Below are 233,437 nucleotides of genomic sequence, written 5' to 3'. Positions count from 1 at the left end.
TAATGGTTGCGTCACGTATTTTTAGTAACTTAACTGAGTTAGAGTGTTAGGGCTAATAAACTTGTACCTTTCTTGCTTAAACCAAAGGAAACCTGTCTGATTGGTTTATTTACAATTATAATTAGAGAGCAGTGTGAAAGGATTCACTGAGGTGAGGTTAAAAACACTGTTTTAAAAGTCAAACCCTGTTATGGCCAAACCAGGAAAGGGGCCAGAGGGGAACCTGAGACCCCTTCCTCACCCGGTCGTAACAGTATGTGAAAAACGAAAGATTAGCAAAGACAAATGTGGGCCCACTACAGGCAGAGACAGGAGAATTTATAATGGGGAATAAGGAAATGGCAGATAAACAAAACAAATACTTTAGGCTGAATTTTACTGATTCCCCGATGCCGGGGTTATGTCAGGGGGCCCGGAAAATACTTCCGGGAGAGGCTCACCACGTTTCCCAATGCCGGGAAGGCCCTGCCCCAATTTATTGGCGGTGGCAGGACCTAGGAGCGACTGCCCCACCACCCCCCGCTGCTTGGTAGTGGCACCCCAATTTAAATATGCAAAGCATTGCTTACCTTGCCTTATTATGCATCCCATTGCCTATCATTCCGCAGTTCTGCATTTTTCTGTGAACGGGCATCTCACATGCCATTCAGGTCATGAATAAGAAAAGCAGCAGACAGCAGAAGTAGGAGTTACCGGAGACCGTGCAGGTAAGTCCTGCTCGGTGGGTCCCAACTTTTGCATGCATGTGTACGGAGGTGGGAAGGGGAATGGCATTATTGGGGACACAACTCTGCAGGCATGAAGGGAGGTACTGCGTACCCTCCCTCCATAAAGGGTGGCCGCTCTGTGCCATTGTTTGTTTGTGTGAGTGAAGGAGCAATGGCACTCCAGTTACCCTGTCAATGGGGAGGGTGCCAGAAATGGTAGGCATGTAAAGTTTATCTGGCTGGCGGGCAGCTGTTACAATCTGCATGTGGTCATGCTGTGCCACCCGTAGTGGGAGCTAAGATGGGCAATGCCAGGCCATGCCACATAGTTGGTGCATGAAAGCACCTGATGTACCAGTCAACATCAATGCCTGTCCTGTTAGGAACCTTCAAAGAAGTGAAGGAACTGAGTTGAATTGCAACCTGGAGATGGGGATGGTTCACCCTATATTCATTGATCCGCTTGTTGTGAGGATCTATCTGCGTCGCAGCAAAACTAGCAGGCAAGTGCAGCCCACATAGAGGCCCCTGGTCGTGAGCAGCAGCAGCCCCAAGGCAAACCCACCACTATAGAATGCCGCACATCTGCAGGTCCCGTATGACATAGCTGTAGATGTCTGAGCGCCAGTGACATAGGATGTCAAGAGAGGCAACGACACATCTCTATGCCCTGCTCAATGATGACCTGCAGCCCATGGGCTTTGGTGAACATCCTATGCCTGTGGCCCTCGCAGTGACAGCGGCTCTTAACTTTTATGCCTCTGCATCATTTCAGAGGTCCACAGGAGACCTTCATGGGGTCACACAGTCAGCGGTGCACTGCTGCATCAGGGAGGTCACCGATGCCATGTACCGGAGGGCCGATGACTATGTCCACTTCACGACGGACCCTGGGAGCCAGGCCCAGAGGGCCATTGGTTTCGGTTCCATTGCGGGATTCCCATTAATGCAAGGGGTCATAGACTGCACCCATGTGGCCATCAATGCTCCCGCCGGGCATCCAGCTGCATATGTAAACCGTAAGGGCTTCCACTCGCGTAACTAACAGCTAGTATGTGATCACCATAAATGCTTTATGCAAATCTGTGTCTGCTTTCCAGACATCTGCCTTGATGCCTTCATCCTGCACCAGTCTCAGCTGGCGCTGCTGTACACTGAACTACCTCAGATAGAGGGGTGGCTTCTTGGAGACGAGGGCTACCCCTTGTAGACATGGCTCCTGACACCAGTGAGACAGCCCAGCACTGCTGCAGAAGAGAGATACAACGCCAGTCATGGAGCAACAAGTGCCACCACTGAGCAGGCGATCAGCATGCTGAAAATGCGCTTCCACTGCTTGCATAGATTGGGTGGTGCCCTGCAGTACCTGTCGGAAAGGGTAACTCATATCATTGCTGTGCTCTGCACAACTACGCAATCAATAGGGGGGAGGCCTGGCAGGATGAGGACAGACGTGAGCACGACTCCTCCTCAGATAATGAGGACACTGAGGACTTACAGCAGGGAAGGTGCATGGGAGGACAGAGAGCATCCAGGCGCCACATGCAGGGCAAGCAGCGAGCAAGAGGTGCACGGCAATGCCTTATTGATCAAAGATTCTCCACGCCATAGGAACCACCATGGGCTCTGCAAGCCACACAGCATCCACATTCACCTGTTGTGCAGCAGTCCGCATCTGTAACATCTTTGTGGCCACCGTTATTGACAGCAGCAGACTGAGCCATTGTCCCAGTTACTGCATCTGTGGAGACACACATGAGTAATACTGGCATGGCAATGATGTTATTCACTACATTGGCAGTTCTGAAAGGCCAATGATGTAATTGGAGGAGACACAATCGGAGGAGGCACAAACATGCTGGCACACTTCATTCACACAGTAAAAGCAACACAGGTGTTAGTGAAGATTTTGATTTCAACCTTTTTACACTGTTGTGTCACCCGTGCAGACCCATTTGTGACATGGTGTTTTTTGGAAATACTTGTGGATGCTCCTTTGCAGTGCCACTTCTGCACTAGCAGCCTGATTGGAGCGAGGCTGCTGATCTGATTACCCTTTGGCTGTGGATGTCTTTGGCAGTTGTACTCTGTGCATACGAGGCCTGGAGGGCCCCGGCTGGCTGGGGGAGTCCTGTGTTAGCGCAGAACTCTCCTCAGATGTCGTGACCGGTGGCCACATTGGAATCACCAGGCGGGGGGACCCCAGCTTTGGCCTGCAGGCCCACCTCCTCCAGCTCAAGGCTCGTTTGAACCTCTCTGCTCTCCTGGGAAGGACCGGGGTAAGGGACAATCTCCATGCCCCTGGTCCCTCTCTCGCCTTGCTACTGATTTGCGGATCTGATGCCCTTGGCGAGGGATTGCAGGTCAGCGCATATTAATGGAGTGTGGCTCACCAGGAGGACTACAGCTATCTCCATGTATGACGCCATGTGCTCAAATGCCTGGCACATGGCACCTGTCATGGCCTGGATGGACTCCCCCATCATCCGCTCAAGGCTGCGCTTGGCCTGTGGCATCCCCACCAGATGTTGCCATTACTGCTGCTACAGCTCCAGCATGCCCTGTGCTGTCAACAACAGAGGGTCATCAGCAGCCTGGGGCTCAGCAGGGGCCTGGCCACCCGCAGCCCTCTGACTGTCAGGGGCCTTGGCTTTCTCAGCCTCAGTCAGCCAGCCAGGCATGTGTGCCCTCATCAGCTTGTGAACTTAACTCAAATTATACAAGAAATGCTGGAAATACTCAGCAGGTCTGACAGCAACTGTGGAGAGAGAAGCAGAGTTAATGTTTCACGTCAGAACTGGCAAAGGTTAGAAATGTAATAGGTTTCAAGCAAATAAAGCAGAGGTGGGGCAAGAAATAATAAAAGACAAGGTGTTGATAGGACAGGGTCACAGAGAATAACTGACCAGAAGGTCATGGAGCAAAGGCAAACAGTTAATAGTGTGTTGAAAGGCAAAGCGTTAGTGCAGAGAGAGTGTTAATGGACAGAAAAATGAACAGCCCTGGCCCAAAGTACAAACATAAATAAAACAGCAGGCAGGCACATGGTAAGAAAAATGAATGATGAAACAAACTGAAATAAAATAAAATTAAAAAAGAAAACAGAAAAAAAAAACTGAAAATAAAATGGGGGGCCCGTCATGCTCTAAAATTATTGAATTCAATGTTCAGTCCGGCAGGCTGTAGTGTGCCTAATCGATAAATGAGATGCTGTTCCTCGAACGTGTGTTGATGTTCACTGGAACACTGCAGCAAGCCCAGGACAGATATGTGGGCATGAGAGCAGGGGTGTGTGTTGAAATGGCAAGCAACCGGAAGCTCGGGGTCATGCTTTTGGACTGAGCGGAGGTGTTCCGCAAAGTGATCACCCAATCTGAGTTTGGTCTCCCCAATGTAGAAGAGACCGCATTGTGAGCAGCGAATACAATATACTAAATTGAAAGAAGTACAAGTAAATCGCTGCTTCACCTGAAAGGAGTGTTTGGGGCCTGGGATAGTGAGGAGAGAGGAAGTAAAAGCGCAAGTATTACACCTTCTGTGATTGCAGGGGAAGGTGTCGTGGGAAGGGGATGAGGTGTTAGGGGAATGAGGGGTGGACCAGGATGTCGCAGAGGGATACTAGACTCTATGGCCGATCGGATTCCCACCAAGGTGACTGCATCTGCACTGATGGAAGGTGTGGGAGTGTCATGAGAAGCTGCTTCCTTGGAGAATGTCTCTTCCTCTGAGGTGCAGGAGGTGTCATGGGCTGCCATTGCTGACTCAGAGTGCTGACCTGCAAAATACAAAGAGAAGAGCACACTCTCAGTCTCTATGGTGAGCATGTAATGATTCTGACAGCATTGTGTCAAACACCACGATTTTCATGCTGATCACCATGTAAATCAAATAGATGCATATTCACCCAGGACCCCGAGCTCAACATTACCGAATGCACGATTCACATATGTCTCAGCCAGTTCAAGGGCCTCCTCCTCAGCCTGTGTCAGCATCTGCATTCCTCCACCAGTCTGACTCGCCTCACGAGCATTGTGAGCCCTCTTTGCCTGGAGGAGCAAGGAAGCAGAGATTAAGGATGGCAAGGCAACAACCGACACATGTCACAAGAGGGGTGCCGGCCCCAAAGGTGGGGAAGGCTCGGTCTGTACTACTGAGTGAGCCACTCATGTAGGTGCCATGCTCTGAGCAGCAAACAAGGGTGCATTCTTTCATACTTTCATCCATTCATGTCATGTCATTCATCCCTGTCCAACCTCACTGTCTTTAGCAAGACAGTGGCACACATGTGCCACTCTGTGTGGGGACACCCATATTCAGTGGGGCCATGGTACAAAGTGCCACTTACTTTTGCGGTGTGAAGCAGATCGTTCATCCTCTTCTGGCATTGGAACAATCACGCCGGATGGCCCCATGGATACCTACCTCCTCTGCCACCTCCAGCCAGGCTGCCTTGGCCAGGCAGGAGGGCCTCTTCTTACCATTGCTGGGGTAAAGGACCCCACAGTCTGGAGGAGAGTGAGCAGGGAGGCATCGCTGAACCATGGGGCCACCCTGGAGTGCCCCTCTGCCATCTTTGGTTTTTTGTCTGGTCCTTTAAATGCAAAGGTTATTCCACAGTGTAACTGCTCTAACTTCTGGCTGCAAGGTTTTTTTTTTCTCGTGTTAAAATTAATGCAGGACAAGTGAGAATATCTGTGATGTTACACCGGTTTTATTATCTATGGCAGATAGACCCAGATATCGATGTTCACGTACACTTTGCTTCTGCACCAGTTGATCATAATTATTGATGTAATATTTAAGGTTTGCAAATGCAGCTGCAAGAGAAACATATTTACCTGGTTCTTTGAGAAATACTTTTAATTCCAGTTACATGTCTTTTCAACAGATAAACAATGAATACAGATCCTAAATGCATATTGGTCTGCAGCTTTTCACGTTCAGTAAATTAAAAGCCCATAGTATGTAGATATTATTAAATGATTTTATTTCTGAGAGAGTATTTCCCTTTTATGATACAACTAAATTTCACTTTCATGCACGTGAAAAATTAAGATTATTCACCCAGGTGCAGCAAGCCTACAACAACAAATGTTATACTTGAGCCGAAGAAGATGATCGCAACTGCACAGGACATTGGGACAAAGCACACTAAGTATTTGGCAGAAAAACAGAAAAAGTGCCGGAAATACTCAGCAGTTCTGGCAGCATCTGTGGACAGGGAAGCAGTGTTAATGTTTCAGATCTGTGACCGCAGACCTGAAAGTTAACTCTGCATCTCTGTCCACAGATGCTGCCAGAACTGCTGAGTATTTCCAGCACTTTTTCTATTTTTCTGCCAGCGCCCCACCATCCACTGTATTCTGTTTTTAGGTGAGTATTTGGCAGCTGTCAGGAAGCTGGGGTTGGGGCACTATAAATAGGGCCCCAGCACCTGCTCCGCAGCTGACACGATGCAGATCATGGCACGCCATTTGGTGGGGGCGGCATGTTGCTTCAATGTTAATGAGCCGCCGCGCTAAATATCGCAGCGGCTCCGCGATGGGCAGTCCGCCTGTGCGGGCTGCCATCTTTGAAGCGCGCCGCCGAGATCGGTGGTGCGCTAATAAAATTCAGCCCATTGTGTCTGTCTTCATGGAGGAAGATACCAGAAATACTAGAGAACCAAGGGACTAGTGAGAATGAGGAACTGAAAGAAATTAGTATGAGTAAAAAAGTAGTACAGGAGAAATTAATGGGACTGAAAGTTGATAAATTCCCTGGACCTGATGATCTACATCCCAGAGTGTTGAAAGAGATGGTTGTAGAGAGGATGGATGCGTTGATGATCATCTTCCAAAATTCTATAGATTCTGGAATTGTTCCTGCAAAGTAGAAGGTAGCAAATGTCACCCCACTATTTAAGAATGGAGGGAGAGAGAAAACAGAAACTGCAGACCTGTTAGCCTTACATCAGTAGCAGGAAAAATATTAGAATCTATTATAAAGGTTGTGATAACTGGACACTTAGAAAATAATGGTAGGATTGGGCAGAGTCAACATGGATTTATGAAAGGGAAAACATGTTTGACAAACCTGTGGAGTTTTTTGAGGATGAAACTAGCAGACTAGATAAGGGGGAACCAGTAGATGTGGTATATGTGGATTTTCAGAAGGCTTTCGATAAGGTGCCACACGGGAGATTAGTGAGCAAAATTAGAGCACATAGGATTGGGGGTAACATACTGGTATGGATTCAGAATTGGTTAACAGACAGAAAACAGAGAGTAGGAATAAACGGGTCATTCACAGAATGGCAGGCTGTTATTAGTGGGGTACTGCAAGGATCAGTGCTTGGGTCCCAGCTATTCACAATCAATATCAATGATTTGGATGTGGGGACCAAATGTAATATTTCCAAGTTTGCTGATGACACAAAACTAGGTGGGAATGTGAGTTGTAAGGAGGATGCAAAGAGGCTTCAAGGGGATTTAGACAGGCTAAATGAGCGGGCAAGAATGGCAGATGGAATATAATGTGGAAAAATGTGCAGTTATCCACTTTGGTAGGGAAAACAGAAATGCAGAGTATTTCTTAAATGATGAGAGATTGGGAAGTGTTGATGTCCAAAGGGACCTGGATGTTCTTGTTCATAAGTCACTGAAAGCTAACATGCAGGTCCAGCAAGCAATTAGGAAGGCCCCATGGTATGTTGGCCTTTAATGCAAGAGAGTTTGAGTACAGGAGTAAAGAAGTCTTGCTGCAATTGTGTAGAACCTTGGTGAGACTGCACCTGGAGTATTTTGTACAATTTTGGTCTCCTTACTTAAGGAAGGATATACTAGCTATAGAGGGAGTGCGACAAAGGTTCACCAGACTGACACTGACACTTCCCTTCCTTGACTTCTCTATCTCCATCTCTGGGGATAGGTTGTCTACTAATATCCATTATAAGCCCACCGACTCCCACAGCTACCTCGACTACACTTCTTCACACCCTACCTCCTGTAAGGATTCCATTCCATTCTCCCAGTTTCTCTGTCTCCGACGCATCTGCTCTGATGATGCCACCTTCCATGACGGTGCTTCTGATATGACCTCCTTTTTCCTCAACCGAGGATTCCCCCCCACTGTTGCTGATAGGGCCCTCAACCGTGTCCGGCCCATTTCCCGCACCTCTACCCTCACCCCTTCCCCTCCCTCCCAGAACCGTGACAGGGTTCCCCTTGTCCTTACTTTCCACCCCATCAGCCTCCATAGCCAAAGGATCATCCTCCGCCATTTCCGCCACCTCCAGTGTGATGCCATTACCAAATGCATCTCCCCCTCCCTTCGCCTGTCAGCATTCCGAAGGGATCGTTCCCTCCGCGACACCCTGGTCCACTCCTCCATTACCCCCACCACCTCATCCTCGTCCCATGACACCTTCCCCTGCAATTGCAGGAGAGGTAATACCTGCCCATTTACCTCCTCTCTCCTCACTATCCCAGGCCCCAAACGCTCCTTTCAGGTGAAGCAGCGATTTACTTGTACCTCTTTCAATGTAGTATACTGTATTCGCTGCTCACAATGTGGTCTCCTCTACATTGGGGAGACCAAACGCAGACTGGGTGACCGCTTTGCGGATCACCTCCGCTCAGTCCGCAAGCAGGACCCTGAGCTTCCGGTTGCTTGCCATTTCAACACTTCCCCCCTGCTCTCATGCTTACATCTCTGTCCTGGGCTTGCTGCAGTGTTCCAGTGAACATCAACACACGTTCGAGGAACAGCATCTCATTTTCCGATTAGGCACACTACAGCCTGCCGGACTGAACATTGAATTCAATAATTTCAGAGCATGACGGGCCCCCCGTTTTACTTTCATTTAGTTATTTTTTCTTTTTTTACATTTTTTACACTTTTTTTTCTTTTGTTAATTTCATTTCATTGTAGGTTGTTCATTTTGCTTACCCACTGTTTTTTTCATGTTTGTACTTGCTGCTATTCAATCCTCAGTTCGTTAACACTCTATCTGTACTAATGCTTTGACTTTCAACACACCATTAACATATTGTTTGCCTTTGCTCCATGACCTCTTGGTCAGCTATGTGGCCTTGTCCAATCTACACCTTCTCCTTTGTTATCTCTTGCCCCACCCCCGGCTCACTTACTTATAACCTCTAACATTTCTGATATTTGCTAGTCCCGAAGAAGGGTCACTGACCCGAAACGTTAACTCTATTTCTCTTTCCACAGATGCTGCCAGACCTGCTGACTGGTTCCAGCATTTCTTGTTTTTATTTCACCAGACTGATCCCTGGGATGGCGGATTATCCCATGAGGAGAGATTGAGGAGACTGGGCCTATATTTTCTAGAATTTAGAAGAATGAGAGGTGATCTCATTGAAGCATACAAAATTCTTACAGGACTTGACAGGGTAGATGCAGGAAGAATGTTTCCCCTGGCTGGGAGATCTAGAACCAAGGGAAACAGTCTCAGAATAAGAGGTGGACCATTTAGGACTGAGATGAGGAGGAATTTCTTCACTAACAGGGTGGTGAATTTTTAGAATTCTCTACCCCAGAGGGCTGTGGAAGCTCAGTCATTGAGTATGTTCAGGACAGAGATCAATAGATTTCTAGATATTAAAGATATCAAGGGATATGGGGATAGTGCAGGAAAATGGCATTGAGGTTGAAGATCAGCTATGATCTAGTTGAATGGCGGAGCAGGCTTGAGGGTCCGAATGTCCTACTCCTGCTCCTATTTCCTATGTTCCTCTGTTTCATTCCATACCATCGAACACTGGCACAATGCAAGTTGCCCTGTGTAGGTCCTTCTACCATGATAAAGGCTGATGCCAGTCATATGAGAAACTCTGAAACTTGGGACAAAATCTGCTAAAAGGTATTACCTGGTGGGCAAGTAAAACAACATATGTTCATATGTTTTGAGTTTAATACCTTCTGAGCAGAACCCCAACCCATGGGATATGTTGTGTGCCTATACTACGGTCAAGTGGATGTTGGCAATGCAGTCACACATTTTATAGTGAGGTATGCTTCTCACCATGACAGCTCCTAGTGTCTGCTAACCACAAAGCAAAAAATCAAATTCACAACTATCAGTTTTATCATGATCAATTCGCAATTGTCCTTCTTGAGCAGGGGGTCTTTGTGGTTGAGATAGCTCCAAGATGACAACCTTGATAATGGAAGTTTGAAACCAAGTCAACTCTCTGTTGTCGACTCAGTAATCCAATACCAGAGCCAGACAGGCTTACAGTACTCCAGAGCACTGTTGACATTTGACCAGCCAGCCTGGCTCACTAATGGAACCTTGAAGGGTAAGTTCTGTCACTAGTGGCTATGATTCTTCCCACTCCACTTCAGTTAACCCTGCAGGCTAATGTTCTAATGTCATTGCTGATTCATAGACATACCAGTATTAACTGGTGGACTCATAATCGAATTGAAACAATGTACATTTATATATGCCCTTCATAACCAGCTGAACCAAATTGGCACTTTTTAACAGGTATTACATTTTACACATGCGGCATACCATCTTTCCCCACTCCTTGAATTATGTCAAACTCCTTTCTTTGCCCAAAGACTATTTTATGCACATAGTTACCACAGCATTTGATGCATCCGCATATACAATATTTGTTTAAAAAAACACACAGATAAAAAGATGCAATTATAAAAATAAGCTGCAAATTCTGCATGGCTAAACATGGAACATAACCCTATTTAATCCACCCACTCAGGCCAGACTATGCCTCAGCACAAATAGGAACAAGCAACAGTTCAGACAATTACATTCAAAGCCAGATCTGAATCAACAAAAAAGTGCTGAGTCAAAGCTAAAATGGCAGTACAAATGTGGCTGTGATTCAAAATGCAATTTGGATTTGCTTGGGATAAGATATTAGTTCAATTTTAATGGCAACCCAAATACACCTCAATCAGCTTTTAAAACAAGAATGGAAAATGCCACCCTAACAATTGCCAAGCATTGTCTCACTAAATTGAATCAAATCAGATAAAAATTGGAGTCAGAAAACAAAATATTGCAGATACTGGCAAGCTGATATAAAAACAGAAAATGCTGAAAACACTCAGAAGGTCAAGCAGTATTTGTGGAGAGACAAACGTAGGGTTAACATTTCAGGTCAATGACCTTTCATCAGAATTGGCAGATGTTCCAGAATAAGAGGTAGGACTGAGATGAGGAGGAATTTCTTCACTCAGAGGGTGGTGAGTTTTTGGAATTCTCTACTCCAGAGGGCTGTGGAGGCTCAGTTAGTGACTATGTTCAAGACAGAGATCAATAGATTTCTAGACATTAAAAATATCAAGGGATATAGCGTTGGTGCAGGAAAATGGGGTTGAGGTTGAAGATCAGCCATGATCTAGTTGAATGGCAGAGCAGGCTCAAGGGGCCAAATGGCCTACTCCTGCTCTTATTTTCCTATGTTCCTATGAACAACACCAACAACTTGTATTTATATAGCACCTTTAATGTAACACAATGTGCCAAAGTGCTTCGCAGGAGCATTATAAAACAAAATGTGACACTGAGCCACATAAGGAGATATTAGGGCAGTGGAGGTAGGTTTAAAGGACTGTCTTGAAGGAGGAAAGCGAAGAGAGGCGGAAAAGTTTAGGGAGGGAATTCCAGACCTTAAGGCCAAGGCACAGCCACCAATGGTGGAACAATAAAAATTGGTGAAGGTCAAGAGGCCAGAATTATTGGAGGGCAGATATCTCGGAGGGTTGGACTCAGAAGAGATTAGAGATAAGGAGGAGTGAGACCGTCGAGGGATTTGAAAACAACAATGAGAATTTTAAAATCAAGGCATTGTTTAACTGGGACAGAGGGTAGAATGTGGGAGGGCTTATAAGGTCGAACAGAGCCAAGGGAAAAGGAGAGATTTTTTTTTATTCATTCATGGGATGTGGGTGTCACTGGACAGGCCAGCATTTATTGCCCATCCTTAATTGCCCTTGAGAAGGTGGTGGTGAGACGCCTTTTAGATTTTTTTTTTAGATTTAGAGATACAGCACTGAAACAGGCCCTTCAGCCCACCGAGTCTGTGCCGACCATTAACCACCCATTTATACTAATCCTACATTCCTACCACATCCTCACCTGTCCCTATATTCCCCTACCACCTACCTACACTAGGGGCAATTTATAATGGCCAATTTACCTATCAACCTGCAAGTCTTTTGGCTGTGGGAGGAAACCGGAGCACCCGGAGGAAACCCACACAGACACAGGGAGAACTTGCAAACTCCACACAGGCAGTACCCAGAATTGAACCCGGGTCGCTGGAGCTGTGAGGCTGCGGTGCTAACCACTGTGCCGCCTTCTTGAACTGCTGCAGTCCATTTGGGGTAGGTATACCCACAGTGCTGTTAGGATGGGAGTTCCAGGATTTTGATCCAACGACAGTGAAGGAACAACGATACAGTTCCAGGTCAGGATGGTGTGTGACTTGGAGGGGAACTTGCAGGTGGTGGTGTTCCCATGTATTTGCTGCCCTTGTCCTTCTAGTTGGTAGAGGTCGCGGGTTTGGAAGGTGCTGTCTAAGGAGCCTTGGTGCATTGCTGCAGTGCATCTTGTAGATGGTACACACTGCTGCCACTGTGCGTCGGTGGTGGAGGGAGTGAATGTTTGTAGATGGGGTGCCAATCAAGCGGGTCGCTTTGTCCTGGATGGTGTCGAGCATCTTGATTGTTGAGATATGTGATAGGTGAAAGATTGGAGATGATTAAATGACAAAGGTGGTGATGGTGTAAGGCAAAAATGAGAGAAATTAGGGAAACAAAAGATATGTCCAGAAGATGTTATTAGTTACAGAAGAATAACAGGGGAAGTGAAGCTTGGAAAATCTGGCAAAGACGCGAACGCATGTAACTGGAAAAAAAAGTAGGTACACCCAAAAAGTGCAGACCATGTAGAGACCTGATAGAAAAAAATTGTTAAAAGCCTAAGTTTTCTGAATACCGACTGGCAGTGTGGAAGCTTGCCTGCTATCAACAACAACAATTCTATTTATATAACACCTTTAGTTTAATAAAACAACCCAGGAGCGTAATAAAGCAAAATTTGACATGGAGCCGCTTAAGGCGATAATAAGGCAAGTGGCCAAAAGTTTGTTAAAAGAGGTAGGTTTTAAGGGGCATCTTATGAGAAGTTGAGAGGCAGAGAGATTTAGGGAGGCAATTCCACAGTTTAGGGTCTTGGCAGCTGAAGGCATGACCGCCAAAGGTGAATATTGTAAAATTGTCAACAGCGACCAACAATGTTTCAACACACATTGGTGATGGACGAGCTTCTTCGCTGCCAACTTGTGGTCAGGAAAGTGGCGTCAATATTTCACATGTGATCCTTCATCAGAAGACATCTCAGACACCAGCTTGCATCCATCTTGTTTTTGCAGGTGAACAGCATGGAAACTGAGACAGCACATTCAAGTGACAGTGCTTTTCCACTGACTCTTCAGTGAAGAACATTTATGTGGTCTACAAGGAAAGAAAAATGTTCATTATTACAGGAGGGAACTGGTGCTAGTTCAGTCTGTGTAACATAACGGGTGATGTGAATATATTTAATTTAAAAGCTATAAAGAATCTATAGTTTTCTACAAAGATAGGAAACTTCCAGTAGGCTTATAAAGAAGAAATGGCTAAGAATAAATAAGTGGATAAAAGGTTTCAAGAAGAAATTAATTCCCACTGTCAATACTTTTGATTCTGATGGAGAAATATATTTGCAAACAGAGGTCCTCAGTTTATGGTAAGTGGGTGTTTTTTTTCTTTGTTTAGAACAGTGCGGTGTACTCTGATAGGTTTACTGCCTGGAACAAAGTAGTCTTCCTCTAAGGGTACATGGCTTATTGAAGTGTAACCTGGTGTATTTTTGCCATGAATTATTCTCATTGACAGATGATTTTCTTGTGTGACCCTGTGAGGATGATGCCTTTTCAGAAAAATCTGAGCTGCAAAAGTAACTCATGAAGTAAATGTTATGCTTCCTTCATCGTTAAACAGTGCTGTGTGTTTTGTTCAATATGACATTCTTTATATGACAAGTGTGTGCCGAGAATTGATAAACAGTTCACATAGCCTTTGTTATTCACAGACCAGAAAACCCCCTGCAGCATGTAGCAATAACGCACCATACATATCTTTCTAACAATGATGTGATTTGAAGAGAATTCTCTTTATACTAATAATGCCAAATTATTTATCTACTTCCTAACTTTGTATTTCTATTTACCAAAAAAATTGAAAAATGTACAATCAAATGTTTCATGTAGCTAGTTAAGGAGGGAATGTATTCTTTTAAATATTAATAATTTTGCCATACAGGCAGTTATTTGCAGAATACATAATTAAAAGGACAAATAAGTTCGTTTCTTCCAAGAATGCCATAGGTGGAATACTTAATAAGTTATTAGCAGCATCATATGCTTCAACATATAAACATACAGTAAAGATCAATACCTTTATATTTATTAGAAACACTTAATGTTATCCAAAAAAATTCACATCTGTACATACTATATTTTGGGAATTTTCTTAACACAATTCAACTAAGGTTGCTTATCTTCCTGCTATCCCCATTTACATGGATGTTTAGGAATGTTTGATTGTCCATGATCCATGTATTGGCTTAGGTAGCCAGGAAGGTGAATGCCATTTTAATCTTAGTGCAGATATCCTGTGTGCTAAATGTATGACGTGTATCTACGGTATTCTCATTATACTACAAACTAAAGTATTTCTGTAACTGTGTCCATCTGTTACTATTCTATGTCCAGAGATGTCAGCTTATTATTTTCCTGTTCTCCCTATTCGTTTATCTCTGATGCTCCCACCCTGCTCACTCAATATCTGCTCAGGTTCTGCTTCCTGTCCAATGTGGCTCAAAGGCCCCCACCCCCACCTCTTGCATTGGCTAAAATAATGCCTCTTGATCTTGGATTTTCTGCAGCACAAGCCATCTCTAGGGATCAATGATGCTGCTGTTCTATAAATGTTAGATTTGGTTTTTGCTTTTTATTGAGCGCTTAATTATCTTGATATTATAGGACGTTAGTTAAATGGTATGGTGATGATTGGAATTATGTTCCATCCAATTGATATCTAATCATTACTGGAAATTTGACATGCCATTTTGACCCCATAAAATAACATTTTGTAGCTGGATATATCAGATCATGAGTTGATCATGAAAAGTTTTCTTAGTATAAAAATTATATTTCATAACTGCTGATCTATTCCATGAGTTAAATGTTTCATTTAAAAAAGCTTTTAATTTAAACATAATGGTCATTATTATAAAAATGGAAAGAACTTTAATACTCCTAATTTGGTAGCTTTTTTGAGGTAAAACAATTATTGATCACCGAGTTAATGGAAACATATAACTCTGTTACTGAAAAGCCCTCGCAAGAAATTTGCTAGTCGGTATTAATTGCAAGCCCTGCAATTTGCTACAAAATATAGCAACCCTGTTCTCAATACCAAAATTTACAACAAGTGTATTCCATAACCAAATATGAGCTAACTGAGTTAAAATATGGCTATTAATTAAAAATATGTTTCAAGTACTCTTTGATTACAGAACAAAATAATTTCACCAACCAATAAGAACATATGAACATACGAATTAGGAGCAGGAGTAGGCCACTCAACCCCTCGAGCCTGCTCCGCCATTCAATAAGTTCATGTCTGAACTGATTACTCCACATTTCCACCTACCCCCAATAACCTTTCACCCCCTTGGGATGATATGAGGGGTAAGATTTAAGTCATTCAAAACCTACCCATTTGCACAGAGTTAAAATTGGGCCCAAGATATTTTTATCTCAATTCCTGCTTGGAGGATTTTCAACATGGTGGCCAAATAGCTATCACAGATAGTTAGGCATGGGGAATCAAGATTTGAATACATATCTAGTGTTGTTCCATACATTGCTAGAAAATTACAAAAAATTTTACAGAAATAAAAAGGAATATTATACGTCGAAGGGTATTTAATTCTCTATTTCTATGAAGCAGCTTTCACATCCATGGCCTTTAGTTATGAACATATTCCTAATGCTATTTTATAACATTGTCCTTAGAAAATTTATCAGTTACTAGTGGGAAGTCCTGCATAAAAGGAAAACAGAATGTATCTTGAGACCCTGAAAGGTCTGCCTTCAGTATTTATGGAGTTGAAACAAAAATATCATTGGAGAAATGCATGCCAGCTCTTTTGTTTGTGATGAATCAAAATCTCGAGGATCTGAGTTTCCCTACCTGAATTAAACATTTGGATGGACAGAGATGTTCCTGTCACGTGAAAAAAAATCTCATGAGACATTCTCTGGTGTAAATACATTTCACAGAATGTTGTGTGGAGATAAGTAATTACCCCAAATGGACAGCTAAATGACGGCAAGCAGCAAAAGCTCATGGTAGCTATAGCAACAAATCATCTGCATTGTAACTGGACCTCCTGTCTGGCAACGTCATAACTGTGTGGTCAGCAAGGGGAATAAAATCTATACCTTCTAAAAGCAATAGAATGGGATCTGTTGGCTATAGCGTAGCAGCACAAAGGTTGTGTGTTGGCATAGGAGACAGTGAATTAAAATGTAGGATTATAGGGGTTTGCTATAATTAAATCCAGGTAATCTAATCCAGAATGGAACCTCCAGTTCCTACACTGTGGTCATTTAAGGGATTTATTAGTGCACGGTCGTTTTGACATTGCATCCGGTATTGCTTTTGAAATATTAATTTAAGCTGTGAGTGCAGGGCTGCAATTGGGGATTAATGACTGCCCAGCAGCTGATATGCATCATCGCAATAAACTATCTAATTAGTTATAAGTACATTGCCAATGTTCTTTAGCAGCACATTTATACAAACTGCAATCAGTAATTGTGGCGAAAAATATTTATATATTCTGAATGGAGCGCTATTTAATTTCAGTGCCACAATGAGTAGTGTTAATATTGTTTAGCATTGCACAAAGAGCTTAATTCCTTTGTTAGTAGTGGTATAGGATGAGTCATGACAGTGTGGAAGGAATGAGGCAGACATATTTTCTCTAATGTAATATGACTAATGATTCCATTATGGCCTGTTCAGTGTCCATAAATTATAAAATGAGAGTATGATTCTTGCACTGATACTGGCATTTTGAAGGCAGTGAATTGGAGGCATTACACTCACATACTATTTCACTCCTTCAATTTCCACATAAAAATTAGTAGTTGGGGGATTGTTTGATGCAGTGGGTTAGCCACTGGCTTTTCACCTCTGGTTCGCAGATGACACGAAAATTGGTGGTGTCGTAAATAGTGAGGAGGATAACCTTAGACTACAGGACAATATAGATGGGCGGACCAGTGACAAATGGAGTTTAATCCTGAGAAGTGTGAGGTGATGCACTTTGGGAGGTCTAACAAAGCAATGGATTATACAATGGATGGTAGGACCCTAGGGAGTACAGAGGGTCAGAGGGACCTTGGGGTCCTTGTCCATAGATCACTGAAGGCAGCAGCACAAGTAGATAAGGTGGTTAGGAAGGCTTATGGGATACTTGCCTTTATTAGCTGAGGCATAGAATATAAGAGTAGAGGGGTTATAATGGAGCTGTATAAAATGCTGGTTAGGCCACAGTTGGAATACTGTGTACAGTTCTGGTCGCCGCAATATAGGAAGGATGTGATTGCAATGGAGAGGATGCAGAGGAGATTCACCAGGATGTTGCCTGGGCTGGAGCATTTCAGCTATGAAGACCGACTAGATAGACTGGGGTTGTTTTCCTTGGAGCGGAGAAGGCTGAGGGGGGACCTGATTGAGGTGTACAAACGTATGAGGGGCATTGATAGGATAGATAGGAAGAAACTTTTTCCCTTAGCGGAGAGGTCAATAACTAGGGGGCATAGATTTAAGGTCAGGGGCAGGAGGTTTAGAGGGGAATTGAGGAGGAATTTTTTCACCCAGAGGGTGGTTGGAATCTGGAACACACTTCTTGAATAAGTGGTAGAGGCAGGAACACTTACGACATTTGATAGGTAAATTGGCCATTGTAAATTGCCCCTAGTGTAGGTAGATGGTAGGCGAATTGAGGGAAGGTGGGATGTGGTAGGGAATATGGGATTAATGTAGGATTTGTATAAATGGGTGGTTGATGGTCAGCACAGACTCGGTGGGGCGAAGGGCCTGTTTCAGTGCTGTTTCTCTCTATGACTCTATGACATTCAAGAAATATTTAGATGAGCACTTGAAATGCCATAACATACAAGGCTACGGGCCAAGTGCGGGGAAATGGGATTAGTTAGGACAGGTGCTTGATGGTCGGCATAGGCACATTGGGCTGAAGGGCCTGTTTCTGTGCTGTAAAACTCTATGACTCTATATAGGTTCAAATCCAGTCAAGACTGATGCCACGGATGTTGCAACTGTCTGTGGGAATCCTTCTTCCTTCTTTGGCCTCCTTATCTCGAGAGACAATGGGTAAGCACCTGGAGGTGGTCAGTGGTGTGTGGAGCAGTGCCTGCAGTGGCTCTAAAGGCCTTTGGGAATAAGGGTCCTATAAGAAGTCATTTTAGACAATGTCCATCAAATTCTTAAAGGACACGGGCCAACAGCACAAGACACCTCAGTTCAGCATTATTTCACATTCTCAATCAGAGAGGCTGGTGTGGGAAATGAAAAAAATATACATTGGGTGCTTTTCTGGGATTAGGACTGAAGCATAATGTTGGATGAGAAGATGAAATTTTACTCTGCATCTAACCATGCTATACCTAACCTTGGAGTCCTTGGTGCTGACAGCAGATACCTGAAATGGAAAGTGTTCTGTTCTGTAGAACTAACATATGGCTCCTGACGAGCGCAAAATCTACAAAAATAATGTAAGAATAAACATCATGAGCCAAACAAAAGAAATTATCCCTTTTGAAGGTTTGATACTATATTGATCTGGTAATGTGCTGCTATGTTGATCATATGTTCTTTCACCACCCAAACTGCATTTAGAACCAGAGTATGGAAGGATCCTTTCAGCTGTTTTATCTCTTGCATTTTTGGTAGTGCTCTTTTCTCTGCACATTAAGGGCTGAACTTTATGGGCCCCTGGGAGACAGGATGGGCAGCGTGGGGGGAACATAACGTAGCGATGGAAGGCGGTGGGATGAGTGCCCATCACCTTCTTGATGCCCTGCGATCAAGTTGGGGGTGGGAAAGGCTGAAGGTGACCTTCCTACCCAGAGGCCAATTAAGGCCCTTAAGTGGCCTCTTCCTACCGCCGCTGGAATTACGCCAGCGATGGGGGCAGGGACCGCTGCAATGTGGAGAGGTTGCCCAGTAAAACAAAGTGGCCTCCCTGCAGGCTTGGGGGGCGGTGGTGGGTGGCCGTCCTTCGTGGGCAATCTCTTGCACACAGAGGGCCCCAGCGGCAAAGGCTGAACCTGCGATCAGACCACGCTTCCCTCAAAGACCACCGTCCCAACCGCCCCCCCCACCCCCGCCTTCGTCGGGGCCTATCGGACTGTAAGGTGAAACCATCACATTTACCTAGGGTCCAGGGCTGCAGTGATGGGCCTGGTCCTGGGCCTCTTATAGTACCGGCAGTGGCTATCATAGATTTTGTTGTGTTACCTTAAGCAACACAATGAAGTGCGTGAATTCCAGTTCATTGCAGATCTTTAAAAGGTTTATTAACAACTAAATTAGTATATACAATACAGAGCAAACTATTTACAGAACCTTTGTCTAGGGTTTTACAATTGCGGAGTGACTATGGCTTCTAGCCACATGATTATGTCCTGGTACTGAGCTCGTTAGCATATTGAGTTCTTAAAGGGACATCACTCTTAAGGTGATCATACAACATCCCCTTTCTTTCCCAAGATAAGTCTCGAATGCTACAATTGAAAACACATAATGTTGGATAATATCAAAATTAGTTATACAGGATAGAGATTATAAAATTTGCAAGTATAAGGATAGGGATTGTGACATTTATGAGTGCAGAAGCTTAAGAGTCCATATATCATTTCGATGGTTTGACAACTCTTCCAGATCTTGTTATGGTGTAATCTTCTGGGAATATGGATTTCACCCTTGGCTGTTTTTGGTTCGGAGACATGTTGTCAATGTGTTGGTTGTTGTCCTATTGTTCCATCACACTCTTATCGTTGGATTGTTTTCTTTCGAGTCCACTGTGCGCAATTGGAGTATTGCATACTTCTCTTAATTGGCTTTGCTTTCTCCTCAACACTGCTCCGCTAGTTATTGTAATCTCATAAGACCTGGGCTCACTGCATACTTCGGCTACCACTGCGGGTAACCATGTTCCCATTGTGGGGTGTATGACCCTGACCTTTAGTCCTACGTGTAGCTGAGGTAGTTCCGCCCCTGCATGTTGGTCATGCACCGTCTTCATCCTCCCTTGTTTTTCGAGCAGTGTCTCCTGCATCTCGGAGAATTTGGACAGATGATAGCTTGGCAGAATCATGTGCACTTGTCTGCTGGTGACGGTAAGCCCATATCCATATGTGTAGCTCTGAGTTGTAGCATGGAAACACAAAAATATTGTTTTCTTGTCCTACACTTCAGGATAAGTGATTTAACTGCAGACCATTAGATCTAGGATTATGTGGTGAAGATGTCACATGGTTAACGCCCCATTTGGCAGACATATCCCTGAAAGGTCTGCCCATATACTGTGGCCAATTGTCAGAAATAATTTCTTCAGGTGCACCAAATAGACTGAATATGGCTCGCAATGTGTCTGCGATGACTGCGCTTGAAGTGTCTTTTATCTGTCTGATAATTGGAAATTTGAAGAAATAATCGGTGAATAAGATAAAACCATTTCCATTCTGAGCCTTGTCTCGGGTCTATTTCGCTGTGGACTTTGTGTATCAGCTTGCATTTACAGAGGTCTCTGGCCCACTCTTCCCTTCTGTTGCCCTATTGCTGTGCCTGTCTTCTGTTTGTTTGTATCCATTGTGACTTCTGGCTCCGTCTTTGGAGCCAGATTTCGTGCATAGGCGGGCCCTGTGTCCTTTTGCACTGCACGCCTTGCACAGGTCTTGAAATGCAGGACAACTTCATGGTAAGTGAGACAAACCACACTTACCACACAGCTTGCTTGCTTTTTGCGATCTGGTTATCATGCCAATACTGTTGGCTGCACCTAGTGCTTGCAGATGCTGTTGTCCAGCTACAGTGGCTTCGTATTTCTTGCCATCTTGTAACGGCGCATCAATACTGTGCCCTTTCTTTTTTCCCCCAAGAGGTCTTTTGAAATGCTTCAATAAGTGTTGAGACAATCACCAGCTCCATTAGTCACTCTGACAGCAAAGTTTCTGAAAAACTGCATTCATTGCCCTTACTACAGCATCTACTGATGAACTGATCCATCGATTCCTTTGACTGTTGCCTGCAGGACATCAATTCCAGGTGGTGAATTCTAAAATTCACTCTTACTCAGAGGTGATCTTCTAGCACTTTCCACATCTTTGCGGGATCTTTCATAGAAACATAGAAAATAGGAGCAGGAGTAGGCCATTCGGCCCTTCGAGCCTGCTCCCCCACTCATTATGATCATGGCTGATCATCCAAACTCAGTAACCTGTTCCCGCTTTCCCCCCATATCCTTTGAACCCTTTCGCCCCAAGAGCTATATCTGTAACTATCTATAACTTTCTTGTCCTCCAGATAAGCCAGAGGTATTGATTCTGTGTAACCCCTCATTTCCAACTGCTATCAGTATTTTCACAGCCTGCTTCCCTGGTTCTATAACCACTTGGTCTGTGATACATAACTGTTTTAAAAAAAATTGAACTCAGGTAGGATATCAATCTTTCTGCTGTTCTTTTGCTTTCTGCTCTATATTTAACTTTGTTCAGCTCTGTGTGTGCCTTCAGCACTGTACTTATTATAACTTTTCTATTTGTGGTTTGAAACTGGTTTTAAAACTTGTTCTATTAACTCTGTGCTGTTCCCCCTTTAAGAAATTCTCTTTTATTTGGACTAGCTGCTTTGATGGAGAGTAACAGGTGCGTGGCGGTGGTCTCTGTTTATTTTGCTTTCAGCACTTCAGCTTGTATGTTTACACAGCTGTTCAATAGGCAGTTCAATGGTTTTCCCCTTTGCTTTTATTTTGCTAGAGTTTATTTATTTTCTTCATGCTTGCGTGGTTTAATGATTATTTTTAGGTTTGTCTACATGAATGGAAACTTTGTTAATTTTGGGGGTTCCTGTGCTTTTTTCAGATGCCTCCTGTAATGGCACTGACCTCGATCAGCCTGAGAGAAGTCTTGGGTTTTCCTCATTTTTTTTTTTTCTCTCTCATGGAGCCTTTTAAAAAAAAAAATCAATTTTTTAAGACTTCAAAGCTTTTTTTTAAACAGGGGTTCATCAACCATCGGCACAATGACTCACCCGATCACAGGAATTGGTTTGCAGCCTGTCGTTCAGTGCTCTGTCTCCCACAGCTGGAGGTAAGTTTTTTTTTTTCTTCTTTCCACTGTTTGGGCCAGTATTTCTTTTGAACTTTCTCTCTTTTGGCTGTAAGAAGGGTCATTTTCACAACTGTTTTACCTGTCGTCTTCAAGCTTAGATCTTGTTTTTTCATCACTGCTGCCACCATGTCATGGGTTTCAATGTGTTACCTTAAGCAACACAGTGAGGTGCATGGATTCCAGTTTGTTGAAGATTTCTAGAAGGTTTATTAACAGCTAAACTAGTACATACAATCAAGCAAACTATTTACAGAACCTTTGTCGAAGGTGTTACAGTTGCAGAGTGACTATGGCTTCCAGTCACATGACTACATCCTGGTACTTGGCTCATTAGTATACTGATTTCTGAAAGGGACATCACTCTTAAGGTGACCATAGAACAGTGGCCACCACTCCTGATGACACTGCCAGCCCTCTGATTGGCCGGCAGCTCTTGGAGGTAGTATCCCCTTCCTTAAAGGGATGGGGACCATGGCGCCGGGCAGTTAATTGCCTGAGTGCTGTTAAATTGAGCCGGTGAGGGGGTCTTCAATGGGCTGAGGTGGGGTTCTCCTTTCCTTTTCGCCCGGCATCGGGACCCTTGCTGAATCCAGAAGTATTACGGCGGTCATATAGGCCTTCAGCTGCAACTTCACCTCCTCATTGCTCAGAATAGCCGATGAGCTGGAACATAAGGCAAGTGATGGGTATTAGTTTCTGTACTGCCGTTGCTGTGATGGGGTGTGCTCTATTTTTGTATTTGTTTTTGGGATGAGGGCAAGACTCGTAAGGCAGTATTTATTGTCCATCCCTAGTTACCCTGAGGGTATTAAGAGTCAACCACATAATGTGGGTCTGGAGTCATGTGTAGGGCAGAGTGGGGGGGAAAGGGAGGCTCCCTTCCTTCTAAGAAATTAGTGAAATGGTTACGACAATCCTTCATGTTCAATTTTCAGGTGCTATCCCACATATTACCAGATTTATTGAATTCCATTTCACAATTTAACATAGTGGGATTTGAACTTTGACCTCTGGATTGTTAGTTTACTACCTTAATCAATGGGCTTCTCTCCCTCAATCATTGATTATTGCCCCCACTGTTGTGGAGGCTGGGAACAAAGGCAGATTGGAGGTAGCAATGAGTGAAGGTGTCTGTCTTAAATGGCAACACATTTACACTAGTATAATCCTCTTCCCCAGTAACATCACAGGAGCTGGAAAGTAGACATGACTGGTCATGCACAAGTATAAACCTCAAGCAGGACCATTTGGGGGTTATACTGACCAACGCCAAGAACTACATCAATCTTAGGAGCTTCTCAATGGCATTCAGTTGACAGCTGTCTCACTGGCTCCTGCCAGGGGGAGAGCAGAGAAGATAAGAACCAGGTTAGTTAAGAAAGCACGACACAGGCCCACTAATAGCAAAGGACAGATCAACCTATGTGACCATCAAACATTCCCTGATCTTTGGTGCACCCAGCCACGTGGAAAACACCGTACTTGATCATACTGATCCCTGAGTTCCATGGAAAAGGTAGTGTATTGGCTAGCTCAGGTGAACAATACATTTGTCACTTGGTGAATGTACTGATACACTGCTGCCTGTGGCCCCCTGGAATGCCCCATGGCAAAAAAAAATTCAAAGCTGTGGCTACCTTCACTGGCTTTAAGCAGACTACACAACTCCTGTATTACCTCCCTGTTGAATGCCAATCTCCAGAAACACTGCTCCTCAGTAAGTTTGTATCTGTGTATATGTTCTGTGGGTGAATCTGGATGACCAGTTAATGGTAAATGGATGCTCTCTCCCTCCTATGAAGTTTCATCCCATCAAGAAAAGTTTCCTGCACATCTCTCAGATACCAAAGATAATGCAATATCCAATGGGTCCCCCATTTTACAATCAGGGAGAGAAAGCAAAATGCCCAAAAAGTTGTTTCCCGTTTTGATGATTGTAAAGGCAATGATACTGGACCCAGAAAGCTCAGAAAAGAACCATACAGATTGCTGCACTTGCTGCCTGCATTCCCTCTCCTCAGTGCCCACTTTCATGCAGACAGATACACCTGACCTACAATGAGTGGAAATTTAGGGAAATTAGTCACAGTAGTGAATTTGTTAACTACCTCAGTAACTTTTTTTTCTACAACATGCACCAGCTTTTATGAAAGGTTGCATCCAAAAAGATAACCTCTCTTTTTTTTAGATACGGAGCCAGAAGTGCATCCCCAGCATTAGATACTGATTGAGAGATGCATTTCCATCATCAGATATTGATCGAAAGTTGCATTGAGAGATACATCTCCAACATCAGATATTCATCAAGAGATGCATTTCCAGCATTAGATACTGATTGAGGGATGCATTTCCAGTATTAGATGCAGATCAAGAGATGCATTTCCAGCATTAGACACTGATCGAGAGTTGCATTGAGAGATGCATCTCCAACATCAGATACTCATCAAGAGATGCATCTCCAGTATTAGATACTAATCGAGAGATGCATTTCCAGTATTAGATACTGATTGAGAGATGCATTTCCAGTATTAGAAACAAAAATCCATCTGATGCATTTTTGATTTTAATTTTTCATCTTATTGTTGATTTTTGACTCAATATTTTGTTTTTATATTTTTACCTATTTTCTACCTCAAAGCATTTCAAAGTGGGAGGTAGCATCAAAGCAGCCCATATACCCTTCACTTCTAGATATGCAGCTCTATGCTTGGCTATTTAAAAGCATTCAACGCAGAATGAACCCCAACCCATTGCAAATCAATGCAAGAGCTGCATCTGAGGCAGCTAAAGTAAAAAATAGTCTCATTAAAAAATCACTGCTCATTATAAATGTTTCTGCTTAATTCAGAACCAGCTTCCCTCTGGCTGTTCTTAATGCTTGCTAGTGTCTGCTGGGAGATGTGCTGCTTGCTGTAAATGGGAAGATTGATTGAAGAAGTTAAAGCATTTTAGATCAACTTTGATATTAACCGTATAAAATCATTTAAAGTCATTAAGATAGTGAAAAATTAGCTTGAAGCTAGATCTTTGTATTTCTTTGTGTTTTATTTCAAAAGTTCCTCGTCCACTTACTGCTTGAAATGCGATGTAAAACATGTCTATCATTCATGATTACACAAATCTCCCGATTTAACCCATCAGTACATATGCTAAAATACTAACAGATCTGCCAATTTTCTACAAAAGACTTTTTTTTAACAAAAACTTTGCAAATGGCCAGTTGAAATGTACAAGTCACAGAGAAGTTTCAGAGTTAGATTAGCAAGTGGTTTGTGATGCAGCTGAGAAATATGGTGATTGTACCCGAGGCACAAACTGAACATTAATCTTGTCCTTCTCTGCCAGACTGAAGCACGAGTTGGAAAGCCTATAACTAAAGTAGACCTGCAGTATGTCATTGCTTCTGTTCACATATCTATTTATCATTTAATAAATGTACTTATCAGCTTATAGCCTAAACCGCAGTCTAGTGGAATGTTTACTCTACCACCTTTCAGATTCAAGGGAGATCACTTGAGGGCACAATATAACCAGTAGCATTAATGAGGGTTTCTATTCAATCTTTTGAGATTCTCTATAAATTCCCATCTGAAACACCTTTTCACATTGAAAAGATCCACCCGTAGCCAGAGGTTTGAGCAGCAGGGACCCAGAACAATGGCTTGCTCTAAGTGATTGAATTACCTAAAATTGCTTCATTAGTACGACAGTCAGGGCAATCCTAACACTTTGACTTTGAAAGAGCAAACCCTCTCCAAGTGTAAATTGGCATCCTGGGGCCTTGGAGCCAATTCCTAACCTTGAATTTCATTAGAAGGTTCCAGAAAGCCTGAATCAGCCATGTGACCGACTGTCCATCTCGGGGAAAGCTGTTTTTTTTTTCCTTTGGACAAAGAGACAAGCGGTAGCACAGCCTGTGCAGCAGGAAAAAGCTGTGTGCCTCTCTTTCTCTTTCTCTCCCCAGATAACACAATTTTGAAAACCGTTGCGACTGTGATTCCCTCCAAGCCAACAGATTGCTACTGACAGAGACTAGGGAAAGAGAACCAACTGCAAGTCTGCCTGCAAGAAAGCCTTGAGCCAAGCAGGTCAACCACAAAGTGCACTTTGAACAGCCAAGGACTTGAAGAATACGGCTTCAGCCAGAAGACCACTGAATCATCCACTCCACAGACTGTGTATTTAAGTTCCATTTATTCTGGACTCGAATCCAAACACCAAATCTATTTTTCCCTCTGTAATCTGGAAGGTATTACCAATTGGAAGAAACAAATGGGTGACATAATCAATGAATTGTATCAAACTAACACAGATAGAAGGAGTTTGTGTGATTCTCATGTGAATGTATGCGTGAATATGTAGCATAATTTTTATTATTTTTGGATCGGTTTTAGATTAAGTATAATAAACTCACCTCTTTCTTGTTTAACCTCTAGAAAACCTGGCAATTGGTTCTTTCATGATCAAATTAAAGGTAAAAGGTAAAACAATCACTGAGGTGATAAGCACAACCACGATTTTAAAAAGGGAATAAACTTTGTTGCGGTCAAAAGAGGAAGGACAAGAGGGGAGCCTAAGACCCCCTCCTCACCTGGCTGTAACACAATGGATATCCTAGGAAAAAGATGAAGCTGGATAGTGAATTATCTGAAAGAGGGAAAGAAAGGGATATTAGTTACGGGACTTAATGTTGGGGTAGAGTGGCTCCATGGATTGGTGCTATTTTTTCTGATCAAAATAACCTGGATTCAGAAACACAATGCAGGTTGTTAACTTGTCAGATGGTACTAAACTGGGTAAAGAAGTTAAAGCTGATGAAACAGCTATGGTATTATAGAAGGACCTAGACAACATTTGTGGTAAATGGAAGGTATTACTGATTGGAAGAAACAAATGGGTCACATAATCAATGAATTGTGTCAAACTAACACAGATAGAAAGAGGTCTGTGAGTGACAGTGGAGTCAATACTTACTATGTCCAGCCATTGCAGAGCTGCAATCAACAAAGCAAAGAGCTATCTTCCCAAATCCATTTGCTGATCTAATGCTGAAACTATATAATGTTTTAGTCAGGCTGCACCTTGAGTACTATGTTGAGTTCTGCTTACTGAGGGATCAGCAAAACATGTAAGCCCATGAAGTGGTGCAGAGAAGGGACAAAAAGCAGATCCTTAATGCCAGAGGACTGAGTTGTGAGGAAAGGTTAAAAAAAATGCATAGTCTTTACCTTTGAAAAGTAGTGACTGACAGGAAATTTAATGGAAGGATATGATACTACCATCTGAACAGCAAAGTTCAATTTGGAATAGTAATTCCTGTTATCATTATTTTTTTATGATTATTAAATTTTCATTTATATAGCACCTCTCATGACCTCAGGATGTCCCAAAGTGCTTTATAGTCAATGAAGTACCTTTGAATTGTAGTCACTGTTGTAATGTGGGAAATGCAGCAGGCAATGTGCACACAGTAAGGTTTCACAAACAGCAATATGATACTGACCAGATAATTTTTTTTAGTGATGTAGGTTGAGGGATAAATGTTAGCCGTTGTGAGAATAGTGCTGTGGGATCTTTTACATCCACTTGAGAGGACTGATGGGGCCTTGGTTTAACATCTCATCTGAAAGACAGTTAAACTCTGGCTGCGGGACAAGGAGGCATAGAAGCAAACATGTAAAAGTCAAGTACAGGCCTAAAGGCAAGAGACACTTGTTCACGTTCTAACGCCAATGTGCTTTGTTGAATGATAATTTTCTTTAATGCTCTGACTGGAGATCTGAATTTGTATTTTTTTTCAAAAGACATTTAAAAGAAGATGACTTTGCTAACAGTTTAAGTTGGCTACCTAAATGCAACACTGTATCCTACATTGCAATGCTTGTGAGGAGGGAGACTAAATGTTTGCTAATTCTCCAGCAAGAACCAAGACCCAGGAAGGTTAAAGGAAATGCTTGCTCTTTTTGCAAGAGAGAAATACTGCTAACTGCTATGTTTTGAATCACTGAGTGACAGTCATGTGTCAAGCCTCTCCCCATCTGTGGTCTTAAGCTGGTGTTTTCTCTGCAGCCATTGAGCTGAGGGCACACACAGACACTTGGCGACACGATATCATTGCTATAATGGAAACTTGACTTGAAGAGGGGCAAAAATGGCAGCAACAAATCCCTGGATATAGAGTTTTCAGTCAGGATGTAGTACTACCCATATCAACTGGGATACAAACAGTGGGTGTGAAGGGCACAGAGGGCACAAAATTCTTGAACTGCATTCGAGAACTTTTTTAGCCAGCACATCACAAGCCCAACGAGAAGGGGTACAATTCTAGATTTAATCTTAGGAAATGAAGCTGGGCAAGTGGATGAAGTAGCAGTGGGTGACCATTTTGGACATAGTGACCATATGTTGGCACCGCAGCCTCACAGCTCCAGTGACCCGGGTTCAGTTCTGGGTACTGCCTGTGCGGAGTTTGCAAGTTCTCCCTGTGATCGTGTGGGTTTCCATCAGGTGCTCCGGTTTCCTCCCACAGCCAAAGACTTGCAGGTTGATAGGTAAATTGGCCATTGTAAATTGCCCCTAGTGTAGGTAGGTGGTAGGAGAATTGAGGGAAGGTGGGGATGTGGTAGGAAGTATGGGATTAATGTAGGATTAGTATAAATGGGTGGTTGATGGTCGGCACAGACTGAGCCGAAGGGCCGGTTTCAGTGCTGTACTCTCTGTTACGATCAGGTGAGAAGGGGGCTAGGGGTTCCCTCTCAGTCTTTGCCTGGTTTAACCATAACAGGGTTTAATTTTAGAAACACTGTTTTTAGCTCCCTCTCAGTGAATCCTAGTTCACTGCTCCAATTGTAAGGCAAAGAAATCAGACAGGTTTCCTTAGATTTAAACAAGAAAGGTGGAAGTTTATTAATCTTAAACTCTAATCCAGTTAACGACTACAAATATGCGACGTGACCATGCTAGCCTGCATACATGATAAACACACACACAGATAGAGACACAAAAAGTAGAAAGAATAAAGGGGAAAAGTTTGAGGCAATCTCAGGATTATAATTACAGTCCTTTAAGTTCAATGTGGAGTCTTTGGTTGCCGGTAAGTCCTGCTGTTCGCTGGGGCCCAGTTCATGCTTCAACTTGTTTCGATGTAGGAGTCTTTTCTCTCCTGAGGTTTACATGTCTTTCATGGGTCTGGTGGCTTGGGAGAAAGTGAGAGTGACACAGCCAGGATAGGGGCTTCCTTGTTCCAGCTTCAGTTGCAAACTCCCTTCTGTTCCTTTCTGTCTGGCACAATTTTAAAAAAACATCCAGGTTGCCCAGCAGGTTAGTCATATGACTAGCTCCTTAATTGGAACAGTCTCTCCTGCGAGGTTTGTGGAATCTATTATCTTAGCAGTCCCTGGAAAGCGCTTCTTTACACCTTCAATGTCTGGTGATCAAAATCCATTTGGGTTAATTTGAGCAGAGAATAGTTATTTGTTTCCACAAGCAGCATCTCTTAGTACGCAAATGTCCTTCCAGCCCAAATGTCTGGTGATCTCTTTAACAAGTTATTTCTTCACTCCAGCAACAGTTTAAAATTAATGTTCATATGACAAAATTAATATGCCTCATTCTTGCCAAGTGGGGGTATGCATAGCACCATAATACAGTTAGATTTAACATTATTATAGAAAAGGTGAAGGATAGAATAGGAATAAATGTTTTAAATTGGGGGAAAGCAAATTTTACGAAGCTAAGAGGTGATCTGATGAAAGTGGACTGGATACAGCTACTTGAAGGAAAATCAGTGACAAACCAATGGGAGGCATTCAAAAGCGAGATTCTATGGGCACAGTATAGACATGTCCCCACAAAGAAAAAGGGTGGTTCTGCCTAATCTAGAGCCCCCTGGTTATCTAGAAGCATACAGGATAAGATAAAGTAGAAAAAAAATCTTAAGACTGTCACAAAAAACTTAATACTTTAGAAAGCCTAGAGGAGTACAGAAACTGCAGGGGTGAAGTAAAAAAAGAAATTAGGAAAGCAAAGAGAGGACATGAAAAAATATTGGCAGGTAAAATCAAGGAAAAACCAAAGATGTTCTATCAGTACATTAAGAACAAGAGGATAACTAAGAAAAGGGTAGGGCCTACCAGAGATGTACAAGGTAACTTATGCATGGATGCAGAAGATGTGGGCAGGGTTCTTAATGAGTATTTTGGCTCTGTCTTCACAAAGGAGTTGGTGATGCCAACATTGTAGTTAAAGAGAAGTGTGAAATATTGGATACTATAATCATAATGAGTGAAGAAGTACTCGAGGGTCCGACATCCTTGAAAGTAGGTAAATCACCAGGGCCGGATGGTTTGTATCCCAGGCTGTTAAAGGAAGCCAGGGAGGAAATAGCGGATGCTCTGAGGATCATCTTCAAATCGTCACTAGATACAGGCGAGGTACCAGAGGATTGGAGGTCTGTAAATGTTGTACCATTGTTTAAAAAGGGTGCAAGGGAAAGACCAAATAATTATAGGTCAGTCAGTCTGACCTCGGTGGTGGTCAAACTATTAGAATCAATTGGATAAACTGTCACTTAGAAAGGCATGGATTAATCGGGGATAGTCAGCATGGATTTGTTAAGGGAAGGTCGTGCCTTACTAACTTAATTGAATTTGTTGTGAAAGTAACAAGGAGGATTGATGAGGGTAGTGCAGTGGATGTTATGTACATGGATTTTAGTAAGGCATTTGATAAGGTCCCTCATAGCCGACTGGTCAGAGACGTAAAAGCCCATGGGATGCAGGGGAATGTGGCGAGTTGGATCCAGAATTGGCTCAGTGAAAGAAACAAAGGGTAATGGTTGATGGATGTTTTTACGATTGGAAGGCACTTTCCAGTGGTGTTCCACAGGGCTCAGTGTTGGGTCCCTTGCTGTTTGCGGTATATACTAATGATTTGGACTTAAATGTGGGAAGCATGATTGGGAAATTTGCAGATAACACAAAAATTGGCCGTGTAGTTGATAGTGAAGAGGATAGATGTAGACTTCAGAATGATATCAATGGTTTGGTTGAGTGGGCGGAAAAGTGACAAATGGAATTCAATCAGGAGAAGTGTGAGGTAATACATTTGGGAAGTGCAAACAAAGCGAGGGAATACACAATATACGGGAGGATATTGTGAGGAGCAGAGGAGGTGAGAGACCTTGGAGTGCATGTCCACAGGTCCTTGAAGGTGGCAGGACAGGTAGATAAAGTGGTGAAGAAGGCGCATGGAACGCTTTCCTTTATTGGCCGAGGTATAGAATACAAAAGCAGGGATGTAATGCTGGAACTATATAAAATGTTGGTTAGGCCACAGCTGGAGTTTTCTGGCCAGTTCTGGTTTCCACATTACAGGAAAGACATAATTGCTCTGGAGAGAATAGAGAGGAGTTTTACAAGAATGTTGCCAGGGTTTGAAAATTGCAACTATAGGAAAGATTGGATAGGCTAGGGTTGTTTTCCTTAGAACAGAGGAGGCTGAAGGGTGACTTAATTGAGGTGTACAAAATTATGAGGGGTTTAGATAGAGTAGTCAGGAAGGACCTGTTTCCCCTAGTGGTGAGGTCAATTACCAGGGGACACAGATATAAGGGGATTAGTAGAAGGATTAGAGGGGATGAGGAGAAATCTTTTCACCTACAGGGTGGTGGGTGTCTGGAATTCACTGCCAGGAATGGTGGTGGAGGCAGAAACCTCAACTCATCTAAAAGGTACCTGGACCTGCACCTGAAGTGCTGTAACCTGCAAGGCTACAGTCCAGGTGCTGGAAGGTGAGATTAGATTGGGCATATAGTATTTTCACCCAGCGCAGACAGGAAGGGCTGAATGGCCTCATTCTGTGCCGTACCTTTTCTATGGTTCTATGGTTGTATGAAAAGCAACTGGACTCTGACATGAGCAGACCCTAAGTCGGGTGCTCTGTCTCACTCTCTCTCCATTCCAGCCTGAAAGATTTCAAATCCTGTCAAAATTCCATTAACAAAATAAAGAATAGGGAATTCAATGTGCTCTGAAAAATGTTGTTGTTCTGGTTAATGGAAAAAGAAAAGTTTCAGATGTCAACACCTAGATATACAATAAGATATTCATGCTTGCCAATAAACTGTCACATTTACCGAAAGAAATACCTTCAGATTTTTATTAAATTGGGTAGCTATTTGACATTTGCAAACTCAATGTAACTCACTCTGGCACATCATTTCAATTTCAGTATACTGGATGTCACTGGCCACCACCAATCTTTCAAGGGCAGCTTTTTTAAAAATTCATGTATGGGATCTGGGTGGCACTGGCAAGGCCAGCATTTGTTGCCCAACTCTAATTGTCTTTGAGAAGGTGGGGGCGAGCTACATTCTTGAACAGCTGCAATCCATGTGGTGTAGGTACACCCACAGTGCTGTTAGGTCAGGAGTTCCAGGATTTAGACCCAGCGATGATAAAGGAACAGTGATATGTTTCCTAGCCAGGATGGTGCATGACTTGGAGGGAAACTTGTTGGTGGGTTCCCATGCGCCTGCTGCCCTTGTCCTTCTATGTGGTAAAGGTCGCGGAATTGGGAGGTGCTGTCAACGAAGCATTGTATCTTGTAGTTGGTAAACACTGCAGCCATTATGAGCTGGTGGTGGAGGCAGTGAATGCTTGAGGTGGCGGATGGCCAATCAAACAATTGCTTTGTCTTGGATGGTGTCGAGCTACTTGAGTGTTGTTGGAGTTACACTCACCCAGTCAAGTAGAGAGTATTCCATCACATTCCTGATGTGTGCCTTGTATTACGTCAATGTGTTTTGTTGAATGATAATTTTCTTTGGTCCACTGACTGGAGATCTGAATTTATATCTTTTTAAAAAGACAAGCTGCCAGCAAAGTCATCCTTTTAGCTTGAGATGATCACTTAATTTGCAACACTGTATCCTACACTGCAATGCTTGTAAGGACAGAGACAAAATGTCTGCTCAGTCCCCAGCAAGAACCAGGACCGAGGAAGTTTAAAGGAACCACCTGTTCTCTCAGCAAGCAGAGAAATACTGCTAACTGTTATGTTTGAATCACTGAGTGACAGTCATGTGATGAGCTGCTCCATCTGTGGTTTTAACTGGACTCTGACATGAGCAGACCCTAATTGGGGCCCCCCCTCTCTCTCTCTCCATTCCAACTTGAAAGCTTTCAAATCCTGCTTGTTGACTGACCACCTTTGCATACTCCAGCTACAATCCGAAACCCCATTGGAGGAAATCATCCGCATCACTACCTCCAAGAGAGTCACCGAACCAGTCATCTATCTCTTCAAAATAAATGCCTCAGGAGCCTTGAATTCAGCTAGAAGCCAGCCGAATCACCAAACCCCACAGACTGTATACATTTTTTTTAATGGACTCTAATTCAACCAATCGACCTTTCCCCATTCTGTAACTTATTTGTGTGTGTCTAAACCTTTAGTGTGTGTGTGAGAGTGAAAGTTGGCTTGTTGTTTATTATTTTATTAGTTTGGTTTAGGTACAATAAAGTTAACCTCTTTCTTTGTTAACTCAAGAAAACCTGTCCGATTGGTTCCTGTTATGTATGTAAGTAAGTAAATAATCAAACACCTACTGAATTGGCCAGTACAACCACTTTAAGAAAGAATTAAACCTGTTGTTGTCTAACAAGGAGAGGGAAAAGAGGGAAGCCCTTCAAGCCCTCCTCACTTGACAGCAACAACGTAAAGATTAATTAAAACCTGGACTGGTCTTCTAGGTTGGATAATGGAAGCAAAAATCGGAAATTACACAAGGGGCAGTTGGATGCTGGATAGGGTGATCACAGATTTCTAAGGAGAAAGAGAAAATGGGCTAAGTAGCCTCCATATATATGACTCAATTTATAAAGCCAAGGATCCCATATCCCTTTTTACCAGCTTTCTTCCCATGTCCTTCAAAGATTTGTGTATATTCACTTCCACGTCTCTCTGTTCCTGCACACCCTTTAAATAGTATATATTGTCCCTCCTCATTTTTCCTACCAAAATGGATCTCCTCACTAGCAAAATAACCCCTGATGGTTGAGTAGTAATCATTACTTTCCAAGGATCTTTTTATCAGTGCTATTCCTGCTAATAATAGTTTTTGGACCAGATGCACATGCTGAACGTTGGTTAATGGCCAATGGTCACACTCCAAATATGTGACCAGGGCACCTGACTAATAACGTTTTACTTTCTGTCTAAACCAAGGAAATAAGCTACAAAATTTGGTTCTGTAGCGCCCACATTTTTGCTGCGACAGGTGCCATGTTTATTCTAAAATGGTGTCTGCACGTGCACACTTTGCACAGACAGCATTTTGGTGACAGCATGAGCTGCAAGTATGCAAAGTAGGCAGATTGTGATGTCAGTCAGTATGTAATGCTGATTTGATGCCAGCGCTGCCATCTTTGATCTTACCACTCCTGCTAATGCTGTCTCATAACCTCACACAGCTGAGTTAGTGTTCAACAGCAGGATGGACCCTCACCAGTGCTATTTAAAGGGATCATCAACTACATGCAGGTTAGTTGTTGATTGATTTCTACTGGTTCTGTCTGAGTTTGTTGAAGTGCTGTGAGTTTTCTACTGCTGTTTAATGTTGATGAAGTCAACAGGGAGTGGTGTTGCATATGCTGAAGGCCTTGGTCTGACTTCAAGAGTTCTGATCAGACCATTTACTCCAGTCATGGGTGCTGCAGTTACCATCCCCCTTGGCCCCATGCTCATGGTGGGAGGAGGGGCAGAAGGGGTCTCAGCAGGAGGCTTTATCCACCCAAGGACTTCTAGGGGCATTTCTCTTACCTCAACCGAAGCCAGGAACAGTGTGTGCAACAACTCTGTTTTGCGAAGGAAGTGCTCATTGAAATCTGCCACTGCAAGGTGAGGACGGCGCTGCCATGGTGACCATGGCCATGAACCTCTTTGCATTGGGATCCTGTCAGGTTGGAGTAGGCAACATTTCTAACATCTCCTCTCCCAGTTTGCCATCCACTGCTGTATAAGGAAGGTCACCAACATTCTATATATCAGGAGAGGGGTGTACATAGCATTCTCTCTGGCTCCTTGATAGTGACAGCAGGGTTCCTGGCAGGTCTGCCAAAACACCAAGCATTTCAGTCCACATGCCCATCAGCACTTCTCTGTATGTTGCCCTATCGAAGTTCTCATCTCAGTCATCTGCAGCAGAACTCATGTCTGACCTCGCCCTCCAGACTGCTGGCAGCTGTGCTACCCTTTCTCTCTACTCTGGTTGCAGACTACTCCTGCCCAGTGATTACCCATGTGCAGATCCGCCTCTATGCTTCCCTCTAACGTACACGCTGTGCCAGTATCTGAGCTGGTGGTGTTTCATCATCAACAGTCTCTTGTTTCTATTGCATTTCATGCTCCTGTACCACCTGGCTAGGCGATAATTCTAAGGTATCTGAAAGAAGAAAGACACAAGGGTAGGGGTGAAGAGAATGGGGGAAAGCAAGGGCTGTATGTTTACACCATCTGCAGCTTGTAAGTAAGAAGAGATTTTTGGACGACAGGGAAGTGAGGTGTGAGAAGAAGGATTAGGTAGGAACCTAGGATCATCTTCAATGGTCTCAGCCCCAGTGGTCATAGCTGACTACAACCTCAGTCATGGCCACTCTAAAGACGGCGACCATCAGGATAAGGATATGCAGCCATGCCTGCAACCCCCCACTCCCCCCGCCCCTGCCAGTTCGATGCTGCTGCCTCTGGTTATGCTCCACCTTGTTTGGCAAGAGGGAGGGAAGTATGACATTGAATGTAGTGCAATGTGTTTGGGAGATGTGCTGTCATAGTTAAATAGCTGCCAATGATGTCGAGGCTGTGAAATATGGGTTCGAGGCTTGCAACAGGACTAAGTGTGTAAGAGTGAGGTGAAGCTGTAAATTTGAAGTATGAGTTGTGGTTGATGGGAATTGTTGCTAGGTGAGTGAAGGGATTGTGGTGAATTGAGCAGTGGTTCAGTTGGTGGGATATGGCATTTGAAGATACACTTACTGACCTTGACTGCTTGTATGAGGTCATTGAATTTTTTGCAGCTTTGCATCCAGGAGGCTAGATTGCTCGTATTGATTGTGATGACTATCTCTCCTACTGGCTCTGGAGGTGCTCCTGGTGCCCTGTGAATAGAGGACATCTTTCCTCCTGTCCATGTCCTGTACCAAGGCTTCCAGTGCTGCGTCTGAGAACCTCAGTGCACGCTCTCTGCCCTGTTGCCCTATTAGTCAGTGTTCTTCATGCTCAGAATGTTTTTTCCAGCATCTGCCGCAGCCAGAATGCACCTCCCCTTTAAGTAGTGCAGGCAAGCTTCCTATGGTGCTAGCCTTGCATGAACTTGGGATCCCTGTTGAGGCATGCAGCAATTCACCAGCATGATTAGCACTGGGCTGCACACGACTATCATTTAAATTAGCAGGCAGCATTAAATTTGTGTGCTGCCTGCATTGGAAGAAGTGGGCATGGGTTAATCGTGTTTATACAAGAGTTCTTTAGAATTGGGACCTGGTCCTTCTTTTCTAAACTTTGAAGCAAATCCCACAGCATTGCAATATTTGCTGATATGTTGCAAATTCATTACAGTTAACAAAAGGTCCCTGTATGAATGGATAAAGAAGTGGGCTAGACTTCACTTTGATAGTGTTGTTGCCAAATAGAACTCATACTGTGAGTGTGATAGAACATCATTTGCTAAAATAGTTCTGTATTTTATTTCCCCCATTCCTGATAGAATCATAGAAAGGTTACAACACAGAAGGAGGCCATTTGGCCCATCTTATCTGTGCCAGCTCTCTGCAAGAGCAACTTACCCTAGTCACACTCCCCCACCTTTTCTCTGTAGCCCTGCAACATTTTTCTCTTCAGATAATTCTCCAATTTTCTTTTGAAGGACTCGATTGATCTGCCTCCACCACACTCACAGGCAATGCATTCCAGATCCTAACCACTCACTGCGTAAAAAAGTTTTTCCTCATGTCGCCATTGCTTCTTTTGCCAATCACCTTAAATCGATGCCCTCTGGTTCCGGATCCTTCAGCCAATGGGAACAGTTTCTCCCTATCCACTCTGTCCAGACCCCTCATGATTTTGAACACCTCTATCAAATCTCCTCTTAATTTTCTCTTCTCCAAGGAGAACAGACCCACCTTCTCCAAACTATCCATGTAACTGATGTTCCTCATCCCTGGAACCATTCACATGAATCTTTTCTGCATGCTGTCTAATGCCTTCACATCCTTCCTAAGCTGTGGTGCCCAAAACTGGACAGAATATTCCAATTGAGGCTGAACCAGTGTTTCATACAGGTCTATCATAACTTCCTTGTTTTTGCACTCTACACCCCTATTTATAAAGCCCAAAATCCCATATGCTCTACTAACTGTTATCTCAACCTGCCCTGCCACCTTCAATGATTTGTGCACATATACCCCCAGGATCCTCTGCTCCTGCACCACCTTTAGAATTGTGCCCTTTAATTTATATTGCCTCTCTTTGTTCTTCCTACCAAAATAAATCACTTCACACTTTTCTGCATTAAATTTCACCTGCCACTTGCCCGCCCATTCCACCTTCTTGAAGTTTATCACTATCCTCCTCACAGTTCACAATACTTCCAAGTTTTGTATCATTCACAAATTTTGAAATTGTGCCCTGTACAACCAAGCCTAGGTCATTAATATGTATCAAGAAAAGCAGGGGTCCTAACACTGACCCCTGGGCAACCCCACTATATACCTTCCTCCAGACCGAAAAACAACCGTTCACAACTACTCTCTGTTTCCTGTCACTCAGCCAATTTCGTATCCATGCTGTTACTGTCCCTTTTATTCCATGGACTCTAACTTTGCTCACAAGCCTATTATGTGGCACTTCGTCAAATACCTTTTGGAAATCCATGTACACCACATCAACTGCATTAAAATCATCAATCCTCTCTGTTACCTCTTCAAAAATCCAAGCAAGTTAGTTAAACATGATTTTCCCTTAACAAATCTGTGCTGGCTTTTCTTAATTAATTCACATTTGTTCAAGTGACTGTTAATGTTGTCCCGAATTATTATTTCTAGAAGCTTCCCCACCACTGAGATTAAACTGATTGGCTTGTAGTTGCTGGGCTTACCCTTTTCTGAAGAAGGGCGTAACATTTGCAATTCTCCAGTCCTCTGGCATCACCCCTGTATCTAAGGAGGATTGGAAGATTATGACCCAGTGCCTCCACAATTTCCTCCTTTACTTCCCTCAGTATCCTTGGATGCATCTGATCCAATCCTGGTAACTAATCAACTTTAAATACAGCCAGCCTATCTAATACCTCCGCTTTATCAATTTTTAGCCCATCCAGTGTCTCAAGCACCGCCACTTTCACTATGACTTTGGCAGCAACTTCTTTCTTGGTAAAGACCCATGCAAAATACTCAGTTAGTACCTCAGCCAATCCCCCTGCCTCCCTGCATAAATCCCCATTTAGGTTCATTATTGGTCCCACTCCTCCTTTTGCTACTCTTTTACTATTTATATGCCTATAGAAGGCTTTTGGATTCCCTTTTATGTTAGCTGCCAGTCTCTTCTCATACTCTCTCTTTGCTTCTCATTTTTTTTGTTTACTTTCCCTTTGAACCTTCTATATTCAGCCTGGCTCTCAATTGTATTATCCACCTGATATCTGCCATATGCACCCCTTTTCTGCTTCATCTTACTCTCTATCTCTTACATCATCCAGAGAACTCTGGATTTGTTTGCCCTACCTTTCCCCCTCATGGGATTGTATCTTGGCTGTACCCGAATTATCTCCTCTGTAAAGGCAGTCCATTGTTCAGTTACAGTTTTGCCTGCCAATCTTTGATTTCAATTTACCTGTGACAGATCCATTCTCACCCCATTGAAGTTGGCCATCCCCCAATTAATTATTTTTACCTGAATTGCTCCTTGTCCTTTTCCATAACTAACCTAAACCTTATATGCTATGGTCACTGTCCCCTAAATGTTCCCCCATTGACATTTGATTCACTTCATTCCCCAGAACCAGATCCAGCAATGCCTCCCTCCTCATTGGACTGGATTGGTGGCCGTGCCTTCAGCTGTCTAGGCCTAAAGCACTGGAATTCCCTCCATCAACCTCTTCACCTCTCTACTCTGCCTCCTTCTTCAAGGCATTCCTTAAAATGTAACCTTTTGACCAAGCTTTTAGTTATCCATCCTAATTTCTCCTTTCTCTTAGTGTCAACTCTTGTCTGATTAATTAATTTAATTAAATTAAAACAAGGAAGAAGGAAAGAGCTTTCTATGTTCCACATAATTTGGAAAGGGAGATGACTGAAATATTTGTCCTGATTTTAACCTGGGTGGGTGGGAAACTCAAGCACTCTCTGCCCATTCTCATTCATCCTTCCAACGCCATAGCGCCCAAGGCAGGAGGGCCATGAGTCATGGTCGGCCCCAACCCTGGCATTAAAGTCCCCCAACAGGAACAGGTGTTCGGTGTTGGGGATGCTGCTAATGATGTTATGGAGTTCCTCGTAGAACTGATCTTTAGCTTCAGGTGGGGAGCAGAGTGTTGGAGCATAGATGCTGAGTAGGTGTACTGGACCAGAGGTGGTGAGCAGTCGGATGGACAGTATGCGTTCCGAGCCATTTGAGGGAGGCTCTATCATGCTGAGCAAGGAGTTTCTGATGGCGAAGCCCACTCCATGCTGTCTTGGTTCTTCAGGATCCCTGCCCTGCCAGAAGAAGGTGTAGTCTTGCTCTGCTAGAGATCCACTCGTGGGGAGGTGTGGCTCCTGAAGTGCTACAATGTCTACAAGAGAGTGTGGGAAAATGGCGCGCTCACACGGAACACAAAAGTCCCAGTGTATCAAGCCTGTGTCCTCAGTACCTTGCTCTATGGCAGCGAGGCCTGGACAACGTATGTCAGCCAAGAGCGACGTCTCAATTCATTCCATCTTCGCTGCCTCCGGAGAATACTTGGCATCAGGTGGCAGGACCGTATCTCCAACACAGAATTCCTCGAGGCGGCCACCATCCCCAGCTTATACACACTACTGAGTCAACGGCACTTGAGATGGCTTGGCCATGTGAGCCGCATGGAAGATGGCAGGATTCCCAAAGATACATTATACAGCGAGCTCGCCATTGGTATCAGAACCACCAGCCGTCCATGTCTCCGCTTTAAAGACGTCTGCAAACGCGACACGAAGTCCTGTGACATTGATCACAAGTCATGGGAGTCAGTTGCCAGCGTTCGCCAGAGCTGGCGGGCAGCCATAAAGGCGGGGCTAAAGTGTGGCGAGTCGAAGAGACTTAGCAGTTGGCAGGAAAAAAGACAGAGGCGCAAGGGGAGAGCCAACTGTGTAACAGCCCCAACAATCAAATTTTTCTGCAGCACCTGTGGAAGAGTCTGTCACTCTAGAATTGGCCTTTATAGCCACTCCAGGCGCTGCTCCACACACCACTGACCACCTCCAGGCGCTTACCCATTGTCTCTCGAGATAAGGAGGCCAAAGAGAAAAAAAAGAAAAAAGGGTGGGAAAGTGCGGGGGAGCGCGGTAACACATGAGGAACCCATTAACAGGTGAGGAGACCAGCAAGGTGCTTTCACCATTGAATTCAATCTATGCAGAGTTCTACCTGGCAACTGACCAGCCTGACTACCTGACCAGTGGGCAGGAGTGTGCATCTGACAGTAGGAGGTAGCAGCTGGGCACTGCTGTGAAAGGATTCCGGCAGTCAGTGGTTGGGGAGCAGGTAGGGGTGGGGGAGAGGAAGGCTGTCGGGAGGGAACAGGAGAAGGCAAGACTGTCTGTAGGGATTGGGAAGGAGGAAAGCAGGCATGGGGGTGGGAGAGAAGGCTCTGACCAAAATTGGACGATGAGGGGTGGTGGGGAGTGTGCTGTGGGGTAATGGATCTGTCAATGTTCAGCTAATGGAAAGGGAGATGTAGCATAGCCCAGGAATAAAGTTTTAAATAGCATAAGCCAGATTTAAAACATTTGGCCATCAAGTTCGACCAAGCTTAAATTATGCATATGTTGAGAGCATTGGTGAGAAAAGTACATTCTCATTGCTGGTCCCATGTTACAGATTATCCTTTGTGCCATTAATGGAAAATGGAAAAATTAAATTTAGCCCAGTGTATGTATGTGCAGGCAGGTAATTGTGAGCTGCTTTGTATGTGTAAGTGAGTAAGTGAAGTGAATCCATGTTTAAAGTGGTGACTAAACCACATGGGTAAGCGCACAAAGAAAAATATTGCATATATAGGGTATCTGAAATAAAAACAGAAAAATTCAAAATGCTCAACAGGCCAGGAAGCATCTTTGGAGAAAGGAGGGTAGAGTTAATGTTTCATATTATATAATCATTGCCCTAAGCTCTGGAATTCCCTCCCTAAACCTCTCTGACTCTCTACTTCTCTTTCTTCCTTTGAGATGCGCCTTAAAACCTACTTCTTTGACCAAGCTTTTGGCCACCTGCACTAATATAGCATTATGTGACTCAGTGTCAAATTTTGCTTTATAACCCTCCTGTGAAGCGCCTTGACACATTTTATTATGTTAAAGGTGCTATATAAATTAAAGATGTTATTGTTTATCAGAACATTAACCCTACCTTTCCTTCCCCACAGATGCTGCCTTATTAGGGTAAGTTCCATTATTTGTCCACTAATTATACTCAGACATTTTGAATTAAATGTGGAAATAGGGATAGTTGCATATGAGCTTTTTTAATATATGGCACTAAGATATAACAGTTTTTACTTAGTCGTCTTCAATCAAGTATTTAAAATAATACACTAGAATATATTTTATAAACTGTAAATGTGGCCCAAAATCCGGATGGAGGGCAACAGGTGAGTCTTGTATCCACCCCAAATGGGTCTCATGCCAGCCGAGAGGTGACTTATGTTGCATACTGGCCCCAAAAAGGTTTGCCAGCAAAGGCAATTGATCCCAGGGGGAATTGATTTCCTTAAAATCAATGGCCACGTTTCCCTGTGAGAAAATGAAGAGAAGATTTTGAGGGGGTTATTTTGGTGGAAGGGTGAAAACAGGCACTAAATGGGCGCTGTGTTACTAAGACATGTCTATTTGAAAGTCTGGTTTTGGAATGTAATTTTGGTCCTAATTGCTGATTACCATAATTTGAATTTGCCTGGAGGTGCTAAAACAGACACCTACAGGTTTAGCACTCAAGCACTGATTAGACACAATTTTCATTGAACAGTATATGTGGGCTCCACGCACCCACTTCGACTGAAGGTATGGAGTGTGCTGGCTGGGACAAAGCGGCAGGTTTAAGGATGACTGAAGGACTGAGTAAGAGGGCACAGAGTTCCTCAGACATAGTACAGGAGGTCTAGAGGAGGAGGGGTGTCCTGTAAGGGTGAAGGAATCCACCTCACCTTCCTATCCCTCCTGTTCCTTCAGCAGCTAGTGCTGCTGTGCCATGCCTCATGTTCCCCTCCCATTCCTGCTGCTGACCAAGGGGGACCCCGAGCAAGATGCCCATGACCAAGCACTTCCTTTCTCTTGGAGAATCCTATATAAGGTGTCCAATAAGGTAGAGTAGCGCACAGCACTTGCTCTTTTTAAGTGAAGTCCTCAGAAAATTTCCAGAATAAATGTTGATAGAGTATTGGTGAAGTCTTAATGAAGTGTCACAGAAAGTCTCCTGATGTGTTTCAAGACTCCCCTTCAAAGCTGCAGCAGCAATGAACAGTAAAAGGTGAGTGTGTCTTTACGTGGCACTTGAAATTCCCAGCAACAACTTATTTACTTAGCTTGTTGCTTTTAGGAGAGGGTATTGAGTGAAGCACTGTCCAATAAAATGCTGTGCAGCCTCCTTACGAGGGCTATCAGGCAATTTAAGTGGCAATCAGCCCCTTAGTGATCCTCCGGTCGACCGTCCCTAGCACAAGTTGACCATTGTCATGCAGGCCCCTACCTGCCACGCATGAGGTATATTAGCTTCGCTATATGGACATTAAATTTCAAACTGTTGTTGAAGTGAAGAAAGGACTTGCTTTAAAAAGTTGCCAGATCTTAGCTGGAAAGACATTTGCATATTAACAGACAGTGTTTAGAACGACAAAGCAGCCATTCCCTGACACATTCAACCCACAGTGGACTTTTGATCACCAGACATTGAAGGTGGGGGCACTCGCATTCCAGGTTGATTGCTAAGATGGCCAAATACACCAACGGACATGGTCAAAGCAGATAGTCACATGACTAACCTGCTGGGCAACCCGAGTTTTTTGAATTTGCACAAACAGTTTGGGGAGAAGGTCTGTTTGCTCCTGGACTGAGAAAATCTCTCCTGTCTGCCTGCTCCCATCTCTTTCTCACAAGCCTCTAAATCCATGGAAGATACATGAACCCCAAGAGAGAAGTCTCCTACAACGAACAAGATTTAAGAAGAATACTGGCCCCCAACGAAAAGCAAGATCTACCTACAATCAAGGACTCTACAGTGAGCTCGAAGAACCGTAACAAAACCTCTTCAGATATTGCCTCAAACCTTTCCACTTTATTTTTCTTCTGCTCTTTTCTGTCTCTATTTGCATGTATCGTGCATGCATGTTAGCATGGGTGCATCATGTATCTGTAGGCATTAACCAAATTAGAGTTTAAGTTTAATAAATTTCAACTTTCATAGAGTCGTACAGCATAGAAACAGGCCCTTCAGCTCACCGTGTCCATGCCGACCATAATGCCTATCGTTCCTTCTTTAAACCTAAGAAAACCTGTTTGTGCTGGTTTCTTTGCCTTATAATTGGAAAGTGGTGAACAAGGATTCACCAAGGGGGAGCTAAAAACACAGTGTGTTTAAAATTAAAACCCTGTTACAGTAAGGTGAAGGTTGAGAGGGACCCCTAGACACCTTTCTCACCTGGTCATAACAGAAATTTGGGTGCTAGCATCTGGAATTGACCCACATATGAGAGAAATTGGAAGTGGGAAGCCAAATTGTTCCCAATCAACAAAGAGCAAGATTTCAATACAGGTTTGCTTGTGGTTGTGTGTGATTGAATACAAACATGTCTGCAACTGAAGCTAATAGCTCTCCAAGCCAGAATGAAGTAAGTTAGGATAAGTTAAAAATACTGTCTATGGAGGAGTTGAGGAAAATGGCTAAGCAGTGTGGGATCACTGTATGTGGCAAGGCTAGGAAGTCTGAACTCCGAAGGCTAGTGGCCAACCATTTTCCCCTTGTATCTGAAGAAGCAGAAACAGGGTTAGAAGCAGACTCCGACAGGGTATAGTTAACAAAGATACAGTTGGAACAGAGGAAACTTGAAATTGAGGAAAGAAAGAGGGAGAAAGAAAGCCTTCCAGAAGAAACGTGTAGAAAATGAAAGACAGGAGAAGGAATGAGAGAGAGGAGAGAGAGAGAAAGAGTGAGAGAAAGAATATTCCAGAAAGTATGCGAAGAAAGAGAGCTGAAGCGGCTTGAGTTAACTAAGGGGCAACAGAGTAACCCCAGTGAAAGCATGGCCAATATGGAGGAGCATAGTTCAGGGCTGGGTACAGAATTGTTAAAACTAGCTCGACTAATTCCAAGATTCAATGAGCAGGATATAGAAGGATTTTTTGTGTCCTTTGGGAAATTGGCAAGGCAGCTAAAATAGCCAGCTGAAACCTGGTCTCTCTTACTACAAAGCAAGCTAACTGGAAAAACCCATGAGATTTATTCCCTGTTGCCAGATGAGAGTTCATCAAATTATGAACTGACAAAAAGTGCTATCCTTGGGGCATATGAGTTAGTACCCGAAGCCTACCACAAAGTTTAGAACCCTCAAGAAGCAAGCTAATCAAATTTATCTGGAGTTTGAAAGAAGTTTGCAGCTTGCTTTTGAGCAGTGGCTGAGGGCTCTTAAAGTACAGTTCAGCTATGAGAATCTCAGAGAAGAAATTCTGTTAGAGGAATTTATACACTCTCTCCCATTCTCAATAAAGACCCCATGTAGAGGAGCAGCGGGTCCAGCGAACCCGGCAAGCGGCTGTTCTGGCGGATGAATTTGCTTTAATTTATAAGTTGGTTTCCCAGGAGAGAACCTTTCCTAATCACCCCCACAAATCCGAAAAGGACAAAGGGTGGGAAGGTGATACAAGCCCAAGCAGTCTGGGAGAGAAAGGAAAGCAGGAGACATAGGGGGCCCTCCTCTAGCCAAAAAGGAAGGTGCTGTGAGCAGAAGTGAGACCTGGAGACCTGTGTGCTTCCATTCTAATAAAGCAGGGCATTTAAAAGCTGACTGCTGGAAACTGAAGGGGAAACTGGTAGGGTTAATCAGGGCACACCCTCTCAGTGAAGACGGGAACCTGATGGAAAGCACAGCAGAACAAGCTGTGGCTTTAACTGCAGTAAGAGTGAGACCCAGGAAGCTTACGGCTGCAAGTGCAGGAAAATTTAATAGGATTCCTGAAGGCTATCAGGGTTTTGCATCCGAAGGGAAAGTAACCCCATACCCCTCGAGTGGGGCCAGCAAGCCCATAGTAATTCTCAGGGACACAGAGGCCTCTAGATCCCTTTTACTGGGAAAAGGCCTGACCTTTCCCCCAGAGAGTGCAGTAAACACCAGAATGGTGGTGAATGGTATTGGAGGGCAGTGTATGCCTGTACCTTTACACCGGGTGCACCTGGAGTGCGGCCTAATTTCTGTATTGGTGACCGTAGGGATTGTCCCCAGTTTGCTTGTGGACGGCATTGACCTGCTCCTAGGTATGATCTGGCAGAGATGAAGGTGGTAGCCCCCCCAGTAGTGAAAGAAAGACCGCAGGAGGTCAGACAGACAGGGCTGTGGCGGGAGACGGAACCCTGCAGTTACCCTGAATGTGTAGTCGATCAGACCATGATCAAACCAGCTCCCTCAGAGGAGACTGAATTAGCACTGCAGGCAGATGACCATGAGGTCTGCCTGTCCGAGTCTGTCTTTGGAAAATTAGGAGACCCAGGGAATGAATTGAATGGATTTTCCCTAGCTGAGGCTCAGCAAGCCGACCCAGTATTGCAAGAGTTAGCACAGGCTGCCCAGTCTGAAAGTAAAGCAGAAGGAGTCCCTGATTGCTACAATTTAAACAATGAGGTACTGATGAGGAAATGAAGTTCTCCTTATTGACCTGAGAGCAAGGAGTGGACAGTAGTTCACCAGTTAGTGGTGCCACAGAGATACCGGACAGAAATATTAAGAAGGACCCCCGAGACGACAATGGCTGTACATACTGGTAGAAGAAAGACCAAAGCCCGCATAAGACAACAGTTTGACTGGCCAAAACTCCACAAAGATGTGGTGGAGTACTGCAGGAGTTGTCACATGTGCCAGGTTGAGGGGAAACCCCAACCTACAGTGAAACCTGCACCCCTAAGTCCTGTTAGGAGGTCCCTCCAGCAGAGGGCTGGTGACCTGTAAGGAAACCCTGCTGAGAACAAAAGGGGACAGGTAGGCACAGGGAAGGGGAAAAGTGACCAAGAGGGCAGGTTAAAGGAAGTCTGGGATAACTCCGGATGAAAACCCCTACTGTCCGGTCAGCTAACCCCGAAAAATGTGAAAAGTTAGACTCCACATCCTCCTATGTAAATGCAAACACTCGAAGCACCCCACTAGAGTTGCTAACAGCATTTACAGGAACGTGCAGAGACAAAGAAAGACCTCTAGGGGGCAGAGAAACCAGGAGGGTGATGTCTCACCTCGTCAAAGTGCCACAGGGGAGTGCGGTAGTGTCTGCACAAATACCTGCAGGCAGGAGTGTCCTCTGGGACAAAGGGGAGATTAGCAAAGAATCCTCCTCCACAGTGAGAACCAAAGAGAAACCACCCATCTCCCTTTTCAGACCTCAACTGGAACAAAGACCCTAGGCAGCCAAGGAATTGGGCAAATGGATGGGAAACCTCCCCATAAAAAAACACGTTTATTGGGATGCCAAAAAGGGGGCAATTAAAGCAGCACTGGCACCAAGAGAAGACAGGCTGTAATAAGTTTTTGGATTTATGAATGAATGGGAACAAATGAGAGAAATGCATGTTTTTTCTGTATCTTACATTTCTCTCTCGACCCTTTTAATGAAATGCAATTTTCTTAAATTGTATTTAATTCCGCTGGGTGTGGAGGTGTCTTGTAGGCCCCCACCTGCCAAGCATGAGGCATATTAATTTCGCCATATGGACATTAAATTTCAAACTGTTGTTGAAGTGAAGAAAGGACTTGCTTTAAAAGGCTGACAGATCTTGGCTGGAAAGACATTTGCATATTAACAGACAGTGTTTAGAAGGACAAAGCAGCCATTCCTTGACACATTCAACCCACAGTGGACTTTTGATCACCAGACGTTGAAGGTGGGGGCGCTTGCATTTCAGGTTGACTGCTAAGATGGCCAAATACACCAACGGACATGATCAGACCAGCTAGTCACTTGACTAACCTGCTGGGCAACCTGAGTTTTTTGAATTTGGGGAGGTGGTCTTTAATTCTATATTTCTATTTTTGGGTCTAAAGGGATCAAAGGGTATGGGGCGACAGTGGGAACAGGCTACTGAGTTGGATGATCAGCCATGATCATAATGAATGGCGGAGCAGTCTCGAAGAGCCGAATGGCCGACTCCTGCTCCTATTTTCTATGTTTCTATGTCTGTTTGCTCCTGGACTGAGAAGATCTCTCCTGTCTGCCTGCTCCCATCTCTTTCTCACAAGCCTCTAAATCCATGGAAGACACATGAACCCCAAGAGAGAAGTCTCCCACAACGAACAAGATTTAAGAAGAATACTGGCCCCCAACGAAAAGCAAGATCTACCTACAATCAAGGACTCTACAATGAGCTCAAAGAACCGTAACAAAAACTCCTCAGATATTGCCTCAAACCTTTCTACTTTATTTTTCTTCTGCCTTTTTCTGTCTCTATTTGCATGTGTGTACTGTGTATGCATGCTAGCGTGGGCGTGTCGTGTATCTGTAGGTGTTAACCAAATTAGAGATTAAGTTAAATAAATTTCAACTTTTCTTCTTTAAACATAGGAAAGCCTGTTTGCGCTGGTTTCTTTGCCTTATAATTGGAAAGCGGTGAACAAGGATTCACCAAGGGGAGCTAAAAACAGTGTGTTTAAAATTAAACCCTGCTATGGTAAGACCAGGTGAAGGCTGAGAGGGACCCCTAGATGCTTTTCTCACCTGATCGTAACACCATCCCTAGAACAAATCAAAATCCATCCCTAGGACAAATCCAAATCCATCCCTCGGAAAAATCCAATCGTGACAATTATCATCCCATCAGTGTACTCACAATCATCAGCAAAATTATGGAATATCGTGTTGACAGTGCTATTAAGTGGCCTCTACTCATCAATAACCTACTCACTGATGCCCAGGTTGGGTTCCGACAGGATTCATTATAGCCTTGGTCCAAACATGGGCAAAATAACTGAATTCCAGAGGTGAGGTGAGATCATTAACACCCTATCTGTACTAATGCTTTGTCTTTCAGTACACCATTAACATATTGTTTGCCTTTGCTCCATGACCTTCTGGTCAGTTATTCTCTGTGGCCTTGTCCTATCAACACCTTCTCTTTTGCTATCTCTTGCCCCACCCCCGCTTTACTTGCTTAAAATCTTTTACATTTCTTATATCTGCCAGTTCCGAAGAAGGGTCACTGACCTGAAATGTTAACTCTGCTTCTCTCTCCATAGATGCTGCCAGACCTGCTGAGTATTACCAGCGTTTCTTATTTTTATTTCAGATTTCCAGCATCTGCAGTATTTTGCTTTTATTGAGGTGAGAGTCACTGCCCTCAACATCAAGACAGCATTTGACCAAGTGTGGCATCAAGGAGCCTTAACAAAATTGAAGTCAATGAGAATAAGGGGGAAAACTCTACGCTGGATGGAGTCATACCTATCAAAAAGGAAGATGGTCTGGTTGTTGGAGGCCAATAATCTTAGCCTCAGGACATTGCTGCTGGAAGTCGGCAGGGCAGTGTCCTAGTCTCAACCATCTTCAACTGCTGCATCAATGACCTTCCATCCATCCTAAGGTCAGAAGTGGAGATGCTAGCTGATGATTGCACAGTGTTCAGTTCCATTTGCAACTCCTCAGCTAATGAAGCAGCAAGACCTGGACAATATTCAGGCTTGGGCTGATAAGTGGCAAGTAGCATTCATGCCAAACAATTGCCACAATGACCAACTGAGAGACAGTATAACCACCTCCCCTTGACTTTCAATGGGATTACCATCATTGAATCCCCCATCATCTACATCCTGGAGGCCACCATTGACAGAAACTTAACTGGATGAACCACATATTTACTATGGTTACGAGAGCAGGTCAGAGGCTGGGAATCTGCAGCAAGTAACTCACTTCCTGACTACCCAAAGCCTTTCCACCACTGACAAGTGTTACGGTCAAGTGAGAAGGGGTTGAAGGGCTTCCCTCTTTTCCCTCTCCTTGTTTGACTACAACAGGTTTAATTATTTCTTAAAGTGGATGTACTGGCCAATTCAGTAGGTGTTTGATTACTTACTTGTTATGATCATAACGAGAACCAATTGGACAGGCTTTCTTGAGTTAACAAAGAAAGAGGTTAACTTTATTGTACCTAAACTGAACTAATAAAATAATAAACAATGCACCAATTTTTACACTCACACACACACACAAGAGGTTTACACACACACAAATAGGTTACAGGGTGGGAAAATGTAGATTAGTCGAGTTACAGTCCATAACAAAAAGGTATACAGTCTGTGGAGATTCGGCTGACTTCTAGCTGAATTCAGTAGTACTGATGCTTTTATTTTGAAGAGGTAGGTGACTGGTTTGGTGAGTGTCTTGGAGATAGCGATGCAGATTATTTCCTCCAATGGGGTTTTGGATTATAGCTGGAGTATGCAAAGGTGGTCAGTCAACAAGCAGGATTTGAAAACTTTCAAGCTGGAATGGAGAGAGAGAGAGAGAGAGAGTTTCTGTCAATGGTGGCCTCCAGGATGTAGATGATGGGGGATTCAATGATGGTAATCCCATTGAAAGTCAAGGGGAGGTGGTTATACTGTCTCTCAGTTGGTCATTGTTGCAATTGTTTGGCATGAATGCTACTTGCCACTTATCAGCCCAAGCCTGAATATTGTCCAGGTCTTGCTGCTTCATTAGCTGAGGAGTTGCAAATGGAACTGAACACTCTGACCTTAGGATGGATGGAAGGTCATTGATGCAGCATGTCAGAGTCCAGTTGAGATAAGTTGATTGAGTTGGCAAAAATCTGGCAAATGGAGTATAATGTGGGAAAATATGAAGTTGTTCACTTTGGCAGGAAGAATAAAAAAGCAGAGTATTACTTAAACGGAGAACGACTGTAGAATTCCAAAGTGCAGAGGGATCTTGGTGCTCTTGTGTATGAGTCACAAAAAGTTAGTATGCAGGTACAGCAAGTCATAAAGAAGGCTAATGGAATGCAATCCTTTATTATGAGAGGAATTAAAAATAAAAGTAAAGATGTTATGCTTCAGTTATACAGGGCATTGGTGAGACCACACCTCAAATACTGTGTTCAATTTTGGTCTCCTTATTTAAGGAAGAATGTAAATATGGTGGAGGTGGTTCAGAGGAGGTTTACAAGATTGATACCTAGAATGAGCGGGTTGTCTTATGAGGAAAGGTTGGACAGACTGGGCTTATTTTCACTGGAGTTTTGAAGAGTGAGGGGAGACTTGATTGAAGTATATAAGATCCTGAACGGTCTTGACAAGGTGGATGTGGAAAGGATGTTTCCTCTTGTGGGTGAGTCCAGAACTAGGGGGCACTGTTTTAAATATTGGGGTTACCCTTTTAGAACAGTAATGAGGAGAATTTTTTTCTCTGAGGGTTGTGCGACTTTGGCGCTCTCTGCCTCAGAAGGTGGTGGAGGCGTGGTCATTGAATATTTTTAAGGCAGAGGTTGATAGATTCTTGTTAGGCAATGGAATCAAACATTATCGGGGGTAGTTGGGAGTGTGGAATTCAAGACACAAACAGATCAGCCATGATCTTATTGAATGGCAGAGCAGGCCTTTTTCTGCTCCTAATTCATATGTTCATATGTCAGTAGTTGCTTCTCCTCTGCTGCAGAAAAAAACACCAGCTTAAAACCACAGATGGGGAGGGGCTCGTCACAGGACAGTCACTCAGTCATTCAAACATAGCAGTTAGCAGTATTTCTCTGCTTGCTGAGAGAACAGGTCGTTCCTTTAAACTTCCTGGGTCTTGGTTCTTGCTGGGGACTGAGCAGACATTTTGTCTCTGTCCTCACAAGCATTGCAGTGTAGGATACAGTGTTGCAAATTAGTTGATCATCGCAAGCTAAAAGGATGACTTTGCTGGCAGCTTGTCTTTTTAAAAATGTCTTAAAAAGTTATCATTCAACAAAACATATTGACATAATACAAATACTCTCCACTTGACTGGATGAGTGTAACTCCAACAATACTTAAGTAGATCGACACCATCCAGGACAAAGCAGATGTTTGATTGGCCAGCCGCCACCTCAAGCATTCACTGCCTCCACCACCAACTCATCATTGCTACAGTGTGTACCATTTACAAGATACCATGCTTCTTTGACCGCACCTCCCAATTCCGCGACTTTTACCATGTAGAAGGACAATAGCAGCAGGTGCATGGGAACCCACCACCTCCAAGTTCCCCTCTAAGTCATGCACCATCCTGACTTGGAAGTATATTGCTGATCCTTTATTGTCGCTGAGTCTAAATCCTGGAACTCCCTACCGAACAGCACTGCGGGTGTACCTACACCATATGGACTGCGGCGGTTCAAGAAGGTAGCTCGCCACTTCCTTCTCAAGGGCAATTAGAGATGGGCAACAAATGCTGGCCTTGCCAGTGCCACCCAGATCCCATGTAATAATTTTTTTTTAAAAAGCTGCCCTTGTGAGGTTGGTGGTGGCCAGTGACATCCAGTATATTGAAATTGAAATGATGTGCCAGAGTGAGTTACATTGAGTTTGCAAATGTCACATAGCTACCTAATTAAAGAAGAAATCTGAAGGTATTTCCTTCAGTAAATGTGACAGTTTATTTGCAAGCATGAATATCTTATTGTACATCTAGGTGTTGTCATCTGACATTTCTTTTTCCATTAACCAGAACAACATTTTTGAGAGCACATTGAATTCCCTATTCTTTATTTTGTTGATGGAATTTTTTTGACTGATATTGCATTAAAATGTCTGAAGTGACATTGGCAACTCCAGAGTAGAAACCATTACCTCTGAATGCCAAAATATTTCACATAAAATTAGCTCATCTCCTTGGTAAGCCCTTTTATCCATCCATCTATTTTGGGGAGATGCACCCGATGCATTATTTAAAGTTTCATGAGAATTACAGTGGGGGAGGACTGGAAACTAAAGGATTACCATGATGCTGCATATTCAACGAAAACACAAACTCCTCACTTACCAAGTGAAATATGCAGTACTTTGCCATTACAACGAAACAGATTGAAACAATAAAGCCTAAATATAATGTTGTATGACTGAAGCAAACAGTTTGGATTAAAAAAACCTTAAATTAACAAGATTCACATAAAATTTCACAAATCATCATCAAATCTCAGTTTTGGTGCTAGTTTTCTTTATAGCCATTAAGGAACATTGGATCATTCGAACATGAGTAGGCCATTCAGCCTCTTAATCACAGAACCATAGAATGATACAGCATAGGAGAACGCCATTCGGCCCTTCATGTCTGCTCTGTGAAAGAGCTATCCAATTAATCACATGACCCTGTTCTCTCCACATAACCTTGTAATATTTTCCTCTTCAAATATGTATCTAATTCCTTTTTGGAAGTTTCTATTGAATCTACTTCCATTACCCTCCAGGCAGTGCAATCCAGATCATAACAACTTGCCATGTAATGTTTTTCCCTTCCTTCGCCTGTTTATTTTTGTCAATTGACTTAAATCTATGTCCACTGGTTACCCACTCTTCTGTCACTGGTAACAGTTTCTCCTCATTACCTTTGCTTCCTGACATCACCCCTACTCCAATTTTAATGTTATGTCCTCTTGTTTTGGATTCCCTACCAGATGAAATAGTTTCTCTCTATCTACCTTAGCAAAGCCTGTAATAATTCCAAACACCTCAGTTAGATCAGCCCTTAATCTTCAATACTCAAGGAAATACAAACCTAGCTTATACAACCTGACCTTCATTCAGTTGTGGCTCAATTGGTTGTATTCTCACCTGAGTCAGAAGATTCTGGGTTCAAGCCAGGATTTGAGTACAATAATCAAGGCTAACACTCCAGTGCAGTACTGCAGGATTAGTGCAATGCCTGCAGGTGTGCCTTTCAGATAAGATGTTAAACAGGCCCTGACTGCTCTCATTGGTGTGCATAAAAGATCCCGTGTGCTATTTTGAAGATGAGCAGAGGAGTTATCCATGGCAACCTGGCCAATATTTATCTCTCAATCAACATCACAAAAACAGATTATTTGGTAATTATTGCACTGCTGTTTGTGGGAGCTAATTGGCTGTTGTGTTTCCTAAATTACAACAGTGACTATACTTCAAAAGTACTTCATTGGCTGTAAAGCACTTTGAGATGTTTTGTGCATCCTGATTTTAATTGCTGCACCATTGATGGCTGCACTTCAGTTGTCTAGGCCCCAAACTCTGGGATACCCTCCCTACACCTCTCCGCCTCACCACTTCACTTTCCTCCTTGAAGAAACACCTTAAAACCTACCTCTTTGACCAAGCGTTTGGTCATCTGACCAAATATCTCCTTTTGTGACTCAGTGTCATACTTTGTTAAATAATGCTCCTGTAAAGTGCCTTGGGATGTTTTATTATGTTAAAGGTGCTACATAAATATAAGTTGTTGTTATGGTTGTGAAAGGTGCTACATAAATGGAAATCTTTCTTTTCTTTTCATAGTTAATATGCTTATAAGTACATTGATGCCTGACCAATAGATAAAGAGATACAGATATAACTTGTAAATGAGAAAAATTGTGAGATAAAACAGAAAATTCAGCAGCTGAATGAAAATAACTTACAGGTGCATGTTTCTAAGACCCTGCATCAGAACTGAGAAGCAACATGAGTCCCTTTATAGGACTGACCAAAACAACGATGTAAGGGAATATCAGATGATGATCAAATGTTCTAAAAACTGCAACTTATAGTTATCAATACATAAAATAAAAGAAAGGACATGCATTTATACAGTGTCTTTCATGACCTCAGCATGCCCCAAACTACATCACAGCCACTGAAGTTCTCTTGAAGTGTAGTCGTTGTTGTAACATAGGGAAACACAGTAGACAAACTGCACACAGCAAGGTTCCACAAACAGCAATGGGATGAATTACCAGATAATCTGTTTTAGTGATGTTGGGTGAGAGATCAATATTGGTTATGACACTGGAGGAACTCTCCTGCTTTTCTTCAAATTGTGCCATGGGATCTTTTATATCCAACTGACAGGACAAATGTCTCATCTGACAAGGTGTGTTTTACCTTGAAGAGGAAAACTGATGGAGAGAAGATAAAGGAGATCGAAAAGAAAGGTTGTAGAGAAATGGAGTCTTAAGGACATTTGTGAAAGCAGGGAGACAGATGACAAGGCAGCAGGATCTATTGAGATGAGGCAGTGGAATGGAATAACCGTTCAAAGAGCAGTGTTCATAATAGTGCAGCAGAGCGAATAGTGAACAATGAGTAACCCAGTGTTAGTGCAGCAGAGGGTGCATGTGGGGATGTAGGTCTGCAGAAATTGCTAAGGTCATGTAGGGTGAGACTGTGGAGGAGTTTGGAAGTAGAACACGTATCTTAAACTTGATTTGTTGGGTGGGGACAGGAACCAATGAAGTTTGGAAACCACCAAGGTGATGGGAGTGCAGGACCAGTAGAAAGAGGAGCTGTGAATGGGTTTGATAACCTTGAAAAGGATTTTTTAAAATTGGAATGAACTGAAAAGTAGTCAACAATACACAAATGTCATCTCATTCAAGCTGTGAAAAGGTTTATAAATGACTGAAACAGTTCCAAATGGAAGGAATAAAAGTGGGATATTTGGGGCAAAACTAGTTGGAAGAGAGCTACCGTCTGAAGCTTCTAGTGTCATTGTTCAGAACAAAAGCATGTGGATCAACATGTGCAGGTGTTGACAAACTTGCTTTGTATTTCCAACATTTCCTCTTTTAAAACAAGTGCCTTGTGATTTCCTCACAGCAATCACATGAGATCAGCTTGTATCTTTCCCTCACTGATGCCAAAACAAAAAGACATGGAGTACTTAACATGAGTGCCCAAAGCAATAGGAATTAATGTTGAACAACTGAATTGTTTCTGAGGTTGAAGTCTGCTTCGTCTTCATTGACTACATTATATTTGGTGTTACTGTGGCACTCCCTATGATATAGTTCAGTTAGCCTTTTAGAAAGCTTTTTGGCAAGGTTCCACATGAAAGATTTCTGATTAAACTAAAAGTCAGGAATCGGGAATAGTGTACGGCACTAAGGAAGAACCTGAAGAAAAAATGGGAAGCATTTCCTCCCAATGACTCAGTGAATTGATCGACTGAGCAATCAGCCATGAAGTCTGGGAAGGTCCCAGATTTGATCCCTTATTTCTGCTGAGTCAGAGAATTGGTAAAGGGAATGTCTCTCAGTTCCGAAGGAGAAAGTTGATCAGCTGACCCAGTTCTGTTTTCTCCAGAGCAACACCAACTGGAATTGCATATATGTGGACATTAGGTAAGGGCAGGATTATGCTGTCCACTGTGCTTCAATAGTCTGCCAACAACGGCAAGGCTCACACATGAAATGCAGTGGAGGGCAAATATACTAATAACACAAAAATAGGGAGTTCGGCAGTTGAGGCCCCAAAAGCAACTTGCTGATTGCTGGGGAGGGTAGCAAGATTGACCAGCCAGGATGCCAACCAAGGCCATAAGGTAAGACTGGAGGTTGGGGGGAGGGGGGGTAGGGTTTCCAGGGGGTGTTGGGGGAGAGGAATTGTGGAAGGTGGGGCAATTGTGAGGGAAACCTACAGCTTTAATGTGGAGCCAGGAGAAGCACCCATAAAGTCAGAGAGTTATACAGCACAGAAACAGGCCCACTGTGTCTGTGCCGGCCATCAAGCCTATCTACTCTAATCCCATTTTCCAGCACTTCGCCCAAAGTCTTGTATGCTATGGCGTTTCAAGTGCTCATCTAAATACTTCTTAAATGTTGTGAGGGTTCCTGCCTCTACCACCCCTTCAGGCAGTGTCTTTCAGATTCCAACCATCCTCTGGGTGAAAAAAAGTTTCCTCAAATCCCCTCTAAACCTCCTGTCCCATACCTTAAATCTATGCCCCCTGGTTATTGACACCTCCGCTAAGGGAAAAAGATTTTTCCTACCTACCCTATCTATGCTCCTCATAATTTTGTATACCTCATTCAGGTCCCACCTCAGCCTTCTCTGCTCCAAGAAAAATACCCTAGCCTACCCAGTCTCTCTTCACAGCTGAAATGCTCCAACCCAGGCAACATCCTAGTGAATCTCCTCTGCACCCTCTCCAGTGCAATCACATCTTTCATATAGTGTGGTGACCAGAACTGTACACAGTACTCCAGCTGTGGCCTAACTAGCATTTTACACAGCTCCATCATAACCTCCCTGCTCTTATATTCTACGTCTTCGCTAATAGGGGTGGCACAGTGGTGCAGTGGTTAGCACCGCAGCCTCACAGCTCCAAGGACCCCGGGTTCAATTCCGGGTACTGCCTGTGCGGAGTTTGCAAGTTCTCCCTGTGACCGCGTGGGTTTTCCGCTGGGTGCTCCAGTTTCCACCCACCGCCAAAGACTTGCAGGTGATAGGTAAATTGTCCATTGTAAATTGCCCCTAGTGTAGGTAGGTGGTAGGGAATATGGGATTACTGTAGGGTTAGTATAAAATGGATGGTTCTTGGTCGGCACAGACTTGGTGGGCCGAAGGGCCTGTTTCAGTGCTGTATCTCTAAATAAATAAAATAAATAATAAAGGCAAGTATCCCATATGCCTTCCTAACCACCTTATCTACCTGTGCTGCTGCCTTCAATAGTCTATGGACAAGTACACCAAGGTCCCTCTGTCCCTCTGTACTTCCTATACTCCTACCATCCATTGTATGTTCCCTTGACTTGTTAGTCCTCCCGAAATGCATCACCAAACGCTTCTCAGGATTAAATTCCATTTGCCACTGCTCTGCCTATCTTACCAGCCCATCTATATCGTCCTGTAATCTAAGGCTTTCCTCCTCACTATTTATAACACCACCAATTTTCGTGTCATCTGCGAACTTACTGATCATACCTCCTATCTTCTCGTCTAAATCACTAATGTACACTACAAACAGCAAGGGTCCCAGCACCGATCCCTGTGGTACACCACTAGTCAGAGGCTTCCAATTGCAAAGATAACCCTCGACCATCACCTTCTGCCTCCTGCTACGAAGCCAATTTTGGATCCAATTTGCCAAATTGCTGTGGATCCCATGGGCTCGACCTTCTTGACCAATCTCCCAAGCGGGACCTTATCAAAAGCTTTACTGAAGTCCATGTAGACTACATCAACTGCTTTACCCTCATCCACACACCTAGTCACTTCCTCGAAAAATTCAATCAAATTGATTAGACATGATCTCCCCCGACAAAGCCATGCTGACTATCCTTGATTAATCCCTGCCTAAGTGGAGATTAATCTTGGTTCTCATAATTTTTTCCAATAGTTTTCCTACCACTGATGTTAGACTGTAATTACCTGGTTTATCTCTACTATGCTTCTTGAATAATGGTACCACATTCGATGTCCTCCAGTCCTCTGGCACTTCTCCTGTGGCCAGAAAGGATTTGAAAATTTGTGCCAGAGCTCCTGCAATTTCCTCCCTTGCCTCACATAACAGCCTGGGATACATCCCATCTGGGCCTGGGAATTTATCCACTTTTATGCCCTCTAAAACTGCTAATACCTCCTCCCTTTCAATGCTAATTTGTTCAAGTATATCACAATCCCCCTCCCTGATCTCTACACCTACATCGTCCTTCTCCATAGTAAACACAGATGAAAAGTAATCATTTAAAACCTCACTTATGCCCTCCGGCTCTACACACAGATTGCCACTTTGGTCCTTATTGGGCCCTACTCTTTCCCTGGTTATCCTCTTGCCCTTAATATACTTATAAAACGCCTTAGGATTTTCCTTTATCTTGCCCGCCAGTGTTTCTCCATGCCCCCTCTTCGCTCTCCTAATTACTTTTTTAAGTACCCCTCTACACATTTTATACTCCTCTATGGCTTCCGTTGTTTTCAGCACTCTGAATCTGCCATAAGCCTCCTTTTTTTTCCTTAACCAATCCTCCATATCTTTTGACATCCAGGGTTCCCTGGACTTATCGGTCCTACCCGTCACCTTTACGGGAACATGTTGGCCCTGAACTCTCACGATTTCCTTTTTGAATGAATCCCACTGGTCTGATGTAGACTTTCCTACAAGTAGCTGCTCCCAGTCCATTTTGGCCAGATCTTGTTTTATCATATTGAAATCGGCCTTCCCCCATTTCAGTACTTTTATTTCCGATCCATCTTTGTCCTTTTCCATAACTACCTTAAATCTTACAGAGTTATGGTCACTATCCCGAAATGCTCCCCCACTGACACTTCCACCACTTGTCCGGCTTCATTCCCTAAAATGAGGTCCAGTACCGCCCCTTCTCTTGTAGAACTTTCTGCATGCTGGCTCAAACAGATCTCCCTTTAAGCCTGTTGCACTAAGACTATCCCAGTTAACATTGGGGCAGTTGAAATCCCCTATTATTATTACCCTATTATTTTTACACCTCTCTGAGATTTGCCTACATATCTGCTCCTCTATCTCCCCCTGACTGTTTGGAGGCCTGTAGTACACCCCCAGCAAAGTGATTGCCCCCTTTTTGTTTTTAAGTTCTACCCATATGGCCTCATTTGAGGAACCTTCCTGCTCCTCCTGGCTCCACACTCAGCTAAGAATGTGTTTAAAAATTAGCTTTTTAGTGGCGCATTAAGATCAGTGGTTAGGCCACAAGTAGACCTGCTAATCCTGAATGCAGCAGGGCCGATGCTTGTCACATTCAGATTCAAGAAATTTCAGGGTTGAGTCCTAAATTTTTCTTTTATTTATTCATGGGATGTGGGCATCGTTGGTACAGCCAGCATTTATTGCCTATCCCTAATCACCCTTGAGAAGGTGAGCCGCCTGCCTATTTCAATCAAACTGAGTAGCTTGCTAGGCCATTTCAGAGGGCAATTAAGAGCTATTTGCATATTGCTGTGAGTCCAGTGTCACATATATGCCAGTCTGAGTGAGGATGGCAGATTTCCTTCCCTAAAGGTACATTAGTGAACCAAATAGTTTTTATGAAAATCCAGTAGTTTCATGGTCACTATTACTAACTTTTTAAATTCCAGGTTTATTTAATTAATTAAATTTAAATGCACCAGCTGCTGTGGTGGAATTTGAACCCCAGTCTTTGGAGTACTAGTCTACTAGCAGTACCACTATGCTACGGTACCCCTTAGTAGCATGGCTAGTGGGCCTAACACCTGTTTTAGGTGGCTGCCTCCACAATGTCTGAACTAATATCACATCAGATGTATTTCTTAAGCTATTCAGTCGTAGGAGGTTGGCCCCCTAAATTGGAATTCTTTGCACTCGTTTTCTTGCCATAAAACGGGGTCCTACTTCACCCTCAAAGAATTTAAGTTGAATTCTATGAGAGGAAATAGTTTCAGACTACAAATGCGAGAAAAAGGAATGCTTCTCTCAATTAGCAGAATCAGAATTTGAATAATTCTTAATGACAACACAATCCTTGTCAGTTTTGATGAGACAAAGTTAACTGGAGCCTAACTACTAATTCTAAAGGGATACCTAGTAAACAGAAGTAAAGAGTTCTCCTCTACTTAGGCTTGAAAGGATATTGATGAAATGCAGAAATTCTCAGGGCTTTGAGAATATCCTAAAATAACAAGCATAAATGTAAGTGTAATTCAAAAGCTCATGCTAAGAGGCTTCAAGAACATTATAGTCTCTGTTGCTTCAAATATATGTGTGTTGGTGCAGCTCAATTAAAATGCTGAACCTGGTGGAGAGTTTTACGGAGTGTTTAAGATGGTTAAAATGTTATTCATTTTGTTTCAGCTTCTAAGTGGAATTCAATCTTTGACATGGTCTTTCTGCCTATTCTCTAACATTCTGAGTCCTTAGGATCATCTAAGTGTTTGGAATGAATTTTGCATAGCTAAAATTCACTAGGATATCTGGGTTTTAACTGGAAAAGAATAGATTTGTTCGGTTAGATTTGCCTTGAAAAGATATAAACATAGGTAGACTGTTTCAGATCTGTGTGGCATCACTTGGAAAAGAAGTGATGTCTGTCACAGAGAAAGAAAGCAATGGGTGCAAGAACAAACAGATTAGTGAAAGAAGTTAGAGCGCATTTCAGAAGTAAACAGAAAGGCAAATGTAGAAGTGCAAATATAGAAAGCCTTTAGGAGAGAGTCAAAAGAACTTAGTTTTATGAACGTATGAAATTGATAGGCAGGATCAGATCAACTGGTACATCAGGTCTACCCACATGTTGATGACTGGAGCATCATGACAAACCCCACCTCGACTCCACCAGCAGTCTTGTAACCTTGGCAAGGTAAAAAAAAAGGTGCACTAAGGAAAGAAAAACTGTGAAAAATTCCTGTCCAAACCCCTCAGACTATCGCCAGCAGTCCAGGAGATCACATGGATCAAGTATTATCTATAAGGACACTTACCTTCTATATGATGCGATGTCTGGTTCAGTCAAGAACTGGTCCAACCTCCTCCTGAAGAGATGCAGAGAGTACACAGGGGCAAAGAGAACAGCGGCATAGTGGTTATGTTACTTTATTAGTAATCCTGAAGCCTGGACTAATAATGTGGAGACTTGAGTTCAAATGCCAACATTATATTTAGGGATTTTAACTTCAATTAAATAAGTAAATATGGAATACAAAGCATCTCCTAGTCTGTGCTGACCCTGGCTAGTTTCTAGTATATGGGCTGCTACAGACCTTATCAAATCAAACCCAATCATACTAAAGGTGACAATATAACTGCTGGATTGCTGTAAAAACCCATCTAGTTCACTCATGCCCTTTAGGGAAGGAAATCTACCATCCTTACCCAGTCTGACCTATATGTGACTCCACAGCAATGCTGTTGAATCTTAACTACCCTCTGAAATGGCCGAGCAAGAAACTCAGTTCAAGGCAATTATAGGGATAGGCAATAAATGTTGGCCTTGCCAGTGATGCCCACATTCTGTGAACGAATAAAAATAAGTCAGCATATTCCAGAAGCAAACAAAAAAGTCAAATAGTGATTCTGATGGGCTACTCAGCAGCACAAACTCTGGAACCAAAAGAAACGTAGTTGGCACAGTTTCCTCAGGCTGTCTCCCACTCTGCCACCTTCACTTTGGCAGGAGTTCAACGGGAACCCTGTTATGTGTGTTAATGCCTGCTGAAGTTATGGCATCGGAGTGGGAAAATCCCTGAGGAAATTTCCGGCGAATGTAACAGTTCAGTACTGGCAACATGAAAGGCATAAGAAGGGAAAAGAATAGGTTTCTGATAAACTAGAAAGAGGAAGGTTGCAAATGACTCGCTGATGGCATAATTTAGATGCCCAATAATGCAGGATGCAAGCACCTCTCTCCGCAAAGAGATGGGAGCTTCTGGCAGACTGAGGAGGTAATGTGACTTTATCCCTTAAATCAATCTTACACACAGGAAGTGCTTGAAAGCTATCTGCTGTGCTTCTGATCAAGCGACTGCACATAATCCTTGAAACTAAACTGAGTTGTTAGATGAACCCATCTAATGCTGTGAAACTATAGAGCGGAAATAGAATTATGCTGCATTAAGTTGAACTCAAGTTATGCTGTGGTGCTGTAAACTCCATTGGAACAGGCTGTTTAGCCCAATCAGTGTTGGTGTTTCTCCTCCATGTGACCAGTGGTCCTAACCCAATGTGCCCGCATTGTTCCCCTATTTCTTTATTCACCATTCCTTTAACCACCCTATCTAAAATATTCTTAAATGTTATTACGGGGATGGATTTTAGTTTTGGATGATTTTGGTAGTCGGGCCTAATTAGCACCTTAATGGGTGGGTGACGGGCAGCCCACTCAAATGAGGAGTGGGATTTCTGAGTGGACTCACATCCATTTAAAGGGCAAATGCACTCCTACAGCAAGGGCCGGGGGTGGGGGGGAGTTGGTGGTGGTGGAAGGAAAGCGGAGAGAAAAAGGTGTCGTGGTAATGTCACTGAGCTACTAGACCCACAGCAATGTGGTTGACTCGTAACTGCCCTCTGATATTGCCTAGCAAGCAACTCAGTTATCAAGGGCAATTAGGGAGGGGCAACAAATGCTGGCCTTGCCAGTGATGTCCATATTCAAATGAAAGAATTTTTAAAAAAGTGTCATTTCAACCACTGTGAATTGTAGTTGCTGCGGAGACTTAAGCAGTATGTTGCGGGCTAGAATCTATTGTTTCAATGATACATAGAAATGTAGAAAATAGGAGCAGGAGTAGGCCTTTCGGCCCTTCGAGCCTGCACCGCCATTCAATACGATCATGGCTGCTCGTCTAAACTCAGTACCCTGTTCCTGCTCTCTCCCCGTATCCCTTGGTTCCTTTAGCCCTAAGATCTATATCTAACTCTTTCTTGAATATATTTAATGATTTGGCCTCAACTACTTTCTGTGGTAGAGAATTCCACAGGTTCACCACTCTCTGGGTGAAGAAATCTCTCCTCATCTCAGTCCTAAATGGCTTACCCCTTATCCTTAGATTGTGACCACTCGTCCTGGACTCCCCTGCCATCGGAAACATCCTTCCTGCATCTAGTCTGCCCAGTCCTGTTAGAATTTTGTAGGCTTCTATGAGGTCCCCTCTCATTCTTCTAAACTCTAGCGAATACAAGCCTAATCGACCCAATCTCTCTTCATACGTCAGTCCTGCCATCCCAGGAATCAGTCTGGTGAACCTTCGCTGCACTCCCTCCATAGCAAGAACATCCTTCCTCAGATAAGGAGACCATAACTGCACACAATACTCCAGATGTGGTCTCACTAAGGCCTTGTATAATTGCAGCAAGACATCCTTGCTCCTGTACTTGAATCCTCTTGCTATGAAGGCCAACATACCATTTGCCTTCTTAACAGCCTGCTGCATCTGCATGCCTACTTTCAGCGACTGGTGCACAAGGACACCCAGGTCTCGCTGCACCACCCCCTTTCCCAATCTATCGCCGTTCAGATAATAATCTGCCTTTCTGTTTTTGTCACCAAAGTGGATAACCTCACATTTATCCACATTGTACTGCATCTGCCATGTATTTGCCCACTCACTCAACCTGTCCAAATCACACTGGAGCTTCTCTGCATCCTCCTCACAGCTCACACTCCCACCCAGCTTTGTGTCATCTGCAAACTTGGATATATTACATTTAATTCCCTCATCTATATCATTAATATATATTGTGAATAGCTGGGGTCCTAGCACTGATCCCCGCGGTACCCCACTAGTGACTGCCTGCCACTAGGAAAAAGACCCATTTATTCCTACTCTTTGTTTCCTGTCTGCCAACCAGTTCTCTATCCATGTCAGTACCTTACCCCCAATAACATATGCTTTAATTTTGCATGCTCTCATGTGGGACCTTATTGAAAGCCTTTTGAAAGTCCAAAGACAGTGGTGGAGGGCCTTGTGGAGCAATTAAGAGAAAACAAATAGGTCCTCTTCCACATTAATGGCATGAGGGTGGTTAACCAGCCTCTTCAGCAAATCTGGAGAGCAGTAGTTGCAATTCTCAACACCCAGAGTATCATCCATAGGACATGGGTTCACACGCTTGCCTGCTCCTGCTCACCTCAAAACAGGCATAAACCAAAGTCGGCATTCACCTGGTAACAACTTTCACTTTTTCTTCTAACTTGAGAAACCCTTCTTGCACATGGCCACCTCCTCAACTTGCTCCCAACTTGCTGCTGCTCCCTCTCAGCATGCACATTATATCAAGATGCCTCATACAGCTGAACAACCCATTACAAGAACCACACACTAACTCATTCTAATTCTTTCCACAGGCTAAGTTGTCACATTTGTGCTGCTAAATCTTTTCCTGCCATGCTGACTCTTGTTGTTTCTCTTGTTTCTTTCCATGACCTCGACCGTAATGCAGAAGATTTGAACTCTGCAGAAGAAGCACCATCACTCACTCCATATGTGCCAAGCACCAACATAGGAACTGGCACCCTGGTTGGGTTGATAGTGAGCTAAAGGAGGATGCATGACGTGAATCACAGAGTACAACTGATCAGGAGCAGGGGCTAATGGAGAGGATAATCCAGCTGATGACTGGTGCAGTTACTTTGATGAAGCTGTAAAATAAATCTACACTGTAAATTCTCCTTTGTAAAAGAAGGATTATGGAAAGGTGCATGAAAAGCTTTGATAGAATACAACTGAGGAAACTCCTGACAACCTCAATGGACAGAAAATATAGCCTCTGGCTTCTTGCTGTTTGGGCATTATCACAAGTTAATTTTTTTCGCCCAAATATGGCAGGTATACAAAGACAAAATACTGCAGATACTGGAAATCTGAAATATAAACAAAAAATGCTGGAAATACCTGCACTGGAGGGCATTGGAACTTTTTAAATTGCAATTATTTAAGTTCTTGCTGCTTTAGGTGAATACAGCTCTGATGAAAGGCCACCAAACAGAAATGTTCGGCTGAATCTTGTTCTCCTCCCGACAGCAGGTTTCGTGGCAGGGTGGGAGGGTGGGGTCGGGCCTGAAAATCGGAGCGACCGCCACGGAACCCGACGCTGGGATTGCCAGTTCTGATTCTCCCAGGGGCAGGATAGGCCTACGACGACCTTCCCACCCAGAGGCCAATTGATACTCTTAAGTGGCCTATTAACCGGCACTTAAGGGTCTCTTCCTGCTGCTGCTGTGATCTTACCGGCAGCAGTGGGGGCCTCCGCCGCGCGGGGATGAAGTCTTGGAAAATGAGGAGGCCTTCCTGTGGGCTTGGGGGGGTGGGGTGGCGTTTCCCTCCTTCGTGGGCAATTTGTGGCCCACTGAGGATCCCCCGGTAAACAAGTCACCCCTCTCCCCCTTACCAAATGCCCACCCACCTCCTCACCAGAGCATATTGTTTACTGCACTATGGAGAAAGAAAATTGTGGGGTTTTTTTTATAAAGACATTTGCTTGTTGGGATCGGTCTGCTTTTTTGAGGTAATAGAAGCTACTACAGAAATTAGTTTTTGGCCATACTTTGGTTCACTGAGCTGGAAAAGAAAGAAAAGACTTGCATTTATATAGCACCTTTCATGATCTCAGGACATCCCAAAGTGCTTTGCAGTCAATGAAGTACTTTTGAAATGTAGTCACTGTTGTAATGTAGGAAATATGACAGTCCATTTGCGCACAGCAAGCTCTCACAAACAGTAATGTGGTAATGACCAGATAATCTGGTTTTTTTGTGATGTTTGAGGGATAAATATTGGCCAGGACACCTTTTTTCTTTGAAATAGTGTCATGGGATCTTTTATATCCACCTGAGAGGCAGACGGGTCCTCAGTTTAACGTTTCATCTGAAAGGCATTACATTAAGTTTGAAAGGCTGACTCCATCAAGTTGAACTGCCCATTTTATGTTAATTTAAGGTATATATTAAAGGAAATTAGAAATAGAACTTTGTTATTTTGGGTTCAGAAAACAGTTTAAAATATTTATGCGAATTAAATACTGTTTCTATTTATCTGCTGATTTATTTTACATTTTATAAATTAATACCTCACAATAAATAATTCTTTGTAGTTTAACTCAAAATATATATCTGTCAGCATGCATTTTTCTAGCTATCAAACTTATCAGGAAGGTGTATTGGGCATCCCAGTGTGTAACTGGAGGAAAAATTAGTTGTTTTATTCGCATCTCTGAAGCAAGTCCATTCACTATTGTCCTTTCAGGCACAGAAGGAAGCCCATCCTGTCTGTGCTAATTCTTATGAGAGCAATCCAATACTAGTTCCCTGTGGATCTAACTGTGGCTCTACTATTGCCTGGTACAAAATGAATATGATTTCTTTGTCTTTGTATGACATGCCTCTGTTTATAAACTCTGAAGTGCTATTGGCCTTTTAGTGACATTATCACTCACTTTTTCAAGGAATTATGTATTTTTACCCCTAGGTTTGCCTCTTCCTCCACATCCATCAGTAACTTTCCTTTGAGTACACCCATTTGCTTATTTTTCCTTCCAAAATGCAATACCTCATACTCCCACATATTAAATATTTGGCTATCTGTCCACCCATTCACTAAGCTGTCCATGGCCACCTGAGGTTTTTGAAGTCCAGCTTGCTCTTTATCAACCCTTCTCTATTTTTGTGTCATCAGCAAATTTCAATATTGTGCTTCCTATGTCAAACCCCGAATCAACATAAATAAAATCAAGAAATGCTGGAAATACTCTGCAGGTCTGGCAGCATCTGTGGAGAGAAGCAGAGTTAACATTTCAGGTCAGTGACCCTTCATCCAAATCAACATAATGGACTGAAGGAAAGCCCAGGTATTCCATACCCAACCTTAATTTGGCCTCCAACCCTTGCAAATCGAAAGGCACCAGAATGAACACGTATCATCATAATTTTTCCTCATGAGGCTACCTTCATGCCACCCTCTGTCAACCTACGTGGATCTCTGAACAGCTGGTTCAGTAGCAGCTAGAAAAATAGAGATTGCAACATACAACTCAAGTTCTGACAGTTAGCAGGATTACCCCTGGACTTCCTAGTTTCATTGTTTTCGTCTACAAGACTGGTTTGTATTCATTTCCCTGTCAGTTTTGATTTCTGATCAGAGGGTTTTTCTGTTTTCAGTGATAATCTACAGCAAAGCTCACGATACTTGGTCTGCACACCTTATTTGTCTATACTAATTAAGTGCTAAGTGTCAGCTATGGCTCAGTTGGTGGCACTCTTTCCTCTGACTCACAAGGCTGTAGGGTCAAACCCCACTTCAGGCATTAAGGGCAAAAATCAAGGTGGATAGTTAATACTCTCTTTAATTTTTTTGTGTGTTGTGCACGGCCTGTTCATTTCAGTGTATAGGATCTTTAAATTTTTTTGTGCAGCTGCACATGCGTGGTGACTTAAAGGGGTCAACTTGTGCTTAGCCTTAGCGGGAAATTTCAGCTTCCTGCGAGGCCATGCAGCTTAGGGGGAACACTGCTGGCACTTCAGTGTGTACTGAGGGAGTGCTGAACTGTTGGAGGTGCATCTTTCAGATGAGATGTCAAGCTGAGGCCCCAACTACCCTCTCACGTGGACATAAAGGATTCCATTGCAACACTCTGAAGTAGAGCAGAGGAATTATCCCTGGTGTCCGAGCCAATATTTATCCCTCAATCAACATTTCAGAAAAAAAATTATCTGGTCATTATCACACTGCTGTTTGTGGGAGCTTGCTGTGCACAAATTGACTGCTGCATTTCCTACAACAGTGACTACACTTCAAAAACACTCTATTGGCTGTATAGCACCTTAGGATGTCCTGTGGTCATGAAAGGCACTATATAAATGCAAGTCTTTTTTTATTCATCTGACAAATCACAAAAAAAAGCTCCTACTCCAAATTCATGACTGTGACCTGAACAATTATGTCCCATATTTCCATCACAGCCTTTTAATTGTTTACTTGGACCATAAGAACTCAAGCTATAATTTACCTAAAATGTTCTGGAACAGCTTTCCTGTTACTGCAGTGAACAGTCATGCCATACATCAACCTGAAAAGTCCTTCACAGTACTGTCCAATTTCCACATAAACTTTAAAATTGGTCTTGGGAAATGTGAGAACAATGAACTGTGACGTATATTCAGTTCTTCTTTGTCTCAACCTTCGAATAGCCATCTCTAATTCCCTTTTTCATTGACACTAAATTATTCATCAGATCGATGCAAACCCCATTGTCTGATGTCAGCAGTCGAAACTACAGCCAGCATAGGAGGGGGGAAACAACTGGATTGCGCACTCAGCATTTTCAAAGGTTTCCCCTCCTCCCTCTAACCTATTCTGGCTCTACAAAGAGGTACAGGGAACACTTACAATGCAACCCACCTAATGCAATGAGGTGTCTCATTAGTGACACTGGGAACTGTGATTCTTTGCTGGCAAATCCATTTGCTGGGACTGCATTTCCCATGACCTTTAGTATCGCGAGAGAAGGTAGCTTTTGAAGCTCGTGGTGATGTAATGGTGCGATGTCAAAACGTTGGGGAGAGAAGAGTAGCTGGAGCGGAGGAGAGGTTGGCTGGTGCTGATGCGAGATGGCAGGGAGAAACCGAAGATGCTAAACCAACAAGGACCGTTGTCTGTACTGCAGGAGCACTGACTGATTGACCTTGAGAAGTTAATGCATGCACCGGAAAGTGCTGTTTTCATTATTTTTTTTTAAAAAAGCAAAATAATAATACGCTGATACCCGTTTATTTTCTTCTAAATGTTATATTTATAGCTTCTACATCTTGCAGCTCTAATGCAGAAATCATAGCATCATCAGTGACTGGTGAGGATTGTGGTGCATTCATTGCTACCATGTTCAGCTAGAGGGGCAGGGTTGTTCCTGCATTTCCTCCGTGGGATATATTCTTTATACCTCTTTGGAGGTTTGGCTGTGATCCTGTGTTACTGTTAAAAGGCGAGAGATGGCGGAGCCAGCTGAATGCAGCATTAAAGTAATGTGCCGATTCAGGCCACTGAGCCAAGCAGAAATCCTGAGAGGAGATCAGTTCATCCCGAAATTTAAAGGCGACGACACAGTCAGTCTTATAGGGGTAGGTTTTTTTTTATTGATCATTTGAAAAATAATATCCTGTGAAAGTTTTTATTAATTGAAATTAAAATTCTTTTGTAGTATTTAGTGGATTATATCGCTTTGTTAGCAGGGCAATCGCTTTGATTCAGTTCTTCATTTCTGCTGTCAGTGCACAATCGGTGTGTCTGGGGCATTATGAAATGCTCAGTGTGATTCTGCAGGGACTGAACAACGATTGTCTTATATTTTACATGAACCATTTTAAAACCTTCCAGCAAGATTTTTGTAATTTGATTCATAGATGATCCTAGTGCAAGTTCTGTTTAGCCGGATTACCTTTTGGAAAGATTTCGTTTCCATTTTCAATCCTAACTCCAGGCAACGCCGTAACTAAAAAAAAATCAATGTAGTGTTTTAAGCGGAAATTTCTGGTGTGAATTCAGGAGCTGCGTTATCCTCACTGGGAATCTAACCATCCAGAAAAGATGGGGAATGCAAGGAGAAGCGAGGAAGGTAATCCAAAGATACTTCAGTCAAATTGGTAGGAAACGCCACAATTTTATTGCCTCTTTTTTTAGTCTTCAAATGATATAATCAGGGAGGGTGGGAGAAACGAGGATGAACTACCACATCCCAAAGGAAAGATATTCAATTCGTGAATCGCTTTAGTTACCTGGGATTCATTGGTGATGTGATATCGTGATTAAATATTTAGTAACTTTTATCCCACTTTTATATTTCGCAAGGACAAAAGTACACTTAACCCAACCATTTCTTGCTCTGTAATTGTCTCATTCCAGCTCTGGTGCAGCCTGAAATTGATGAACATGATGTCATCCAAGCACAGTGAGCATGCGCAGTTCTGCCTGCTGTAGCATTCAGTTCTATGGGAAAGCCGCCCATTGGCAGCAGCTTAACTTGATCGGTGTTGAATTCGTTTTAATTTCCACCGAATTTTCTCTCTTCATTTCTCCATCTGCCTCTCCCGAAGGTGCTGATCCTTGTTGAGATGGTTCCACAGCTGCCCGTCCTCCTGCACCCATTGCCCAGTCGGCTGTCGATGGTGTTACAGCGGAGCCTATTCTAATCACGCATGACATATCCACTTTCCAGCCGGCAGCACTGCATAATGATTAGGGCTGGGGGTTGAGGCTGATTTCTTCCCATCCCCACCAAGGCTTACTTAGCTGCCTTGAGGCCAATTGTAGCATTGCAAACTGTTGTGCTACCTGAGACCAGACAACTTAGCACAGACTGATGATCAAACCAGTTAATTGCACCAATAAATGAATTTTATCATCCAATCTATCTCCTGGTGTTAATGTGCTGTGTAGATTACATCTACAGCACCGAAACAGGCCATTCAGCCCAATTGGTCGATGCTGGTGTTTGTGCTCCACATGAGCTTCCCCTGCCACCGTTCTTCATCTAATTCTATTAACATAACCTTCTATTCCTTTCTCCCTTATGTGCTCATCTAACTTCCCCTGAAATGCATCTATGCTGTTCCCCTCAACTACTCTGTATGGTAGCGAGTTCCAGATTTTTACCACTCTTTCACCTGAGTTCCCTATTAGATTTATTGGTGACTGTGTTATATTTATGGCCCTTAGATTTGATCTCCCACACAATTGGAAACATCCCTGTTTACCTCATCAAACCAGTTCATGATTTTAAAGACCTTCAACCTTGTCTTTTCTAGAGAAAAGAGCCCCAGCCTGTTCAACCTTTTCTGATAAGTATATCATCTCAGTTCTGGGATCATCCTTGTGAATCCTTTATTCTAGGACTAAGAGCTGAATGCCCAGGAAACACCAGTACAGTGGGCTAAATGATTTCCCATTTCTGAGTGGAGTGGCTTTTTTAAAATATTTATTAGAACCTGCAAGGAAACACACAAGGAGCAGTGATAAACACAATGCGTATAGGAGAAATAACCCCTCAGAGTGGAATTTAGTCTGACTTTGTAATGACACTTATTACATCCAAATAGGGGCTGATTCCAGTTTGTTTAACATCTGTCATAGGGAAAATGCTGGAATCTATTATTAAGTGGGGTACATAGAAAATCTCAATGTAAACAGACAGAGTCAACATGATTTTATGAAATGGAAATCATGTTTGACTAATTTATTGGAGTTCTTTGAGGAAGTAAAGTGGATAAAGGGGAACCTGTGGATGTGCTATACTTAGATTTCCAGAAGGCATTTGGCAAGGTGCCACATTCAAAGGTTACAAAGCAAGATAAGAGCTCATGTTGTTGGGGGGTAACATATTCGCATGGATAGAGGATTGGTTAGCTAACAAGAAACAGAATGGGAATAAAAGAGTCATTTTTGGGTTGGCAAGATGCGACCAGTGGAGTGCAACAGGCATCAGTGCTGGCACCTCAACTCAATTTATATCAATGACTTGGATGAAGGGGCCGACTCTATGGTTGCTAAATTTGCTGATGACAGAAAGGTAGGTAGGAAAGTAAGTTGTGAATAGGACATAGGAGTCTGCAAAGGGATATAGATAGGTTAAGTGAGTGGGCAAAAATTTGGCAAATGGAGTATAATGTGGGAAAATGTGAACTTATCCACCTTGGCAGGAAGAATGTTATTTAAATGGAGAGAGATTGCAGAACTCTGAGGTATAGAGGGATTTGGGTGTCTGGTACGTGAATCACAAAAGGTTAGTATGCAGATACAGTAAGTGAATAGGAAGGCAAATGAACAGTGGCGCAGTGGTTAGCACCGCAGCCTCACAGCTCCAGCGACCCGGGTTCAATTCTGGGTACTGCCTGTGTGGAATTTGCAAGTTCTCCCTGTGTCTGCGTGGGTTTCCTCCGGGTGCTCCGGTTTCCTCCCACATGCCAAATTGGCCATTAACAATTGGCCCTAGTATAGGTAGGTGGTAGGGAAATATAGGGACAGGTGGGGATGAGGTAGGAATATGGAATTAGTGTAAATGGGTGGTTTATGGTCGGCACAGACTCGGTGGGCCGAAGGGCCTGTTTCAGTGCTGTATCACTAAACTAAACGAAACTTATTGCAAGGGAAATGAGACTACATCTGGAGTACTGTGTACAGTTTTGGTTTCCATATTTGAGAAAAGATATAAATGTATTAGAGGCAGTTCAGAGAAGGTTCACTTGACTGTTACCTGGGATGGGGGCGGCGTTATCTTATGAAGAAAGGTTGGGTCTGTATCCATTGGAGTTTAGAAGAATGAGAACATATAAGATCCTGAGGAGACTTGACAGGGTGGATGCTGAAAGGATGTTCCCCCTTGTGGGAGAGACTCGAACTAGGAGACAGTTTAAAAATAAGGGGCCACCCATTTATGACAAAGATGAGGAGAAATTTTATCTCTGAGGTTTGTGAGTCTTTGGAACTCTGTTTCCCAGAGAGCAGTGGAGACAGGGTCATTGACTATTCTTAAGGCAGAGTAGATAAATACTTGACCAACAAGGGAGTCAAAGGGTATCGGGGGTAGGTGGGAAAGTGGAGTCGAGGCCACGATCAGATCAACCATGATCTTATTAAATGATGGAGCAGGCTTGAAGGGGCCAAATGGCCTACTCCTGCTCCTAATTCGTATGTTCATATGTACATTCATAGATCCATTGGAGGAGCCAAAGGCTGCAGAGTTGTTTGAATTGAAGCAAATTACTTAATATTTCTTGCAATTCCAACAGGCTAATTATGTTGCCATCCTGGTGCTAATGCAACATATATGTAAATACAATATAACTGTAGTTTAAGGTAACTGATTTAAACACAAGCTGACTTTTTGTCCATCCTGTGGAGATGGTTTCACACCTCTTCGGTTTACGCTTCCTGCTGTATTACTGCAATTAGTACAACACCATCTTTTTAAGCGTTAAAAGTTTAAGGAGATCCCAGGGAATTCATGGGAACAGGCATGGCATTTAGTTCTTAGCTAACATGACCAATTTCACACCATTTGGATGCTAACATATGGAGTTCTGAATGTACACTTTTTCCCACCTGAATTTGGTAGGTTTGAAGCTGGCAATGTTAATTTTTGGTGTTGACTTAACCACTTTCAGTGAATCATGCAGGTGAGAAATTACTGCTACCTAACTGACCTCCTGTTATATTTTTAACAATGAGTAACTCACAATGCAGACTTGCCAAGTTTTCAAAAATATTCGTATTCAGTGAAATTATTGAATCAACTGTTTCTCCTGGCATCTTTATTTTTGACATGTTGAGCTCTAAAATTCCTGTTTTACTGCTTTGGGGCCTGATTGTTGCAAAATTGGTGAATTTTGCACATTTCATTCTTTATATGATTTATGGAAAATAAAAGGTTGTAACCTAAATCTGTATAGCCAAGCATAAAATATACACATTACAAACAAGATATTGTGAGTGTCCCACAATGGTGTAAACTGTATGACTACTGGTAAAGGTGGAATTATTCCCTAAAGGAATAAAATAGAAAAGGGAGTTGAGCTTGGGGAAGCAAGAAGATATCGTAATGACAGGGGCATTTTAGAGATTTAGGGGAGGTAATTTGTATGGCAAACCAAATTGCAGCAAAGATGCACTAATAGGTTTTGCAAAATAATTGTGAAAAATACTTTGGGAATCGCTTTCTTTTCTCTCCTTTGGAGGACAAACTTATCGTCATGACTTTTTAAAAAAATGACAATTAAGTGCAAAATCCAGATGTGCTGTTACTGGCACCAGGCTGGTGTTTTTTCTTCTTCCAAGTTATCTGCACTCATTCCAGAAAATTCAGGAGATGAATTCTATTCTTTTCTGCTGTGCTTTCTTAATTGGGAAAGAATAGGCACATTGCAGCAAATCATCCATTAATTCTAGGGCCAGAAATCCATCGCACTATGCAAAAAAAGCATTTAACGTGAAATTGTGTTCACCTGCCTCTGCCACCCCACCACCACCCCCCCCCCCCCCCCCACACCTCCAGAATTCTGAAGTAATCATCTGTCTCAATAAATCTGAAAATGACTAATCAGTCTGAATAACAACGGTAAATATTGCAGCGTCTCTGGTCTGTGCCAAAAGGATTGCGTTTGTATGTAAAGGGTAATACTTCACAGTATGCCTTTCAGCAATATGGTGGTGTTGCTATGGAGACTGGAGATTGCATTGAATTGTGGAGTCACTGAAAGTGTATGGGGTTGCCTGGTTGCTGATTTAGCCCAGCCTTCAGTCTGAGGGAAAGAAGTATTTGTTTTTACTGCTTCTTTCAGAGCAGCATAGCAATATAATGGAGCTTTCCACTTCTGCTTCATACCAATTCTGTTGAAATGGCCATCTCATTCTAGAATGGAGTTTGGGGTGAAGTAAAGCATTTGTGTCTTGGAGAATTGTTTCTGAGACTACATTATTCTCAAGAAAAAATGGTTAACAAAGTTGTTCAAGTGGATTTATGTTTAAAAATGCTCTTTCAAATCAGATAAGCATCTGGCAACAAGACACAATCCTAATGTTAGGTAAATGTAGATTTAGATTAGCTAGTGAAGTATAAGAAAAAAGTTGTAGAATAATTAAAGTCATATTTTTGACATAAATTTGGAGAATTGCAATCTTGTTTTTAGTCAACACAGCCAGATGTATAGCTGATGTGAAAATATTTTGATGAATAGTGGAAGTGGTTGTTCTTCTGTGGGAAGAGTGAATTTATGTCGTTCAATCTTGGATCATGGAGAACAGGGTAATTAGACAAAATGCACTTTTTCTATTCTGCATTTTGTGTTCCAGTAAACATAGGTTCTACTCGAGGCCACTAAATCTGTGCTGCTCATCTAGAATTTGAATTTATTATTCTAAGACCTGACTTGACAGGGTGTGTGAAGTAAATATTGCTTAGTATTGCTGTGAGGATTTAATTGCAGGTCTTGTTGCCAATGTCTGGGCTCTTTATTTGAACATTATGCTATATTTAAATATTTTTACAGCCTGCTTATTTTGTTCTCCATAATCCACTCTCTATTTACATCTGGAAATTTTGAATTGTAAATAAAACAGTGGCTGGTGCTTACTGAATAAATTCAAAAATTCAGAATAGAAAGAATATAGTACCTTTCATAATCACCAAACATCCCAAAGTGCTTTGCAGAAAATAAAGTACTTTTGAAGTGTAGTCACTGTTGTAATGTAGGAAACATGGTGGCCAATTTCAACACAGCAAGATCCCACAAACAGCAATGTGATAATGACCAAATAATTTTTTTTTTAATGATGTTGATTGGGTGATAGATATTGGGCAGGACATTGGGGCTAACTCCCCTTTTTTAAATTCGTCATAGGATGTGGGCATCACTGGCTAGGCAGCATTTATTGTCCATCCCTAATTACCCTTGAGAAGGTGTGTTGAGTTGTCTTCTTGAACTGCTGCAGTCCGTGGGGTGTAGGTACACCCGCAGGGTTGTTGGGAAGGGAGTTCCAGGATTTTGATCCAACGACAGTGAAGGAACAGCGATATACTTCCAAGTCAGGATGATGTGTGACCTGGAGGGGAACTTGCAGATGATGATGTTTCCATGCATCTGCTGCCCTTGTCCTTCAATGTGGTAGAGGACGTGGGTTTGGAAGGTGCTGTGGAAGGAGTCTTGGTGAGTTGCTGCAGTGCATCTTGTAGATGGTACACACTGCTGCCACTGTGCGTCGGTGGTGACGGGAGTGAATGTTGAATGTGGTCAATGGGGTGCCAATCAAGCTGGCTGCTTTGTCCTGGGTGGTCGAACTTCTTGAGTGTTGCTGGAGCTGCACCCATCCAGGCAAATGGCGAGTATTCCATCAGACTCCTGACTTGTGCCTTGTAGATGGTGGACAGGCATTGGGGAGTCAGGAGGTGGGTTACTCACTGCAGAATTCCCAGAATCTGACCTGCTCTTGTAGCCATAGTACTTATATGGCTGGTCCAGTTCAGTTTCTCGTCAATGGTAACCCCCAGGATGTTGATAGTGAGGGATTCAGCAATGGTAATGCCATTCAACATCAAGGGGAGATGGTTAGATCCTCTCTTGTTTGAGATGGTCATTGTTTGGCACTTGTGTGGCACGAATGTTACTTGCCACTTATCAGCCCAAGCTTGGATGTTGTCCAGGTCTTGCTGCATCTGGACACTGGCTGCTTCATTATCTGAGGAGTCGTGAGTGGTGCTGAACATTATCCAATCATTAGCAACATCCCCACTTCTGACCTTATGATGGAGGGAAATTCATTGATGAAGAAGCTGAAGATGGTTGGGCCTAGGACAATACCCTGAGGAACTCCTGCAATGATGTCCTGGTACTGACATGATTGACCTCCAAAAGCCACAACCATCTTCCTTTGTGCTAGGTATGACTCCAACAAGCGGAGTGTTTTCCTTCTGATTCCCATTGACTCCAGTTTTGCTTGGGCGCCTTAATGCCATACTCGGTCAAATGCTGCCTTGATGTCAAGGGCAGTCACTTTCACCTTACTTCTGGAGTCCATGTTTGGACAAAGGCTGGAATGAGGTCAGAAGCTAAGCACCCCTGTTCTTCCTCAAAATCATGGGATCTTTTCCACCCACCAGAGAAGGCAAACACGGCCTCATGTCTCATCCAAAAGATGGCACCTCCAACAGTGCAGCACTCCCTCAGTACTTGATTTTTGTGCTCAAGCCCGGAGTAGGACTTGAACCCACAACTTGGTGGTGTAGAGGCAAGAGTACTAACAACCGAGCCATGACTAACACACAAAACTCAGAGGTGATTTAAAATAATTTTTTTCTCTCTTTGCACTATATCTCTTTCTCCTCTTGTTTTAATAATAACTCTAACTTAGCTGAGTGACAGATGAAATATGATGGTAAGGGTCTTGTCTACAACTCATTTGAATTGCGGTAAATGGGTCATACCGCAGAAAGGTAGGAATGTGTTGCCAAAAGCGAGCCACATTTAAATATTTGACGTGGGTGCAGTTAGAGATGTCCTGCTCCGTGTATATCTTTTTAACTTCACATGAAGCAAATTATTGGTTGGATTGCTAACACTGTGAATCTACTGCCAAAGCTCCAATTGAAGCATTCAGCTGTTTTAAATTTTTTTGGCATTGAGTGCAGAAGTACCACTAAGCATTTCAAAAAGATCTTAGAAACTTTGCACATACCATATATACTTGTGTAAAAGCCAAATTTTAGGAGACCAATTTTTGAGGTTTAAATTTGGGGGAGTCGACTTTTACGAGTCATATTTTCAAAATTTTATTAACAAAATTATAGCCACCATGGAGACAGACATAATTAGTGTATACTCATTTGTTTAAGCAAAAGTCATACACAATTTTATACAACTTTTATTACAGTAAATCGAGCAATTTAATAACAAAAACTAGTCAGAACTGAAAGTACATGAAAATCACTCTTGTCATCGTCTCCAGCTCCGAATAATTCTTCCCAATCATCTGCTTGAATGGCATCATCATATGGATGGATGCGTGGGAATCTATGTATACATTCTGGTGATGTTCACTGACCCATTCCACAATTTTACCATCTAATTGCAGCCACTTTCTAGGCTTTCCCCTGTTGGCACTCTTATTCTTTGGCATCTTCATGAGCTGTGTGGAAAGCTTTCTCCAATCTCTGACATTCTTCTCCGGTACTTTGAATTCTCTTACTGACACACAATTATTTGCCTTCTCTGCACATGCAACAACATTTAGTTTAAACTGCGCTGTGTACTTGTTGTTCTTCCTCGGGGCCATATTGAAAAAATGTGGGGGTCCTAGCTGAACGTTCAGGTATTTATACTAGTGTGTAATTTTCTGTCTGCAATCTGAAATTTAATGTTGACTTTTACACGAGATAGAGGAAAAATTTAAATTTTTTTGGCTTAAAGTAATGGGTCGACTTTTATGTGAGTATATACGGGTAAGCAGATAGGGTTCATTTGGACATCAATAATGAGCAGCATTTCCGGATCAATATTACTAAAGGGTATTGTGAAATCTTAAAAGATAACCTTCAATTTGCATAATTTACAATCAGAGATGCAGTCACCTTTAAGGAAAGGATGGATTAAATCTGCATGTGTACTAAAGTTAAACTGGACCTCACACATAGCAGTATGCAATTTTATAAGCCCAGTGACCTATTGCATTTCTTTACGGGTTTAAATTGCATCTGGTGTGTGCATTACATTATATTTGTCTATTCATCTATCCAATAGTATACTTGTACTGTGGGTGACATTGTTGCTGCTGAGAATGCACTCAGCTGTCTCAGACATTTTGTGCTTGCGCCAGTGTCTGGCATGACAATGCATGGGATTTAAAGCTCAGAATTGCAATGGACAACAAAGTGTCTCATTTATTGCGCTTTTCAAATACTTCTGTTTTTTCTCCTAGAAATAGTCTTGTGTTTGCAGTTCATGGTGCCTTCAATCTTGTGATGAGTTGATTCAATGTGTGAAATCGCCAACAAATAACATTCATCTTGTGTGCTATTTTTCTGTCTTGGACAGACTTCAAGAACAACAGTCTCTGACTTTTGCCATATTAATTGCTCACTTGCCACTTTGGATAAAATTTGTGCTGAAACAAATGTTTTGTGGTGTAAAATTGGTTGGAAGCATATCTGAATTAACTGTTTCATAATTCCCCTTGCAAACCTGGGAAATGGTGACAGTGCTGTTTTAGTCCGTTATATCCTATGCATCTTTACATGCAGAAAATGCCATGCTTTAGATGGTTAAAATTTTGGGATGGCCAGATCTTCGTCTGTTGGTGAAGTTATTACAGAAATTGTTACAGATTGAAAAGCTGAGCAACAGCTGCTCTTAGACTCATAGACCAATTGAAGGAGGGCATTCAGCCCATCATGCCTGTGCTAGTTCTTTGAAAGACCTATCTAATTAATCCCACTTCCCTGCTCTTTGTCCACATGAAATAATTTATGACTTTAACCCCTTATAGGGAGTAAACCAAATCAGGAGTACATCTCTATGAATCTCCTTTTAATCAAGTTCAAACCAGACAAATTCTCAGACACTTTTTTGGGTCCAAAGAATTGTACTAGCTTTCCCTCAAAGAAAGAAAACCAACAGAGAAAATTACCATCTTTTGGATAGCCTATTTTTAATATTATGGCTAAGTCATAAATATCCCAGATATTATAAGGGTCTGGGAAACTCTCTTCAATACATATCTCTCCACTTAACGCGACATAGAGAGAGGGTTCTTGTAGTTGTATACAGAATACTACATGAGATTTTTAGAGATACAGCACTGAAACAGGCCCTTCGGCCCACCGAGTCTGTGCCGACCATCAACCACCCATTTATACTAATCCTACACTAATCCCATATTCCTACCACATCCCCACCTATCCCTATATTTCCCTACCACCTACCTATACTAGGGGCAATTTATAATGGTCAATTTACCTATCAATCTGCAAGTCTTTGGCATGTGGGAGGTAACCGGAGCACCTGGAGGAAACCCACACAGACACAGGGAGAACTTGCAAACTCCACACAGGCAGTACCCAGAATTGAACCCGGGTCGCTGGAGCTGTGAGACTGCGGTGCTAACCACTGCGCCACTGTGCCGCGAGATGATTTATTAACTCATTTATTAAGGAATTTAACATGCAATAAACCTTTTAAGTGGATAAGTATATCATAATATCAAATATTACTGAGAGATATAGCACATATTCTTATTTCTAACATATAATCCAAAAGTTTAACCTTACTAATGTTACAGCAAAATTATCTTAGAATATCCATCGAAATTTAAAGTAAACTTTTACTTTAAATCCCCGAGTAAGGCATGGGATGAGAAGTGTTGTTTGAGGATTCAACACTTCTAATCTTTGCTTTCAAAAACTATTTCTAAGGTGTCATATGACCTCTTAGCATTATAGGTGCTACCTTTCTGTGTGGGTTTAAAATCCATATTTGATAATATCTTGAACTAAGTCTCTACTTAATGTTTTACTGGAAACCCTTTGCTGTTTTTTGAAGTTGTGAGCCTTTATCTGGTCAAAATGTTTATAATTATGTTTATTTGACCTCTTGTTCCTGTAAGTCCATTTTCATTTATTGTTTTATTATCTATAATTGTCTTTTTTATGGGGCCTTAAAGCAACCTCCGGAGCCAATTTTTTTGCATCAACAACCCCATAAACTAATTAAGTTTATTGTTACCTCTTACTGATGTCATACAGGATATTTCAATAGAACTTAAATTCTATTCTAACAGGGACTTTGAAAGATTTAAGTCTACCTTCTTAAAGGGGAATGTCAGTGAGTTCTGAAAACTGATCATTTATTCAATCTTTAATTATAAAAGGTATAATATATTAACTATATCTAAATGCTACCTAATTAAACCTATTATATCTATATGCCATCACACATGGTCCTGTAAAATTTTCCTTTTCAATTATTTATCTAATTCCCTTTTGAAAGTTACAATTGAATCTGCTTGCACTACCCTTTCAGGCAGTGCATTTCAAATCATAACAATTGGCTGCATAAAAAAAAATATTCTTATTTCCTATTTGATCCTGTTGGCAATTTATCTCCTGTTGAACTCAGAACCAATAATGGTATTTTTAAGACCTCCTCTGTTTCTGTCTTGCTATCAGATTATACAGCCAGAGGCTGTACAGTCCCGAGGGAGTATTGTTGAAGAAAGTTAATTAGATTTAACTGCATTCAGGTCTGAACAATGACCTGCCTGGGGACACTGGCTCCTAAAGTTTGAAGTGTTTAATTACAATACCAAAGCGCTGGATGTAAACCAGGCATGTGTTCTTTTGGAAGTGAGGGCTGATGCAGTGTGGATATGACTGGTTTCAAAAATTCTAGATCTTGATCTTCATCTGAAATGAAGGCAATTAAAGCAGAGAAGAAAAGTTGATCTAAAACCACCTACCCTCCCTGGTCCCCTCATTGGGAACTAATAGCTCCTAGTGGGTCTTGAGGCGATTGAAAGAGTGGAGGTGGGGAGGGTGAGAGGTCTTTTTCTCTGTCATCCAACACTTGGTTCTCTTAAACTTAATGGTGTTCTGTTCACAGTGGGTCAGGACTCTAATAATGGGGAGGGGTGGTGTGGGCTTATCTATCAATGGATGAAATTTTAACTTGCTGTTTAAAAGAGTGCAGTCTTGATTTTTTTTCCCCAGGAAATTTTCTTACTTCAGGAGAAATTTGTGTAATTTTTTTCACATCATGCCAGTGATGTTTTGATGCTATTTTTATGTATTCCTTGCTGTTTCTCAGTTTTTATACTTTGTGTATAGGCTGTATTTGCTTCCAAATCTAGTACCCAATCTTTTTCTTCCCCCCGCCTTTTCCCGTGTAAATTTCTTCACTTTCTCTTCTTCCCCCAAGGCAGTTCTTTATGAAGCTTATGGCCTGTTGTGTGTCGCTGTGCACACTTAGGAGAGGAGATTTCCTTGTGGTTATTTGGCCTTTGAATTTTTGAATGCATAACTTCTTGGTCCCTAAAGTCCAAGCTGATTTGCTCATCTTCAACCTTTCTAAAATTGCCATGACAACTGTAGCGTTGGCTGATTAAGCTGTGTTCGAGGAATGAGCAGACATTTAAATTGAACTCAAAAGCTGAAATAACATTTGCAGAACAAATGGAACCCGTTGCTGGAGGCAGTTGAAGGGAAGATCCAAACAGAAGGAAGAATTGTTTGCAGAAACCTGAATGGGTAGGCTCAAATTCTTAAATTTAATGGAATAAAAAGTAGGAGAAATGAGAAGTTCCTTTGAGAATAGTAACCGAGAGCGGATGCAAAATGCGGCGGACCTGAGGTAGTTTATGATTTGACGAAATGAGTGTTGTAATCTTGATGCAAATGCCCTTGTGCCTCTACCTGAAAATTGTTACATTTTAACACTAATGGACATCTAAGTGTTGCAGTGAATACGCACATTATGATTAGAATTAATTGCACAATCCTTTGCTTCTAGCAGGGAAGCTGTTCTCAAATTGCAGCCCCACAATCTCTACCCTGCATTCCCTGTGACTGTTCTTTCTTTTGGGCCTCCTTATCTCGAGAGACAATGGATACGCGCCTGGAGGTGGTCAGTGGTTTGTGAAGCAGCGCCTGGAGCGGCTATAAAGGCCAATTCTAGAGTGACAGGCTCTTCCACAGGTGCTGCAGAGAAATTTGTTTGTCGGGGCTGTTGCACAGTTGGCTCCCCTTGCGCCTCTCTTTTTTCCTGCCAACTACTAAGTCTCTTTGACTTGCCACATTTTAGCCCTGTCTTTATGGCTGCCCGCCATAAAGCATAATCTCTACCCTGCACTCCCTGTGACTGTAGAATTGCAGAATTAACCCTTTGATACAGCAGTTTTCACAGAGGATGTTGAAGCTCAGTTTCACTTCATATGTGAAATTAACAGGTGAGTTCAATTTAAATTCATGGTCAACACATTGGGACACTTACAGAGCACAAGGGAGTAGGAGGTGGGTATGGCTATCTCATACTACTGCACATTATCACTAGTTATGTTTCCCATGTATATGTAGGCCAAGTGGCCTCTTTCTGTGTTGTAAATTTTCTATGATAACTTTCATGTTACCATTAAAAATTGGAAACTTGGGTTCTGAAGTCAATGTTAAAGTTTCAAAACCTTTGTGTATAGTTCAAAATGATCATTCTTAACCATATATCTTAACATCAATAAAATAATAAAATACGCAAAAGCCGCGTCAGCTCTATTAAGAAACATGGGTATGGATTATAGTATAGCCATCAAATGGGTTATGACAATGAGACCACCCATTGTCCTATGTTTAGAATATTATGAACTAGGGAGCTAACACATGCCCACACTATTCCTTCCCTTCCCTTCCTCTTCTGCACTTTCAGTTAAATCTCTTATGGGACATGTACTTCAGTTGGTAAGGGCATGCAGTAGATTTCTGGGGTACTACTTTGTTGCTTTGGTTCCAGATATGGAAAGGGAAAGAATGATTGTAAAGCATAATAAGGTTCTATATAATTGCAACAAATGAATTACTTTTGAAGCGGAGCCACTGTTGCTATGTAGGCAAATGTGGCAGCCAATTTATGTGGAACAAAACTCTGCAAACCAGAAATAAAAGAAAATGACATCAGCTTGCTTTTTGGTGATGGTGGTTAGAATTATGGAATGTCATAGAGTCATGCAATCGTAAGGGCACAGAAAGAGGCCAATCAGCCCATCGATTCAATGTTGCTCTTAGCAATCCTGTCAGTCCCATTCCCCTGTTTTATCCCCGTAGCCCTGCAAGTTTATTTCCCTCAAGTCCTGTCCAATTTCCTTTTTAAAATCATTGATTATCTCCACTTTCACCACCCTCCTAAGCAGCGAGTTCTAAGTCATTACCACTCGCTGCATAGAAAAGTTCTTCCTCGCATCCCCCTGTATCTCTTACCCAAAACCTTAAATCTGTGTTCCCTTGTCCTTGTACCATTAGAAAATGGGAACAGCTTTTCTTTGTCTACCTTATCTGAACCTGCCATTATCTTGTATACCTATCATTTTCCCTCAACCTCCTTTTGCTCCAAGCAGAACAACCCAAGCTTCTCCAATCTAACCATGTAGCTAAATTCCATCATCCCTGGAAAAATACTGGTAAATTTCCTCTTCACCATAACTGGATGCAGTAGTCTAGCTGTGGCTGAACCAGAGCTTTATAAAGGTTCAGCATAATCTTCCTGCTTTTGTACTCAATACCTCTTTTTACAAGGCCCAAGATCCCATATGCTTTGCTAACTCGTCTACATACGAACATATGAATTAGGAGTAGGCCACTCGGCCCTTCGAGCCTGCTCCGCAATTCACTAAGTTCATGGCTGAACTGATTACTCCACATTTCCACCTACCCCCGATAACTTTCCACTCCCCCTCTCTCAATATATCCTGCCGCCTGCAAAGATCTATGCACATGAACCCCCGGGTCCCTCTGTCCCTGCACATGGTTTAGAACTGAGCCATTTAGTCTATATTGCCCTTCCATATCCCTTCTACAAAGTGCATCTGCTCATACTTCCCTGTATTAAATTCCATCTGCCATTTGTCTGCCCATTCTGCTATCGCTTCTACCGATATTTTGTCAGCATCCTCTTCCTTAGTAAACACAGATACAAAGTACTCATTAAGTATTCTAGACTTGCCCTGCACCTTAAAACATATATCAATCACCCTCTTTGTCCCTAATAGGCTCCACCCATCTCTTACTACCTGCTTATTATTTACACACTGATATAAGATTTTTGGGTTCCCTTTTATGATATTTGCAATTCTATTCTCATATTCACACTTTATCAGTTTTATTTTCCTGTTCACTTCCCGTCTCAACTTGTATTTGGCCTGATTCTTGCTTGTAAAATTTACCTGACATCCATCACACACTTTTTTTTTGTTTCATCATATTCTGTACCCCCTCATCATCTAGGGAGCCCTGGCTTGGCTCCCTGCTGTTCCCCTCTTGTTGGAATGTACCTAGCCTGTACCTGAAACATCTCATCCTTAAAGATCACCCGTTGTTCCTTTACAGTTTTTCCTGCCAGACTTTGGTTACATTTTATCCTGGCTAGATCCCCCTCATCCCATTGAAGTTAGCCCTCTTCCAATTTAGAAGTTCTACTTTAGTTTGTTCCTTGCTCTTCTCCATTTCTAATCAAAACCTTATGATACAATGATCACCCTTAGCCAAGGGTTCCCCACAGACACTTGGTCCACTTGTCCTATCTCATTCCCCAGCCATGGATCCAGTAATGTCTCTCTCTCTGTCTCTCTCTCTGTCTCTCTCTCTGTCTCTCTCTCTGTCTCTCTCTCTGTCTCTCTTTTTGTCTTTCTGTCTCTCTTTTTGTCTTTTTGTCTCTCTTTTTGTCTCTCTTTTTGTCTCTCTTTTTGTCTCTCTTTTTGTCTCTGTCTCTCTGTCTCTCTTTGTCTCTCTCTCTCTCTCTCTCTGTCTCTCTCGCTCTCTGTAGAATATCCCAGTAGCATGATCAAACCCTTTTTGCATCTCAACTCTAACCATATGGGTTCTGTCCTTGCCCCCTCAAGGACATCCTCTCTTTCCAACATTACAATGTCTTCCCTAATCAGTACTGTCACCCCACCTTCCTTTTTCCTTTCCTATCTTTTCTGAATATTTTGTATCCATCCCAGCACAAAATAAGCCATTTGGCTCATGAAGTTTGTGCTGATTTTTTTCTCTACAAATTACCCATTTAGTCTAATCCCATGTACTTACTTGCTCTCCATACTCTTTTCATATTCTTTTTCCCTCCTGCAAGTACTCTGTTCTCAAAGAATTTATGGACTCTGCTTTGACAGTGGTTTGTTGCAGAGAATTCCACATTCTAATCAACCTCCAGGTAAAGACATTTTGTAGCCTTCCATTTATTTTTAAAAAATCTTAATTTTGTGCCCTCTTGTTTCTGTCTTGCTCACCAATCTATCACTACTTACCTTCCCATACAACTTAATAATTTTGAACAGATCAAATCACTCTTGAAACTTTTGGCTGTAACTCCTAAAGTCACTCTTTGCCTCTATAACCCTTCATTGCTGGGAGCATTCAAGTGAATCTTCATTACACTTTTTTTTAATTTTGTTTTCCTTTCTGTAATGGGATTCCCAAAATGGTACACAATGCTCCAACTCAGGGGCTTAACTAAGATCTTGTAAGAGTTCAACATTACATCCTTGTTTTTGTACATTATCCCTCAGGAGAAAAATCAAGGACTTTGTTTGCAGTTTTTAGAGTGCAACCATGGAAGTGCTCCCATCCTAGGTATTCGGGAATTGACTCAACACTGAGGAAACAGTGATAGATGTCCAACACAAGATGGGGTGTAACTTGGAGGTGCATGAACTTGATGGGCCAAATGACCTCCTTCTGTGCTGTAATGACTCTATGATCTGAGTTTTTATAAGAAATGCTAATAGTTTACTAACAACTGAAGCAAAATAACTGGGCCTGTAATTTCCTGGTCTGTTTCTAATTAGTTTTTCAAAAAGTCACGTTACATTTATAACTTTCCAGTGTTCTACTTTTCTTTACACAGACTTTTGGAGAATTATGGTTTGATCCTGTGCTATTTCTCCCCTAGCTTCACTCAGGACGCACCAGTTTAAACTAAAGAGGTGCTTTGCCTATGGTAATGTGAGAGCTTTGAATAATGCTATAGGATATTTTAAAGTATATTTACTAAGAAAGTTGAAGATGTTTTCCTAGAAAATGGAAGGAAATGTTGATCAGATTAATGAAGTAGAAGTGTACATTGACTGTGTTCAGCTGTAGAGACTTGCTAATGGGGGCATTGAGAATAATTTATTTCTCTACAATAACTTTCCTTGTGCAATCTTTGCATGAGCTCAGTTTGATTTATTGTTCCACGTTTATCGAAAGCCGTCAACCTGTAAAGTGATCGGAAAATTTTGTGTGGTATTTCCCTTCATTTTTTTTTTCTTTGTGAAAGGATATTTACAACTTTTTCTGTGGGGTCTCTCTCAGGCTCAGAACAGAACCTCAGCAAGTCAACGTTCCCAGTGATTGATTATCCAGTGTTTGCAACAAATAGGAACATAGGAACAGGAGTAGACCATTTAGTCTTCTCCGCCATTTAATGAGATCACAGCTGATCTGTGACTTAACTCCATTTACTTGCCTTTGCCCCATATCCCTTAGCTTTTTGTTAACAAAAGGTATTGTCAGTCTCGATTATCTAGTATCAATTGCCATTTACGGAGGAGAGTTCCACACTTCCACCACCCTTTTGTACATAGAAGTGCTTCCTAATTTCACTCCTGAAAGGTCTGGCTCTAATTTTTTAGATTATGCCCCCCAGTCCTAGACATCCCAACCCCAGTGGAAATAGTTTCTCTCTCTATCTACCCTTTCTGTTCCGCTTAATGAACTACTGATTTGTGTTATAATGTAGAGAACAGCAAAAGGTCTAGTTACATTTTGCTGCAAGCCAAAGGATATTGACATCTATCCCATAAAATGCTATCTAGACAGTTCAAGTGCAGTTTAATATCTGCAGAGAGAGCCAGTAGGTTTGAAGTGAGCTGGATAATGAACAGCTGATGTAGATTAGCTGCAATTTATGCTCTTATCTAGCTGACAGGCCAAATGAGAAATTCTCATGGTAACAAGTTTAATTGAAGTGCAAGGATTCAATGTAAAATAATGTGGTGACTTTACTAAATTTTCTAAAATCAGCTGAATTTCACCTTTCTTTCTGGATACAGAAATTTGATTTGTTTCCCTCACTGAGTGGAGGTGGGGCAAATTAAACCTCAAGTATGATTTAAATACATTATTGAAACTTGCACGATATTGAGTTGTACTGCAATTAGCCTATAGTAAAATCCTGCCCAGATCTACTCAAGTATATTTTGAAGTTCTGTTAGGTTCCAACAACTTAGCTCGTTGGCTTCATCATTGCATTCTACCTATGCTGGGGCAAGCAAGTCTGGATAGATGGCTGGAAATATGAGTTGGATGGATATCTTCAAGAAAATTCAGTCCAACTTATTATTGGTGATGTCAGTGACTTACAAAGCTCTAAAGCTCCGCATAGATGTTAAAATGTAATCCATTTTGTCAAGGCTTGCAGAAAACTCACTGTTTGTGCCTGGACGTGTTGGTCAATACCAAAGTCCAACCTTTCCAATACTGAAAACTTGCAGGCAGACTGATGGTCCTGTTGAAGACTATGACTGGCAAAGTCGGTTGCTTGTGCTGAAGCCAAGCTTTATACGAACATGCAAATTAGGAGCAGGAGTAGGCCACTCAACCCCACGAGCCTGCTGCGCCATACACAGAATACCTGTTGGTGAATGAGAACTTTTGGTAGAGTAAATCGAGAGAAACTGTTTCAGCTGGCAGGAGGAGGGTTACAGATTTAAGATAATTGACAAAAGAACCAGAGGAGAGATGAGTTTTTTTTTACACGGCAAGTTATGATTTGGAATTCACTGCCTGAAATATTTGGGGGAGTAGACTCACGAGTAACTTACAAAAAGGAATTTGATGTAATTCTTGAAAAGGAAGAAAAATGTAGGACTATGGGGCAAGAGCAGGGGACTAACTGGAAAGCTCTTTCAAGGATCCAGCACTGGCCTGATGGGCCAAATGACTTCCTTCCACACTGTATGATTCTACAATTCTATGGTGAAGCTCCACATGCTACTACTTCAGCTGATGGGATATTCTCCCAGCCAGTTTTCTTACCTAGAATTATTTAGTGCAGTGTTCTGGGTGCATAGAAAGCAAACAGGGTTGCTACAATATGCTGCAGACAGTGGGAAATCTGTTGTATGTTCATACATCAGCATCATTTATCAAAGCCATTCCATCCCCCAGCAAACATAGGGGTCACATTCTTCAGTCATCTGTCTTTCTAACAGTTGTCTTCAGCTGCACTTCAGCTGATGTCTAATCTATAAAACTGCATTCGTAGAAACTATTGAATTACAAGTGGGAAAAAGTCCTGTCTTCATTAGTTTTAGCAAACCACTGGGACCAGGCTGTAATTGTACCCTGCAAGATGATGTATTCTACATTAACAATAGTAAGTGTTTTCTTTTGGGAATGCATTAATTTGTGTGATAAGATGGATACTTATAAAATTGTAGAAGTGATTACATTATTCTGGTGCATTTTCTCCAGGCTCATAAAGATTAAATGGTATTTATCTTTAAAATGAACACATTTGAATTTTATCAATGATATTTGAACATTTGGAAGTATCTTTATAAATTTGAGACTGTAATTATCAATGATTCATGTGATTCCTTACTATTTGCATGTTGCCATGCAGTTATGTATTTTACCTGGTGATGAATATTTAGCACATGATAGCCTAGAGGTTGAATTGCTGTATTGCACAAATAACATAATTTTTCCTGTTTCCTGCTATCCTAATGGAAGAACTTTTTTTAAAACTACTGACCGAAAAACAAAATGAGCAGTAGCCCCAAAAATGTCAGTGTTCCACTCAATACCATAGTTGAAGGGGGTCATTTAGCAGACTGAAGTGACTGTACTTAGCTACTTTCCCTGGAAATCCCCTGGATTTCAATGTCACATTTTTGAAATTGATAACAGGACTGCTTTAGAGGCTATAAATTCATAAGATTGGTTGTATTGTTTGACAAAACAATCTTAAACTTAATGCCCTTATTTTCTCTTGCCCAATGCTTAAAGCTACAGCTGTCAAATGTATCTAGCAATATATGCAAAATGAAAACACCCAGTAAGCTCTTTTACAGGGTCAGCTGACAGGTCATGGAGAAAATGCAGTCGCACCTGGACACTCTTGAGAATGAGTGTTTGACACCCACAATCGTATCATTGCTTTTCTTTCGAGCACCCATAAAATGGAAATTCTATTATTTCTAAGTAGCTCTGGCTAACCTGGATATCTATTTGTGATAACTCTTCAGTTTTATCTTTTGTAAATGCCCAAGTTTTTGTCCATCTCATGTGCAACAAACATTAAAAATTTGTGAATGATTCATAAGATTAGATAGCTTGCAGGTGAAATTGATTGAAGTTTGCTGAGTGATGGAGGGTTGATTTAATCCTTCTTAAAGTAAACTAGTGTTCTAATATAATTATTACAGAACATCTTTTTTAAAAAAGCAAAGGGAATTTTGATACTGTTTCCTGCTTCCTGTCCCTCTGCAATGCATCATTTTTCAACCTTTCAGAGCCAGGTGAGGGTCTGGCTGTATCCCTGATAGTATAAAACATTAGCATATAGCATGGGAAGAAAAAGGAGTTATTTAGGAATATACTGAATCAGACTCATGTGGTCCATCTGTCTGGTCTCAAAGTTTTTTTTTAGAAAAAACTACTCTATCATCCCTCAAATACTTTTCTGCCAAAATATCTGCCCAGTTAGCTCTTGCATTTGGTGACACCATTCAACTCTATTGGCTTCGCAGTCGGTCTGTTCTATATGTTCACCACAGTCTTTGTGAAGCACTTTTCAGTTGATTTGTGTGGTATAAAAACTAAACTTGGCTGGTGCTGCCTAATTTGCTTTCATTTTGTCTCATGGCCAGTTCATACTTTTCCATTTATGCATCCTTTCATAAAATTGCAGTATCTTGTATGTTGTGTCTGAATTTAAAAGCCACGTGGATGAGGTAGTTCTGTGCTGGGTGGGCCCTGTAAGTGCTAACCAGTGTGGAATCCTCTTATAAGTCTTAGAAAGAGTGACTGTAATGTTGATAAACTTGCACCTAAAGATCATTCTATTTAACATGCCTTGTTACAAGGAAGGTTAGGCACTTTGACTTTCTGTTATGAATCTGCCCAGTTCTTATGAACACATTTGCATTCTATTTTTACTAGCTCTGTGATTTTGCTGAGTGTCTCTCTCTTGCTTTGCACCTCATTCTCTACTTTTCCATGGCAGTCAATCGAATGTCATTGAAAACAGCTTTTACTCGCCACCAAAATGATTTTGTTGAGGTGGGTACATCACAACCATCACATAAACAAACTATTAGAAAATGGGCACTTTCTTAGCAAACCAAAAGTTAAGAATATTAAATAATTTGCCTTAATTCCTTTTATGGTTCCTGTGTGCTGAGAGGTACAAAATACAAAGTTCCGTATTAATTTTACACAAAATTAATACAAATTATTTTTCCATTTGGAGAGAGAAATGGAGCCAACTCTTGCCTTCCTTCATCAAATAGACAGACCCTTCAGACCAGAGGGTGTGTTTTTTATTATGAGAATTAAACATCTAAAACTAACGGAAATGTAAAAATAAAACTAACTTGCATCCTTCCTTCTTCACTAAGCATCTGCCAACAGTACTTAACTGCCAGGAAAAAGTTTTTGAATACGTTACGATATCAATATTCAGGACTTTTCATCCAGAAGTTTCCTCGATCCCTAATATAATAGTATCGTCTTTCTGGGGTTTCCCTTGTTAGGTTAACCCTTTCTCTGCTGTTCTTGTTTTTGTATTGATCTCAGATTCCAAGCCTGCCATTTGGAAATACTTTTTACAAAAATTAATGAGGGAAGCATTATTGCAAAGCCCTGTCACACCTACAAAATAGAAACATTACATTCTTTGGCCGGAGTAATGTAAGGTCATAATTTTTTGTTTTAACTATCTACAATCAAAAGTCCACATACTCATCCTGAATTCAAGCTATCGGAAGGACTCATTTGTGTCATTTCTAATCACCCATATTCAAACGAATGTGCCATCTCACTCAAACTACCTACATATATACATCCGAACATGTGAATTAGGAGCAGGAGTAGGCCACTCATCCTCTTGAGCCTGCACCGCCATTCAACAAGATCATGGCTGATGTGATTGTAACCTCAACACATTCCCGCCTATCCCAATAACCTTTCAAACCTTCCTTATCAAGAATTTATCTACCTGTGCTTTAAAAATATTCAAAGACTCTGTTTCCACCGCCTTTTGAGGAAGAGAGTTCCAAAGACTCACGACCCTCTGAGAGAAAAAAATTCTCCTTTTCTCTGTCTTAAATAGGCAACCTCTTATTTTTAGACAGTGAACCCTAGTTCTAGATTCTCCCACAAGAGGAAACATTCTTTCCACATCCACCCTGTCAAGACCCCTCAGAATCTTATATGTTTCAAACAAGTCGCCTCTTTGTCTTCTAAACTCCAGCGGATACAAGCCTAGCCTGTCCAACCTCCATTCTGTTTCTAATTTGCCTTGTTTTGCACACATTGTTCAAGCGCAAATCTTTTTAGAAGAGAATGTGCATTGAAAGTGGTGATACCAGGAGCAATTGGAAGGGATGTTATTGACTCCTTTTAGTTTTGATTTCAGATCCAATTTTGCTGACATGGAGTTGAGTCAGTCAAAATTGTCAACGTAATGGGTTCGTCATTGAACAGCTTGTACAGTGCCCTTGGGGTATTAATAATGGATTGTAAATTTGCCAAACATAGGATCAATCGGGTTTTTGCAATACTGCATCAATCCGCTCATCTGTTGCAGAGTAACTTCCTGCTCGAAACCCTTTAGATTTTCTCATGATTGGGATTGCAGTGTGAAGAAAGGCATGAGTGTTTGGTATGGGGTTGGGTGGCAAGATGGGCAGAGTAGGAGGAAAATGAATAGGTACTCAGAGCAGAGGGTAATCTGGTAATGAAATGGGCAACATCATCAGAGGCATCAAATTCTGTCTAGGATGGAGGCTAGGATTCATCAAGTTGGTTCTCTTGTGGGACATGCTTCATAAGAGATTCTGCTGGAAGCATTTTAGTAAACAACTCCATCTGTTTATAACTTGGCTTCATGTACAAGGATGTTGCCTGGTTTGGAGGGCTTGAGTTATAAAGAGAGATTGGATAGGCTGGGTCTGTTTTCCCTGGAGTGAAGGAGGCGGAGAGGGGGGACATGATAGAGGTATATAAAATTATGAGAGGCATAGATAGGGTCGATAGCCAGAGTCTGTTTCCCATGGTAGGGGTGACTAAAACTAGAGGGCATAGATTTAAGGTGAGAGGGAGGAGGTTTAAAGGGGATCAAAGGGGTAAATGTTTCACACAAAGAATAGTGGGTATCTGGAATGTGCTGCCTGAGGAGGTGGTGGAGGCAGGAACAGTAGCGACATTTAAGAGCCATCTGGACAGGTACTTGAATGAGCAAGGCATAGAGGGATATGGAATTAATGCAGGCAGGTGGGATTAGTATAGATAGGCGTTATGGTTGGCATGGATGCGGTGGGCCGAAGGGCCTGTTTCTATGCTGTACGACTCTATGACTCTACATTTTAGATTGTGGCTTTGGTCCATCCTGTGTTGAAGATGGACATTTGTGAAAACTTCCCAACTCCTTAAAGGTCCAATAGTGGAAGCTGGATCTTTGTTCCTCTCTCCTGACCTTTGCCTTTGCAGAAATGGGTATTCCTGGGGTTGGCGGGGTGGACAAAGGTCAGGATAATCTAACCTATCATTCTGCTTAAAACAAAAGATTAAGGAGCACATATGATTCTATTTAGATTTTTCTTTAAAGCTTGAAAAGGATGTTTAGGTTGAGCAGCATGCAGAAATCAAATTTGTATGTTTTTTCCCTAAACAGTAGACCAGACCTAGAAAATGTCCATTTTTAAAATACACAACCTTTTTAACATTCCCTAGCCAATTTTGATGGATGTGTTGTGGTGGTAAGAACATGGCAGTTCACCTTGTGAATTGTCACAAAAGATACTTTTAAGCCAAAGACTTGCAGGTTGATAGGTAAATTGGCCATTGTAAATTGCCCCTAGTGTAGGTAGGTGGTAGGAGAATTGAGGGAAGTTGGGGATGTGGTAGGAAATATGGGATTACTGTAGGATTAGTACAAATGGGTGGCTGATGGTCAGCACAGACTCAGTGGGCTGAAGGGCCTGTTTCAGTGCTCGATGACTCTATAATTGGGCACTATTTCTGTTTCTTACCAGCCAGCAGCATGGTATACTGTAATGCCTCAAGGCAATAGTACCTCACCATTATTAGAGATCCAAAGGACGAGGGAGAATGAGGAATTGAAGGATATTAGTATTAGTAAGATGGTTGTATTGGAGAAATTAATGGGGCTGAAGGTTGATAAATCCACAGGACCTGCTACTCTACATCCCAGAGGTAGCTATAGAGATAGTGGATGCATTGGTGGTCATCTTCCAAAATTCTATAGATTCTGGAACGGTTCCTGCAGGTTGGAAGGTACCAAATGTCATCCCACTATTTATTTAAGAAGGGAGGGAGAGAGAAAACAGGGAACTACAGATCTGTTAGCCTTACATCAATTGTAGGGAAAATGCTAGAATCTATTCTAAGGTAAGGGGACCAAAACCGCACACAGATATGAAAAATGGACACTTGGATAATAATCTGATTGGGCATAGTCAACATGGATTTATGAATGGGAAATCATGTTTGACAAACCTGTTGGTGTTTTTTTAGGATGTTACTAACAGAATTGATAAAGGGGAGTCGGTGGAGCTAGTATACTTGGATTTTCAGAAGGTTTTCGATTTCCCCCATAGGAGGTTGGTTAGCAAAATTAGAGCACATGGGATAGGAGGCAATTTACTGACATGGATTAAGGATTGATTAACAGGCAGAAAACAGAGAGTAGGAATAAATGGGTCATTCTCACATTGGCAGTCTGTGACTGGTGGGGTACTGCAAGGATCAGCACTTGGGCCCCAGCTGTTCACAATATATATCAATGATTTGGATGTGGGGACCAAATTTAATATATCCAAGTTTGCAGATGACACATAAACTAGGTGGGAATGTGAGTTGTAAGGAGGATGCAAAAAGGCTTCAAGGGGATTTAGACAGACTTAGTGAGTGGGCAAGAACGTGGCAGATGGAATACAATGTGGAAAAATGTGAGGTTATCCATTTTGGTAGGAGAATTAAAAGTGCAGAGTATTTCTTAAATGGTAAGAGATTAGAAAGTGTCGATGTACAAAGGGACTTGTCAATAAGTCACTGGAAGCTAACATGCAGGTGCAGCAAGCAATTAAGAAGGCTAATGGTATATTAGCCTTTATCACAAGAGGATTTGAGTACGGGAGTAGTGAAGTCTTGCTTCAATTGTATAGAACCTTGGTTAGACCGTACCAGGGGTACTGTGTGCAGATTTGGTCCCCTTACCTTAGGAAGGATATTATTGCCATAGAGGGAGTGCAATGAAGGTTCACCAGATTTGTCCCTGGGATGGCGGGACTGTTCTATGAAGAGAGATTGGGGAAACTGGGCATATATTCTTCAGAGTTTTGAAGAATGAGAGGTGAGCTAATTGAAACCTACAAAATACTTAAAGGGATAGATAGGGTAGATGCAGGTAAGATGTTTCCCCTGGTTGGGGAGTCTAGAACCAGGGGACACAATTTCAAAATAAGGGGAAAGCCAGTTAGGACAGAGATGAGGTGAAATTTCTTTACTCAGGGGGTTGTGAATCTTTGGAATTCTCTACCCCAGAGGGCTGTGGAAGCTCAGTCATTGAGTATGTTTAAAGCAGAGATTGACAGATTTCTAAATACAAATGACATAAAGGGATATGGGGATAGTGTGGGGCAAAAGGCATCGAAGTGGATGATCAGCCATCATCGTATTGAATGGTGGTGCAGGCTCGATGGGCTGAATGGCCTACTCCTGCTCCTATGTTCCTATTATTGCTGGAGGTCTACTAGCAATAGGCAAGAATGGTTGTTGGACATCCCTTGGAGTCTGTTGCCTATAGCCAGTCAATTTCAAAATGTAAAATGAAAAGCTCTGTACTTTTTCCACAGGGAACAAATAGCCATTGGACTTTTGCATTAATGTCACTGTAATCATTGATGGAATCAATGGAGCTTAATAAGACTTGAGATTGATTGGTAGGGTTTTCATCTGGCAATGCCATTGGCATTTTTAAATTTCTGTTGTCATCATTCATTTTCCAGCAGCATGTGCTTGTCTCAGCAGTATGAGCTAAAGGATGCAGTGCAAAAAAAAGCCCTTTTGTATTTAGTTGCAGCAGCTTTACAGAAGTATTGCAGATGCACAGAGGGGCATTTTAACCTGACTCGTGGGACAGGAAAGCCCTGAGATGGTGTGGAACGCTGGTTTTACACACCATCCAATATTACTCTCGGTTGGCTTCAACAGAGTGTAAAATCGAGTAGGGTAAAACCAACTTAATCTCATCAGTTTCACAAGGGACGGATTTGGTTAACATTGCTCCTGCAATCTCTGATTACTCTGAACAATGCAATGCTGTTATATCTGAATATTTCCCATCTAAACTGGTTGGAACTTTTTATTTGTGGTGAGGGAGGGGTAGGGAGCACTTTAGCTAACTGACTGTCTTTATGTCCATAGAACCTGCAATGAATTTCTTATAAGGGCCGTAGTCTTTCATTTTCTTTTCGACAGGAGAAGTATTATTGCGCTTCTAACAAGTATTCCACCAACTTAACAAGTAGAACACTGTAGTCTCCTGTTGCTTGACCAGAGCAGTCATTTTGAATGTGGGCAAGCTAAGTATAAATGGCAACAAATGGTCACCTCAAACCCCCTTTCATTTACCACATGCTTCACAGTAGACTGTTTGCCATTCCAGTTCATGGTTAAGATCGCCACCTGTCCAGGTTTAGACTGGAAAATGATTTTTGAGTGGTGTCTAGAAATGTAAACCAGGCGCTATTCTTTTTTTTTCCAGAAAGGAATGCCTTGTTTCACTTCTGTAACTTTTACCCATTTATTTCCTCTCCTTCTATTAAAAGGGATTGTTTTCTTGTGGTGTAGTGCCACAGGTGCCTGTTTCTCATACCATGCCCAAATGCTTATTATTCATAAGTTGGTCAATGTCATCTAGCTATTTGACTACAATGGGCATTACAGCAAAGACCAATCCTGTCCTTCCAAAATGGCCACACAAAAACACTTTGGTAAGGGTCACGCTGTAGTTATGAGGACTGGGAATCATGAATACTTTTCTCCACTATCACTGGGGTACTGAGGCTAATAACACTCCGACTGCCACCTTGGCTCAGGTCAGCTAACTCAGCATGGATTGGAGACTGAGCCTCTGATCTTTCTGGTCTATATGGTTTGTAAGGTTAATTTACTTCCTGGTTAAATGTGCCAACCCCTGAGGGAGCCTTTACTTCGCTATCTAATGATAAGACATTAGCTAGTAAGATTAATAAGGTTTCAGATACTTTTCTTGAGCATAAAAACATAAACTCCCTTTGCCCACACCCTCCTGGCTCCTGTCCTGCAAAAGTGATAGCCATAGACAGTTAGAGTGGGGGAAGAAACCAGTTAAAAGAAAGACTTGCATTTATATAGTGCCTTCTATGACCTTAGGGCATCCATAGTGCTTTGCAGTCAATGAAGTACTTTTGAAGCGTGGACACTGTTATAATGTAGGAAATGTTATGTTTACGCTGGGTTGCTGGATGTATTATGTATATCTGATTTATCTCACAGTAATGCAGCTATCACACTTGTATTAAATCACCAACTAGTTTATTTACAGAACTTTAAATATCCCAGCTCTACAAGATCTCAGTCTTCTTCAGAACAGTCTGTGTTCTTCTGTAGAACATTTCTAGTGTGTGTCTTTTAAGTTTCAGTTTCGATTCTTCAGCTCCACCCACAGGCTTATGCAATCAAACACAGTGAACACAGACAAGTGGACAGACTAATACAATCAAACCCAGATCAATCAAACACTACATTTTCCCCCTTTTAACTAAAGACATTATTTTTGAATCAAAGTATTCTAAACATCAAACATATGTACATCTAGTTATTTCTTAGTGTTCAACTTGTCTGTTTTCTCTAAGTACAGAAATAGCCTTTGAGATAGGAAGGTCTCTTAGGTCTGTGATTAGATTTAAGAATTTGAGATTGTGGATCTGTTTGACCAGCTTGATGAGCTGGATGATCAATATCATGCATAGGAAGAGGAAATGTATCCTCACAACCACTATCCTCAAAATATCCTGGTCTGTTCCCTATCAGATGTCTCGCATTCCACTTGGTGTTGTCATCCAACAGCTAAGCATTGGTACCCAGCAAATGTCTAATCTGCTTTGAACCTGATACTGATGAAGTAAGTTTGTGGTTGCGATTTGGTCGTTTGATCCAAATCCAATCTCCAACTTTAAATTGTGGTTCCCTTGCACCTGTACATTTGTCAAAGTATGCTTCTGTTTTACCTTGTCGCTTTGCGATTTCATCTGCTTTCGCTCTGCCATTCTCTTTAACTGGTAGTGATGGCTTAAGAATGGTCAAGGGCACGTGAAAATTATGACCTATCATAAGTTCAGCTGGTGTCTTTCTGGTCAGAGAGTGTGTAGGCTTTACTCCAGCTGCTGTTACTCTGTAACCCACAAAGTCAATATCGGGTGCTGCAAACGTGCGTTTGTCCTTGTTTAGCGTCAAATTGTGTTTTGCATGTCAAGTGAACACTGCTGATAATTGTTGATCATGTTCAGCTTTGTCCCTTGCGTGGACAACGACGTCATCAAGTAGGTTGAGCGCCCTTCAACATCTGACAAGACTGAAGAAACGATCTTCTAGAATGCGCTAGATGCTGAACTTAGTCCATGTGGCATTCTGCGGTACTGAAACACACCTTCATGGATAACAAAAGCTGTAAGATATCGGCTTTGTTCTGCTAGAAGTATCTGAAGATAACTCCATCACATATCGAGCTTTGTGAGGACTGTGGAGTCATGAAATGATGCTGAAAGTTCTTGAATTATACAAAGTGGATACTTGTCTGGTATGATAGCTTTGTTGACTGCCGTAAGATCAATGCATAGTCTAAGTTCGCCATTTTTTCATCATGCAATGACCAGATTTGATATCCATGGCGATCATTCGATCCGCTCAATCATACCATCTACTTCTAATTATTTCAGACACTGTGACACTGCAGCACGGATTGCAAACAGCAGCGTCTCAAATTTTGGGAAACTGGTCGAATTGACGTGTCAACACGAGGAGCATGGCAGTAGCCTTTGATCTCCCCAAATCCAGTAATTAAGGAAGGATACTGGCATGTATGATCAGCATTATCAGTCCCATTAATGTGTGCTCCGGTGGGGTCAGTGTGTTTGAATCCAAGCCTATCAAAAAGGTTTACCACTTTAAGGCTTTGGCCTTTAGCTACATAGAAAGTGACCCTGTTTAGGGTGACATTTTTTTAACATACTGGAACTGTAATCGTCCCCGAAACTGGAATGATAATGTCGTCATAAGCTTGAAGAGTGTCTGTTGCAGGAGTGAGAGAAAATTGCAAAAAAATACAGTTGGTAGAGTTTGTTACTCAAAATAGATACTTTCACGCCAACATCGATAAGAAGTGACACTGAGATGTCTGCAATCTCCACTGAGTACTCCTTAAAGTGACCTGGTGCTTTGCCTTTTGTGATGGTAAATACATGTTGTACCTCACTCTCAGGTAGAGACTCCCCCACATGTTGAACCGATGAAGTCTTTTTCTTCGACCGGCACATCTTTGCAAAATATTTCCACTTTAAACATGAGTTGCACTTTTTTCCTTGAGCTGGACATGGCATTGTGACTCAATGAGCATTTCCACAATTGGGCACAGTTTTTAATTTATCTGACCGTGAAGGGGCACATTTTGATGAGGTTGCTGAGGTTTTCTTGTCGTTAACCCTTGCACTGAAGCTGGTTGGGCAAGCTGTGTCTGCATCCCTGAGTCTAAGGGTGCATGTGGCTGTAACCTCTTTGAATCTAACATGGCAGATTTGATCTGGACTGCCAAGGTTATGGCTTTTCCCAAGATTAAATTATCATGCTCCATGAGGAGACGTTCCCTAATTCGTGGAATTGAAGTCTTTTCAATTAATTGGTCACAAATTAGTTTGTTGGTTAGTGCGCCAAATTTATATGTAGCCACCAATTGCTGCAATGATGTCACGTGGTGTTTAATGCTGACCATGTCCCTGGGATCTCTGGCGGAATGCGTATAATTCTATCATCGCACTCTTCTTTGGCCCAAAGTATTTTTCGAAAGCGCTTACTGCCATATCAAAAATACACACATCTTCAAAGAGCTGCTTGAATATCCGCTGGCCTTCTGCTCCTAGACAAAGTATGAGTATCGCTTTCTTACGGTTTGCTGCTATATCTGGGCTGTCCATCCCCAGTGCAAGCAAGTAGGTCTTGAACCCCGAAATCCATCGTTCCCAGGACAAGGGAGGATTTCTGGCCTTGAAAGAAATGGTTCTGGAGCTGCTAACATCAAATTTTGCTGAACCATCCTTGTAGCCACATTTTTGTTATGTTTATGCTGGGTTGCTGGATATGTTATGTATATCTGATTTATCTCAGAGCAATGCAGATATCACACTTGTATTGAATCACCAACTGGTTTATTTGCAACACTTTAAATATCCCAGCTGTACAAGATCTCTGTCTTCTTCAGAACAGTCTGTGTTCTTCTGTAGAACATTTCTAGTATGTGTCTTTTAAATTTCAGTTTCAACTCTTCAGCTCCACCCATAGGCTTAAGCAATCAAACATAGTGAACACAGATAAGTGGACAGACTAATACAATCAAATCCAGATCAATCAAACACTACAGGAAACATGGCGGCCAGTTTGCACACAGCAAGGTCCCACAAACAGCAATGTGACAAAGACCAGATAATCTGTTTTTTGCAATGATGTTGATTGAGGTATAAACATTGGCCAGGACACTGGGATAGCATCCTGCTCTTCTTTGAAATAGTGCTATGGGATCACCTAGGAGAGCAGACCTCTGTTTAATGTCTCATCTGAAAGATAGCACCTCTGACAGTGCAGCACTGCCTTGGCACTGCATGACAGTGTCGACCTAGATTTTTGTGCTTAACTCTTTGGTGTGGGACTTGCACCCACAACCTTCTGACTTCGAGGCAACAGTGCTACCTATTGAGCCATGGCTACAGAAAGTTAGAGGCAGGAAGAGGAAATGGAGAACTTGCCTTTAATGTAGCTTTTTAAAATTTTATTATATTAGTCATGACCTTTACCACCTAGAAGGACCAGGGCAACAGATACATGGGAACACCACCACCTGCAAGTTCCCCTCCAAGTCACACACCATCCTGACTTGGAACTATATCACCATTCCTTCACTTGCTGGATCAAAATCCTGGAACTCCCTTCCTAACAGTACTGTGGATGTACCCGTACCTGATAGACTGCAGCAGTTCAAGAAGGCGGCTCACCACCACCTTCTCTAGGGCAATTAGGGATGGGCAATAAATGCTGGCCTAGACAACGATGTCCACATCCCATGGAAGAATAAGAAAAAAAATGTCCCAAAACTCTTCACAACTAATGAATTACTTTTGAAGTGTAGTTACTATTGTTTTGTAGGTAAATGCAGCAGGCAAGGCTCACAGTAAATGAGATAAATGAGCAACTAATATGTTTGATGGTGTTGGTTGAGGAATGAATGTTGGCCAGTAGAGCCTCCCTGCTCTTAATTGAATAGTGCCCTGGAATTGTTTATGTCTACTTGAATGGGCAGACTAGGCCTTGATTTAACGTCTCATCTAAGACAGATAAGATGTTAAACCAGGGCCTGATTTGTTTCAAAATGTTTCTGGCTTTATTTTAATATTCACAACTTTATTCTTGCTCAGTCCACCAAACCTTTTTTGAATGATGTATAACCATTAATTATATATATAATTAAAGCCGTCTTTAGGAAGTGGTTTAAAAAATCAGAGAGAACATTGATGTTTGAAATGTGAGATCAGTGAACGTTTGTGTATCCTTGATTAGAACTGTTCCAAATTTAGAAGTTGATGGTGGATAGTTGGGGACAAGAAAAAAAACTAACTTTTTATAGTAGAGTTAATGGATGTGCGACAATGGCAAAGAATTGGAAAAGTATTTGAAAAAATCGAAGTTTCTTTTAACTATTACCAATTTAAGAGGAGCTGTTGATACAAAAAAATAGATTCTTGCAACAAACCATAAAATGCTAATTACAGATTGCAGATGAGAATTCTTTATATGAAAGAGTAAACTTTTCCATAAAATGAGGCAGGCCCTGCATTGTAACCAGAATCGAAAGGTAATATTGGGTTAGAATATGATAAATTATGAGCATGTGCATGGTCTGGAACTTGGTATCAGTGTTCTTCCAGTTCTATTTCTTCACCAAATTGAGCCGATAATGGCACACCTTTCCTTGAATATCTTTATTTGTCCTATGTTGGGAGTGTTTTTTGTCACTGGTTTAACGCACTGTAGTTGTATGTAAGACTCTATAGTTGCTCTAGGCTAAGATGAAACCGTGGACCTGTGGTTGTTTGTGGGTAGCTGGTTAAGCCAAGCCCAAGATTTCTCAGCTGTCAGAAATCTGTGGGGGTTTATGTTAGCAATCAGCCTTCATTTCTCACGCTCTTGTTCAAAACAAATTTCAAATAAATGTCAATTCCTGTAACCTACCTGCTACAATGTATAACCATTGGGAGAGCAGTGAACCGAGCAACAGCAGTCTGACCACATATTTGCCATCTTGTTGATGCTTTGTATCCAGAGGAGCAGACTAGTTGCAGCAAAACACGTCCTGATGGGCTACTATCTTATTTTTCATCTGGCTGACAGCAAAATAAAACTGGGCTCAAGACACGCATTGTGTTAAAATGGTAGCTGTGAGGAGAAGGAAGAAAATACACTAGGACAAAGGGGAGCTAGCAAATAATAGGAGTGAGGAGGAAGAGAATGGAGAGAAAATTAATGAAAATACTTCCAGCCATTTAAAGGATAAATACTTTCAATAAAAATGCATTGTCAAAGAAGAATTTAAATCAATGTTACCAAATGTGAAGATGAATTTTGAAATGCTTTCAGAACAAAAAACTTCCTACATAAAAGCCAATGAAATTTCTGTCAGCTTACTGTTCCTTTTGAAGATTTTACATGTATTGTACGTACCACAATTGACCTTAGTACCAAATGAGAGAGCAACAGAGGAAGAAAAAGGGTGAAGCAGAGAGGAGGTTGGATGAAAAGTGTAACCAAGACAAGTAAAACATTTTGTGATAGAGAGAGAGAGAGAGAGAGAGACATCTATTGATGGTATAAAATACAGAATTGAGGTAGCGTCCTGTTCATACAAGATTGATTTAATGAGGTCAGTGCGCCTTGTCGGAATATAATTGCGAATCTGCACAATAAAATCTTCCCCATTCAATGGTAGAATCCCTAACAGGCTGAGCCAAGAAATAATTATTTAATTACATTCCTCTTCATTACTTTCCTCCCTCTTACTGTCTGATTTCATAATATTAACCCACACTCCTTTGCTGCTTTGTTACTTGGCTTGCAAAACCCTCTTCAGGCCATTGTCCTGAAAGTCTACAATAAATAATAATTGGTAACTGTTTCCACTTAACGCCTTCTTGATAAGGTACATCTTTCCTTCAATTTTACCTCCTGTTAAATTAGTAGAATATTATATAACACCTAGAAACAGATTAACACATGGGCGTCAATGGCCTGTGCGCTGGAGCCCTAGTGAAATATGGGACACCCACCAGGGACTTTGTGCAAACATCGGCTTAGTATGTTGTGGTGATGATTTGCTTTATTATTACTACAGTGCGTAAACCTTCTACAGGCCTATTTTTCATGCATTTTACTACCCCCTTGTGGGGTGGGTGGGCATTGTGTGAGAGGGGTCCAGAGCACCCCTTAGATATTCATGGTCCCCAAGAGTTTTTAATTCAGCTCTGATAAGCCATTTTATGACTTAACTTATCTATATTTTACAATGCTTCAATTACATTTCTGGTCCACCATTATTGCTAAATCTTAATTCTGGGATCTCAACTAGATCAAACTTTGCACATTGCCGTTAATTTGTATTTACATGTGTTGTAATTCCAGTGAACCATTCCTCATTCTTTTAGCATTTGTGTAAAAAAAAAGAAGCTATTAGAGGCCTTCTTTGACATTTGCTTCATTCCATAAAACAATCTATATTTGTATTGTTGAACCAGTTGCAACCAGTTTAGATGTACTGTGAGACCTATCATGTGACTGTCAATCAATATGTTCCATTTTGTTCCTATTCGATTTGTAAGTATCATTTTCCAATTAGCTTTCCCTCTGAACATAGGAACAGGAGGTGGCCATTCAGCCCCTCAAGCCTGTTACACCGCAATCTTACAACTTGTACCACCACATCATTATTTTTGGCCTTTGCTTGAACAACAAAATCAAATTTAACAATACATTTATTGCTGGATCCAAAATGCTTACCAGCTTCTAAGTTGCTCTGAAAGACTAAAAACCACGAAATATGTCTTGTAGTCTGACACAAAAGAAATGGAATGTATTGAAGACTATATAGGATGAGGAAAGGAAGGACAGAAGTACTTCGTCCACAGCGGTTTAATAAGGAGGCTATAAGGACCTAAATATAATGAGCAAAAATATTTTTTAAAATGTAGAGCAAAGATTGGGGATTCGTACAACGGACAACTGAGGATGGCGTTTTTGTAAAAATGCATGAGAAATAGAGCATCAATTTCAGAGTGCAATGGAGGGATTCAAAGGGCTTACAATTATAGATTAATAGTAGAGCAAAGGTCAGACAACAGGAGATTGGCACATATATTGAACAGAACTTTCAAATCAGTCCATAATTAGATGAAGTGCTTCTAAATTGCTGTTTCACACAGGAGTTTCTGGGCAAAAGTCTGTGAGGAGGTGAATGTGCTGATGTTGAATTTCCTGCATCCCTCACAAGAAGATGTCGGGTTGTTGCAGAGGCAACAATCTCTCTGGGAAGTGGAAGCTGTGTTCAGGGGTGGGAATATATTGTAGCTCAAGGTGATCTGGCAAATAGAGTCAGCTGGTGAGAGGTGACGATCAGGGAGGTCTCTGTCACAGTTGGCAGAAGGGGGAGGGCATGAGAGCAGAAGCATGAGAACAAGGATGGACCCAGTCATGGGTCTTGCTGACCACTGTGAAGGGCAATTCTCAGCTGAGGAAAATTGAAGACATTTCAGGAACTCTGGTGTGGAAGGTAGTCAACAGAGCAGATGCTACAGAAATGGAGAAACTGTCATTACTGGAAGTGGGCTGGGAAGATGCAACCTTCCAGGTAGTTGTGGAAGATCGGAGATAAATACCAGTACCAGAGATAGACAGAGAGAGATCCAGGAATGGAAGTGTTGGACCATGTGAAAGTGATGAATGGGTGGAAATTGGGTGGAGATAGTTAATGAAATTTTCAAGATCAGAGCAAGAAGCGACAGCCAACAGGAAAAGAGATTTGGGAGGAAGTCTGAGTAGAGCTGGAAGGGTGAAATTTGAAATGGAATCCACATGGAATGAGCTGGAGCTAGAGACAGGCATTGATAAGAGATGTGGTTGGTTTTAATTTTATACCTGGCCCACAGGTTTCCCATCTCCTCAGATTTACCTCAGACATCTCTTCCTGTTCTATTCTGTGCATTATTTTACAGATGCTTCCTCTTGCTATGATTTTTTAAGATATAGTTCATCTTTTCTGAATATATTAATATGCTTGTCCTATTATTTTTCAGTTTTTAAGGGTACACTCCTGAAACAGTGGGAATTAGCTGCAGATGCTGATTGTACTTCTGTGTGTTTACAGCTTTTTCTGTTTTTCTAACAAATAGTCCATGATGGATTAAGAATTGGCTTAATGAAAGGCAGATACATAGATTGATAAGTGATAGATAAATGGGGAATGTTATGTCCAGGAGAAATGTAACCAGTGGTGTTCCATAGAGATTTGCACTGGTGAATGATTTGGAAACGGGGTTGCTGTTAAAGGCCTGCTCGGGTCTGCAAAAAAAAACTGGACCTGAGCCCGACAGAACCACATCCAACCCGAGCCCGACCCAGCCCGAGTCCTTCCATTTTTTTCCCGCACCCGACCCAACCCGACCCGACCATCAGTTAACTTACCTTCCGTTTTTCACTATTGCTGATCTGCACAAGCTTAAAATAACTGTAACAAAACCACCTTTCTAGTCCAAAAATTAAATTAACAGTGGAGCCACTTACCTGTGATGGAGCATGCCCAACCCGAGCCTGAATGCCGGACCCGGAAGTGCAACCCATCAGGTTCGGGTTGGGTAGCAGGCCTTTAGTTACTGTTACTGTTGTTGCAGTGGTTGGAGGAAGAGAATGAGAATTAGAATTAAATTTGCTTATGAGACAATAGAAATGATCATCTTCATGCAGACATGTGCCTATTATGAAGATGAACTGTAATTTTAATGCACAAAAGGTAATGCAGATAGAAACCATTAACAGTAACATGAGTGTAAGCTGAAATGGTATGCACTGACAGGGGCTAAAAAGAATTGAGGACTGATCATTGATTTTTTTTTTTGTTCCTGAGATGTGAGCGTCACTGACAAGGCCAGCATTTATTGCTCATCCCTAATTGCCCTTGAGAAGGTGGTGGTGAGCTACCTTCTTGAACCGTTGCAGTCCACGTGGTTATAGGTACACCAACAGTGTTGTTAGGGAGCGAGATCCAGGATTTTGACCCAGCGACAGTGAAGGAATGTGGATGTAATTCCAAGTCTGGATGCTGTGTGGTTTGGAGGGGAACTTGCAGGTGGTGGTGTTCTCATGCATCTGCTGCCCTTGGTCTTCTAGGTGGTAGAGGTCGCGGGTTTGAAAGGTGTTGTCGAAGGAGACTTGGCGAGTTGCTGCAGAGCATCTTGCAGATGGTACACAATGCTGCCACTGTGTGCCAGTGATGGAGGGAGTGCATGTTTATGGTGATGGATGGGGTGCTGATCAAGTGGACTGCTTTGTGCTGGATGGTGTTGAGCTTCTTGAGTGTTGTTGGAGCTGCACCCATCCAGCGAGTGGAGAGTATTCCATTACACTCCTGATTTGTGCCTTGTAGATCGTGGACAGGCTTTGGGGCATCAGGAAGTGAATTACTCGCTGCAGAATTCCCAACCTCTGACCTGCTCTTGTAGCTATAGTATTTTTATGGCTGGTCCAGTTAGGTTTCTGGTCAATGGTAACCCCTACGATGTTGATAGTGGGGGATTCAGCGATGGTAATGCTGTTAAACTTCAAGGGGAGATGGTTAGATTTTCTCTTGTTAGTTATGGTCATTGCCTGGCACTTGTATGGTATGAATATTACTTGCCACTTATCAGCCCAAGTCTGAATATTGTCCATGTCTTGCTGCATGTGAGCACGGACTGTTTCAATATCCGTGGAGTCACAAATGGTACTGAAAACTATGCAAACATTAGTCAACATCCCCACTTCTGACCCCATGTTGGACAAAAGGTCATTGATGAAGCAGCTGAAGATGGTTGGGCCTAGGACACTCCCCTGAGGAACTCCTGCAGCGATGTCCTAGGGCTGAGATGATTAACCTCCAACAACTACAACCATCTTCCTTTGTGCTAGGTATGACTCCAGCCAGTGGAGAGATTTCCCCCGATTCCCATTGATTTCAATTTTGCTCATCTCCTTGATGCCACACTCGGTCAAATGCTTTCTTGATTTCAAGGGCAGTCACTCTCAGCTCACCTCTCTTGAATTCAGTTCTTTTGACTATTTTTGGCTCTAATGAGGTCTGGAGCCAAGTGCTCCTAACGAAACCCAAAATGAGCATCAGTGAGCAGATTATTGCTGAGTAAGTGCTGATTGATAGCACTGTCAATGGCACCATCCATCACTTTGCTGTTGATTGAGAGAAGATTGACGGGGCCATAATTGGCAGGATTGGATTTGTCCTGCTTTTTGTGGATCGGACATACCTGGGCAGTTTCCACTTTGTCAGGTGGATGCCAGTGTTGTAGCTGTACTGAAACAGCTTGGCTAGGGGCACGACTAGTTCTGAAGCACAAGTCTTCAGTATCACAGCGGGGTTGTTGTCAGGGTCCATAGCCTTTGCCGTATCCAGTGCCTTCAGCTATTTCTCGATATCAGGTGGAGTGAATTGAATTGGCTGAAGACTGTCATCTGTGATGCTGGGGAGCTCAGGAAGGGGTCAAGATGAATCATTCACTTGCCACTTCTGGCTGAAGGTAGTTGCAAATGCTTTAGCGTTTTTTGCACAGGTGTGCTGTGTTCTCCCATCATTGAAGATGGGGATGTTTATGGAGCCTCCTCCTCCAGTTAGGTCTTTAATTGTCCACCATCATTCATGACTAAATGTGGCAGGACTGCAGAGCTTTGATCTGATCCATTGGCTGTGGGATGGATTGCTTTGCTCTGTCTATCGCTTGCTGCCTCCACTGTCTAGCATGCATGTAAGCCTGTATTGTAGCTTCACCAGTTTGGCATCTCATTTTTAGGTATACCTGGTGCTGCTCCTGCCATGCTCTCCTGCACTCCGCGTTGAACCAGGTTGATCACCTGACTTAATGGTAATGGTAGAGTGAGGAATATAGCGGGCCACAAGGTTACAGATTTCGGTTGAGTGCAGTATTGCTGATCGCTCATAGCGCCTCATGGATGTCCAGTTTTGAGCTGCTAGATCTGTTCTGAATCTATCCCATTTAGCGTGATGGTGGTGCCATGAATGGTATCCTCTGTGTGAAGACAGGACTTCATCTTCACAAGGACTGTGCAGTAGTTGCTCCTACAAATACTGTCATAGAAAGATACATCTGCAACAGGTAGATTTGTGAGTACAAGGTCAAATAGGTTATCCCCTCTTGTTGGTTCTCTCCGTACCTGCCGCAGACCCAGTCTGGCAGATCTGTCATAGAGTTTTACATCACAGAAACAGGCCCTTTGGCCCAACGTGCCTGCGCCGACCATCAAGCACCCGTCCAATTTAATCCCATTTTCCTGCACTAGGCCCATAGCCTTGTATGCTATGACGTTTCAAGTCCTAATCTAAATACCTCTTAAATGTTGTGAGGGTTCCTGCCTCTGCCATTCCTTCAGGCAGTGTGTTCCAGATTCCAACCACCCTCTGGGTGAAAAAATTTTTCCTCAACACCCCTCTAAACCTCCTGCCCCTTACCTTAAGCCTATGCCCCATGGTTATTGACCCCTCCGCTAAGGGAAAAAGATTCTTCCTATCTATCCTATCAATGCCCCTCATAATTTTGTATGCCTCAATCAGGTCCCCCCTCAGCCTTCTCCACTCCAAGGAAAACAACCCCAGTCTATCTAGTCTCTCTTTATAACTGAAATTCTCCAGCCCAGGCAACATCCTGGTGAATCTCCTGTGCACCCTCTCCAGTGCAATCACATCCTTCCTATAGTGTGATGTCCTTCAGGATTTGGCCAGCTCGGTCAGTAGTGGTGCTACTGAGCCACACTTGGTGACGGACATTGAAGTCCCCCACCCAGAGTACATTTAGTGCCCTCGTTACCTACAGTGCTTCTTCAAAGTGGTGTTCAACATGCAGGAGTACTGATTCATCAGCTGAGGGAGGGTAATATGTGGTAATTAGCAAGAGGTTTCCTTGCCCATGTTTGGGCTGCTGCCATGAGGTTTCATGGGGTCCACAGTCAATGTTGAGGACTCCCAGGGCAACCCCCTCCCGACTGTATACCACTGTGCTGCCACCTCTGGTGGATCTGTCCTGCTGGTGGGACAGGATATACCTAGGGATGGATGGTGATGGAGGAGTCTGGGACATTGTCTGTAAGGTTGTTGCTTGACTAGACTGTAGTACAGCTCTCCCAATAATGGCACAAGTGTCTAGATGTTAGTAAGGAAGACTTTGCAGGATCGACTGGGCAGGGTGTGCCTTTGTCAATACCAGGCGGTCCATCTGGTTTGATTCTTATTTGTCTTTTCGGTAGTGGTTTGATATAACTAAGTGGCTTGCTCAGCATGTCAGAGGGCAGTTAAGAGTCAACCATATTGATGGGGGTCTGGAGTCACAGGTAGGCCAGACTGAGTAAGGACAGCAGGTTTCCTTCGCTGAAGGGCGTTAGTGAACCAGATGGATTGTTACAACAATCCAATAGTTTCATGATCATCATTACTGAAACTAGCTTTTTAATTCCAGATTTATTAATTAATTGAATTTAAATTCCTCCAACTGCCATGGTGGGCTTTGAACTCATACCCCCGGAATATTAGTCTGGGCTTCTGGATTACTAATCTAGTAACATTACCACTGTGCTACCATTCCTGTTGAATTGGGAACGATTATATTTGAAAGCATGTGTTCAGAGTGATAACATTTTCAATAAGGCCAAATGGCTACTGAGATGCATCTGGTGAGCACTGCATTACAAATCAGTATATTGTACTAATGTCGTACAGATAAATGTACAGTGTAGTCACTACTTCTGAAAATGGACATGAATACAGCATTTCAGAATGACCAAGATAATTCCAGACCTTGGGGGTATTTATTTTAGCTTGAAGGGGCGTATTAAAATGTTGCAGGTAAAGAAACTGTTTAATGTGGATGCTGATTTACAGAACTAGAGGATGTAAGAGTTAAGTTCACAAAGCTTAGTGAAGTTAGATGGTGGGGAAAGCATTATACCTTGTACAGGATAGTGAGCAAATGGAACAGACAACCAGTGAAAGTAGAAAAACAAGAACAAACTTTTATGTCCTCAGAATGTTCACTTTCAGTGGTAATGAAGTACTTTTGAAGTGCAGTTACTGTTGTAATGTAGGAAGATGCAGCAGCCAATGTCCACATAGCAAGGTCCCACAAATAGGATAGTGGGGAAACTCCCCCTGCTCTGTGTCAAATAGTGCCAGGCAGATAAAGCCTCAGTTTAATGTCTCATCCTCGAACCTCATAACTCAATAGTGTACTAAAGTGTTAGCCTAGATTGACATCAAGTTTCTGGAAAAGAGCATGAATGAGTTGCAATTTGGGGTCATTCTGAAGGGGACTAGATCAAGATTTGCCTACATGCCAACATACAAAACACAGAAGAGCTGACCAACAGCTTCAAAAAAGATGACAACTCAACTCAAAAAAAAAAAACTCACAACTGAAAAGCAGCCCCGAATAAAGGCCTATCACTATTGTTATTGTTTTGAGAAGATCGAATAAACTAATTGTTAATACTGTGGATTTCTGGAGTTATATTCCTATTTGCTCTGGTAAGGGAGTCCAGAACAAGGGGCTGGAATTAGAGCTGGACTGTTCAGGGCTGATGTCAAGAGAAAGTATAGAAATCTGGAACTTTCTTCCCCTGAAATGTTGTTGAGGCTGAGGTGGGTGGAGCAGGTGGTGGTGAATGGAAAATTTAAAAGCTGAGATTAATTGATGGATTGTAATTAGACAAGAGTATTATGGGTTACAGATCCAAGGCAGGTAGATGGAGCTCAGATACATATCAGCCATGATATAATTGAATGGCGGCGGAACAGGCTTGAGGGGCTGAATGGCTTAATCCTGATCCCGCATTTTGATATCATCTTCTGCAATTCAATTTGATCAGACACATACTCAATTTATAACTTTATTATGCTGGGTTTCAGTGCGCAGATGTAAACACCTGAAGTCCTTAGAAATGGCAGTCTGTCACATACCAGTGCTCACTTGCATACTACAAAGCTGCATTCTTTGCTATTTTATGAAAATATTGCAATTTAAAAAAATTTTTTGAAGCAGTTTGCATTTAATGTCAATAAGAAACTCCAGTCACTTTTACTTGGGACCTGGAAGGAGTTACTTTGTGTTCTACCAGCCTGATAGTGAGATACATTATCTTCAAACTTTCACTTTTGCAGTTGAGCCTGTTCATTGTGAGAGAATTCTAGAAAGTGGCAGTACAGCTGAGAACTGTACGAGGTCCTGAGGCATGGGTTTGTGTTTGTAATTCTACCTGGCAGCGTAGGAACGATCAGATCATTACCAGTTGAGGATGCCAATTGTTGGGCAAATGCTTTCCAGAAACATAAACATGAGCAGGAGTAGGCCATTTGGCCCTTCAGGCCTGCTCCACCATTCAATACAATCATGGCTAATCTACCTCAACTCTACCTTCCCACACTATCCCTATATCCTTTAATTCCCTTAGTATCCAAAAATCTATCGATCCCAGCAACATACTGACCAACCATCGAGCTCTGCTTGTGCTATTTCCCTTGAGCTGGGAACAGTTGGTTGAACTCACCCCCCAAAGTATTGTCCGCCGTCTCCTCTGCATTCGCTGAAACATTGCATGTGTGCAGAAGAGGTGACTTCATTGTTTCATGGGATGATTTCATTTAGTGGAAATCAAGTCGATGTTTGACCCTGCAGTGTAAATTGAAGCCAAAAATGCTAGCCTTTCATGTCAAAAGCAAACTGCTGCCAACGTTGATGACCTTGACAAATTGAAATCGGAACAAAGCAAAATGATGGAGGTAACAGTGAAACTGATATGCGACAGCAAGAAATTTTTCAAATTGAAATCAGAGATGGAAGATAGAGTGTTTATTCTTCTCAATGAAAAAGATGAACAAAAATAATGAGGAAAACAAAACCGACACAGAGTATAGAGTCTACTAGCAATACAACAGAGTCCACTTCAGCAGTTCCTTTATATGATAGACTGGCTAAGATTAGGCCTGTTGTATGGGCTCTCTCAATTGTTAAGTTTTTCATGACATTCAATATGGAAGCAAAATCTACCATATGAGATTTGGAAAGGAAGTTCTTAACCAAAGAATAAGCAGAGGGAGATATGCTTAACATCCTTTCTGCTATTATGCCACTTTGTTTGGGTCTATCTGCTCTATAAATAGGAGTAAACATGATGGTGTGGCCACCCCTAAATCATCAGATTGAGGAAGTGTTAAGTCCCGTTGACTCTGAAAAGCCGTAGCTGAAGACAAGGCGCTCAGAAAACCATTTTGATTCAATTGAGTAGTGAAGCTTTAATGTAGAGCACAGTGACTGCATTACATTGCATCTGCTTATTCTGCCCACTTACATTTTGTCCAAGTTATTCTGTACTTTCTGATCTGTTCCAATTCCACCGACCCTCTCCTGGGGCAGTTGTTAATCTTCCATATAGCGACATTGATGTGTGTTCAAGAATTAGTACTAAAATGATGGTACATAGAAAATGATAGAAAATATGAATGAATTTTGTTTTAGCTAATGCATATAATATTGATATCCTGGAACCCTCTGAAATGTCATTATAATATAGATGCAAGACTTAAGGAACAATACTGTTCTACAGTGTTGGGGGAGGTATGTGTTTATGTCAACTTGTTTCCAGAACATTAGGAGAAAAAATTTCAGGGATATGGGAAAGCGCAGGGAACTGAGATTAATGGGATTGCTGTTTGAAAGAATCAGTGTACAGTCAATGGGTCAGATGGCCTCCTTCAGTCCTGTACTATTCTCTGAGAGTGTACTATTGTTGAACTGATCAGAAGTCTGAACAAAAAGGGAGAAACCGTTGAGCAGACAGCTTGGGACTCCTACAGAGGTTTCCAAGTGTACACAAGTAAAGTGTCCTTAAAAACATCCTTCACTCCAACTTCTAGATTGAATTTTGACCCGAAAAACCGAGATGTAAGGATATCCCTGGTACCTACAGGCCGGTCAGTTTAATGTCAGTGGTGGATAAGGTTTTAGAAACAATAATCAGAGAAAATATAAACAGGCAATTGGAGAGGTTTGAGTTAATTAAGGAGTGGCAGCAAAGATTGGTAAAAGACGGATCGAGCTCAACTAATCTAATTGAACTTTTTGATAAAGTAACAGAGAAGATGAAGGGAATGCAATGGATGTTTGTCTATATGGATTTTAAGAGAGTGTTTAACAAAACTGAGGCTCGTGGAATAGGAGGGTCAGTGTCCAATTTGATAAAAAATTGACTTGAGGACAGAAAACAGCAAGTCGTGGTAAATGTTTGTTTTTCAGACTGGAGAATGGTAGGCAGTGGTGTTCCGCAAGGTTCAGTGCTAGGACCACTGCTTTTTTTGATTTATATATAAATGACTTGGATATTAGAATACAGAGTAAAATTTCAATATTTGTTGATGATACCAAACTTGGAGGTATGGCAAACAGTGAGGATGATACCAATCGATGCAAACAGGACACAGATAGGCTAGCAGAATGGGCCAACAACTGGCAGTAAGAATTTAATAGAGAAGTGTGAGATGATGCATTTTGCCAGAAGCGAAAGGGGAGGCAATATATACTTATTAGCATAGCTCTAAAGAATTTGCAGGCACAGAGGGACCTGGGGTTCATGTGCATAGATCCTTGAAGCTGGCAGGACTACTGAGAGAGTAGTTAGCAAAGCATATGAGACCTTGGGCTTCATAAATAGAGGCATTGAGTACAAAATAGGGGAGATGGTGGTGTAGTGATAATGTCACTAGACTAATAATCCAGAGACCAGACTAATACTACAGGGACGTGTGTTCAAATCCCACCACGGCAGCTGGTGGAAATTAAATTCAATTAACTAATAAAAGTCTGGAATTGAAAGCTAGTAACAGTAATGGTGCCATGAAACTACCACCTGGTTCACTAATGTCCTTTAGGGTAGGAAATCTGCTGTCCTTACCTGGTCTGGCTTATGTGTGACTCCAGACCCACAGCAAGGTGGTTGACTCTTAACTGCCCACTGAAATGGCCTACCAAGCCATTCGGTTGTGCAAAACTGCTATACAAAAGCTGATGGGCTGCAGCAGTTCAAGAAGGCAGTGTCTCAAGCGCAATTAGGGATGGGCAACAAATGCTGATTTTGCCAGCGATGCCCACATCCCATGAAAGGAATGGGAAGCAAAACAAAAGGAGGCAAGTTTTGCTGAACCTTTTATAAAGCTCTGGTTAGACCACAACTAGAGTATTGCATCCAGTTGTGGTCACCACACTTTAGGAAGGATTTGAGGGTACTTGAAAAAATGCAGAGGAGATTTACCAGAATGGTTCCAGAGTAAGGGATTTTGGTTACAAGGTTAAGTTGAAAAGGCTGGGGTTGTTCTGCTTTGGAACAAAGGAGATTGAGGGGGCATTTGATTGAGGTGTTCAAGATGATGATGGGTTTGGATAAGGTAGACAAAGAAAAGCTGTTCCTATTCCTATCTGTTCCGAAGGAGAGTCACTGACCCGAAACGTTAACTCTCTCCACAGATGCAGCCAGACCTGCTGAGTACTTCCAGCATTTCTTGTTTTTAGTTCCTATTAGCTGCTTGTGCAAGGACTAGGGGAAACAGATTTAAGGGTTTGGACAAGAGATACAGGGGAGATGTGAAGAAGAATTTTTTTACGCAATGAATGGTAATGACCTGGGACTCGTTGACTACGAGATGGTGGAGGCAGAGACGATCAATAATTTCAAAAGGAAATTGGATGGGCACTTGAGAGAAATAAAGTTGCAGGGCAACAGGGATAGAGCAGGGAATGGGACTGACTGGATTGCTCTACAGAGAGCTGGCATGGACTCAATGGGCCAAATAGCCGCCTCCTGTGTCATTATGACACTGAAATATGAGGTCAGGTTGCATAGACTAGACTTGTATTCCCATAAGTATAGAAGATTAAAGAATGGTGTGATTGAGGTGTTTAAGATGATTAAAGGAATTGAGAGAGTTGACAGAGAGAAACTATTCCCTCTAATAGATGGGTCCAGAACAAGGGATATAACCTTAAAATTATAGCTAAGCCATACAGGGCTGATATCAGAAAGCACTTCTTCACACAAAGGGTAGTGGACATCTGGAACTCTGTCTCCCAAAAAGCTGCTGAGGCTAGGTCAATTGAAAAGTTCAAAATTGAGATGGATAGATTTTTGTGAGGCAAGGGTATTGTGGGCTCTGGAACCAAGGCAAATAAATGAAGTTAAAATACAAATGAGCCATGATTTAATGGAATGGCGGAATAAGCTTGAAGGGCTGAATGACCTACTCCTGTTCCTATGAGGTAAAACCGACGTGTTGAAAGCCTCTCTTTCCCTGTAGACTGAGATGTAATTTCAGGCTCTCTTCCTTCTCACTTCCTTCCATTTGTTGCTGCTTTTAAACAGGTGGATGTACAAGGATGAGTGGGTATGTAAAATAAAACCAAATGATTTTGACCTTGAAGATTATTCAGTTATTGCATTCAGAACTATTATGTATTGGTTTGTTGAAAGCATTATTCATTTATTATTTATTGATTTGTTTTCCCACGAATCAAATAAAATAATGAAAGATGGTTCCCATGCCAGAGTATACTTTTTATTTTATTTTTACAAAACACTTTTTTAAATTCTTTCCTGGTCAGCATTTGTTGCCTATCCCTAATTGCCCTTGTGAAGGTGGTGGTGAGCTGCCTTCTTGAACTGCTGCAGTACATCTGGTGCAGGTAGACCCAGAGTGCTGTTAGGAAGAGACTTCCAGGACTTTGATCCAGCGACAATGAAGGAACAGCGTTATAGTTCCAAGTCAGGATGGTATGTTACTTGGGGAGAGGAACTTGCAGGTGGTGCTGTTCACATGCATCTGCTGCCCTTGTCCTTCTAGGCGGTAGAGGACGCAGGTTTGGAAGGTGCTGATGAAGGAGGCTTGGCGAGTTGCTGCAGTACATCTTATAGATGGTACACACTGCGCGCCAGTGGTAGAGGGAGTGAATGCTTAAGGTGGTGGATGGGACGCCAATCAAGCAGGCTGCTTTGGCCTGGATGGTGTCAAACTTCTTGAGCTTTGTTGGAGCTGCACTCATCCAGGCAAGCGGAGAGTGTTCCATCACACTCCTGACTTGTGCCTTGTAGATGGTGGACAGGCTTTGGGGAGTCAGGATGTGAGTTCCTCATCACAGAATTCCCAGTCTCTGATCTGCACTTGTAGCCACAGTGTTTATATGGCTGGTCCAGTTCAGTTTCTAGTCCGCTAGGACGTTGATCGTGCGGAATTCAGCGATGGTAATGTGTTAACCATCAAGCGGAGTTGGTTAGATTCTTGTTGGTGATGGTCATTGCCTGGCACTTGTGTGGCACAAATGTTACTTGCTTCTTATCAGCCAAAGCCTGAATGTTGTCCATGTATTGTTGCGTATGGACATGGGCTGCTTCAGCATCTGAGGAGATGCAAATGATGCTGAACATTGGGCAATCATGAGTGAACATCCCCACTTCTGACCTTATGATGGAGGGAAGGTCATTGATGAAGCAGCTGAAGATGGTTGGGCCTAGGATACTGCCCTGAGGAACTCCTGCAGCAATGTTCTGGGACTGAGATTGACCTCTAACAACTACAGTCATCTTACTTTGTGCTTTCCCCCTGATTCCCATTGACTTCAATTTTGCTAGGGCTCCTAAATGCCACACCAGGTCAAATGCTGTATTTGAGTCAACCTAGGCTTCATCTCATCCGGATTAGGTGACATTTCTCCTTTGGAGACTTCCAACCTTTTAAATACGCCCTGTTTAACTATTTTTATTCTATCCAATGCCACTACGGCTCCTACTTCACTGCTACATTGGGAATCTCTTCTCTGGTGCAAAAAGAAACAAAGTACTCATTAAGTACCTCAAACATGCCCTCTGCCTCCATAAGATGATATTTTTGGATCCTAATCAGCTTCACCCTTCCTTTGACTACTCTTTTACTATTTATGTGCTTATAATCTTCCCCATGCTGTCCAGCTAAATCCAGCCAGCCGCTTACCTTCACCGATTCTGCTCCTCTCTCTTCCTTCCTGCAGGATCTAAGGAGCGAGCTAAATAATCAAACCTGATAGTCAAGGTTACAAGTGTTAGTTAAATGTTGTTAGCACGATACTTAGAAGCCATAGTGGCTTGCACAGCAGAAGATCTACAGATACAAATGGATAGAATGAATGAAGTGGTGAAAGCTTACGGAATGAAAATTAATGTAAAACAGATGAAAGTTATGAAGACTGAAAGAAATAATGGTGGAAAAGCAGAGGTCACGATAAATGGTCAACAGCTGGAACAGGCATCACAATTTAATTACCTGGGAAGCATCTTGTCAGAAGATGGTTACTGTCATAAAGAAATCAGAGCTAGAATAACAATGGCAGAGAATGTATTCTCCAAACATAAAGAATTGCTCAGTATAGGAATGAGTAGAGATCTTTAAGAAAAGAATTATTAACGCTGTGATTTGGAGTGTCTTATGGTATGGGGCTGAAATGTGGACCTTGAGAAAAACAGACATCCAAAGACTAGAAAGTTGTGAAATGTGGTTCTGGAGAAGGATAGAGTGGGTCACTTGGAGAGAACACAAGAGCAATGAAGGTGTCTCAGGATGGTGGAGGAGGATAGATCATTAGTGAATATCATCAAGAAAAGGCAACAAGGTTGGATTGGCCAGATTCTAAGACATGAGAACTGCTGAAGGAGGTGATTGAAGGAAGATTAGAGAGATGTAGACATTGGGGTGAAAGAATGATGATAGACAACTTGAAATTGACAAAGGTAGGCTCCTATAAGCAACTGAAGAGGAAAGCGCAAGACTGTGAGGCGTGGAGAAATGAACAGAGGACCTGCCCTTGGGCAGATCAGTGTATCAAAAATATATGCTGAGATCTGTGAGCTCCATGCCACAAAAACATTCAGAATATGCACTCGTAGGGCCATATATTGACCAAAACCTAAGGCCTGCAAGCACTCCGATCTATTCTCCCTGTCTAACCAAAGCCCGTGGAAAGATTTGACCTTGTACCTGAAGTAAGCAATGTCACTAAAGTGTACAGAACTTTGTAACCCTCTCATTATATAAAAGATTCCTTGGCACTATTTGAAAACAGCGGTTTCTCCTGGTATCCTGGTCAACAATCTATCATCAGGTAGCACCATCAACATAGGAAGAGTGACAACACCACAAAATGTATTTCACTAGATATGAAGCATTTTGGGATATCCTGAGGACGTGATAAGCTGCAACATCAATGTGAGTTATTTTGTTCTGTCTTAAAGTACACATAATTCACACACAACCTGAGAAAGGTTACAATATTTCCTTTCTCTCATGCTACGTCATATCAAAATGTGTTTCCCATATTAAAGGAAAGGACTTAAATTTAAGAATTCATTCCTTGCTTCATTTTTCTCTCGGTTTGAGCCTAGCTAAGGAATATCATAGGGGAAGCAATGTGATAAGGCACGTGTTTTTGTTGCACTGTTAGGGCTGAATTTAATGCACCCGTTTGGAGCAGGAATGGTGGCACGGGGGGACAAAAAATTGCATCACAAGCGTCTGCCTGGAAATCGCCTGCAACGTCGGTTCCGGATTTAGTCAGCAGCAGTAAAGGACCAAGACAGAATCACTGCCCCAACGTGATGGAAACGTATTTTAAATTGTTGAGCACTTTTTTTTAATACATTTGCATCTAATTAATCGTGACTCAATGGGAGCTTGGGATTAAGTGGATGGTGGGAGGCACTCACGTGCCTTTGAATTCCTGATCGTTAAAAGCTGGCAGCACTGAGGTGAGGCTTCAGTGCTGTGACGGGTAGGGCACCATGTCCAGCACTGCATAGGGGAAGAGTGGGGTGTGGAGGCCAATGCCAGTCTACAGTGCTGAGTGCTGTGCAAGGGGCGGTCAGGGTCTTGGGTTCTCTGCTGGGAGTGGGGTTGGGTTTGGGTGGCTGTATCAGTGACCATACTGTTGGGTGAGATGTTTGGTTGCCGATATTGCTGGATGAGAGGGTTGGCTATCAGTAACACTGGACACTGAAGGCCATCGGAGTCTGCCAGGAGAAGTGACAAAAACTCTCTTGCCAAGGCAGGGTTGTCTGTGTATCAATAGCGCTCTGTAGACCCATTGGTCACCTGGCATGGGTCTCATACACCCTGTCTTTTTGATCCCTCGTCGCGTGATGTGATGCCTCCGACAGAGGGAGGGCCAAAAGGCAGCTGCACCTGCCCATGAAGCTCCACAATGAGAACAGCAGCAGGCTGGCCGTGCCAAGAAGAGCCCACCTGTGCCAGAGAGTGTACTGGACTTGAATTAGCTTCCTCCAAATGTCCGAGCGGCATTGTCGGCGAAGACTATGTCTCTCCAGGCAGGTCATCACTGACTTATGTGCCCTGCTGCAGAATGAGTTGCGACCTATGGGATTTGGGGGTCACCCTACGCCAGTGGCCCTGCAGATCACAGTGGCACTAAACTTTTACATGTCTGGATCACTCCAAGGACCCACTGGGGAGAAATGTGGGATTTCCCAGACAGCAGCCCATCGATACATCAAGGAGGTGACCAATGCCCTGTTCCAGAGGGCTGGCGACCCTGTGCGCTACCAGACTGACCATGACAGTCAGGCCGAGAGGGCCTTTGGATTCGGGGCCATTGCTGGATTTCTCCGGCTGCAAGGTGTGTGAGATTGTACGCAGGTGGCCATCAAGGCTCCAACAGCCAGCTGCCTTAGTCAACAGGAAGGACTTCCATTCAATCAATGTCCAACTGGTCTGCAACCACTGGAAGCATTTCCTGCAGCTGTGTGCATACTTTCCAGGAAACAGACACGATGCCTACATACTGCGACAATTGCAGGTGCCACATCTTGTCAGACCACCTGCTCGCCTTCTCGGGCATTGAAGACCTGGCTACTGACGCCTGTGAGGAACCCTTGCAATGCAGCAGAGGAGAGGTACAACACTTGCCACTGCTCCACCCGAGCAACCGTTGAGCAGGCCATTGGGCTACTGAAGATGAGATTCTGCTGTCTAGATCGATCCATTGGAGCCCTGCATTATACCCCAGTAAGGATCTTGCGTATCATTGTAGTCTGCTGTGCTCTACACAATCTAGCACTGCAGAGGAGGGAGACCTTACCAGGTGATGACATGACTGAGCAACACTCCTCCACTGACGAGGAGGGAGATGAGCAACCAGCACCGGATGTTGAAGCTTTTGTACCAGAGGCCAGGCAGATTGAGTGATGGGCCAAGGAGGCAAGAGACAATCTCATCATTACCCACTTCCAGCCACCCTGATGGCCACTTGGAGAAAAACCAATAAAAACTCCCCTCCATGCATGCAATCTGTCGCCTCGTTTCTATTTGTGTTCCATGCCTAGCGCCCAGCTGAACCATGTGCTAGTGCCCATGGGAGATCATTATCAAATGAGGGCTGTGCTTACATTGGCATTCCACTAAGGGGAAAGGGTGAAATCAGGAGCTCACAATTAATGCATGATAGAATAATCACTTCCACACATTGAAGGTTAATTGCTGGAACAAAAGAACTTTATATGATGCAGCACATTTCAAATTTCAAACACCAGTGAACCCCCAAGTGTCTCCAGGTGGTCTTCTTTATACATTTGCGAGTGCTTCTACAAGGTGTGAACCTATCACTAGCAGCTGTGGTGAACTTTGACAACTGTCCTCTGGCTTCCTGAGGCCTGGAGGGACACGGCTTCTTTTTTTATTCTTTCATGGGATGTGAGTGTTGCTGACAAGGCCAGCATTTGTGCCCATCCCTAATTGCCCTTGACAACTGAATGGCTTGCTAGGCCATTTCAGAGGGCAGTTAAGAGTCAGCCACATTTATTGTGGGTCTGGAGACATATGTAGGCCAGACCAGGTAAGGACAGCAGATTTCCTTCCCTCAAGGACATTAGTGAACCAGATGGGTTTTTTACTACAATCGGTGATAGTTCCATTACTGAGACTAGCTTTCAATTCCATATTCCAGACTGGTGCAGGACTCTTCACAGGTGTCGTGGCTGCTGGAGCTGGGCTAACTGGCAGGATGAACGGCTGAGGAGCCAGTGTCAATACTAGGAGTGCCCTGAGGGGAACCCCAGCTGTAGCGGTCAGCCTCTCCTCCTCCCTTTCAAGGCTCACTTGAATCTCCCTGATCATTAGAGAAGGACAAGGAGCTGGAGAAGACTCCAGGCGCCTTGTCCTTCTCTCGCCTTGCCACTGCTGCGTTGAGCTCATGGCCAAGGCGATGGTGTAGGTCTGAGCTCATTTGTAGGATCTGGCTCTCCATAGGGCTGGCAACCTATCGATGGAGGAAGCCATGTGCTCACATGCCTGAGACATGGCAGCACTCATGGAATGGATGGACTCTTCCATCGTCTGCTCATGGCTTCGCATGGCCTCTGGCATCTCTGCCAGATGTTGCCTTATCTTTCTCTGCAACGCCAGCATGCTCTGTGTTGTTGACACAAGAGGCTTGTCATGAGCCTGAGGCTCAGCATGGGCCTGGCCATCCACCGTCCTGCAACTGTCAATTGTATTAGCTAGCTAGCAAGCAAAATAGTATGCAATGTCAATGTGAATAACTTTTGTTGCGAGAATAGAGCTAGCTGCACCATATGCTAATGATGTCGCCAGCCAGCTAACCTATTAGGCGATAAAAACCAGGACTGTGAGAAGTACTTTATGTCATTCAACCAGTCATGTATTCAAGTTTTACCTTATCCATGTCATTAAAACTTTATGCACTTTAAACAATTTCCCAATAACCACTCTTTTTTGTATGCACACCTACCGCATGCAAAGTATAATAGCTATAATCCTAAAATCCATCTAATAATAGTTATCCAATCAAACAGTCTTTGTCACATCTTGAGTATTTCACATTTGCAATTATAGTTGCTAGATGCAAGAAACAAGCTCGGGTGAGTGTGTGGTGCTTTCACCCGCTTGTGACCCTGATTCTACAGCCGAGCGTAAACCCACCGAGGTGAAAGTATCTGCGCTGGTGGAAGGTGTGGGAGAGTCATGGGATAGTGCATTGTCTTCCTCAGAGGTGGACGGCTATCCCACTTCTGGTTGAGTCTCCTGTGGACACCGATTTGCATGAGAGAACAGAAACCTTTGGGTTAGGTTATGCAGATTTCGTCATAGCAACCATATGTGATGTGGGTCTCCAGAAGTGAACTGTATGTCGATGGAAGCCAATCCTTATTCTCTTGTGCAGAGACTCCAGTCTGTCCGTCTGATATGAAGCTGTCACCCTGAGTCCCAGCCAATTCTAGTGCCTCCTCCTCTGCTGTGGAGAGACGCAGAAGATCTGAGATGCGTCTGCGTGTTCGGGCTGTCTCCATCCTGTTATGGGCCCTCTTGTCCTGCAAGTGGGAGGACGGAGATGGTCATACTTCACAGAGAGATCAACATCAGCGTTCTGCTACTGTCAATCCCTCATCCTCTACTGGGGTATTCTATGTAGCTCATGCTCCCGTCTGCTCTCAGTGGAGTTAATGTGGGTGAGCTGTGAAAGAAGGTTGCCTGTGGCTGAGATGCAGCCATGCATCTGTCAGGATGAGGTGATGCCTAACCCTCTTTGCCATTGCTGTTGTAGTGCCTCCCTCCCCATGTCCCATTTCTTCCTGCGTAGCCATTTGCAATCACTGAAAAGTAGAGAGGTGTGGAGCAGTCACCTTTGCAAATGCAGGAGGTCATTGACCCTATTGCGGCACTGTACCCAGTTCCAGGGAGGGGGGCAACCCCTATGGCTGCTGACATCCTCTGCGATCTCCATCCAGGCTTGCTTGGTCAGGCAGTAGGACCTTCTCTTGCCATCGCTGGGGAAGGGGACCTCATACCTTTCCCTTGCAGCCTGGAGGAGTATCTGGAGGGAGGCATCGCTAAACTATGGGGCTACCCTGTGTCTTACCTCTGCCATCCTGCAGGGTCCGCCTTGGGGGTATGTGGTTGGGGTTTCCAGAGTCACTGCAACACGAGTCTCAGATGAGCTAGCAGTAAATGAGTGCAAGGAAGCAGGGCTGGCAGGCCTTTAAATTTGGTGACAGCACCTGCTCCAGAGTCATCTGCCGCTGTATTCGGTGCCTTGAATCCCCTTGCACCCTTCTGCATGATTGGACAGGCTCCATGCAGGTATTACGCAGAATTGCCACCCACTGAAGGATTGCAGCCGCCAATGTGACTACCAGGAACGGCACCCATTTCCGGGTCCACCACCAGGACCTGTGCAGAAAAGAGACTTAAACAGTGACAAAGAATAATGTGTGCTTCATTTGTCACAGGCACACACGTACTACAGGCATGACGGTTACTGCAGACTCAAACATTTATTATAGAATTTAACCACAATGAGGAGGCTATTTGACCCTTGCTGGTGCTAGCTCTTCATTTGGAGTTAGTTTTTCGAATTCCTTTTTCTCCCTATATTTGTCCATTATCTTCCATTTTAAACATTTATCCAGTTCCTATTAAATAATATTGTAGTCTGTGCTTCAATAACCACTGTGATAACACCTTTCATGTTTTAATAATCTTGTGTATGGGAAAAAAAGTTCTTGCTACTTTGTTCTTCTAATGAAAATCCTGAGACCATGACCCCTGGTTACTAATCCACCAATCAGTGGAAACAGTCTCCTCATTATATATCCTCTGAAAAACTTTCATAACATTTTAATGACATAGATTAATTAAACACTGAAGCTTTCCCTACAAAGTGCTGATGAAAATGATCTTTGAAAGAATATATACTTAATTCCTCTAGGATGTCCAGGGGTCTGCATTGAATCCAATCTCTTCAAAAGCATGCAGTTTTACTTCCATTATGAAATGGGCAGCACACCGATTATTGATAATTAGAGTAATTACAAGTGTGCTAATAGATGGCAGTGTATTTTCGCTAATTTTCAGAATGATTTCAACTATGAGCAGATAATAATGGTCAACAGAATCAGAGCTTGAATTCCAGTCTTCATCTTGCTGCCTGTGACTTGTTTATGGTTCTTAATACACAGCATATTGCATAGCTTTTTTTTAGGTGTAATTAGTGCATGATGAAAAAGAGGGTGATTACACTAACTACATTTTCATTCCAAAACATGCTTAAAATATTCATAACTACTAACCAAAAGCAGAAACAGGTGTACAAATGCAAGCATGTGGACTATTAAAGCCTGCTGCTAACCAATGAACTGATCATAGTGCATAACTGTACTGGTTATAGCATACACTGTTGTGGGATTATTGTTGTGGGTGTGGAAAGTATAATAGCTGTCCTAATAATAGTTAAACAATCAGTAAACAATCTTTGCTGAGCCGTTTTTGTTTGTATATTTTATGAATCATTGGAACATTTCAATTTTAGACAATCTAAAGTGTAGGGAGGAAATCGGGTCAATTGCTTTGCCTTTTTAGGCATGAAGCTGTCGGGTCTGACCTCAATCACTTTTAAATTTTTTAGTATCCTCAGTGCTAATTTGCAAATATCTCTAAAGATCACAACAATTGTTCAAATAAGCATTTTTTAAAAAACTTCAAGATTAACTGTGCATGACTTAAAATGAACATTTTTACATGTATGTTTACAGAGGGAGTGCACCTCACACAGAGTGAACTTTCAAGTGGCATGAGTTTGATTCATCACTTCTTTGCCTCACTTAAGCTGTTTGGAGATGGATCGCTGTGATTACTATTAATTATTTTGTTCTTTTACTGCATTGGGAAGCCACCTCAACAAGTTTGTTATTTTTGCTGTTCTCAAGTGTTGTCTCATTCAGATGAGAAATGGGATTCCATTTAGACCATTTTCATAATTACAAGCTCCAATTACAGGGTGTGTCTGGTTTCATTGAACATCCTTCTGGTGTTCTTTGTGTCACCATTCACAAAGACTTGTAAGGGTAAACATCTCCACGATATCAAATTCTCAATATAGACAGTTTTACCATCAATTTTAGGTAGAAACTTTCTTTCAATAAAAACTTTGAAGACCAATATTTGCAAAGTGATCAGGGCAGATTAATCCCCTGCATATCGTCAGTTTGATATACACTTTTCCCATCAGTGTGCCCATAGTAACTGAAACTCATTCTCGATTTGACAAGAAACTACATACATACCAGCCTAAGCAAGGCCTCTAAAGTTTGAAAAACAAAGATGGATTATGTGTTATGTTTGTACCAGTAACTGTAAATAAGGTCTTCGAGAACTTGGGAGAAAATTGTTATCAGTGGATCATCTCTTTACTGTGGTTTAGACTGTAGAGGTTTAGACATGGCAAAGAACTAAGGAGTTGAAAAGTGGGTCTTTTTTGTCAAATGAATTAAAATCTGAATTAGTTGTTGACATATGTCTTTAGTTAATTGATTTGAAAGTGATCCATGTGGCTGAACTATTCATCTTGATTAAACCTTATGTACCTTGAGTGATTTCCTTTTTGACACTTAGAAGGTATTTAAGATCTCTCGCTTTCTCTCTCTCTATCTCCCCTCCAATACAATCAGGTAGACATTGGTAATCTTCTTATCCTCCAATCAAAATGAACATAATTTTAACAACAGGTTCCTTTATGAAGGGGAGAAAATGGAGCCAATTCATAAAATGTGAATAAACTTTTCAATTTTCTCATTGGTTGTGCAGATTTGATCCATAATTACTTTTCCCAGATTACATTGATTAAATCCCTTCAGCATGTGCCACAATATAGCTGGCAGTTATGGTTGCCAAATGAATAAGTAATAATTAATCAGCCTTAATGTGTTAATTGTGAAACACACAGTTGCAATCTAAATGGGAAGATTTTGGGATATTCTAAAGAGCTTTAAAAGATGGTTCAAGAATGTATTTAGAAGATGAGAGTGGAAGGTTTCAGAAAGCTTAACTTATTTAGGTCTAAGTACATGTAAATCATGTAAATGTGATGTAAAGTTAATTCAACCACCTAAGTTTAAAGCAGGATCAGAAAGTACAATATTACTACAACAGAGAAATATAATATATGCAAGGTTGGCTAAAGCTAGGAAGAGAACCCCGTGGAAGAAAGAAGACTAAAAACACAGATGACTGCTCATCAAAGGCATTAACATAAAACAAGCTAGAATATCCCAGGAGATGGCAGAACTGTCCAATGCCACAGCAGCATACTACAAACGAAGAGGGGTTATCTCATTTATGTGCACTTCACAAACGGGACAGCCTTAGCACTGGAAGCATACTGGCAATATGTAGAATCAAGACTGTAAACATTGTTATGACCAAGGCAGGAGGAGTGCACTGTTTCTTCTCGTTCCATTTCTCCATAGGTCACAACATATATTTCAATGTTTACCCAGTTACCGATACAGTCAATCAAAGATTCTATTTTATCCCAGAAAAAAATACACTAATCAGGTTTCTCTAATAAACAACAAAATTATCAGTTAATTCTAAAACAAGACTTAACCAGTAATGAAAGCCAAGCATTAATACTCAGATTGAAATATGAAAGTTCCCTTTTTACCTTAGCCCCTCATACACACACCGGTTAACCAAAAAAATAAAAAGATTTTCTCTTTAGAGCTCTGTTACAAAAAAAAGACAAAAAGAATACTTTGGCCAAATATTTGCTAGTTATTGCAGAAAAAAGAGAATCTATGGGAAGATGTCAGTTGTCCCTTTTTGGTTTGGCATCCCAAGTACGCACTGACAGCTGTCACTGGGATCTTTCTAGAACAATTCTTTTCAGGTGACATTTAAGATCAGTTTGGCAGGCTTTCCTTTCAATGATAAAAACAAGAAATGCTGGAACCACTCAGCAGGTCTGGCAGCATCTGTGGAAAGAGAAGCAGAGCCAACGCTTCGGGTCAGTGACCCTTCCGATGAAGGGTCACTGACCCGAAGCGTTGGCTCTGCTTCTCTTTCCACAGATGCTGCCAGACCTGCTGAGTGGTTCCAGCATTTCTTGTTTTTATTTCAGATTTCCAGCATCCGCAGTATTTTGCTTTTATTTCCTTTCAGTGACCCCAGTGAAAAATAAATCCATGGAATCCTTTTCAGTTTTCCCAAATAAAACGATGTCCATAATTCTAAAATCCATGAGTCCTCAAAAAAAACTTAACAAAAAATATAGAAGCACTGTCATAACAACGTAACCAGATTAGGTCCATATATGAATCTTGGATATTGAAATTAACTTTGGTCTGTTGTCACTAAGCAAAACCCAGCTATGTTTGGGATGTTGTGATGTATTTAATTTATTGTTGCACTTATGATTTAGATAACCATCAGATTATTTACAATATAATCACCAAAACTCAACCTGTAGTGGTACAAATCATGTTATTGTTAAGGTAGTTTATCTTTGCTGCAGCAAATAGGAGTAAAGTTACACTTCATTCATGGTTGTAATGCAGTGCTGCTGTGTACGGACCTGCTTTGATTAACAATTGATACGTTTTAGAGTGGAGTATATGGAACAATTGAAATGAGCTAATTTAGCCATCACATTTGAAACCCTAGGCATGAGTGTTAAACCCCCAATTCAATTTTCCGGTACGTGGTGAAAGGAGGAGGCAGATTCAGCTGATATTCTTTAACTAATATTGTTTACAAGTTGGAATTTCTTATAGTGTTTTGCACATATTTTGTGAAATGTAGCATTTGTATTTCCTACTTCGGTGTAGAAAACCTGAAGATCACGAGCAGGGAGGAACACTGGCCATCTGCAGCCTTCAAATACAGATCAGTCACTGCTTTCATCCAGTTAGATATTACTATCAGATGGGCGGCACAGTGGCGCAGTGGTTAGCACCGCAGCCTCACAGCTCCAGTGACCCGGGTTCAATTCTGGGTACTGCCTGTGTGGAGTTTGCAAGTTCTCCCTGTGTCTACGTGGGTTTCCTCCGGGTGCTCCGGTTTCCTCCCACAGCCAAAAGACTTGCAGGTTGATAGGTAAATTGGCCATTATAAATTGTCACTAGTATAGGTAGGGAAATATAGGGACAGATGAGGATGTGATAGGAATATGGGATTAGTGTAGGATTAGTATAAATGGGTGGTTAATGGTCAGCACAGACCCGGTGGGCCGAAGGGCCTGTTTCAGTGCTGTATCTCTAAATCTAAATCTAAACCATTTGGCATGCCAAAGCCAGATACAAGCAGATTTCACCAGGCAACAGGTTCATCTTTTGAGTTGGATGTCAGTTGACTGGTCATTTGTGAATCTCTTTTGATACATTTCTTTTGAAAAATTGATTTTCTTCAGTAGTTCTTATCCCGTTCTCCTGAAGGGAAAGTAGATCACCTTGTCACTCTATTCTGGGCTTCATTGTGAAATGCTGTCTGTATATTCCTTTGCAGGAAAGCTTTAGGTCAGCCTTTAAGGCCGAATTATAAACGGGTTATTGCGTTTACTGCTAGTTTGTCAGTTCCATTGGAAAGGACTTTTATCCATGTGGTGTTCCATGCATGCATTCACCAAATGTAACTTTACCCTTACTAGCTAAGCCATGTTTAGAGGTGGGAGAAAGGAGGAAAGAGCAGAATGTCTTGCCCTCACCCTCTGTAAATAATTTGTTCCCTGCGGGAGATATTATACACAATGGGGGTCACCATGTGTTTCCTCCTTTTGGCAAATGATTTTTTACGTGTAAACCGCAAATTGTCAATCTTTCAACATCTACTTCGCAAGTGTCTACTTTTTTTTCTCTCTCAACACAGAGACAGGTAGACATTGCTAATCTTATCCTCCAAACAAAATACATTTAGATTTAAGAATAGATTCCTTGATGAAGGGGAGAAATTGAATGTGTGCAAAGTGTGCATGAACTTTTTAATCTTCTGGTAAGTTAGAATCATACAGCACATAAGGGGGTGACTCGGCCCACTGGGCCTGTGCTGACTCTATGAAAGAACTACCAATTAGTCCCACTCACCTGCCTATTCCTCATCGCCCTGCAAATGTTTTCCTATTAAGTAGTGATCTAATTACCTTTTGAAAGTTATTAATGAATCTGCTTCCACCACCCTTTTCAGACATTGCATCCCTGAGCATCATCATTCATTGCATAAAAACATTCCTCCTTATCACCACCACCCCTCGGTTTTTTGCCAATTATTTTAAATCCTTTGTCCTCTGGTTACCAACCCTCCTGCTAGTGGAAACAGAGCAGCTAGGGAGAAATTATCAAAACCCATAATAATTTTGAACATTTTTATTAAATCTCCCATTTAAACCTTTCTGTTCTAATCAATCCCAGTTTCTCCAGATAGCTGAAACCCCTCAACTCTGGTTCCATTCTGGTAAACCTCATCTACACCCTTGATGTTCTGTCTAAAATGTGGTGCCCAGAATTGGGCACAGTACTTTAGCTAGGTCTAACCAGTAATTTAGAAATTCTTAGCTTAATTGCCTTGGTTTTGTACTCTATGCCTTTATTTATAAAGCCGAGGATCCTGGCCGCACAAAAGAGTCAGCAGGGCATATGGGGACTCAGCCCTTGGTGCTGTCCAAGTGGCTGTGACTCCTTCATCCTGCAGTGGTTCAAGAAGGCAGCTCACCACCACCTTCTCGAGGGCAATTAGGGATGGGCAATAAATGCTGGCCTAGCCAGCGATGGCTACTTCCCCCAAACAAATAAAAAAAAAAGGGAGAGTGGGCAGTCAGCACCTGAACGTTGAATGGGGTGTACGCACTTGCTATCACAGTGGCAGAGGAGGAGGGGGCAAGGCTGTGAATTACAATAGGGCAGCTACCTGCCCAGAAGGTGGCTTTTTACAATTTATATCAATGACTTAGGTGAGGGGAGCGATGGCTTGGTAAATAAATTTGCAGTTGACACAAAGTTAGGTGGGAAAATATGTTGTGAAGAGGAAATAAGGAGGTTGCACACCGATATAGATGGGTTGAGTCAGTGGGCAAAAATCTGGCAGATGGAGTATAGTGTGGGAAAATGTGAAGTTGTTCACTTTGGCAGGAAGAATAAAAAAGCAGAGTATTACTTAAATGGAGAACGACTGCAGAATTCCAAAGTGCAGCGGGATCTCGGTGCTCTAGTGCATGAGTCACAAAAAGTTAGTATGCAAGTACAGCAAGTCATAAAGAAGGCTAATGAAATGTTATCCTTTATTACAAGAGGAATGGAAAATAAAAGTAAGGATGTTATGCTTCAGTTATGCAGGGCATTGGTGAGACCACATCTCGAATACTGTGGGCAGTTTTGGTCTCCTTATTTAAGGAAGGATGTGAATGCATTGGAGGGTTGTCTTATGAGGAAAGGTTGGACAGAATGGGCTTATTTTCACTGGAGTTTAGAAGAGTGAGGGGAGACTTGATTGAAGTATATAAGATCCTGAACGGTCTTGACAAGGTGGATGTGAAAAGAATGTTTCCGCTTGTGGGTGAGTCCATAACGAGGGGGCACTGTTTTAAAATTAGGGGTCGTCCTTTTATACAGAGATGAGGAGAAATTTCTTTCTCTGAGAGTTGTGCGACTTTGGAATTCTCTGCCTCAGAAGGTGGTGGAGGCGGGGTCATTGAATATTTTTAAGGCGGAGGTAGATAGATTCTTGTTAGGCATCATGTTATCGGGGGTATATGGGAGCGTGGAATTCGAGACACAAACAGCTCAGCCACAATCCTACTGAATGGCAGAACAGGCTTGAGGGGCTGAATGGCCTACTTCTGCTGCTAATTCATATGTTTGTATGTTCGTAAGGAAGGCTGCAGCTGGCAATGGAGGCACAGCTCTCAGATTTTGGGCCCAGTGACGATGCGGGGCAACCCCCTCCGCAGGAAAGGTGGAACCCTGAGCAGTAGGAGGGCACAGGACAGGTGAAAGGGGCAGTAAAGACATGGAGGGGATAACCTCAGCACAGGATCTACTGCCGAAGACAGAGTTACCTGGAGGTGACCAAGACCCAGTGCCGCAGGAGACTGAGACTCTCCAGGTAGATGGTCAAAGACCGCACAGCTCGGAGCAGTGGTCATCATGCCTTGCCAGTGGCTGTCAGTCACTGTAGCCTTAAACATCTTCACTTCTGGCTCCTTCCAAGGATCAGCTACGGATCTCAGTGGCATCTCGCAAACGACTGCACACCACTGCATCTCGCAGGCCAGAGCTGGACAGTACATTCACTTCACGACAAATGCGGCCTCACAGGGACAGAGGGTAGTGGGTTTTGCTGCCCTTTCTGGATACCCCAGGTGCAGGGCAACATCGATTGCACCCATGTGGCCATCAAGGCACCAGTGACCGCCCAGTGAGATTCATCAACAGGAGGGGCTTCCACTCCCTCAACATTCAACTCTCCAGGACCACAACCCTGTGTGCGCCTGCTTTCCTGGCAGCTGCCGTGACTCCTTCATCCTGCGCCAGTCCACATTGCCTCAGATCTTCACTCCAAGCCCCAGAGTGGGTGGTTGGAGCCTAGGGGGCAAGGGATATCCCTTGAAGGTATTGCTACTCATCCCTCCACAGGAGTCTTAGACAGAGGCATTAGGACAGCCATTGAGCAGGCCACTGGGCTTCTGAAGATGCAATTCCAGTGCCTGGACCATTCGGGTGGCACCCTGCAATGCACTCCGGCCAGGGTCTCGGTCATTGTGATGCATTCTCCATGACGTGGCTGTCCAGAGAAATGTGGACCTGTAAGGATGGTGAGGCCTTGGAAGGAGGCAGCTGATCGGGGAAAGAACAGGAGCAGGAGGTGAGAGCGGACCAAGAAGTGGAGACGAAGGGAGATGTCCTTGAGCAGACAAGTGCCCCTGCTGCACAAAGAGGTGGCTAGGCATGACTCGGGTGCAAAGTGCTTGATAGGATACCATGAATGATGGGGATTTCCTGATTCAGTGAAGTTTCAGAGCTCCTCTGGCCCAGGTTGAGTGGCATGGCATGGAAGAGAGCCTGAGATACCTGTGCTAACCCATCCATGCAAGACACAGCCGGGAACTTGCAATGACTGACCACCAATGACAGAAGCACATCTGCCCAGAGGCTTTGCCCTGACAATGGAGAATCCTGTTATGTCTTTCAGCACTTCAAACCACTTTTCCTGTCACTGCAGCAATAAAAGGATTCCCAGATGTGTGCCTTAGTGTACAGAGAGGATATCAGTTCAGAGAGACAGTAGGAAGACACCACAGTGACCCATTTAGTGCTCCACGCAATGTTATGTGCTCCGTGCCCGGCCACTCTTACGCAATGCTCTCTATGTGGCCTCGGAAGAGGTGGAGACAGTCTGCTCACTAGGCTTGGCTTGCAGCTCAGATACATATGTCGTGGAGGTGCCCGTGGGGGATCCTCCAGAGGCTGCTGCACCTGCATCATTGCAGAGCCAGCATTCGTCACTTGGCCCTCCTGCACAGATGGTCTGTCCCTCAGTCAGAGAAGCTAAGGATGTTGAGGGTGCCCTATGAAGCGTGGCATCCTCGCCCTCCTCAGCCCTGCTGGATGCTTGGTGGAGGACACCAATTGAGGAACAACCCTCCAAAGATCTCTGCGCCAATGACTGGTCCACGCAACCCAGCATCTCATGGATCCTATGGATGTCAGTGTACTGTTCCTACATCCACTCCCAGTGATGCCACATATGGCTCTCCAAGAGATTGGCCACTCTCTCTATGGAGGAGCTCATGCGCTCATTGCCCTGAGCCATGGTGGCGCACGTGAGCTGGATAGACTCCTCTATCCTCTGCCCAAGACCCCTCACTGCCTCAGGGAACTCTGACATGTACATCTCCTGCTGCTGTTCCAGGTAGAGCCTTATTTCCTGTGACTCCTGAGGTCCTGCATTTGTGCCTGTTTCTGACCACAGCTCCCTCTGCTTCTGGCACCATTGCCTACCCACTGGTGCTCTGATCATAACCCTGTGCCACCACATGCCTGAGGATCCATCAAGGTGATGGTATCTGCGCTGGGGGACGCTGTGCTTGTAAGGTGCTGCTGCTCCTGCTTCTTCCTTGTGTAGCTCAGATCATGTAGAGGTTGAGCGCAAGGGTGCCATATATTGGATGTCTGCACCTGTGGGAGACACAAGAAGAGATGATGAGAGCCAGCCTAGAAGAGTGGAAACCTCTGCAGTGCTGAGGCTACCCACTGTTACTCAGTGTGAAACATATACAACGGGGTGGAGTGATCTCTTTTACCCCCCCCCCACTCTTCTTTCCCCCCCCCCAACCCCCACCTTAATGACCACTTTTCCCTCTGAAGTCACCAGGTGTAGCAGGAGCTCCAGTTTTGCCAGGCCCGACTGCCTCCTCTTCCACCATCCTGGCTACCTCCAATATCTCCTCCTCCATGGGGATTATTCGATAAGGAATGGCATCCCTCCTCCTGTCTGGGTCCTCTCCCTCGTGTTCTGCATGCGCTTCTCCTGCAAGTATAAAAGGGAGTGATATAAGGCACTACTGTCCTCTGTGCCCATTGTCATCTATCCATTAGGAGCTGCATGTCACAGTGGTAACAGGTCCTCAGTAGCACTATGGCTGTCGGCCATTCTGGGGGGTCAATAATTACCTTGGGCACACACATCTTCAGGAACAGCACGTGCTCTGAGGCTCCTCGGGTGTTGTGGCTGCTGGACGGTGCCAACCCTGAGACCTTTCCGAAGGGTTGGTCACACTCACCTTGCCAGAATGTATGCTGTCATTGAACTGTTGTTGGCATTGAATCCAGGATCTCCTTGTCTTGCTTCTCCCGCTCACGGTGGCATTAATCCGGATTCGGGCCTGCTTGGTCTCAGATGGTGGACTCCTCCAGCCACCCTCTGGGAAAAGGGCTTCCCTCCTCTCCCTCACGGCCTCCAACATGACATTCAGTTCCGCATCACTGAAGCAAGAAGCAGCCCTGCCTGGGGTGCTAGACCTGTCTTTCCTGAATCATCTGACCTCCCCTTGGATCAGTGGAGGGTTTTGGCATGCGCCCCATTTTCTTCAGGGCAGCCAGCAGCCTCCGTGATGGTTGCCATGGGGAGTCTATATGAGTCCCACACTTCATCTGACCCACCTCCCTTCCTGTCCCCACTGGCTCTAATGGACAGGAAATCTGTTTCCATACCAATTATGGGCTTCCCCACATGAAGCTCGGAACTTTACTCTGTTTACTCCCCGGAGGCGTGTTACTGACCCAAAAACAGACCCGGCTCCTGTTTCCCATATCGGTGGCAAAAATTTAGTCCCATCTGTCTATCCATTTTATCAGTCAGTCTATGTCCTCCTTGAAATCAGCTACTATCTTCCTCACTGTTTACTACATTTCCAAGCTTGGTGCCATCTGCAAATTATGCTCCTTTATGCCCAAGTCCAGCTCATATCAAAAAGTTGTGCAGATTTGATCCATAATCGCTTTTCCCAGATTATATTATTTAAACCCTTCATCTTCGTACAGTATATTTGGCAGCTACAGTGGCGCAGTGGTTAGCACCGCAGCCTCACAGCTCCAGCGACCCGGGTTCAATTCTGGGTACTGCCTGTGTGGAGTTTGCAAGTTCTCCCTGTGTCTGCGTGGGTTTCCTCCGGGTGCTCCGGTTTCCTCCCACATGCCGAAGACTTGCAGGTTGATGGGTTAATTGGCCATTATAAATTGCCCCTAGTATAGGTAGGTGGTAGGGAAATATAGGGACAGGTGGGGATGTGGTGTGAATATGGAATTAGTGTAGGATTAGTATAAATGGGTGGTTGATGGTCGGCACAGACTTGGTGGGCCGAAGGGCCTGTTTCAGTGCTGTATCTCTAAACTAAATACCAAGTGGATAAGTAACACGTAGTCTGGCTTAATGTGTTAATCATGAAACGCATCTGCAATCAATTTAAATGCTTCACCTTTAATTATCAAATTTTTATTCAATCCATGCATTTTGATCAAAAGTCAGTCTCAGCTGGCTTGCGTCTAAGAAGTAACCATTTTTAAAGTGAGCAGAGCTATACTAATCTGCGTGGCTGTGAGAAACTACCTGTTTACACTTGGGAATTTTCTTGACGTGAGCTTGCTGCACTCAGAGCAGAATAAAAAAACAGGACCAAAATCTTACCTGTTCATATTTGCTTGTTTCGTGCACCGTGCCTCCTGTAAAGCCTCATGAACCAAAACAGTGTTTAAAAATAATGAAGATTTCTGTAGGGGGCTGTGTTGAAAACATTTAGCAAGACGTTGACTAGGAAGGAGAGCTGAATGTTATTTTCTTCATGTCATATGCAAGTGACATGATGATGTGTGCAGAATGATTGATTTTATATTACTGCATTGCGTGCTTTTTTAAGACTTATCAAGTACTCTTCCATTAGGATGATGCACTTTAAACATTTTCATTCACAAAATACAGCAGATGTCTAATTAATGCCTTGTGTTGTGCAAGATTGATTTAACAATGTAACTTACCACAGGCACACAACAGTATCATTAAGAATGTAAAGATATTGATAAGGCTAATGTGAAAGATGCTGTAATTTTACAGGCAGTGAGGTTTGGGCAGTTTGATTACCTTTGGAAATCTCTTGGCTTCCAAGTCAGCTTTATGGGTGTAAATAAACTGTGGGGACGCCAGAGTAACCAGCAATTGTGCAATCTTCAGTGTGGCTGAGACCAAGCAACTGCAGTAATTTGAGCACTGCAGATTGGCTGGAAGCATTTCAACAATACAGCCTCCATTTTGACGCGTTCCTGTGTAGCTGGAGGTTTAACTGCTGATGGGCTCATTTACAGTTTTTTTTTTTACATAGACCAGCAGTACTGACATTTAATTTAGCTGTCATTAATTTGGCCATTCTCCCTAACTGGTGCTTATGCTTTTACTTATTTACATTTTAATGAGGAATTGTGTTGTTTACAGGAAAGGAGGTGAATGTATAGATGGATAAATGTGCAGGTGGTTATTTGTATAATGTGGTTTATTTATTTTTAACTTTGTTATTCTGCTTTAGTTTTTTTATGTAGTTTGTTCCTAGAGCTTTCAGTGATTTTAGAAAATCTGGTAATAATCCTGGGTCAGATCTGCATAAGATTAAAATTACTAGGAATAAAATACCACCAAATGAAATTTACCTTTGATAATCAAACTGTCCTTTGCTTAGAAGAAGACTGCCAATGAGCAAGTTAATCACTGTCCCTTTGGTAATGAGGTTGACTGGTATAGGAAACTGAGAAGTTCAGACTGGTGCAGGGAGTTCTATTTTGAGGTTTGGATGATGATGAGTTTTGATCTATGCCCTGTGCATGCACATTATTAATGCTGCATAACAATGCTCACTTTTCATAATAGAAATAAACTCTTTATAATTACATGATAATGTCAAATTTAACTCAGGATAACACCAGGTTACATACTGCACACAACAAAAGTATATGCACAGGTTGAATCTGAGGTTCAAGTATGTAACTGATCAAGAGCGTTGCAGGTCTGATGCTATTGTTCAGCAGACATGAATGAGTGTCACTATTTTAAGTGACATCTCCGGTGTTGTGACTAGATATTGAAATGAATGCAGGTCATGGATGAACTGTTGAATATACGGTGTAGATACTTTCATACAGTTGTCAGTTTTTCAACTGTTGACAGTCAGTCTTGCCAATTGTGCATTTGTATCATTTTCAGAGCTGGATAAAAATGCCGACCACAAACAGTAAATAGTCCATTTGAAGGCCTTGCATGTTGAAATATTTTAAAATGTGAATTTCTTTTCTTCTTTCAGCAAGGGAAACCTTTTGTTTTTGACAAAGTGTTTTCGCCGAACACAACCCAGGAACAAGTTTACAATGCATGTGCCAAGCAGATTGTTACAGGTAAGTGGTGCAGATAATAGCTTTTAAGTTACTGAAATGAAGCCATTTTGTGGGGTGGAGAGAAGGAACAATTGGGAATAATAGACTTCTTTGCCAAATCTAGACGTTCTGGCCAGAAATCTCTCAACTTCTAGTCTTCCAACAATATGGTACACCAAGATTTATTTTTTTGTTTCAGCAACCTGTCTTGTACAAAGTAATGGGCACCAGTACTGGGGACAGAGGGAGCTGCTTCATTGGGATAAACTCCACGAAATTGAGCTGGGACCGGTGTCCTGGCGAATCGTATAACTAGGGCTGCAGTTAGGGCTTTAAACTAAAAATGGAGGTAGGGGGCATTCAAGTAAGGGTCAATTTATCAATCTAAAGAGGAAGTTCAAGGCCAAAGAGCAGTATAGCTATTTTGGCAAAGTTGAGCAGAGCATGACGGGAAGGGGCAAGAAATTTAATGGTAGTTGGTTGGCATTCTTCTATCTATGAAAGCTGATGGACACGCAACAAACAATCCATTTAGGTGGGGCGTCTTCTCTTGGTGCAGCTTTGCTGATGGCTGTGAAGGCCGATCCTTGAGAGGCAGGTTCTGCCACAAGTGCTGCACGTGAAGCTACCAAGTGATGCTGTGAGTTGTTGTTTTTGACGTCGGCGCCTGTTGCCAAGCTGCTGCAGCAACTGGTCATCATAGTAGTGCACACTAGCCCACAGGATGTGTCGCCATTAGCCTCTTTCGCCAGCTAGTGACTCCCAAGTGTGATAGTCGACATTTAGGCTCTTCATGTCACACTTGTAAGCATCCTTGAAGCAGAGCTTTGGGCTCCCCGCTGGTCATCTGGCCCCAGCTACCTCACCATACAGAAGGTCCTTGGGCATTTGACCGTCTTCCATCCCGTGGACATATCCGATCCACTGAAGCCACCTCTGTTTTCATTAGTGCCAACACACTTGGGAGCTCTGCCTTCGAGAGGACTGCCACATTTGTGATTTTGTCCTGCTAGGATATACCCATAATGTGCCGCAGATAGCAAAGATGAGAATTATTAAGCTCCTTTTCCTGGTGGCTATTGGTCACCTATGTTTCACAGCCATACAGCAAGGCGCTGAGAACACAGGCCTTATAAACCATCAGCTTGGTCCTAAGAGTCAGCTTGGTGTTATCCCATGCGCATATCGCAAGTTGGCCAAAGGTGGAAGCTGCTTTCCCTATGTGTGTATCGAGCTCTGTATCAAAGGACAGATTGTCGATCACTGTGGACCCAAGGTAGCAGAATTTGCTAACCACTTTCAGTGGGGTGTTATTTAGTGTGATCAAGAGCAGAGATTGTCCCATGACCACTGTTTTCTTGATGCTTATAGTCAAGGAAAACAAATTACAGGCACAGGAGAGACAGTCCATGAGTCTTTCCACGTGAGTGACTAGTGCAGCATTATCAGCGTAGAGGAGTTCTCTGATCAGGATGTGATGTGTTTTAGCCTTCGCTTTCAGTCTTGATGGATTGTAGAGCTTGCTGTCTGACCTTGTGTGCAAGTAAACTTCTTCTGTATCTGCAGGGAAGGCGTTATAATGATAGTAGTGCAATAGTAAATAAGATCAAATCAGGGAAAAATTATAAAAATTATATTAAAGATGCTGTAACTGAATGCACAGAGCATTTGTAATAAGATAGACATACTATTGGCACAAATAGAGGTAAGTGGTTTTGACCTGATAGGCTGGGATTTAATGAGGAGGCAGTGGCCCTGCACACTGGCTGGCAAGTTGGGGGCAAGCAGGCCGCCGCCAGTCCTGGAAGCCACAACAGTATTTTGCATGACTCAGGCAATTAAATGAGGGCTTCCACCCCTCAGAGGCAGGATGTCCTGCCTCCAAGAGCTGCCGGACAGTCAGGGGGCTGGCAGCTCTTCAGTCCTAGTGGCACCACTGGGAGCAGTGGCCATTGCTGGGACTGCAGCAGTCCCTGGAGCAGCAGCCATCGAGGAAGCCCCGAAGCAGGTAAGTGGGGTCAGAGTTCACTGCGGCTAATCAGCCAGGCCCCGGTGAGGGGGAGGGGTCGGATCAATCACAGGGGCATTCTTCCAGCGGGGGTGGCTCTTTAGTAACTGTAACAGAAAAGAAACTAGACAACAACAACAACTTGCATTTATATAGCACCTTTAATGTAGTAAAATGTCCCAAAATGTTTCTCGAGAGTAATATAGTAAAATTTGACACCGAGCCAGATAATGAGATAGCAGGACAGGTGACCAAAAACTTGGTCGAAGACATAGGTTTTAAGAAGCATCTTGAAGGAGGAGGGAGCGATAGAGAGGCAGAGATATTTAGGGAAGGAATTCCAGAGCCTGGGGCCTAGGCAACTGCAGGCATGGCTGTCAATGGTAGAACAAAGAAAATTGGGGATGTGAAAGAGACTAGAATTGGAGGAGCACAGAGATCTCGGCGGGTAGTAGAGCTGCAGGAGGTTAAAGATACAGAGAGGGGTGAGGCCATGGAAAGACGGAGGTGTTGTGGTAATGTCACTGGACTAGTAATCTAGAGGCACAGGCTAATGCTCGGGGGGTGGGGGGGAACCTGGGTTCAAATCCCACCATGGCAGCTGGAGGAATTTAAATTCAATTAATTAAAAAAATTCAATTAATTAATTTTAAAAAACTGAATTGAAAGCCAGTCTCAGTAATAGTTTCATGGCACCATCATTGATTATTATAAAAACCCATCTGGTTCACTAATGTTCTTGAGGGGAGGAAATTCTTACCACCCCTCTAAAATGGCCTAGCAAGCCACTCAGTTGTACCAAACTGCTGCAGAATGGACTGCATCAGTTCAAGAAGGCAGCTCACCACAACCTTCTCAAGGGCACTTAGGGATGGGCAACAAATGCTGGCCTTGCCAGCAATGCCCACATCCTATGAAAGAATGAAAAAAACACAAGGATGACAATTTTAAGATCGATGCATTGCTGGACCAGGAGCCAGACTAGGTCAATGAGTACAGGGGTGATGTGTGAATGGGATTTCTTGCTGGTTAGGATGTGAATAGCAGAGTTTTGAATGAACTCAAGTTTATGGACAGTGCAAGATGTGAGGCTGGCCTAGAGAGCATTGGAATAGTCAAGTCTAGAGGCAACAAAGGCATAGATGAGGCAGGGCAGAGATGGGCGATGTGAAGGAGGTGGAAGTAGGTGATCTTGGTGCTGGAGCGATATGGGGTCGGATGCTGAGCTTGGATTGAGTAGGACACCAAGGTTACAAATAGTCTGGTTCTGCCTCAGGCAGTGGCTGGGGCACGGATGGATTCAGTGGCCAGAGAACAGAGTTTAAGGCAAGGACTGAAGGCATTTGCTTTTGTTTTCCCCAATATTTAATTGGAAAAAGTTTCTGCTCATCCAATACTGGATGTGTAACAAGCAGTATGACAAATCAGAGGCAGTGGAGTAGCTGAGAGAGGTGGTGGTGAGGTAGAGCTGGTGGTGAGGTCAGCTGGAGGAAGACTACCTGCATGAGCAGGGCAGGGGAGGTGTGGACGTGAGCAGGTTGGAGGGGGATGAGCGCCTAGGTGAACATCAGGGGTTTAGAGGAAAAGTGTGTTTGTGAGTTGGGAAAAGGTTAGAAGGAGAGAGTGCTTTTACAAAAGGAGGAAGCGAATGCCTTCATGAAAGGGGCATTGACTTGTTCAGGTCCCTTTTGGGGAAGAGATGGTTTGGTAGGTCTAAGGAATATGGATAAATCCAAATGTCACTTGTAGAATCAAAAGTCTTATGGAGTTTTTATAATGTAAATGTATTTAAATGTAAAAATTCAAATTTTTCTGGGAATCTTGAGCTGGATTTTGCTGGGATCATCTGGGACCCCAACGTCAGGCTCAATTCTGGGTCGGGAACCTGGAAGTGACTGGGGAAGGACATCAGTCGCGATCTTCTTGGAGGTGGCCAATTAAGAAACTGGCTCCGGGACCCCTGTCCAAATAAGGACAGGGGGGTTTGACCAGGGAACCAGCAGGCCCAATAGGAGGGCCTGCAGAGATGTACGGCCAGCAGCCCCTGGAGAGATGGGTGCTGCCGATGTAGGTAAGAGAATGCGAGGGTGCCTAAAGATGGGGCCACCCTCTGAAGTGTTATAAAGGTGTAAAAAAAAAATGTGTTGCTTCAGCTGCCAGGCCATCAGTGTGGAGGGGGTGGCCTTGCTAGCAACCAGGAGGGACCCTCCAGGCAACAGCCAGGCTTTGGCCTCAGTGCATGGCCCATCTCCCTTCGGCAAGATCCCGGTGGTGTCACCAGTTTGACCCCAAGTGGGGACTTAATTGAGCCTAATGAGCTACCCACTGCTGCAGTGATGAATGATCACTCGGAGGCAGGATTGTGCTGGGGAGCCACCACGATGCGAGATTCTCTAATTTTCTTCCTGGTCCCGTTTCCAAACCATTGCTGCGGGACTGGTAAAAATTCAACCATATGTCCCTGGAATTTCCTGGGGATATATGAACCTTTTGGGCATTGCGGCAGCAATATTTGGAAGAAAGTGTGTACAATTTTAGATTGCTGCCTACAGCCCTAGTTGCACATTTGTACTCTGCCCTATCTGCTAATGCTTGAGCCATTTTCCTTTATTTATTATTTATATTCTTAATCAGTGGTCCTTCCTTGAATCACTTTTGCTTCATAGTGAATCTCCTTCCAAATTAGGGATCATCTCATTATTCAGGATTGTCATTCCATATGGATTCTAACTCATTTGGGATGATCAAGATTGAGCAATTTAGGTAGATCTAAAATATATTTACAATCTCTTATTTGAGTGGCACATACGATTTTGTTTGCTTTATGTAGTAATTGACAATTGAGTATTGTTGAGGTGGCTAACTCCTCTTACTCTCTTGAAGGGAAGTTGTGTTTAGTTAGCCAAAGGTTCACTATTATTCAAAGATGTTGAATGATTTTCAAATATATATCTTCAGTTCAGGCAAACTTTTAATAATCCAAATTGCAGACGATAAAATTGAAAACAAGACTTGTAGCACCTCGTCATGCATCTCCGATGCCTCAGGGTACATAATATACAATGAGTTACTTCTGAAGTGGAGTGACAGTTATTGTGTAGGCAGATTAAGTTGCAGTTGTTTGCACTGCTATTTAGTGTTTGTAAATGAATTTAACAAACTTCAGTTAAACATTGTACTTATTTACATAATTAATCATCCTAATTTGTCATTCTTTTTCAGATGTGCTTGATGGTTACAATGGAACTATTTTTGCTTATGGTCAAACATCCTCTGGCAAAACACATACTATGGAGGTATGTGTTTTATGTTGTACGTTGTCAAAAGCAGAAAGTATCCATGTTTGAAAATATTTTTGCCACAATGAATAGACAAACTACATCTTGAAAGTGAACAAAATAAATCCAGTTCTCATCTTTCTCATCCTTTTTCCTCCTATCTGCACAAATATATTTGGTTGCCCCTTGAACCCATTTGTATAATTTTCTTCAACATCCTTTCCTATTTGTTCATCATATCTTTAGTTAGTTACACCTGGAACAGTATCAAACATTTGAATACAACATTAAGGATAGTGCAGTTTCATTGCTCCCATTGATGCATGCTTTGATTTTGGTCCAAGTAATTGTCTCTGAATTGACCCTAATCATGGACTTGAACCAAATTGTCAGCTGCATTGTTGCACATTGGATTACATTACTTCTCGCTAGTATTTACCTGTATTCAGTAGCCACAAGCTTTCCTTTTCATGTTTCTTGATGAATATCCCGCAGTTGTTGCTATGTTTTGACAAAATGGCTGACTTTGTTCAACTAGCTATTGTCGCAACTCCTACATTACCAGGCTAAACCCGACTCAATATTTGATGCCGGCAGCCTCTTCAACCAAGGCTGTGCTATCAGTCAGTTCACCTGGAGTTAACCGTTTCCATCATGAGCTGACAGATATCTAACTCATGTTCTCTGCAGATGAGCATGCAGAAAGAGGAGTGGAGTGGGCTCCTTAGGGTACACAGCAGATGGGGCTGGCTTGTTCCTGACTCTGCGCATGACTCTTCTAGCAGCCCTTTTGAGCATTTCCTAGGTGTCAACTTCCTCGTTGAGTTTGAGAGATCCCGTTGCATGTTGCTTCAATGGTGTTAAAGCTTTACAAGTTGCTCAGGTTTTTTGTGATCATGGAGAATTTATGCAGTCCATCTGGGTATAAATATACAGTAGCACAAAAAAGTGTTGCAACCTAAAAATTTGTACCTCTCTGAAAAATACAGAGCATTTTTCATGGCCTAAATTGATCAAGTTGCTGCCATGATCCAAACAATGATGTAAAAGTATATTTGCTTAGTTTGATTATTGCAGCTGCCCAACACCACCCCCCCCCCCCCCTCCCCCATCTCATAATCTCCCCATCCCCAGTTGGCAGGCCATGTAAGTAGCTTGCCTGATGTTTATACCAGTGCCTGTCTGAAACAAATTTCTCAATAGCACTTCACTTTACCACAGAGACATGGCTGAGGTTAGGAAATCACCCATGCAAATACAGATCCTACTTTTCTGTTCTGTGATATTTTTAGGGCTCTGATGCCCTCTGCCATCCAGCTTCAAATTTAATTTTGTATTGATGCTTCCTTCGTTGTGTGAAATATATATATTTTTTAAAAAATCTTACATGCATGACTGTTGAAAGTGTCAGAGTTTATTTAATACCAACCCTGTCCCTGTTGTCCCTTTTTACAAATTCATAGATGGAACCAAGCAGATGGCGCTGTTCTGTGATTTTGCAGCTTGGTATTAATTAAATCATTAATTGCCGTAGTACTTAAGGGGATTGTTGCACCTTCATTCAGGAAGTAATCCTCTAAACCCATTTTCCATTAGTCTTGTTCGTGCCAAGGTTATTAAGTAATCTTTGTGGTGTTTTTAATGTACAGCATTAGCATGAATGTAATAAGGAAATATTAAGCTCTTTCGGAATGAAAGGGAAGCATTTCAAAGAATATTTGCTTTAAATAGTTGCAGATGTTGTTTAGCTATTGATGGGCAAATGTGAAGAATTTTACAATTCTGGTTCAGGGGCAATCCAAAAGGATGAATAATTTGGGTTATTGATTGCAGAGTATTTGGATTTAATTTATGCTCCAATCCGGGCATCCCTGTGGGATGACAAAGCAATATCTGCCATTGTTTGCTCATTGTTATTATGCAGCCTGCCAGAAGGCAGTTTATTTTTTTTCTAGGGAGATGCATTAGCATTGGCTTGCTCAATGAATAGGTAAATTGACTGTTTGGTGTGCTACTAAACCACACAGACCAGAGCTTTGGTCCTTAGTCTGCAGTACATTAAATGTCTTCAGTCAAGATCCTGATAGGGCCTGTGCAATTGACCACAATGGTCCTGGTCTAGGAAGAGAGGAAAAAAAAGCTAATGTTCCATCTCCTAATTGCCATTCATGGGAGCTGGTATGAAGTATCAAGAAAACATTATCTCAGTGTATAAGTGCATTAGCAGAAGGTTAGAATATACTTTAAAAGAGAAAATGATATTATATGAAGCAAAAGTAGACCCCATCTATTGCACTGTTTGCAGTTTTGGTCATGCACTATTAGAATGATATTGACTTGATGTAGCATCGGACAACAAAGATATTTGGGCAGATATTTCTGCCCTCCCTCCCTCACTCCAGCTCAGTCTCCCCTTCTGGAAACACCTAGCAAGGTGCAGGAAAATTAAATGCAGCAGCTGATGTGGATCAGCAAATAAAGTCCGAGGTGAACAATAAGTTGCTTTGTCTTAGTGTTTATGCATTCGGCCTGCTCTTCAAGCCCTCACAGACCTCTGATCAGTAGCGATCTGCCAGCAGACTTCAGCCCAATGTTCTTCAGCTGCCTCTGCGTGTCCATCACCAGATGACTTTTTGGTGAAAGCCCTCACAATTGCTTGGATTATGTTTTTGCAATGTAATCACGCTTCATAGTCCTTCAAAAATTAACTGTGCTTGGTTAGTGCGGTATTCTGGAGGTGAACCTAATCTGTTTTAATATATTAGAAAAATGACCTTCTCTTCAGTAAGTAACAGAGCTATTTGCAAGGTGTCTCAAGTACATTAAGAAATTATTTTTGTTGAAACTTATGTCCACAGGGAAAGCTTCATAATCATCAGCTGATGGGCATTATTCCAAGAATAGCCCATGACATCTTCGATCACATCTATTCCATGGATGAGAATCTAGAATTCCATATTAAGGTAAATGTGAAACAGCTTCTTCAAGAAAAGTCTGTTTTACGGTAACAATGACATTACATCCTGTGTTATGGTCTGTTGAGCCGTTTTTTTTGTCTCTCATGTCATGCTTGCTTGTGTGTGAATTTGTGTTCACATTTGCATTAATTGAGTCGTTTTCTAGCACTCTGAATTGTATCAGCTCCATTGCAATAGCTGGAACTGGTGCAGATCCCAAGAACCGTGTGCATTGTTGGAATTGCTGTTTTCACCTAGGCTGGAATTTTACACCACCCAAACAAGCAGGCTGGTGGTGGGGGGAAGGGTGTAAAATTGAGTGGGAGGTGGAGAGGGGGCCGTTCCCGACCCCCTCCCACACCCACCCCCTTGCCAATTTATGCAGGGCGGCGGTGGCAAGAAATGGCTCGCTCGCCCCAGGCCAATCAAGGCCCTTGAGTGGCGAATTAACTGGCACTTAAGGGCCTCTGCCCTCCACCACAGGTATTTTACCCTTGGCTGGTAGGTGGCTGAGGCCTCAAAAAGCCCACCTGATGAAAGCAGGCAGCCTGCTTGTGGGCTGGCGGAGGGGCACCCTGTGCCCCATGGAGGCCTGCCCTCAAAGCCCCAACCATCCTCAATGCACAACATTTCCCCACCCTCCTAACTGACCCCCCTTGACTCGCTGGGGCCCGACTGATTGTCCCCGGCTAGGCCCTAAAAGCTTACCTTTTTTCTGGGTCATCCTTCCTGTTGGTTCTGATGGCTGGGTGCAGTCCCAGCAGTGGCCACCGCTTCTAGTGGCGCTGCTGGGACTAAGGGCTGCCGGCCCACTGATTAGTTGGTAGCTCCATTAGGCGGGACTTCCTGCCAGATCTGGTTCCCCAGGCTCAGTGGAGGTGGGCTCACTACCAACTTTTCAGCCGTTGGACGGAGCCCCCTGGCCAACGAAAAATTCCGGCCCTAGTGTTGAGTTTCTCCTCACCTCCTTTAATGGATTTGCAGTTTTGTGTATGCAGCCAGATAAAGCAAGTCCCACCTACTAAGTGGTTCATTTATTCTGGAACCTTTGAGTGCCACTGTATTTGTAACACCTACATGTGGACGTGTGATGCTCAAATTGTTGAAGGAATTAACAGCATTGTGGACAAAGGTAAGTCAGCGAATGTGAGATGGTGTTTAATGCTCTGTGCTAATTCTGGAAACTGTCTTAGAATGTGGGTATTTATTCTCCATTTAGTTTGCTTAAGCCTCTCATGATTTTAATTAGAAATGGGTTGAAGGGTTATGAAGAACGGGTAGGATAGTGGAGTTGAGGCTGAGATGAGATCAGCCATGCTCGTATTGAATGGCGGAGCAGGCTCGAGGGGCTGAATTGCCTACTCCTGCTCCTAGTTCTTATTTTCTTATGTATGTTCTTATGATCTGAGAATGGCAAGTGAATTTATAATTCAACTGCTCATGTGCGATTAAACCGTCACTTCTTCTTTACAGTGATGTACTTGTAAGTCATAAAATCAGAGTTCACTTAAATGCCCTGGATTTTAGTATCCCACTTTTATGTCTGACCAGCATAGACTTTAAGCAGCATTGTCACAATGTTAGAATATTCTCTCAAGTACAGCGATACTTGTTGCTCCCGTAAATGGGAAATGGGCTGAGTATCTTATTGTTGGGGGTGCATCTGTACTGCATAATCACGTAACCCAGAGGTGTAACAACAGAACCTTCTTATGATCTGAGCTGGGTAAGTGTGTTGCTTGTGTGTGTGTGTATGCTGCATCAATCTCTCTGAATGCAGACCAACCAAACACTTGGTGAGATGAAGCTAGATACAGATTGTTAAACTACTCTATTTCATACCAAGTATGCATTCAGAACAACAGTTATGAACAGATTCAATTAATTCAATGAATATAACTTGCATGTGTATAATAATGTACTACAATGAACATGCTATGTTTCCCCACATCAGTGGATCATCCAGCTTAAAAAAAACCTTCTACCTACTCCTCCATAGTCTAACCTTCTTGTGGCCTCTTCTGGGGCTGACTGACTTCAGCATTCTAGGTTTTTTTTAAAGCTGACTGACCTCACATCCTTTGCTGGATCTAACTGCTTTCCTGTTCATCTCTCTTTGGTTTAATCATTTTCTGTTCACAGTCGAAATAGATCTGAGGTTTTTCAACACAATGGTTGTGGAATGTTCAACAATTGTGGAGGCAGTTTGACTAACTAATTTATTATTAATTATGGTCTATGGGCAAACAGCACTTTTACCATTTATCATCACTGTGCCTCTTTATGTGAACGCACTATTCTTTAAAACACATTTAAGAGTAACATTTTTCATTAGTCCTTTCTTTGAAAAAATGTGTCAAAAATTTCAAAATGTGAATAGCATTCATAGGGAACTGAACCTTTTGAACTGAAACTAACATTGGTCTGCTCTGATCTCATTAATGTAGTAAATGAAAAATGCAGTGTGCTACTTAGCAGAATTATTGTCCTATTTCAAATTGGAAGAACCTACTTACACAATTTTGAAACTGCTAAAGCCAAGACAGAAGCTGACCTCCTTTGACCAAACCTCAAAATGAAGATCGGAGACTAGAACAAGTTTAATAAAATGGACAGATAAGCAGTAGCAATAGACAGCCTAGTTAGTGAATTTTTAAGTTGAACTTTCTTCTCAGATACCAACAAGATAAATGACATGACACTTTGCTGTCTGTACTGGGCTAGCACTATAGTGTTAACACTGATAAATGGCTTGTGGAGCTCTGCGACAATACCCACAACCTGCGATGCAATGCTATGGGGTAGAATGGACAGCACGCTGCCTAGAATGCACTTCAAAGTTGAAAACTGGACTAGAGGAGGACAAAAGATGCTTGCCTCCACAGATGAACTAAGTTTATCGAATCCATACGTGGGGCAGGATTTTCAGATGCTAATGGGAATGGGAACTGAGGCTGTTGGGTGTGTAATTTCACGCCGCCGGCCAGTGTGCGGGTTTGCTGACACCGTCCTGCCCCTGAGTCATTTTCAGAAAGGCCAGATTGGGAGCAGAACGGCTACCCTTCTGCAAGTGGTGGGTAGCTTGTTAAGGTAATTACAAGGCCAATTAAGGCCATTGATCAGAGGCTGACTGGAATTTTCCAGTTGGCCTGTATGACCCCCGGCCTGGAGGCGGCCTTCCAATGGCAGACTGGAGGGAGCCAGTACTCCAGGATGACCTTGAGCAAACCACCTCACCCCCCCCACCCTGCACCACCCCACACTACCCCACACTACCCCACCCCTGCTGCCTACCTGGCTACAGCTGCAGCTGTAGGCTGCTTTAAGGAGGGGTTTTCTCTCCACAATGGTGTTCTACCAGCTGTGGCCATTTTTATTTCATATATTTTAAAAGGGCAGAGAGGGCACCCTGAGATGGAGGCGCCTTCTCTCCCCCTTAACCTGTATCAGCAGGCTGTAGCTCCTTCAGTGCTAGAGGGCCTTCTATTGGCCTCCAGGTTCGAGAGTCCACCCGCCATCCTTAATTGGACACCAAGTGTGCCCTCTGGCCACTAATTGGCCAATTCAGCAAAAATCGATGAGGGGTTGCTGCTCCCAACTCGGTTTGAGGTCAAGACCTTCTTTGGGGTCCCAACCCAAAACGGATAATCCTGTCCCTGGTTTCCCAAATGTGTCACCAAACACCTTAATAGATTGCAGAACAAAGCAAATAATCTGTAGTAAGTAATTTTTACTTTGAAATCAAAATGTATTTGTATAGGAATGACTCCTTTTGAAGTGACATATACAGGAGCATGTATTCCTTACAGAGTGGTGGTGATGTAGTGGTAATGTCACTGGACTAGTAACCAGAGGCCCAGGCTAATACCCTGGTAACATGGGTTCAAATCCCACCACGGCAGCTTGTGGAATTTAAATTCAGTTAATAAAAATCTGGAATTGAAAGCTGGTCTCCATAACGGTGCCATGAAACAATCATTAATTGTCGTAAAAACCCATCTGGTTCACTAATGCCCTACAGGGAAGGAAATCTGCTGTCCTTACGTGGTCTGGCCTACATATGACTCCAGACCCACAACAATGTGGTTGAAATTTAACTGCCCTCTGAAATGGTCTAGCAAGTCACTCAGTTGTCAAGGGCAATTAGGGATGGGCAACAAATGCTGTCCATATCCCATGAAAAAATTCTTCAAGTCAACAAATTTAACCGGATTCATCACATTTTATAGATGTAGATACAATGATTGTGACAAACTGTGTAAAAGACAGTTGAGGAAAGATTTACGCAGACTTAGCTCACTTTTCCCGGGGGCAGGCTGTGCTGTGGGCCATGCAGTGCTGCCTGACACCAGGGAATGGAGGTAAGTCAGCAATGCACCATTTCCACGAACAAATTTCTCCTCCATTATGGTGAGATTATGATCTTATTTAAAGTATCTTTTGTGTTTTGTTATAGGTCTCCTACTTTGAGATCTACATGGACAAAATTCGGGACTTGTTAGATGGTAAGAAAATGTTCTTATTTTTAAGATACAGCACCTGTGCTTTGTAAATACAACAATAAACAGAATAAGGAGGCGTTGTAGTTGCATTGTATCTTATCACCTCTCTCAGACATCTCAGTAGGTCAAATATGGTGAAGTGCAGTGACCCTTATATAGGCAAATGCGTTAGCCACTTTTGCATATAGATTCCATGAACAGTAGTAAGATAAATATGGGGAAAGGAAAATGTTGGTTGAAGGAAGAATATTTCCTAGGGCACTGGGTGAACTACCTTCACTGCTTGAGAAATCTAATAGATCTATCTAATAGTGTGAGGAAAATCAGTCCTCTAGAGTCCATATTATAGTGTGAACTTGGTAAACACTTAAAACGGCATGGTCTCATCAGAGATGGTCATCAAGGATTTGTAAATGGCAAGTCATGCTTGACTAATTCCGGTGAATTTTTTTGGCAAAATCATAGTGTATGTAAAGGGAATTATTAGTGAATGTTATAGAAATGGATTTTTAGAAGGCTTTTGATCAGGGGCTACAAGAGACTTACCACAAAAACTAAGGCACAAGGTATTAAAGGGAATATAATCACATGGATACAGAAAGGCTGGCAGATGGACGTTAGAGGTAAATAGATATTTTTCTGATTGCAAGGATGTGGTTGGTGATGATGTCGCATGGATTTGTATTGAGATCTTTTTTATTTACATCTCTATAAATGATTTACATGTAAGGTAGCCATATTACGGAATATGAAAAACTATGAAGAAGTAGGATAAAAGAGGATGGTTATCTTTACCTAACTCGCCTAGTGGGAAACTGTTACTATCGGATTGACTGCTATTTTACGCACCATCCCATTTTACTTTTCAGTGAAGTCACTACCTCAGTGACCACCTTATTCAAGAGCATGATTAGTTGGTTCATTGCACTTCTTTCCATCCACCTCAGTTTTAATGATAATGTTGTGTGCTTTACAATGGAATTGTTCCATTACAAAGAATTATTTAGTAAAATCTGTCATTTATGAATTTGCATGAATTCCAATTGACATTCTACTCTGTTTAATAAAAGAAGCAACAGAACATCTGATAAGAAGACCTTTATATCAAATGGTCACCTTACTGCAACATCAGCAGGTTAAGATATAAACACAATTACTTTATAAATTGTTCACTGACTTAATTTTATTTTACAGTTTCAAAAACAAATCTTTCAGTACATGAGGATAAAAATAGAGTACCATTTGTTAAGGTAAGGCTTATTTCTGTATGTCTTACTAACTTCAGTGTAATAATATGAGTCCTTGGATCAATGCAATGTAATGTGTAATAAGTCAATCAACCTACTTGGCGATGGATTTGTCAAAATCTCTTTTTAACCTCTGCGGAATGGCAGCCTTATTTAGACTTTGTTCAATGAATGATTAAAGTGTTTCACCTTTTACAGTTGTCTCACTCCAATGGATCAATTCCTTGCACTAGCTTAGATTTACATGGGTGCATTATGAAACTCTAGGACATTTTAAACAGTGAAAATTTGAAAAAGAAATTATACTTTTTTTGCAAGTAATTCATAAGATAATGTCTGACCCAGAAATGTCTAGCTTGGTAAACCATTCTTATATTGGCTTATAACGATGGTGGGAAATTTTAGCTTAAATTTCCTGGCCTTAGGAATTCCTGCAGCTAAAGGGAAGTGAGGACTGCTGGGCCCAGCAATTAAGTGCCTTTCAAGTGCCTTTCCACCTACCTGCTGGATCACGCTTACCTGTTTCCCATTCCTGCTCCCTCCTGCTTCATAATCAGGCACCCGCCCAAGCCACAATCTCCCACCGACTCTTCCAATCTCCAGCCCCCCAATGTCTGTTCCCTCTGATGTCTCACTCTTCCCCACGCCCCCACCCTCCTAACACTCGATCCATCCATGGTCCATGATTATTCCTTCCCTCGTCGTCACTCCCTGGCTGCGGCCTGGTGTTGCAGGCCTTCCCACCTGTCAGTGAACCAGCCTCTCAATCCCTTGCGGGGAATTCTAGAACTATGGGGCACAGTTTCAAATACGGTGCCTCCCATTTAAGACGGAGATGAGGAGGAACTTCTTCTGTCAGAGGATTGTTAGTGTTTGGAATTCTCTTCCCCAGCAAGCAGTGGAGGCTAGATCATTGAATATATGCAAGGCTAAGATAGACAGATTTTTGATCTACAAGGGAGTCAAGGGTTATGGGGGGGCAGGCAGGAAAGTGGAATTGAGGCCACAATCAGATCAGCCATGATCGTATTGAATGGTAGGGCAGGTTTGTATGGCCCACTCCTGCTCCTATTTCTTATGTTCTTATGACTGGCTGCGTTCGGGAAACAGAGGCGATAATTATTAAGCAGTGCCTGTTAAGTTCGGTAGGACCTGACTGCAGAACAGCTCTCTCCCAGCCTCCAAGTTAATATGGGGGAAATGTCTTTTAAATAGACCCACGCAGGCCATTTTGCCTGGAACTGAGACAGTGTTTGCCCATTAAAGTTAACAATCTGCTTGAACTCCATAAGACTGACTCTGTAAGTTAAATGGTTGTTGAGTCAATACTTACCATAACGCATTGGACTGGATTTTAAGAGCCCGCTGCCAATCTTTGCAGCGAGCTCAAAGAATGGTGGCCCGCATGAGCAGGCCGCACACCAAAGAGCCGTCGCAATCTCCCGTTCAGTGGCTCATATACATAGCCGGGGCGGCCTACCACCCCTTCCCCCCCCCGCCAATCACATGGAGGGGGCGGGCTGTCTGACGCCAGAAATGGCACCAGCTGCCTGTGCGCAGGCGCTGGCACCATTTTTAGAGGGCAACGGTCAATTTGAATTTTTAAAGCAGTATTCCCCCCCCAAAATTTATCAAATAAATTTCTAATGCCCCTTTCCCACCTCCCAATAACAATTAAGTTAATTATTTGCCCCTCTCCCCCTGCCCCCCCATAAAACACTTACCTTTTAAATCTGACCTTTGCCCCTCCGCAGACTGCACAAAGTTTAAAGTTCACCCCTTCCCACCATCCCCTACGCCCGTTACATTTATTTGACCCCATTCCCCCCCGCATTGAAAATCTTAACTCCTCCCCCCTCCCCACCAGTGTCATGCTAGCTTTCCCCGGACGGGGAATTGAAGGCACGGGTGTACCGGTTGCTGCGCTGAAGATCGCGGCGGGCCCGCAAGATTGAAGGTAAGTTAATTTAAATTTATGCTAGTAATTAATTTAAATATTTAAATCCAGATTCCATCGCCCAGTGGCGAACTGCTTCCGGCACCATCTTCTACAAACCCCCACCCCCCCCACACCTGATATCATGGGCTTGGTAAAATCCAGCCCATTATGTCAAACACTTCAGTCATACTTCTACTGTATTTAACAGTGTTGCAAAGTAATCATAGCCTAACTACAAGGAGAGGAGGAAATAGGAGTGGAGATTTTAAAGTAAGGGTATGAGGTTTCAAATTCCATTTTCAGTTTACATATGATAGCATAATTTCAGTCCCATCCACTTCCAGTTTATCAAATGAATGCGCAGTACAGCATCTCAACAGTGAAATGTTTGGAAAACATTATTTTGCAGCTATTGCTCTGAGTTTTCAGTACAAGGTTCTTCCTGTTTCCACTGGCAGGAGTGTTACTAAGCAGAGGACACCGATTTAAGGCAATTGGCAAAAAAGTCAGGGCTTCCACTGAAATTCACTGAGCCTCCCAGCTATCACTCTTAGGCCAGCTGTTCGCTAGGCTGTGTTCCCACTGTGGTTAAAAATCAAGCCATTATTGATCTCCAGCCATTATCACTTAATGGGAATTTTGCTGTCTTCCTCTTGCTATACATTCCAAAATCCATTTAGCTATCTTTTACTGCCTCCGCACAGTGCACCACTGGATCCAGTGAGCTATTCTCCAGTATCTCCAGGACCCTCTGCTGTGTTTTGTCCTATAGCGTAGAACTGTTTAGTTTATATACCTTTCATTATTTCCCTTCCCTAGTGATGTTACCTTGCATTTATGTGCATTAAAAGTGATTCCCTGCTCATCAACTATTTCCCAACTATCCAGATCGCTAATTCAATCCAAAGTAATGGCAATCTGCTACAGCTCTGCCTGCAATCTTAATTATCAAAGAGTTTTAAAAATCTTCAGTCACATGTTATTTCACTAACGCCTCATTACTGATGGGGATTACAAATTTTTAAGTCCACCAATTTATAAAACTATAAGTTACACATAATAGTTGGGTGAACTTTTGACAACATCTTGAACGGAGTTCTTGTTAAACATTCATCTTGAGGGACTGTGAGAATTGAATTATTGGTGTCCTCTACAAAGTTGTTGAGTGTCCCCATGGACAATATTGTGAATAAATGGTCCCCAAACTTTTAAGACACCAATTATTATTGGTTGTCGACTTAACCCGTTGAATGATTCATTGGTCCATCTCCAGCATCATGGAATGGAGAAAACCAATAAAAATTGTCAGATCAATGTGGCGAAGAATGGTAGGATAGTGCTTCAGGTTTGTCATATCCCAAAGTTTTCAGCTATTCCAAGAGGATGTGCGAATGCGCCAAGTGCATGGGTTCCTTCACCATGGGAATGGTGAGAACAAAAGGTGCAACAATTAACACTTTACTAACTGACGGAATAGAGTAGCATTCAAACATTGAGCTCATTCCCCACCTCATCAACAAGAAAAACTTGGAGATATCCTTTCATAACATGACAATCATTGTTGCAAAGCGTATTCAATACCGAAGCAAAAATGGTGATTGCCCACATGTAAGTCTTCAAACGCCATTGGAAGAGCAAGGTTGAATAAGTTCTTAAATGTTCTAAGCACAACTGTGTAGGTACCACTTACAAATGGAACAAGTTCTGTATCCAATGTCTCAACACAGAACATTGTGTTTATAAAGAAGTGGATGTAGATTTTATTATAACAAGTACAGTTCCCTTTGGCATTGCTCACTGTGACTTGGATGAAAAACTGTTTTATATATAATACCACAGCATGCCATAGACGGCATAATCTATTATGCTGTTGTCAAGATAGAGCTGTGTTTAAGCTAGTTTTAAGGCCACAAATTCTAACTACTGTAAGCACAGCCTGAGGTCGGCTAGATTTAGTTATTGCCTCAATAGTTCAGCTATTTCGTGAAGACTGCAATAATGGAGGCAAACCAACCCAAGGGATTTACAGAAAGTATTATGTGCTGTAATTATATTGACCAAGTAAATTTGAGATAGAACAACATATTTGTGCTGAGTGGTCACATGCAATGCTGCTCAGTTTTCATGAAATTTTAGCAAAACCAAACTACTTTTGGAGCCCCAGACCATGTGCATGGTTTGCACAATGGTGCACACAAGCTCATGCCAAAGTATGCACTGAAAATAAGACAGATAACACAAGGAAACATGCAGCACAGAAGGAGGCCATTCATTCCATCGTACCTGTGCCAGCTCTAAAAGAGCTATCCAATTAGTTCCATTCTCTCACTCTTTCCCCAGAGTCCTGCACAATGTCTTCCTTTTCAAGTATATACAATATATTGTATATACAATTCCCTGTTGAAAGTTACTGTTGAATCGGCTTCCACCATCCTTTCAGGTAATGCATTCCAGATCATCATAACTTGTTGCATAAAATCATTTTTCTTCATCTCCCCACATTAGCATCCCAACCTCCTGAGCGAGGTGCTCAGGGAGGCTGATAAGCTGGAGAGATTTAAGAGTGAGTTAGAGAGGTATTTGAGGGCGTGTGCAATTGGGAGGAATTGGTTTTATGTTCCCATTCATAAGCTAGCGAGTGAGTCATTTTTGAGAATTATTTCTAATGGGAGTCCAAAATAATAGCACCCAAACAAAATTATTTGCAAAATTATTATTCACCGTTGCTGTATTAATGCTGTGCAGTGTTAAGCTGAGGTACAATGTTTGACTTATTGTGTGCTTTGTAATTTTTGAAAAGTCTTTCCAATAACCTTTTTTTGTAAACTTTCTAAAAGGGCTGTACGGAGAGGTTTGTCTCCAGTCCTGAAGAGGTAATGGATGTTATTGATGAAGGAAAGGCTAACCGTCATGTAGCTGTCACCAGTAAGTAACTGGTTATTGTCACTTCCAGTAACCTTTCCATGAGTTTGGGGGCTTTGATCTAATCTATGAAAGTTGAAGTTGCAACTTTGGCTATGAAAGTTTTAATAGTTTTTTCTTATTCATTGGTTCTTACACAACGTGTTCTATTGAGACTGATTTTCTTTAGCAAATGATGGGTAAATTTTGCTTCTGAAAGGATGAAGGCCAAATATTTCATTGACAACCTTTTTAACCTATTTTTTCCAAGAACTGTAGTAGAATTTGTATATTAACTAATATGTAACTAATTTTATAGATTAAAGTATTACCTGCCGTAAGCCTCCCTTCTTTGCTTTGTTACTTCTTCTCTCCCTCTGTGGATCTACCATGACATTTTGTCTGTAAAAGGCATAATATAAATCCAGATTGATGTCATGTTAACACAAGTTTTTTTTTACAAAGGGCTTCTTACATGACAGGTAGCCAAGATACCAAGAACCAGCATTGATGCTATTTCCTCATAGACTGTAAATAATAAGCAATTCATTCAACCCCAACTCACACCTCTTGGTTTGGAAAGTCTTTGATCACTTTTCTGGTTGTGAATAGTGCGAGATAAAGTACAGAAAATAATTTTTCTTGAAATAGAATTTGATGACATAGTCGGGGTAAAAAAGTTGACAGAATGTGGGAGTGCAGAAAAGAATAATTAGCAATTATCTTGTTTAAGTCAAGTAAGATGCGATGTGAAAAAGCAAGGTGAATTCTTTATTTTAAATTAATACATGAGGATAAGTTGTACTGATTAAATTAAGTGGGTCTGATTGTTTTGAATGCTGGACTTGGTAACAGGATTATGTTTTAAAACCTGTGATTTTTAGAAGTTTAAGATGGAGTCCGAGAAGTCAGGTGACCTCACATCCACTCTGCTTAAGGACAAGACCAAAATCTTGGTTACCAAGGCAACAGAGAAAACAGATCAAAGACTTCTTTTGAAAAACAGAGACTGCAGGGTAACACCTGAAGAACAATGGGTTTCACCCTCCGAGACTTTTGGATCATAAACAAGGCGCTGACTTTTACGGCACCCCAAACAGCGGGGTTGGGTGGGGGTGTGGCATAAAATGGAGCGCGAGGCTCCGGGAGCCCTTCCCGACCTGCTCCCACCTCCGCTGACACTTTACGCAGGGCGGCGGCAACGAAAAACGGCCTGCCCGCTCCAGGCCAATCGAGCCTTCAGTGACCACTTAACGGCCACTTAAGGGCCTTCGCCCACCTCCACGTGGATTTTATGCGTGGCAAGTGGGCATCCTAGACCTGAGAGATGCTGCCTGACAAAATCAGGCGGCTCTCGAACATCCCGGGGGGGCCCCCATGAGCAGGCACCCTGTGCCTGTTGGAGGGCCACCCCCCGCTACCCCAACCACCCCCAACACGTCCCCCTTCCCCCCAACTGACCACCCTTGCCTCGCTGGGGCCTGACCGATTACTCCCAGCGAGGCAACCAAAACTTACCTTTGCTCCAGGCTCATCGAAATCTTTTCTTCATGCTGGGCTGTAGTCCCAGCAGTGGCCACTGCTCCCGGTGCCGTTGCTGGGACTAAGAGCTGCCGGCCCGCTGAAAGGTCGGCTGCTCTATTAGGGGGACTTCCTACCTCAAGCAGGTGGAAGTCCCGCTTCACATGAATTGAAGCCTGGCGACCTGCAAAATACGGGTCGGATCCCCAGGCGAGGTGGAAGCGGGTTCGCCACCGACTGAAAAGTCTCCCATCCGACTAGGATAAAATCCCGGCCAAGGAGTCAGTAATTCTAAAGATGCAAATGTACCTGGCAGCTGTTAACACCTGGGAACAATGGAAGGCCCAGGTGGCTCAGCTGAAACAGACTTCTGGACTTTGCATATTGGAAAAGGAAAACAAGCTATTGATATTTGAGCCCAGATGAATTTAACAGATTTTATGAAGGCAGGCAGGCTGTACAGAAGACCAGTGGTGGCAGCCTTGAGAGAGAGAGAGAGAGAGCGATAGTTAACACCTGCTCTTGGAAGCCTGATACAGCGAAAGGCTGCGAAGGCTTGAATCTGTTTGAAAAGTTGAAGTTTGTGGAGAAGAGAAAACCCAACAGGATCACCAGGACTCAGCTTATTTATGGACGTCCAGGTTGAAAGTGTTCCAAAAAGTGAGCAAAGAGGACATTGGTTTTGAAAAGGTCTGGGAGAACCAACTCAACTTGGAGGAAATTGGGACTTTTAACCACAAAGATTTCGCCATCAAGAGGACTGTGTAATGTATAATGTATAGGTGTGGTGTGAGGTTTTCAAGTATTTTAATAAGCCGATGGGCTGAGTGACCTCTTCTATGTCATAGACTTTCGAAGGAAGGTAAATACCTTTCTTTGTAATTTGGGTTATCAGCTACTTACACAGTACTATTTAGTTAGTTGTTACAATAAATTTATCTGGGCGTTCATATCTCATTTTTAACTGTAACGGCCTCACTGAGGTCGTAACAGTGATCATAACCATTATTCCCAATGCTCACCATACTGTGAAATAACGCAACTTATCAGTTAGTGCGTTTGGTTTCTCTGCCTTCAGAGACAGTGAACAAGCATACATGAAAATACGTAACACCCAATTTTGATCATGAGGGAATACCATTGTACAAGTAGATCTAGGGCAGAGTAAGTCAAATCCTACAAAAATAAGATGCTCAGATTGTTTTGTGAGCTGGCCCCAAGAAGGTATCTATGCAACATCCAAATTTGCCACAACTTCCCCAATTCAGGAATACTGAGACCATGGGTGAGATTTTACCATGCCCCTGGGTGGGGGGCTAGAAGGTGGGAGTGGTGGGGAGGGAGGCTGTTGCCAGAGAGCAACACGGGATGACTCCCCAATGCAGTCCCGCCACTGGGTATGTTTCTCAGCAGCTGGAACAGCAGTGATTCGGCTGCCCTCCAACTGGAGGCGGCCAGCCAATTTAGCCAATTAAAGGCCCAACTGAAGGCCACCTTTCCAGGCCATCGGCATTGCTTCTGGCAGAGCGGCCCTCGCCATGTGGGGAGACGGCCAACTGCAAGGCGGCAGACTTCCTGCAGCTTCCCAGGGATGAGGCCATCAGAGCTGGAGGCACCATGACCCAAGGTGCAGGCCCCCCGGCAGCAAAGGCCACCTCCGCAGTCCTGACGCTGCTGCTGGAGGGGTTATTCCTCGGATCACTGGGGCCTGCCTGTGGAGAAAATAAAATTCTAAATCCCCTGCAAGGGCAGCTCAAAATGGAGGCACCCTCTCATTCTCCTTGCAGCCTCCTCTCGAGGTGGCGCTCCTGAGGCTGTAGAGCTGCCAGCCCTCTGATTGGGCCAGCAGTATGGAAAGCCAGCCTGCTGTTCTTAATTGGCCAATTAAGAGGCTGCCTCTGGGAAGACTGTTGCTGTGGCTTGGGCCCCACATATGGTCCCGTTGTTGTTACCCACTTCCGAGATAGTTCCGGCCCGTGTGTGTATCACTACGACCGTCGTGGCTCAGATCATTTCACTTGTACCTGGGGTTTTCTTCATCTTTATAGCTCAACTATCGCAATGCAAACCAACTAAGCCGTTAGGAAGTTGATGCAAAGTTTGAGTCCTTCTCTTCTGTATATTCCAGAGTGTCTCTTTTAATATGTGTGCATGCATGTTGCTTTTCATTAAAACCACATAAAAACTGAACAGTAAATGTTCTGATTCTCCCACTCAGGATCGCACAGAACCAGGTGCATAAATGTAACCTGACATATTTAATTTGAAATTGGACTTGCCAAACTTATTTTCAAAAATTGATTTCTATTGTGGTATGGTTACAGAATTAATCACATTTCTGATTGGCCATACATCGTTCTTACAGCAAAATACTTTTCCTAAAAATATATTTGTGTGTGTGCCCTCCCAAAGGATTCAACCTCAAACAGCAACTAAATTCAGGTGACAAGTTTAATTGGAAAATAGGCTCTTGGAATGGTAAATTATTTTCAAGGTATTTGTTACTATTGCCCAAATAGTCTTAAGTGACTTAGTTAAATGCTTGGAGTTGTATTATTTTCCTTTTGGTTGTTGGTAGATTGGACTCTTGTTATATAAAGGAGACATGTTCAAAACTGCAGTCCACAGGCCACACATCATTAAAGCACTTTAAATATTTGTATTTTGTATATCTGATTCATTTGTTTGTCTTAGATTTTGTGGGTTTTTCATCCATGCCTTTGTTACCTTTAGACTTGGCAATTCTGGACTTGACTATTCTTATGCATTCCTGGCTGTCTGTCCACATTCTACCCTTTGTAAACTTGAGGTCATCCAAAATTCTACTATCAGTGTCCTAACTTGCATCAAGACCCATTCACCCATCACCCCTGTGCTCATTGACCCATACTGACTCTCAGTTAAACACACCTCGATTTTTAAATGGGCGGCACAGTGGCGCAGTGGTTAGCACCGCAGCCTCACAGCTCCAGTGACCCGGGTTCAATTCTGGGTACTGCCTGTGTGGAGTTTGCAAGTTCTCCCTGTGTCTGCGTGGGTTTCCTCCGGGTGCTCCGGTTTCCTCCCACATGCCAAAGACTTGCAGGTTGATAGGTAAATTGGCCATTAGCAATTGCCCCTAGTGTAGGTAGGTGGTAGGGAAATATAGGGACAGGTGGGGATGTGGTAGGAATATGGGATTAGTGTAGCATTAGTATAACTGGGTGGTTGATGGTCGGCACAGACTCGGTGGGCCGAAGGGCCTGTTTCAGTGCTGTATCTCTAAACATCTAAACATCATCCTTGTTTACAAATCCCTCCATGGCTTCGTCCCTTCCTATCTCTTCCAGCCCTATAACCCTCCAACATATTTGCAGTCCTCTAATTTCAGCCTCAAGAGCAATCTCAATTGCCATCATTTTGGTGGCCTTGCCTTCAGCTGCCTTGGCCTTTAAGCTCAGGAATTCCCTCCCTACGCCTCTCTGCCTCTCTAACTTGCTTTCCTCCTTTAAGACACTCCTTAAAATCTACCTTTTTGACTGGGTTTTTGGTCATCTGCCCTAACATCTCCTTATGGCTCAGTGTTATATTTTGTTTGACAATGACTCTGTGTAGCACCTTGGGACATTTTATTGCATGAAGGGTGCTATATAAATACAAGTTTTTGTCATTGGAAATTTGAAAAAGACTCTCTTCAGTCTGTTGCTTCATTGGTCGATAAATTATAAATCAGAAAATCCAAGACCTGTTAATGTCAGTAACTTGAGATATACCGACCATGGTTTTATATGTGTTCCCACCACCCCCACTACCCCCATTCCCAGGGCTCCATGCCATTGTACAGCTCATGAAGTATAGCTCAGACACCTCTGGTACAAAGCATGCCTGGTGTGATAATGGATTATCACTCAAAGCAATGGGTTTTGCTCTGATGATCACATTTCGTGAACAGTTCCAAGCAGAAAAGTCTTCCCAGAAATGCAGGTTGCTCACCTTAAATGCCAAATTCTCAATTGGTAAAAGAAAAATACACATGGTTGAGCAGCATTAACAGCAACTAAGTGGAAATCAGATTAACTGTTGCTTCCCTTGGATTAGACAGTTACTGCTGGAGTCAGTGCTGTGATGCATGGGTTACTCCCTAAGTTGTCAAGAGAAAAAAACATCATTAATGGAAAACAGAAGTGGCAGTGTCTCTTACAATGGTAGATAAATTATAAATTGTTGGCAGTTTCTGCCATTTTCCTCAGGCCAGAGTCAGGCTGAGTTCTCAACCAGCCTGTGCAGAACAGAGATGCAGTATTTGCAGTCATAGCAAAAAAAAACTACGATTGTAATTTTGAACAGTTGCACCTTATCTTGCTCTGTCTTGCTGCTGGTACCCCAAATTTTGCTTTTCAGCTTAAAGGGGGCAGGCACCAAAACAATTCCAGCGGAATATAAATGTGACATATATTCCTTTTTCATTCAGTCCCAACTCGGTGGATGTGTGGTGATGTTGCTGATTTAGTGATGTCGATTGTTACTTGATAGAATCTTGCAGCACAGAAAGAGGCCATTGGCCCATCATGTTTGTGCGGGTTCTTTGAAAGACCTTTCCAATTATTCTCATTCCCCTGTTCTTTACCCATACCTCTGCATTTTTCTCAAATTTATCCAATTAACTTTAGAATCTCACTTGACAGTGCATAGTTACACAAGTAAACAATTATCTCTTCTAATTAACTTCTTTTGTGTCTATACAGACATGAATGAACACAGTTCTCGAAGCCACAGCATCTTCCTCATTAACATTAAACAGGAGAACGTGGAAACGGAGAAGAAACTCAGTGGCAAACTGTACCTTGTAGATTTAGCTGGCAGTGAAAAGGTGAAGGAACCTCTTTTGGATGTTTAGTCATGGTGCTGTGATTCTGCTTTAAGTAACAAGTGTGAAGAGAAATCAAAGCTACATGATTCCCCTGTCCCATTTAGTTTATTGAAATTATTAATACTCAACAAGATGTACTCAAAAATGCTTTTTTCTCTGTTTTAATATGATTAGTTTGCTTCTATCCATGGAGCCACTGCTATGCAACTTGAAAAAACATTTGAATCATTCTGTGATTGCTTTACTATAAGTGATACCACAATTGATAAAAAAAAACTTCACTTTTTGTGATCGTTTTAGATTTTCAGTGCTGACTCATAACTTTTTAACAAAGCAATTGTGAGTCATGTAGCTTTAAAATTTTGATTTTACTTCACATCATCTACTGAGCAATCTGTACCATGGAAAAATCTAGTATTTACAGTTGCACTTTTTCGCCACGATCTTTCCACGATGAATTTGGTTACTTAACATCATTGTGAAAGTCCAGGGAATGCTTCAAATTGGAGCAAAAAGATTCAAACTTTTAACCTGTTTATCTACATTAAGCCTTGTTCAGGCTGCATTAAGGCTTCCATGTTACTTTGATTTTATTCAAACTGTTTCAATTCCCAAAGACGTGAATTGCTTTAAGATCAGTCACATTGCAGAAAGCTGAATATCTTTGTGATTGAATTTAAAAAAAAATAATGTCTAGGTTTGTTTTGACAAGACTGAATCCAATCACTTTGATACATACATGCAAGAAAGATTTCAGCTAGTTAGTTCGAACATCTTCATGCCAAACTGTCTGTCTGTATCTGTTCACTCTAGGTCAGCAAGACTGGAGCTGAAGGAGCTGTCCTTGATGAAGCTAAAAATATCAATAAGTCTCTTTCTGCTCTGGGGAATGTGATTTCTGCTCTGGCTGAGGGAACTGTGAGTCTTCTCAATACAGTATTATAATTCACAGAAATTTCCTGCTTGCCTTGTATTTATGCTGTGATTTTACCACAGTTAATATTTATTCAACCAATTCATATTTGAATGATGCCATCTGATTGGTAAGGAAGGATTGATGCCATAATGTGATGGACAACTCATCCTCATCCCATGCACTGTCAAGGGAGAACTGTTTAACCACATAAGTTTGATGGGATATGTATAAACCTGCACAACATTTCAACCTTGTAGTTGAAAAATGTGATTATCAATTAGTGAAAGCATTAATGAATACATTATTACATAGTATAATTATCAAAATAGTGCCATAAACCCAAGGCCATTTGGTTAACAAACTGGTCAGTTGAGTGATCGTAACTGACTTAAGTACAGAGCTTCTATCAAACCATACAACATTGGGTTAATTTTGGATGACTCCACTTCTGTCAGTTGTATGTGGGTTCAACGATAAAGCTATAACACTGAAACCCTGATAACTGATGTGTGTTTGTTACTATGAAATTACACCTCATATCCTTGTCTTTACATTTGCTGAGGAGATGACCCAAGGCTGTTGTATACTTGCCTCTCTATAGTCGATCCTTCACTTATTTGTGTAACTGGGAAATAAGTTCTAGGCTGGGCTGATCTCAGAGAAGCCAGTCTGAGTCTGGGCCCAGTATGCTATATGAAGAGATTCTAGACTATAAAGCAGATGATGCACTTAGCCAGGGTTTTAATAGGTTTCACAGATTTACGTTACAGTATAATGGAAAGAAAAATAGTCTGAAGATGAAAGCTAACTTTGTATAGGCCCAATAACGCCAATGATAGGAATCCTAAGAGATGCTTTTTTTGTCTGATATGGTTGCAGGTGTCTGCAACTTGCTTTGGGGAAGTCATGTAGCGTTAAAGATGGACTGTGTTTTAAGAAGATATTTCAATGAAGGATACCTTATAACTCCATGTCCTACTTTACTTATCTCATTTAATTTCCATGTGCATTCAATTTGCAACAAAAAGTACACAAAAGTATCATGTTTGCTTTAGATTCAGTAATTCTGTTATTGTGTACACCGTTTGTTAGGAGCGTGTCATCTTTGCTGATGAATTTAAGCCTAGCTCTTGTATTCGTTTTTATGTACAAGATGAACCCATTTTGCAATCCAATTTGAAGTGAATAGTACTAATTTATTGTCATTCAAAAGATACTCTTCTAGCCCTGTTCACTATCTTAGTCTCAATAGAAGTGCATATAAGGTGTAATTTCATAACAACGAGCATGAGTCAGATAATCAGAGTTATTGTGCCATAGAAAAGCAAAATACTGTGGATGCTGGAAACCTTTATAAACAGAAAAAGCTAAAAATACTCAGCAGCTCAGGCAGCATCTATGGAGAGAGAAAGAGGGGTGATGTTTCAGGTCATTGGTTCCTGAAATGTTAACTCTGTCCCTCTCTCCACAGATGCTGCCTGACCTGCTGAGCATTTCCAGCATTTTCTGTTATTATTATTGTATCATAGCTCTGTTGCTACCCCAATGTACATCTGGCAATGCTCCAGAACAGAGTGGAGCCTTGAAAAAATATAATGACACTGATTGAAATGCTTAGGATGGACCATATTTGTGGGCATTTGCAGGCTTCAATTTGTAAACATATTTCCAGATCTCCGTATTGTGTTGGTCTTGGGTCACTTACTCACTATAAATGATATCCTGGATTGGTATCCCATTGGTTGGGTCAGGTTTGTCCAGAGAGTAACTGAGTTGAACAGATCAGAAAAGTCCCAAGTTCTGATGAAAGGTCATCAATCTGAAACGTTAATGCTGTTTCTTTCTCTAGATGCTGCCTGGTCTGCTGGGTATTTTCAGCATTTTTTGTTATTATATCAGATTTTCAGCATCCGCATCTTGCTTTTGGAAAGTCCCAAGTTAGATTTCAAGCTTATGCTTGATCTAAATCAGGGTGATAATAGGGTCCCTGGAGTTGGCCTCAACATCCTGGGTTAGGAAGTGGAAAGTTGTCCAAATTATCTTTTTGCTGTTTGCTATCTGCTGAAAGTCCATATGTGGTGGTTAGATGATGATGAATTGGGCTTGGTTATGATGCCTCCTGTGGTGAATAGCTTGTTGCCATTTGTTCACACATGGATAATGGCCACTCGGAAAATGTACTGGAGGACGTCCTTTGTTGATTAAATCGACCCCAGCAAGGGGTTAACGTCATCAGGAGAGCAGGGGAAGAAGATGTGGGAGAAGGGAGAAAAAGAATGGTTAGAGGTACGAAAGCTACTCATTGTTGGCAAATATTGAAACCAAGAATAAAAAATTGCTGGAAATATATAATTAGTTAGACAACATTTGAAAAGGAAATATTAAAAGAAATGAATGCTAAATGGTACGTGGAATATAATCTTTTTCTCCTATTTCCAATCTCGCCTGCATCCCACTCCCCACTCCAAGCCATATAATATCTCCTAGCATAATGTTGTACAAATGAATGGCTTGACATGTTTCCAAGTGTCTAACATAAAGACCTTTATTTCTTTCCTCCATTTCTCGCTCTCTATCCCAAAGAAAAACTTTAGATTACAACTTTTAAAAGAAAATTGAATGAAAGCCCATGGAATGACATATTTGAGACATTAAAAATATTAATTTAATTCCACAAGATGAAAACTGTACCAGTAGCCAATTACGAATGATAATTTACCATTTTTCAATTTCAAATCAGTTGCCTTTCATGTTACCTATAACAGAAGGGGAAAAAGTTGCAGTGCTATGGGGAAGGTGCAGGGGAATAGGACTAATTGGATAGCTCTTTCAAAGAGCCAGCACAGACATGATGAGCCAAATAGCCTCCTCCTTCTGTGCTGTAAGGTTCTATGATTCTATGAATATATTTTCTTTATTTACAGAAAACACATGTTCCATACCGCGACAGTAAAATGACCCGAATTCTACAGGATTCCCTTGGTGGGAATTGCCGCACCACCATAATTATCTGTTGCTCACCCTCCAATTTTAATGATGCTGAATCAAAAACCACCCTTATGTTTGGCCAGAGGTAGGTGTCTCTTCTGAAGTGGCTTATTGTGCTTAAAGTAAGCTCACAAGAGAGTGACAACTGATTAAATGTGACCGTAGGGTCATATATGAGGTATGCCTTCACTAAATTGCTAGCAACTTAGCTGCAGATAATTTTGCAAGTTCTTTTGTGTGAATTAAACTGTTTATTTAAAAAGAATCAGCATTCTATAGAGATTCCGCTTGACTTGTGGGTCTTTGAGCTATGAGTAGACTGGGCAGTTTAATGAGATATGCATTTTGCATGGACTTCACAGTCACATTCCTTTGTTAGCGAAAAGGGGCGGTACAGTGGCGCAGTGGTTAGCACCGCAGCCTCACAGCTCCAGCGACCCGGGTTCAATTCTGGGTACTACCTGTGCGGAGTTTGCAAGTTCTCCCTGTGAACTGCGTAGGTTTTCGCCGGGTGCTCCGGTTTCCTCCCACAGCCAAAGACTTGCAGGTTGATAGGTAAATTGGCCATTATAAATTGCCCCTAGTATAGGTAGGTGGTAGCGGAATATAGGGAAGGTGGGGATGTGGTAGGAATATGGGATTAGTGTAGGGTTAGTATAAATGGGTGGTTGATGGTCGGCGCAGACTCGGTGGGCCGAAGGGCCTGTTTCAGTGCTGTATCTCTAAATAAATAAAATGAAAAGATTTTGGATGTGAATATTGACTATTCAATGTTTGTAATCAATTTCAAAGGTCTTATCAACAAAGCTAATCAAATACTCCATCTTGAGGGTATTTAACTATGGGCTGAATTTCTTTCAGCTCCCAATGTCGGGCTCCGAGGCGGTGGTGGGGGGGGTGGTGGGCGGAAGATCGGAGCGGCAGCAGCCCCCAACGGAGCCTGACACCGGAATTACTGGGCCTGATCTTCTGCGGGGAACGTGGAGGATGGCCTTCATGCCCAGAGGCTAATTGAGACCATTAAGGGCCACTTCCCTCTATGCTGGGATTTTATCAATGGCTGGTGGGTTCCCCATCACATGGGGAAACTGCCCATTAAAGGGGCCTCCTTGGTGGTGGGAGGGCCCGCCTGATCTATGGCCCACAGAGGGGCTGTCCCCGGCAGTAAGGGTTGCCCTCGCAGCAACACACGCCCCGCCCACCCCCCCCCCCCACCCATCCTCACCAATCCCCCATGCCCACTCCTCTCACTGGGGCTTGTCTGATTTGGTTCAGCGACCCCTGACCCGCTTACTTTGTTGGGAGGTCGGAGTCCACCAATGGCCACCACTTCCGGTGTTTGGCTGGCAGCTCTTGGAGGCAGGCTCCCATCTTTTAAAGGGACGGGCAGTTAATTATCTGAGCGCTGAAAATGCAGCCGGGGGACCCCAAACATCTCAGGCGGGGTTGCCCCCAACTTTTCAGCCCTGTGTTGGGACCCCACCACGCCAACAAAATTCAGCCCTTGGTCATCAAGAGGAGCTGAGCATATTTTGAATGTATAAAGTAAATTGAGGAAGCATTATCCAAGTCAAGGACAGCCAAAAAGGATCTGTTAAAGGCAAGTTGTGTTTGACAAATCTCAGTGTTTTGAACAATAGGCTGACTGGATAGATAAAGAGAATGCAAATGAAGGTTGGTGGTCATTAGTCTCAAATAATATGTCCCTTTGCTCCTTGACTCTGTTCAGGAGGGAATTTCTAATGCCTGATCAGTAAACATGAATTTGCTAACTTTACACTCCATCCTCCAGCAATATCAGTCAGTTACCACCTGGCTTCCCAATTGCAATTCACAACTGATTATTAAGATTATTGATGTTTCCATCTTATTGGCCGGTCAATTATGGGTGTGTTAATCTGCAAGTTTTAACAAATCATTTGAAATCTGTAAGATTTAATGTTACATAACTATGCACTGCTGAAAAATCCCAAACTAACATTTGGTTAACCATTCAATGCCACACCAACAATAATTTTAAGGTTTAGAAAAGCTCCCATCCAAATGGTATTTGAGGTTATTATGCAGACCAAGATATTCCATAATGTTTTCTATACTACCTAAGCTGGGGAAAGGTTGGCAGTAGGTGGTCAATTTATAGAACATTGTCTGTGAAGGACTGTAGATGAAGTGAATAGTGTAGATGTAGGGATGGTTAAAACAAAAACTGCAGCTTTTCTTCATGACCTTTCGGGATCAAGAAATAATTATGTGACACTTTCCCTCAGATGATTTAAGTAGGTAGAGCTAAGTCTGTACTAAAGCAGCTCGGACATGCTTTGTGAAGGGAGTGTGATAGATGGGCCAGATGGCCTTTCCTTGGTCATTGCTTTCTTGTGACACTGGTTGTTTTCTGGGGACGGTGGGGGAAGTCTACCTCCCAAGGTTATGCTTCGTTGGAAAGTGAGGAAGTGATATTGGACAGTTCATCAGGAAGACGACATGTTTGTTTACAGTGAGATAACTTTACATGTACACTGATGCAAACAAAACTAACGTTTTTTCTTTTGGCTGTTGTTGAAACATGCAATGTATAATTCCTTGTCAAGATGTACTTCAGTTTGAGAAGAAATGAGTTTCCTTAGCCTGTTGATTTGTTTTCACTGAAGCAAGATGACCAAGACCAATACCAATACCCTATGCAGTAAATTTCTCTTTCTAAATACTTGCTTCTAATAGAGCCAAGACCATCAAGAATACTGCATCTGTCAACTTGGAGTTGACGGCAGAGGAATGGAAGAAGAAATATGAGAAGGAAAAAGAGAAAAACAAGTCCTTGAAGAATGCTCTTCAGCGACTAGAGATGGAATTAAACAGATGGAGAAATGGTAAACTCATCAAAGCTGGATTTAATCTGAGGCTATAACCATTAAGTGAAATTTAATGGATGGCAAACCAGAGAGCAAGTATGGAATTTACTATGGGCTATACCAAAATCTACGTATTTATTGGTGACAAATTTCTGAAAATTACTGCTTAATACCTCCTTTTAGTCCATAGTGCACTCTGTGTAATGCATGGTTTAATACTTTTGTTTAAACCAAGTCACTTCCACTGAGTTGTTTTCCTAATGTAATTAGTTATTATGCTTTATATCACATGATGAAATCAGCAATAAGAGAATAACTGTGTGCACAATTAGTTCAAAATACTGAGAGTCGTATTGTTTTTCCATTAGTGACAATTATTGTCAGATAATTCAGTGAAATTGAATTTTGGTGTCTGATCACACTTATTTCAGATTTGCTATTTTACAGGCTGCTGCCTGGCTCATGGCAATCCCATAATATAAACAAGGCCATAAATCTCCCAATTCAAAGTTGTTATTTTGTTTGCGCTGCACTACAAGATGCAATGCAGCAACTTGCCAAGGCTCCTTTTGACAGTACCTTCCAAACCCATGACCTTTATCACCGCAAGAAAAAGGACAGCAGATGCAGGGGAACGCCACCACCTGCAAGTTCCCCTCCAAGGCACACACTATTCTGTCTTGGAACTGTATCACTGTTCCTTCACTATCACTCAGTCAAAATCCTGGAACACCCTCCCTAACAGCACTGTTGGTGTAACTACGCCACTTGGACTGCAGCAATTCAGGAAGGTGGCTCACCACCACCTTTTCAAGGGTAATTAGGGATGGCCAATTGCCAGTGATGCTCACATAGTTACATTTCAACACTGACATATCCACATTCATCTATATATTGCCGATACAGTTCCCCAGTACAGTTTGCTTATGTTTAAGCACTATTGCTTCCACAGATATAATGCAGTAGCTACAAGTTCAATACCTTAATGAGTTGGCCTTGAGTTCTTAAAACCTTTCATTCCTTGTGCAATAAATTTTCATCAGCAGAACTACTGAATTGACTGAACTCTGCAGAAGAGAGTTTTTGAGTAGTTAATTAAGGTTAGCATTATTTGAAGATTTTTTTCTAAAAGATTAACCATATTTTGTTCTATATTTCCATTGCTTGGAATTTGAATAATCTAACTACCTCAGGGTAGTACAAGCATCTCTTGCATGTCCTTTATTATTTAATTGAATTTTTTATTGATGAGCTCTTGCCAAACTGTTACCAAACAACTATAATTAAATATTTTCTCACAATTGGCCCGATTAAGTCTATATGCAAATTAAACATGCCACCCTGTGGACTTTGTGGATTGCACCATGATTTATCTTTTTTACATGGGCAATTCAAATTCCAAAGTTCCCTGCTAATAATTAATTTTCAGGATTTGATTCTAGAAATTAGTTGTCCACAGGGGAATAATAATTAACTAATTGCCTGTGTGATGAAATTAGATACTTATTGGATGAATGGATATGTATTGAGAACTAGTGAGGAATCAAAGTCCAATCTAACTTCTATAAAACATCTAGTCTTTGGGATCATGTTGGCGCTAAGATGAGATGTCTTATGATTTGGGATTAGAACCGAGTCAACTCTTTTTGGCAGGCTTGGTAACCTAGTACAAGAGCCAAGCAAGTCTGTAGTTGTTCAAAGCACCATTGATCATTGGCCAGTTTGGCTTTATTAATAGAACCTGACATAGTGGGCCTGTCACTGGGGGCTGGGATCCTTCCTACTCAGCTTTAAATAACTTTGAAAGCCAATGTCCTGATGGACACCCTGCCATCTCTTCATTTGACCACAGAAAAATGGCAGTTCTCATAAATGATCCGAAACATGACATTTTATGCATGAGATTTAGAGAATTGCGGGCCACAGGACTCGTAGTTCCCCTTTTACCGTGGTCTTTAGCACCAGATATTGTATGCGTGTGCAGTAAATTCTTCTGTCCACTCTGAAAATACCTTGGTTACATCAGCAAGAGATAAACATAAGAACTAGGAGCGGGAGTAGGCAATTCCGCCCCTTGAGCCTGCTCCGTCATTCAATACGATCATGGCTGATCTCATCTCGGCCTCAACTCCACTTTTCTGTCCATTCTCCATAACCCTTGAACCCATTAATAATTAAAAATCTGTCTATCTCCTCAAGTTTACTCAATGTCCCGGCATTCACCGCACTCTGGGGTAGTGAATTCCACAGACTCACCACCGTTTGAGAGAAGTTATTTCTCCTCATCTCTGTTTTAAATCTGCTATCTCTTATCCTAAAACTATGACTTATCGTTTTAGATTGCCCCACCAGAGGAAACATCCTCTTTATGTCTACTTTGTCAATCCCCTTAATCATCTTATATACCTCAATTAGATCTCCTCTCATTCTTCTAAACTCTAGAGTAAAGGCCTAAACTGCTCAATCTCTCTTCATAAGACAAAGCCCTCATCCCTGGAATCAATCTAGTAGACAAACCCCTCATATGAGGAATCAATCTAGCTCTCTGGAATCAATCTAGTTAAGTTAGTGTTCTATTCTAAGATAGTGTTCTATTCAGTTTTATCTGGTGGTCCCAACGCAATTTTACATAATGTGAAAATCAATGTTCTATTTATCGGCATTATTTAATTCCTCCCCAAGCTATACTTTACATAGGAACATAGGAGTAGGAGTAGGCCATTCAGCCCATCGAGCCTGCTCCGCCATTCAATACGATCATTGCTGATCATCCACTTCAATGCCTTTTTCCCCACACTATCCCCATATCCCCTTATGTCATTTGTAATTAGAAATCTGTCAATCTCTGCTTTAAACATACTCAATGACTGAGCTTCCACAGCCCTCTAGGGTAGAGAATTCCAAAGATTCACAACCCTCTGAGTAAAGAAATTACCCAGTTGCATCAAGTAATAAATGAAAGTAATCCTTGACAAGCTTGTGGAGTTGGGGGGAAAGAAAAGATGTTTGTTACACATGGGCCGGGATTTAACCCTGTGCGGACCGGAACCGGCCACCAACTGAACAGTCGGTGGTAAACCTGCTTTCGCCTCGCCTGGGGATCCGACCCGTATTTTGCGGGTTGCCGGGCTTTAATTGGTGTGAGGTGGAACTTACACCCGCTTGAGGTAGGAAGTCCCACCTGATAGAGCTGCCAGCCAATCAGCGGGCCGGCAGCTTTCTGTCCCAGCACCGCCATCGGGAGCGGTGGCCACTGCTGGGACTACAGCTCAGCTTGAAGAAGATAATGTCAGGGAGTCTGGAACAAAGGTGAGTGTTGGTTGCCTCTCCAGGGGTGATCGGTTGGACCCCGGCGAGGCAAGTGTGGTCGATTGTGAGGACAGGGGTGTGTTAGGTGTTGGGGGTGGTTGGGGCAGCAGGGGCAGCCCTCCATTGGGCACAGGGTGCCCGATCATGAGAGCCCCCCCGGGCTGTCAGAGAGCCACCTGCTTTTGTCAGGCAGCTTCTCTCTGGCCTCGGCCGCCTGACTAGCTACAGGTAAAAGCCCCGTGGAGGTGGGCAAAGCCCCTTAAGTGACCGTTAAGTGGCAACTTAAGGGCCTTGATTGGCCTGGGGCAGGCGGGCCATTTTTTGCCGCCCTGTGTAAAGTTGTGGCGGAGGCGGGAGCTGGTCGGGAAGGGCTCCTGGAGCCTCCCGCTCCATTTTACACCATCCCCCTGCCACCATCCTGCTCTTTGGGCGGGTGGGGGGGTCGGTGGTGGGGTGGTGTAAAATTCAGCCCATGATATTTTTGTAGCTATTTTTCAACTGATTGGGAAATATATCCATGCCCAGTTAGCCAACATGATGTTTTATTCTTTGGTATATTTCTCATGTAGAGTATTAAGAATCACAAGTTGATAATTTGAAAAAAAAACTATCTTTTGAATACTTATTTACTGAAACATCAGTATACATATTAGTTTGAAAAAAATACAGTTTGAGTTTGTTGGGAGGATATAGTAAATCAGCAGTTGTTCATTTTTAGGATAAATCATTGGATGACACAACCATAACCCTTTTACGTAAAATTATGCACATCTATGCAATCAATAGTTAGTGAGAATAAGAAGGAATTCTGAAGTATAGGATTTCTATGGAAAGATTTGCATGGAATTTGCTAGTTTAATGTCAGTGTTGCTGTATTATTTGTAATGCAAAACTCTCTCTTGAGTGAAAGAGCTATATTGAGACTTCAGATTTCCCAGAGTTTTCTTCAGTAGGTCATCTAAGGCACTGTAGATGTCCCAGGACCAGATGATGAGCTGCCATGTGATAAATCATAATGTGTTGCTTCGCTGTTCTGAGTGGGTGAATTTTGCCATTTCTCTACTTAGAGAGTAGTTAGAATGTGGAACTTGCTACAACATGGAGTCGTTGAGACTAATAGTCTATTTGCATTTAGGGGAAGCTAGATAAGCACATGAGGGAGAAAGGAGCAGAAAGATATGCTAATAAGGTTAGAAGAAATTGGATGGGAGGAGGCTGGTGTGGAGTATAAACATCTGCCCAGTCCAATTGGGAAAAATTGCATCTTTCTGTGTTGTAAATTTACATAATTCTTGGCTAAGCAACCAATTTCTGTGCCTGTAGTTATCACTTCTGAGCGTAAAAGCATTGCCAGTTCAGCCTGTCAAAAATGTTAGTTGTTGAAGAGTAGCAAAAAGGGTCATTATGACCTTAATTAAGACCCTGGCCTTGGTACCATTCCCTTCATTCCTGTTGCAGGCTTTTTTTAAAAATTAAAATGGAAAAGCAATACCAAGCCAAGCTGCCATAAAATTGGTGGGAGGTGGGAGGTGAAAGGGGCACACCTCAGTATAATAGTTGGGTTGCTCCAGCCATGGTCGCTCCACAGACCCACCGAAGTTTGGAAAGACTACAGTTATCAGATCTTCGGTGGGTGAGTAAATCTAGGGTTGCACCACACCAAAGTGTCTAGTTGCCCCTTATTTTAGATGGTGCTTGTAAATAAAAAGAAAATTTGTCCCCCTCATCTTTGGAGATCATGAAGGTGTGAATTCCTTGTTGGAATAGGGTAGTACATAGGATTACATAAGATATACAGCATAGAAACAGGCCATTCAGCCCAACCAGCCCATGCCAGTGTTTATGCTCCACTCGAGCCTCCTACCAACTTTCCTCATCTAAATCTATCATCATAACCCTCTATTCTCTTCTCCCCCATATGCTTGAATAGCTTCCCCTTACTATTCACTTCAACCATTCCATGTGGTAGCGAGTTACACATTCCCACCACTCTTTGGAGAAAGAAGTATCTTCTGTATTCCCTATTGGATTTCTTGGTGACTATCTTATACTAATTGCCTCAAGTTTTTTTAAAATTCATTCATGGGATGTGGGCATCGCTGGCTAGGACAGCATTTATTACCCATCCCTAATTGCCCTTGAGAAGGTGGTGTGAGCTGCCTTCTTGAACCGCTGCATTCCATGTGGGGTAGGTACACCCGAGTTGTGCTGTTCCCCACAAGGGGAAACAGTCTCGCTGTGTCCACTCTGTCAAACCCTTTCATAATTTAAAGACCTCTATTAGGTCACCCCTCAGCCTTCTTTTTTCGAGAGAAAAGAGACCTAGCCTGTTCATCCTTTCCTGATATTTATACCCATGCATTTCTGGTATCATCCTTGTAAATCTTCTCTGCACCTTCTCCAGTACCTCTGTAGCCTTTTTATAGCATGACGACCAGAACTGCATGCAGTACTCAATACAGTTTTAGCATAACTTCCCGACTTTTCAATTCTATCCCTTTAGAAATAAAGCCTAGTGCTTGGTTTGATTATTTTATGGCCTTGCTAACCTGTGGTGCAACTTTTAGTGATTGATGTATTTGTGTCCAAGATCCTTTTGTTCCCCAACCTCACCTAGACTTGCACCTTCCAAGTAATTAGTGATCTCCCTATTCTTCCTACAAAAATGTACTACCTCACATTTATCTATAATGAACTTCAGTTGCCAATTGTTTGCCCATTCTGCAAGTTTATTAATGTCCTCCTGTAATTTGTTGCAGTCCTCCTCAGTATTGGCTGTCCCGCCCCCCCCCCCCCCCCCCCCGAAATTTGGTGTCATCCACAAATTTACAAATTGTGTTTTTGATTCCAAAATCCAGATTGTTACTGTAACTTCTGAACAGCAGTGGTCCCTGCATTGATCTTTGTGGAACATGACTTCCTACTTACTGCCACTCTGAATAACTACCCTTTGCTCCCACTCTCTGCTTTCTGTCTTGAAGCCAGCTAGCAATCCATTCTGCCACTTGTCCCCTGACTCCGCATTCTCTGACCTTATTCATTAGTCTATTATTGGGTACCTTATGCAAGGCCTTTTGAAAATCTAGATCAATTAGATCTACTGTATTACCCTTATCCACTCTGTTATCTCCTCAAAAAATTCAATAAGATTGGACAAGCAAGATTTTCCCTTTTGAAATCCATGTTGATTATTCATATTTTTCTTTTCTAGATGTTCTTCTATTCTCTATTTTAGTAGGGATTCACTTAGTTTTCCTACCACTGATGTTAAGATCTATAATAGTTAAGGTCTATAATTCCCTGGGCATGTTCTGTCCCCCTTCTTAAATGTAGGAATTATGTTAGCTATCCTCCAGTCCTCTGGCACTACACCTTTTTCTAACAAATTGTTACATTGTGTAGTAATAATGCCTGTGCTATCCATCTGGACCAAAGGCTTTATCCTCTTTGAGTTTGATTAGGTTATTCAATACATTCCCATTTTTTAAAACCACTTAGCTCATTACTCATCTCTTCATTCAATGTCATGTCTGCCCATTCTATCACCATGGTAAAAATCTATGTGAAATTATTACTTAATATTTCTGCCATCTGTTGTTAGCTGTGTATTATCCTGCCTATCCCTTAATGGTCCTATTCCCATTATTGGTGTGCCTGTAAAATATTTTACTTCTTTATTTTATGTTCCTTGGTAATTTAATTCCATCTTTGCCTTTCTAATAGTTTTTTTGACTTCTCTCCTGATCTCTTCATATTTCTCTTATGCACTCCTCTGCTGTCCATGTATTTAATTTATGACTCTTTCCTCACACTCAGTTGTTCCATTGTGTCTTTATTCATCCATGGAGTCTCACTACAATTTAGTTTATTCTTTCCTTTTAGCGGAATATATATTTCCTACAATCTATTGAACACCATTTTAAATGTTTCCCATTATTGTTTTGTATTGTTGCTCGTCAATATTTTTGCCAATTTTGTTTTCCTAAGTTCTATTCTCAGCCCCTCAAAATCAGCTTTTCTCCAATCTATTAACCTGGTTTTCGTCGTATTTATGTTCTTCTCTATTATCATCTTAAAGCATATTATATTATGGTCAGTATTACCTAGATGTTCCCCTATTTTTACTTCTCTTATCTGCTCTGGTTCATTCCCCATTGCTAGATCCAATAGTGGTGAATCTTCCCTTGTTGGGCTTTTTTTACATATTGGGTTAGAAAGGAGTCCTGTACACATTGTAGAAACCCCAATCCCTTATCCACTTTTCCTATCTCTTCTGTTCAATTAATATCGGGGTAGTTGAAATCCCCCATGATTATTATTCTATGATTTTTACTCAATTCCCTAATTTGTCTGCATATTTCTTCCTCCACCTCCCATCCACTATTAGGTGGTCTGTAGAGTACACCTAGTAGTGTGATTGATCCTTTATTATCTTTATTTAACTCTATCTATATGGATTCTATTTTTGTCTTACTGATAGCTGCATCCCTCTTTTCTACTGCCTTTATGTTTTTTAAATTCATTCATGGGATGTGGGCATCGCTGGCTAAGCCAGCATTTATTGCCCATCCCTAATTGCCCTTGAAAAGTGTTGGTGAGCTGCCTTCTTGAACCGCTACAGTCCTTGGGGTGTAGGTACACCCATAGTGCTGTTAGGAAGGGAATTCCAGGATTTTGACCCAGTGACAGTGAAGGAATGGCGATATAGTTCCAAGTCAGGATGGTATGCAGCTTGGAGGGGAACTTGCAGGTGGTAGTGTTCCCATGCATCTGCTGCCCTTGTCCTTCTAGGTGCTAGACGTTGTGGGTTTGGAAGGTGCTGTCGAAGGAGCATTGAGTTGCTACAATGCATCTTGTAGATGGTACATACTGCTTCCATTGTGTGTCGGTGGTAAAGGGAGTGAATGTTAAAGGTGTTGGATGGGGTGCCAATCAAGCAGGCTGCTTTGTCCTGGATGGTGTCGAGCTTTTGAGTGTTGTTGGAGTTGCACCCATCCAGGCAAGTGGAGAGTATTCCATCACTATCCTGACTTGGGCCTTGTAGATGGTGAACAGGCATTGGGGAGTCAGAAGGTGAGATACTCGCCGCAGAATTCCCAGCCTTTGACCTGCTCTTGTCGCCACAGTATTTATAAGGCTGGTCCAGTTCAGTTTCTGGTCAATGGTAAGCCCCCCAGGATGTTGATAGTGGGGGATTCAGCGATGGTAATGCCACTGAACATTAAGGGGAGATGGTTAAATTCTCTCTTGTTTGAGATGGTCATTGCCTGACATTTGTGTGGCACGAATTTTACTTGCCACTTATCAGCTCAAGCTTGGATGTTGTCCCGGTCTTGCTGCATCTGGACACGGGCTGCTTCGTTATCTGAGGAGTGGCGAATGATGCTGAACATTATGCAATCATCAGCGAATATCCCCACTTATGACCTTATGATTGAGGGAAGGTCATTGATGAAGCAGCTGAAGATGGTCAGGCCTAGGACACTACCCTGAAGAACTCCTGCAGTGATGTCCTGGGACTGAGATGATTGACCTCCAATAACCACAACCATCTTCCTTTGTACTAAGTATGACTCCAACCAGCAGAGAGTTTTCCCCTGATTCCCATTGACTCCAGTTTTGCTGGGGCTGCTTGATGCCATGCTCGGTCAAATGCTTATTCCTGATAAATACAGCTATGCCACCTTTCCTTTTTCCCTTTCTATCTTTTCTAAATAGATTATACCCTGCAATGTTTAATTCCCAGTCCTGATCTTTCTGTAGCCCTGTCTTGGTAATCCCTACAATGTTTGGTTCCTACCAACGCTCCACTGTTTTATTACGGACACTGTGTATTGCTGTACAGCTATTTTAACTCATTTTCGGCTTCCCTCTCACTTTATGTTCAACCATCTTTTTAAATCCCTGTTCTATATGTTTATTTATTCCTTTGTCATAAATGTTTTCCCTTATTTTATTCTTTCCTATGCCCTCCTTTTCTGTTTTGTTTATGTGGATTCCTCCCCTCCCCGCCCCATCTTACTAGTTTAAAGCCTTTGCCTATTTTGCCTTTCCGCTGGGTCACTGGTCTGATCCCTGTTCAGGTGGAGCCCAATCCGTTGGTACAGCTCCTTCCTGTCCCAGAACTGGTGCCAGTGTCCCATGAAAAGGAACCTCTCTTTCCCACACTAGCCCTTTAGCCATGCGTTAATTCTCCTGATCTGTCTCCTCTATGCCAATCTGCCTGTGGCTCGGGCAATAATCCAGAGATTATTAGCCTCAAGGTCCTGCTTTTTAATTTAGAGCCTAATTCCTGATAATCTTTCAGCACAACCTCCTTCCTGTTCCTACCTATGTCATTTGTTCCAATATGGACCATGCCAACTGGATTTACTCCTCTCCAGCTGCAAGATACCCCTTGCCCTGGCACTGGGTAAGCAACACACGCTTTGGTATTCTTGTTCTTGGCCGCAGAGGACACTATCTATCCCATTAATTGTAGAGTCCCTTATTACTACCACATTTCTATTCTGCTGTTCATCACCACCACCACCACCTCCTCCCCCACATCCTTGGACAACCTTCTGAGCTACAATGCTTTGGTCTGCATTGTGGTTGTCCTTCAGTCTTTCTCCTTGTCCTCACAGGTAGCAAGTATATTGTACCTGTTGGACAGGTCCAGTGTTTGCGGGGCCTCCTTCTCAACCTCTCCTAAATCTCTGCTACCAGACTCCCTAAAAGTCACCACCACCCCACCCCTCCTCCACCTTTTCATGAACCTGTGTTTTCCTCTGGGGTGTGACTGTATTCTGAGTAAAACTGTCCAGAAATTCCTCCCCCTCCCTTATGTGTTGGAGTCTCTCCAACTCAAACTCCAGCTCAGTGACTCTGAGCTGGAGAGACTCGAAATGGAGACAACTTCTGCAGATGCAGTTGCTTGGCACAGTCTCATCATCCACAAACTCCCACATACTGCAGTCAAGACACACAACTTGCTCTGCCATATCTTAGACGCCTTATTTTATTTATTTAATTAGTTAGTCTTTATTCAACCATTATTTGTAGTTATATTAAGTAGTTTAACTAGTTAAGCTATAAATTCAATACAGTACTTATATTTTCCCTGGTCTAGTTTAAACTACTGCCCTAGTTTTGAGAAAAAAAATCGTGAAACTTACCAACCAAACTACTCAACTAATCAATGCCTCTAGACCTCTGTCCTCAGGTCTCACTGTCTCCTGCTCCCTCTCTTGGACTGCTCCTTGTTTTGTAAAATATCAGAACAGCACCTCTTCCTTCACTGTGCCAAATTCCCTCACTCACCATATTCTCCAAGTTAAGTACTTTGAAGAAGCAGTCCTCAATCATGCTGGATGTTGTGCTACTTATGTGAGGTTTTTCCTTTAATTACACAGCCAAGTGATACCTATAATATGTGACCCGTCGCAGTGGGTCGGTGCGAGATGAGCTGACTCTGACCCTGACCATTCCCTCACTTTTTACTCAGTCATGCACAACTCTAGCAGAATTCATTGGATAATGATTAGGAGTGGGACTCCAGGCTGATTTCCCTGATTAGGGTTTCCCTAACCCTTTGGCACCATGATCATATTGACCTGGCTGAAACTGACTAATTCAAAAAAGACCACTGAGTGAATTTGGAAGCTTTTTAGTCTGTGTGACTGATTTGTTTATTGGTATATTCATTAATCCATTGTGGAAATTATTCTTCCATTTTTTCACACCTGGTGTTTCCATTGTGCAAAATCAGGTTAGACAGGGCATGGATTACATGCAGGATGAAACTTTACTCTGGCTTTACAACCTACCTGCATGTTGCACTGCTTCAGTTCCCACACTAGCCAGCTACCGTACCAGCTGAGTGAAAATGCAAGTTTGTGAGCAGTTTTGCATTGGGGACCTACAGCTAATAGGAACTATGAAATTGGCCAAACTTTATTTCACTTAAATCCATCCCTTGGGGTCTGGGTTTGACTCAAGTGTAAGACTCAGAGGTGAAGACATTATTCGACCCATTATATTATACACTCTTGCATTTTCCTTCATTCTTTCCCCCATTGAAAACTCTGCTTGATATAATTTCTTTATCATTCATTCATGGGATGTGAGCAATGCTGACCACTAGGCTTCCTTAATCCGTGCCCATCTTTCCCGGAGCCACATGTTTGAATCTCTGAAATCAGGTTTCTGCCTGTGCCACAGTACTGAAATGGCTCTTATCAAAGTCACAAATGACATCCTATGTGACTGTGACAAAGGTATACTATCCCTCCTCATCCTTCTTGACCTGTCTGCAACCTTTCACGCAGTTGACCACACCAACCTCCTCCAAAGCCTCTCCACTGTGGTCCAGCTGGGTGGGACTTCACACACCTGGCTCCATTCTTATCTATCTAATCATAGCCAGAGAGTCACCTGCAACTGCTTCTCTTCCCAGTCATGCACTGTTACCTCTTTTGTCCCACAAGGATCTATGCTTGGTCCCCTCCTATTTCTCACCTACATGCTATCCTTCAGTGCCACCATCCAAAAACACAGTGTCAGTTTCCACAAGAATGCTGACAATACCCAGCTCTATCTCACCACCACCTCTCTTGACCTCTCCACTGTCTTTAAATGGTCACACTGCTTGCCTGGCAACCAGTACTGAATGAGCAGAGATTTACTCCCATTAAGTATTGGGAAGACTGAAGCATTTATCTTTGGTCACCGCTACAAACTCTGTTCCATAACCTCTAAGTCCATCCCTCTTGCTGGTAACGGTCGAAGGCTGAGCCAGTCTGTTCACAACCTTGATGTCATATTTGACCCCCAGTTGAGCTTCCAACCACATATCCACATCATCACTAAGACCGTCTATGTCTGTCTCTGTAACATCGCCCGACCCTCCACCCATGCTTTAGCTCATCTTCCCTCATTCATGCGTTTGTTACCTCTAGACTTGACTATTCCAGTGCACTTCCCGCCAGTCTCCCCCATTCTACCTTCCGTAAACTTGATGTCATCCAAAACTCCACTGCCTGTGTCCTAACTCATGCCAACCCATTTACCCATCACACCTGCCCTCATTGACTTGCATTGGCTCCCAGGTGAGCAATATCTCAATTTTAAAATTCTCATCCGTGTTTTCAAATCCTGCCAAGGCCTTGCCCCTTCCTATCTCTGTAATTTCCACAACAGCCCCACAACACTGTGAGATATCAGCAGTCCTCTAATTCTGGCCTCCTGAGCATCCCTAATTTTAATTGTTCCACCTTTGGTGGCCATGCTTTCAGCTGCCAAGACCCTAAGCTCTGGAATTCTCTCCCTAAACCTCTCTGCCTCTCTACGTCTCTTTCCTTCTTTAAGACACTTCTTAAAACCTACCTCTTTGACCAAGTTTCTGGTCATCTGCCATAATATCTTTTCAGTGGCTCAGTGTCAAATTTTGCTCTATTATTCTCCTGTAAAGTGCCTTGGGATGTTTTATTACATTAAAGGTGGTAGATACATATAAATTGTTATTGTTTATTGCCCATCCCTAAAAATACTCAACTTCAAAGGAAATTTAGTATAATCATTATAGAGTAAAGGCAGAGTTTGTGGGCTCAAGTGGGAAAGATAAGTAATTATTGATAATATATTGGCTGCTTACAGACAGCGATTTAGATTTGCTAAGCTTGAGGCCGTAAATAGCTGTCCATGAAAGACTGCAAAGGGCACTGAATACGGATTCCAATTTAATTTGTACATTCAGTGCAGGATGAGATTTATAAATGAAAAGAGTAATGTAAGCAGGCTTGAGATAAAAACGAAGGCATCCAGTCACCATCAATCTAAAGCCAGTTTTAGCATTTGCCTAGAGAGTTGGGACATTCCTATAGAGTACATGCCTAAGGTAGACTGTGTCCTGACTCACATGGTCAAAAAGCATACACAAAGATGTTACTGTCTTGGCAGAGTTTTTTAGTTATTCATATACAACAACATTACGGGGTTGAATTTCCACAGAGCTGTCCCAATCTCCCACTGTAATGTTGGTGGGAGATTTGCCAAAGTCCTGCAGAAACAGTGCAAACATGCCATTCATTAACCAGCAACAGGTCATTACTGAACAATCATGAACGCCAGTCACTTTCTGCTGAATATGATAATCAGACCTCTCGTAAGAGGAGTTGGGATTTAGAAGCATAGGAACATAGAGGAATAGAAAAGCTATTGTAGTCCATTTGACTGGTACTAGTTTCATGGAAATATAATATCTCACCATCTATCACGCCCCTCTAAGGTGCTAATTTAGAAACAAACTTTATTGGCCTCTAATTGACCTCATGATGTGCCAATTTAAAGTACTTCCTGCAGATAGTAGAGGAATCATTTGGAACCTTAAAGGGACAGGCCAGATTAAATATATCAGCAGTCGAAGGCTTTCCTCTAGGCAGTCCCTTTATGTCTTCTTAGCCCTTTTGTAACAGATGTAAAAATCCCCCTTATTATGTAAGATGTTGTACATTATGTGGGATAAAGTTCATTATAAGATAATGCATCCTTTGGCTTAGTGTGAAAAATGCAACAGAAGAGCTGCTGGCCTATAATAAAAACTAAATCATGCACATTTATAACATTCTGCTGTAGTAATAGGTTGTAAATTTTGAATTTCTAGGGAAAGTGTAAGTGTAGAGCAGCAGGTGCCAATTTGATCGAGGGAGAAAGGAAAGCATCAATAATGTACAAAATGCTTTGTTTTTGGTGGAGTGCATGAGGGGAATGGATTTGTTAGTATTCAGTGTTACTAGTTAGTTACTAGACCTTTATGGGCAAATCTACAATATTAGCAGTAGATTCTCATTCTATGGCTGTTAGGAATAACTACCTTGCACCATGAGCACATCTCCTGGACATTCACAGAATTTTGTATGGAAGACAATGCTTGGCTGTATCCTTACATCATATGTTTGTTTTATTGGAAAGCTGGTTTTGCTTTCCGAGTTAAAACACCAGAGACCTTTAAAACATTTTGAAGAAACATCCATTAACCATTTTCATTTCTACTTGGAATATATATTAGTGCAATTACCCTTTCTTTTCAAAAGAGACAATTGCCCAAATACATAAAAAGAATACAATTCAATCAATTTTTTAAAAAAAATCACAGGAGCTTTTTAAGTATGCTGATTTTTGTTTCAGTTTGCCGAGTCAGTTTTCGACTTTCATTCATTGCTGGCCTGTTGGTGCTTCACGAAATGAAAGATTCTCCTCTTTTTTTGTGCACGCATTGCGCATAAATGGGAAGGTTGTGTTGCCTTGGAAACCTGTTGTCTTGGTTCCAACCTGTTATCCTTGTGCTCCTTGCAGGTGAGTCTGTGCCTGAAGATGAACAAATTGACGCCAAAGATCAAAAGACCTTGGAGCCATGTGACAATCAGACAACCATTGACAATGTTGCTCCAGCACCCAAAATCACAGCAGGGGAGAGGGTTAAGTTAGAGGAAGAGATCAGCAATTTGTATAAGCAGCTCGATGACAAGGTTTGTATTTGATGACAGATGGACTTAACATTACTACACTTGTGTCTTAGTGCATTGTACCTTCTTGTTCTTCTGTTGTCTTAATAGCTCAGAATTTGCTCGTAAGTAACAGCAGTATCATGACACACTCACATTAGTGCATAACAAAGCCAGCAATTTGTGGTGAGGGAGAGATACATTGTGAGTTGCAAATTGCCATATGATTTGCACTGCTCCACTGTTAGCCTCGCAAAAACAGGATCTCGCCATCAAGCTCACCATGAGCTGCATTAATTGCTAGGCTTACGCTGTAAATATGAATTAAAATTGCTGCTACTTCATAGTGTCAGGACCCAGGTAATCGGGTGATTTCTGTTCCTGACATGCCACAAACCCTTGGAAGGCTCGAAAATGAACAACTGAAACTGTGGTGTCTCATGCCTACAGGTTGTAAATTGCTCCTAGAGGGTTTTACATTTTTTTTACTTTTCTTCTGTTTCAACTTTTTAAAAAAATTTTCTTCTGTTTCAATTTTCTTTCTTAATCCAATCCTTCTTTCTCTCTCTATCTCTTTTTCTGTATCTAGTTTGACTCTAATTCATCTTATTTCCTTCTTCATCATTTGGTTTGTATTTTTTCTTACTGTCCTAAAATTTCATTGATTAAGGAGATGGGTTGTTGGCCCTGTTGTTCACCAAGGTCTCAGATGCTCAGTTGGGCCTGTTATCAATTCCCACTTCCAGCAATTAGTGGTGCAAAAATAATTGGAGCTGAAAGGTGAGTAAAAAAATATCCAGCCCTCTGTGCACCTACCAAGAGGCCCCACCTACCCACCCCATTAAATTCTGGGCCATTAACTTAAGATTTCTTTTGAAGGAATAAAGCTTAGAGTTTTTGGCTGTTTTCTGTAATGTGCATATGAAGCATGAGGAGCCACTGCATTGTCCATGTCGTGTTTGCCTGTAAAGCAGTCTTTTGCCAACAGTGATGGGATGGATGAGCTCACTGCAGTCTTTATTTTTAAGCTTAGTTTAGGCCTTGTTTTGCAGCCCGGGTCTTCATAAGCACAGCTGGTCCTTAAAATTAAGTTAAGCAACCATTAGTGTTTGAATGGTTGATGCAGTCATTTGCAAGTCACTCTCGAAATGACTTGTTCTATAGGTAGTGGTGAAAGCTTTGTGAACTAATAGTGATATGGACATTTTCTAATGTTAAATGTCCTGCAATTACTCCTTTGGATATTGGAGCATGAATTTTTATCACATTTCGACTGTAATTCCTCTTGCCACTATCGATTTAAATTGAATGGGTGATAACATTGAGTGTTATTCTATAAAACAAAAAGAACTTCCTGAAAAAGCAGATTGCAGCAAAACAGTCCTGGGAATCCTGGGATTTTGGGATGCTACCAAAATCTCCTGTTGAATTTCCCTCTGATTTTTGTTTTGTTTAGGATGAAGAAATCAACCAGCAGAGCCAGCTGACTGAGAATCTGAAGCAGCAGATGCTAGACCAAGAGGAGGTGACTTTTTTTGCACACAGTAATGTCAATGTTTATGGTTGTTTAATCCAAATGTGCCAAGGTTAAAGGAATGGTCAAAAGTGGGGATAAACTGTTTAACTTCTTTAGAGTTTTAGTCAAATACAATGTATGGATTTGATGGAGCATTGCTAGAAAATGTTTAAGATTTAAGTACCAGATATCATTGGGACTGCACTACCGACTTGTCTTCCAATAAAATGTTTTGAATCCTTTATGATTTCCATGAGGGTTTTGAACCGGCCCAAACTGATATAAATGTGTGCTATTTCCAGCTGCTGGCCTCCACAAGAAGGGATTATGAGAAGATCCAAGAAGAGCTGAACCGACTGCAGTTAGAAAATGAAGCAGCTAAGGATGAGGTGAAAGAAGTGCTTCAGGCCTTGGAGGAACTGGCTGTCAACTACGACCAGAAATCCCAAGAGGTGGAGGACAAGTCCAAGGCCAATGAGTTGCTGACTGACGAACTGACACAAAAAACGGTAATTGTCATAATGTTGCTGTTGATTGGTTGTTTAGAAGAGGAGAAAGAGAGACAAGAGCAAAATTGGCTAGCCTTATCTTAGATCTTGGTAGATGAGCTAGTCCATTGCTAAAAGTAGCAGATTAGGTTTATGTCTTCCCTGAAAAGCCTTGCCAAAACAATTCAAATTTAAAACTAAAGGAAGAGGCATGCAATATGGGAATTCTCCAGGTGTGTGGCACTTTCAAACCAATATTCAGCATTGAATGCTGGTGAGGGTGATGATACCTTGAACGAGTGCCTGGTACCATAGGGCAAAGGATAGCACAGGAGGGAGAAAAGTGTAGGATGCAATAGTAATTGGGGATTCGATGTTACTGTTGATGTGCGACCAGTGTGATATGTTGCCTCCTTGGTGCCAGGATAAAGGACATTGCAGAGAGGGTGCAGAACATTCTGCAGGGGGAAAGGGAAGAGTCAGAATTCATGACCCATTTTGCAACCAATGACATAGGCAGGAAGAGGGGTGAGATCCTGCAAATAGAGTTTAAGGAGAAAGGGAGAAAGTTAAAAAGCAGGACCTCAAAGTTAGTAATCTCTGGATTACTCCCAGTGCCAAGCCTAGTGAGAAATAGGAGGATTTGGTAGGTTAATGCGTGGCTTGAGACATGGTGCAGGAGGGAGGGCTTCAGATTTCTGGGACAGTTCTGTGGCAGGAGGAATCTGTTCAAGTTTGACAGGATGTACCTGTACAGAACTAAGACCTTGTGGGCAAGTTAACTAGTGCTGTGGCAGAGGGTTGGGCATCAAGATAAGGTATGAAAAGTAGAAATAAGGTGCACACAGTACTGGGAGAGACAGTTAAAGTTAGAAATAATGCAGAATTAGGTGGAATCGTAGGAAATATAAAGAGACCTAAGCTAAGTTGTGCATTTGTGTAAATGCACAAAGTGTAGTTAATAAGGTTAGTGAGTTGCATTCACAAATAGCCATGTGGGAATGTGATGTGCTATGCATAATGGAGACTTGGCTTAAAAAGGGGAGGTTCGGATGCTTGATATTCCTGGATACAAGGTATTCAAGAAAGATAGGGAAGGAGAAAAGGAGGAGCGGTAGCAGTTTTGATTAATGACATTATTACAGTGCTAGAAAGGGGGAATGTCCTTGAGGCAGAGATAGAATTTATTTATTTATAACAGCTTTGTTATTTAATCTCTCCTGCCCTATCAAACACCTTCCCCTTTGTTCTCTCCCCCACCCACCTCCCCTTCACATGCTTAAAACCTGATTCTTTTCTAACCTTTGCCAGTTCAGATAAAAGGTCGCTGACCTGAAACGTTAACTTTGCTTCCCTCTCCACAGATGCTGCCAGACCTGCTGAGTATTTCCAGCACTTTTTGTTTTTGTTACAGAATTTATTTGATAGTATTTAAGAAACTGTAAAGGAGCTACTTCACTGTTTGGTGTGCTTTACAGGCGACCAGATAGTGGGAAGAAGGTAGACGAGCAGATTTGCAAAGAAATTACTCAGCCATGCAAGAACTATTGAGTTGTTTTAATGGGAGACTTTAACTTCTCCAATATTGAATGGGACAGTGATTGCATTAGGGCATAATTTCTGGAGTGTGTTCAGAAGAATTTTCTTGGTCAGTGTGTTTTGTGCCCAACAAGGAAGGAGGCGTTGCTGGATCTAGTCCTGGGGAAAGAAGTCAGTCAAGTTGAGAATGTCACAATCGAGGAGCATCTCAGCATTAGTGATATTGTATCATAGGGTTTAGATTAGTTGTGGAGAAGGATGATCAATCTAGAATAAAAATACTGAACTGGAGGAGGGCTAATTTCAGCAAATTAAAGAGGGATCTGGCCTGGGTAAATTGGAGTCGAGGTCTGTTAGGCAGAAATATAATGAAGCAATGTGCAGGCACTGATGCCATTTTTAAAGAGCTTCGAGCCCGACATTTCAATTTAAATATTTAAAGCTAGATTGATTTTAAAACATTAAATAAATTGATCTTGACCCTCTCCCATCCTCCCAATAACCATAGAATTAATTCCTTACCCTCCCCCCCACCGCAAAACCTTGTGCACCTGACCTTCCCTCCCCAAAGTTCATAAACTTTGCACTGTAACCCGTCCCACCATCTCCTAAAACAATGAGATGAGTTTGACCCCACTCCCCACACTAAAAAAAACTTATCTGCCCACCCCCCCTTCTCCCCACCAGTGTTCCGCCTCGGTTCCCCGGACAGGGATACAAAGGCATGGGAATGCTGGCCACCGGCACCAATATCGCAACGGGACGAATAGCGGGTGCATGAAGGTACTTAATCAGGGTTCTGTAAAATTTGCCCCATAGAGTGAGGAAAGAGAAACTGTTTCGAATGACTGAAGGGCCAATATCCAGAAGGCACAGATTTAAGGTGATTAGCAAAAGAACTGGAGGCGATATGAGGAATAACCTTTTTTGCACGACGAGTTGTTCAGATTTGGACAGCACTGGCTGATAGGGTAATGGATACAGATTTAATAGTAGCCTTCAGAAAGGAATTGGATAAATTCTTGGAGAAAAAATTGCACAGATATGGGGAAAGAGCGGGGTCTTGGGACTAATCTCATAAGAACTGGCACAGACACGATAAGCCAAATGCCTCCTGTGCTGTATTATTTTATGATTCTATGAAATATTGTTAATTTTTGTATTTTAAGAAATAAAATTGCTACTAAAGCTAATCATTATTTTAAAATAGTTTGTATCAATGATTTTCTTTCTAACCTGCAGATTTGCATTTAAACTCTGTTTTTTGTAGAATACCTTAATAGTTGTTCAGAAAGAATTCAGCCAACTCCAGGAACTCAGTAACCATCAGAAGAAGAGGGCAACTGAGATACTGAATATCTTGTTGAAGGACCTGGGAGAAATAGGGGGAATCATTGGCAACAGTGAAGTAAAAATGGTAGGTTCTCAGAGAATGTTCTTGAAACCTTGGTGTAGGCATGAAATAATTGATGCAGTGCAACAAAATAATAGGGGTAGAGTGTTAATTGTATATCAATTGTGTTTAATTATATGCAAGTGGAGGGCATTAATTGGGGTATCACTTGAGCACATATAAAGAGACACTTACTGAAACTATAATAAAAGCAAAATACTGCGGATGCTTACTGAAACTATGGTGTGGTTGAGTTAGGAGGTGAATGCTTGCAGTGTTCCACTCTGTAAATAAATTGTATACTGAGCAAAAATTGGCTCCAGTATCATCCTTCACCAGCTGGCTTTTCGGAATATAACATAGAGTTTCGCTCAGTTGCGATGTATCTTTCAGTACAATTCGACCAAAAATATGCAGAAAAGACTGCAGAATTTTAAGAGCAAATCAAATTTCTGTGATCTTTTACACTAGTTAGAAAACATTGCTCTGTAATCTGGCTGCGCCCACACTGCTGGCTACATCCCCAAATTGAATTAATCACCATTGGGAGTTATCACTAATTGCACTGATTTGCAGGCCTTAGACTTAAATTAAGCTGGATTTTCTGAGCGCAATGACAATAATAGGTATGTTTAAACAGCTTTTGAATGATTCTGTTTCTTTACTACTGTATGCCAGAATAACTGGCAAATGGATCTGTATATATTTGAAAGTCATTTTCAGTAATTTAAAATCAGGTTATTCAAGGTGGTGGATTATCACTGTGATTAAAAATGCTTAGTTTTTGTGACAATCCCATTTCCAGCTCTGTTAATAAAACTGCTTCAAGTTACCACTCTTAAATATATCAAGGAATAATTTTTAACACAATTTTTTTAAATGGTTTTGAACGCTACCCGATTGCACTGATTCATAGCAGATTTTGCAATCGGTGATATGCAAATGATATGAGCTGAAACTCCAGAAAAAAACACAAAATTTTTCAAAACCAGCGGAACCTTGGCCACAATTTTGGCCTGGAGATGGATGATAAACGAAGAGGAGTAATGTTCAGGTTGCTTGCATTGTAAATAGTGCAATGGAAGAAGAGGCTGGTAATCAGCTGTTTAAAACAAATGCCATTGCGCAGCAGTCCAGCGGACATTAGGAATTGCCTATATTGATCAATGGTTATTACTCTACTCAGTAAGTAACACTTTACATATATTGAACTATCTGTCCATTCTTACAGAATTGCACTGGGAGTTTGATTTAATGGGTTTTACCCGTGCTAGCTTCTTTCAGCATGTCTGTTATGACTTGCAGATAGATTTCCCAGTAACCATGAACTTTATTTCCTCTGACTGTAGAATTATTTTGAAACCTGACACTTGTAACCATAGGGCTGATGGTATGATAATTAGTGGAGAGTGACTGAAAGGTTTTGAGCTAGGCATTTTCAGTGCATTAGTCAAATATGGTTCAAAGCTTCCTCTAGTCCTCTCCTGAAGCTAGCTGAATGTGAATTTTTTGGCATCAGTCCTTCATATTTCAAGCTAATAGCCGTTCTTCACCTAAGAGCTGGATCTTAGATCTGAGTTACTGTTGGTGGCTTGTAAGCCTGAACACTGAAAAGTGCACCTGCTCCTGTTCCTGCTCAAGATCATAAGCCATTTCTAGCAAGAACTGCTTCCTTTTCTTCTCTTAGTTCCTTTCCCTTTTAGTCTCGGCATACTGAGATTAGTTGTCTTGAATCTCACTGCTGCTTTTCTTAAAGAGCTGAGTTCCTCTTTCATAAGAAAGAATTGTAAATGTTGGGGAACTAGGCAGTGATTTAGTGCATTGTTCTTTGCACTTCTAGGAACAGGGTTTGAATGCAACCCTGACATTGTTGAAAGTCTATCCTTGCAAGGATCCCATGTGAAATGAGTCTGGGTGATGTCAATCTAGTGGATGTGGATTCTTAGCACAAATGGGCAATTTCTCCAGCGATAACACTTATCTGTCTTTTGGATGTGGCATTAAACCGAGGCCCCAACTGCTCTCTCAGGTGGCGTAAAAGATCCCATGGCACTATTTCGAAGAAGAGCAGGGGGGTTATCCTGGTGTCCTGGCCAATGTTTATGCCTTAATTAACATCATAAAAAGAATTATCTGGTCGTTATCACATTGCTGCTTTTGGGAGCTTGCTGTGTGTAAATTGGCTGCTGCATTGCCTACATGACAATAGTGAGTAGAATTCAAGAAGTAGTTCATTGCCTGTAAAGTTCTTTGGGACGTCCTATGGTCATGAAAGACACTATATAAATGAAGGTCTTTCTTTCTTTGAGTCTATGTTGCCAATAGGTTATACAGCTTAAGTCAGTTATGTAAATATGTCTTGGTGATTTGATTTATGGATTTATCAGAGCTAGGAATGGCCCTTTCCAAACCTCCAGACCCACCAAAATCCAAAATAGAATAAGCCAGCAAATAAGAAACCGAAGCACAATAGGACTTGGCGTCAAGGGTTGGTCAAGGCCTGGCTGCCCACAGTTGTCACGAGGGGCACAGGTTGGATACCCCTGCAGTAGGAACAGGTTGTCTGAGGTTGTGCTTGAGATATTTGGTAACTCAGAGTGGAGACAACATTGCCCTGCATCTGGTCAGGGAGGGTTTTGTTGCTGATTTTGAATGTTCAACGTGGAAAAATATTGCATTCTTTGAAAACTTCATAAATCAGGTACATTCCTCTCAATTTCTAGAATTATTAGAGATAAGATTAAAATGATAAACTAGATTGAAAGGGCAGGGCACCTGCTGTTAAATATATGCTTAATAAATGGTTGCTTTTACTGTCTACTTAGCGCAAACAAGCGTTCATATCTCCAGATGGATGTAAATGTTAGTTCTCAAAGGAGCAGAGTTGCGATACTTTATTCCATAAATGGAGAGAAATGATCATTAATCACATCTAAATTTTAAATAATACTGCAGAGAACCAGTCGAATGTTCTGGACCAATTCAAGATTAAAGTGTATCAGAAACCTTAATTAAATAAATGCAGCTTCTTGCTCCCTCTACTGGTTGCATGTGGACTGGACTGGTGTTTGAGGAGACTGCTGCATTTTCCCCCGAATGCGTTCAGTAAATCTTCCACATACATAGAACCCCACTTTTTTTTTAAAGAAAAGTTGCAATGGACCCTATTTAGCATGAATCCCTTTTCCCAGCCCAGTGGAAACTCTCTTAGCTGCTGGAGAACTGAAACTGCAACATGCTTTCCTTTCTCAATCGCCTGCAACAGTACCATTCTGCCAGTGAGACACTGAGATTTGACTGTGAATTTTTTTACAACTCTTCCATTTGTGATAAACGTAAAGGGGTTGTGATTTGGGCTGTCTTTGAAGATGGTGATTTTTTTTTTTCAAATCAGATAGTTCCCCTGACACAATCTGAGATGGTGGCAACCCATCTGTCATGATCATTTCTGAGACCGCTTTAGGTGTTTCATCTTTAAATAGCAACTTCAGTGTGAAGATTGTTCAGCAAACTTATTATTTAATTTGTCCACACTTATATCTGGTTCCATAATGCAGTGGTTCTTAAACTTTTTCGTCCACGGACCACTTTGGCGGGGCAACGGCCCCACGGACCACCTACCTGCTTTCGCTTACCATCGCAAAAACACTGATCAAATGGGAAGAATGCTCTGCTTTTGATGAGACACCAGTGAGGTGATGTCTGCTTCCAAGCTGGAGAGCTTCAAACTCGTGTTGGGCTCCATGTTCAGTTGGTTCCTCTTTGTTTTTAGTCCCACAGAGTTGAAAATCTGATCTTGCAGTTGTATGTTGTAACAGTAACATAAATGTTGCTTATAAAACGACATTGTTGTTCGTTGCACTTATGACGACCCATGCCACGCATGTGGGAGCTGGTTTGGTTGTGTTCCGTCACGCATGTGGTGAGGATAAGGGTTTAAGCCTGTTCTCTCGTATTGCTTCGTCAGTGACTTTCATTTTGGACCAGCTCGCAGACCGCCAATGGTCTGCGGATCACACTTTGAGAATCACTGCCATTATGAATGCTGTCATGGTTGGCATCCTTCCATCTACGAAAGATGATGGACATGCAGCAAGCAATCCATTTAGGTGGGGTGTCTTCTCTTGGTGCACCTTTGCTGATGGCTGTGAAGGCCAATCCTTGAGAGGCAGGTTCTGCCACAAGTTCTGCACGTAAAGCTGCCAAGTGATGGCTGTGAGTTGTTGTTTTTGACATTGGCGCCTGTTGCCAAGCTGCCGTAGCCACTGGTCATCGTGGTAGTGCACACTAGTCCACAGGATGTGTCGCCATTTCCCTCTTTCGCTAGTTAGTGACTCCCAAGTGCAATGGTCAACATTTAGGGCCTTCCTGTCACTGCTGTTCATGCTGGCAAATGAATAGCTTATTAGTAACAGCTTGAGCTGTTCTGCACAATTTCTAAAATCTTTTTTCGTACTCAAGATGAGGCGCTTCATTTATATATTGCATCGTTTCAAATCAGTGGTATGGACTGAGTAAACCACTGTATAAATGACTTGTGTAAGTAGAAAAATGGTCCATAATTGTTGGCAGGAAGGAGTACATGAAGATCTAGGCTAAATTTCATAAAAACTAAATTCACACAACCTATCTCTGGAAGTTAAAACAAGTAAATGCACTTGTTAAAAATTGTATTTCCTCTGCTCTCCTATATGAATGTGGCAGCTCGTGCAGGGATAACAGTCCACAGCACAAGCAATCTTCATTACCACAGCTGAACAGCTTCTTTTCATTTGTGAGGCTGGACAGTGAGTGTTGCCAGGCAAACTCATCGCAATTGCACCCAAAATCTAACTCTATTCTGGATAGATAGGCAAATACTGGATAAGAACCCTTGCTTACTTCACCCTCTTCTTCCTCCTTTACCCCCCCACCCCACCCCACTTTTTCCCTTTTCTCCTTTTTTCTGTCTTTTATCTTTTCTCTTCCTGGCGCCTTCCACAAGTCCTAGTCAAGGACCACCTTGGGCTGAATTTTACAGACCCCCTGACGTCACGGTTCGTGGCGCGGGGGACCAGAAAAAGCCTCCGGCAGAGGCCTGCCATGAGCCTCGATGCCAGGAAGGCACAGCCTGATATTACCGGTGGCAGCAATGCCTCGTGGTGACCCCCGCCGCACGGCGACGGGAGCAAAATTAACATATGTAAATTTATTTAAATGAATTAATTAATTACCCGCTCCTGCCAACTGTCCCAGAACGATATTGCTGCCAGTGGCCGGCACACCTGCGCCTTCGGAATCCCGTCCGGGGATCCGAGGCGGAACACTGGTGGGAGGGAGGAGCAGGTAAGCATTTCAGGACGGGAGGGGAGGGAGCTCATCTGATTGGTGTACGGTAGGAAGGGGGTAATGTTCACAGTTTATTAATTGTGGGGGGAGGGGAAGGTTAGGTGCACAAGCTAAGTATTTTGGGGGGAGAGGGCAAGGGATGAATTCTATGGTTATTGGCGGGGGGGGGGGGGCGGTGGAAGAGGGGCTAGAAAAATTTATGTAATTTTTTGGAATCAATTTTAATACACTATCTCTTTAAAAATGTAAACTAAATGGAAGGGCTCGAAGTCCTTTAAAAATGGCGTCAGCTCCTACGCAGTGGCGCCTGATGCCATTGCCGGGGACGGACCGCCCACACCCGCCACATCATTGCGGGCGGGGGGAGCAGTCCGATTTCGGCAACGGACATGTAAAATGCAGCCTCTTATTGTCCTTGCTGAGACGTGCTAACTCAGCAGAGACCAAAGATCGTGCCTAAAACCTTCTGTGTTGTGGACTTAGTTCTACACCATATACTGCATTTACCCACTGAGCCACAAAGAAATGAATATTACGTTACTGTTGAAATATTTTCTATTGCAAAGTGATGCGCGTGCTGGACAACTAAAATAAAAGGGTGGAATTATTTCCCTATCCCATTGATTACTAATTCGAGAGAGGCAGGAAGATTCCAACCATTGTCTTATTTTTATCGTTCACAATCTAACGACTATCTCTCTCTCTCTCTCTCTCTCTCTCTCTCTCCCAGATGGCAGAAATGAATGGAGTGCTGGAAGAGGAGTTTACAGTTGCTCGTCTATATGTTAGTAAAATGAAGTCTGAGGTCAAGACATTGGTGAAGCGTGCCAAACAGCTGGAGAGCACACAATTGGACTGCAATAAAAAAATGAATGAGAATGAGAGGGAACTAGCAGCTTGCCAGCTTTTAGTGTCTCAGGTATGGTAAATGGAAGCTCACAGTGCAAATAGCACTTGTTTCTAGTTCTACTGGTGGTTTAAGGATAGAAATCCAAGGTAAAATAGGCTGTTTGTTATGATGATACTTGAAGTTTGATGAAGGCCAAGCAGATCTAATAAACTGTAGGCTGCATTTTATATCATATGTGTGTGTTTTAAACACATTAGGTGTAAATTTCAACATCGGTGGAGGTGTAAAACGGGTGAGATCAGATCATCCACCCGATTTCAATGATAAGGAAGATCAGATGGTGTGTACAAGAGGAGCTCGAGCTAATATTGCCCTTCCAAAGTGAAATGTTTCAACAATTTTTCCTGCGGTAAGGCTGCATGGGCTTCACCGCAGTTGCCAACAAAAGGAAATGAGCTTCATTTTCAATGAACTAAATCCTTTATGAGGAGGTTTGTTACCCAACCTATATGGTTAGAGTTCTTTCTATTTTCTAGGTTTTTAATTGTTCTGGCGCGCAACCATAAAGGCGGGGCTAAAGCGTGGCGAGTCGAAGAGACTTAACAGTTGGCAGGAAAAAAGACAGAAGCGCAAGGGGGAGAGCCAACTGTGTAACAGCCCCGACAACCAATTTTATCTGCAGCACCTGTGGAAGTGTCTGTCACTGTAGAATTGGCCTTTATGGCCACTCCAGGCGCTGCTTCACAAACCACTGACCACCTCCAGTCGCTTACCCATTGTCTCTCGAGATAAGGAGGCCAAAGATTAGATGAGATTAGATTAAGATAATTGTTTTTTGTGATAGTGTCTTAGGTAGGTGCCATGAGTAATAATTATGTCCCCTGTCTACCAACTTGTTAGGTAAAAAATATTGATCCATAGTCAACAATTTGTTATATTCAAGAGAATGTGGTGTGCATGTGTATGTGTGTGGCTGAGAGAGAAATAGATCCAGGTGATTCTCTGGAAAGTACCCCTTAGTCATGGCAAATTTTATGCTAGCCACAAGAGCAAGTTGTTAACAACTTGAAAGTTTGTGGATGGATGCTGAACTCTTGGTCCTGAAACTGCTTACTGTAGACCAGCTGTTGTAAGCAGTACAGTAGATGTTTCCTGAGCACTGGCAGCTTGATTGAAAAAAGAAAGACTTGCATTTATATCGTGGTTTTCATGACCACCAGATGTCTCTATGTGTTTTCCAGCCAATTAAGTACTTTTGAAGTGTTGTCACTGAGATTGCAGCTCAGGTTTTTCAAACAGCAGCTAGACCACAAGACATCAAGATCATCGTTTTTATTCAATAGTTTTTCTTTTGTTTATGTACAATCGGTATTTTTTCCCTTGATATTTGAAGGAGTTTGGTACAATTGGGCCCCACTTTTAAATGTGGTCTTAAGTGCTTCTTTACAATGCGATTAATAATGTTTTTTTTTAAACTCTTCTCTTTGAGTATACACCAGCTGCAGCCAAGTGTTGTGTGTGCTCTGCTGCCATGTCTCTTGATATTTCTGCTGGGAGGATTGTTAAAATGTGCATGAGAATGGGCTGGGGATGACTGATCCTTTTCTATCTCATAAACACCTGCTGGTCTCTGCCAGATGTCACCCTGAAGCAAATCACTTGGGTTCAGGAGCTAGCAGAGTAAAGGTTTGAATTTGTAATCTACCAGTCTGTGGTGCAATATGTTGGCGCACTGAGGAGTAGTTGATAAATGAGTCGTTTGACTTTCTGTCCTGCTGGGTGCTTCACATGCTACTCCTTTGCATACTTGTGAACAGATTGATGTTTTTGCAAGTGTCTCTCAGGACTTTGATATAACATTTCACACAATAACGTTTATTGAACTTGCACAATCTTCACCGTTTGTTAAAATATTTTTAATTTTTTAATTTATTCCTGTATTAAGACAGACTTCATTAGGGATGATATGGGCCCCTCAGTCTCTTCTCCTTGTTGTGTTGCCACGTCTTCCTTCTCCTCTGCCCAATGCAGGCGCTGGCTCGAGGGAAACTTGGGTGTAGCATTGTAGGAGGATCTGCAGGCTAAACAAAGCCTGACGGGGGCCCTGACGTGAATGCTCTTTTTCTGTGGCCCCTGGCCCCTCGGTAACACACAGAGAAAACTTTTAATCTGCAGAATTCTTAGAGCCAGGCTTCAGCAAATGGTAACTGTGAAATTAGGTCTCATTAGTACAAATGTTAGAGTGCTCCAAGTAAACGATATTTGTGTGTGTGTGTGTGTGCATATTGTTTGTCTCCACCAATAGTGAATCATAATGAAGGAATGCCAGTCATCTAACAAAAGATTAATGGGATATTTGCATTAAATTTTAATTAGAATTGCATTTGCCTTTTCAAGCTAAGTGTGGTAGATACAACTTAAATATTCATGATTTTTTTTCACATCCTTTCTCTGTACTGAATATATTTATGAAGGGTCCAACTGGCAGCTACTACTGCAGTGAGCAATCACCCCCCCCCCCCCCCCATACTCTTTTTCCCCTACCCCCGCCACTCTTTTCCTTCTCCCACTCTTTCCCCATCCCCAGCACTTTTCTCCTCCTCATCACTCTTTCTCTTCCCCGCCACTCTTTCCCCTTCTCCCCCTCCTACCCTCAAATGGGAAGACGCCTGGCAGCAGCCCTGATGTGTAATAATTTGTGAAAGTGCTTGCAGATGTTCATCAGATTCTTGCATGAACTATGTAATGGAGGATAAATGAGCATCATTTTTAAAGTTTGGCTTTGTCTGATCATCAGTAAAATGTTGACATCATCGGAGTGCAAAGAAGGTAGTGAAGTCTGGGGATTTTCAATACTGTGCCTCAGGAGGCCTCTTGTTTTGTTTTGCCTATAATTTTAATATTTCAGGTATGCCATTTGGAAATCTGATAATGTGCCTTTTCAAATAATGATTTCCCCCACCCCCGAATGCCCCACCGCTGCTGTTCCCAGTTGCCCTGAATGCCCCACCCATTGCATCCCACCTGTGGACTAATGCCTGGCTGCTGCCTGGTGTCTTCCCAAAGTGATGTTGCTCAAATTAAGAACTTAGTGGTGTGGGTGCCCACTCTGACCCACCATCATGATATGCAGTTTGGCACTCCAGTGCACTATATCTTGTCTGTTTGAAAAGATGATTGCCATTGTACCAGTGAGAGTAAATTACTTAAGCGGCTTCCCAATAATAAAAAGAAAAATCATAACTGTAGAGTTACAAAAGTGTAGTTTTGCATGTACTGATCTGCAATGTATCAAATTACGGGTAAATGAATACATAAAATTGCAGCAGTCCTACCATTGTGATATACGTAGAAGAAATTGTAAATGCTTTTGTACACCATCTACATGCTTTACATTTAGTTGTAAAGCTGTATCATGTGAGTGACCATTTTGATACCGGTATCTCAACTGCACAAAAAAGATTGGCGCTCGGATACAGAGCTCTGTTTGAAATCCAGGTTTAATGTGTTAGCATATATTTAGGATCAGACTATTACTATGCACACTGGTGGTTTGTGTAATGCACGCCTTTACATCCGCTTTTTGTGCTGTTAATCTTTTGAAAGCATGAAGCCAAGATAAAATCGCTAACGGATTATATGCAGAATGTGGAACAGAAGAGAAGACAGCTGGAGGAGTCTCATGATGCACTTGATGAAGAGATAGCTAAACTCCGTGCCCAAGGTATGCACTGACCTGAAGCTTAAGTAACCAGGCGCCTTAATCCACTTGATCATTGATTTAGGATGCTGCAAGTTTTATTCTGTCTGAGTACTTTACAGCGTCATGTAAGCATCCATCAATACTAAAAATACTGGATGCTTTTAAAGATGCTAATTTTACTGAAAGGGGCTGGAGGTTTACAATTCTTTCCATCACCACAGAAAAAAGTACTTAACTTTGCACGAGAAGGGGGAAAGAAGCAAACATTTATTTAATTCTGCAGAGGAAACACTGATTATGGAAATACAGCAGTAGCTGTTTTTAATTGGTCTCTATAATTATGATTATTAGTTGAAATCTAATTGGCTCTTCTGTTACCTTAATATACATCTACATCCTCCATGTTTCTCATGAAAACTCATTTGTACTGACCTGTTGTGCTAAGAACTGTATATTGACATTGTGTCAACTTTTCAAATGCTTCAGTGGCTTTAAGTATTCAGCAAAACAAACCAGCACCTGATCCATTTTCTTTTTACACTGTATCAAACATCATAAATGCAGGTGGAAAATGATGAAAGCTCGCACTCATTCCAGCTTTGAATTAAAAAATGTTTCACTTGCAGTGCTTGGAGGCTGTTAATATGCGTGTGTAATTCTCTTTTGAAATTGCTTAATAGAAAAGATGCATGAAGTGACTTACCAGGACAAAGAAAAGGAGCATCAGACAATGCTTCAAGATGCCAATGAAATGAAGGTAATAACATGGATGAGATGCATTAACATAGGTACTTTGTGACACATCTGTTCTGAAACCTGGTACATAGGTCGGAAAAAAAAGCATCTGAACTCTGTATGGGTTTCTGTGCAGCTCTCTCCAGTGTGCAGAATTGTTAACAATTAGAATATTAATTGATAGAAGAACCTGATGCCCAGCCAGAATGATTCATTCTTAGCTGTTACCTTGTAACCTAGTTGTCAACGTTTTTATATTCTGTCTTGTATTTTCTCCAAAGCCAACTTTCCAAACCTGATACCCTGCACACCCCCAAGAAAAAAATAATTAATAACAATGGCTCTTTGCTTTCAATGTATTCTCTTTCACCAGCCAGACTGGGAATAAGCTGCACTGTTTACCACTGTTTACAAGCGGGCATTGTGCCTGCCCGGGTTTGGTAGCAGGTAGGCTCAGCTGACTTTAATGGCCAGGACTTAACCGCATGCTGCTTCCTGACCGAAATGGCCAGGCGGTTGGCGAGAAGCTGCTGCCTGAACTTTAGACGCAGGCAGCAGGAGGCCGCTGCCAGGGATTCAGGGAAATAGTTCCAGGCACCAGGTAGGCACTCCTGATGAACAGAACTCGGTTGAGAGGTGGCAAATCGGGGAGGGCAGGTAAGGCAGGGGAAACTCAAAGTATCCTAGTAGATCCATCCCAAAAGAAATGTAAAAAACTTAGCTTTCCAGGGTTTTTCTGGCCCTGGACTCTGTTCCCAGCAGGTTTTGCCTGACAGGGAAGCCCTCGTTGGTCCTGTGCTCAGGTTAAAATAGCCGACTGGGACCTGATGATGTTATTGGAGCCCAATCTGCATATTTAAAGAGACAGATGAGTGATAAAATAATTTCTCACTTAAGTAGTCCACAAATTGAGGACTATGATGAAAAGATTTCATGATATGTTGATTTCAGATTTTGGTTAAATGTAATTTGCCTGTCTCGCTATGTATTACCTCCTCTTGGTACTTTCCATACTTCTCGCAAATGTTCTGCTTTAAATTTTAACGAGGCCTTTGACTTGTAATATTTACATTAAGATGACAAATGAACTTACAGAGCAGGAAGCTTGTAATTGTTTTAACAGTGTTTAGCTGATATAGAACAAATGGGGTCCTTGCTCTTAGGAAAAAGGAACTTCTTCATGTAAATAATTCAGGAAAAGAGGATTTTATGTATATAAAATTTTCACATTACCTTAACCTGTAAGTGACCCAATGAAAATTTTGTTACTAAATACATATTTATGTTAAGTTTGCTAACAAAAAAATTTGACAAACATTTTCCTGAAGCCTGAGGCTCTAAGATGGGCTTAGGGAAGCTTCTATCAGGGATTGTACATACTTGACAAAAGGGTGATAAGTGGAAATTCCAGTATAACCACCTCACCTCCATATACCAAAATTCAAAACTGGAAGCATCACCATCACATCTATGGTGGAAAATCTTTGCTTGGAGGATGAAGAAGTGGCCAGTGGGATCTCTTAAGTAATTTGGCCAAACCAATAGCTTTTAAGGGATCATTGTGCATATGTGGGGAGAGATGAGTCGTAACATAGAAGGGCAGCAGGAATACAGTAACTCCTAACTCATTTGGTGTCTTCATCTAGAAAACTCTGGAAGAGCAAATGGAGAACCATAGAGAGGCCCATCAGAAACAACTGTCTCGTCTGAGGGATGAAATTGAGGAAAAACAAAAAATTATTGATGAACTAAGGGAGTAAGTATCTGACAGGACTTCAGAATGCAAGTTGCCAGTAAAGGAATATGAAGTATTAAAATACCTACACTGGAAACACCTCCGTCAAATCTCCACTTAGCCTTTTCTGCTCTAATGAGAACAATCCCAGCTTCTCCAGTCTATCCACAAACATATGCAAGTTCTCTTCTTTGCTCTGTTCATGGAAAATGACTGCTGTTGAATTGAGGTAATTTGACTAACCAAATGCGAAGATTAGTGATTCCAAGGAAAGTTAGAAAGGGCCATTTGATCCATCATAGCTCATTCTTCTATGGCTCTAACTTTCCCATAAGAACATCAAACTATATTTTGAACAATACCAATCTTTTTGCATCTACTACATTGCTTGGCAGATTATTACAAATATTTATCACTGAATAAAGTTCTTCACATGCCTGTTTTACATTTATTCTTCAATTGGGGGCATCATAGCATAGTGATTATGTTAATGGACTAGGAATCCAGAGGCCTGCACTAATGATCTGGAGACATAGGCCGGGATTTTCCGGGCCCTTTAAGGACAGGGAAAGGCAATTTTGCCAGGACAAAATAGGTGGCAGACTGCCTACCCGGAGCCCAATTGAGCCACTTAAGTGACCAATTGAGGGCCTCTTCCTGCCTCTGCTGGCAGCCTCCCAGCAATCTCTGGCAGGGGGTGGGTGGGGGGGGGGTCTCCTTTTTGGGCACTCTTTCACCCTTTTATATGTGTAGCTTGGCTGAGTGTTAGCACTTAGTGTTCTGAATCAGGAAGTTGTAGGTTTCACCCTCAGTTCAGAGTTCAGAGCACATAATCTAGGCCGACACTTCAGTGCATTATTGCTGCATGCGTTGCTCAGTTGAGGCCCCATCTACCTTATCAGATAGATATAAAAGATCCCATGGCACTATTCAAAGAAGATCAGGGAAGTTTTACTGGTGCCAGCCCAGTACTTATCCTCAACTACCATAATTAAACAGGTTACCTGTTTTTTTTACCTCAGCTGTTTATGGAACCTTGCTAAGTGCAAAATGGCTGTTCTGTTTGCTTACATAATACTGCAAAAGGAATTCATTGACTGTTAATTATCTTGAGGATGTCAAAGGCCCTATAATAAATACAAGTTCTTTCTTTCATAATGATGTTTTAAATTGCTTACCAGTGGAAATAGCCTTTCCCTATTTAACCTGTCAAACCACTACATAGTTTTAAGAGTGTTGATTACATTTCCTCCTAGCATTCTCAGCTGCACTGGGAATAGCCGCAGTAGTCATAACCACTGTTCATAACAGTAGTGTCTCGTCCCTGGTATCATCTTGGTGAATCTATGCAGTATGCTCTCTATAACTTAAATATTCTTTTCATAATGGAGTGCCTAAAATTATGTGCAATATAACTGTGGCCTAAGCATTGCCTTATACAAATTTATCATAATGTCTTTGCTCTTGTTGCTCCATATTTATATGGCATTATCTGTCTGTATTTCATGGGATAATATATTTTCACCTCTAGATCTCAGTTCCACCACACCCTTTCTATTCAGTATATAATCCCATTCCCTGACTTTGATCCAAAATGCATTACCTCATCTCTCCACGCTTAACATCTTGCATGCTTTGATGAGGTCCCTTTCTTTATCAGCTTTTCTCCCCTAATCTTTAAAACTTCTCTATTCAGAATCAGATGTGTTGTTCTTCTCTGTACCTTTTCCAATGCAAGCATACATTTCTTGTGACATAGAAAACTGAGTACAGTTTTCTAAGTGTGTCCTGACATATTGTAAAGCCTTGACATGACTTTTGTGGAGCTGGTTTTAGTCTGCATGATTCCTACTTCAATCCCTTTCATCAGATATTTACAATCCACATTCTTTCAACATGTACTGCGCATTTAAATTTTAATTGCCATTTGTATGCCTAACAATGTACACATTCATTATAAACCTTTTGACAAAATCATTAGCAGAATAATTTGTATTTACTGATTTCCATCTTTTAGAGATGTCAGCAAATTTCACTGCCATTGAGAATGATCCTTGGCAATCAGAGATTGGGATTGGGGCTTGGTGGGGGGGAGTTCAGCTATTCGGAGGGAGAGTGAGATTAGGGCATGGGATCAGAGGTTGGTGTGAGTAGGGGAGGTTCAGCAGATCGTGGGGTAGGAGGTCTGAGCAAGGGTTATAGGGGTGGGTTGCATCGCTAATCGCAGCAGTGAGAACATGCTGATAAAGGTGGAAGGTTTACTTGAGGAGCTAGGGTGGGGGCACACTCCTGTCCCTTCTTCATGAGCAGTTCTGCAAAAAGTACTTACTCTCTGCAGCCAGCTGCTCCAGTCTCCATTTTTCTGTTGGATTTCCCTGGGAAACCTGGCTGGCAACCATTAACTTTAAATCAGGCCCCCAATTGCACTGTGGGAGCTTGATTGAAATTTTATAATGAAGTGCCCCGCCTCTCCAAAGTGGGAAATCTGCATGTCACGCTGCCCATTGCCATAACAATGATGGTAGGTGCATATGCTGTGGATTGGGGACTTGTTAGGTGGGTTAATATCGACCCCACCCCCTCTCCAGAGTCCAAACACTGTCTTGAGTGATACTGCATTCAAGATTTTCCTCACGTTTCACATTTGCACCTCTTGTGAGCACTCTCCATTTCCTTTCTTACTAATTTCTTATACAATTCTATGTTCTACTCTGAATTCTTGTTGCTTTTATTTTAATTAGAAATGTTTAATGTGGAAGTTTGTCTAAGCCTTTCTGATTGTGACATTGTTGGTCAAAATTAAAAGGTTCTTCTGAATCCTCAAAGAGGTCAGATGGTCATTTGATACCAGAAGTTTGATGATAGCGTTGGAGCCTGTTGCTGGAAACATACTCCTGCAGACTGTGCATCAACAAATGGAGTTAAAAAGACTTACATTTATATAGCACCTTTCAATTCCTCAGGATGCCCCAAAGCACTTCACAACTGGTGAAGTACTTTTGAAGTTTAGTCACTGTTGTAATGGAAAGAAATGTGGCAGCCAATTTGCACACAGGTAGGACCCATAAATAGCAATGAGATAAATGACCCAATAATCTGTGGTGTTGTTGGTTGAGGCAGAAATATTGGACAGGGATGTGAGAGGTTTAATGTCACATCTGAAAGGCAGCACCTCTGACAGTGCAACACTTGTACCAACCTAGATTATATGGTCAAGTCTGGGGAATGGGCTTGAACTCACACCCACCTGACTCAGAGGCTATTACCTTCAACTGATATTTTACCATTTGTACAGCATTGTAATAAACCCTAATATCAGATTAACCATCACTGGGTTTATTATTCATATGGCTATGGCAATCACACGACTATTTTTTTTTCTAATATTAGAATGACTGAGGACAAAAAGATTGTTGTGTTTTGAATAATGTAATGTTCTTATATTTAAAACTAATATTTATTAGTGTTTACATCTGAATAGTAGAAATTATCGCATTTATATTCTTCAGTTAATTGTGCATACATTATTTTGACTCTACTGTTAGTGATAAATTTACAAGCCCTGTGAGAGACAATAGTCTCTGGTACAAAATAAGAATTATACACTTCAAAACTGAGAAATGAATCACTGCTGAGCACAGCTGCTGTTATTCTGCAAATGCAGTAATTATGTCCCTATTTTGGTATATTTTACTCTATATATAACAGTTTAAGCACTAATTGTGCTGATTTGATTTTGATTCAGTCGGTGAGGGTGGAACTTGTAACTGATTGGAAAAAGGATGTTGAATCAAATGGCTTAATCTTGATGGAAATGTCCAGTTGAAAGCTATGACCATGGCAAGATAATGAAGTTGTGTGTGTTAATAGTTATTTACTGACAAATTTTGCATTACTAATACCCGAATACTGTTATGCAAATATTTTACAATCTAAATTAATGCTAAAATACCATTTTTTTTTCTTTACACTCAACAGTTTGAACCAAAAGCTTGTGCTGGAGCAGGAGAAATTGAATTCCGATTTTGACAAGTTAAAAATGGAGGAGAATGAAAAAAGTGTCAAGCTCCAGAAACTTGTGTAAGCTTATTCTTAAAATGATCTCGCTTCACACCATGAGAACTGTGTTATTTAACAGTTAACAGTTCATAATAAAGCTGAAGACTTCACTTTTGAATCCAAAGGCGCTTCGAGGCTGTTCTGGCAGCTCTGATGCAGCCATGAATGATAATCAATATTATCCACAATCAATATACATGTTTTTCCAATTCTTGGTGGGTGACTGGGTTGGGTGGAAGTGAGAGAGAGAGAAAGACTAAGGGTGTTAGCTTACTGTGGCAAAAATCACCTCCTGTCTTTCTGACAGTACCCAGGGAACTGTCTGCGCCTCGGACATTCTTGTGCTGTTGTTGGTATTTTGGAAGGGGAAGTTTTTAAAAAGGAACTAATAATTTGGTCATAAATGTGGTGGTGCACAGTATCAATTTGGTCATTGCTACCAGTGAACAATGTTAGTCCAGGCAAAACATCCTAGTTCTGGTCTTCTCGCTCCTTTTTCTGTTCTAGTTGTGGTATGTGAGTGTCTATATATCTTTTGCAGTAAAAATTCTTGCATCTGTTGTATATTGGAGTTCTTGTTTTGCTCAGAGGCGCCATGTAGCTGACCGGTGACGCCCTCACCAGACTGCTTACCATAATAGCATGACGGTTAAATAACCTTATAATTATATCGTTTGGCTTGTTATTACTTGAAAACCATTCTCTTGTAATGTGATCTGTTTACCTCTAACCTAGTAAATTGTACGACACAGGCATGAAATTATTTTCTTAATACGCTGTCAATCTGAAATAAAATCTGACTCCAAATAACTTTTATGTCCTGCTTTTAGACTTCTTAATGACAAAAGAGAGCAAGCAAAACAGGACCTCAAGGGGCTGGAGGAGACAGTTGTAAGTTTCAATGTGAAACCTATTGGACTTTTAATGGACTCACTTAAGAACAAACTAATTTCCTCCCCAATTATGTAACTTAACTGAACATTTAAGGTCATTTACCTGTAGAACAAAGACTGCGTCATGTAAGTGTAATGTCTGTAAATCTCTTTCCCATATAACTTTCCCATTATTGAATCCATGGTTCCCAGCATATACACCGAACACAATGTATTGTTAGCATTTTTGAAAGAAGCTCTGCAGTCTAAATAACTAGAGCTATATAATCTCCAGTAAACCAGTTAAATTACAATACAATTTGTTTGTAATTTGAAACTTTTGAGTGCAGTGACTGGAGAGTATAGAGTGGGTGCTTCAAGCAGGGAAGTTTTCATTGGCAAGTATCTTTCCCAAAAATGGCAGACCCCTCATCTTCTAAATTTTTCATGGTAGCAGAAGTTGGGAGGGGGGAGGACGAGGCGGGGAGGAATATATTTTCCATATAACAGACCAAGATCCTGTTCTGCTCCGCAAATGCTGTTTGCTCCGTTGTACATTATAATCAGAAGCTTTTTTTTTAAAAAACAAATGGATGTTTTTCTTGGATATGGCCATTTCCCCTCCTCCCTCCCTCTCCCCCAAAGCCCAAATCAAATTATATGACTTCTAATTATTTAAAGTTATGTTTGCAAGTGTTTTTGGCCGCTGGGGTTTGTGCTCATTAATTGCTTACTTGTATTTGTATATAATTAATGATTAGAAAGAGATAAAGCTCATTTTTAGATCTATATTCCTTAAACTGTCTAACACTGACTACTTGTTCTTCTAAAAAGGCAAAAGAACTTCAAACTCTCCACAACCTCCGAAAACTTTTTGTTCAAGATCTCACCACTAGAGTCAAGAAAGTAAGTTGATTGATCTAATTCACTGGTGTTTTTTAGATGTTACTTAAGGGTCCATTGTAGACATATTTAATGACCCAGGTTTATCCTCCCTAATTTTAAGCCTAAATAGTCGAGTTAATACTATTTGTTCTATTCTGGGTGTGATATGAGGTACAAGAAGGGGAAATTGTCCAAAGACGCAGCTATCGGTAACTAATGTTTTAAATTAACTGTCAGTCTCCTAAATAAGCACATTGACATATACGAGCTAGAAATTTGTCTGGCTGGCAGTGGCCCTTGTATGTCTTGCAATAGGTGTTGGAGTGGACTAAAGGATGGAGGGCAGTTCTGAAGAAGGGTCGCTGACCTGAAACATTAACTCTGCTTCTCTCTCCACAGATGCTGCCAGACCTGCTGAGTATTTCCAGCATTTCTTGTTTTTATTTCAGATTTCCAGCATCTGCAGTATTTTGCTTTTACGCCACCTTCTGTACTTTGATTCTATAATTCTAAATATTCCTTTAGTTCAATGAGTGAAGTAAACATAAGATAGATGGTTTGTAGAGGACCCAATGACCTCTTATCCTAAACCCATGTATTCAAAGGTATTTTTAACTTCCTGAACAAAAATATTGAGCTTTGATTTCCTGTATCCCACTTGGTAACTCCATATCTCTCTAGTCCAAACAATGGGAGCTTTACTTAGACATTTGGTTGCAGTAGATGTCTCAATACACTTCATACTGAAAGATTTACATGTAGCAGAAGTATAATGGATCACTCTCCAAATAATCATGTTTATCTTATTCCCAAATACAGGTGGTGCTTTCATTTGTTTCCAAATGAACACCACCAGCAGAGTTTTGTCTCAAGGATGAACCCATCGTTTTGATTGATTCCTTTCAGTCGCGTGTTGGTTGCTGATTGATAACTTTGCTTTGCATTTCTCTAGAGCACTGAACTGGACTCAGATGATGGAGGGGGGAGTGCTGCACAGAAACAGAAAATATCCTTTCTTGAAAACAACCTGGAGCAACTTACAAAAGTTCACAAGCAGGTATGAAGATAGTTTATGTCAAAATTCTGTTTAAGTCTGGAAATAGTCTGTTATTCCAACATTAAACACCCCATTATTAATGTCTTTCTCTTTCAAATATCTAACCCCCTTTTTGATTTAGAAGACACAATCTTTTGCCTTTCCTGTCATTTCCTTTTGATGGGCAAGGTTCTCAAACATAAAATTGCTGATATATTTTTTGTTTCACTGAGTTAGTGTTGACCTCATTACTGCTACAACTGCTTTTTAACTGTATCTGTGATAACTTCCAAAAGCAATATTTTCAGTTTATGCAGCTGAGGACTTATAAATTTCACATTGAAGTTTCATCACAATTGCTCACTTTGTTTGCATTTGGATCTTTCTGACACCTCTTTTCCTAGTTGTTTTTGTGTGTTTTGCATCTTTTTGTGTTCGAATCGATCAACCAATCTTCTACTGTCTGATACGATTCCTCCCCATAAAGAACTCATATTGGCGATTCCAGTCAGATATCTGCCTTCTTGAGATGGGTCTTTAGCTCAAAGTCATTTCCTAGTTTTAACTCTATCCTCCTGTAGGTTGTTTGTCTATTGCCCTCTGAATTTGTTCGCTGTGATGTGAAGTAAAATATGTCTTCTGTGGGAAAGTGTGAACTTGTCCATTTTGGGCGGAAAAATAGAAAAGCAACACATTAATTAAATGAGATTGCGGAACTCTGAGATGCAGAGGGATCTGGGTGTTCTAGTACACGAAACACAAAAAGTTAGTGTGCAGGTACAGCAAATGATTAAGAAGGCAAATGCAATGTTGTTGTTTATTGCAAGGGGAATGGAATATAAAAGTAGAGCTGTTTTGCTACAGTTGTATAGGGCATTGGTGAGATCACATCTAGAGTATTGTGTACAGTTTTGGTCTCCTTACCTAAGAAAGGATATAATTGCTTGGGAAGCAGTTCAGAGAAGGTTCACTTGACTGATTCCTGGGATGAGAGGGTTATCTTATGAGGAAAGGTTGGGCAGGTTGGGTCTGTATTCATTGGAGTTTAGAAGGATGAGAGGTGATCTTATTGAAACATATAAGATCCTGAGGGGACTTGACAGGGTGGATGTTAAAAGGATCTAGAGGGCACAGTTTAAAAATAAGGCGTCTTCCATTTAACACAAAGATGAGGAGAAATTTTTTTCTCTCAGAGGTTCGTGAGTCTGTGGAACTTTCTTCCCCCGAGAGCGGTGGAGGCAGGATCATTGAATATTTTTAGGGCAGAGGTAGACAGATTTTTGACAAACTAGGGAGTCAAAGGGTATCAGGGGTAGGCAGGAAAGTGGACTTGTGTTCACAAACAGATCAGCCTATAGAATGGCGGAGCAGGCTTGAGCGGCGGAATAGCCTACTCCTGCTCCTAGTTCGTATGTTCTGTCATGTGATTCCTGACTTGGGGGCATGACATCTATTGGTAAAATTTGCAGCTCCCCTCCCCGTTTTTATGTATCCCAATTGCAAGCTTCTTCTGTTCAAACTATGCCCTTGTCGATAAGCCACCATTCCAAAGTCCTGACAACCGTGTCAGCTTCTGCCTTATGTCACTCAGTGGCCTACAAGCCAAGAAACTTTGTTCTGTTGAGTTGATGATTAGACTGACCTTGTGGAGTACTTTTGATTTAGATTGTGGTTCTGGAGCTTGTATATTGAGTTAGGCCACAGATCAATCATGATCTCATTGAGTGGTGGAACAGACTTGAGGGGCTAATTGGCCTATTCTTCTTTCCATATTCCTATCATTGTGGCCTACGGTTGGGCTCCATTTTATCTACTAATGACACCTGTAAAGTGCAACACCTTTTGAAACTTTTAGTATCCTATATTGCCATCTACTAATGGTCAGTGTCATCATCACAGTGCCAATGGGTCTTTGTGTATCAAGAGTACTGTATAATTCCCTGACCATCCATGTGGGAGGTATGTAATGTGCAGGTAGCAGGGCAATATTTTGCCCTTTTGAGAACAGGTGCCTGAACTTTTTCTTTGGTATTTGTGTTATGGGGAGTTGCAAGCTTGCTCCGTTGTCACGATAGCAAAATCATTCATATTTTGGGTGAAAGGAACGACAGAGAATAAACAGGTCTTGGTTCTTGAGAGAATTGAATAGTTTATCTGTATCTTCTATTTACTGCGGGAATGAGTGCATGCTTCCTGCTTTTTGACTCTTGGTGTATCTGGTAAACTTTATGCCCAAACTGACCAGAAATGAGTTGAAATAATTTGCAAATAATTTCTTTGATTTTCCACTGCAAAATAAAATAGCATTAGACTGTAATTCTCATGGACTAAACAGCGTTGTCATCATTTCTCGGAGTTTCTGACTAGTTTTCTAAGGAGTGAGGGAGAAATGGATTCAAGATAATGCAATGTGTATGCACCACAGTATTCATAAGAAATATGGCTGTGAAGTGTAATTCCTTTCTTATGACCTTGTCTTTCTGCATTTTTTTTTAAAACAAACAGTTTGTATTCTTTAACGTGCAGATTGATTAAACCATTGATGCATATATTGTACTGCTAAATGATTGCGAAAAATTTCCACACATTGGACTGGAGGCGGAGCTCCCAGCGCCGGGCCAAACTGGCCTTTTCCTGCCCCCTCCCCCCCCCCCCCCCCCCCCCACAGAGCGACCCTCCGGTGTTTTTACACCGACGTTTCATGAGCCGGGATCCCCATCCCATGAGCTGCAGGCCAATCAGAGGGCCGGCAGCTCAGCAGTATCAGCAGTGCGACCGGGAGCGGTGTCCACTGCTGGTACTGTAGAGGCTTTGGATTCAGGCACAGCGCTGGAACCCCAGACCAGAGGTAGGTGAGGCGGGGTTGCTGGGGCCAGCCCAGAAGGCCCTAATGAGGGGGCGGGGCAAGGGGGTGATTGTGCAGTCCAGGGGAAGGTGGTCCTGGGGGGGGGGGGGGGGGTGAAATGGTTCCCAGTAGGGGTCCTCTGTGGGCCATAGATCCTCCGTGGAGGAGGGATCCACACAGGGAGGGTGCCTCATTTTACAAGGCTACAAGGCACCTTCCCGGCATGGCGGAGGCCCCCACACTGTTGTAAAGATCCCGGCAGCAGTGGGAAGAGACCCTTAGTTGCACGTTAATAGGCCACTTAAAGGCCTCAATTCGCCTCTGGGTGGGAAGGCTGACATTGGCCAAACCTGCCCCCAGTAAGATCACTTGGCGAAAGGGAGGCAAGGGCCCTCTGCCCCCCGCCACCTGTCGTGATTCTCAGTGCCCCCCCCAATCCTGTCTCTGACCCTGCCTTGGGTGGGGGGGGCCTAAAATCCAGCCCATTGTCAGGGAGATTTCATTAAAAAAAACTTTAAATAAAAGTGAGGTGTACGAACCTGCTATAAATTCTGCAGTGACCAGAGTGTTTACTTTGTCTGCTTAGATCCTGGGTAGGCGGTGACGTAGTGGTATTATCACTGGACTAATAACCCAGAGACCCAGGGTATTTCTCTGGGGACATGGGTTCGAATCCCACCACAGCAGAAGGTGGAATCTGAATTAATAAATCTGGAATTTAAAAAAAAAGCTAGTCTAATGATGGCCATGAAACCATTGTCGATTGTTGTAAAAACCCATCTGGTTCACTAATGTCCTTTAGGGAAGGAAATCTGTTGTCCTTACCTGGTCTGGCCTACATGTGACTCCAGATCCACAGCAATGTGGTTAACTCTTACGTGCCCTCTGAAATGCCCGAGCAAGCCACTCAGTTGTACCTAACCGCTATAAAGTCAATAAAAAGGAATGAAACCGGACTGACCATCCGGCATTGACCTTGGCACCGGAAATGACAACGGCAAACCCAGCCCCATCGACCCTGCAAAGTCCTCCTTACTAACATCTGGGGACTTGTGCCAAAGTTGGGAGAGCTGTCCCACAGACTAATCAAGCAACAGCCTGACATAGTCATACTCACGGAATCATACCTTACAGACAATGTCCCAGACACTGCCATCACCATCCCCGGGTATGTCCTGTCCCACTGGCAGGACAGACCCACCAGAGGTGGTGGCACAGTGGTATACAGTAGGGAGGGAGTTGCCCTGGGAGTCAACATCGACCCGACCCCATGAAGTCTCATGGCATCAGGTCAAACATGGGCAAGGTAACCTCCCACTGATTACCAACTACCGCCCTCCTTCAGCTGATGAGTCAGTACTCCTCCATGTTGAACACCACTTGGAGGAAGCACTGAGGGTGGCAAGGGCACAAAATGTACTCTGGGTGGGGGACTTCAATGTCCATCACCAAGAATGGCTCGGTAGCACCACGACTGACCGAACTGGCTGAGTCCTAAAGGACATAGCTGCTAGACTGGGTCTGCGGCAGGTGGTGGGGGAACCAACACGAGGGAAAAACATACTTGACCTCGCCCTCACCAATCTGCCTGCCGCAGATGCTTCTGTCCATGACAGTATTGGTAGGAGTGACCACCGCACAGTCCTTGTGGAGACGAAGTCCCGTCTTCACATTGAGGATACCGTACATCATGTTGTGTGGCACTATCACCATGCTAAATGGGATAGATTTCGAACAGATCTAGCAATACAAAACTGGACATCCATGAGGCACTGTGGGCCATCAGCAGCAGCAGAATTGTACTCAACTACAATCTATAACCTCATGGTCCGGCATATCCCCCACTCTACCATTGCCATCAAGCCAGGAGACCAACCCCGGTTCAATGAAGAGTGCAGGAGGGCATGCCAGGAGCAGCACCAAGCATACCTCAAAATGAGGTGTCAACCTGGTGAAGCTACAACACCGGACTACTAGCATGCCAAACTGCGTAAGCAGCATGCGATAGACAGAGCTAAGCGATCCCATAACCAATGGATCAGATCTAAGCTCTGCAGTGCTGCCACATCCAGCCGCGAATGGTGGTGGACAATTAAACAACTAACTGGAGGAGGTGGCTCCACAAATATCCCCATCCTCAATGATGGGGGAGCAAAGCACATCAGTGCAAAAGATAAGGCTGAAGCATTTGCAAGAATCTTCAGCCAGAAGTGCTGGGTTGATGATCCATCTCGGCCTCCTCCTGAAGTCCCCAGCATCACAGATGCCAGACTTCAGCCAATTCGATTCACTCCGCGTGATATCAAGAAACGACTGAAGGCACTGGATACTGCAAAAGCTATGAGCCCTGACAATATTCCGGCAATAGTACTGAAGACCTGTGCTCCAGAACCTGCCGTGCCCCTAGCCAAGCTGTTCCAGTACAGCTACAACACTGGCATCTACCCTGCAATGTGGAAAATTGCCCAGGTATGTCCTGTACACAAAAAGCAGGACAAGTCCAACCCGGCCAATTACCGCCCCATCAGCCTACTCTCAATCATCAGTAAAGTGATGGAAGGTGTCATCAACAGTGCCATCAAGCGGCACTTGCTTAGCAATAACCTGCTCAGTGACGCTCAGTTTGGGTTCCGCCAGTGCCACTCAGCTCCTGACCTCATTACAGCCTTGGTTCAAACATGGACAAAAGAGCTGAACTCAAGATGTGAGGTGAGAGTCACTGCCCTTAACATCAAGGCAGCATTTGACCGAGTATGGCATCAAGGAGCCCCAGCAAAACTGAGGTCAATGGGAATCAGGGGGAAAACGCTCCGCTGGCTGGAATCATACCTCGCACAAAGGAAGATGGTTGTGGTTGTTGGAGGTCAATCATCTGAGCTCCAGGACATCACTGCAGGAGTTCCTCAGGGTCTTGGGCCCAACCATCTTCAGCTGCTTCATCAAAGACCTTCCTTCAATCATAAGGTCAGAAGTGGGGATGTTCGCTGATGATTGCACAATGTTCAGCACCATTCGTGAGTCCTCAGAAACTGAAGCAGTCCGTGTAGAAATGCAGCAAGACCTGGACAATATCCAGGCTTGGGCTAATAAGTGGCAAGTAACATTCGCGCCACACAAGTGCCAGGTAATAAACATCTCCAACAAGAGAGAATCTAACCATCTCCTTGACATTCAAAGGCATTACCATCGCTGAATCCCCTACTATCAACATCCTAGGGGTTACCATTGACCAGAAACTGAACTGGAGTTGCCATATAAATACCGTGGCTACAAGAGCAGGTCAGAGGCTAGGAATACTGAGGCGAGTAACTCACCTCCTGACTCCCCAAAGCCTGTCCACCATCTACAAGGCACAAGTCAGGAGTGTGATGGAATACTCTCCACCTGCCTGGATGGGTGCAGCTCCAACAACACTCAAGAAGCTTGACACCATCCAGGACAAAGCAGCCCGCTTGATTGGCACCCCATCTACAAACATTCACTCCCTCCACCACCGACACACAGTGGCAGCAGTGTGTACCATCTACAAGATGCACTGCAGCAATGCACCAAGGCTCCTTAGACAGCACCTTCTAAACCCGCGACCACTACCAACTAGAAGGACAAGGGCAACAAATACATGGGAACACCACCACCTGCAAGTTCCCCTCCAAGTCACACACCATCCTGACTTGGAACTATATCGCCGTTCCTTCACTGTTGCTGGGTCAAAATCCTGGAACTCCCTTCCTAACAGCACTGTGGGTGTGCCTACCCCACATGGACTGCAGCGGTTCAAGAAGGCAGCTCACCACCATCTTCTCAAGGGCATTTAGGGATGGGCAATAAATGCTGGCCTGGCCAGCAACGCCCACATCCCATGAATGAATTTAAAAAAAAATCAATGTCCTCAACTCTATTAAAATCTATTGGCTTATTGTGCATTATACCATTCCAGTATTTCTTTTCATTTGGTAGTTGTGGGTAATTTTAACTTTGGACACTAGTGCCAAACAGCCAATATCGGTTAAGCTGCCTGATAAACATCTCTTCTGATTTTCATTGTCTGGAAATGAAAATCGGGACAGATTTGTAATGGGAGGTTGATCGAATATTGCCCATTTGCCACCATCAGCCAAAGTCAAAATTTACCGTCAGTTATCCTGTGGTTCATTGTCATCCATTTAGTTCGTTTTCTCTTCCAGCTGGTTCGTGACAATGCAGACCTTCGTTGTGAGCTTCCTAAGTTGGAAAAACGACTTCGGGCTACAGCTGAGAGAGTTAAAGCATTGGAGAGTGCATTGAAAGAAGCCAAGGAGAGTGCCATGAGGGACCGCAAACGTTACCATCAGGAAGTCGATCGAATCAAGGAAGCAGTACGAGCCAAAAACATGGCCAGGCGGGCACATTCAGCTCAGATTGGTGAGGGGCTTTGCTGCATTCTTATCACTTGTGTTGTGTATGTAGGCTTGTCATGCTTGGCTTATGAAAGTTTATTAATGCTAAGAGTGCCAGAAAAGCCAAGTTTCTCCAAGTTTGTGAAGAAAAATCTCATTGTTTCTGACTGTACAATATTAATAAATGTAAAAGTAAGCAAAGCTTGAGCTAAGTAATGTGTTTGCTGAAATACTGTTCGTTTGCATGCTGCTTAATGTTGTAATAACTTTAAATTTATATCGTGCTCCACACATAAAGGCTTCACAAAGTAGAGGGATGGACATTGGGTAGCAAAAAGGAGAAACTTGGTGTATTGGGGGGGTGCGGGTGTGGGGAGGAGACTGAGTGCACAATTAAAATGATGAGTTTTTGGGAGGCTTTTTGAAAGTGTGGTTAGAGGAAACAAGGTAAGGTGGTTTGGGGAGACTACTGCAGACAGTGGGTACTTAATGATTAAAGGAGTGAAGATGGGGTGGAGGAAAGATGTGGGCTGGGACTTAGGAGAAGATTGCTTGATAGTTTAGATGAGATTGAAATGGATTCATTCGGGTATAGGTAGAGCTTTGCAAATATGGGAATGATGAGACAGTGTCTGTCTGCAAACCACTTGAGAAATGTGTTTATGACCCCATTTGCAAGTCATTTATATAGAAATGTAAGGCTCATCATTCAGGATCTTGATCAGAAGTCAGGTTGATCTAAAGGCAGGTGCACCATAAAGACATGGACTATTGCTGTCTTGTAAATGGGAAAGAATGCAGTTGCCCTTCAGTTCCATATGAACTTGCAGCAAAGGAGGTTACTCAATCCATTAATGATGGCAGTAGTTGTAGTTCAACTGTGATACCAACTTCAGTCATTGTGCTTTATTTGAATTGGATAGAGTAATACGTCTGATTCCCTTCGGAACGGTTCCTGCAGAAAGTGCTGGTCAGGAAATTAAGGACCTGAAATTCCTCATTTTCCTTCCATTCAAATTGATGGAAGGAAAATTAATCAATCCAGATGCAAAATTTCCAAATGAGTGCTCCCTATACTCCTCACCAATGGCGCCCAATCAAAGGATCAGGTCTGACACTTTTCCACACAGGCAATCTCTGCTCCCTCTCTGTTGACAACCAAAACTGTGGTCGGTATTTTTTTGAAAACTAAAGACTAAAATTTAGATTGAAAGAAAATGCCCCCCTCACCATGTTTACAAAACAACTAGTCTTGGGTAATAAATGTGGCCTTGCCAACAACACCACATTCTGAGACCAGATTTTACAAAAATCATAGGTAGAAAGTTCCAGTTTTGAGATTATGGAAAAAGAGTGAGTTGGAGTTGGAATGCACTGGGCCATGATTTTAAAACAGCAGGGATTCAGGAAGGAGGAATATCATGTGGGAGGGTGTATTTGGAATTCAACGAGCAAGTGAGGAGCACTGATTAAGGCCTGTAAAACAGATTGGCTCACAGGTTTTCCTTGTATCCTGCATGAGAGAGAGGAAGAGCATCTGAGAAACTTTCAAGTCTTGGATAGATGTGGGTTTTGAAGAGTTGAGAGTTGTTCAAAATATTGAAAGTAGGAATTACTTCATTGCTCCCCCAGTTACTTTCTTATCATCTTATTCAAGGAACAATGGGATAATTTTAATGCCGTAGGACAGGTAGGTGAAGGAATGTTAAAAATTAAAAAAAACAAACCCAACCCCAGCCCACCCACATCTGATTTTAATTGAGATGTGTTGTGGGTATGTGACTAACCTGCTCTCCAGAGACTGGTCCATCCTTAAAATATTTTAATGAGGCTGCGTGCCTCAAATTTAACCTCTGTTTCACATTTAAAGCCTGGGACCAAGTTTTCTGGGCTTTGGGAAACTGAAGGCTGAAAGGAGGTAAGAACGGCTGGATGGAAAATGTAAGTGCACTATTTGTGGGCTAGGGAGAGCAGGAGTGACCCATACCCTGGGCACTAAGATACTCTGTAAACCACCCCCTCGATTGGCTGACCCCTCCCCTTGCAATTGCACACCAGGCCAGGATTTTATCTGGGCGACAGGGGTCTCGACCACCAACTAAAGAGCTGGGGAGAGCCCCACACCACCTCCTCTGGGTAAGGGCCACCATATTATGTGCCAATTAGGCACTTAAGTGGACAGTGGAGGGCCTTCCCCGGGATTAAGGACCCTGGTGATGGATGTCCCGCCTGCTGAGAGCTGCCAGCCAATCAGAGGCTGCTGCTGGTAGTGGACTCACCAGAGATGAGGGTCCCAGGCCACAAGTAAGTCACAGTGGGAGGGGTTTCGTGAGTTGGGGGCCATGGGGAGGGGTGGGGGGGGAGTCGGCAGCAAGGGTGGGGGTGGCTCTCAGCGGGCTCCCCCTTCCTGATGCCGGGTCCTTCAATCAGGCACTAATTGCCTTTTCATGAGGGATGCCACCCCTCAACCCCCCACCCGCCCCCCCCCCCTCCCCCAGAGCCTGCAAGCAACCCACATGGGTTTGTTGGTCCTGCCACCTGTATGGCAACAGGTCTGCCCGTCGCTGGGCTAATATCGGCAGAGGTGGGATGAGGGCCTTAATTGGACATTTATTGCCTGCTTTAGGGCCTCAATTGACGGCAGGGTGGGAAGGCTGTCCACAGGCCTCCCCCCCCCCCCCCCAACCCTCCCGGACTTAATTTGGGTGGAGGCAGGAATGTGGCGGGTTCCGTCCTTACACTATCCTGCTCGATTATATGCTCTCGCCGACCTCCATTGGCCAGTTCCCGTCTCCCAACACCCTGACTCGGCTCTCCGACTGCCACCCTGCCCAATAGTAATCTCTCAATCTGGTAACTGATTGAAAAAATGTACTTAAGGTTCTGTCATTAAATTTGGAAGGACCTCCGGGGAACTGTATTTCCAGCTTCCTGGCCTTTAAATCTCCTTTACTGTTCCTATGATTATCGGTGCCAATATTTCCCAAAAAAGAAAACAGCAATGATCACGAATTAGAACATTTTTTAAAAAGTGCTTAAAATTATGACTCAAACAGCGTTGTAAGGTGAAGGTATATAGAGAAATGTTGTGATATTTCATATTTAGATGGAAGTTAATTTAATTGTATCTTGTTCTTTCATTTTAGCCAAACCTATTCGTCCTGGTCATTATCCTGCATCCTCTCCAACAGCCTTTCATGTTATTCGTGGCGGTGGAGTATCTGTGACCTCAAATCCTAGTTACTATCAGAATAAGGACAAGTAGTAAGTAGAATAAAGCCTAATTGAAATAATAATGGGCTGCTGCGCTGGAAAAAGTAATTGATCAGTGTTTTTATTATGAATATTGTTGTGTCTAAAAAGACATCTAATGTTGTGAAGCTTCAATCATTGGGCCGTTAGCATGGTGCTGAAAGATTAAATTCTTCATTTGCATACTTAGGTCTAGGAATTACTTTTGGCGATATTAGCAGATGATGCCTAATGTGGGGAAAAGGGCATTGAAGTGGATGATCAGCCATGATCATATTGAATGGTGGAGCAGACTCGATGGGCTGAATGGCCTACTCCTGCTCCTATGTTCCCAATGAATTTGTATGACATTCCTTTGTCTGCTAGTGTAGTGGAGTTGCCAGCCCATTTAAAATAACATCTGTGTTAAAATAGTGAATAAGAGGTATCATATGAACTTGTTTTGTGTTTGCCCTAAGGTTTACTGCTTTAAAATAAACTTTTACTTTCAGTGTTTTCTACTGCTGGGAAAAGACAAAGATGTTCTATCGATTATTCTTCTCCACAATTTAATGTAAAATGCTCTTTGTGTTGGTGGGGGGTGAAATTTTATGCTCTCCCCCACAGGGAGAGCATGTCATCGGGTGGGCTGGTGGCAGAGGGGGGACCTTTCCACCTTCCTGCCCCGCTACCAATTGAGGCCCATAAGTTGGCAATATTGCCCAATTAAGGGCCTCATCCCATCACTGCCACAATTGGCAGAGCACCAGGTGGGCCTGTCGCTACGTGGAAAGCGTGGCAAGAAAAATCGTGTGGGTTGCTTACTGGTTTCCTGGGTGGGGGTCTCTTGTTAAAAGGCACTTAGTGCCTGAATGAGGGATCGGCCTTGGGAAGGGGTGGTGGTGGGGAGGCTGAGAGCCACTGCCCTGCCTGTCCTTGCTGCTGATCCCCTATACACCACTCCCCCACGACCTCCACCTCGCCAGACCCCTCCCGCCCTGACCTATATGTGGCCTGGGCCTCAGGTGCACCAGCAGCAGCCACCGTCTCCATGGTGGCACTGTTCAGTTAAAGAGATGCCAACCTCTGGCCAGCAGCTCTCGGAAGGCGGGACTTCTGTCATCGGGTTCCTTGATCACATGGAAGGCCCGCTGCTGCCCACTTAAGTGCCTAATTGGCACTTGATTTGGTAGGCCACCGACAGAAGGGGTGATGCGGGGTTCTCGGTGGCACTTTTGCCGGAGGTCGAGACCCCCGTCAACCAGATAAAATCCAGGATGGTGTATTCTTCAGGACAGTAGTGTAAATTCTACATTATCTGATTCAAGTGGGTGCACCCATTGTTCTGTTCTTCAACTTCAAGCATTACTGATAGTCATGCTTTGAGCTTGCCTTAGTTGGAAGAACCTGTCCAGTGCTGAAGGAGAGAAGAAATATATTTTGTGGGGCCAGGGAAGGAGGGAAAGAGAAAAGAAAAGAAAGAGAAAAATGACATTTTGTTTGTCTCAAAGAGTTATCAGTTGACTGAATAAGACCAGTTGAAGAGTATATTTAGCACTTACTGACCTTACGTCTGGTAAGTGGGAATACAAAGCCTAGGCAGAGGGAATGTTTTGGTGCTTTGGGGAGATGCTACTTTTATATTTGACCTTATTCAAAATTTCAAAATTTTCAGTAGCTGCAGTTCCTGCTCAGCAAAGGGCACATTTTGTAAGTATTCAAGTTGCCTCAACTGGAGGTTTGAAACAAATAGGCAAGGTCTGATTAGGGATAGTCAGCATGGCTTTGTGCGCGGGAAATCATGTCTCACGAATTTGAGTTTTTTGAGGAGGTGACCAAGAGGATTGACAAGGGCAGGGCGATGGACGTTGTCTACATGGACTTTAGCAAGACCTTTGGCAAGGCCCCGCATGGTAGGCTGGTCCGGAAGGTTCGAACACATGGGATCCAGGGTGAGCTTGCCAATTGGATACAAAATTGGCTTGGTGATAGAGGCAGAGGGTGGTAGTGGAGGGTTGTTTTTCAGATTGGAGGCCAGTGACCAGTGGTGTGCCGCAGGGATCGGTGCTGGGCCCTCTGTTGTTTGTCATATATATTAATGACTTGGATGAGAATGTAGGGGGCATGATTAGTAAGTTTGCAGATGACACCAAAATTGGTGGTATAGTGGACAGTGAAGAAAGTTGTCTAAGGTTACAACAGGATATAGATCAACTGGGAAAGTGGGCAAGGGATTGGCAAATGGAATTTAATGCAGACAAGTGCGAAGTGATGCATTTTGGGAAGTTAAACCAGGGCAGGACATATACAGTGAATGGCAGGCCTGTTGAGCAGAGAGACCTTGGGGTGCAAGTACATAGTTCCCTGAAAGTGGGAACACAGGTAGACAGGGTGGTGAAGAAGGCGTATGGCATGCTTGCCTTCATGGGCCGAGGCATTGAGTACAAGAGTTGGGACGTCATGTTACATTTGTACATAATGTTGGTTAGGCCGCACTTGGAGTACTGTGTGCATTTCTGGTCGCCGCACTACAGGAAAGATGTGATTAAGCTAGAAAGGATTCACAAGGATGTTGCCTGGTTTGGAAGGCTTGAGTTATAAGAGAGATTGGATAGGCTGGGTCTGTTTTCCCTGCAGCAAAGAAGGCTGAGAGGGGACATGATAGAGGTATATAAAATTATGAGAGGCATAGATAGGGTAGATAGCCAGAGTCTGTTTCCCATGGTATGGGTGACTAAAACTAGAGGGCATAGATTTAAGGTGAGAGGGAGGAGGTTTAGAACATAGAACATAGAACAGTACAGCACAGTACAGGCCCTTCGGCCCACGATGTTGTGCCGAACCTTTAACCTACTCTAAGATCAAACTAACTACCTACCCTTCATTCTACTATCATTCATGTACCTATCCAAGAGTCGCTTAAATGCCCCTAATGTATCTGCTTCTACTACCACCGCTGGCAGCGCATTCCACGCACCCACCACTCTCTGTGTAAAGAACCTACCTCTGACATCTCCCCGAAACCTTCCTCCAATCACCTTAAAATTATGCCCCCTGGTGATAGCCCTTGCCACCCTGGGGAAAAGTCTCTGACTATCCACTCTTTCTATGCCTCTCATCATCTTGTACCCCTCTATCAAGTCACCTCTCATCCTTCTTCGCTCCAATGAGAAAAGCCCTAGCTCCCTCAATCTTTCTTCGTAGGACATGCCCTCCAGTCCAGACAGCATCCTGGTAAATCTCCTCTGCACCCTCTCTAAAGCTTCCACATCCTTCCTATAATGAGGCGACCAGAACTGAACACAATATTCCAAGTGTGGTCGAACCAGGGCCTTATAGAGCTGCAGCATAACCTCGCGGCTCTTAAACTCAATCCCCCTGTTAATGAAAGCCAACACACCATACGCCTTCTTAACAACCTTATCAACTTGGGTGGCAACTTTGAGCGATCTATGGACATGGACCCCAAGATCCCTCTGTTCCTCCACACTACCAAGAATCCTGTCTTTAAGCCTGTATTCCGCATTCAAATTCGACCTTCCAAAATGAATCACTTCACACTTTTCCAGGTTGAACTCCATCTGCCACTTCTCAGCCCAGCTCTGCATCCTGTCAATGTCCCGTTGCAACCTACAACAGCCTTCCACACTATCCACAACTCCAGCAACCTTCGTGTCATCGGCAAACTTGCTAACCCAGCCTTCCACTTCCTCATCCAAGTCATTTATAAAAATCACAAAGAGCAGAGGTCCCAGAACAGATCCCTGTGGAACACCACTGGTCACCGAGCTCCATGCTGAATACTTTCCATCTACTACCACCCTCTGTCTTCTATGGGCCAGCCAATTTTGTATCCAGACAGCCAACTTTCCCTGAATCCCATGCCTCCTTACTTTCTGAATGAGCCTACCATGGGGATCAAAGGGGTAAATTTTTCACACAAAGAATAGTAGGTATCTGGAATAAGCTGCCAGAGGAGATGGTGGAGGCAGGAACAGTAGCAACATTTAAGAGACATCTGGACAGGTACTTGAATGAGCAAGGCATAGAGGGATATGGAATTAATGCAGGCAGGTGGGATTAGTATAGATAGGCATTATGGTCGGCATAGACGCGGTGGGCCGAAGGGTCTGTTTCTATGCTGTACGACTCTATGACTCTAATATTAACTTGTAACCCATTGATACCAGTACGTTGATCTTTAAAAAAATACACGTGCATTATAGTGCAGGGGAAACCAAAATTGCTGCTATTTCATGATGTACTGTTCCCCGTAGTGTTACTGAGAATCCAAACATCTCATTATCAAATACATTGTATTCTCCAAACATATCACCCCAAACAGTGGTATTAAATACATAATGAAATTCCAGGCTGTTCTTGAAATGCATCCTAAGGATAAGGTGTACCCTTGCTAATTATGCAGTCTGTAGATTTCTTTGACCAATATATGGGACACATTGGATTTTTTGTTTTGTTGTTCCTTTGGCAGCAGTTATTGTCTGTCTGAGTCAAGCTGCTTAATCTTTGGCCTCCTTATCTCGAGAGACAATGGGTAAGCGCCTGGAGGTGGTCAATGGTGTGTGGAGCTGCGCCTGGAGTGGCTATAAAGGCCAATTCTAGAGTGACAGGCTCTTCCACAGGTGCTGCAGAAAAATTTGATTGTCGGGGCTGTTACACAGTTGGCTCTTCCCTTGCGCCTCTGTCTTTTTTCCTGCCAACTACTAAGTCTCTTCGACTCGCCACACTTTAGCCCCGCCTGTATGGCTGTCCGCCAACTCTGGCGAACGCTGGCAACTGACTCCCACGACTTGTGATCAATGTCACAGGATTTCATGTCGCGTTTGCAGACATCTTTAAAGCGGAGACATGGACGGCCGATGGGTCTGATACCAGTGGCGAGCTCGCTGTACAATGTGTCTTTGGGGATCCTGCCATCTTCCATGCGGCTCACATGGCCAAGCCATCTCAAGCGCCGCTGACTCAGTCGTGTGTATAAGCTGGGGATGTTGGCCGCCTCGAGGACTTCTGTGTTGGAGATACGGTCCTGCCACCTGATGCCAAGTATTCTCTGGAGGCAGCGAAGATGGAATGAATTGAGACGTCGCTCTTGGCTGACATACTTTGTCCAGGCCTCGCTGCCATAGAGCAAGGTACTGAGGACACAGGCTTGATACACTCGGACTTTTGTGTTCCGTGTCAGTGCGCCATTTTCCCACACTCTCTTGGCCAGTCTGGACATAGCAGTGGAAGCCTTTCCCATGCGCTTGTTGATTTCTGCATCTAGAGACAGGTTACTGGTGATAGTTGAGCCTAGGTAGGTGAACTCTTGAACCACTTCCAGAGCATGGTCGCCAATATTGATGGATGGAGCATTTCTGACGTCCTGCCCCATGATGGTCGTTTTCTTGAGGCTGATGGTTAGGCCAAATTCATTGCAGGCAGCCGCAAACCTGTCGAGGAGACTCTGCAGACACTCTTCAGTGTGAGATGTTAAAGCAGCATCATCAGCAAAGAGGAGTTCTCTGATGAGGACTTTCCATACTTTGGACTTCGCTCTTAGACGGGCAAGGTTGAACAACCTGCCCCTTGATCTTGTGTGGAGGAAAATTCCTTCTTCCGAGGACTTGAACGCATGTGAAAGCAGTAGGGAGAAGAAAATCCCAAAAAGTGTGGGTGCGAGAACACAGCCCTGTTTCACGCCACTCAGGATAGGAAAGGGGTCTGATGAGGAGCCACCGTGTTGAATTGTGCCTTTCATATTGTCATGGAATGAGGTGATGATACTTAGTAGCTTTGGTGGGCATCCGATCTTTTCTAGTAGTCTGAAGAGACCACGTCTGCTGACGAGGTGTACCTCGAGGTGTACAGCAGAATGAGGTGTACCCTTGCAAATTATGCAGTCTGTAGATTTCTTTGACCAATATATGGGGCACATTGGATTTTTTGTTTTGTTGTTCCTTTGGCAGCAGTTATTGTCTGTCTGAGTCAAGCTGCTTAATGCAAGAAGCAATGGTGCTGACTCATTCCACCAAACAAAGACTGCTATCTTTGTCCATTTGCACTGTTGATGTTCTTTGGAAGAGTTACAAAACCACATTCCAGTAAGTTATCTCTTAACCATGAAATTGCTGCCTGTGTAGAATCCTGTTGCTTTTGATGGAAGATCCACAGAGTGATTTGATTTGATTGAAGGCCATTACTCATGATGGTGTAATATCTTTGATTGTCATGAAAACTGGCCTTGTTCCATTGGCTGACTTAATTACAGTTTTTAGCAACTCCAAAGTCAAAATGTTTTCGCACAGAGATGATGTTCATTCACAATGATATTAATAGTAATGGTCTGAGTGTCTGAAATTAGATCTATTGTATCAGTAGAGCTCTTTAAAAGTAAATAGGGAAAACCAAAATGAAAAATAGAAGTGCTGGTAATACCTTACAGACCTGACAGCATCCAAAAAGAGCAGAAACAAGTTAACGTATCAAATTGTTCTGATGAACAGTGCCTTTCAACCTAAATGTTAATCTGCTTATTCTCTGCAGTGTCAGCCTTGACTCAGTGATAACACTCTTGCCTGAGTTTAGATGGTTATGGGCTCGAGTTCCACTCAAGAGACTTGAGCACATACTCCAGGCTGACTTTTCAATGCAGTAGTGAGGCAGGGCCGCATCACTGGAGATGCTGTCTTTCAGATGGGATGTCAAATTAAGACCCCAACTGCTCTCCAAGGTGAATGTAAAAGATCCCATGGAACTATTCAAAGAGCAGTGGAGATTTCTAAGTGTCTTGGTCAACATTATCCCTAAATCAATACCACCAAAAAAAGTTTGTAAAGCATCTGTTTCAGAAACTGAAATTAATTATAATTCCCTTTGACCTCTTCAGAAAAAGCATTGCATAGGTCAAGCGTGGTTCAGTGGTAGCACTCTCACTTCTGAGTCAGAAGGTTGTGGGTTCAGGTTCCACACCAGAGACTTGAACACAAAATCTAGACTGAAACTGCACTGTTGGAGGTATCTGAGAGACATACTGAATGTGCCAGGAGGTCCTCTAGACATATACTGAGGAAGCAGTGTGAAAACTAAGCAGCGGAAGTCAATGTCATGATGCTGGCTCCAAGAATATGGTGGTTTTTATTTTTATGTTGTTGGAAAGAGGACAATGTGCTGGTCAGTGATAGAGAAGAGTCAAAGAGCATGGGAGTGTTGGAGAATGGAGAAGTGAGGTTGAATAATCTGATCGCATAGAGCCAGGGCAGAAAGGTGCTGACTGTGTTGTACCTTCCCTTCCTCTTCCTGGTCCTTCATTTCATGTTCAATTTCCTCCTCTTCCTCATGATCCTGCTCTTCAGTTTATTTCCTGATAGCTGATGACAAGGGCTGTTCCTTCATAATGGCCAGGTTGTGCAGCATGCAGCACACTACTACAAATCTTGATACCTACTGAACTGAGTACTGCAGGGTTTCTCCAGAGCAGTCCAGACAGTGAAAATGTTGCTTGAGGATGGTTATGGTGTGCTTTTAATCTTCCTTGTGGCAGCACTGCTCTCATTTTACATCTGCATGGGCTCCTGACTATATCATGAGCCATGTCATGAGGGGAGAACCCTTGTGACCCAGTAGTCAGCCTTTCACTTGCCATGGTTGTTCAAATACAGCTGACACAGAGGACTGCTAAAGAATGAACAAATCTTGTCTGATGTCAGGATGCCAGGTTTTGACCTGCATGATGTGTTGGCCTATGGTTACACACCAGCTTCACAATGAAGGAGTGGAATCCCTTTTGGTTCATGAAAATGGCCGAGTCCTCATGAGGCACATGCAATGCAGTATGCATTTAGTCAATGGCACCCTGCACTATAGAGAAGCCTGCAATCTGTGTAAAACCTCGTGCTTGCTCTGCCTGCTTGTCTCTGGCAAGAGGGAATGAGATGAAAGCATTTTCCTTTCTATAGATTATCAGTGACCTTGCTTATACAGCAATGCACTGCAAACAGTGAGATGTTGCTTATATCTTCAGAAGCAGCCAGAAAGGAGCCAAATGCATAAAAATTAAGAGTCACGGTCATCTTTACAGTGACGGGCAGTGCAGTCCTTGCCCTGCTTTGAGGCTGCAGTAGTGGCTGCAGCAGTTGGTAGATTTTACTCACAAACTCTTTTGTGGAACAAAAACATCTAATGCATTGGTCCTCACTGAAATAAGAGAATTGCTCCCTGAAGACCTTCAGTAGATAGGGGCTTCCGGTTCAGTGTCCTTCTCTCCTCTTCCTCCTCCCTCTTCTAGCAGCTTGTCCTGCTCTGCATGGCCTCCCTTCATTCTCCCAGTCAGGTTTATTTCCCAGAGGAAGTCCTACCAAACTGTCAATGTCTGGAAGCAACTTCTTTCAGCACAAGATTTTAAATGACAAAAAGCACTTCAAGACCACCAAACCATGCCCTGTAGAGCATTCTAACCTTAGGCAAGTTTTTTTTAAAATTAAGTATAGGAAAGATCAAAAATCCTTGTTCAATTACATCAGCAGCCAGAAGAAATAGGAGACTGAGTGAGACCAGCAGAGTTTAAAAGTGCAGCGGCAGTGGGAAGGAGCGAGACTGAGTGAGACTGGCAGAGTTTAAAAGTGCAGCGGCAGCGCGCCTGAGTTTTGGAAAAACAAAGCCAAGTGACATCACAGGAGAGCTGCAAGGTGATTGGTTGGTGATTCACTGCTGTTAGGGAATAGCTCTAAATAGCTGGCTAAGTATCTCACGTAAGAAAAGTTCAGAAGTTTAAAGTTTATTTCAAATATAGTAAGTAGTATTTTTTTAAAGTGAGTTCTGTAGTAACGAGGACCAGGGAAGAAGGGCCCTAGAGTAACTGATATTATTGGACAGTAAGATCTTCCAGAAGGTTTAATTTAATTTAAAGGGTTAAGTCATGGCAGGAGAGCTGAAAGCCATGGTGTGCTCTTCGTGCTCCATGTCGGAAGCTGGGAACATTTCCAGTGCCGGTTTGGAGCTGGAGCGGCAGCTGGGGACACTGTGGAGCATCCACGAGGTGGAGAGTATCATGGATAGCACGTATAGAGAGGTGGTCACACCACAGGCTCTGACCCCACAGGCAGGAGGGGAATGGGTGACCACCAGGCAGAGCAAGAGGACTAGGCAGGCAGTTCAGGAATCTTATGTGCCTATTCCCCTGCAGAACAGATGTACTGCTTTGGATACTGTTGGGAGGAATGGCCTCTCAGGGGAAAGCAGCAACAGCCCAATTCATTGCAACTTGGTTGGCTCTGCTGCACAGGGGAAGAGTAAAAAGTGTGGGAATGCAATAGTTATAGGGGATTCAATTGTAAGGGGAATAGATAGGCATTTCTGTGACCACAAAAAGAGACTCTAGGATGCTATGTTGCCTCCCTGGTGCTAGGGTCAAGATATCTCAGAGCAGTTACAGGACATTCTGAAGGGGGAGGGTGAACAGACAGTGGTCATGGTACACATTGGTACAAACAACATAGGTAAAAAAAAGATGAGGTCCTAAAAGCAGAATATAGGAAGCTAGGAAGTAAGTTGAAAAGTAGGACCTCAAAGGGAGTGATCTCAGGATTACTACCAGTGCCACGTGCCAGTCAGAGTAGAAATAGCAGGATATATCGGATGAATACGTGGCTGAGGGGGGTTTTGACGACTGGGCAACTCTCAACCTCCATAAATTTGCCCAGGCATGCGCCATGGAGAGGTCACTCCACTGACCACCTCCAGGTGTGTATCCATTGTCTCTCGAGATAAGGAGGCCCAAAAGAGAAAGAAAGAAGAATACGTGGCTGAAGAGATGGTGTGAGGGGGAGGGTTTTAGATTCCTGGGGCATTGGGTCTGGCTCTGGGGGAGGTGGGACCAGTACAAATTGGACGGGTTACACCTGGGCAGGACCGGGACTGATGTCCTTGGGGGAGTATTTGCTCGAGTGGTTGGGGAGGGTTTAAACTAAAATGGCAGGGGGATGGGAACCTTTGCAAGGAGTCAGAGGGAAAGACAAGAACAAAAGACAGAAAGGGGAATAAGAAAAATGATAGGCAGAGAAATCAAGGGCCAGAATCAAACAGGGCCACAGTGAAAAATAGTGGGAAGGGGACAAGTAATGTTAAAAAGACAAGCCTTAAGGCTTTGAGCCTTAACGCGCGGAGCATTCACAATAAAGTGGATGAATTAATAACGCTAATAGATGTAAACGGGTATGATATAGTCAGGATTACGGAGACATGGCTGCAAAGTGACCGGGGATGGGAAATGAACAGTGTGCGGCACAGTGGCGCAGTGGTTAGCACCGCAGCCTCACAGCTCCAGTGACCCGGGTTCAATTCTGGGTACTGCCTGTGCGGAGTTTGCAAGTTCTCCCTGTGTCTACGTGGGTTTCCTCCGGGTGCTCCGGTTTCCTCCCACATGCCAAAGACTTGCAGGTTGATAGGTTAATTGGCCATTAGAAATTGCCCCTAGTATCGGTAGGTGGTAGGGAAATATATAGGTGGGGATGTGGTAGGAATATGGGATTAGTGTAGGATTAGTATAAATGGGTGGTTGATGGTCGGCACAGACTCGGTGGGCCGAAGGGCCTGTTTCAGTGCTGTATCTCTAAACTAAACTAAACTAAACATCCAGGGATATTCAGTATTTTGGAAGAACAGACAAAAGGCGGTGGAGTTGCATTGCTGGTTAAAGAGGAAATTTACGCAATAGTGAGGAAAGATATTAGCTCTGACGATGTGGAATCTATATGGGTAGAGCTGAAAAACATTAAAGGGCAAAAAATGTTAGTTGGGGTTGTATATAGACCCCCAAACTGTAGTGGTGATGTTGGGAATGACATTAAATAGGAAATTAGAGATGCATGCGATAAAGGAACATCTATAATTATGGGTGACTTTAACCTGCATATAGATTGGGCAAATCAAATTAGTCACAATACCATAGAGGAGGAATTCTTGGAGTGTAGACGGGATGGTTTTCTAGACAAATATGTTGAGGAACCAACTGGAGAACAGGCCATCCTAGACTGGGTATTGTGTAATGAGAGAGGAATAATTGACAAACTAGTGGTGCGAGACCCCTTGGGGACGAGCGACCATAATATGATAGAATTCTTCATCAAGATGGAGAGTGACGTAGTTGATTCTGAGACAAGGGTCCTGAATCTTAGTAAAGGAAACTACGAAGACATGAGGCGCGAGTTGGCCATGATGGATTGGGAAACGTTACTTAAAGGGATGACGGTGGAAAGGCAATGGCAAATATTTAAAGAGCGCATGGATGAAGTGCAACAATTGTTCATCCCTGTCTGGTGCAAAAGTAAAACGGGAAAGGTAGCCAAACCATGGCTTACAAGGGAAATTAGAGATAGCATTAGATCCAAGGAAGAGGCATATAAATTTGCCAGGAAAAACAACAGACCTGAGGATTGGGAGCAGTTTAGAATTCAGCAAAGGAGGACCAAGGCATTGATTAAGAAGGGGGAAATAGAGTACGAGAGCAAGCTTGTGGGGAACGTAAAAACTGACTGTAAAAGTTTCTATAGGTAGGGTGAAGGGAAAAAGATTGGTGAAGACAAATGTAGGTCCCTTACTGTCAGAAACAGGGGAATTTATTATGGGGAACAAAGAAATTGCTGACCAATTAATTGCATACTTTGGTTCTGTCTTCACAAAGGAGGACACAAATATCATGCCAGAAATGTTGGGCAACACAGGGCTTAGTGAGAGAGAGGCACTAAAAGAAATCAGTATTAGTAGAGAAATGGTGTTGGGGAAGTTGATGGGATTGAAGGCCGATAAATCCCCAGGGCCTGATGGTATGCATCCCAGAGTACTTAAGGAAGTGGCCCTAGAAATAGTGGATGCATTGGTGGTCATCTTCCAAGATTCTATAGACTCTGGAACAGTTTCTACAGATTGGAGGGTAGCTAATGTAACCCCACTATTTAAAAAGGGAGGTAGAGAGAAAGCAGGGAATTATAGACAAGTCAGCCTGACGTCGGTAATGGGGAAAATTCTAGAGTCCATTATCAAAGATTTTATAGCAGAGCACTTAGAGAACAGTGGTGGAATCGGGGCAGAGTCAGCATGGATTTACAAAAGGGAAATCACGCTTGACAAATCTACTATAATTCTTTGAGGATGTATTTAGTAGAGTTGATGAGGGGGAGCTAGTGGATTTGGTTTATTTGGACTTCCAGAAGGCTTTCGACAAAGTCCCACATAAGAGATTAGCATGTAAAATTAAAGCGCATGGGATTGGGGGTAGTGTATTGCGATAGATAGAAAATTGGTTGGCGGACAGGAAACAAAGAGTAGGGATAAATGGGTCTTTTTCCGAATGGCAGGCAGTGACTAGTGGGGTACTGCAGGGATCGGTGCTAGGACCCCAGCTATTCACAATATACATTAATGATTTAGATGAGGGAACTAAATGCAATATCTCCAAATTTGCAAATGACACAAAACTGGGTGGGAGGGTGAGTTGTGAGGAGGATGCAGAGATGCTTCAGGGTGATTTGGACAAGTTGAGTGAGTGGGCTAATGCATGGCAAATGCAGTATAATGTGAATAAATGTGAGGTTATCCACTTTGATAGCAAAAACAGGAAGGCAAATTATTATCTGAACGGACATAAACTGAGAGAGGGGAATATGCAGCGATACCTGGGTGTTCTTGTACACCAGTCGCTGAATGTAAGCATGCAGGTGCAACAGACGGTAAAAAAGGCAAATGGTATGTTGGCCTTCATAGCGAGAGGATTCGAGTACAGGAGCAGGGATGTCTTGCTGCAATTATACAGGGCCTTGGTGAGGCCACACCTGGAATATTGTGTGCAGTTTTGGTCTCCTTATCAGAGGAAGGATGTTCTTGCTATAGAGGGAGTGCAGCGAAGGTTTACCAGACTGATTCCTGGGATGGTGGGACTGACGTATGAGGAGAGATTGAGTCGGTTAGGATTATAGTCGCTGGAGTTCAGAGAGTGAGGGGGGAATCTCATAGAAACCTATAAAAGTCTAACAGGACTTGACAGGGTATCGATGCAGGAAGATGTTCGCGATTGTGGGGGAGTCCAGAACCAGGGGTCATTGTCTAAGGATACGGTGTAAACCTTTCAGGACTGAGATGAGGAGAAATTTCTTCACCCAGAGAGTGGTGAGCCTGTGGAATGCGCTACCACAGAAAGCAGTTGAGGCCAAAACATTGTATGTTTTCAAGAAGGAGTTAGATATAGCTCTTGGGTCTAAAGGGATTAAAGGGCATGGGGCGAAAGCGGGAACAGGCTACTGAGTTGAATGATTAGCCATGATCATAATGAATGGCGGAGCAGGCTTGAAGAGCCGAATGGCCTACTCCTGCTCCTATTTTCTATGTTTCTAAGAAATAATCCAGCAATTTACCTATAAGTACTTCAAGAGTTCTTTACATAGTGCCGGTGAGGCTCCTTCATGTCGTTTAATGTTGTGTTTAGCTATGTGAAGTTTAGTTTAGTTTAGAGATACAGCACTGAAACAGGCCCTTCGGCCCACCGAGTCTGTGCCGACCATCAACCACCCATTTATACTAATCCTACACTAATTCCATATTCCTACCATATTCCCCACCTGTCTCTATATTTCCCTACCACCTACCTATACTAGGGACAATTTATAATGGCCAATTTACCTATCAACCTGCAAGTCTTTGGCATGTGGGAGGAAACCGGAGCACCCGGAGGAAACACACGCAGACACAGGGAGAACTTGCAAACTCCACACAGGCAGTACCCAGAATTGAACCTGGGTCGCTGGAGCTGTGAGGCTGCGGTGCTAACCCCTGCGCTACTGTGTTAAGGGCGTTGGCTGGAGTTTGAAGATAACAGCTGTGGCTTCAAATTTGCGTTGCATACAGACTCGCATCATCATCCTGCTGCTCTACATGTTGCCAGCAGCCATTGGGCAGTCATTATGCTCATGTACACAAACTACTTTAATAAAAGCAAAATACTGCGGATGCTGGAAATCTGAAACAAAAACAAGAAATGCTGGATTCACTCAGCAGGTCTGGCAGCATCTGTGGAAAGAGAAGCAGAGTTAACGTTTCGGGTCAGTGACCCTTCTTCGGAACTGACAAATATTAGAAAAGTCACAGATTATAAACAAGTGAGGTGGGGGTTGGGCAAGAGATAACAAAGGAGAAGGTGCAGATTGGACCAGGCCACATAGCTGACCAAAAGGTCACGGAGCAAAGGCAAACAATATGTTAATGGTGTTTTGAAAGACAAAGCATTAGTACAGATTAGGTGTGAATATACTGAATATAGAACATCAGCAAGTGCAAACCTGAAGAAAAACAACCTGAAAAAAACAGTGGGTAAGCAAACTGAACAAACTAAGATGAAATGAAATAAATGCAAAAAATGTAAAAAGGAATGCAAAAAAAAGGAAGAAAAATTAACTAAAAATGACTAAAAATGAAAGTAAAGTGGGGGGCTGTCATGCTCTGAAATTATTGAACTCAATGTTCAGTCCGGCAGGCTGTAGTGTGCCTAATCGGTAGATGAGATGCTGTTCCTCGAGCTTGCGTTGATGTTCACTGGAACACTGCAGCAATCCCAGGACAGAGATGTGAGCATGAGAGCAGGGGGGAGTGTTGAAATGGCAAGCAACCGGAAGCTCAGGGTCCTGCTTGCGGACTGAGCAGGACCCTGAGCTTCCGGTTGCTTGCCATTTCAACACTCCCCCCTGCTCTCATGCTCACATCTCTGTCCTGGGATTGCTGCAGTGTTCCAGTGAACATCAACGCAAGCTCGAGGAACAGCATCTCATCTACCGATTAGGCACACTACAGCCTGCCGGACTGAACATTGAGTTCAATAATTTCAGAGCATGACAGCCCCCCACTTTACTTTCATTTTTAGTCATTTTTAGTTAATTTTTCTTCCTTTTTTTTGCATTCCTTTTTACATTTTTTGCATTTATTTCATTTCATCTTAGTTTGTTCAGTTTGCTTACCCACTGTTTTTTTCAGGTTGTTTTTCTTCAGGTTTGCACTTGCTGATGTTCTATATTCAGTATATTCACACCTAATCTGTACTAATGCTTTGTCTTTCAAAA

At 42.6% G+C, this 233,437-nt stretch overlaps 1 protein-coding gene across 1 annotated transcript; it reads left to right on the top strand.

Annotated features, from left to right (window-relative positions):
* The first annotated feature begins 69,067 nt into the window (after positions 1–69,067).
* kif5c (kinesin family member 5C) lies at positions 69,068–218,370 on the top strand. The gene is made up of 25 exons (XM_068034489.1): positions 69,068–69,196; positions 136,929–137,019; positions 142,229–142,302; positions 145,143–145,247; positions 149,698–149,746; positions 150,938–150,993; positions 155,767–155,854; positions 162,076–162,200; positions 163,014–163,118; positions 166,041–166,189; positions 168,823–168,971; positions 183,597–183,769; positions 185,202–185,270; positions 185,564–185,770; positions 188,559–188,705; positions 194,740–194,928; positions 198,466–198,583; positions 199,243–199,319; positions 200,944–201,053; positions 205,011–205,112; positions 205,922–205,982; positions 206,798–206,869; positions 207,801–207,905; positions 214,914–215,130; positions 218,252–218,370. The coding sequence occupies exons 1-25, from the start codon at positions 69,068–69,070 to the stop codon at positions 218,368–218,370; spliced, it is 2,886 nt and encodes a 961-aa protein (XP_067890590.1).
* Positions 218,371–233,437: the final 15,067 nt, after the last annotated feature.

The sequence above is a fragment of the Heterodontus francisci genome, chromosome 7 (assembly GCF_036365525.1).
Source record: "Heterodontus francisci isolate sHetFra1 chromosome 7, sHetFra1.hap1, whole genome shotgun sequence".
Taxonomy (NCBI): Eukaryota; Metazoa; Chordata; class Chondrichthyes; order Heterodontiformes; family Heterodontidae; genus Heterodontus; species Heterodontus francisci.
The sequence above is the reverse complement of the archived record's forward strand: the minus strand, read 5'-3'. Positions and strand labels throughout refer to the sequence as shown.

Bases quoted from the DNA above. Each gene is read 5' to 3' on its own strand.
- kif5c (XM_068034489.1), top strand. From the start codon at position 69,068: ATGGCGGAGCCAGCTGAATGCAGCATTAAAGTAATGTGCCGATTCAGG. The intron at 183,770-185,201 runs GTTTGTATTTGA...TGTTTTGTTTAG, and splicing joins ATAAGCAGCTCGATGACAAG to GATGAAGAAATCAACCAGCA. The intron at 207,906-214,913 runs GTATGAAGATAG...TTTCTCTTCCAG, and splicing joins TTACAAAAGTTCACAAGCAG to CTGGTTCGTGACAATGCAGA.